At 42.9% G+C, this 288,358-nt stretch overlaps 7 protein-coding genes across 9 annotated transcripts; 3 read left to right on the top strand and 4 right to left on the bottom strand.

Annotated features, from left to right (window-relative positions):
- Positions 1-30,720: 30,720 nt before the first annotated feature.
- LOC120051526 (5-hydroxytryptamine receptor 1A-alpha-like) lies at positions 30,721-32,004 on the bottom strand. The gene has a single exon (XM_038998453.1). It carries the CDS (start codon positions 32,002-32,004, stop codon positions 30,721-30,723), a length of 1,284 nt encoding a protein of 427 aa, XP_038854381.1.
- A 20,251-nt stretch (positions 32,005-52,255) lies between these two features.
- Positions 52,256-77,308, top strand: rgs7bpa (regulator of G protein signaling 7 binding protein a). Of its 2 annotated transcripts, XM_039003110.1 has the most exons (6): positions 52,256-52,405; positions 55,243-55,409; positions 75,558-75,697; positions 76,768-76,906; positions 77,019-77,089; positions 77,217-77,308. In XM_039003110.1, the coding sequence occupies exons 1-6, from the start codon at positions 52,256-52,258 to the stop codon at positions 77,306-77,308; spliced, it is 759 nt and encodes a 252-aa protein (XP_038859038.1). The 2 variants fall into 2 exon arrangements, with proteins under 2 accessions (XP_038859038.1, XP_038859045.1); XM_039003117.1 differs by lacking the exons at positions 52,256-52,405; positions 55,243-55,409; positions 77,217-77,308 and having other exon boundaries at positions 75,625-75,697; positions 76,768-76,919; positions 77,019-77,051.
- An 8,612-nt stretch (positions 77,309-85,920) lies between these two features.
- c7a (complement component 7a) lies at positions 85,921-92,837 on the bottom strand. 2 transcript variants are annotated; one of them, XM_039003099.1, is made up of 17 exons: positions 92,738-92,837; positions 92,268-92,408; positions 91,992-92,133; positions 91,696-91,843; positions 91,412-91,550; positions 91,120-91,263; positions 90,569-90,812; positions 90,098-90,217; positions 89,642-89,808; positions 89,172-89,400; positions 88,748-88,922; positions 88,230-88,317; positions 87,806-87,938; positions 87,378-87,566; positions 87,116-87,218; positions 86,662-86,846; positions 85,921-86,356 (listed from the first exon to the last, which is right to left on the bottom strand). In XM_039003099.1, the coding sequence occupies exons 2-17, from the start codon at positions 92,358-92,360 to the stop codon at positions 86,172-86,174; spliced, it is 2,484 nt and encodes an 827-aa protein (XP_038859027.1). In that variant the 5' UTR covers positions 92,361-92,408; positions 92,738-92,837; the 3' UTR covers positions 85,921-86,171. The 2 variants fall into 2 exon arrangements, with proteins under 2 accessions (XP_038859027.1, XP_038859022.1); XM_039003094.1 differs by lacking the exon at positions 92,738-92,837 and adding an exon at positions 92,570-92,632 and having other exon boundaries at positions 85,939-86,356.
- Positions 92,838-116,665: 23,828 nt separating this feature from the next.
- plcxd3 (phosphatidylinositol-specific phospholipase C, X domain containing 3) lies at positions 116,666-136,795 on the bottom strand. The gene is made up of 6 exons (XM_039003085.1): positions 136,693-136,795; positions 120,817-121,073; positions 120,427-120,600; positions 120,103-120,278; positions 119,631-119,732; positions 116,666-116,822 (listed from the first exon to the last, which is right to left on the bottom strand). Exons 1-6 carry the CDS (start codon positions 136,793-136,795, stop codon positions 116,666-116,668), a joined length of 969 nt encoding a protein of 322 aa, XP_038859013.1.
- Positions 136,796-138,303: 1,508 nt separating this feature from the next.
- oxct1a (3-oxoacid CoA transferase 1a) lies at positions 138,304-256,885 on the bottom strand. Its single transcript, XM_038988244.1, has 17 exons — positions 256,712-256,885; positions 249,693-249,801; positions 249,188-249,278; positions 227,591-227,726; positions 227,283-227,432; positions 226,933-227,039; positions 224,472-224,532; positions 191,043-191,150; positions 190,481-190,595; positions 188,263-188,357; positions 187,729-187,777; positions 187,560-187,632; positions 184,954-185,029; positions 155,406-155,495; positions 153,888-153,968; positions 139,470-139,571; positions 138,304-139,132 (listed from the first exon to the last, which is right to left on the bottom strand). The coding sequence occupies exons 1-17, from the start codon at positions 256,814-256,816 to the stop codon at positions 139,097-139,099; spliced, it is 1,584 nt and encodes a 527-aa protein (XP_038844172.1). The 5' UTR covers positions 256,817-256,885; the 3' UTR covers positions 138,304-139,096.
- A 398-nt stretch (positions 256,886-257,283) lies between these two features.
- Positions 257,284-261,964, top strand: c1h5orf51 (chromosome 1 C5orf51 homolog). Its single transcript, XM_038988236.1, has 6 exons — positions 257,284-257,415; positions 258,621-258,730; positions 259,726-259,872; positions 260,427-260,558; positions 260,683-260,797; positions 260,978-261,964. Exons 1-6 carry the CDS (start codon positions 257,322-257,324, stop codon positions 261,211-261,213), a joined length of 834 nt encoding a protein of 277 aa, XP_038844164.1. The 5' UTR covers positions 257,284-257,321; the 3' UTR covers positions 261,214-261,964.
- Positions 261,965-262,048: 84 nt separating this feature from the next.
- Positions 262,049-265,414, top strand: fbxo4 (F-box protein 4). The gene is made up of 7 exons (XM_038988161.1): positions 262,049-262,343; positions 262,686-262,924; positions 263,293-263,516; positions 263,851-263,926; positions 264,059-264,231; positions 264,557-264,762; positions 264,849-265,414. The coding sequence occupies exons 1-7, from the start codon at positions 262,185-262,187 to the stop codon at positions 264,930-264,932; spliced, it is 1,161 nt and encodes a 386-aa protein (XP_038844089.1). The 5' UTR covers positions 262,049-262,184; the 3' UTR covers positions 264,933-265,414.
- The last annotated feature ends 22,944 nt before the right edge of the window (positions 265,415-288,358 follow it).

Here is a 288,358-nt window from a genome sequence, read left to right as displayed (position 1 = left end):
TCTCGTGCGATTCAACCCCGAGGCTTCATGTGTTTGGTTTCCTAGGAGAACAGGCTTTCTTGGCTCACTACTCCCTTAGCCCACTTGGTTTTTGGGATTGTTTTCGGCAAGCCAACAGCAACTCAGCTCAATTGATGGAGAACCCTCACTATCGATCTAGAGAACAGTCAGTATAGTATTTAATTACTTATACTTTCTGGTTCATTCGCCACTCAACCTGTCTGTCTCCGACAGACATTGTGTGATTGGTCCTTCCTGTTATTGATCCACCTCCGTTGAATCCCATTTCGATACATCTCACTCATATTATCAGAGAACCGAGGTTACGAAAGTAACATAGAGTTTAATTTGATGACATACCCAAACAAGGCGAAAGCCCGTCCACCTGTTTGTTAGTTTTTTTGTAACGATTCCCATTAGCCGAAGCCAGTGGTGACATTACAGACAAAATACCTTACAATTTGCATACATTTAAAAACATTAACATGTAGTGTGTGTGTTTGCATCTCAGTTACACATACATGTCAGTACATACACACAACAAGTAGGGTACATGGGGGAGAGGCATTGTGCCATAAGGTATTGCTTTATTTTATTTTTTAGAACCTGGTTCTGTTCACCTGGAAGGGAGTTCCATATAATCATGGCTGGTATAATACTGTACGTTTCCTTGATTTTGTTCTGGACCTGGAGCTGTGAAAAGACCCCTGGTGGCATGTCTGGTGGTGTAAGTGTGTGTGTCAGTGCTGTGTGTAAGTTGACTATGCAAACAATTAGGAATTTCCAACACAATTTTTCTAAGAAAAACAAGAAGTGATGCAGTCAATCTTTCCTCAACTCTTAGTTAAGAGAGACTGGCATGCATATTGTTGATATTAGCCCTATGACTACAATAAAGAGCAAAATATGCTGCTTTGTTCTGGGCCAGCTGCAAATTAACTAGGTCCTTCTTTGCAGCACTTGACCATATGACAGGACAATAATCAAGATTAGACTAAACTAGAGCCTGCAGGACTTGCTTTGTGGAGTGTGGTGTCAAAAAAGCAGAGCACCTCGTTATCACGGACAGACCTCTCCCCATCTTTACAACCATTGAATCAATATGTTTTGATTATGACAGTTTACAATCTAAGGTAGCATCAAGTCATGTAGTCTCCTCAACTTGCCCAACTGCCTCACCATTCATTACTAGATTCGCCTGAGGTCGAGAAAGATTTGTACCAAATACAATGCTCTTAGTTTTAGAGATGTTCAGGACCAGTTTATTACTGGCCACCCATTCTAAAACTGATTGTAGCTCTTTGTTAAGGGTCGCAGTGATTTCACTAGCTGTGGTTGCTGACATGTATAGGGTTTAATCAGCATACATGGACACACAGGCTTTGTTAAATGTCAGTGGCAGGTCATTGGTAGAAATAGAAAAGAGTAGAGGCCAAGAGAGCTGCTCTGCAATACACCACACTTGACAAGTTAAGCATTAGAGCAGCTTCCATTAAAGAAAACCCTCTGTGTTCTGTTAGGTACAGTAGATAGCCCCGAATCCATGATATGACAGAGGTTGAAAAGCCATAACACATAAAACAACAGGTTATGGTAAATAATATCAAAGGCCGCACTGATATCTAATAGTACAGCTCCCACAATCTTATTATTATTTTCTTTCAACAAATCATCAGTCATTTGCTCCAGTGCAGTACATGTTAAGTGCCCATCTCTATAAACATGCTGAAAGTCTGTTTTACATTTGTTTACAGAGAAATAGCATTGCACTTGGTCAAACACTTTTTTTCCAACAGTTTGCTAAAAGCTGGCAGCAAGCTGATAGGTCGGCTGTTAGAACCTGTAAAGTCTCCTTTACTATTCTTGGGTAGCGGAATGACTTTGGCATTATCCTCTAGGCTCAAATGAAAGATAATACATATAGGAGTGGCTCTACCATCCTCAGTAGCTTTCCATCTAAGTTGTCAATGTCAGGAGGTTTGTCGATATTGATCGATAACAATAATTGTCCACCTCTCCCACACTAACTTTACAAAATTCAAACGTACAATGCATTATAAACATTTTTTTTTAATGCATGAATACGATGGCGCACTGTTCGTTGTTGGCATTTCCTGCCTAAGTTTGCCCACTTTGCCCAATGAAGTAATCATTAAAATAATTGGAAACATCAAATGGTTTTGTGATGAATACGCCATCTGATTCGATGAAAGATGGAGTTTGTTGAATAGCTCGTCTGTGGCCTGGCTCTGCGTTTCCTTTCTATGTCATCGCCGGTCTTTGATGTCATCAGATAATTACTCCTTTTCTGAGCTGGGAATGGAACACTGGCTTAGCGCTGAACACCGGGATTCTCCCATGGCAACCACTTTTGTGTGTGTTGGCTGCAGGCAACTGTTTATTGTTTCTAATAAGAGGAAACACAAAAGTCTGGAGATACGACATGTAGGCCCGAGAGAGAGGCACTTCAGGGAGAGGATAGGCAAGAGTGGAGTATCTTGTAAAAAAATAAATGTCATCTCAATGAGACTAACCTAGAGGTTAGATAAGAAAATAAGGATAATTGAATATATACATATTTAGTATGTACAGTATGTCTGCTAAGCTAAAGAAACCTGTGCATTGATTGGCAGGAGTTACACTATATGACCAAAAGTATGCGGACACATTCTCGTCGAAACATCTCATTCCAAAATCATGGGCATTAATATGGAGTTGGTCCCCCCTTTGCTGCTATAGCAGCATCCACACTTCTGGGAAAGCGTTCCACTAGATGTTGTAACATCGCTGCGGGGACTTGCTTCCTTTCAGTCACAAGAGCATTAGTGAGGTCGGGCTCTGATGTTGGGCGATTAGGCCTGGCTTGCAGTCGGCGCTCCAATTCAACCCAAAGGTCTTCAATAGCGTTGAGGTGAAGGCTATCTGTAGGTCAGTCAAGTTCTTCCACATCGATCTTGACAAACCATTTCTGTTTGGACCTCGCTTTGTGCATGGGGGCATTGTCATGCTGAAACAGGAAAGGTCCTTCCCCAAACTGTTGCCACAAATCGTCTAGAATGTCATTGTATGCTGTAGCGTTAAGATTTCCCTTCACTGGAACTAAGGGGCCTAGCATGAACCATGAAAAACAGCCCAAGACCATTATTCCTCCTCCACCAAACTTTACAGCTGGCACTATGCATTCGGGCAGGTTCTCCTGGCATCCGCTAAACCCACATTCGTCTGTCGGGCTGCCAGATGGTGAAGTGTGATTCATCACTCCAGAGAACGTGTTCCCACTGCTCCAGAGTCCAATGGTGGTGAGCTTTACACCACTCCAGCCGACGCTTGACATTGCGCATGGTGATCTTAGGCTTCTGTGCGGCTGCTCGGGCATGTAAACCCATTTCATGAAGCTTCCGGCGAACAGTTCTTGTGCTGACGTTGCTTCCAGAGGCAGTTTGGAACACAGTAGTGAGTGTTGCAACTGAGGACAGATGTTTTTTACGCACTATGCGCTTCAGCACTTGGCGGTCCCGTTCTGTGAGCTTGTGTGGCCTACCACTTCACGGCTGAGCCGTTTGTTGCTCCTAGACATTTCCACTTTACAATAACAGCACTTACAGCTGACCGGGGCAGCAATTTGACGAATTGTCTTGTTGGAAAGGTGGCATCCTATGACTGTGCCACGTTGAAAGTAAATTAGCTCTTCAGTAAGGCCATTCTACTGCCAATGTTTGTCTATGGAGATTGCATGGCTGTGTGCTCGATTTTATACACGTCAGCAACGGGTGTGGCTGAAATGACCAAATCCAATAAGATGAAGGTGTGTCCACATACACATATACACATACACAAAAGTATCTGTCATAAAGGAAGTGACCTCGACTCCTGTGCAGGTTCAGCTTAGTGCCGTCATCGTCAGCTAAAAGCTAAAAGCTTCAAGCTATTATGAATCCAGTCACACACTTTATTATTATTAAATGGAGGTGTCTGTTTGCCCTAACTGTTAACTTCCTGTGCTGTATATTAGTTTCTGAAGACATTCAGCCCAAACTTATTATAGGTCAATGAAGTTGGAATTACTATCCACTTCACACTCTTGTGGTCTGATGGAATTGGCACATCTCAGGAATGACATTAGCATTGGAGAGCACCTAATGCAATTCTGGAAAACAATCTTTGTCCAAAGTTTTACTTTGATAGAGCTTCATCTCCAATTCATTATTAAGTGAGAGTGAATTTCTTCATTACTTTTCATACACAGTCGGTACCAGGGCCGGTCCTTGCCTTTCTGCCGCCCTAGGCTAGACCAACAAATGCCGCCCCCTGCAAAACTAGAATAGTCCCAGTAAACGAGAATAGTCCCAGTAAGAAAAATGACAGATGTTGAAGTTAGGTTCAATTTAGTTTCTGAATGAAAGTTAAAAATAAGTATTTTCCAAACATTTAAAATATATATTTTCATGGATGTTGAAAGTCATCTTTTGCAGACTTTGAAAAATACGATTTTTTCCAGAAGTTGAAATCAGGTAAATTTTTTGTTCTGAATGAAAGTTGAAAATACATAATTTATAGACCTCTATGTTTGGGCCAAATCAAGGCTTGTCCAAACTGAACCAAATCTGAACCAAACACAGATGTCTATGATTGGTTCAGATCTGGTATGGACTGGACCAAAAAGCTATGTCTGGGTTAGGGGAGGGTTTGGACGGTGGGGCTTTACTTGGCTCATCGACCTCTAGCGACTCCTTGTGGCGGGCCGGGTGCCTGCGGGCTGACCCCGGATGCCAGTTGAATAGTGTTTCCTCTGAAACATTGGTGCGGCTGGCTTCTGGGTTAAGCTGGGGCGTGTTAAGGAGTGTGGTTAGGCGGGTCATGTTTCGGAGGACACATGAATCCACCTTCGCCTTTCCCAAGCCCGTTGGGGAGTTGCAGCGATGAGCCAAGATTGAAGAATTGGGGAGATAAAGGGGGTCATTATTTATTTATTTTTAAGTTGTTGGTCCATGCTTACTGAGGTGTAGCCTACAGTGTTGCCTGGAATTGAATTTTATGAATGCCATTATGTGGTAAGCCTACTGTTTGTAAAACACCAAAAAAAGACATCCAGACAGAACAAAAAAATACATCCAACAGTTGTGTAGCCTACCATGTCAGCCAGCAATGGAATTTTATGAATGCCCATCCACGTGGTAGGCCCACTATTTGTAAAACAGGCTGTTGCATTGGCTTTTAGTTCTGATTCCTGTGACTATTCAAGTTGGCTATGTTAGCTCTGAATATCAGCTACCGAACTTTATCAGTAGTTATCGTGTTCACAATGTGTTTACAGAGCAGGACATGCAGAATTATTTTCTTTTTTTCGCAATGATCAACTTGTAAAACATTTACGGATACAAAATTGAAACCACTGATCTTGACAATGGGGTGAAACTCCTGGGCAACAGTTGTGATTGTCCATTCCATATTGTCCATTTTACTTTGACCTGTCCTGTTTTTAGCATATGTTGTTTGTTAACGTGACAGCACATGTATTATTTGATTGGGCACCATTTAGGTTAGGCTATTTGTTTGGAGAAATCTGCATGATGTAAAAAGTGTCCATCTCAATACATTGTCATACGTTTGATCTCCAGTCTGTAGGCTACAGAAAAGTCCACATACTCTTTCTACCTTATCCTCTCTCTGCAACAGGATTTACGTTTGATTATTTTCTTGACGGAACGTTGGTGGAGCACCGCAGCAATGTATCTCTCCAACAGCACCCTGGAGTGGAGAGGCGTGCTGGGAACTGACAAGCATAATATTTTGCGCCCCTGCCTTTGACGAAGTGAGCACTGCTTATCAAAGGGCAGCATCAGCACTCACCTAAAAAGCCCATATGCCACTGGTTGAGAGAAATTGTCATTGTTTTTGGGCAGAATTATGTGAGGTTTTATGTGTTGTTGTTGGAGGTGTCGTGAAATGAGAAATGAGAAATGAATAGCCTTCATTGCTCAGAACAAGAATAGACTGATGAGTTTCAGAAGAAAGTTATTTGTTTCTGGCCATTTTGAGCCTGTAATCGAACCCACAAATGCTGATGCTCCAGATACTCAACTGGTCTAAAGAAGGCCAGTTTTATTGCTTCTTTAATCAGGACGACAGTTTTTAGCTGTGCTAAACTAATTGCAAAAGAGTTTTCTAATGATCACTTAGCCTTTTAAAAACATAAACTTGGATTAGCTAACACAACGTGGCATTGGAACACAGGAATGATGGTTGCTGATAATGGGCTCTGTACGGCTATGTAGATATTCCATTAAAAAAATATGCAGTTTCCAGCTAAAATAGTCATTTACAACATTAACAATGTCTACACTGTATTTCTGATCAATTTCATGTTGTTTTAATGGACTTTTTTTGTGTTGCTTTTCTTTCAAAAACAAGGACATTTCTAAGTGACCCCAAACTTTTAAACGGTAGTGTACCTTTATGATTCATACTTACTGGATTGAGATATATTTTTTTGTTATTAGTTAGTGTACCTTAGTTTCTGCCCCCCTCCCCCCTCTTGCCCATTCATTGTACTGTGGTAAGTGTGTTAGTGATAGGATAAAGGCAGGAAGTTGGGCCTTTGGTGGGAGAGTCCTAGCTGGACACAGGTGCAGTATAGTCCTTTGACCATACATACATATTTTTCATGTCAAGTAATCTGTGCTTTAAGTTTATTGGAGAATCATTTTTTGTTAGATATAAGAAGAATAAATATTTTAGTTTTTTTGCACCATATCCCTGGATCTCATTGTATGTTTTTGCCGTTTGGTAACATCGAATGTGGACTGTATGCATCCGAAACAACCCCGCTTCAGGCTTGGGCAGTGGCTATGGTCAATTGGTAAGGAAGCCACTACAATCAAGTCAAAAGACACCGTGAAGGATTACTATCGGAAGGAAAGCGCCGGTACCGACACATGCTGGATATTGTTCTATCCACCATTGCATTTCGGACCGCAAGGACAGCTTGCTTGGAAGGAATTCGCCAGCCTTGAATAACCACTGCGAATGAATGAGCTGCCCTGTTCAATGCAATCGTTTGATAAAACATATTATGGAAGTGAAAATGTGCTTAGAATTGGAACGTTTGATTAACTTGGGAATGGAATTCAAAACACAGCGCTGTGAAAACAATTAAGAAGTTTAAGTTTGGGAAACACTGAGAACATATGCACAATGTAGCCTAGTCAAATGTCTAATATTAGGCCTAACGCGGAAATGCAATGCATCAATGGAACGCAACTAAAGGATCTAAAGATACTATGTGTTTAAATGTAAATAAAGGGGACAAAACCTATAATAGGATGAATAGTTTAACGCATCTAAATGCAGAACTTGCACGTGTTCAATGCAAAACGGGTCAATATGCTGAAACGGACGACTGTGTTTTAAAGCATGGAAGGAGGTCTAAAGGGACATAGTGTTTAACAATCAAATCAACAGCTGTGTCATTGTGAATTGAGTGAATCAAAAGTGAATGACGGCGGACGAATTCCCAAATAAGACCCCACTGGAGAGGGCAGAGGAGCATTTCAATTCCCTCTATGCAGACTGGAGAGGCAAACTTGGAGTATGTACACGCAAAATGAATGAAATAAAAGTCCTGGTTGATGGAGGAAATGTTGAAACTGAACGAAGGTCTTGAAGCGTTTGTTGTTTTCAGTGACTTTAAGAATGCTCATGAGTCTGTGCTAGAGTTAGTCACAGGAGAATAAAAGGAACAGGGGAGCATGAGCTATTATCAACCAAGAATGAGGACTCCTGAAAGAGGTGGGAAAATGCTGAAGTGAAGCCGCAAATGCTCATTGAACAACATGACAGCATTTCCAAATTGTCAACATGAAAGGAAAACCAAATATTCCAAGGCTGCATCGTCCTCGGTGTCCTCTGCACGCCTCGAAGCTGAGGCAGAGAGAGCAGCACTACTCGCTCGCCAAGTGTCATTACAGGACAAGCATGTACTGGAACTGGAGAAAGCTCAACGGAATGTTAGGATGGAAAAAATGGAACTGGAAATGGAAATAGCAGCATATAATGCCAGACTGAAGGTCCTGGAGAGTTGAGTCAACTTCTCAATCCCATGCTGTGGCAGCCAATTTACTAAGCCAAGAAGATGGCATGAACTTTTATTTTGAGAACCAGGATCCTGAACCATCACCTGTTGAGTTTGCAGGATTAGGTGCAGTTCCAAAGACCCCGCTACAAAGGGTTTTACTACAACAGACAACAAAGCCATCAAAACCCATTCAGAAAACAGTCATTAACCACACCCTTCAGCAGCCAACAGCAAGGTCTAGCAATCAACACTGTGGGTATCAGCCATTATACCAGCCATGATAACCTCTCCACTGTCATGCAAAGGCGGAATGAAATTGCTGAACTTGTACTACAGCACAAATAGGACACACTCCCTGTTTGTGAGATACTTATGTTAGACGGTGATGGAAAAACAGGCCAAAATATTGCAGAATCCGTTGTATGGAGATATTCAAGATCCCCTGTCCAACAAAAGGTTTTTAAAAGAAAACAGCAGCAGACTTTAAACAGCCGTTCAAGTCCAAGAGTAGGGGAAGGAGCTTTGCCACTGCAGTAGCTCTAGTGGCAGATTGCGACTATGAAAAACCTTTAAAAGACCAAACATTCAAAGTAAAGAGACCAGGCAACTACCCTTCTGATGCTCCCAGTATCTCATGTGCATTTTGTGCTGGTGAGCGTTCACTGGTCGACTGCCAACCGGGGAAGGCACAGCCACACGAATCCAAGGTTGAGTTTGAGATCAAGAGGCTTTTGTTTGGGCTGTTTGATGAGAGGACATTTAAATCCATGAGACCTTTCAGTTTTATTTTATAAAGTGGAGAGTAGCAATGTTATGTGCCTGGAATATGAAAAAGGTAAACAGATTACCATTTTGATAGAGAACGGTGTCTGTTCAGATTTGCCATTGTGCAACAGAATATGTCTGACAGTGTTGCACAGATAAATCTCACCAAGAAGCAGAGTGATAAATCAAAAGCAATGTGGTGCTCATGATACACCACAGAACCGAGCTTGCAAATACAAAAAATGATTTGTGATATTCATGTAAATTGTGTCATGAAAGGATTTGTTACCAAAAAAAGCTAGTGCACGTGAAAAAGGTTAATCATTTGCATTTCTGCATGCAATTCGCAGGCCAATGCTATTTAGGGTATGAAATATGACAAAGCCTTTCATGTGTTTTAGTTTGTTCATATAGTAATATGAAGGATACTTTAGGTGTTTGAAAGAGAAAAAATGCATTAGTTGTCACACAGTGAGTATATGTGCTGATGTGCTGATGAGAGGATGATATGTTATAGCAGAATGATTTTATTTATAAGAATACCAATGGATTCCCATCTCACAGACAATTGCCCCCCCCCACACACACACACACAAAGACACAAAACATACAAGTGCCTTTCGAAAGTTTTCATACCCCTTGACTTATTCCACATTTAGTTGTGCTACAGCCTGAATTCAAAATGGATTAAATATATTTTATCTCTCACCCATCTATGCACAATACCCCATAATGACAAAGTGAATATATATTTTCAGAAATGTTTGCAAATGTATTGAAAATGAAATACAGAAATATCTCATTTACATAAGTATTCAACTCCTGAGTCAATACATGTTAGAATCACCTTTGGCAGCGACTACAGCTGTGAGTCTTTCTGGGTAAGTCTCTAAGAGCTTTGCACACCTCGATTGTACAATATTTGTACATTATTCTTTAAAAATTCTTCAAGCTCTGTCAAGTTGGTTGTTGATCATTGCAGCCATTTTCAAGTCTTGCCATAGATTTTAAAGACGTTTTAAGTCAAAACTGTAACTAGGCTACTCAAGAACATTCAATGTCTTGGTAAGCACCTCCAGCGTATATTTGGCCTTGTGTCTTAGGTTATTATCCTGCTGAAAGTTTGCCTGTGCTTAGCTCTATTCCATTTATTTTTATTAAAAAAAGAACTCCCTAATCCTTGCTGGTAACAAGCATACCTATAACATGATGCAGCAACCACCATGCTTGAAAATAAGAAGAGTTGTATTCAGTGATTGTTCTGTTGGATTTGCCCCAAACATAACACTTTGTATTCAGGATAAAAAGATAATTTCTTTGCCACATTTTTGGCAGTTTTACTTAAGTTCCTGATTGCAAAAAGGATGCTTGTTTTGGAATATTTGTATTATGTACAGGCATCCTTCTTTTCACTTTATCATTTTAGGTTAATGTTGTGAAGTAACTAGAATGTTGATGATACATCTTCAGTTTTCTCCTATCACAGCCATTAAACACTGTAACTGTTTTAAAGTCACAATTGACCTAATGGCGGTTTCCTTCCTCTCCGGCAACTGAGTTAGGAAGGACGCCTGTATCTTTGTATCTTCCACTTTGACATTATGGGGTATTGTGTGTAGGCCAGTGAACCAAAATCTCAGTTAAATCAATTTTAAATTCAGGCTGTAACAACAAAATGTGGGAAAAGTCAAGGGATGTGAATACTTTCTGAAGGCACTGTACATACTGTACATACTGTACATGTTCATGCACATACACACACACACACACACACACACACACACACACACACACACACACACACACACACACACACACACACACACACACCAACACAGCTGGTCCACCAACGTTGGGGTCAACCAACATTCAGGCAAACTGATCATCTGACTTTCACTCAGACAGGCAGACAGACAGAGTTCCAAATGACACCCTATTTTCCATGGGCCCTGGTCAAAAGTATGGCACTATGTAGGGAATAGGGTGCGATTTGGGGCAGGTCCACAGACAGGCTACGGGCAATGGTGTCAGAGGCTCATTTTAAGTATACTGTAGTGCATTGTCTCTGCATAAGAGCGTGTGATACTCACTCTTAGAAAAAAGGGTTCCAAAAGGGTTCTTCAGCTGTCCCCATAGGATAACCTTTTTTGGTTCCAGGTAGAACCCTTTTGGGTTCCAGGTAGAAACTTCTGTGGAAAGGGCAAACAATATTGAAACAGATGTTGTGCTGAGTTCTCCCTGTTGTGTTTTTAATCTGTTATTATAACTGACATTGGTCCACAATGGGGCTGGATTACTGCCACACTGAGCACAGGGATTTAGCAATGCCATTTGTTAGGCTTACGGTATAATTGAGATTTGAGATTGAATTATGTAACTAAGTGGTTCCTAAACAGACTGTCAGTCACTATTCATCACATCATGCATTATCACGCACTCACATTTACATTCTTGGAAGCAAGCATGTCTTTTCTCTCTGATCAGTGTTAGCAGCTGAAAAGTTTTTCGTGGGTTATTGTCTCCATTTACCTTCGTTTGATCTGGCTGTGAACACATTGGATAATAGTGCAATATTGCATATCGAGTTTTTAAGGAGACATACAAAACAGGTCTGCTGATACTTTTGAGGCCTACTTGGATATACCTGGGCACAATACTCTGCACTGGGACATTATTTGAGCAGACACCTGCCTACTGCTGCTTCCATCATTCCACTTGACATTGAGCCTTGGATGTTTTCGGACTACTGCCAAACTTGAACTCCACTTGATTTAGCCTACTCACCGCGGCCCGGTGTAGCGCTAGCCTCCCTCCGGCGATCCCCCGGCAGGTACTGGAAACTACATCCCCTCCAATGTGCTTCTCTCCTGGCTATCATACTGGTAACAAGTCCTCCGTTACGTAGCTTTTTTGATGGTCCCCAGAATTGAATCGCATTGAGTAAGTTATGCTGGCGAGTTTTGTTCCTTGGCTGTGTTTATTGTGGGTCCTGGTGCTGGTCTGTTTCTGGTCTATAGTTGGGTTCTGGCTTGCTGCCTATAACTGTGGTGATCCTGCAAACTGTGTGATTCAACCTATCTATCACACTGTGTGGATTGATTTTCTTTTAGTTGATTCCTCGCTGTTCTATTGGTGTGGATTTTTTTTGGTGTGAATTTTTCCAAAATGGCGTCTACCACTTTCCACCATACAGGGAAACTGACTTTTTTTCAGATTGGCGGCTACCACCTGGAGAGACAACAGTGAACATTTCGTCTACATGTAGAAGCTGCATCTATTTAGCATATTTCCGGGATAATATTGACCGGACAAATTTTCAATGCGGAAACTGACAGCTTATTGGGGAATATATGTCTGAGTTGGACATCCAGAGTAAGCAAATTGAGACATTGCAGCGTATCCCAAATGAATACCTTTTCCTTTTTTACTCCTCAGGCTGGTCGTTGTGCCACTGCCTTTCCGCTGTGTAACCACTCTCTGACTGACTGGACAGGGCTGCCCTGCAGAGACCCCTCCCTAGTGAAGTCACTTCTCCCCTCACCTCTGCTGCAGTTATCGATCCTGCACCCCAGTGGAGGGACCACCAGTTTCGCCCACCTGCTTCCAGAGATTCCTGCTCCTTTATTCTCTACCCTGTCTCCTGAGTATCCAGCTCAGGGGGTTTCTACCACAGGCCCGTACCCCCGTGTTCGGAGGGCTTCTACTGATGATGTGGGTCCTCCGTCCCCCATCTCCCATCGGACCTCAAGGAGGCTCAGAAAAGGTCGGAGCCCACAGCCACTCACCTTCCTCCAATCATCATCATTGGTAGTTCCATGGTGAGGCACGTCTCGGTTCCTGGAGCAGAAACTCTGTGCTACCCGGGGGCTACGGTGAAGGATATCACAGGATTTCTTCCGCCAAGGGATGCTGTTGTAGTGCATGTGGGATCAAATTGTATAAAAAAGGATAAATCGGAGCTAATGAAACAGGATTTTATTTCGTTTTTTGAACCTTTATTTAACTAGGCAAGTCAGTTAAGAACAAATTCTTATTTACAATGACGGCCTACGCCGGCCAAAGCCTAACCCGGACGACGCTGGGCCAATTGTGTGACGCCCTATGGGACTCCCAATCACGGCCGGTTGTGATACAGCCTGGAATCAAACCAGGGTCTGTAGTGATGCTTCTAGCACTGAGATGCAGTGCCTGAAACCGCTGCGCCACTCGGGAGCCGCAGTTGAGCTGATCAACGTCCTGAAAGGCTCTGAAAAACAGCCGATTATCTCCGGTCCAATGCAGTTGCTGGGTCGCGGCTGCAAAAGGTTCAGTAGGCTCTTAGCTCTTCATATCTGGCTTAAAGTCTACTGCCACTCTGTTGGCATAATTTTTATTGACAATTTTGCCACTTTTTGGAGAGAAAAAAGATCCTCTACAGAGATGATGGACTCCACCCAAACCATCTAGGAACCTGGACCATCTCTTCACATTTCAAGGCCGCGTTAAGATATTGACTCAGACAGACCAAGCCCCGCTCAGGCAAAACCTCCCAGACAAGGTAGAGATGGTGGAGTGGGCATTTGTATAAACAATGATTTATGTCTCTTTACTGAAATCCATTTCTCTTGCCCAAATATTTGAGCTACTATCTTCAGCCTTTGTCTGGGGAAAAATATATCCGTAACCGTTATAGGGGTCTTACCATCCTCGCTCAGCTAACCTTTGTTCACACCGAGGTGTTGTCTTCTGTTACTAAATCAGAAGTTATTATCCTGGGTGACCTGAATTAGGATTGGGAAATGCAGGCTTCATACAGTCTAAAAGACATGTAGAATGATCTAAACCTAACCCAGCTGGTGACTAAGCCCAACATGGCACAACCCTAAATATCCTTCAAAGTCAACTCTGATTGACTTATTCAAAGGAAGACACCAGAGAAATGTGTTTCTACTGGTGTCTTCGCCCCAAGATATCAGTGACCATTGCCCAGTTGTTTGTGTTAGAGATGTGAGAATATGAAAATCTAAGCCTTGTGACATCACAAAGAGGAACTTTAAAAACAGTGAACAGGCTTTTTTATACCATCTTTATTTTAGTGACCTTGGTTGTATTTCAGCCATCCCTGAACCTGATTTAGCGTTGAGCTTTTCTGCAGATGTCTTCAGTACTATTGTGGATAATCATGCTCCCTTCGAAAAACGAAGGGATAGAGGTAGAACGAATCCCTGGTAGACTCCGTAATTATATATTTTTTTAAAGAGATGATGCTTGGGTCAAGGCCAGGAGCACAGGCTTAGGCCCAGACTGGCAAGCTTTTAAGCAACCGAGGAATCATTGTGTAAAACAAACCAAAAAGGCTAAATCTGATTATTATGTAGCCACTCTTTCGGATTGTAATGGGAACCCAGCTAAATTCTGGAAAACTGTCAAATCCCTGAAGGGTTCCTCTCTGCCACAACAAATTAATTCAGACACTTGCCTCATTACGGAAAAAATGCATTTAATCACCATTTTTTGTCATCACCATTTATCTCTTTGAAAGAACTTCTAAGCTTATTCACAATGATATTGGGCTGGATGCTGATAGGGGAAACTTGATGAATGATCAGAGAAATGATAGTCAAAGCTTTTCTTTTAGGCGATTTACAAATAAAAAGTCCTGGATGCTTTGCTAGCAATGGACAACAAGAAATCCACAGGGGCCGACCGATTGGATCCCGGTCTGCTTATGTGTGCAGCGCCCATCATTGTTGGCTCAATAACCCATCTTTTTTATTTAACGTTGTTATCAGGAAATATTCAAAAAAGTATGGAAATCAGCTATTGTGCTGCCACTCTATAAGGACGAAGACAGTAGGTATCTTAATAATTAACACCCCATTTCAAGGCTTCCTTGTTAAGCTAAGATTCTTGAATCCTTGGTAAATGTACAACTTTGCTCTTTTTTATCCGAGAAATGTATTTTGAATGTAAACCAATCAGGATTTAGGCCTGGGCATAGCACTATTACAGCAACCACTTTAGTTGTCAATGATCTTGTCAATGCTTTTGACACTAAAATGAAATGTGCTGCTTTGTTGTGGACCTGTCAAAAGCTTTTGATACTGTTGATCGTGCTGTTTTATTGAATACGTTTTCCTTGATAGGCCTGAGCTCTGACGCCTGTTCATGGTTTCATGATTATCTTTGTGACAAAACTCAGGCCATCATGATCGATGAGGTTAAGTCGAGGTTAAGTCTGAATTTCTTGGAGTACATACTGTAAAAGTGTACCGCAGGGGTCGATTTTGGGACCTGTTCTCTTCACTATTTATATAAACACCTTTGGTCAATCTGTTAAAAATGGTGAACTTCATCCATATGCAGATGATACTATTATGTATGCTGTAGCCCCGACTTTCGAACTGGCTGTGTCTAAAATACAGTCAGATTTTACAGCTATGCAGGAATCCCTTGCTGATTTAAATCTTGTGCTTAATACGGGTAAAACAAAATACTCGTAGGAATGTTTCACATGAACTACATGTTGACTCCAATCAAGCGTGTTCCCACATGTAAATATTTAGGTCTTTTGGATTGATATGGATTTGACGTTTAAAAAAACATTTCGATGAGCTGGTTAAGAAGCTAAGATTTAAAGTTGTCTTTTTCTACAGAAACAGATCGTGCCTTTCTCTAAATCAGTAGGAAGCAGATTATTCAGTCAACCTTTTTGATCTGTTCTTGATTATGGTGATATGATTTATCAAAGTGCAGCTGCTACTACTCTTAAACCTTTGGATGTCATCTACCATAGTGCCCTTCGTTTTCTGACAGGATACAGTTTTATTACTCATCACTGTATTCTTTACCAAAAGGTTGGATGGATCTCTTTGAAGTCACGTAGATCACATCACTACGCTCTTTTTGTTTACAAAAGCCCTGCGCCAAAAGCTTCCGACTTACCTAACTTCACTGTTAAGATTTCAAATGGCAAGTTATCGAACCCGTTGATTAACTCTCGAGACTCCTTTGGTGTAAATCAGCCTTTAGTTTTCTTGCTCCTCATATTCGGAATGATCTCCAAAAATACATTGCGAATAGATGCGTTAGTGACTCCCTGATTTAAATAAATACGCACACACACAGACACACACACACACACACACCTAGCGTATGTGCAGTGTGTGTAGATTTGTAGGTGCATGCAGGAAATGTGTGTATGGTGCGTGCCTGTACATTATATGTGTATGTGTGGGCTATCTAATAAGGCAGAGCGGTCAGATAAACATAACATATGCCTTAGGCTGCAATCTGAGTGGTGCTTATCTAATACGTCTCCTGTAAAGGGGCTGTATGTGGATGATGAAGTGCGAGGCAGCTCTTATCCTTTAGATCAGCAGGCCTGTGCCCGTCTGTGACAGAGACTAATGGGCAGACTAAGACTCTGCCACAGGGCCTGCACTGCTGCTGTCCATTCACGTTACTCAACAGAACTGCCAGTGTGTGTGTGTCCTCCCACACACACACACACACACACACAGACATCAACCTCCTATTTCTTCTTCATCTATCTCCTTCCTCTTTATACAGATGCCTTGCAGGTCGGTTCTGATCTTTGACTTTGACCGTCCTTGACATATAGAGACAAACTCTTCACGGAGCTCTATCTATAAATGCAGAAATTCAGAGTGAGAACTTCCAGAGTTACAGTAAGATATCCCAATGAATCCTTCTTGTAAACCTGTGCATAATATATCATTATTTAGAGAGTTTAATGTGTGTAGGTTGTCATCAGAAGCCATGAGCTGTGAGTTCTTCAAAGTGTTTCCAATGTTCTCTTTGAATTCATAAATGTCTATTACGGAAATGTCCTGCCTCATTTCTCCCTTTCACTGTCTGTTCAGTTGTCTAGCCATATATCACTTTCATCACACCAACATCTAACCCCTTTCAAGTGTGTGTGTGTGTGTGTGTGTGTGTGTGTGTGTGTAGTAGGTGTGTAAGATTGTGTAAGTGTGTCTGCATGCATGCGAGTTGATGTGAGTGAGCGGTTGAAAAACTGCTTAATTATTTCTCAGTCTCAGTGATACTGATACACACACACATAATCACACATGCACACACACACATTCACCATATACGCTGCTGCTACAATTTATTATTTTTTATCCTGCTGCCCAATCACATTTACCCCTGTTTACAAGTACATGTCTACCTCAACTACCACCAGTATAACCTGCACATTGATATGCTACTGCACTGACCTTGTACACCACTGAGTATACAAAACATTAAGAACACTTTCCATGCCAGACTGACCAGGTGAATACAGGTGAATGCAATTCAATATTAGGAAGGTGTTCCTAATGTTTGGTATACTCAGTGTATATAGTGTAGATGTACATTCTCGTGTGTTTTTTATTTCTTGTGTGTTTTTATTTTATCTGACCTAGTATTGATTGTGTGCTCTTTTAAATATTATATTCTGGATTTTCTATTTATTTACCTTGATATTGAATACCGCATGTGAACAGTTCATTGTGCTGGAAATCAGAGTCGGTGGAAAGAAAGAGAGGTGTGTGTGTGTGTGTGTGTGTGTGTGTGTGTGTGTGTGTGTGTGTGTGTGTGTGTGTGTGTGTGTGTGTGTGTGTGTGTGTGTGTGTGTGTGTGTGTGTCAGGTGTAGAGCTTTATTGACTCATCATTGTTTGAGTGCCAATGCCAGAGGCTGTCCTGAGTACGCACGCACGCACGCACAGACAGACAGACAGACAGACAGACAGACAGACAGACAGACAGACAGACAGACAGACAGACAGACAGACAGACAGACAGACAGACAGACAGACAGACAGACACACACACACACACACACACACACACACACACACACACACACACACACACACACACACACTCAACTCAACATGCCCCATGTGAAGAGAGCATCCGCCCACTTGCCTTTTGCATCCAGCAATCGTCGCCCTCTCTGCCTGCCAATCTCCCCTCCTCTCCTCTCCTTTATCTTCCCTCTCTATCTTCTTTCAACACTCAGAAGACTCACTGCTAAATAATCACTTTGCCTCAGGTGGGTTCAGAGGAGTTTTGTTTCAAGTGGTTTTGATTTTTCTCGTGTCACAGAGCCACTGTTTTGTATGATGCCACCTTCTTCCCACCCCGCTGCTCAGATATTTTCCCCTTTCAAAGTTTGCCTTCAAAGGGAATGACATGATCCTCCAAGGAAGTGAAAAGGCAACCAACAAAGAGAGAGTCTGGTCTTTGAACTAAAAATGATTGATTGGCGTCTTTTGCCAGAGATTTGAAATACATGTGACAGAACGAGATCCCACGGATTTGTAAAGTGGAGGTCAAGTACTTCGGTGAATAATATTTTTTTGTGAGACTTTCTACGCCTTGTGAGATATGTCTGTGCTTTGACCGTGAAGTGTCTGTTAGGCTTTAGTGCTTACACAAGATCTTGACAAGTCCTTTCTTTACCTTTCCTCTGTTTTGAAATTGTCTTTTGAGAGAGGAATATTGTAGTGAACAACTGGGAAAAAAAAAAGTATTTCACTATTATCCGTATTCATAGATGTTGCCCTGAACATGTGAAGATGTCCGTATGTGCTTGGCATACACAGTGCCTTCAGAAAGGATTCACACCCCTTGACTTTTTCCACATTTTGTTGTGTTACAACCCTTAGAAAATTTTGATTTTGTGTCACTGGCCTACACACAAAGTGAATTATGTTTTTAGACATTTTTACAAATGAATTCAAAATTAAAAGCCGAAATGTCTTGAGTCAATAAGTATTTAACCTCTTTGTTATTGCAAGCCTAAATAAGTTCAGAAGTAAAAATGTGTAGTAAAGGTAGTAAAAAATCATGTTAAACACTATTATTGCACACAGAGTGAGTCCATACAACTTATGTGACTTGTTAAGCAAAAGTGTACTCCTGAACTTTTTAAAGCTTGCCATAACAAAACAAGACATTTCAGCTTTCCATTTTTAATTAATGTGTAGAAATCTCCCAAAAAAAGTAATTCCACTTTTGACATGGTATTGTGTTGTCGTGGAAATTCTAATCAAGTGAGAGAGACTTTGTCATTTCTTCAAACAATCCATCTTTATTTGATATCGATGAATTATTGCAATAATGGAGCTGGTCAACGACCCACTCGAAAATGATTCGTTGAGACCCCAATGATACAGAAAATGCTGAGGTGTTCCTGCATAGATCTTGTTATCCTTTGTGGCTGTTCATCCCTAGCCTGACGCTGCTTTTCTCTCCACTACAGTTCTGTCCGCTCTGACTCTGGTCCCTGTCTCCAGTTCCTCGTCTCGTCAGTCCTGCTTCCCTGCCCTGGACCCCCGTTCTACTGCTTCCTTGGATTACGCTCCGGACCTGCTTACCATGCCCCTACTCCCCTTGCCTCAGCCTCAGTTCCTGGTTCCCAGCTACCCGCCTGAGCTTCCCCTAACCTGCACCCCATCTCCCCCCGATTTTCAATAAATACCTGAGTTACTTTGTCCCTGTCTCCTCGTCTGAGTCTGCACTTGGGTTCACCTGCTCCGCCAAACGTAACATTCTGTTCACTTCATATCTCCACACATCTGTGCCCTTAAAAGACATAAGAAGAACAGGATGGACTGAGACACTGTGGTCACTCTCAGAGGCTCTTTGTCTTATGCTGCGTGACAAAGTGTCTCAGAAGCAAAGCATTGGGAGAATAGAAATGTCTTACTATTTGTTAAGTATATAGTTAACTATTAATATTTAACAAGGCAGGGATATTCACAATATTTCTCTCACAGTGTGTAGGCCAATGACACAAAATCAGGATTTAATCTATTTTAAATTCAGGCTGTAACAAAAAATATGGAAAAAGTCAAGAGGTGTGAATAGTTTCTGAAAGCACTGTACAGCTCAGGTGCATCCGGTTTCCATTGATCATCCTTGATGTTTCTACAACTTGATTGGAGTCCACCTGTTGTAAATTCAATTGATTGGATATGATTTGGAAAGTCACACACCTGCCTATATAAGGTCCCACAGTTGACAGTGTATGTCAGAGCAAAAACCAAGCCATGAGGTCGAAGGAATTGTCTGTAGAGCTCCAAGATTGTGTCAAGGCACAGGTCTGGGGAAGGGTACCAAAACATTTCTGCAGCATTGAAGGTCCCCAAGAACACAATGGCCTCCATCATTCTTAAATGGAAGAAGTTTGGAACCACTAAGTTCCTTCCTAGAGCTGGCCGCCCGGCCAAACTGAGAAATTGGGGGGGAAGGGCCTTGATTAGGGAGGTGACCAAGGACCCGATGGTCACTTTGACAAAGCTCTAGAGTTCCTCTGTGGAATGTCCTTGAGTGGCCCAGCCAGAGCCCGGACATAAACCTGATCGAACATCTCTGGAGAGACCTGAAAATAGCTGTGCAGCAACGCTCCCCATCCAACCTGACAGAGCTTGAGAGGATCTGCAGAGAAGATTGGGAGAAACTCCCCAAATACAGGTGTGCCAAGCTTGTAGCGCCATACCCAAGAAGACTTGAGGCTGTAATCGCTGCCAAAGGTGCTTCAACAAAGTACTTAGTGAAAACCTGTTTTTGCTTTGTCATTATGGGGTATTGTGTATAGATTGGTGAGGGGAGAAAATCTATTAAATCAATTTTAGAATAAGGCTGTAACCTAACAAAATGTGGAAACGGTCAAGGGGTCTGAATACTTGTAGATATTTAATTGCTCAAAATAAGTGACCAAACTATATTGCTACTTCTGGGACACACATTGGGCTAGGCTACTGGTTCAAGAGCTATAAGAAGAATAGAGAGAGGATGGAAGAGAGGCCAGTGGAGATGCCAGGGGAGATGCCAGTGGAGATGCCAGGGGAGATGCATGAATTGTGCAAGAAAGGAACAGTGAAGACAAAGATGTATAAGTTAGAAGTTAATTCATAGGCTGGGCTTGTAATTCACTGCAACACTCAACAAAGAGCTGCAGTTAGTTTCAGAGTGGGTGGCAAGGAATAAGTTAGTCCTAAATATTTCTAAAACTAAAAATATTGTATTTGGAACAAAACACTCACTAAACCCTAAACCTCAACTAAATCTTGTAATAAATCATGTGGAAGTTGAGCAAGTTGAGATGACTAAACTGCTTGGAGTAGATTGTAAACTGACATGGCCAAAACATATGGATGCAGTAGTAGCTAAGACGGGGAGAAGTCTGTCTATAATAAAGCGATGCTCTGCCTTCTTAACAACACTATCAACAAGGCAGGTCCTACAGGCCCTAGCTTTGTTGCACCTTGACTACTGTTCAGTAGTGTGGTCAGGTGCCAAAAACAGGACTTAGGAAAATTGGAATTGGCTCAGAACAGGGCAGCACGGCTGGCCCTCGGATGTACACAGAGGGCTAATATTAACAATATGCATGTCAATCTCTCCTGGCTGAAAGTGGAGGAGAGATTGACTTCATCACTACTTTTATTTATGAGAGGTATTGACATGTTGAATGCACCAAGCTGTCTGTCTAAACTACTGGCACACAGCTCGGACACCCATGCATACCCCACAAGACATGCCACAAGAGGTCTCTTCACAGTCCCCAAGTCCAGAACAGACTATGGGAGGCACACAATACTACATAGAGCCATGACTACATGCAACTCTATTCCACATCAAGTAACTGACGCAAGCAGTAAAATTAGATTTAAAAAACAGATAAAAAAACACCTTATGGAACAGCGGGGACTGTGAAGTAACACAAACATTGGCACAGAAACATGCACACCCACACGATAACATACGCACTATACATACTGTTTGAAACTTAGAACATTGTTATGCTCATAAGGATAGTGTCCAACCGTGAACGAGACTGGTTTTTACATCAGAAGTTAATGGTCATCTGTGGGAGTTAGATGGCTTTGGAATGTGTAGGGGAGACACGGGTGGAGATCATAGAACCTAACAATGTCACTGAGGGCGAGAGGGTAATGTATAACGTTTACATGATGTCAGGATATGTTATTGTTAGCCATCGGGGATCCTCTGGGAGGAGAAGAGACACAGTCTGGTATCAATAACCATGACAGCCTTGAGTTGGGGAGGAGTGAGCACTTTGGGGTAGAGGTCAGGTCAGATGAAGTGAGGAAGAACAGATAATACTAAGGTTCTGTCTAGCAACAGAGATGCATTGGCTGTTCAGTTGTGGAGGAGGAGACAGCCTAGGAGAAAGGGTTAAATATCAGTGCTTGTGTGACATGTTGTTTGTCTGAATCCAGCTGTATCGACCCTTTGGGAAGAATTAAACTTGGGTAAGCTGCTCTAGTGTCCGTGAGCTATTTACTCTGAAAATTAGAACCTAACAATACACATGGATTTAGTACTGTAGATATGTGGTAGTGGTGGAGTAGGGGCCTGAGGGCACACAGTGTGTTGTGAAATCAGTGAATGTATTGTAATGTTTTTAAAATTGTGATAAACTGCCTTCATTTTGCTGGACCCCAGGAAGAGTAGCAGCTGCTTTGGCAGCAGCTAATAGTGATCCATAATAAATACAAATACAAATTCATATGCTAGCCTAGACTGTATATTAGACCTAGCGTACTACAGTGCATTTAGGCAACCACCACCTGTGTGTGCTATGCAAGCCAGAGCCAAATAAATATTTTTGTCTGATACACGTTTTGTGCCAATGAATTTAAGTTTAAGAACATCAGTAAATGAGTAAACATCAGTTAATGAGTCAGTTTAATTAAATGTACCATAAAAAAAGCATAGTGCCTACCCACTGGGCACAAACTGGTTGAATCAACCATTGTTCAAATGTAATTTGTCAACATATTGCGACGAGGAATTTACGTGGAAAATACATTGGATTTGAAAAAAGTAATCAACGTAAACTGTTTTGAGGGTGAAATTTCAAGCACAGGATTATGTCATCATTTTAACCAATTTTCAACATAAACCATGTTGCCATCCACAGTTTGTATGCAAGTAATGTCATACTGGCCCAAAATAATTCACGACAGCTGTGTTGGAAACAGTTTCAGTAAAATTATATAAATGCTGACATGGTGGGATCTTTTTGTGTCTATAAAATGTATTATGCGAGAAATGGCAGTGGAATCTACATTATGCGCAAATGTTGATATACACTGAACAAAAATATAAATGCAACATGTAAAAGTGTTGGTCCCATGTTTCATGAGCTGAAATAAAAGATCCTAGAAATGTTTCATACATACAAAAGCTTATTTCTCTCACATTTTGTGCACACATTTGTTAACATCCCTGTTATTGAGCATTTCTCCTTTGCCAAGATAATCCATCCACCTGACAGGTGTGGCATATCAAGAAGCTGTTTAAACAGCACAGGTGCACCTTGTGTTGGGGGACAATAAAAGGCCACTCTAAAATGTGCAGTTTTCTCACACAACAGAATGCCACAGATGTCTCAAGTTTTGAGGGAGAGTGCAATTGGCATGCTGACTGCAGGAATGTCTACCCGAGCTGTTTCCAGAGAATTGAATATTCGTTTCTCTACCATAAGCCGCCTCCAACGTCATTTTAGAGAATTTGGCAGTATGTCCAACCGGCCTCACAACCGCAGACCACGTGTATGGCGTTGTGTGGGCGAACGGTTTGCTGATGTCAACGTTGTGAACAGAGTGCCCCATGGTGCATATCTGTATTCCCAGTCATGTGAAATACATAGATTAGGGCCTAATGAATTTATTTCAATTGACTGATTTCCTTATATGAACTGTAACTCAGTAAAATATTCAGAATTTTTACATGTTGCATTTATATTTTTGTTCAATATAATAACCATCATAAACTTAGTTACATGATGATATGGTGGGTGGTCCTCCCACTACAACTCGGGAAATAATGCCGTTTATTAAGCTTCAGATTAAATAATTTATGATGAACTTCACAGGGTGGTGAAAGCGCACAGAGATCTTGATACTCCTTTCTGAGAAATATCACGGGTCTTATTCAGGTGACATGAGGATCGAAGCTTGACTGCTGTTTTACGAATACAAATATTCTCGCTCTTATCCATAATAAATCTCAACATGTGTACTAGCCTACCAGCACAGCCTACCCACACAGTATCTGCGAGCTGTTGGCTAGAGCGCACGTGCCACGGTCATCCCCCTCTTCAAAGGGGGTGACACTCTAGACCCAAACTGTTATAGACCTATATCCATCCTGCCCTGCCTTTCTAAAGTCTTCGAAAGCCAAGTTAATAAACAGATCACTGACCATTTAGAATCCCACCGTACCTTCTCCGCTCTGCAATCCGGTTTCCGAGCTGGTCACGGGTGCACCTCAGCCACGCTCAAGGTACTAAACGATATCATAACCGCCATCGATAAAAGAAAGTACTGTGCAGCCGTCTTCATCGACCTGGCCAAGGCTTTCGACTCTGTCAATCACCGTATTCTTATTGGCAGACTCAAAAGCCTTGGTTTCTCGAATGACTGCCTCGCCTGGTTCACCAACTACTTCTCAGACAGAGTTCAGTGTGTCAAATCGGAGGGCCTGTTGTCCGGACCTCTGGCAGTCTCTATGGGGGTACCAGAGGGTTCAATTCTCGGGCCGACTCTTTTCTTTGTATACATCAACGATGTCGCTTTTGCTGCGGGTGATTCCCTGATTCACCTCTACGCAGACGACACCATTCTGTATATATCTGGCCCTTCTTTGGACACTGTGTTAACTAACCTCCAAACGAGCTTCAATGCCATACAACACTCCTTCCGTGGCCTCCAACTGCTCTTAAACACTAGTAAAACCAAATGCATGCTTTTCAACCGTTCGCTGCCTGCACCCACCCGCCCGACTAGCATCACTACTCTGGACGGTTCTGACATAGAATATGTGGACAACTACAAATACCTAGGTGTCTGGTTAGACTGTAAACTCTCCTTCCAGACTCATATTAAACATCTCCAATCCAAAATTAAATCTAGAATCGGCTTCCTATTTCGCAACAAAGCCTCATTCACTCACGCCGCCAAACATACCCTCGTAAAACTGACTATCCTACCGATCCTCGACTTCGGCGATGTCATTTACAAAGCTTCCAATATTCTACTCAGCAAACTGGATGCAGTCTATCACAGTGCCATCCGTTTTGTCACCAAAGCCCCTTATACCACCCACCACTGCGACCTGTATACTCTAGTCGGCTGGCCCTCACTACATATTCGTCGCCAGACCCACTGGCTCCAGGTCATCTATAAGTCTATGCTAGGTAAAGCTCCGCCTTATCTCAGCTCACTGGTCACGATAACAACACCCACCCGTAGCACGCACTCCAGCAGGTATATCTCACTGGTCATCCCCAAAGCCAATGTCACGTTCCTGACCTTGTTTTCCTTTTGTATAGTTGTGTTTAGTGGGTCAGGACGTGAGCTGGGTGGGCAGTCTGTGTTGTTTGTTCTATGTTAAGTGTCAGTGTTAATTGACATTGTATGGCTCTCAATCAGAGGCAGGTGGTTGACGTTTTCCTCTGATTGAGAACCATATATAGGTAGGTTGTTTCACATTGTTTGTTGTGGGTGGTTGTCTTCCGTGTCTGTGTATGTTGCACCACACGGGACTGTTTCGTTTTGTCGTTCGTGTATGTAGTCTGTTCCTGTTCGTGCGTTCTTCGTATATTGTAAGTTCTCAAGTCCAGGTCTGTCTACATCGTTTATTTGTTTTGTAGTTTGTTGAAGTGTTTTCGTGTTTCGTCTTTACTTTAATAAACATCATTATGTCCACATTCCACGCTGCGCTTTGGTCCAATCCCTACTCCTCCTCTTCAGACGAAGAGGAGGAGAATGACCGTTACAGCCAACACCTACTTTGGCCGCCTTTCCTTCCAGTTCTCTGCTGCCAATGACTGGAACGAATTGCAAAAATCGCTGAAGCTGGAGACTTATATTTCCCTTACTTGCCTTACCTCCTCAAGCCATTTGCACACACTGTATATAGACTTTCTTTCTTTTTCTATTGTGTTATTGACTGTACGATTGTTTATTCCATGTGTAACTCTGTGTTGTTGTTTGTGTCGGCACTGCTTTGCTTTATCTTGGCCAGGTCGCAGTTGTAAATGAGAACTTGTTCTCAACTAGCTTACCTGGTTAAATAAAGGTGAAATAAAAATATTAAAAAGTAGGCACATTTGCTATTTAACTCAACAGTTTTTGTGATAAACCATCGGTAGAGTTGAAAATGTGGTATAAACACATTGAACTTTAGATTTTTATTCGTTATATTAAGACTTAATGTGCAGTAGGTCATCACGCACTGATGTTATCCACAACAAGTCAATTTGGTGGAAACACACCACTAGTGGGAAAATGCGCAGATTTTATACATAAATTAGATTTAGTCCTATTCTTTAACTTAGATTTTTGGTTGAGATGGAGACATGAATACCACATATCAATTATTCATTTGTAGACAAACTGGATATTTAATTGTGTTTGGTTGTCAACTAAATCAAATATCAACATTTGAAGGACATATATCTTCTGTTGGGATGGTTCCATCTGTGCCACTGACTTAAACTGGCTTTAATTCCAGTTTGACAACAAATTAATAATTGATATGTTGAATTCATGTCTCCATCTCAACCAAAAATCTAAGCGAACAAATAAGACTAAATCAAATCAACCTTTAAATGCACTTTAAATCAAATTTGATTTGATTTAGTCATATTCTTTAAACTTTGATTTTTGGTTGAGATGGAGATGTGAATCCAACATATCAATGATTAATGGGCTTTTGGATACTCCCAGTCGGTATTACAGAACTTCACGTCCCTGCCCGCCTGTGGGGAAAACAACCTGTGGTTACCTCGGTTACCACATTGGTTCACAGCAAAAACTTTACCTTTATTAAGTGAAATCTTCTTGTTGTTTGGTTGTTTTAGTAAATTACAAAACTACATTTAAGAAAAGTACAAGGTTTAAAGATGATCTTTTAATATTGCCTCCTCCCGAGCGTTCTCACTACACACGTAATATTGTATTCCTTCCCTCTTCCCTCATACCCCCTTTCATGACAGTGCTAGCAGCCACGTGAGTGAGTGCTAGCTACCTACCAACCTGAACATTAACCCTCCTGCTGTGTTCCGGTCGATTGGACCGATTTACAAGTTTTCTCTCTGAAAAATGTAGTTCATTTAATCTGATTGTCATAAGGTTCCATGACTTTGTCCACACAGGGCAGCTGAACACACAAAATACATTTTGATGATTTTCATAACATTTTGGTTGTTTTATTTAACTTTTGTACACTTGTGGTGCTCCCGGTCATTTTGAACGGTCATTAGAAATGAATGGGTGAGACTGCAATTAGTGTATAAAATTGAGTTCAGGCGCATGTCCATTCATCAGATGGACACACTTCCTCTCCCAGACCCCTACATGTATGTGTGTTTGAGCACACACACACACAGACACACACACACACACACACACACAGACACACACACACACACACACACACACACACACACACACACACACACACACACACACACACACACACACACACACACACACACACACACACACACACACACACACACCTCACTCCACTTCTTGACTTCCATGGCAACCCCCACAGGAACCTTTCCCCAATAGAATCTTTCCCCCACTGGAACCACACCTGTTGGCATTCTCACAAACAATCGCAACATTGTTTCAATAATATATAGAACTTTTCTCGCAGCTCTGGTATATAAATCTTTTTTGAGGCCTTGCTCACAATTCATTCTGTGGCAGCACAATGACCAAACTGTATGCGGCTCTTGATCATATCTTTGATCATGACACTGGTGAGGAGGAGAGAGTCCTTGTTAAACTTCGACACAAAGTAGCCTGTGATAAATAGCACAATATGTTTCATCTGAGTATTTGTTATAGTCAAAATAATCCATATATTATGTTTGTTTTTTTACTCAAAAACATAGGGCTCTATTTCCCTACGTGGGAGCATTCCAAACCAAATTTTTGACCTGGTTACAACAGCTTTTCGGCATGTTTAGTTATTTCTGTAGAACTTAAAATCAACTACAAAGTTGCCTCTTTTACACTGGGGATCAATGGGAAAGAATGTTTGTTTTCCCATGTGTTGTTGGCGTGGTCGAGGGGAATTCAATGTTATTACATGAATATCGACTCGGACTATGGTTGAACACATAGTGATAACACAATGGGAATTCAACAAACTCCTGGCTGTCTTTTTGAGTGGGTGAATAAAGGTTGAAATCTCTTTGATCAACATCTCAACCAAATATTAACCATGTTTCCACGTTGAAACGACGTGGTGTGCCCAGCGGGTAGGCCTATTTAATGAAATCCTGGCTGTTGAGGTAGGCAATAGATCGCAAAGCAGGGAATCCCTGATTCCCCACTGAGCTCCTATTTGGAAATTGCATGTTCACTTTCTCATCCATAAACACATATCAAGTGACGTGAGCTGTCCATCAGCAGGATTGGGGGCTCTTTTCATTAGGAGGGACGTCTAACGTGGATCGCTAAAATAATGATTATGATCACATTTCCTCAGTTTAAATATTAGGCCTAGGGGGGACTACTATACGTTTGGCAGCTAAGCACGAGTGATCAGAGTAGCCTTTTATCGTCTAGACATGATGTTGAAACACTGTATTTTCAAGGCTAGAATCAAAATGTACACAGCTATTTTTTTGAGAAGCTAATGACAGGAGTGGCAAGGAGTGGAATGTTAGCTGAAAAGACTGGTACTCAGACTACACTTGTACAGGGAACCCCCTCAGAGTAGTTTAAACCCTGGTGGCAACAACAGGATTAACACACATAGCCCCAAAGTTACGTTAAATGCCCAGTGCAGTCAACAGCTTGATTTTCCTGTGTTTTATACATATATATTCCATATATATATATATATATTTCTACACTATGAAGATGGAATAATACTGGGAAATTGTGAAAATTATGATAATGCCATTTTAATGTAAGAGCTGTTTGAAAAGACTGGCTGAAATGTCAGCCTGTTTTGGTGGAATAGATTTTTGCCTGCCTGGTGACGTTACCAGGCGGTAAGTAAATAGACCAATAAGAAAGAGAGTTCCAGTTTCAATAGCAGCTAGTTTTCAGTTTTCCCCTCCCTACTCAGACCACTCCCACAGTCCTAGCTAAATTATCGCTTGAGAAAGAAGCTTTGGTTCTTTTTGACCATTTTTACTAAAAAACAATCACAGTAACGTATTTGATTGTTACCCAGAAACGATTTGATATTGAGATAAAAACAGCTGCATTGGACCTTTAAAGTTACTTCACTGCCCTGAGGTCAGGTGTATATTTTCCTTATGGTTAATGTAAGGGGGAGAATAGACATGCTCCATGCTCCTCCAGTCTACTACCTCCACCCACATTATGACTACAGCTGCTAGCTTTATTGCTATGAGGATAGGCCAAACAGCTGTGTTGCCTGGGAGTCAGTGATGGTTCTGTAAAATAATGTGTAACCTATTCCACTGTTTGTCTTTTTCTGATGTGTTCATCTTAGGTGCCATAGAGAGTTTGTGATTCGAAAGCAATGCATTTCGGAGTAATTTTAGGATCTGTTACATATTTATTTGAAACGTTCTGATTTACATAATGCATTTAAATGTATGGTTAGAATCAATGTTCTGCATTATGTATGTGGTTAGAATTGTTATTGTAATGCAATCCAAGGTGTCTCAAGTTAATGTTACCTTTATAGCTAGCTCTGCACCCATTCCAATGGCACAAGCCCCTGCCTGCCTCTGTAATCAGTGTGTGTGTGTGTGTGTGTGTGTGTGTGTGTGTGTGTGTGTGTGTGTGTGTGTGTGTGTGTGTGTGTGTGTGTGTGTGTGTGTGTGTGTGTGTGTGTGTGTGTGTGTGTGTGTGTGTGTGTGTGTGTGTGCGTGCGAGAGAAAGATCCCATCCTTTTAACCTTATCTGAACTGTAATGGCTGTTTCGGTTTTTGAAAATTGCACATCTCATTTTGCAAAAGATGGAGTTGATGGAAGATGTAACTGTTGCAACTGTTTAGCTCAATACCCATTTACTTTGCAGATCAATGCAACATCCATACATAGGTATCTCACCCAATAACATCAATATCTCACACCTCTGAAAATCATTTCATATTCAGTCAACTATATTCTTAAATTTGTCTCATATATACTTATGCGTTAACTGTCCATGTCCGTACTAGAGCTAAGCTTCATTCGACATTGCCTAAAAAAATTGCCTATTGCCTAATTGGCTGTCTGTGCGTAATTGGCCGTGCTTGAAAATAAATCACCTGAATTCCAGAATAACAGATTATATTCAAATAATTGAATCTCAAATATGAATTGTCTTTCTTTGATTTCTTTTTCAACTGTCATTGAAAGCTTCCCTCTATGTTTGTGCTTAAAGAGTGGACATTACACGCAGAAGTTGTAGTATTTCGATAGTTTTTTATTGTTTCAGTGCTACAAAGCTGGTATGATGTAGGACGGAAACCTTCGTGTCTCGTGGATACATACCATACGAAACGTAACATATCATACTAAATATAGTGTCTCGGATTTACGTACAGAATAATACGAAATGCTCTGAGACCAGGTCACGTGAATGGAATGCATGAATTCTGTGAATTGTATTTGAATAACACGGATATCTACAACATCGAATATGCTACACAGGAGCAGCGTACACAGCATAATAGGCCTACAAATATACTGCATGTCTCTCTCCACGTCTCACTGTATATAACCCATAGGATATTCTGTTTCTAATTCGTAACACCGTAGGCTAGAGACAGTCCCTTTTGAAAATAACACGTTGCTTTTGTGCGTTTCATAAACTCCATCATTGGAATTAAGTAAACGTAAACACTTTACTAATGAACGGCTCACTGTCTATGGAATTTGCATTTTATAATTTTTTTGAAAGCACTTTGGATGTCTTTGTTAAAGTAGGCATAAATGATCGGGTTTAGGAGAGAGTTCGAATAGCCCAGCCAGTTGATGACGGCACCCAGCCACTCTGGCATGTAACAGCTATCCGCACAGAAAGGCAAGACCAGCGCCACGATGAAAAACGGTAGCCAGCAGAAAATAAAAGTGCCCATGATGATACCGAGCGTCTTTACCGTTTTCCGCTCCCTGGCCAGAGCTATTTTCCTCTTAGCCTCAGCGTTCTTTTCATTCCTGTTCTCAACCTCTTGTGAGGACTGTGGAGTGTTGGGGAGAGGCAGGTGGTTCTTAGAATTGTTGGTAACTTCTATGATCTCCAACGACTCGCAGTTCTCCCCGTGGTTCACCGCGCCGTTTACGCACGAGGACTTGGATGTAGGTTCCACACTGTGTTTCCAGTTCTTGCCCCCCGCCTCTACGTTGATCTTCTTGTGGAAAATAGCCGGCGACACGGCCAAGCACTTGTCCGACACTTTTGCCTTTTCCGATTTCTTCACAGTTTTCCAAACCTGGAACCTGGCTGCCTTGAATATCCGCCCGTAGAGGACCAGCATGAGGATAAGCGGGATGTAAAAAGCTCCGAACGTGGAGTAGATGGTGTAGCCCGGGTCCTGGCTGATGGTGCAGGCGTCCGGGTTCGCCCTGTCCTCGGCTTTCCTCCAGCCTAACATGGGCGGGATGGAGATTGAGAACCCAATCAGCCAAGTCACGCTGATTAGCAGCACCGCTCGCCTGGGTGTCCGTTTGTTCACATAGTCTATGGGGTCTGTGATAGCCCAGTACCTGTCCAGGGCAATTGCGCACAGATGCAAAATGGACGACGTGCAGCACAACACGTCCAGAGAGATGAAAATATCACATATCTCCTGTCCCAGAGTCCATTTGTTCAGGACTTGGTAGAGGGCCGCCATGGGTAGTACCAGAACTGATACCATGAGGTCCGTGACGGCTAACGAGCCGATCAGATAGTTGGCCACGTTCTGGAGCGACCTCTCCAGCGCGATGGCCGCGACAACGCACGCGTTGCCGAATATGGAACAGAGGATGAGCGCGCCGAGCAGCACAGAGGTGATCACCTGGTAACTCAGCTCCACCTCGGGAACACTTCTAGACCCCTTTTCTTTGTCATTGTCACCCCACTCTGGAATGACATCCACAACGTCGGGGAAGGCTGTGGTCGTATTATTGTTATTTTCACTGCCGTTATTGATAAAGTCCATAGTTCTTCTGGGTCCGAGACACACACGGCGCGCCCGGTAGGATAGGACAGGGGAGCCAAAGGGGGGAATCTGGAGGCTCGGTCAGTCCCTCGTGCTGGAGCCGGTGTGGGTACTAACGGGGTCCATCGGAGTTCCCGTGCCTGTTCCTTCGTTCCGGCGACGCATGACACAGATTGCTGTGTGTGTGTGAGTGTGTGTGTGTGTCTGCATGTGTGTGTTGACGGCTGGGGCGCTCACTGGTTCTTCAAATCATCTGCGCCTGGTGACGCCGTGAATTCATTTATACCAGCAGCGGTAGGTGTACGTCAGACTGCCATGAGGTCGCCGCGGAGTTTTGTTGCCCTTCTCTCCCTGGCAGTGTGTCGTTTCGGTGGTAGCAGACGACAGATAAAAAGCAGAGCTTCTCCCCTGGTTTCCTTCCTCTTCTGTTTCATTTTCGACTTTTGTATCTTCTTTTTGAACATTTTCTCATAGCCTATCGATTCTTATCTACCTCTGTAGCCTAATCAAATTATGCAAGAAACGAAAGCCGTTTTCTGCATTACGAGTAACTATTTCTGCATTACAAGTAACTTGGTTTTTGTCGATTGATTTTTAACATTTTTATTGAATCCAAACTGAAAATGCGTTTCATCTCATCGGACATTGAATAGAGGGGGAGTAATTCTCTTCAACAGATGACAACAAAAGAAAAATAAGACAGATTTATCTCGGAAAAATATGAACATTTCACAATGTGATATATAATAATTGAAGTATAAATGGTATTTAATTCATAATATATGTCATTCCTAATGTGATTGAAAAAATAGACGTTTCAAAGTCCATGGACAGCGCCATGCACGAGTCCAGAACAGAAATCTGCTGCCATCTGCTGCAAGGAAGGAGAACTACGCTTGCGCACTTTGGAGCTCAGTGTGGTTTCTAAAGCACTATTGAGGAAAGAGTGAGCGAGAGAGAGAGAACTCGCTCACGCGCTTTTCTTAAAATCCCATGCTTTCTGTAGCCAAGGTCGTGTAACAAACCAACACCCGCCTATGAGTTTTCATGTTTCCAAACATACTCAATAGCCTATTAAACCAATGATAGACCTCGAATCGATTTTTTTTTCAACAGTTTTATATTAGCCTATTATATTACTTATGATTTCCATACCCGTGTTCTGCTTAAACATAAATACTGAGGTAAGATGCACTTTTCACACCTGAACACGCAAGCTTTTCTTTTTGAATGTTCTCTATCCTGTAATTTCTCTGTTGTGGGAGTCCTCTTCACTGTCTGTTGCCGATAGGCTAAATGCCTACATGCTGCTCATAGATGGGATCGTATGAGTGTCAAGTGGTAAATCCCATAGAAACAAGTAATAATAGGCCTACATGAATTATTATTGTGTAATTACCATTTCACCATGTCGTTAAGTAGGCCTACATAATGTCCTACACCGTAAAATGAAGTCCTGCCCAACACGTGGACTTTGTGTACGCTACACTATGAACGATTCTGATTCTGTTTCCCACCAACGGACTAGTAGTGGCATGTGATAGGCCCTCTACGCGGATAGCCTTTGCATTTTACATCGTCGAGGATTTGCTGCACAGGAACTGGCTGGGCTATTCTCTCACAGATTGAATGGGCCTCTCACTCTTTGCTTTTACATGTACTACACAAATATAACCATTTCAAATCGCACCTTCTAATTTATGATTATAATATTGACAATTTTCAGTTTCCCAAACAAACACCTTGACTGCCCACCACCCACTAACATCACTCACTAAATGCTATTTAAAGAAATGTTGTCTCTTAAGTCAATAGATTATTCCCCCCTCAAAAGTTATTCAATCACCAGTTACTCATTAATTAAAATATTTATGGTAATGCAACATGAATCATTACAATTAAAATACACAAGTTAATGTACTCATCTATTTATTGTTTCTGCCTTGTTGAAATTCCACTGAAATGTACTTACGCACGCACGCACGCACGCACGCACGCACGCACGCACGCACGCACACACACACACACACACACACACACAACACACACACACACACACACACACACACACACACACACACACACACACACACACACACACACACACACACACACCCTGCTGATTAACCAGAAAGTGAAAGAGCTGACCAAGTTTGTTGAAAACAAAAACTCTGGTTATTTTGCCTTCTGTTTTTTGTGTTCAATGGATGCATTGTTGTGCTGTGTGGCTGCATGTTTTTCTATAGGCCCCGCAGGACAATTGGGAGACTGAATGCACCCATTTTGTGCTGGGGCTCACCAGGGGGGCTATAGCTTTGTCAACAGTGCAGTATGTCCCAGGCGGACACCAGGGTAGGGCAGGTGGCCGCTCTGCTCTGCTCTAATCTGTGAACATCTGGGGGTCGACGTTGTGCTCGAACGCTCCCCTGAGCCCTGAGAGAGCTATAGGCCCGGGCATCCAGAACCACCAGCGACCAGACCAGGGAGAGGGACAGGGAGTAATATCAACTGGAGAGAGAGAGAGGGAGAGAGGACCAGAGAGACAGGTGGCCATCTGGAGTGATTGGATTAGAAGAGAGGGTAGGCTGGGTGGGCATATACCAGGTGTACTGGTGAGGGCTGAGAGAGCTGGGTCATGTGCTCGCGTGTGGGAGCCACTAGTCTTTATGGCGCTGCTGCTGGTGATGACGTGGGTGGTGGTGGTAGTGGAGAAGACAGGGATTGTGAGCTGGGGTGTGTGGCTGAAGCCCTGTGTCTAGAGGTCAGGCCTCGGTTAAGGTACGTAGATCCAGGTGGACCAGAGAGCGAGGCTCGCTCAGCTGGGGTGGAGCAGATAGCAAGGCCGACGCTGCCTGTGAGAAATGCACATCGAACGGCTCGTAGTGAGGACTACAGAGAGATGGACAGAGAGAGAGCAGGAGAGAGGAATAGAGACTGTGATAGGGAGAGGGACAGAGAACGAGGGACTGCAGAAGAGAGGAACAGAGAGAGAGAGAGGGACAGAGATAAAGAGAGTGCAGGTGAGAGAAATAGAGACCATGAGAGGGATAGGGACAGAGAAAGAGACAGCCAGAGAAACAGAGAAAGAGAGACCAGAGACCAAGAGAGAGACAGAGCTAGTGACTGGGATAGAAACAGGGACAGGGACAGAGAGAGAACATGGGACAGAGAGGACCGGAGGGGCAGGACACAAAGCTTTCCAAACAGTAACGCTAACCCTCTTCAGACTAACACCATGGAGGCTCCAGAGGGTCAGGGGAGACTGCAGAGAGGACTACCCTCACCTGGACGACCCCACGCCAGTTACCAAAGATCTAGCACCACCCTCAGGTCTCCACGCCAAGCCTCCGGCTCCATCTCTCCCACCCTACTCCGCCCATCCATCCGAATCAGAACCTCCACTCTGTCACCAAGGAGACTGTCGCAAAGGATGGACATCCCGGAAACGCGATGTGGCATGTACACGGTTAGAGAGCCAGGTGGATTCTGGGTAGAGCCAGGTATTGGGATTGGCCGATTGTCCCCGAGAAGAAGGACTCGGACACGCCTCTTCTCCCACAGCAGCTTAGAGCTGGAAGAGGAAGAGGAGGAGGAGGAAGAGGGAGAAGAAGAGGAAGAGGAAGAGGAGGAGGGAGGAGAGGCAGGGGGTAGTGGTGTGATAGGAGTGGTGACTCAGACGCTGACTCCGGCTGGGCCCTTGTCCTCTGCTCCAGCAGCGATGGATAGGAGGATGACTAAAAGAGAGAGGAACAGGATGAAGAGTCTGAGGAAGAGGCAGAGGAGGAGAGAGAGATGGAGACAGAGCCAGCTGCTGGAGAATAGACAGGTGAGAGAGACCGCAATTGTTTTTTAACTAGCGTTGGCTAAAGTTAGTAGTGGCTGTTTAAATAAAACTGAACAATGTATTACAGTTTCTCCTGACCTATAGACTACTTTCAGGGTGAAGAACCATCTAACATTATGTCGTAAAATACTGAACTTCCCCTTTAATACAAGATTATTGCTGCTCAACAATATACTCCCACTGTGCACAAACTGGTTATTACCAATGTTGTTTCAAAGTAATTTGTCAACGTATTATGACGTGGAATCAAGGTGGCAAATACATTGGATTTGAAAAAAAGGATTGAACTGTTGTTTTGAGGGTACAATTTCAACCACAGGATTATGTCATCACAGTAACTAATTTTCAACATAGATACACCTTGTATAAAATATGTTGAATCTCTACCTTCGAAACAATGTCAGATCTTCAACGTAATATCCACTATAAGAAAACAAACTATAGTCTGGACAGCACCTCATACTGGAGAGTTGATCTGTCTACAGCTTTCCCTTTGGTTTCTCATCCAGAGTATTAACATAGCCCAGCCCTGCTCAGCTTTGATATTTGTCACTGACTACTACCAATGTGCTACGATGAGAATGATTGTTGAGGAATGTCCACTTAATAGATTCACTGTTGCTATGGAAGTCATTCCAAAGGGTAGGTTCAACAGAGCAAATTAAACGTAACCATACTTTATCAATCATAGATCATCAATGATGTGATTTAGGCCTATATAGCATTTGAGAAGGAATTCAGCCCAGGATTCAACTGTAAATAGACAATACATATATGCCTAGGGTTTCAAGCTTTGGTTGATTTCCAATGCAATCTACAAGTTAATAATACATATGTTGGATTCACGGCTCCATCTCAACCAAACAACCAAAGTTAAAGAATATGTTTCAATCAAGTCAGACTGTATTAAAAGTACATTTAATGTTTGATTTGACTTGATTCAGTGCTATTCTTTAACTTTGATTTGTGTTTGAAATGTAGACGTGAATCCGGAATATGAATGATTCCATTTTTAGACAAACTGGAATTAAAACACAGATGTCCAAACAGAAGAAACGTCTCCTTCAAATGTTGATATTTGGTTGCGTTGACAACCAAACGCAATTCAATATCACATTTGCAACACGGTAAATAACTTGCAGCAAGTGAACAAATGATATGTTGGCTTCACGTCTCCAACTCAACCAAAAATAAAGGTTCAAGAATTATAAGAATAAGATTAAGGCAGCAGCTCAGCTCTAACAATCCAAGCAGTAGATACATCTCCATTAAATGTTGATATTTGGTTGTGTTGTCAACCAAATACAATTTAATATTACTTTTGTAAAACGGTAAATTGCTTAATGTTAATTAAGGCTATCTTACAAACTAATGTAACAGTATTTATTCAACCTTAAAACGAGTAACACATCCATGGCCCCGTTTTGAGGTTTCTGTAACAATAAATCGTCTTAATGTAATAATAGAAAGGGCGCATGTTCGTGGTCGCAGGTCTGTGGAAATCTTCACAATTGATATAAGAATCTGCACAGAATCCCAAACGACGTCGATCCCTTGCACCGTGTACTTTAATGCAATCCAGGTAATTTGGTTGCGCTATTAGACGGAGCGCAGTGACAGCGCATTACGTTGCTGTGTAAACAAACGAAATAGCTAACATTGTGTTCCCATTTGAACTTTGCTGTGATTTGAAATGGTTGAAAGTGCAGGGATTTACTGTAGGTGACAACTCAGCCAACAATCAGACAGGATTTCCCATTGGAATTTGCTTGTGCTTTTAGATGGTTGAAAGCATTGTGATAATGTATTGGGAACTCAGCATTAGAGAAGAGAAGGTGAAAATAGGTTGGAATCCCAGTGATCAACGTATGCACCAAATATTTTCCAATTCTCCGTGTTGAAAATGACGTCGTATGGACAGTCGGCTGTGTGTATCTTTTCATTTGACTGGCCACAGTTTGAAGCCATCACTTCTTGCTTCCTGATAAAGGACCAGCTGTATAGAAGTGAAACTTCGGATTCATTTAAATACAAAAGGCCATTAACGCTTCTCACACGCTTAGATTACTTTATTGATCCGGTTAACCTTTTACTGCAGTGGTCTAAATCAGATTCACACCGAGCGTTTCTTGGTAGTCTTAAACAAATCTACTTTGACACAAAAGTATACACCACATACAGATGGTTCTGTGATTAAAAAAAGAAGAAGACACCTGTACCGTGTCAGAAATAGAGTTGAAATGTATTATATTTTGAGTTTTGCATCCCAATATTACGCTTATATACATCACAGAAGACTGAAATATAACAAAACTGTTTGACACAGAAAACACCAGATTTTCGGCATTGTTTTTTGAAATAATGTTTATTAATTGTGAAATCATGGAAAATATTAGTAACATTCCACCCATGAGACCACTAGGTCATTTGACTGAAAGAGAGAGCTACGAAACCCCATGAACAATTCAGGACATTGGGTTGTTGTATACAAACTTTTAGCTCTACTGCAACAGTGTGTCATTAACACAAATACCAAGCAGTGCGCTGTGTGCAGTGTGTGTGACGACTTGCATGCCCGTGTGTGTTTCTGCACACTGTAGCTTTTGCATACTGGAGGATATCATATGTAAATGGTTCAGCTCGGTAGCAGACAGCCAATGTGTCTCAATAGACAAGGTTCCGGTTTTGTTTCTTTAGCCAACATGTGCCTGTGCCAAACAAGTCACGGTAAGGACGGAGCTTTGCGGTATGCAGACAAAGCGGGTGGTGTAGGTACATGAAGTTCATTTTACCCAAAGTGTATGAGGCATTTATTGACAAAAACAAGGCAGCCGTCCGTGTACTATGCTTTGGAACAAAGATAATTGTTCCCTCACCTCTCTCGCTCTCTCTCTCTCTCTGCATTACATGTTGAGTAACTGTGTGGGCTGATAACTGACTCTCGAGAGGCCCATCAATGTCAGTGTATGTGTGTGTGTGTGTGTGTGCCTGCGTGCATGTGTGTGCATCACAGGAAGTTGGTGGCAGCTTAATTGGGGGGGGGGGGGGGTTGCTCGTGGTAATGGCTGGAGTGGAATAGGTGGAATGGTATCAAACACATGGTTTCAATGTGTTTGATGCCATTCCATTTGCTCCGTGCCAGACATTATTATTAGCCGTCCTCCCCTCAGGAGCCTCCACTGTGCATGTACGTGTGCATGTGGCCTGTGTGTGTGTGCGCCCGTGTATGTGAGTGTGAGTGTCCCGCTGACTCTAACAAGCCCCATCAGCGGCCAGCTTGACTCAATAGCCATTGTCTGTGCAGTTAAAGTGGGGTTATATCTGAATTGGCTGCATGATGACGCTTGGGCAGAGAGCCCTTCAAAACCACCCAAACAAAAGAACAGATTCCAGTTGGATTGGCCGGTGCAGATCCACAGTCACGTTGCTGGACTGGAATGATTGTGACTGGCTGTTGTTTTGTTTTTGACATCACTCTCTGTGGGCATGATGGCAATTAGCATATGTAGAAGCTGCCATACACATTACACATACAATGTTCTCCTAGCTGATATAATTGTGGCCATGTGATTATGAGATTGGTTTTGTGCATTGTTATGAGTAACTTGCTATGGAAGGAGTTATGGAGTTGGCTAGATGACTACATTACTTGAAGATGCCAGTTTGAATACTGTGAGTGGAAATTCAACTTTTGTACTGAGGAGTTGGACAATACTCCAAGGCAAAATATAGTACTGGGATAAAACAAAAGCCTGTATACACCGTGGGTCCACAGGGTCAGGATTTATGAACACTGAATTTAAAACACACCGAAGTTGTGGCTACTATCGTTATACACTATATATACAAAAGAATGTGGACACCCCGTCAAATGAGTGGATTCGGGCTATTTCAGCAACACCCGTTCAACGCGGCACTGTCATAGGGTGCCACCTTTCCAACAAGTCAGTTCGTCAAATTTCTACCCTGCTAGAGCTGCCCCGGTCAACTGTCAGTGCTGTTATTGTGAAGTGGAAATGGCTAGGAGCAACAACGGCTCAGCCACGAAGTGGTAGGCCACACAAGCTCACAGAACAGGACCGCCTGTGTTCTGTGACAAGATTAATCTTGTACACTGCCAGTTCAGCATTGTATGTCTATGTGTTATCATTCTAGCTGTGTCTTTGGGAATGCTGGCTGTACTGTATTTTTTTGCTCAGCTCTGTGTGTGTGTGTGTGTGTGTGTGTGTGTGTGTGTGTGTGTGTGTGTGTGTGTGTGTGTGTGTGTGTGTGTGTGTGTGTGTGTGTGTGTGTGTGTGTGTGTGTGTGTGTGTGTGTGTGTGTGTGTGTGTGTGTGTGTCTGCAGCCAGGGGAGAGTTGTGGCCGTGATTATACGACTATTCCATGGTCTGTGTTGTGTTCCGTGGTAATGACACACCTTGGGAGGCGACGGCGTGAAAGTGGTAATACCGAGTGGGGAGGGCTCCAGGCTCCTGTAGGCTACATGCAGATACCAAATAGTAGGAAGGGATGGGAGCCCTGGTGGGGAGTAGGATGAAGATACCCCCAGGTGCTGATCAAGAGTCCGTATTTTGCGTTTCCCCCAACAAACTATGAATGTTAGGAATGGAAGAGTCCCTGATATGAGAAGGGAGTGAGTCAACTGTGGATCTCTCTTTCTGTTTCTCTCTATCCCTCTCTCTCTCGCTGTCTTTCAAAAAGAAAGCGACTTTCTGATAACAATAAGGTAGAATAGATACATTTAAAAACAAATACAATGTGCTTGAGGTGTGTATTAATCCGTTTTCTCAGTGTCTTGTGATGGTCCCCTAGAGCATTTGGGGGGGGGGGGGGGGGCAGCTTTCTTTTGAAAGGTGTAATAGCAGAATACACAAGGTGTAGTCATTCATTTTCCTCTAGTTATGTCAGTCATTGCATACCTTAGAGAGCTATTTATAACTTGTCAGAAATGTCCAGATCAACAACTTGCCCATATTAGCTTGTTTTTTTTAAAATGTAGAATTTCAGTAAATAAGCTTTTAACCTGCAACATTTTCTCTCCGCCAACAAGAGAGGTGTGAACAGTTTGTGTCATGAACAGTGCTTTCGCCCATAGAAATAGACGTGGTGTGAGCGCGCGGGATGTTCCACAATGCGGGGGCCTGAGTGAAAAGGTTTGGGAAGCCCTGCCCTAGAGTGTCTGAAGAACTCGGCTGTCTGCTTCCTATTTTCTACCAAATATCTAACATCTCAGCTGCACCACTGTAGCCATTCCCCCCCCCCCCAGCAAAATAGTTGTCTCTACTGCCCCAGTTCAAACCTAAATTTGGTGCCAGGCCTATAAATGGCTTAGTGGGATGTCAGACTTTCCCCAGATTTAGAGTACCTGCTAATGCAAACCCATCTCCAAGTTAATAATGGAACACGCTTATTGGACTCAGACTGTCTTCACTTTTAATTACTGGAGTAAAGCAGCTCTCTATAAAATCTTTGATTCATCACTATTCTACTGTATACTGTACACTTGTGACATGCAGTAGGGGCAAAAATCTTGACTAACTGACATTTGTCAGAATAATATATTGGAAGATTATATAGGCCTAGCGTCATTACAAACAGTGGCTTACGTCACCTGATTTCAACATTTTATTTCATATCTAACAAACCCTCAACTCACCCCCCTTCATCAGGCATTCACCGGTACACCTGCCCACACATCAAATAAAGATTAATGGAATAGAATATCAGGGGAATAGAACACATTATGGAATGGAATCTCAGGGGGGAAATAACACATTCTCACAAATGGCTACTGCCAGCCTCATCTGAGATTCATAAAGAGTTCAAAGGTTATATGGGTTATATTACAACCTGGAATGGGTTGAATGTGCCATTTTCTGTCCTAGAGTTCCACAGGAAACCCAACTGATCCGTCTGTTTTTGTCCTGCTCTTTTGAAATAACTAAGCAACTCCATTGTCATGTTCTGTGTCTCTGCAGAGTTCGACAGGGAACCCCTCGAGCAGCAGTGAGGAGGAGGATGTGAGTGCCGGGGACAGAGAGGGCTTCATCTGTGCTGTGTGTCTGGATGTTTACTTCAGCCCCTACATGTGCCACCCCTGTAACCACACCTTCTGTGAGCCCTGCCTCCGTACCCTGGCTAAGAACAGTCCAACCAACACCCCTTGCCCACTCTGCAGGACCACCATCACTCACGTCTTCTTCCAGAAGGGTGAGCACAGAAATCCAAATCATTTTCTCCTTGTCTCGCTCGTGACCACTGCTCTATAGAAGACTGCAGTAGGACGAGCTGTGGTGGAACCATCTAGCCTGGGTACTAGTTTGTTTAGCCATACGACAGGGAGGACAAGGAGTGGAATAGCTAAACAGACTGGTACCAAGGCTAGGAACCATCCAGTACTTCCACGTATCAATGGTCACAAAGGGACACAGGTAAGGAAAGGAAATCATTGTAGAGAATTGGGAACATACTACTTTACTTGAGCACAAGCCACAGTTGTCATCGTCCACAAAATGACTTGTTGTCATGAAATTCAAATTTGAACAGCTGTACTGCATTTATGACGATTCATGTTGCATAGATAGTGAACAGATCAAGACAAACGTACTTATCTGGACATGGTGCATTACTGAGGCGTTACTATCTGTGTTTTTGATCCTGTAGTTCCTCTAGGGAATGTTACACACCTTGGGCTCAGCACTGGCCAGAAAATACAACAGAATCAGCCTTCTATTTCAACACATGAATACGATGGAGGGCTGTAAACTGAATAAGGACAGGTTTCAAAATGGGTCAAACCTGCCACAGCAAAGCTTATGTAGCCTAGCTACGTTCACATGGGTCACAAGTACAAACTATGAACTCGTTGCACACTAATTGCGGATAGATTGTGCAAGGTGATTGAATGCAGGTGATTTGTGTGCAAAGGGTAACTTGTGAGAACCTCATACCCATTAAGGGTGCTTGACGATGATTGGACAGGGTGGTTTTTAAATGGGATTATTCTGCTGATTATCCAAGCCAAGGTCAAACTAGGAACAGCAGTAGTTGTGCCTTGAACGACTTCAAATCAAACACTTCTTTCGTCTCCAAAAATGATGGTTCCTGTATGGATCACATATGAATACAAAGCATTTAACTATTCGAAAATATATTTTTTAAATCGACCAGAATCTACCCAAATAGTTAGAGATAAACAGTGATGGTGTTTGATACTAAGAGAATGAGATAGTAAACCAAGGAAGGGCCTTTTATTGTTCTTTGTCTGTGTTGTAGAGTTGAACCACACAGCACGGACGTTCTTCCCGAAGGAATACCTCTCCCGGAAACAGACTTTCCAGAAGGCAAGCTGTGCAAAATGGCCGCTCCCAAGCTGCAGGAAACTTTTCCGTATTTTTGGAGGTGAGGGTTATTGGCTCTACTGTATAGACTTGATTAAGCAAGCTTATTGGTTATATTTTTTTTGCAGTCGGAAATTAAACTTGGTATAAGTTGACCAAATGGTAATGTATTTATTAGTTTTTTTATCATTATTTTATGATTACAGAATTATTATTTATTACTTACTGCACACTTTCTATTCCAAGATTAATGTAGATGCAGAAGGAAAGTTGGTATAACCCGATTTTCCCCTGTCATTGCAACCCTTCTCCAGGTTTCCAGAGGCAAGCTAGTCCAATAGCCAGGCGTCAGTTTCCCCACGGGGGGTACCGTCTAGACGCCATGGACTTTGAGGACAATTCTCGCGGCTGGCGCTTTGACATTGACATGGTCATTATCTATATCTATTCTGTCAACTGGGTCATCGGCTTCATCATCTTCTGCTTTCTCTGCTACTTCTTTTTCCCTTCTTTCTAAAGTCGGATGGATGGATGGATGGTGGATGGATGGATAGATGGATGGATGGATGGGTAGACGGGTGGATGGATGGCTGGATGGATGGATGGAGGAGAGGAGGCAGAGTAAGCTACAGACAAATTGGAGATATGCTTGGTAGAATACAACCAACAGTGTTCCAGTTGAACCCTATTGAATTGAGGAAACAGGGTACCATATGGGAGGCATTGGAGAAGTACATGATCTCTAAACAGTCAACCTATAATATTGTTTCAAGTCTAATGGAAACACAAAACCACAAAAAGGTACCTGGATTGATTCTAAGTCTTCAGTATGTTTGGCAATTTTGTGACCTTGGGACCTATCTGACATTTTGGTCAAAAAAAAATGTATTCACATAGAGTTGCTCTTTAGGGGGTCCTTTACATTTGAGGTATGTCCGATAAAAAACATTTTAAAGTTAATTTACGTTGAAGGAAATAAAAAATCTGAAAGTTCTGTCTGTGCAAACACCTTTTAACTTGGTACTATAAGGTTATATCTGCAATCCAGTCACACAATGCTGGGTTGTCAATCAAAAATAATTATATTTAAGACTATGTATTTATCGAGTCATGAAAGAGGAAGAAATCACAAAACAGTTCTGAGATCTGGGACTTGAGAAATACTAATGATCTCAAAATGATACATTTTGTAGATAGACCCTTCTAGTCCCAAGTCCTTGATTATTCATATAATAGGTTCTGGTCCTCTTTTTAAATTTCTTAGATTTTGTTTCACCACTTTTTTCAGAAGAATGGCCATAACGTAAGCTCTTCATGGCAAAAAAGACATAAATACAGTTGCCTTAGAGCATGTTTAAGGCCCTTAGGAGAGGCATTGCTGTTTTTGTCTTGCTCTATATCAATATGAAAATCTCCATGGAAGGGGTATTTCACAAAAATCACAAACTTACCACGTTTTATTGATAACTAAAAAGTATTTTAATGACTTTGGGTGTCAGAGACCAGAAAACTATATCAGTTTACTCATCCAGAGCTAAACTTAACAATGTTGCTGGTTATCCATAGGATATAGTGTATTTGTCATTTTAGGGAACAATCGCTTTAACAAATGTGTGATGAACATGAATTTATATTTTTTATGATATCATTAGAAAGAAGGAAGGGTATTTTCTTTACTTGATCCTTAAATGTCTGTACTTTTCTATTGAAACTGAAATACTTTTATTATTCTGTGCCATTTAGAATCTTATGGGTGAACCCAGATTGACATTTCAGAACCATAAGGTTCTATCTGCAATTGCAACCTCGTACATTTTAATTTTTTACAAATATCTTAGGATTTTGATAGTCTGCACTTTAGGTACCTTTACAGTGAGGACCTTAATGGGGTTTGAAAGAAGAATTCACTACAAAACATTGCTGAGATCTTGGATGTGATATCTCAGAACTATGCTTTGCGCAGATGCGTAGAACCTTAGTCCAAAGGTCCCAAGCAAGATCTTATAGCAATTTGTAAGCCACCGTCACTCCTGCCAGATGTATAACTCTTCTCAAGCATTTCGAATGGTTTATTTGACTGTAATACACAGAAAACAGTTACATACAGGTAATATTATTTTATTTTCATTTCATTTTTCGGCTTTGCCTCTACTGCTCATTTAAAAATATGGGTTTCTCAGCAGTGCGTCTTTGAAGTGAATTGCGGATCCAATTCATTTTCTTCAGCTCTAAGTGCCTCTCATGGTCATTGTGTAATTTCTGTTTCATTCCGGCACCAGAGCACTCCTTGTGTATGTCGTCTTCGCAATTAAAAGTATTCAAAGTACCATTTCTTGAAATCAGCAGTTGTGCTATTAGAGTATTGGGTAACACGAGTATTGTACAATTGATTTGTACAATTCCTTACAGTAATAAAGTCAGTATACTGAACTACATGTTTTCTTTTGCTGGGTTTTATTTGATTCAATAGAGTGAAAAGACCCAAGTCACAGAGTCCCTAAATATAAAGAGTATGACCAAAACGTCACCAAACAGAATAGGCCATATAATAGTCCAAATTAACATCCATTACAGCAGTGTTCTTTCAACAGTAGAAGCAGGGAATCACTGATTTTGCACCCAACACTACGTGCGATGTTGTGAAGATAATTTGCTATAAAGAACATTGGCCTTGCACATTGACTGAGACTCTCATTAGAGGAAAACATCCGGTCGGGTTGTTTCAACACAAAAACAAAGTGGTGCATTTCCTCAAGTCATTTCCTTTATTACTGTAATGTTATCATGGACACATGTAGACCCTTCTGCTTATTTCCCCCATTCAAATACTGCTACACCAACACTGTCTATGTCACAAATGTAGACCCTCTCTGCTTATCATTCAAAATAAATACATTTTTGGTAATAGACCCGTTTTCGATATTCACATTTATTGAGTAATTCCGAGTGCAATGTCAATGAATCGCACAATGTTCCTGGAAGTAATACAATGAATTACTTTAATCTCATGTTTCTGTCCAAGTGTTATATTGACAATCTGCCTTGTTTATGAGGCTGATAAAAAAAAAAGCAAGCAGTAGATGAGAGATGCAAAAGACTTGATGTAATGTCCCCTGGCTCCCACGGTGACTATGGAGTCCTGACTTAGTTACTCTGTGGAATTCTCAGACGAGGAACAGCCCTGCCCACTGTTAGCTTTCTGTTTCCGAATGGCCCTCAGGGTGGACATGGAATATCCTTCCCTCCACTCCGGGCACCACAGCCACTCCCACCTCTCCCTCCAGATTCTCACTCTCGGATCTCTCAATGGCTGCTGAAACACCATCAATACACACTCCAGGTTAGCTCTCAATCACAGATGTGATCAGCACAATTATGAAAAACAGGACAGACAGGACATTAGTGTAACGGTTTTCTTCTGTGGAAGAAGGAGAGGACCAAAGCGCAGCGTGATTAGTGTTCATCATGTTTAATAAAAGACAATAAACTGAACACTTCCAAAATACAAAACAACAAACGTGAAAACCGAAACAGTTCTATCTGGTGCAGACACACAAAGACTGAAGACAACCACCCACAAAACCCAACACAAAACAGGCTACCTAAATATGGTTCCCAATCAGAGACAACACAAAACACCTGCCTCTGATTGAGAACCATATCAGGCCAAACACAGAAATAGGAAAACATAGAAATACACACATAGACTGCCCACCCCAACTCACGCCCTGACCATACTAAATAAAGACAAAACAAAGGAAATAAAGGTCAGAACGTGACAGTACCCCCCCCCCCCAAGGTGCGGACTCCGGCCGCAAAACCTGAACCTATAGGGGAGGGTCTGGGTGGGCATCTGTCCGCGGTGGCGGCTCTGGCGCTGGACGTGGACCCCACTCCACCATTGTCTTTGTCCGCTTTCTTAGCGTCCTTTGAGCGGCGATCCTCGCCGCCGACCTTGGCCTGGGAACCCTAATAAAGGGCCCCACTGGACTGAGGAGCGCCTCTGGACTGAGGAAACTCCTCCGGACTGAGGGGTAGCTCATGACTGAGGGGTAGCTCCGGACTGAGGGGTAGCTCATGACTGAGGGGTAGCTCCGGACTGAGGGGTAGCTCATGACTGAGGGGTAGCTCATGACTGAGGGGTAGCTCCGGACTGAGGGGTAGCTCATGACTGAGGGGTAGCTCCGGACTGAGGGGTAGCTCATGACTGAGGGGTAGCTCCGGACTGAGGGGTAGCTCATGACTGAGGGGTAGCTCATGACTGAGGGGCAGCTCCGGACTGAGGGGTAGCTCATGACTGAGGGGTAGCTCCGGACTGAGGGGTAGCTCATGACTGAGGGGTAGCTCATGACTGAGAGGTAGCTCATGACTGAGAGGTAGCTCATGACTGAGGACAGCTCCGGACTGAAGGGCAGCTCCGGACTGAAGGGCAGCTCCGGACTGAAGGGCAGCTCTGGACTTAGGGGCGGCTCCTGACTGGCGGGCGGCTCTGGCGGCTCCTGACTGGCGGGCGGCTCTGGCGGCTCCTGACTGGCGGGCGGCTCTGAACGTGACAATTAGTGGAAATGAGTGTTATGAATGAAAGAAGCAGCTGTGCTCACCAGACACAGAGGGGCTACTGGACACCTTGTTAAGGCCCATCATGTGACCAGACTTGCACCTCTTCATGCATCTGACTATCTGGCCAGACTCAAAGTGGTTGATAAGGACGGTTGACAGGATCTGATTTCCTGCTGTGCAGTAACAAAAGAGTGATCAAATGAAGATCCTACATCTGTAGATTGATAGCTTGTTTCTAACCTGGGTGCCAAACTCTTTCTGTATTCAACAAGTCTGCTCTGTAAAAAAAGAAAGGAAAATAGAATATGGAGGTAATATTTCATATAAGCCAAAACTATGCCTATGACTGAAACATAAAGAAAATGGAAGTTTAAACCTGAGTTTAAAAAAGCCACCTCAGCATGAGTGGCCTCCAGCATGGCATAGATGACCAGATTACCCAGGTTGCACTCTGCTCGTCTCACGGCGGCGTAGCGTCCATCCAAGGCCACTTCTATGTGGCACAGGACCTCTCCAAACATGTGCTGAGACAGAGTGACATAAATTCATAAATGTCAGCTTAGTGGCATCTGGCCAGGCTAGTAACACAGACACACACTACTGTAAGCTAATTAAGCTGCAACAACAGAAACTCACCTGCATATTATCAGTGTATCCTTTCACACTCTGCTGGATTCCTGACTCTTCCTCAAGGTCTTTCATTGTGGCTATCTTCACACAGCTGTACTTGAAAGTCCCATCCTGGTCTTTCACAACATCACTCTTCGAAAGGTACCTGAACTCTGAGCCACTCTTCACAATCAGAATCCCATTGACCTCCAGAACCCCGTACTCATGGTCATGTCCTCCCAGGATGAGATCCACACCGTTGGACTTGGATGCTAGCCTGATGCCATTACGCCACCTCCTGTGTGTGAGTGCGAGGCCCAGGTCAGCCCCTTTGTCCCTCAGCTCAGCAGACAGCCGATCTGCTGTCTCCACGTAGTCTATATACTTGATGTCGTTCTTGTCCACAGTGCCCAGGGTATCCATCCAGTCCTCCTCTACCAGGCCCATGAAATCGATCTTCAGGCCGTTCCACTCCAGGATGCTGTTGACCACGCCATGGACCAGTGTTTCACTAGTGAACCTTTGAGTGAACAATTGTTGTTTGTTTACATTAAAATTAAACACTGGATGTAAAACAACCAATAGCCCTTTAGGTACAACTGAAGATTTATTGACACTTGCGAAGTATTGTGCGCATAAGTGTGTTAACCCACCGGCATATATAGCCTAGTATTGCTCTGTGAAACTGACCTGTCATGGCCTCCCGGGTGGCGCAGTGGTCTAGGGCACTGCATCGCAGCGCTAGCTGTGCCACCAGAGATTCTGGGTCCGTGGGGCGACGCAGAATTGGCCTAGCATCGTCCGGGTTAGGGAGGGTTTGGCCGGTAGGGATATCCTTGTCCCATCGCGCACCAGCGACTCCTGTGGCGGGCCGGGCGCAGTGTGCGCTAACCAAGGTTGCCAGGTGCACGGTGTTTCCTCCGACACATTGGTGTGGCTGGCTTCCGGGTTGGATGCACGCTGTGTTAAGAAGCAGTGCGGCTTGGCTGGGTTGTGTTTCGGAGGACGCATGGCTTTCGACCTTCGTCTCTCCCGAGCCCGTACGGGAGTTGCAGCGATGAGACAAGATAGTAATTACTAACAATTGGATACCACAAAATTGGGGAGAAAAAGGGGGTCGTTTTTTATTTTTATTAAAAAATAAATAAAAAACTGACCTGTCATACACATTGCTAAGGAACCATGGGAAGGGCATCCTATTAGTATGTTCTTCCAAGAGGTCCACACCGAAGTCAAATTCATGATTGCCTTAGACGAAGACAACGAAACAACATTAAGGGCTCTATTCAATCTGTAAAGCGGAAGTGTTACAGATTCCGTAATAGAAATGTAAACGTGATTTCCAATTGAGGCAACATATGCATAATTTACTGTGAATGCAGTCTCCGCTAAAACGGGAACATTGCCTTTAAATGTCAATCACCCTGTAAAACTGAACTATCGCGATGCGGATTGAATTGAGCCCTTATTAGTTTTGAGGGATCTCTGTGTGTGTGTGTGTGTGTGTGTGTGAGAGTGAGTGAGTGTGTGTGTGTGTGAGTGTGTGTGAGTGTGTGTGTGTGTGTGTGTGTGTGTGTGTGTGTGTGTGTGTGTGTGTGTGTGTGTGTGTGTGTGTATGAGTGAGAGAGAGAGAGAGAGAGAGAGAGAGAGAGAGAGAGAGAGAGAGAGAGAGAGAGAGAGAGAGAGAGAGAGAGAGAGAGAGAGAGAGAGAGAGCTCTCAGTGTAATGAATTTGGAGAAAGGGATCCTCTCAGGATTATTTTTGTGTACAATTAAGTAGTAATGCATGGTTGGAGAGAAGCACTTACCATACACGGCACACTGGACTCCTAATTTATTTAGAACATCTACCATATGCTTTCCCTTGGTGACTGTGCTTAGCAAGGAAGGGCTCAGACAGTCACCACTGAAAACTATCAACGAATTTAGCGACTGTAATACTTTTAGAGCAGTGGCAAACCTGGGGGAGAAAACCATGGCTAACATTTAGTTTTGTGAAATTCTAATGTTTACAAAGGCTAGCTAGATTTCCCAACACTAGACAGAGTGAAATTTCAACCAGACTTGATCCAGCCAACGAAAGTTAAAGTTAGTTAGGCCTAAGTGTTTTTTTGAAACATTAGCTAGCTTGCGGCTCCGCCAACCAGTTATTCTGGTCTTGCTTCTATTTCGTACACATAATTAAAGTGTAAAATAGTGAGAACTACTTCCGGTTTGTTACATGGTACCTCTGTTTCCAAACTTGAGAGATTGTCATCCATTTGTATTAGGCTACTGCTGGTGATTGTTGCAGAACTTGCTGTCCTGTCTTTTGCCTTTTTTTGCGTAGAGGACGCACTGGAGCCAACTGTATGTTGTTAACTTGAATTTGTCTCCTTGGAGATAAATGGTCACGCACCCTGAAGAGGAGCGCATGAGACGCAATGAACAACCAACGCATTTCTACAATTTAGACCGGCAGGCCTAGGTAATTAAATATGACAAAATAACAAACATCTAGTCTATTGTAACTCTTGTTTTAATTAGTTTAATTATGTTACATAAAAAATTAGAAACATACTAATTAGCCTACGCAAAACACTGTGCGTGGGATTTCAGCACCTGGACAGCTCCATGTAAGCTTTCAGGTGCAAGCGGTGTTGTAGCAATGCACTTTGGACACTGAATTTAATCTATTGTAGGTCGACACATAAAGGTCCAGATGTCATCTCGATATCCTGTTTTAACTGATATTTGACCATGTCACAAACTAACGTTATTAATTAAACTTACAAAACGTACATTTCTTTGAATTTTGGTTAAGTTTATAAACTGGGATGAACCAGACTTAGCCTAATAACCTTTAATAACTTTTTTCAAATTGGCCTACAGTTGTTTCATATTATAACCAATGTCCATGTTCGGCCTAGACTAGGCTATTTAACGAGAATACACATTTCTCCCGAGCCTATAGGCTAGCCTATATCAGTGAGTCTGGTTTGCTGGGTCCTATTAGTTAGTATTGCTGCCCTATGGGTGTGCAGTGTTGCCAGCCACGTCAGGCCTGTAGCAACTGCTCCGCTCGTCTCTTGTCTCACCAAGGCAAGGTTAGATACACTCTGGAGAAACTCGAAGAAAAAGACCTTGGGAACAAAATCGGCATATTGGCAACTAGGAATAGATTTCCTGTCGGTTTCCAGTGGGTTAGTGATGAAGCAGGTGTTAGAATTGCATTAAGTGACATTGCTTTATTATTTAGACGTTTGGCGACGTTTTTGCGTTTCCAAAAGAGAGGGTTTGCATACATTGCTGAAGACCCCACTCACTCCGTCTTATTAGTGTTTAATTGAAACGCGCAATTATAATAAATGGTTGCATTTGGTGAATGCCAGTGAATGCGATTGCTTTCCACCGACCAACACGGCGGCGGTGCGCTAGGACACTTCAGCTAGCTGGATCCCGGGTCGGGTGTGTACATAGGCTTCCGTTACCGTATACTATCAGCTGTAGTGAAGGTGACTTGCAGTCGAGGCAATGCGGAGAGGAGTCGCGAGCGCTCATCCGGTACTTCTGCGCTCTGAGGTATGCCTGCAAACATCTCTGCTTTTTCTTAGACTTTCTTAGACTTTTTCTTAGAGAGAGGTAGAGAGAAAAAATATCTGCTTTTTCTTAAACAGTAGAGAGAGGCAGAGAGAGGTAGAGAGAGAGAGAGAGAGAGAGAGAGAGAGAGAGAGAGAGAGAGAGAGAGAGAGAGAGAGAGAGAGAGAGAGAGGGCAAGAGCAATAATAAACCACAGATAAACTGTCTCGTCACCAAAATAGCCTAGCCCAAAAACGAAAGAGAGAACAGGATATCGGCGAATATAGGTGGTGGGGTATAACGTTCTGTATTAGAGCTGTTTTACTACTGGATGTGTATGCATGAGTTCTGCACCGAATGGGCGCAAGAACCGCCCCAGATCCACCGGGAACATCTTCCAGATCGGCAAGGCTTCCTACCGAGACCCGGAGAGGAGGGAGAGCACGGAGAGCACACGCAAAGCCCAGCGCGCCGTGACAGACTGTAGAATGGTAGGTATCGAGCTTGCGACATTTAACTCACAATGCTTATTTCCTCTGCATGTTGCAGCTAAAGTCGCGTGCTCATCCACCCTTTCTTTATTTCGTTCTTGAAAGTCATTTCATCCGTTTGCACTGATATTGGCTGTTTAAACTGCAACAAACTGCAAATGCACCCACCCCCTCCATTGTATGTAGGCCTATTGTCTGGTGAAAATGAAATCCATTTGCGTTGCTGTTGTTGCAGAGAAGACAAATTGACCTGCTCATGTTTTTTTTTTACCCGTTTTTTTGTCATTGATTGCGATGGTGGGATTTGCATTTTGGAGCATCAAGTGTTGAATGCCCGGCTGACGATGATTTTGGGGTGATCTCCAATATCGCCTACATTTCAGAGTTGTCTAACGGGCTCTGTTTGATGGACGCAGATGGCCACTGATTTGACAGGTGCTGGCAGAACCGTCCATATGTATTCTCTCCCCGCTCATACTGTGCATCAGTGAACGTCATTGAGTCTCAGTACCCGGAGAACAGCAGAATGCTCCTGAGTCTCGAGCGCTGGTAGAAATTAAAAGTGTTGTCCCGTCCAAAGGATTCAACGCTCTACTTCGTTCGATGCACATAGCCGAACTTAGCATAATGTGTTGTCGTCAATTAATAATTCATTAATTTTACATAGGTACATTCACTTTGTCATTTCATATCCTATATACCTAATGTTGTTAGGCATCAATATTGATTAGCCTATATTTGTAGTGTGGAGGTTAGAATAATACCCCTGTCCAGGGATCAGTGCTTTTTTGGAAATGGCTGTCAATTTATTCAAGATATGCTCTGGTTTAGAGAGGAACAATGGACTGAAAGGCGTGGAGTTGCTGTCCATAGGATGGTGCTGAATAGCTAAGGTAGTTATTGAACCTGCAGTGCGGACGTCTTCATTGTGTCCCCACTGTAAAAACCTAAAGCTGCTAAATTGACAGCCCACCTGTGAATATAGGATGACTATTGCTCTGATCTAACCTACAAGTCAATATGTTGTTCTGGCAACTGCTGTCGCAAGTAGGCCTATTGCAACTGTGTCTGCTGCTGAAATGTTTACAATTCCCCATGAGAAAGCCACATATGTTTACAGTAGCCTGCATAATCTAACCTAAAGTGCATTTGTAAAGTATTTAGACCCCTTTAACTTTTGCCACATTTTGTTATGTTACAGCCTTATTCTAAAATGGATTAAAAAAAATAATTCCCTCATCAATCTACACACATTACCCCATAATGATGAAGCGAAAACTTTTTTTTTTTTAGAAATGTGTTAAAAAAAATACAAATAAATAACAGAAATACCTTATTTACATAAGTATTCAGACCCTTTGCTATGATACTCCAAATTGAGCTCAGGTTCATCCTGTTTCCATTGATCATCTTTGAGATGTTTCGACAACTTGATTGGAGTCCACCTGTGGTAAATTCAATTGATTGGACATTATTTGGAAAGGCAACTGTCTATATAAGGTCCCAAAGTTGACAGTGCATGTCAGAGCAAAAACCAGGTCGAAGAAATTGTCCATAGAGCTCCGAGACAGGATTGTGTGGAGGAACAGATCTGGGGAAGGGTACCAACATTTTCTTTGCAGCATTGGAGGTCCCCAAGAACACAGTGGCCTCCATCATTCTTAAATGGAAGAAGTTTGGAACCACCAAGACTCTTCCTAGAGCTGGCCGTCCGGCCAAACTGAACAATCGGGGGAGAAGGGCCTTGGTCAGGGAGGAGACCAAGAACCCGATGGTCACTCTGACAGAACTCCAGATTCCTCTGTGGAGATGGCAGAACCTTCCAGAAGGACAACCATCTTTGCAGCACTCCACCAATCAGGCCTTTATGGTAGAGTAGCCAGGCGGAAGCCACTCCTCAGTAAAAGGCACATGACAGTCTGCTTGGAGTGTGCCAAAATGCACATAGAGGACTCTCAGACCATGACAAACAAGATTCTCTGTTTTGATGAAACCAAGATTGAACTCTTTGGCCTGAATGCCAAGTGTCACATCTGGAGGAAACCTGGTACCATCCCTAAGGTGAAGTATGGTGGTGGTAGCATCATGCTGTGGGGATGTTTTTCAGCGGCAGGGACTGGGAGACTAGTCAGGATCGAAGGAAAGATGAAAGGAGCAAAGTACAGAGAGATCATTGATGAAAACCTGCTCCAGAGCGCTCAGTACTTCAGACTGGTCGAAGGTTAACCTTCCAACAGGACAACGACCCTAAGCACACAGCCAGGACAACGCAGGAGTGGCTTCGGGACAAATCTTTGAGTGTCCTTGAGTGGCCCAGTCAGAGCCTGGACTTGAACCTGATCGAACATCCATGGAGAGATCTGAAAATAGCTGTGCAGCAACGCTCCCCATCCAACCTGACAGAGCTTGACAGGATCTGAGAAGAATGGGAGAAACTCCCCAAATACAGGTGTGCCAAGCTTGTAGTGTCATACCCAAGAAGACTCAAGGCTGTAATCGCTGCCAAAGGAGCTTCAACAAAGTACTGAGTAAAGGGTCTGAATACTTATGTAAATGTGATATTTCAGTTTGTTATTTTTTATAAATTGGCCCAAAAAATCTAAAAAACAGTTGTTGCTTTATCATTATGGGGTATTGTGTGTTGATTGATCAGGGGGAGGAACATTTAATTCATTTTAGAATAAGGCTGTAACGTACATTTTTGGGGGAAAAGTCAAGATGTCGAAATACTTTCCGAATGCACTTTACATGGAAGAACTTTGCAAGGTCTTGCTGTGGCTCGTGACAGAGGAACCTATATAACCTATTAAATAATATTTATTTCATTTTTCCCCCAGATCGTCCAGGAGTTTAACACACTTGTGGCCCTGTATCGTGAACTGGTCATCTCCATTGGCGAGATCTCCGTCGACTGCCCCTCAATACGGGCCGAGATGCACAAGACGCGAACTAAAGGCTGTGAGATGGCAAGAGCTGCACACCAGAGCCTGTCAGTCATTTCGGGGTAAGTAGCTGTCGCTGTCCCTGGTGTTGAAAGGCAACTATTGTTCTCTCTCACAGACATGGGCCACAGCCTTCATTTAAAACCTCAGCTTGGAAATAATACCTTGGTTTCAGACTCTGCTTTCAGTTTAGAGTGGCCTGTGTGAGCTTTGATTTTTGTTCTGACTGATCTGTACATTTTTGTAATTGCAGCGTAGAACACACTATGGATATGCATGTTTTTTATTTATTTATTAACTTTATTTACCAACAGAGTTTTAAATGACCCTGTCTACCACAGGAATCCAGTTGTAATTTGTTTTGTAAGGTATTCCATAACTAGGGTCCATTAAAACAAAAGGTAGAATTTACCAAACTTTGTGGAGACAAGCGGGACCTCAAGAGTTAACCAACCCTGCCCAACGGATTTGGTATCTCAGATTTTTATATCTCAGCAGGGAAGTGAGGTACACTATACACAGTTGAAGTCGGAAGTTTACATACACTTAGGTTGGAATCATTAAAACTCTATAGTTTTAACAAACTATAGTTTTGGCAAGTCGGTTAGGACATCTAGTTGGTGCATGACACAAGTAATTTTTTCAACAATTGTTTACAGACAGATTATTTCACTTATAATTCACTGTATCACAATTCCAGTGGGTCAAAAGTGTACATAAACTAAGTTGAATGTGCATTTAAACAGCTTGGAAAATTCCAGAAAATGATGTAATGGCTTTAGAAGCTTCTGATAGGCTAATTGACATAATTTGAGTCAATTGGAGGTGTACCTGTGGATGTATATCAAGGCCTACCTTCAAACTCAGTGCCTCTTTGCTTGACATCATGGGAAAATCAAAAGAAATCAGCCAAGACCTCAGACAAAAAATTGTAGACCTCCACAAGTCTGGTTCATCCTTGGGAGCAATTTCCAAACGCCTGAAGGTACCACGTTCATCTGTACAAACAATAGTACGCAAGTACAAACACCATGGGACCACGCAGCCGTCATACCGCTCAGGAAGGAGAGGCGTTCTGTCTCCTAGAGATGAATGTACTTTGGTGCAAAAGTGCAAATCAATCCCAGAACAACAGCAAAGGATCTTGTGAAGATTCTGGAGGAAACAGGTATAAAAATATCTTTATCCACAGTAAAACGAGTCCTATTTCGACATAACCTGAGAGGCCGCTCAGCAAGGAAGAAGCCACTGCTCCAAAACCACCATAAAAAAGCCAGACTACGGTCTGCAACTGCACATGGGGACAAAGATCATACTTTTTGGAGCAATGTCCTCTGGTCTGATGAAACAAATATTGAACTGTTTGGCCATAATGACCATCGTTATGTTTGGAGAAAAAAGGGGGAGGCTTGCAAGCCGAAGAACACCATCCCAACCGTGAAGCATGGGGTGGCAGCATCCTGCTGTGGGGGTGCTTTGCTGCAGGAGGGACTGGTGCACTTCACAAAATAGATGGCATCATGAGGGAGGAAAATTATGTGAATATATTGAAGCAACATCTCAAGAAATCAGTCAGGAAGTTAAAGCTTGGTCGCAAATGGGTCTTCCAAATGGACAATGACCCCAAGCATACTTCCAAAGATGTGGCAAAATGGCTTAAGGACAACAAAGTCAAGGTATTGGAGTGGCCATCACAAAGTCCTGACCTCAATCCTATAGAAAATTTGTGGGCAGAACTGAAAAAGCGTGTGCGAGCCAGGAGACCGACAAACCTGACTCAGTTAGACCAGCTCTGTCAGGAGGAATGGGCCAAAATTTACCCAACCTATTGTGGGAAGCTTGTGGAAGGCTACCCGAAACGTTTGACCCAAGTTAAACAATTTAAAGGCAATGCTACCAAATACTAGTTGAGTGTATGTAAACTTCTGACCCACTGGGAATGTGATGAAAGAAATAAAAGCTGAAATAAATCATTCTCTCTGCTATTATTCTGACATTTCACATTCTTAAAATAAAGTGGTGATCCTAACTGACCTAAAACAGGGAATTCTTACTAGGATTAAATGTCAGGAATTGTGAAAAACTGAGTTTAAATGTATTTGGCTAAGGTGTATGTAAACCTCCGACTTCAACTGTATACAAAAGTATGTGGTCACCCCTTCAAATTTGTGGATTCTGCTATTTCAGCCACACCCGTTGCTGACAGGTGTATACAATCGAGCACACAGCCATGCAATCTCCGTAGACAAACATTGGCAGTAGAATGGCCTTACTGAAGAGCTCAGTGACTTTCAACGTGGCCTCGTCATAAGATGCCACCTTTCCAACAGAGCTAGATCTGCCCCGGTCAATTGTCGGTGCTGTTATTGTGAAGTGGAAACGTCTAGGAGCAGCAATGGCTCAGCCGCAATGTGATAGGCCACACAAGCTCACAGAATAGGACCGCCAACATCAGATTGCAGCTCCAACAAGGCTTCGTCAACATTCGGTGTAATGGCATACATAACCGTATCGTCTGCATACAGATGAATATTACAGGATTTAAGACATAGACCAATGTCATTTGTGTAAATAGTAACGAGAACAGGTAACAAAATCAACACTTTTCATAATATCAAGGAATCTAGACTTGACACCATCAGAAGGCACCCATTGTGTCATATCTGTCAAATAGTTCTTAAACCATTCGCAAGACTCCTTATCCAGTTTTTGAATGAGTAGGGAAGGGTCAACGGTGTCGAATGCCTTAGAAAGGTCTATAAATAAGGCAGCACAATGTTTTCTATGATCTAGGTCATTTAACACATCATCTTAAACAAGCAATGTGGCTGAAACAGTGATATGTCCAGATCTAAAAACAGATTAGTATATATTTAAAATAGAGTGAGAAGTTAAATAGGTTCTCAGCTGGGAGTTGGTCAGGGATTCTAATACCTTGTCTAGTCAAGATAACTTGGATATTGGGCAGTAATTATCTAAGTCAGAAGGATTTTTGCCCTTACTGTATGTAGGGGGAGGACATGTACCTCTTTCCAAATCTTAGGGATAACACCAGTAGCAATTGTTAAGTAAAAAATACAGGTTAAAGATTCAACAATGAATGGGGCAGAGAGCGGTAGTAAGAAGGGGTCAGGTGAATCAACCCTGTGGATTTCTTTTACAACGATCTTTAGCAAAGGCACTTAATACATCATAGACATCAAATGGTTGAAATGAAAATAAATGATGTGAGTCTGTTAGAGCATCATTCTTTACAGTCTGTTCTGAGGTGACAAAAGGACTGCCTGTTTTGGAATTACATACATTTTTATAGACTATCCTTTCAAACAGGTGGCCAGCTGAATCAAAATGGTTATACACTACACATAAACATTTTGTCTAGTATGGGACTAGTATGTCAAAACCTGCGGTGGCAACGAGAGGGTGGGGTTTTGTTTCAAAGATTTGACCACTTTCCAGAAGTTGACTGGATTACCACCACTCTCCAATACACAATTCAATAAATATGTTGATTTAGCTTTTCTAACCAGAGATAGACATCTATTTCTCAAATGTCTGAAGGACTGACAGTCAGACATAGAATCATCAGTCTAGCCTTAGCCCAAGTTACATTTATTTACTGCAATTTCTCAGACAATTCATGCATGAATCAAGGATCAGATTTGTCTTTTATCCTTAGTTTTTTTTACGGCGCATATTTATCTGGAACAGAGTTAAACAGGGAAATAGAACAATTAAGGGCCTGTCCGAGTCAGTGATAGTTGATACAACACATCAGTCACTCAACTTCAGGTCAGACAAAAACATTTTGCTCATTAAAATTCCTATAATTTCTCTTTTTAATAATGCATGAGCCAGTTTTAGGTAGTTTTGTAAGGACCGATGCTGGGAGACGAGAAGCAAGTACAGGGAGTGAACATTTAATGGATATTAGACAAGAAACAAACAAGGACAGCGTCTGGACAGGGGAAAACATAACGACATCAATGCTGACACAGGGCACAAACTGAGGAGCAGACAGATATAAAGGGGCAATCAACAAAGTAAATGAGTCCAGGTGAGTTCAATGAGCGCTGATGCGTGTAATGATAGTAACAGGTGTGCATAATGAAGGGCAGCCTGGCACCCTTGAGTGCCAGAGAAGGGAAGTGGGAGCAGGTGTGACAGTACCCCCATCCCCCCTCTAGGGGCGCTACCCGAGGCATGGCGCTAGACTAGCAGGCTGAGGCGTAGAAGCCCAACGAGCCGGCTGAGACATGGGAGCCCGACGAGCCGGCTGAGGCATGAAAGCCCGACGATCCCGCAGAGGCGTGGGAGCCTGACGAGCCGGCAAAGGCGTAGGAGCCCGACAAGCCAGCTGAGGCATGACGTGGGATGGAAGCCTGCCGAGCCAACCGAGGCAAGGAAACCTCTCGAGCCAGCTAAGGCGTGGAAGCGTGACGAGCCAGCTGAGGCACCCCCGGCAGCACCCGGCAGCACCCGGACCCGACATCACCACCAAAACCATAAACAAGAACTCCCTGATGCTTCAAATAGTGGTGTCAGACGCTGGGAGACGAGAAGCAAGTACATGGAGTGAACATTTAATGGATAGTAGACAAGAAACAAACAAGGATAGCGTCTGGACAGGGGAAAACGTAACAACAAAGTAATGGAGTCCATGTGAGTCCAATGAGCGCTGATGCGTGTAATGATGGTGACAGTTGTGCGTAATGAAGGGCAGCCTGGTGCCCTCGAGCGCCAGAGAGGGGAAGCGGGAGCAGGCATGACAAGTTTAACATCTCTTATGCAGGTAATGTTACAATGGTCACTGAACTCATTGGCAAATATCCCATTGGCTGTAAACTTATGAAGGGCATTCGTTAGAATAATATCTAAGAGAGTAGATTTTTCAGTGTTAAAAGTTGAGGCGAGTTGGTTTAGTTATCAACTGAGTTAGATTTAGCTCAGTACAAATATCTTTCAGCCTATCAAATACTAGCAACAACCAATCCAGATTAAGATCACCCACTATTAATAATTTGGATTTAGCATAATTAGACAATTTGCAAAGAGCACATAAGGAGGCCGAGGGAGGGTGATATATTCCCACTACCGTCAGATGAGCATTATTACCAATGCCCACATTTAAGATTAGACATTCAAATTGCTTAGGTACAGGGATGGTAATGGATACAGAAACATTTAAATGGCTCTTTATCTATATAGCGACACCACCTCCTCAGCCATCTCTGTCAGATCTAAAAACATTATAACCAGTCAGAGACACATCAGAGTCCGGCATAGACTTCTTTAGCCAAGATGCAGCTATAACCAGAATGTCCACGTTGGTTTGAGAATCCGGAGTTACAATCAAATTTATTTTTGAAATTAAACTTCTTGCATTTACATGAATCAGTCCAAGGCCGCAACTGCAGGATTTCAGATCAGCAGGAGTTTCTAATACGAACATGCCACATTCAGCAGGTTCAGCAGGTAACTCCCTATTAGAAAATACTATGGTGTTGGCTCTAATTGGAATAGATACAAGATTTCCTAGAACTGAACCATTAGGCCTGTGCCTCGAACAAAGACGTGGATTAAAACAAGAGTCAATAAGGTTTACTTGTTGCGGGCAAGGTATGATATCCCATCAAATTTGTAGTACCTATTCGATACTAGCACTAAGCATCCTAGCTCCTCCTGTTTGGGTGAAAGCCCTCCCTTTTTAAGAACAGAGGACATTCCCAAAATAAGTAGAAATTGACAATAATATCCAACACTCTTTTGAGAGAAGAGTTTCGACTTCATCCAAGAGTCCAGCGAAAGTAGCCAGGATAAACGAGCCTGTGGGACGTTGTCTGTGGGTTGCTCCAGGGGATGGCTGGCTCAGTAACCCAGGCCCAAGGTAGTATCCTCAGTAACTATTGCAGAAGAGCCCAATCTCGTAGAGCAGGTATTCCCAGGGGTACGCGCAAGGCTGTCGGATGTACGCCAAATAAAAATGTGATTAATAAAAAATATATATATTTTCAAATAGTACATTCATATTTTTCAACGGGGCTACACATTCGGGTGAGGTTTTATTGTTGCCTGAGTAGCCTCGTTTCACTGCCAAAAATACAATTAAACCATCTAGTGTTCAGCGGAATAACAACACAATGTCAAATACAGGTAGCCTAGTCAAAAAAATTGCATTCAATCACATTAACCTTTACTCTCTCGCGGGAAATGTTCACTCTTGCGCAGACATTTCGAAACAAAACATGCCAATTAAAAACATTTGCCACAGTAGTTTTTTGAGCGAGAATAAAGACGACTTTCGAGTAGTAAGAAGTATAAAAGCAACAGATACCATTAATAAGAAGGTGCTAGAAGCGTTTTATATCGTGAGCTACCGAGTGGCTAGGACAGGCAAGCCGCATACTTAATTCTTCCTCCTGCAGCAGATATGGCTGGGACAATGCTGGGGGAAAGGCCCAAAAAACTATACAGACAATGACTTCATCAAACAACACTGTTTCACGACGCATCAGTGACATAGCATGAGAGGTTTTGAAACAATTACTGCTTTGCATACAAGCCAGTGAATTCTATGCGTTAGGGCTGGATGAGTCAACAGACATGGCGGGCCTGGCACAGCTCCTGGTATATGTCCGTTACGTTTCTGGGGGTCAATTAAGGAAGTCATCCTCTTCTGCAAACCACTGGAAACCAGGACAACATGAGAGGATATTTTTAAAGTACTGGACAGCTTTGTGACATCAAATGGACTTTGGTGGATGTGTTGGTATAAGTACTGATGGCGCAAAAGCCATGACAGGGAGATCTAGTGGAGTGGTAACGCCCGTGCAAGCAGTTGCTCCGGACGCCACTTGGGTACACTGCAGCATCCACCGATAGGCTCTTGCCGCCAAGGGAATGCCTGAGCGCTTGTAAGACGTTTTAGACACTACAGTGAAAATTGTTAACTTTGTTAACGCAAGGCCCCTAAACTCTTGTGTATTTTCTGCACTATGCAATGATACGGGCAGCAACCATGTAACGCTTTTACAATATACAGAAGTGCGCTGGTTATCAAGGGGCAAGTATTGATACTTTTTTTAAATTGAGAGACGAGCTTAACGTTTTCTTTACTGACCATCATTTTCACTTGTCTGACCACTTGCATGATGACGTGTTAATCACACGACTGGCCAATCTGGGTGATGTTTCTTCTCGCCTGAATGATCTGAATCTAGGATTACAGGGACTCTCCGTAACTATATTCAATGTGCGGAACAAAATTGAGGCTATGATTAAGAAGTTGAAGCTCTTTTCTGTCTGCATTTAACAAGGACAACACAGAGGTCTTTTCATCATTGTTAGATTTTTGGTGCGCAAGTGAACTCAAGCTTACGTACAATGTCAAATGTGATATAGCGAAGCACCTGAGTGAGCTGGGTGCGCAATTACTCAGGTACTTTCCCAAAACGTGCGACACAAACACCTGGATCCGTTATCCCTTTCATGCCCTGCCTCCAGTCCATTTACCGATATCTGAACAAGAGAGCCTCATCGGAATTGCAACTGGCGGTTCTGTGAAAATTGAATTTAATCAGAAGCCACGGCCAGATTTCTGGAGTTTCTTGCCTTGGCAAATTGCGCTGTTAAGACACTGATGCCCTTTGCAACCACGTACCTATGTGAGAGTGGATTCTCAGCCCTCACTAGCATGAAGACTAAATACAGGCACAGACTGTGTGTGGGAAATGACTTAAGACTGGGACTCTCTTCAATACAACCCAACATTGCAGAGTTATGTGCATCCTTTCAAGCACACCCTTCTCATTAACCTGTGGTGAGTTATTCACCATTTTTTACGAACAAATAAGGTTTTATATGTAAGATGGCTAAATAAAGAGCAAAATTATTGATTATTATTATTATATTATTATTTGTACCCTGGTCCTATAAGAGCTCTTTGTGACTTCCCACGAGCCGGGTTGTGACAAAAACTCACACTCATTCGTATGTTTAATAAATGTATCGTATAGTGTGTGTGTGGCAGGCTTACAAATGATGTCAAAAACAACATTTGAGAGAGCACCGACACTGGTGCTAGAGGGGGTACGTAGCTGGAGGCAGAGTGTTTGAAGGGGTACGGGACTATAAAAAGTTTGGGAACCACTGTCATAGAGCACCCTGGCTTTTCCTCTCGGTGATTTAGAATTGTTTTATCAGAAACAGCATGCGGTCTTGAAGTCTCCTTAAGGTGTCAGCATGCTTTAGCCACGTTCGGCTAGGCGAAATGAATGAGTGTGCTTTTGCGTACTCCCTTAAAAGAATTTCGCTTGAAAAATGAGAATAAAGCGGCAATAGTACTGTTTGTCCAATTTGAGACGCCGTAGCCAGTATACGGGACCATTTTTGTCAACGGGTATTTTTCTCAGCTCATACAGGAGTGATTTATACATTTTTATATTCATAATTGTTCAATTGTGATTCATCATGTGGTGCTGCAGCACCCTCAGCACCCCTACTTCCTGCGGCTATGCTTGCACAGTTCAGTGGCCTATCCTTATCGCTGAGTGTGGTATTGACCTGCCATACTGCTGCTAAGGAGTTGGTGGAGAGTTTGCTATAGTATTGCAGGAGAGTTCCACTGACTTTGCAGTTGATTCGTCTGTGGATCCTTTTGAGAGAAAGCAGTAGCAGTATTACCTCTTTTGGAGGATATACAGTGCCTTCAGAAAGTATTCACACTCCTTGACTTGTTATACATTTTGATGTGTTACAAGGTGGGATTAAAATGGATTTAGTTGTCATTTTCTGTCAACAATCTACACAAAATAATCTGTAACATCAAAGTGGAAGAAAAATTGTAAAAAACATTTTTTTTTTAAATATGAAGACTAGTTTATCTTAATTACAAGAGTATTCAACCCCCCTGAGTCAATACATGTTAGAATCACCTTTGGCAGCAATTACAGCTGTGAGTCTTTTGGGGTAAGTCTCTAAGAGCTTTGCACACCTGGATTGTACAATATTTGCACATTATTCTTTTAAAAAAATTCTCCAAGCTAGGTCAAGTTGACTGTTGATCATTGCTAGACAGCCATTTTCAAGTCTTTCCATACATTTTCAAGCCGATATACTGTAAGTCAAAACTGTAACTAGGCCACTCAGGATCATTCAATGTCATCTTGGTAAACAACTCCAGTGTATATTTGGCCTTGTGTTCTGGGTTATTGTCCTGCTGAAAGGTGAATTTGTCTCCCAGTGTGTCACGCCCTGGCCATAGAGAGGCTTTTATTCTCTATTCTGGTTAGGCCAGGGTGTGACTAGGGTGGGCATTCTAGTTTCTTTATTTCTATGTTTTCTATTTCTTTGTGTTTGGCCGGGTGTGGTTCTCAATCAGAGGCAGCTGTCCATCGTTGTCTCTGATTGAGAATCATACTTAGGTAGCCTTTTTCCCCACCTGTGTTTGTGGGTAGTTGTTTTCTGTATAGTTTTAGTTACCTTACAGAACTGTTAGTTTCTCGCTTTGTTATTTTTGTTCTAGTTCAGATTTAAATAAATATCATGAACACGTACCACGCTGCGCTTTGGTCCACTCCTTCTTCATCAGACGAGCGTTACACATGTATAGTGGAAAGCAGATGGAACAAGGTTTTCCTCTAGGATTTTGCCTGTACTTAGCTCTATTCCGTTTCTTTAACCCTTGTGTTGTCTTAAGGGTAAAAAATGACCCGCCTCTATGTTTAACAGCAGAGAAAACCCCCTAAATGATATTTTTTCAACTTGAAATTTGATTACTTTTCCAAGAGTGACCCCAACATTAGAAAAAGTGGAACATCGCATTTGTTCATATTTCCATGAAAGCTGTACCCCACCAGGGAAAGATTGTCTTAGGGTCATTTTTGACCCGGCAGTTATAAAATAATTTACACACCACAAAAACCACACAGACACACACACACACACACAATGAGAAATTGAGATTATGTGTGCTACTGATTAAACTCACACAAAACTAAAACTTTCTTGTGCATGTGCAGCATCACCCCTCCACGACCCCACACATGACTCAAGTTCACAGACAAAATAAAAACAATTTCAGACAAAATAAACATTTATTGAAAGCATTGTTTACTAATGGGGAATGCAGTCAGAGGCTATAAAGGTGCTGCAGATGACAGTCCCCCCAGTTCTCTCTTTGCTGAAGCCATGAGTGCACGTTTCAGGGCCCAACAGATTGTAGATCTGATTTTGTCCAGGAGGAACAAGAGAACAATGATTTAGAAGAGGTGGTATCTGAAGAAGAAGATGGGGAAAAATACAACCCAGAGCACGATGCATCATCTTCAGATGAAGAAGAAATCCCCCAAGCTGAAAGAGAGACATTTTTGTCAAAGAACAGAAAAATAACATGGTCCTTGTCACCATGTGACAACCAGGGCAGGATGACAAATTTGGAGGGTTTCCGTAAATATGGAGACAACTGGAAAAGGATGGATGAGATTGACCTGCGTGCCTACATAGGGCTGCTAATCTTAGCGGGTGTGTATAGGTCCCGAGGCGAGGCTACATGTAGTCTCTGGGCTGCAGAGAGTGGAAGGGTGATTTTCCGTGCCACGATGCCACTGAAAGTCTTTCACACTTTCTCAGGAATGCTATGATTTGATAACCTTGAGTCAAGACCTGCAAGATGTGTGAGAGACAAACTGGCGGCCATAAGAGAGGTCTGGGAGAATTGGGTGGAGCGTCTGCCATACCTCTACCACCCTGGGCCTGAAGTAACAGTGGATGAGCAACTGGTTCCATTCAGAGGTACATTTTTATTTTCATATCTGTAATGTTTTGCTGTAATATCATTGATTTCTGTGATTGTTTTCTGTGACACTGATACTAACTACTGATAGTAATCGCTTTTGTCAAAAGGTCGCTGTCTTTTCCGGCAGTGTATGCCCAGCAAGCCAGCAAAATATGGCATCAAGATATGGGTGGCCTGTGACTCACAATCCAGCTATGCTTGGAAGATGCAAGTCTACACAAGGAAGCCGACCAGTGGAAGCCCGGAGAAGAACCAGGGGATACGGGTTGTGCTTGATGTGACAGATGGACTGAGGGGGCACAATGTCACACGTGACAATTTCTTCACCTCTTATGAACTCAGCCAGCAGCTCCTGAAGAGGAAGATCACCATGGTTGGCACAGTTAGAAAGAACAAGCCTGAGCTCCCCCTTGCACTCCTCGCAACAAGGGGGAGAGAGGCCTTCTCATCGAAGTTTGTCTTCACCCCCACCACCACTCTAGTTTCTTACGTCCCAAAGAGGAACAAGAATGTGGTCCTCCTGAGCACACTGCACAAAACGGCTGAGATCAGTGATCGTGGGGACAGGAAGCCAGCCATCATCCTGGACTACAACCACAACAAAGGAGGTGTGGACAACCTGGACAAGGTGATTAGAACTTACAGCTGCAGGAGGATGACTGCCCGCTGGCCCCTGGTCATCTTCCATAACATCATTGATGTGTCCTTATACAATGCCTTCATGATACGGAACAAGATCAACCCTAGCTGGATGCCTGATAAGCGGAACAAGAGGAGGTTGTTCCTGGAGCTGGGAAAGGCACTTGTAACCACACACATTCAAAGAAGGGAGCGCCTCCCCCGCAGCGCTTGTGAAAGCTGTTCAGGGGGCTGAATCTTGTCCTGATCCACCTGAGGCTGCAGCTGGGGCAGGCAAGAGGAGGAGATGCCAATTCTGCCCCCCCAAAGAAGGACTGTAAAACAAATACTATGTGCTGTACATGTGAGAAATATATCTGCAAAGTCCATGCACACACACCTGCATACTGTCCTACAAGTGCTAATTAGAGTTGATTGATTTATGTTCTTCAAGATTTTGTTTTGTATCTATCGTGTTTTATTCTTATTTATTGTTGTTATTTATACACCTTGTGGGTGGGGGCAATGGTTTGAAAAATGGGAGAAGTCAAGGATTTTGTAGTTGAATTCCTCATTGTACAGTATAAGGATATAACACTATTTTGCCAAAACCGTTCAAGACTGTTATTGTTTCCCTTCAATAAAATGCATTAAAAACTACTTTCTGCACATTTCTGCTACTTTCTTAGGCTATACAAGTGCTATCTCTTGCAAAAAATGTATTACACCTATGCAGTACCTTTAGCAATAAAAATAATAAATAACCTTTACTTTAGTAAAGAAAACAATAATGACAGGTGTGTTGTAATACAAATGAGTGGTGTCCACTGATTAAATGAAGACTTTCTGCATTGTGATGAGGGAAAACCCAGATATTCACAAAGTTTGTGATGAATGACCAGGTTGTTTCTTCATGAAAAAATTGATTTGGGGTTTAAAATTCAATTAAGCTGCTTTATTTTAGGGGTTTAGTGAAGGCGGGTCATTTTTGACCCTTCGGACAAAGGGAGTATACAGAATGTTAAGACTACACAAGGGTTATATCCTAAAAAACTCCCTAGTCCTTGCCGATGACAAGCACACAAATCAAATCAAATCAAATGAAAGTTTATTTGTCATGTGCGCCGAATACAACAGGTGTAGACTTTACAGTGAAATGCTTACTTACAGGCTCTAACCAATAGTGCAAAAAAGGTATTAGGTGAACAATAGGTAAGTAAAGAAATAAAACAACAGTAAAAAGACGGGCTATATACAGTAGCGAGGCTATAAAAGTAGCGAGGCTACATACAGACACCGGTTAGTCAGGCTGATTGAGGTAGTATGTACATGTAGATATGGTTAAAGTGATTATGCATATGTGATGAACAGAGAGTAGCAGTAGCGTAAAAGAGGGGTTGATGGGTGGTGGGTGGCGGAACACAATGCCGTATATGATAAACATCGGTTAGCCAATGTGCGGGAGCACTGGTTGGTCGTCCCAATTGAGGTAGTATGTACATGAATGTATAGTTAAAGTGACTATGCATATATGATAAACAGAGAGTAGCAGCAGCGTAGAAAGAGGGGTTGGGGGGGGCACACAATGCAAATAGTCCGGGTAGCCATTTGATTACCTGTTCAGGAGTCTTATGGCTTGGGGGTAAAAACTGTTGAGAAGCCTTTTTGTCCTAGACTTGGCACTCCGGTACCGCTTGCCATGCGGTAGTAGAGAGAACAGTCTATGACTGGTGTGGCTGGGGTCTTTGACAATTTTCAGGGCCTTCCTCTGACACCGCCTGGTGTAGAGGTCCTGGATGGCAGGCAGCTTAGCCCCAGTGATGTACTGGGCCGTACGCACTACCCTCTGTAGTGCCTTGCGGTCAGAGGCCGAGCAATTTCCGTATCAGGCAGTGATGCAACCAGTCAGGATGCTCTCGATGTTGCAGCTGTAGAACCTTTTGAGGATCTCAGGACCCATGCCAAATCTTTTTAGTTTCCTGAGGGGGAATAGGCTTTGTCGTGCCCTCTTCACGACTGTCTTGGTGTGTTTGGACCATTCTAGTTTGCTGTTGATCTGTACACCAAGGAAATTGAAGCTCTCAACCTTCTCCACTACAGCCCATGTGTGTGTACAATGGGTGTGTGCTCGGTCCTCCTTTTCCTGTAGTCCACAATCATCTCCTTAGTCTTGGTTACGTTGAGGGATAGGTTGCTATTCTGGCACCACCCGGCCAGGTCTCTGACCTCCTCCCTATAGGCTGTCTCATCGTTGTCGATGATCAGGCCTACCACTGTCATCTGCAAACGTAATGATGGTGTTGGAGTCGTACACATAACATGATGCGTAACATGATGCAGCCAACACCATGCTTAAAAATATGAAGTGTAGTACTCAGTGATGTGTTGTGTTGGTGCCCTTCTTTGTGAGGCATTGGAAAACCTCCCTGCTCTTTGTGGTTGAAATTCACTGCTCGGTTAAGGGACCTTACAGATAACTGTATGTGTGGGGTACAGAGATGAGGTAGTCATTAGAAAATCATGTTAAATAGTATTATTGCACACAGAGTGAGTCCATGCAACTTATTATATGACTTGTTAAGCAAATGTTTACTCCTATGTAGGCTTGCCATAACAAAATGGTTGAATACTTATTGACGTAAGACATTTCATTTTTTCATTTTTTATTAATTTGTAAACATTTCTAAAAGAATAATTCCTCTGACATTATGGGGTATTGTGTGTAGGCCAGTGACTCAACATCTGAGTTGAATCACTTTTAAATGCAGGCTGAAGCACAACAAAATGTGGGAAAAGTCAAGGGGTGTGAATACTTTCTGATGGCACTGTAGCTGTAACTTTTTAGTTTTTGTTATGTTGTGCCCCTGCTGCTTACAGAATGACTCGTAACAGATGTAGGATCTTAGTTTGATCACTCTTTTGTTACTAAGAATTTTTCTGCACAGAAGGAAATGCAAACTTGAAGTGTATTCATGGTTTAAAAAGGTTTCTAAAGTTTGTAATATCCATTTAAAATGTCAGGCTTGATTTGCTTTAATGAAAAAATATCAACCCCTACAAACAATTTAATTAATTATAATCTACACAATAATTCAAATGTCTTGTTGCTGCAGGATTATTTTCCTGCTGTTGAAAACTGGCTCAAATTACGATCCTACATCTGTTACATACAGGTAATTGACCAGCTTTTCAGATCCCTCCAAAACATTCTGAAATTTCAAGCGGTCTTTTCAAACACTAAAAGGTCATTATCAACGTTTTCACAATTTCACGGTATTATTCCAACTTCATAGTGTGGAAATACTGTATGTATAAAGCACAGGCAAATCACATTTTTGACTGCATTGGGCCTTTAAATCCAAAGAGTACCTTTCCACGTAAAATCCTTAAAATGCTATTTTGAGAGCCTGGTCCTATTTGTATGTGCCAAGTGCTAAAGCTAAAAGACATACTAAAATTGTGTTCCAAGAATGTGCAAAGTTGTAAGGGATGACCAAGTAGGCAATGAAAAACAATTGAATAGGGTGCAAATATTAGGGGATTTATTTTCCCAAACTTGAAGTTGTTTACAAAGTAAGATAAATCAAAAACCATAGTACCAGAGAGGAAGAGGCGAAGGGCGAGGTTTTACTCTGCTCGCAATCTGTCCACGAAAATAAGCCCACGAAGTGGGCACTTTATGTATGGAGGTCAATGAGTGTTGAATTAATCAGGTGTCATGGTAAGACCCAAGTGCAGACTGTGTGGAGTGACAATGTTTATTGTAACAACAGGGGCAGGCAAACGACAGGTCAAGGCAGGCAGGGGTCGATAATCTAGAGTAGGAGCAAAGTTACAGGACGGCAGGCAGGCTCAGGGTCAGGCAGAGTGGTCAGGCGGGCAGGTACAGGGTCAGGACAGGCAAGGGTCAAAAACCAGGAGGACAAGAAGAAGCAAGGCAGGAAAAAGACAGGCGCTGACAGGACAAACGCTGGTAAGCTTGAAAAACAAGGCAAACTGGCACAGACAGACAGAAAACACAGGTATAAATACCCAGAGGATAAGTGGGGAAGAAGGGCGACACCTGGAGGGGGTGGAGACAAGCACAAGGACAGGTGAAACAGATCAGGGCGTGACAGAATATCTTCATCAAAAAATGTAATTGCTCATTTGCTTACGGGAGGCTTATTTGATCGAATATATGTTTTGTAATGGTTAGGTTGTTATGAATGCACTGATATAAGTGGACGCAAGTGGCATTTCGGCAAGTTACCCAAAAAGTACTTTATATCGGAGTCAACTGGGTGAGGATTCCTATGAGTTGGGAGCAGTCAGCCAATGAAGAAGAACACAATTCATTACTTTAAAATGGAGATAGCCTCAATGGCACTGCCCAGGCAGTCACAGACGGTAATATGGCACAGACACAAAGATGAGACCTTTATCTATCTCTATGGCCTGTTGTTCACACGCGTATCTGGCCTCTTACTGGTGTGGCGTACCGTGGAGAAGCCACCAGGGGGAGACTCGTCGCGGCCTGGTGACAGACGGAGTCTACATCATGCGGCGGTGGCTCTCTCTGCTGGACATGCCAGGTCTCGACGGGTCTTTTTCTTTATTGTTTTAAATAAACACCATTGAAACTGAGGTCTCACACTTGTGTCCGTGTCTGCCACAAGTGGTGAAGAACGCAGGCATTTGACAACGTGGTCAGACCAGGGTTGACATTTATGCAGTATCAGCATAGACGAGTTGATAGCTCAGTTCGTTCGGGCCCAACAAGCGCAGCAGGACATTCAGGAACGAATGCTCGAAACAGCGTCTACAGAATGTCCACCTGCTTGAGGAAGTCAGGAAGCTGCGAGGAGAAACACAGATCAAATCGCATCCCAATCAGTTTTTAATCAAGCTAACGGAGGATGATGACATCCTTGAATGAACGTTCGAACGGACAGCACTCCGGGAAGGATGGCCCAATGCGGAGACACCCAGGCGTATTATGACCTCAACACTGAACAGGTGGCTAACTACAACGGTTTCAAGAGGGAGGTACTTAGCCGCTACGGGTACAGCCTGGTACTTAGCCGCTACGGCCAAAGCCTTCCCCCTGAGCCCAGGTGAGCGACCTACTGCGCATCACCAGGGCATGGCTCCTAACCGATGTAGCTACCCTCCCTTTTATCGACAAAGTGGTCATGGATCGCTTCTTACGGGTGCTACCTCACGTCATGAAGAGGGCGGCAAGCCTACCTTGGAGGACCTCTTGGTTGCCGTGGAGATGCACCAGAATACTGAGGCCCTGCTGAAGGGGACGCAGGCTGAGTCAGGGAGCTGTCGGAGGGGACGGAAGGATGACCCCATCATGGTACTCCCCAATTCGACAGTCAGCTGGGCTAAAGGACTGCAGACCCACGGAGAGACAGCCGGGGGAGAGTCGACTCGCCGCCGATGACCCCAGGTAGATGAAGACCAAAGGAGGCGCCCGGGGACACCTCGCATGGAATTGCCTGGGTCGAGAGGAGTCGATGCCATCAGTGGGCCCCGGAGACGAGCCGGGCCACGCAGTAAACTACGTCACCTCCTGTTGGGTCCACAGCGAACCACCAGCACCCATGGTCCCGGTGAAAGTCGATGGTCATGACACCCCGCCTCTGTTGGATTCCGGGAGTGTGGTAACGCTCGTACATGCGTGCCTGCTGGCCCACCTGACCGTGGTGAGGAGATGTCCGTCACCTGTGTAGGAAGCGGTTGCCAACCCCGTGTCTTCGGACCCAGAGTCCAGGTCTGAGGGGGCACCGGGACCAACCTCACCAACCTCACCCGCCGAGACACCTGCCCTGAGCCCCCTGAGGTGACAGTTTGGGACCGCCTAGTGGGAGGATCCGAACTTGAAAGCTGCCATGGCCCAAGTGATAGCGGTGGATGGCCAGCTTCTTCCAAATCAAAAATAACCTTTTGTATCAGGTGTCGCATGAACAGGGGGAACTTTGAGAGGTCCTGTTGTTGCCTCGCCAGTAGGTCGGAACCGTTCTTCAGCTGTCCCACACCCATTTGTTGGGGGTGCACCTGGGAATGGAGAAGACCTGGGAACGTATCTTTGCCCGGTTCCACTGGCCGCGCATGAGGTGGGCCATGGAAGACTATTGCCGCAGCTGCCCGGAGTGTCAAAGCATCGCCCCAAAAGCACACTTCCGGAACCCGCTGGTTTTCCTACCAATCATTGGAGTGCCGTTTGAATGCCCAGCCAACCCTCCTTACGCAGCGTGGTGGAACACGTAGAGACGATGAGGGAGCGGATGACAGCCATATGGCCAGTGGCAAGGGACCATATGGAGAAGGCCCAGAGCGCCCAAGCCAAGGTCTACAATCATGGTACCCAGCCCCGAGAATTCCATGTCGGTGACAAGGTGCTAGTTTTTATCCCCACTGCAGAAAGTAAGTTCCTGGCAACATGGCACGGGCCGTACAAGGTGACAGAGAAATTGGGACCTGTAAATGACTGCGTACGGCAGCCGGGTAGACGGAAACCCCAACAGATTTACCACGTTATCCTATTAAAGAGTTGGCACGTGAGGACAGCCTTGGTCGTGTTCTGGTCAAAACCTGGGACATCGACGGGACCAGTGGTGGTCCCGACCAATGAGGGCCTCGGACCGGCCCAGAAGTAAGCGCTCCAGGAGCTCATCGATCGTAACACCGCCGTGTTTTCCGAGAAGCCAGGCCGAACGACCCTCATTGAACACCACGACATCACCCGGCCAGGAGAAACGGTATGAAAGAGGCCATACCGGATCCATACCACAGCCCCATCATGTTGGTGCCCAAACCAGACGGTTGTCTGCATTTCTGCAATGACTTCCGGGGGGTGAACGACATCAGTTTGTTCTACACCTATCCCATGCCGAGGGTGGACGAGCACATCGACCGGTTGGGAAAGGCCCGGTACATCAACACCCTGGACCTGACCAAGGGTACCCTTGGCAGCCTCCTCCTGGGAGAAGACAGCATTCTCGACACCGGACGGCTTATACCAGTACCGGTTCCCCTTTCGGTCTCCATGGAGCCCCACCCACGTTCCAGTGCCCGATGGACCGAGTCTTCCGACCCCACCAACAGGACGCAGCGGCCTATTTGGAGGACATCCTCATCCACAGCCAAGGTAGGGAAGAACACAGGACGCGCTCAGGCAACCTGGGTTGACAAGAAATGCAAGCTGGGGTTCGAGGAGGTGGAGTACCTGGGGGTATCTGATCAGACGGGGGAACATTAAGCCCCAGAAAAGGAAGGTCCAGGCGGTTCGTGACTGACCTGTTCCCCGCACCAAGACACAGGTCAAGTCCTTCCTGGGGCTGGAGGGATACTATAGCCGGTTTATCCCCAACTTTGCGGCTATAGCCTCCCCCTTTACAGATCTGACCAGAGCCCGCCTCCCGAAAACAGTGAAGTGGTCGGATGAGGCCGAAGCGGCGTTCAGGCACCTGAAGCACAAGCATTTCGCTACACTCACAATAACATCTGCTAACCATGTGTATGTGGAAAACAAAGAACAAAGAAAATGTCCAGGTACCGATGCTGGTGCAGACGGATGCCTGCGACACGGGACTAGGGGCTGTCCTGTCCCAGGTACATGATGGGGAGGAACATGTACATAAGCAGGAGAAGTTGATACCCGGAGAAAATTACTCGAGTACTCGATTGTCGAGAAAGAGTGTCTAGCGGTGAAGTGGGCGCTAGACACTATTAAGTATTACCTTTTGGGCACGCACTTCACCCTGGTCACAGACCATGCTCCCCTGGTCTGGATGGCCAGGGGAAAGGACACAAACGATCGTGTCACCAGGTGGTTCTTGTCCTTTCAACGCTTTTCTTTTTCTGTTGTGCACAAGTCAGGGGCGAAGCATTAGAACGCGGATGCCCTATCGAGAAGTGAGACGTACATCGCACTGATGACTGCCCCCTCCCCAACATTCTCCTCCCGCCCGCCTTCCATCTTTGAGGACATGAATTTCCATACTTTAATTTCTTGTCAATATAATAGACAATCTTTAATATAATAGACAATCTTTGATAGTGCATAAAAATAGTACGTAAAGGTCTGTAAATTAATACAGGTAAAACTGAACCAAGGGGTTCTGTGTTTTACCCCAGAGGAGACAGCATTCCCCGGAGCCCAGAAGGCGGTAACCCGTAAGATTTCTTTTCTTTTTCTTTATTCTTTTAAATTAACACCCTTGACACTTGTGTCCGTGTCTGATCTGTGTAAACGTCTAGATCAAACCTCCTGGTCTGCCACATTGGCTAGAATGGTCCCACCTGATCTCACATCTTCCCACCTGCCTTCCATCTTTGAGGACACGTATTTCTTAATTCCTATGTGGAACATAAGGCTTCCACAATATATAATCATGTCCCCACATTGCCCAAGCTTAATCCAAGTGATTTTGAATCTTCATGTGGAAATACTCTTTCCCGTTGTCTGTTCTCTCAGGTCTGTCGTTTTGGCTGAACCTCAGGAACTCATATCTTCCAAGACGTTGTTGTTGTGCTGTTACCTTATCCGAATCTTAAAAATATAATTGCCGCTCAACATTGATAGGGCATATGTGCAGTGTTGATGTGTAATGTCTAATTTATTGTTGTGGTTTATTGTGTATCATTTTGTGAATCATTTTTTACTTTCTAGACCTTTTCTGTACATCCTTGTGGTAAAGGAACATTGTAGATGCAAAGCGAAGTTATGTGCAAGCAGACAGTAAAGTATTATCTCATCTCATGGGTAATCTCGATATTGACTGGCATTTGTGTGTGGGTCCCACAGGCCTGAGGACGGAGAGATCCACCCAGAGATCTGCAGGCTCTTCATCCAGCTGCAGTGCTGTCTGGAGATGTACATCACGGAGATGCTCAAGTCTGTCTGTCTGCTGGGGTCCCTGCAGCTCCACAGGAAAGGTAGGGAATGCCTCACAAAAAACAACATGAAATTATAACCTGATGTAGAGCCTTTATAGCACTATCATAGCCAGAGACGTGAAGCCTACATAGGTCTGCTTGTCTGATGGGATCCCTGAAGCTGCACAGGACAGCTATAGAACACTTGATATCTTTACACAGATTCAAATCCAATCCAATTTCAGCTACAATTCACTGTTTACTAGGGCTGTAATGCTATACATATTTGTACTGATTGGTTCGGTACGAGGACCTCGGTTGGGTTCACACTGTGAACCTGAATCAATACATAATTTATTTTGTTTACAAAAAATAAAAACACTAGGCCTATAGGCTTTGCCTACGCTGTATTGTTTGCCATTACCTCGTGAGTAAACCTGAGCTGAATCCGTTAAAACAACTACAGCCTATGTGCACATAATGAAAAGGAATTAAAAGTTAAATGAGAAGTATATGCTATAACGAACAAGAGCCAACAGGTAGGCTGCTATTTAATCTGAATGGAGGTGTAGTTATTTGTAACCGTAGGACAGGAAGAAGGCCCATGCAGACTCAATTAGCCTGCTCTTCCTTGTGCTGTATCAGGTCTAGTTAATAAAATAGCTTACAAATGAGCTTTTCTGCTGCTTCCCTCACTCGGATCTGACAACGTCTATATTGAAATATTTATTTTGCATATTTATCCGGGTGGGAAAGCCCCAGTTCCATTTCAGAATGGGTCCAACTTTTTAGACCTCTACTTGAGGCCCAAAATAACAGTCCCTGTCACAATAGACAATGCCAGGAACATTGTGAATGATGTCACATAAACTGGACTTGGGACACAAATAAGGTGCTTTCTAATTTAACGTATTTTACCAAAGAAACAAAAATGAACTATAGTAACTGTTGAATTTCATTTTTCCACTGTATCGCAACCGTAACCAAAGCGTGACCCCAAAACCGCAATATGTACCGAACCTTGAGTTTGGTGAACTATTACACCCCTACTGTTTACTGTGTAAAACATGTCATTACTATTACATTACTATTATTATTAATAGTGTGTGTGTGTGTGTGTATTCCAGGGAAAGGGAAAGATTCCTGTGGGCCTTCCAGGATTGACAGTAAGGTAGATGAGAGCTCAGATATACCCATTCTAGAAGACACCTCCTCCTCCCCAATGGATTGTCATCAGCTCTGCTGGCTAGTCGCCACAGACATAGACAATACTGAGAGGTGGGCCTATTGTGTCTGTGTGTGTGTGTGCGTGCATGCGTTGGTGTTATTACCATAATTCTGAATACATTAGCAAGACACATATGAGCACTATGTAAATATGATTTCATAGGGACATGAGAGAGATGAAGAACCTTCTCAGTAAACTCAGGGAGACGATGCCTTTACCACTGAAGAACCAAGGTAGGGTCTCAACTGGAACGCACACATGGTTTCTATATGCTTGGATCTTATGTGTGTCAAATACACCGTTGAAATGACTTTGAGATGAGTTTGAACTTGTAATTGTCTTGTCTGTGTTTGTACCCAGATGACAGCAGCTTGCTGAACCTGACTCCTTACCCACTGGCCGGACAGAGGAAGAGGCGGTTCTTTGGGCTCTGTTGCCTGGTAACCAGCTAAGGGCCCCGCCTTCCTGGGTTGAAGGCGCAAGGGTGACGCTTTACTTGGAAGTGTAGTTCAAGGCACAACCATAACAGTGTCCAAAGAAAATCGTAGTGTCATAAGACATGCCAAAATGTGACAACATTTTTATAAAAACTTATGTTAACTAGAATTACTTATATTTGCCTGTCATGACCACTATATTTATTTGCTTTATGACATAGTGTCATAAGATATTGACAGTTGTCATAACAGTGCCCCATAATGGAAATAGCATAGTATGTCATGTTTTGGAATGTGTTATGACACTTTACGATGCAATTATGACACTTTACGATGCAATTATGACACTGTTATGTATGTGTGATGAACAATACATCAAGTAAAGCATTACTTTGGCAACAAAGACACCATTAACCACTATCCTTCACCACCTGTGTCTCCCACCACCTTATTACTGCCATTTCCAATATACAATACATTTCTCTCTTTTGTTAAAAAGGCTACCTAACCCATTTTATAATTTAATTTTGTAATACAAAAATGAATTGTAATTGCAATGTAATGAAACGAATAGTCATAAACATATATTTTAAATGTATTACAACTGATTTTCCTTTTGTCAGAGTTTTTTTTGGTTTGTCAGAGGTTTTCGGGAGAGAGACCATTTGAAACAGTAGGCAGGTTTCCATTGACCAAGGTTTATTCGACAAAGGCAAAGTCGCAAAAGGAAATATTGCGACATGTGTAATGGAAATGGCAGATATCGTCCTGACTTTCGAGACTACCTGAATTGCTTCGTCTTGCTTTTCTGGTTGGCAGGAAAGTTTCACACTCCAATTATTTCAGATCTACAGGAGTGAAAGTTTCAAATATGGCAAATATTAGTAAATTATTGCATTCTTTCCATGGTGGCTTTTGCGGGCTACCTGAGACATGAAACAAATAGCTGGCATACAGGCTGTCGCCAATTTATTAATGTGTAATTTGCCTAAATGGGTCATGGAAACACTTCAACCACTACATTTTATTCGACACTTTAGGTTTTAACGAAAAATATATATATTTTTAGGTGTGACGTCATTATGCCCAGCTGTTTTTATCGACACAAGATAGTTAAATTGAAACAAATTGACAAGTTAATGGAAACATAGCTACTGTCAACATGATTTTCTTCCATAAAGCTGAATTGATGAATGAATGGTGTGTGGGACACAATATGATCTGCAAGTGTGTGTCAAAAACAATGTTACCAAGTACGACACTTGCAGTATATATGGACACACTGCTAGATAGAAGGTATGGAGCACACCAGAGGACAGAAAGTCTGTTGTGTTTCCCTCTCTGTTTTCCATTTCTTGCCGTCCCTGCACTTCCTGTACTGACCTTTATTTAGTCTTCCATGAACAAAAAACCTATACCCAACTTTTACTTTCCATCTTCAAGGAGGAATATACTATACAATACTCAAAAAAAGATTAACTTCTTTGCACATGCAATATCTATCTTTAAAGTGAGACTTTAGAATTGTGTATATACATACTCTCTAAGCGATGCGCTCTGAATTATTTTCCAGGTTGGGATAGTGTGGTGAAGTCTTGGTTGGCATAAGCAGGTGGCGTCTCCCTCTGTAAGGCACAGTCAGTGCTGACAGTGGGGACTCAGCATGGGTCTTGCTTATTAATAATAGTGCTAAATGTGTAGGGCATGGAAAAGGTACAGTACTCTAGTCAAAGCTGAAATAAAAAGCTATATGTTATTTTACATTGTTAATAAACTTTTTTATTTAAACTGACGGATCTGTTTTTTAGTGTCTTTTAGTTCTTTATAGGCCCTATTCAGACTTGAGATAAGTTGACCGTTACTTAAAGATGCAGTCCGGGATCTTAAGACCTTAATCACTTCGTAACATATTTTACAGATTGGAATTCGTAACATATCATAGAAAATGGATTAAGTAGTACACAATTGAGCACAATTTTCTGAGACCTGTTTTGGCTCATGAGCACTACATTCAAAACTACTGGCTGAAATTATACACAAGCTCTGGAGCATCACTTTAACAGTTTAGACCCCAATAGAATTCTAGAATGCTGCTGTAGATTACTGAGAATTTTCGAGATAAAGTTCATTTTGTCACACATTTCAAACAAACAGACATAGCTCAAAAACAAAGAAAAAATTACAATCACAAGTTAACTTAGTTTTAAAGGACACAACCTCTTCTTTAACCTCTACAGGATCGGTGTAACCCCCGTGGGACGGTTGAGCTAACGTAGGCTAATGTGATTAGCATGAGGTTGTAAGTAACAAAAAAAATCCTTAAGAGGTTTTAATATGACAACAATCGGAATAACATAAATTTTTGTCTTCTATGTAAAGACACTCACTATCAAAAAACTATTAACACTCACCACAACAACAAAAAATATAGTAAAATGTACCAAGTATAATATATTATACTTATAAATATTTTTTTGAAATCAAAAATGTGACCAGACAACAATATTCAGAAAGTATTTCAAAACCCACACAAAGTAGGCTACTTGATTGACAATGATTCTTACTTCTGTAACAATGTAAAAATGCTAACAACTATTCAGAGACTATTCCTCAATAAGATTTAGTACAGACAAAATGTTGAAATAGTCGCCTACTTTGACAACAATTCAGTGAATGCAACAAGTATTAGATAGAGACAGATAAGGAGAGAAAATGCCATACACAACTGTTCTAAGACCATTAAAAAAATTACACAATTTACCTATACGATTTGTAGGACTAATCATGTCACGCTGTCACTTGAGTGTTTGCATTCAGCCTCCGACATGCCATGAAACTTCTTGAAGAACGGACTCATCCTACAAAGTGGCACAAAATGTCAAAATAGTACTTTGACAACAATTCATTAATTGCAACAAGTATTAGATAGATAAAGATTCAGATTAAAAATCTAAATGCACACACACAAAATAGGCTATTTGACAAAGCTTCAAACTTCTGTGACAATGTACAAATGCAAACAACTATTCAGAGACTATTTAAAAATGTAGATAACCTCTCAAAATAACATTTAGTACGGATAAAATTCAGTATTAAGTATTAAATAGGGATATATTCAGAGAAACACTCAAAATATACAAAGATAGACACAGATACAAAGAGAAGATACAAAACACAATTTCCCTATAAGATTTGGAGGACAAATTCATACAGTATTTCACACTGTCACATTCGTGTTTGCATTTTGCCTACATCATGTCATGAAACTTCTGGAAGCACGGCCCCATCCTGCAAAGTGGCACAGAACACGTAGAGCACCCAAAGGACGTTTATACACATCTCCCACTCTTTACCCTGCGTCCACTCCAGATGCACACCACACATCCTCTCTTGAGCCCTTCAAACGTCACCAGGGAGTGGCCTGCTTTCAAATTATGAGTACAACTCAGTCCACACCCCCTGGTGACACACTCTTGGCTCCCCACTTCCGGCCACTGTATCCATCACAAAGTGAATGCACAAGCTGCATTTTGAATGCCTTCAGGGACCAGTGCCTGCATTTCTGGGAAGGGGCATTTGCATGGTCCCCACACTGATCGTCTGACACCGTCGTTAGGGTACCATACATAACTAGCAAAAAGCCACGCAACCGCTTTAAGCAGCTATGTAGGTACATGCACTTTTCAGATCCAAATTCAACAAATGAGACGGACACATTGCATGAAGTAAGCTGTGTGGTACAAGGGTGAATGGTTGGACTTGGGGAAGATGCACTCCATGGACACGTAGGCTCCCATCTCTGGTGTGCTCTCCCTCTTCCTCTCCCTCTTCCTCCTCCTCTTCATCCTCCTCTTCCTCCTCCTCTTCCTCTCCATGTTCCTCTTCTCTTCACTCTCCTCTCCCTCCTCTTTACTGTCTTCTTCACTCTCCTCTTCCTCTCTCCCTCCATTCTCCTCTTCACTCTCCCCTTCCTTTCTCCTTCCATTCTCCTCTTCACTCTCCTCTTCCTCACACTCTACACTCTCCTCTTCACTCTCCTCTTCCTCTCTCCCTCCATTTGACCCTGCTGGTCATCTATGAACATTTGAACATCTTGGCCATGTTCTGTTATAATCTCCACCCGGCACAGCCAGAAGAGGACTTGCCACCCCTCATAGCCTGGTTCCTCTCTAGGTTTCTTCCTAGGTTCCGGCCTTTCTATGGAGTTTTTCCTAGCCAACGTGCTTCTACACTTGCATTGCTTGCTGTTTGGGGTTTTAGGCTGGGTTTCTGTACAGCACTTTGTTACATCAGCTGATTTATAAAAACATTTGATTGATTGATTGATTCTCCTCTTCACTCTCCTCTTCCTCTCTCCCTCCACTATCCTCTGGCTCCACTTACTCCTCCTCTTCCTCCTCGCTCCACATCTCTGTCCCTCCAATCATCTCTAACTTCTCTTCCTCCTTGCCTTCTGCTGCTGAGCCCTGACTCTCCACATCACTTCATTTGCTTTCACTAACCTAGCAGGAAGAGGAACATTGGGAGAGGGAGAGGGAGAGAGGAACAAATATAATACAATTGTGGTCAGGATCATAATCTCTCTTTCTCTCTATTTCTCGCTCTCTCTCTCTGTCTCGCTCTGTCTCTCTTTCACTCACACAAACAATCTCTCTTTCTCTCTCCCTTCCACTCTTTCTTTCTTTCTTTCTTTCTTTCTTTCTTTCTTTCTTTCTTTCTTTCTTTCTTTCTTTCTTTCTTTCTTTCTTTCTTTCTTTCAGCCATACACATACGCTGCATGTGCAATAGCTAATGGGGATCCTATATATCCATATATACTGCAAGTGTCGTACTAAACTAAAACATAATGCTATACAGCACTTTCATTCAGCCAATGAAATCCCACGACACATAAACACACACACACACACACACACACACACACACACATACAGTAGCATCATGAAGCTATACAGCCCTTGCATTCAATCAATCAATCAACATTTTACAAAGCCCTTAGTGGTGAAGATTGTTTCTCTGTTCATTGTGTGCGTATATGTTTTTTTTCAGACTGATGGATAATCAGACAGGATAGAGCACACACAAATAAATAAATAAATATGTTCATAGATGACCAGCAGGGTTAGAGTATAACTGTAAAGGCTATATATGGTACACACACTTCAAGACCCATGGGCAGATGACTTAGTTAGCTGGTAGTCTTTGTAGGGGGGAGTGAGACGATCAAGTGAAAGCGTTGCTAACGAAGCACAATGCTGCTGACTCCACTCAACTCTTGCCTTCTTGCCTGACAGATAACTACAGAGTTAGTTGAATAGTTACTTAACTGTTTCCAATTGAATAGCACCGGTAGAAACAGGGCAAAACAAACCAACGTGTTAGCTGGCTATGTAAATAAATATCACTGAAAATCAATCTAATTTGAGCTCCACTGTGCGGGCTTCTTCCATAACACGACAGTTAAGCAAGCTGTCAAATAATAAGAAATATGAATATCTGTAACTAGCAAACATGACAAACCATAGCCTAAGTCCAACAGATAAACACAAATTACTCTAATCTCTATTTTGTCAAAGATATTATTGTTAGAAAAACAAGGCCGCTATGGGTTCTAAAGGGTCTTTAAGTGTCCATGTTAAGTGACATTTCTTTTAAAGTAGCACATGTTAAGAGGCACATGTTAATTTACTTATCCTAAGTCTGAATCGGGCCTTATAAGAAGAAGCAATGAAGCACCACACATTTCTGAAACTATATTTTCATAGACAGCATTCCTCGGGAAGTATTAGTAGTATTTTCAAATGATATTACAATGATCAACTGACTCAAATCAATTGAACGTACTACTAATTTTCTAGAAGATGTCGGGCACGTTTGAGCCAAGTTGCAGTCTAGTCCCATGTCTCAGTGGCATGCTTTAAGATCTTTGTGCTGTTTCCCTGTTGCCTACATCATTGTCCCAATGACAGTGTGCACTGTCCAATGCATCAATTCCCAAGTGGCCCAGAAGCCCAGATTCCTGTAAAGGAGTGTTCTATCCGCTGGGTAGAGACAGCACATCCATATTCAAAGTCATAGGCTCAGTTTAGATTTAGCCAACAGATGTGAAGATACAACGTAATGGCATGTTAACATCTAGCGATTATCAATTTGAATACAAATTCAATGGATGTTATGAGAAATCCTCAGAATCATGTGTCAAGTTTAGATTGATACTGGGCTAATCCAAATGATCAGAACCAATGTATTGCCTTCCCTCAACGATACAAGAAGTAATGAGAAGACAATTTGTCTGGGAAAAATCCCACAAGGGCGTCTCAGGACAAGGGTTTGTGCTCTGGTACATTGCTCGCTTGAAACAAACATGTTTGGTATCACTCTCTCACATGGGTTGGACAGATGATGCAAGCCACACGCGCACGCACGCACGCACACACACACATGTATGCACCCCCCACACCCCCCCACCCCCCCTCCCCCAACCTCCACTCCCCCCACCCTCCACTCCCCTACACACAGACACACATGTCTGCCTGAGGTCAGCACAGCCAAGCCCACTGAGAAGGTCCAGCTGGCTTGGTGAATTACAGGACAAAACTGTACAGTATTTTGGAAGAAATATGGGACATCCATTGTTCAAATGATACATTGGCTAGCCTATTGGGAATACCCTAATTTAGCTACAACATAAGTAAAAAATACTATTGACATTGAGTGATTTTTCTTCTATTATTCTGCCTCTGTAGCCAACTCCTCTATTGGCCATGCCAGTCTTGCAGTACAGAGAGACATTTTTTTGTCATAAGCAAATGTCACGTTCAAGTGATGCAAGCATATGCATGCAACAAAAAGCCCTGTGGTAGCTTGTAAACTATTGACCTTGACAAACTTAACAGTGAGTGACTGATGACCATGAAAACACACAAGACTGATGGCTATAGCTATGTTCAACAAGTATATTATTCTTCTGTCTTTATTTAGCTTTATTTGTAAGATTTGACCCTGCTTGCTGGCTTGCTAGATTGGCAGTTTGCTAGGTAATCCATACTTCCATGATATCTGCGATGGTGTAGATGATAACCAATTGATCACGTGTTTGCTAACTTGTATGAGCTGCGTCTAAAGTCGGACATGATTGTATTTACATACATTTTGATTTGATTTGATGTAAATAAACCGCTTTCTGATTTGGAACTGTACGTGCAACTTTTCATGACGCAGCCGGGAAATGAGTGTAATATGAGTTTCCAGCTGCTTTCTGCACAGTGCACAGAACTGAACATACCACTGGGGGTCACTGTGTGTCTGCGTATTAGTAAGAATCAGTCAGCCCCCCACCACCCGCCATTCAACTGAACCACTCTGTGTGCTACACGGTCCACTCCCCTCACAAGTAGATGGTCCCAGTATTTAGGTTGGGCCTGATTCCAACCCGAGTTAAGCACGCATAAACGGAATAGAATTCCCTGGAACAATGTGCACATATTTAGATGGCTTTCTTTCATTGATCCCTAATATTCTGAACCTGTTCTATCGATATATTCTAGTCTGTTGGCAAAATTCAAACTAAAAGGTAGGGTACACCGTATTTAAAGGGATGGCTTAAGATAAATATACTGAAAAGCCTATTGAATGAAAACTCCCAGAGAGAATCTGTTGGCCAACAATTGGAAGAGTTTTCAGCAGTTGAATAACATTTATTCAAGGGGACCACACCTGCAGAGTCCGTTACGCACCTTCATAAGGTAAATCTGAATACCAACTACTGAGAAGTACATAAGAAAGGCATTCATGAGAAATGCTTAATTTCCTAATTCGGAATCGGGCCCAATAAGAATTGTGTGTGCATGCCTGCAGGTGTGTGTGCGTGTGTGCAGACAGTGTTTTGTTAACACACTGGGTAAAAATGGTGGATTTGATTGTAATTCCAGCTTCAATCTCTTTGATAATAACCTAATAGTTGGATATGGGCCAAAATACCAGCAACAGTGTGTGAAAACCTTGTGAAGACTTACAGAAAACGTTTGACCTCTGTCATTGCCAACAAAGGGTATATAACAAAGTATTGAGATAAACTTTTGTTATTGACCAAATACTTATTTTCCACCATAATTTGCAAATAAATTCATTAAAAATCCTACAATGTGATTTTCTTTTCTCATTTTGTCTGTCATAGTTGAAGTGTACCTATGATGAAAATTACAGGCCTCTCTCATCTTTTTAAGTGGGAGAACTTGCACAATTGGTGGCTGACTAAATACTTTTTTGCCCCACTGTATATGCCTGGCCTGCCTTTCACAGAGCTAACAGGCAGCTAGTCAAGAACAGGGATGGAGTGTCAGTCACAGTGGTATTCTTGGCAGATTAAGGGGTGTCTGGGTAATTTGGAACAGAACAACATGTACAGAACATCCCCTACTAAACCAACAGCATGTAGAGAGATGTTGGCAGGATGTGGTGCTATTCTATGATGTAATGCTATGTTTACCTAAGATACATTTCTGCCTGCTGTGACTTGTCAATCTTTTGAATGGTTCAAGCAAACAATGTATGTATTGTATGGAACTCTAAATTGGATAAGGCAAGAAATGCAAATATAAAAAATCTGACACATGGGTCGAGTAGAATTAGCTCTTACTCTACTGTTGTGAAATGTTTTTGTTTATTGGCACAAAAATAAGCATTATCAATCAATTCAAAAAGCATACAAAGAGAACAAGTCTAATGGGTGGTTAATATACTTCAATGGCTTTAATGTCTTCAAAGCAATGCTTTTGAAGAGTGAAATAAAAAAAACAGAGATAGGATTAAACAGCTGAAGGAGGGTAATTTCTGTCATTATCACAGACATGGTGAGTCGAAGGAGAGGACACGATTCTTAAGCGCTACAAGGTAGTATGCTGACAACTGACACCTTTTCTCCTTTACACCTCCTCAGTCCTGCCTCACACTCGCTCAGTGTCTGGGTGGCACTGTTAGCATCATCCCCCATACGGACACAGACACTCAACCCTGGATCTGAGCACTCAGCCCAGTCCTTACAGCGACACTGGTTTGTTTGTCCTGTTAGAAGGAGACAAGGAGAATGGCCTTGAGAACTGGTGCAGTTTGCACACACACACACACACACACACACACACACACACACACACACACACACACACACACACACACACACACACACACACACACACACACACACACACACACACACACACACACACACACACACACACACACGCACACACGTACATGCTCACACACACACACACAGTGCAAGAGCATAGATATTCATATTACAGCCTTTACTTGTCTGTGTAACAAAAATGTTGAATACAATTTAAATTCAAGTTAAACCAGAGTCGTACCGTCACAAGTCTCCCAGAACTGGCAGTCGGTGCAGGGGGAAGTTGTGTTGGCTGGCCACTCGCAGGCGCTGTCCTCTGCCAGCTTGTAGCTCCTTCCCAGACAATTTAAGGTGTGCATCTTGCACACGCTCAGTCTATTTGTCCGACCATTCTCAAGATTGTTGGCACACACCTGTAGAGAAGACCTGAACAAAAGAGCAACATAGTTAGCTTGGGGTGAAACCCTGAAACTGCTGATGTGGGGTCAGTTTTGTGTTTCCTCTCCTAATGGTCAAGATTTTAGATCTGTGCCTATGGTGAAATTTGAGAAAGCATAGAGCATATTTAGAGTATGCAGAATATGCAGTCAAAAGGAGCCACTTCTCACATGTATTAAAGGGAGCTTACTTCCTGTATATCTGCAAGTAGTTAGAGTAGTTAAAGTTGCATATAGACAAAGGTTGGTAAAACATACGTGCACTCATAAGGCATTTTGCAGATACATTTGTCTTTGACGAGTTTCTCCCATGGTTTGCATTGCCCTGCTGGGCCGTCAAGGTGATCAAGCGTTTTCGGTGCTGGATTCATAAAGGAAAACAAAGACATGTTATTTCATTTGCATTACCCGAGGGTAGAGAATACCAACATTCAGGTAAACTGACAAATAGTAACACATTTCTACATAGGTTAATTTCTGGGTAGGAGTTCAAAGTTGCAAAAATTATGCATCAACCTACCCTGGCTACATGTGATGGTGTTGGGGTCCGGTGACCAGTGCAGACTGGAGTCACAGATGATCTCTTTCTCTCCCACTATGTGTCTCCCCTCAGGGCAGGACAGTGGGATACGTTCCCCTATGTCATAGGTAGGCTGCCAGTGAGAGCCTGTGACATCATTTAGAAGGGACGGGACATGGCACCTGGAGCCTGAAAGAAGGTGAGGGAAATTATCATCATGATGTGTGTGTTTGGTTTTGTGTGTACTGTATGTGTGTGTGTTCCAGGGAAGAATTTCTGTGTGCATGCAATAACAACAATACAATAACGAAAGCGCCTGGGGGAAACCAGTGGCACTTTTCCCCCCCAATGCGGATTCCAGCTTTAATCTCTTGACAAATCAAAATGGCGCAAATGCAGAGGGCTGTTGTCACTGCAGCACTACTTACTCTTGCACTCTTTGGAAGGTGTGCTCCATGTCTGAGCAACAGTGCACTCTGCGATCTTTATTCCAATCAGATGGTAGCCCTCTATGCAGGTGTATTCAATCTTACTGCCCACCAGATACACATCTTTTGGATCCTGAGTTTAACAGCACAAATGATGGTCAAACACAGTCCAACCTATCCAGATGATGATATCTACAAATGGAGGAACGGCGTTATAATAAGGAGGTTGAAACGGCTACAAAACAGTAGGAGGATGTTCAGGCTTTGGAGGCAGCCTTGCGCAACGACATTGTGACTAGTTGAATCCCTGAATCAGTTGTGTTAGTGCAAGGTTAGAGCAAAAGCCTGCATGCCTTGTATCTCTCCAGCAGCAGGACTGAAGGAAACACGACAGTTTAGTGGTTATCTGTCCATCAATTCCTACCAGGACATAGCCATTAGGGAGAGGAGGTGGGCTCCTGCAGGTCTCCTTAGGTGGGACGGTCAGGTCATAGCACTGAGGCTCCATGGTCCTGGAATGAATCACAAACAGACAGACATTCTGCAAGGTCAGTAACAGTGGAATAATACTTTTTTTTTTTTTTTTTACCTTTATTTAACTAGGCAAGTCAGTTAAGAACACATTCTTATTTTCAATGACGGCCTAGGAACAGTGGGTTAAATGCCTTGTTCAGGGGCAGAACGACAGAGTTTTACCTTGTCAGCTCAGAGATTCAATCTTGCAACCTTTTTCGGTTACTAGTCCAACGCTCTAACCACTAGGCTACCTGCCGCCCCAATATGAAGGCGGAAGTTATAGAGGACAGCAATGTGTTGCTCATGTGTGGCTTTTTCAACACTGTCTTTGTTATCGTTAAGTATGCCGTGTCATATATTTGTTGTGTAGTGTTCATGCATAAAGTCTTATCACTAAGTATGTAGAGAAGCAGCAGTAGTTCTGACTGGAGGTATTGGAGGTCTTGGTCATCAGCGCAGCCTGTCGTCTCCCTGACCTCTCCGTTGCAGTGCTGGCCGCCTCTGTGAGGGGCGGGGTTACTGCATGCACGTGTTCGTGACCTCTGACCTCCGGAGCAAGAAGTCCAGCCAGACCAGCAAGACCAGCTGCCATGTATCACCCCTTCGAGAGGGAGGGAGGGAGAGAGAGAGGGGGACAGAGAGAGTGATGGAATGTAGAGTTGTGGTGAAAGAAGGACAGAGTGAAAGGGAAAGGAAGGACGGAGAGAGAGAGGTTATGGGTCCATATGTAATCTGGATGGGAATGTAGAGAAATGCCTGCAAGCGCCCAAGCAAACTTCAAGTTTGCGAGAAATGAATACACAAATGCCATCATCTGGAGTATCCACACGACGTGTCAAATGTCACCTACCCTCCTGCCCCTCCACCTCCTTCCCCTTCTCACAGGCCAGTCCGTCTGTCCCAGGTTTACAGATGCAGCTACACTTATCCCCAGCCATCACCACCAGGCCGTTGTTCCTGCAGGGCTGGCAGCGACATGGGTGCCTCTCATTCAGGTACTGCTCTATGGCACGCTTCAGGTGGAGCCTCTTCACCCCAGCACACTGCACCTCCTTCACCAGCTCATACAGAGGCCTCATCTGGAACCATTCACACCAAACACAGGGAGGAACCAACATAGCAAGCCTTTTCCCAAGACAAAGGGATGAATTATTGTTTCAAAAGCTGTAACGCGACTCTGTAGTCCTTTTTAATTTATAATTTCATTGCTTAACCTATTTTGCTCTACCTTATGTAATTCACTGTTTTGCCCTCAACCAATGACGCCAGCTCAGATATTGTTTTCATCCACCAATAATCTTTCTCCTGTACCTCTCTCACCTTTCGTTTGATGACTACAGGCAAGGTCCGCACAGACTCCGCCCAGTTCTTGTACATTTCCCAGTTTTTACTTGGAGTGTTGAGGTCCAGAGCCTTAAGGGCTGTGATGTGTGCAGTGACCCCTCCCTCCACATCCACCTTCTTTACCGTGTCAGACCTACTGATGGCTATTAAAGCAATAAAGGCATCAGGGATTAGAGTGATCAGGATTTCATTACAGAAGCTTATACAGTTACATTACATGATGAGCTACCACAAGGACTTCTGTATAGTGAATATATATAGCATATTTACTGTAAATATCAATAAATACTGTTGATTCATTTGATTCCATTGAGTTTCGAGCCTTCAGAATTACAGTAAGAGATCACTTCATAGCCATTGTAAAATGTCACACATCTTACATTGTACATCGTCAATTCTTTTGGTTTTACATTGTTGCTTAAATAAACTTACATGGGGGGTTGGGTAGTGTATATTCCTTTTCATCCTTTCTACATTTCTCGGTTGTCCATGAAACGAACAGAATCCGGTGTTTGGTCTTGGTACACTCATTATACTTCCACGTGACCTTGGCTGCAGATGCAGAAGGGAGAACGGTAACAACAACAAAAAATCATCACTTGCCAAGGAAAAGTTGGAACCAAACTATACTATATAAAAGTTGGTTCCAAGGACATCCAATGAAGTTCTGATGGCTTAATTGAATCGTTATGATTTACTTTTTTCAAAGTCTTCTTCACCATCTGTTGCGAGCCTCATGCTCCAACCAATTGGGCCATTGGACCCAGCAGTCTAACCAACAGAGTTGATGTGTTCAAGCTATTGCACTGTTACTCCCACTACTGTTGTCACAAGAATGATATGCCTGCAGTGTCAACATTAGGGCAGCCTCAGTCTCAGCTGGAGTTGCCTCAATTGTCTCACCCATCTGTGTGGCTGTTTCCTGGTCGATGCTGAGTAAGGCGCGGAAGTATCCGCCCAGGGTCCCCTCGGAGAGGTAGTGGGTTCCAAACCTCTCCACCACCATCCTATAGGTAGCGTAGTCGTACACAGTGGGGAGCGTGGCCAGAACCTTCCAGAACTCCTCAGACAGAGAGAGGTATCCTGGGGCATTGTTCTGGAACTGAGCCACCTCAACGTTGTTCTTTACCACCAACAGGTGGTTGTTCTACAGAGCAAAAACAAACCATAATAGATCATCTCACGATACCTTTATCACAGTTTTGGAAAATATTTGTTTTAAGTAGATTAAATAATGAGTCAATAATTCTAAACTCTGGAAGACAATGAATGAAAACAATGATAACAATGGATATCAGGTACATGGTGGATGTGAAATAAAATGGAGTCATCCTCACACGTGAACTGCTATTGCAAAGGTCAGGGGTCTGTTGAAAGGCATCTCTTAAGCTCAGCATATCTCCTAATAAAACTAAGATTTATAGAAGACATTTCATCATACAGATCCAACAGACCCTGTTTTTTTCCTCCGTCTGATGGAAGTCATAGTTGTTGAATCCTGTGGTTGTACCCGTCGTTGTCTCTCTCTTGACTACGTCCTTGGCGTAGGACCAGGAGCTGGTGTAGAATTCATCGCTGAAATCATTCTGAACTTTGACCTGTACAGATAGGAATCATATACAGATGTAGGATCTTAATTTGATCACCCTGTTGCAATTTATATTCTTACATATATTCAGTCCTATGTGCTCTCTTTATAAATGTTTATTTTCACAAGTATGTGAACTTAACTGTGGGATTTTTTACCTCAAAGTTGTACCTCAGAGTGCTCTGGGGCAGCCTGTAGAGGACCTTGTTGTCCCCACTGAAGACAGTCCTGCACTGGCCTCCATAGCTCTTAGTGTTGATCACACTTCCTCTCTGTTTTCCTGTCACTGCATCAAACCTGGAAATTCAAGGAGAAGGCACCGCACATCACCACAGATGCCCAGGATTGTGTGTGTGTGAGAGAATGAGAGAGAGAAAGAGAGCGAGCGAGAGAGCGAGAGCGGGGGAGGGGATGAAGGAGAGAAAGATACCCCAGCTCTTACCCCAGTCCTAGATGCTCAACATTGGGTGGTGGTTTGTCATTGTTACAAACAGGGAATGTCTTGTCTGGGTCACACTTCAGTTCATCCTGGTTGTCTTCCTCACAGTCCTGATCTCCATTACACACCATAGACTGGCTGATACACTTCCCTGTAGCACACAGGAAACACACACACGCACGCATGCTAATATTTCATGTTCTGTGCTCAACATTTTTCTTACTGACTCTATTTTACATTCTGTTGTAAAACCTACTGAGGATTTGAAATGCATTGTTAATAAAGTTTGATTTAGTTACCTGAGCGGCAGCGGAACCTCCCTCCACAGCCTTCCTTCAGGGGGCAGCCTCGAGCAGTCTCACAGGGCTGGGTCTGAGTGGCCCCTCCACTGCATGGGCTCCCCCCAAACTGGGCATATACCACCATGGCACGGGTCCGAGACTATAACACATAGATATACCCCAACATTGGTCTAATTTCAATAAAGGGGAATACACTGTATGCTACCTGGTTGCCATTCATGAGTCCAGTGGAGCTCACAGGCATGACTTCGGATGATTAGTTTGGTTTCTAACCTGTGTTTTAGTGCAGCCATCACACTCTGACCAGTCTCCATAGGATTCCCACTGGCAATGCACTGGCTCCACACAATTACTGGGTGAGAACATCCCAAAGAAGAGCCATGGCAGACAGATCAGAGAGACTGACAGACGATCCTAAGGAGAGGAATGCTGCAATTAAAATCTGTTTGTATTTCACAACTTTCCAACAGCCTGAGCCTAAATTCCTAACGACTATACAGCAATATTGTTTTTACCTGCGTAGAAATCAACTGAGTATATTAAAAGGAGTAAATAGTCGATGTGAATCATCTTACCTTCATGTTGAGAGTTTGCATGAGCTTTCTGTGGCTGTGGACATTCCAGAGTATTATATTTCTCTCTCTCTCTCTCTCTCTCGCACACACACACACACACACACAGACACACACACACACACACACACACAGACACACACACACACACACACACACAAAGATACATACCTGACCCCTTCCCCCTAAGGGGTTAGATACTTGCGGGAAGGGATTCTTGTAAGGATTTTTTTTTCTCTCCTTTCCAAGGAACCAGGAGATTTATTTCCAATGTGTTGGACAGAAAGAGAGAGAGAGATTCCTGTGGAGAAGGAAAACATACAGTATTGCATCACCGTTTTTCTGCCAAAACCTCTCTCTTTGTGACCCTAGGATAATACAACTATAATTCTAAAACAGAAACAGTCTAAAGTGGTTTCCTCGTTTCCTCTTCCGCTCCTTATCTGCACTGATCTGAAAATAGAGAATAAGGTAAAGCAATATGGAGGACGTCAAGTAGGTATTTCACCTTCCCAGTTCTCATTTGTCAGTGCAGACAAGGGAAAGAACACACAGAGAGAGGAAGCCGTTTTAGACTATTACTCGACAATAGTCCAAGTGTATGTGCCTGGCCCAATGCATTTGCTGCCTGAGATAAGAAACACTGGAGGGCAACAGAGAGCTTCCCCCTCACATGTCTGGCACTGCTGGCATCTCCACCAATTACAGTGTGCTGGGTCAAGTATGTATGTTGACAAAGTTGCCTTTTTTGGTTTGAATTGTGTTGTTGTTGTTGACGTCTGTAAGAAGGCAGTTGTTCTGCTGTTTATGGTGATGTCATATCGTTGAATATACCTTTAAATATACCGTTTCATGTGACAAGGTTTGACCACTGAGGATCTTTAACTCCAAGCTACAGACATAGACGCACACACACACACACACACCCACACACACACACACACACACACACACACACACACACACACACACACACACACACACACACACACACACACACACACACACACACACACACACACACACACACACACACACACACACACATACATAACAGTGTTGCCAAGTTCTACACTCTAAACTGATAATTACTAATGAATTGAAGAATTAGCACAAATAGCCTTCTAGTATAGTTTTGATAAAAGCCTCCACAAAGAAACCCAGAATGGATCCTCTACTGTGTTACAGGAATGTGCAAGTGTGTGGAAACCACATCCACTTATAATTGTGGACATAGATCAGCTGTCAGTGTGTCCTTGAAGGAGGAGGCAGCTGGCAAGTTTGTATGCATATCTATCCCCTGCAGGCTGCCAGTATAATGCTTGCTCTGAATAAGCAGGTGGAAACTCTGCTGGAATATGCATCTCATATTTGACTAGGGATGTGAATGTATCCCCTCTTGTCTGTCTGTCCATCTGGCAGTCTGTCTGTCTTCCTGCCTGCATGTCTTTCAGTCTGGCTGTCTGTCATACACTGTAACTGGTTCAGGGTTATGGCTAGGTTTATGGCTAGGGGTTGAGCTGGAAAGTGGATATGAAGCTAGGTTTAGGGTTGAGCTGGGGAGTGGACATGAAGTTGTTAAGGTTAACCATAGAGATAGATAGAGGACTCATCTTCATATCTGTGCCACTATAGCATCTGCGACAGCATGAGCAGCATCATTAAGGCTACAACTCATAGGAATCTCCACCCAGTTGATTACTTTGACTGCTTTAAAATGGTGGAAGCATGTTGGAAGCCCTCAATGCCACTAGAGGCCTTTATCATTCTCTATGGGGTTAGCCTAAAAAATGAATTCTAACCCGGTGAATTCCCAATTTAACCCCTGAATGTAGCCTTATGTGTAGTGTGCGATGTGTTAGGATTTATGTTTATGCACTATAGGCTGTTAGCATATTGGTTGAAGGTGAATGATGTTTTGTTGCACACACACACACAATAAAGAGGGGGGTGTGTGTGTAAGGACTGACCACCACAGGCCATAAAAGCTGTGGACAGTCTGGAGAGGGGAGGGGTGCATCTCTCTAGACCAACCAGGAGTTTAGAATACTGGACAATGCCATATTAGGAACTGTTTCAGTGTAGAATTGACAGACACAAGACGGATCTAATCTACCCAGCAACCAGATGTGGACAAAGGAACGCGCCAAGGGGCTTGGACAAAGGGCCAGCAAAGTGGGGCAAAGTCTAAACCAAGCCCAGCCTCTACTGTGATAGGCTAACAGACGCGTTGAAACTACGTCATCACGGTATAAGAACAGCTGTTTACGTACTTCCTGACAGTTCTCTGATCTACCCTGCGCGGAGATCCAGTGAACCCGTATATACGAAAATTGCATTTACCATTTATCGTTTGAGTTTAATTAAAATACTTAAAATATATTCGGTGACTATGAATCACATTTTGTCCTGATGCCAGATTTGAACTGACGCAAATCTCTTTCAGATGTGACTCAGCTACAGTGACTTCAAAAAGTATTCATGCCTCTTTACTTATTCCACATTTTGTTGTGGTACACCCTGAATTCACCCACCTGCACACAGTACCCCATAATGACAAAATTAAAACATGTTTTTGGAAATGTTGGCATAAAAAAATGAAATACAGGTTCCAGCTACGATGTGGAGAGGAGCAGCAGCTAACTAAAGAGGCTGTGTAGCTTCAACTATATTCTAACTAATTATTCAATGCCTCGCTTCAAACATATTTTAACTAATTATTCAAAGCCTAGTTACACATTTTGTTAACTAATTGTCCAATATTTCAGTCACATGGAAAAACGACTTAGAAACGCACAAAAGCAGACACTTTTGACGAAAAACACGAAAATGGCGTCTCTACCTGCAGCTAGCAAGGAAAATGGCGGAGAAGAACAGGCGGATGACCCCAGTTCTAAATAAGATTCGTAAAATCAACAAAAATCTTGAGCGGAGAAAATTGCGAAAGTGGGTGAAGATGTGGCTGAAATAAAATATGCAGTGGGCTCATTGAAAACAAAAGTCAATATTCTCGACAACCAAGTTACAAACACAGAAGAGAGGATATCACCCTTGGAGGACAAGAACACCCGCCTAAACGACACTGTTGAAAAAATGGAGACTGGGATCGAAAAACTCGAATGTCTTTAATACCAGGAAAATTACAGTCGGAGATAGACACTTCGGATCAGAGGGGTTTACAATTCACATAAATACGGTGGGTTGTGTGAAATACATTTTACGCAATCTATTTGATAACACACAGGAGGATGTTAACATGACCATCAAGAGAACACTGCGCCCAGAACCAGCCCCACCAACCCCCGGCCTATCCTGATGAAATTCTTACGATACACTGACAGGGAGAAGGTCCGGCTCAGAGCAAAATAACTTCGGACTTTTCACTGGAAAGGGACAAAGGTTTTCCCTGACTTTCCCAAGGAGGTTCAGGACAAGAGAAATGTGTTCACGGAGGTGAGGCATATGTGCATGAAACGGGGATTGAAATACTCGTTGCAATATCCTGCCGTGTTCTGGGTTACAGTGAGAGGATCACTACGTCGTTTCACAGACCCAAAGGAGGCAAAGAAGTGTGTGGCGGACGTCAATGAGCCCTAACAAATTGAGTAGCGCGGTAGGCTATGGAAGATCCACATGGTGGCGGTGGTTCATCACGGATAGACTACCATTTTTCTCCAAGGTTATAGGAGAACTTCCTATGTTGTAACAGTCTCATTGAGTATTTATTCTGCGAATTCTGCCTATAATGTATCTTTCTGGTTTACAGTTGATATCATTATAGTACTAGATTAAACATGATTATAGTCCAGGCATATCATTCGGTTTTATGGTTATACTGGGGATAAACATATCTACTATTTTAACTTTTCACTCATATAACAGCAATATAGACCACAACAGGCATGTTGGTGCCATGCGTGATGGGCACAACCCAAAATGTCTGCTTATTTTATCATTATTATGACCTTTACCGGTCTCCCTTTTGTGTTTGTTCTTTGCTTACATTCCTGCCTTATGGAATTAGACAGTTATTATCAGTCTACATGAGAAAGGTAATCTCTTCTCTTTGTGAGAATAATGATCAGCCTGTCTTTATGTTCAGTGTTTTTGGTTGATCTTTGTCATTTCAAAATGGATATGGTTATGCCTAATATTTGGCGTTGGTAAAACGTTCTTATTCTAGTTGGAGCATAAGCACTCGGAAGACCTCGGGACACTTCACACGGATGAAGGCCTGGTTTAGGGGGGAGGAAGATTTTTTGTTGTTGTATCTTACGGGGTTGGGATATGTTTATGATATATTTGTTCTATGGGAAGTTTACTGTTCTAGGTGGGGGGCACTACCAGTCGTTCACTTTCTTTGATTCGATAGCAGTGGCTATCAGAAACGCATTGATTTCAAATATTCTAACACTCGTCACGTTTTGGTAATAATATGTTTACAACCTTTCAGATATGACGACCAATGTGATTAAAGTTACGTCGTGGAATGTGAACGGATTAGGTTCATATTTAAAAATATGAAAGGTATTGAATTATCTTAAACAAAAACACTCAGATGTGATTATGCTCCAAGAGACTCACCTGCTGGAAAAGGATGCTCCTAGTGTGGGAGACAGATGGGTGGGCAGTGCGTACCATAATACATTCAACCCCCTCAAAAAGAGGTGTCTCTATTCTATTTTTCAAAAGTATAAATGTTCAAGTGGAAAAAGAGTTTAAGGGCAAAGAGGGATGTATCTTGATTTTACTTGTAAAGTTTTCAGGACAAAATATGATATTGTGAAATATTTCTGCTCTGAATGAGGAGGATCCAGACTTCTTCATTTTTAGATCAATCAAAACTGGCCTAACCAGGACCTCAAACTCAAGAAGCAATGTAAACACTGTGTAAAAATGCTGGTCTTTATGATATATGGAGATTGATCAATCCATCCACTAGCTATTACACATTATTTTTGAATAGGCACACTGTTAATTTACGCATCAACTCATTTCTGATCTCACACACTCTCATAGATAAAGTGGGTGCTTGCACTGTGGGGACGATAGCTATGACAGATCATGCACCCATTGATCTGACTTTTGGAATAGGAGAAGAAAGAGAAAAATGTAAATGTTGGCGATTGAACACCAGCCTCTTACAGGACAAGGTGTTTTGCGAATTCCTTAAAACACACATTCCGATATTCTTTGAAACAAACTTCAATAGTGCGAAACAGGTACATGTCTGGGAAGCATTTAAAGCTTACATACGCGGAGAAATGATACAACGATCAGCTACTATTAAGAAATTAGATAAACAGAAAATGTATAAACTTGAAACAGAGCTCAAAATGCTGGAGAGGGAATATTGGTCCAATCCTAACAACATTTCTCTGGTAAATCTGATGAAAACCAAATACGAGCTGAATGCTTTATTCAGTAAAAAAGCTGAATATTCCCTGTACAGACTGAAGCAGAGATGGTACGAATCATGTGAAAAAGCAGGAAAACTGTTGGCCAGTCAATTGAAATCTAGAGTAACAGATCAGCAAGTAGGTTGAATCAGAAATAAGACAGGCAAGCTGATTACCAATCATAAAGAAATAAACAATATATTTTGAGATTTCTATCAGGAACTTTATACTTCAGATGGTCCTTTAGATATGCAGAAATCAGAGACATTCTTTCAGAATTTGAACCTTCCTAAACTAACAAAGGAAGACAGGAATTGACCGAAACTATAAGACAAGCACCCAGTCGTAAAACTCCAGGGTTGAATGGGATACCCAGTGATATCTATACATGTGCTTTTCTTATAACTCATTTATATATTCTATTCGTGTGCTGTTCTATAAACCATGTTTTGTGTTCATGCAAGTGGCTGACTGAACAAATCCTCATTATCAGTAGCTGCAATTTGAAAGTACGCCCAGACCTTGTTTTGAGAACGAAAGATATATCTCAGTTTCAAGGTGTTAGCTTAGAGAGAAGAAGCCTCGTGCGGTATTGTGTTGGTCGGTCACATGAATGAAACAAAATAATAAACAATGATTCATATTAAGATTGACTTCGAGTGTCCCTGTGTAAGAATTTCCACAACAGCAGCTTAGCCCAGAAATATTGAAAACATTTAACACATTGATTGACACAGGTGAGCTCCCACCTTCTATGGGTGATGCAGTAATAACCCTAATCCTCAAAAAGGATCCCCATGAGTGTGGGAGCTACCGTCCATTTTCTTTGATAAATTGTGATAAAACTTTTGGCTATGAGAGTGAATCATATCATTAAGAAAATCATCCAGACCAGGTGGGATTTGTGAAAGGCAGAACTTCCTGATAATCTTAGCGCCATTTGCATGTTATCTGGAATGCAAAAGATTTGGATACTTCAGTGGCAGCCTTATCCCTAGACGCAGAGAAAGCCTTTGATAGGGTAAACTGGGAGTGGGACTACCCGCATTGTACTATAAATACATTTGGATTTTGTACAGGGCTTTCAGAATATTTATTTATTTATGTACAATGACCCCAAACGATCATCTCCATTTTCAGTAGGATGAGGCCCGAAACAAGGTGACTGTCTCTCACCTCTCCTATTTATTATAGTGTTAGAACCATTCACCCAAGCCATTTGGCTGCATCAGTCAATGAAAGGGGTTAATATGGGAGGTAGGGAGAATAAACGACGACATATTACTATTGTCAGACCCCCAACTCTCCATATCGCCTTTACTGGACCTAGTAAATGCATTTTCAGATATCGGGCTATAAAGTAAACTGGACCAAATCTGAAGTAATACCCCTATCAAAACATTATCTGAGAAATGACTTCCTCAGCTGGAGGTTTCAATGAGTCCCTAAAAACTGGAGGTATCTGGGGATCGTGGTCTAGAGAACATGATTTCTGAAAACCTTGACCCACAATTGAACAAAATTCAACTCCAGTTTCAGAGCTGGGATAAGATACAAATCTCATTATGGGGTAGGATACAGGTTATAAAGACGGTCATAGCTCCTAAACTGAAATACGTCATCAGCATGTTAACACTATCCATACCTGTCTATACTTTTAAATCCATAGACAAAATTATTAGAGTTTATTTGGGCTGGTAAAAGGGCCAGGATGAAACTAGTGAGATTACAGGCAAAGACTGAGAAGGGAGGATTAAAGCTCTTTCGTGACTTTACCTTCATTAATCTGAAGACTGTTATTTATTTAATCCACTTGTAATGTAATAATGTAACAATTAACTCATTAGGATTTGGGGCACCACGGAAGAAGTTGTTTAAAGAGTTACCATCTCCCGAATTAAACTCTATAAGGTCTTTACCTATAACATCCATAAAACAGTCAACATATTAATCATAACCTCTTATCATATCATCATTCTGAACAATCGTAACCTTCTTGGATCTGCAAAAATGGTCAGCCCTCCTCATGATTCAGTACTAAATAATAACACAGAATAAACATACATCATTTACAAAGATCCCTAGTGGGCTGACAAAATATGACGCTGATTACACGGAGATGGGGGAAAAAGAGAGAGATAGAGAAAAAGGGACACTTATTGTGGATACATTCTATAACTATTCTCCCATTAATCATATACTTTGCACACGAACCACCGCCCGTTTGGAGTAAGAAATCATGAATGCCTTCGTTCGTCGTTTATCTCTGTGGGAACCAAGCCTTCTCAGAAAGGGGTTTGGTTGGCCTTCTCCCGGACTTGAGTGTAAGGCTCTGATTGTCCACAAGAGGTCACAATGTCCTTCTTGTCCGTGGCGTCAATGACTTGTCATGTAGTCTGGAGCAGAACTAAAAGGGGGTGTTGCCTTCCACTCTTTCTGGAAGATTGGTCCTCTGAAGACAGGCTAATCAGCCGTGTCGATGATCCCCAGTGGGGTGATGAGAGCAACATAGTAGACGATGGTCTGAAGAGAGTAATAGAATGGTTCTACTTGAATTCACTTTCCTAGATACCTTAGGACAGCTAATTAGCTCCTCGTGTTGGTATTCAGGATTCGGACCACAATGGACATGAGCTACAGTTGTGTTGAGGATCAAAGTTTCAACCCTTTCTAACATGTAGCTAATGCCTCAGAAAGTGGTCTAAGGTTGATTTCTCTTCCAAGCCTTTATGCACTCTTGGTCAAAAGGGCTGTTCCATCATACTGACAAGCTCTCTGATCTCACTCTGGGCGTGATTACTTATTGTGCAAAGGATATCAAAAACTATTATCTCATTAAAAAACGAAAATCAGATTCTTATCTTAACACAAATACCTTAATCACTTTTCATATTATATGCTCAACACATCGGATGAAACCTCATACCTGTAATGGCCATACTTTCCAAGTTACAGTATAACCTCCATACGATTTTAAATGACATCACAAAATAATCAACCATATGACATTAGTTTTCCATATCTCCCCACTGATCATTCCCCAAATTCTTTATGTTAGAATTATTGTTCCATTATCCACTTTTTGGAAATGATCATTTTTGGCTGGCAAAAGTCTCTGGAGACAAAGGGACATTCCTTTAGCCAATACTGGAGGGTAGAGAGAGAGAGTCTTCTCCTGCTTAATTTACGACCGGGTGTGGAGGTGTCAAAACCAGCCCAATACTGGGACACATAGTGGGATACAACATTTTCTGGAAAGATTTGGGAAAAAAAGGGGATAAAAGATCATTGGTTGTCTATATCAAGAAAACACTTACCTCTTTTGAAGAACTAAGGTCCAAGTATAATTTACAGAAACAAGACTTTTGGGGATATTTCCAGCTTAGTGAATGTATGTTTAAGGTAGGACAGAATAACAACAAATTCCATATACATTCTGGTATAAGTGTTAAGATAGAAATCCTTTGCAAATTACGACATATAGCAGGGCTTACAGTTGAAGTCGGAAGTTTACATACACTTAGGTTGGAGTCATTAAAACTTGTTTTTCAACCACTCCACAAATTTCTTGTTAACAAACTATAGTTTTGGCAAGTCAGTTAGGACATCTACTTTGTGCATGACATAAGTAATTTTTCCAACAATTGTTTACAGACTTATAATTCACTGTATCACAATTCCAGTGGGTCAGAAGTTTACATACACTAAGTTGACTGTGCCTTTAAACAGCTTACAAAATTCCAGGAAATTATGTCATGGCTTTAGAAGCTTCTGATAGGCTAATTTACCTAATTTGAGTCAATTGGAGGTGTACCTGTGGATGTTGGGAGCAATTTCCAAACGCCTGAAGGTACCACATTAATCTGTACAAACAATAGTACGCAAGTATAAACACCATGGGCCCACGCAGCCGCCATACCGCTCAGGAAGGAGACGCGTTCTGTCTGCTAGAGATGAACGTACTTTGGTGCGAAAAGTGCAAATCAATCCCAGAACAACAGCAAAGGACCTTGTGTAGATGCTGGAGGAAACAGGTACAAAAGTATCTGTATCCACAGTGAAACAAGTCCAATATTGACATAACCTGAAAGGCCGCTCAGCAAGGAAGAAGCCACTGCTCCAAAACTGCCATAAAAAAGCCAGACTACAGGCCTCCCGGGTGGTGCAGTGGTCTAAGGCACTGCATCGCAGTGCTAGCTGTGCCACCAGAGACTCTGGGTTCAAGCCCAGGCTCTGTCGCAGCCGGCCGCGACTGGGAGGTCCATGGGGCGACGCACAATTGGCCTAGCGTCGTCCGGGTTAGGGAGGGTTTGTCCGGTAGGGATATCCTTGTCTAATCACACACTAGTGACTCCTGTGGCGGACCAAGTGCAGTGCACGCTGACCAGGTTGCTAAGTGTACAGTGTTTCCTCTGGCACATTGGTGCGGCTGGCTTCTGGGTTGGATGGCAGCTGTGTTTGGAAGCAGTGCGGCTTGGTTGGGTTGGGTTGTGTTTTGGAGGACGCATGGCTCTCGACCTTCATCTCTCCCGAGCCCGTATGGGAGTTGTAGCGATGAGACAAGACAGTAACTACTAACAATTGGATACCACGAAAAAGGGGGTAAAAAAATTACAACAAATAAAAAAAAGCCAGACTACAGTTTGCAACTGCACATAGGAACAAAGATTGTACTTTATGGAGAAATGTCCTCTGGTCTGATGAAAGAAAAATAGAACTGTTTGGCCATAAGGACCATCGTTTATGTTTGGAGGAAAAAAGGGGAGGCTTGCAAGCCAAAGAACACCATCCCAACTGTGAAGCGCAGGGGTGGCAGCATCATGTTGTTGTGGTGCTTTGCTGCAGGAGGGACTGGTGCACTTCACAAAATAGATGGCATCATGAGGGAGGAAAATGATGTGGATATATTGAAGCAACATCTCAAGACATCAGTCAGGAAGTTAAAGCTTGGTCGCAAATGGGTCTTCCAAATGGAACTGAAAAAGCGTGTGCGAGCACAGAGGCCTACAAACCTGCCTCAGTGACACCAGCTCTGTCAGGAGGAATGGGCCAAAATTCACCCAACTCATTGTGGGAAGCTTGTGGAAGGCTACCCAAACGTTTGACCCAAGTTCAACAATTTAAAGGCAATGCTACCAAATACTAATTGAGTGTATGTAAACTTCTGACCCACTGGGAATGTGATGAATGAAATAAAAGCTGAATTAAATAATTCTCTCTACTATTATTCTCACATTTCACATTCTTAAAATAAAGTGGGGATCCTAACTGACCTAAGACAGGGAATTTTTACTAGGATTAAATTGTGAAAAACTGAGTTAAATGTATTTGGCTAAGGTGTATGTAAACTTCCGACATCAACTGTATATACAGTGCATTCGGAAAGTGTTCAGACCCCTTGATTTTTCCCAACGTTTTGTTATATTACAGCCTTGTTCTAAAATTGATTAAATATGGTTTTTTTTGGCCTCCCGGGTGGCACAGCGGTCTAATGCTTGAGGCGTCACTACAGACCCGGGTTCGATCTCAGGCTGTCACAGCCGGTTGTGACCTGGATACCCATGAGGCGGTGCACAGTTCACCCAGCATCGTCCGGGTTATGGGAAGATTTGGCCGATTGGGATTTCCTTGTCCCATCGCACTCCAGTGACTCCTTGTGGAGGGCCAGGCGCCTGCAGGCTGACTACGGTCGCCAGCTGGACGGGGTTTCCTCCGACACATTGGTGCGGCTGGCTTCCGGGTAAAGTGAGCAGTGTGTCAAGAAGCGGCTTGACAGGGTCGGGTTTCGGAAGACGCATGGCTCTCAACCTTTGCCTATTCCGAGTCCGTAGGGGAGTTGCAGCAATGGGACAAGACTGTAACTACCAATTGAATATCATGAAATTGGGGAGAAAAAGGAATAAAAGTACAAAAAATACACACAATAGCCCATATTGACAAAGCAAAAACAGGTTTATAGAAATTATTGCAAATGTATAAAAAAAAAAAACTGAAATTACATTATTCAGACCCTTTACTCAGTACTTTGTTGATGCACATTTGGCAGCGATTACAGCCTCGAGTTTTCAGCCTCTAATGGGAGATTCTCCTGTTCTTCTCTGCAGATCCTCTCACGCTCTGTCAGGTTGGATGGAGAGTAGCTGCACAGCTATTTTCAGTTTTTTTCCCCTTGATCCTGACTGGTCTCCCAGTCCCTGCCGCTGAAAAACATCCCCACAGCATGATGTTGCCACCACCATGCTTCACCGTAGGGATGGTGCCAAGTTTCCTCCAGACTTGACGCTTGGCATTCAGGCCACTCTACCATAAAGGCCTGATTGGTGGAGTGCTGCAGAGATGGTTCTCCTTCTGGAAGATTCTCCCATCTCCACAGCGGAATTCTGGAGCTCTGTCAGAGTGACCATCGGGTTCTTTGTCACCTCCCTGACTAAGGCCCTTCTCACCGATTGCTCAGTTTGGCCTGGCGGCCCGCTCTAGGACGCATCTTGGTGGTTCCAAACTTCTTCCATTTAAGAATGATGGAGGTCACTGTGCTCCTTCAATGCTGCATACATGTTTTAGTACCCTTCCCAAATCTGTGCCTCGACACAATCCTGTCTCGGCGCTCTAAGGACAATTTCTTCAACCTCATGGCTTGGTTTTTGCTCTGACATGCACTGTCACCTGTGGGACCTTATATAGACAGGTGTGTGCCTTTCCAAATCATGTCCAATCAATTAAATTTACCACAGGTGGACTCCCAGTTGTAGAAACATCTCAAGCATGATCAATGGAAACAGGATGCACAACTTTTAGTCTCATACCTAAGGGTCTGAATACTTATGTATTTCTGTTTAAAATTTTAAAATACATTTGCTAAAAATAATCTAAACCTGTTTTCGTTTCATCATTATGGGGTATTGTGTGTAGATTGATGAGGATTTTTATTTATTCAATCTATTTTAGAATAAGGCTGTAAGGTTACAAAATGTGGGAAAAAAGGAAGTGGTCTGAATCCTTTCCGAATGCACTGTATAGCCACCTTTTTTAGGTGGATTTAATGGAAGATGTAAGGGCCTAAAGGCCATATGGGGAAAAAGACTTGGAGGTAACATTTGGAGAGGAGTGGTATATAATAGTACAACAGATGCTCCTCCCTGTGAGAGATGCCCGGTCCAAGCTGATTCAATTTAAAGTGTTCAATAGGATTTATTGGACACCTGAGGTTGAACAGAATAGGTTTGATAGAATCCAACCTATGCTGTAGATGTCAGTCAAGTACTGGTGGCATGATCCATATGTTCTCTAACTTTCCAAGCTTGCATAACTTTAGGCAGAAGGTATTAGAAAAGGTTGGGGATATTCTGGGTACCACAATACTTGCAAATCCTGCTTTGCTATTACTGAATATCACTAAGGATATTGATAGACTGAGAAGCTCATGTTTAAACTGGCAAAAAGTTGCTCTAACCACAGCCAAACGAGTCATATTGAGACACTGGAACGTATATATATACACTCATTGTCTGTCAAGATATTGTTTAGTGCCAAATGTAATTCAATTGCATTTTTGTTATATCGTGAAAGGAAACAATACAAACTATAATAGCAAAAAGAAAATGAAATACCTAATTTCCGTAAGTATTCACACCCCTTTGCTATGAGACTCCAAATAGCGCTCAGGTGCATCCAATTTCCTTTGATCATCCTTGAGATGTTATTACAACTTGAGTCCACTTGTGGCCAATTCAATTGTTTGGACATAATTTACAAAGAAACTATACCATTAAGTCCAAGGAACTGGCCGTAGATTGCTGAGATTGTGATGAGGTATATACAGTATCTAGGGAAGGGTATAAAACTATTTCTAGACTGTTGAAAGTTTCCAAGGAGCACAAGGGTCTCCATCATATGGAACTACCCAGCCTCTGCCTAGAGCTGGACGTCCGACCAAACTGAGCAAACGAGCAAGAAGGACCTTGGTCAGGGAGGTGAACACGAACCCAATGACCACTCTGACAGAACTACAGAGTTCCTTGGCTGAGATGGAAGAACCTGCCAGAAGGACAACAGTCTCTACAGCACCAATCTGGGCTTAATGGGAGAGTGGCCAGACAGAACACCTGGAATTTGCAAAAAGGCATGTAAAAGAATCTGAGGGCATAAGGCAAAAGATTCTGAGGTCTGGTGTGACAAAATGTTTACTATTTGGCCTCAATAAAAGTGCTGCAAAGCGGAGAAAACCAGGCACAGCTCATCAAACTTCTAACACCATCCCAACTCTGAAACATGGTGGCAGCATCATGCTATGGGGATGCTTTTCAGCGGCAGGGACTGGGAGACTGGTAAGGATCGGGGGAACAATGAATGGTACCAAATACAGGCAAATCCTTGATGAGAACCTACTTCAGAGTGCAACCTACCTTAGACTGGGGGGGCGAAGATTTACATTCGAACAAGACAATGATCCTGACCATACAGACAAAGCAACGCTGGAATGGCTTCAGAACAGGAATGTGAAAGTCCTTGAGTGGCCCAGCCACAGCCCAGACTTGAATCCCATTTGTGGAAAGTAGGGAGGCACCGGTATGACATTTTTGGCCGATACCGATATCCAATATTTTCCCTGACAAAAAACCCGATACCAATAACTGATATTTAACATTTTTGCGGCCTTTAAAGCATTCTAGTACAGTTAAATAGTTGAGACACACACACACACACACACACACACACACACACACACACACACACACACACACACACACACACACACACACACACACACACACACACCCACACACACACTGCCCAAAAAAGTTATTTTGTTGGCATTTACGTATGTCCCCATTACCAGTAAAACATAATCAAAACCTATTTATTTCACTTACTTTCTGTGTTGTTTTGTTGTTCATTTGTTCAGTCTCAACCAGGAATTCATCATACCTGTCAAGCAGTGAAGATTCAGCTCTGTCTGTCTGTGGCCTCTCTTCCATCTTGTCCAGCTGTGTCTGTAACATTTCACATAAACCCTGTTTCTTGTCTGCATCGAAGTAGTGGTCCTTGTACCTAGCATCGAGCATGGTGGAAACACAGTAAAGAGGCTCAGAGAGAATGCCACCGAATCGCTTGTTCACAGCCTCGAGAATTTTTGCAAGTTTTAACCCCACGGTCTGTGTCGGCAGTTTTGTTGAGCAGGTGTTTCAATGCCATGACAGAGGGTATCACGTCTGCTGCAGACGCAGTTGATTAGCTTATTTCTCGAGTCAGTTGTTTGAATGGCGCTAGGAGTGTGTTCATGTTTCCAAGTTTCAAACATGTTCTCAAATGCCATTGAAATGGCAGCAGCAGTATGAGAACCAGTACATTCTTGAGCATGCAATATGGCATCCCTGAGTACGAAATCCTTGTCGAACCTCGTCAGACTCAGCATGCTCATGGGGCTGACATCACTGGTCCAAATGTTAGTCGTGAAGCTAATAGTAGTGATGTCCATAGCAAGTAGCTCATAGATGTGCGTTTCAACAATACTGTGTAACTCCGGTAGAGCAACATCTGAAAAATAGCGCCTACTTGGTAGTGTGGACTGGGCTCGAGATGCTCGACCAGTCGGCGAAAGCCAACATCATCCACGACAGAAAACGGTTGATTGTTAAGTGCAATGAATTCCATTATCTTGGCGTTAATGGATTTCGCCTTTGAGTTGTCTCTCTGAAATGTTCTTACTCTTTCAAATGATTACTCGACTTGAACTGGTTTAGTTGTTGGAAGTGTGCGCTTAGTATTTTTCTGCTTTGTTCTGTGTAGCGCTGTATTTGTCGTGGCGTCATTACGTCATCTACCTACGTTATATAGGTATGCACATCAAGCTTTGACATCGGTTTTGCAGATTGCCGTTGAACTAGACATCGGGCCGATGACGATGTTTGCATTTTTAGCTAATATCGGCCAATATGCTCACCGATATATCGTGCATCCCTGGTGGAAAGACTTAAGATTGCTATTCACCGCCATTCCCAGTCTAATTTAACAGAGCTTGAGAAAATCTGCATGGAAGCATGGGGGGAAGAAAAAAAATTCAGTTGTGCAAAGCTGATAGACATACCCAAGACAACTCAAAGCTGTAATAGCCGCCAAATGTGATTCTTCAAATTATTGACTTGGGGGTGTGAATACTTATGTAAATGAGATATTTCTGTACTTCAATTTCCATACATTTGCGAAAATGTCTAAACTGTTTTCACTTTGTCGTTATGGGGTATTGTGCGTAGATGGGTGAAAGAAAAAAATCTATTTAATCCATTTTTAATTCAGGCTGTAACACAAAATGTGGATTAAGTCACTGTAAATACACCAGTCCCCATGCCTGGGCTAGGTAGAGGGTTTATTAAGCTGTCAGCCAGCAGAACATGTCTTCAATTGAAACTTGTCTGAGGGTTTGATTGCCCTTTTTAAAGTGTGATATGGCCTGCATAGGCTGGAGGCAATATGTTTCTGCTTTGAGGACGTTACAAATTTTTAATTTTTTATTATTATATATTTTTTAAACCTTTAACTAGAAAAGTCAGTTAAGAACAAATTCTGATCGGGGATTAGTGGGTTAACTGCCTTGTTCAGGGGCATAACAACAGCTGTTTACCTTGTTAGCTCTGTGATTTGATCCAGCAACCTTTCAGTTACTGGCCCAATGTGCTGACCACTAGGCTACCTGCCGCCCCAAATATAAATATATATTAAAACTGCTGTTCAGGCGGAGTCTTTATTTTGCAGCAATATACTGTTGATTTGGTGTAAGACTTTCTATCTTTTGCATCCATTTCTATCCATTTCTATCTCTCTCTCTCTCTCTCCCTTTTTCTTTTCTCCTTCGGGATGTTTGTTCCCTATCAAGCCATGTGTCAATATTCTTAATGAACTGTCATTCACTTTACATGTTAACTTTCCTCACAGCCCCTGAAGTCACATTTGTCTGGTTGGCTTCATAATTAAAGCTCCAAAGCGAGTTTTCACTTGACTCTCTGGGTCTAATAGGAATGGCAAGGTTTTATTGACAACCTCGTTATGTTCAGATTAATCTATATTTTTCAACGCAATATTTGGCGGGCCCTTAACTCTTAACTTGGAATGCAATATTCACTCCGGTGCTGATTCTGTTAGCACACAGATTACCAGTCTGAGCAAAGGCAGCCAGATAATGTGACAAGCCTTCTAATCAACAAGCATGAGGAAGTGCCTGAAGGAACAATTTATATTACAGACCTTCCTGTTAGAGAACACAGTACTTCTATCCTCTCACTCACTTCCCTCCTTCTAACCTCACTCTCTTTCATCATCTACTATGGCCATCTTTCATTCTCTTCCTTTAACTTCCCATTCCGCCTTTTTCCTACCTTTAATGCTCTTTTTCACTTTCCTCCCTCTGTCTATCCTTCTGTTCTTTTCATTCTTAAAAGTATAAGCCATTGGAGGGGTATCATTTAGCTATTTGATGTGGAATATTAGGACTCCTTTAGGTATAAAATAATACCCAATTATTTGATAAAATATTGAATTTGGCCTTTACTACTATTGTCCAGAGAAACTCAATGCATAACATATTCATAAATGGAAAGAAAAGACAGTAAAAAAAATTATCATAAAAAACAATGTTTTGAAGTGTTTGTCATATCTAGGAGATAAACTCAGCAAAAAAAGAAACGTCCCTTTTTCAAGACCCTGTCTTTCAAAGATAATTCGTAAAAATCCAAATAACTTCACAGATCTTCATTGTAAAGGGTTTAAACACTGTTTCCAATGCTTGTTCAATGAACCATAAACAATTAATGCAAATGTGGAATGGTCGTTAAGACACTAACAGCTTACAGACAGTAGGCAATTAAGGTCACAGCTATGAAAACTTAGGACACTAAAGAGGCCTTTCTACTGACTCTGAAATACACCAAAAGAAAGATGCCCAGGGTTCCTGCTCATCTGTGTGAACGTACCTTAGGCATGTTGCAAGGAGGCATGAGGACTGCAGATGTGGCCAGGGCCATAAATTGAAATGTCTGTACTGTGAGACGCCTAAGACAGCGCTACAGAGAGACAGGACGGACAGCTGATTGTCCTCGCAGTGGCAGACCACGTGTAACAACACCTGCACAGGATCGATACATCCGAACATCACACCTGTGGGACAGGTACAGGATGGCAACAACAACTGCCCGAGTTACACCAGGAACACACAATCCCTCCATCAGTGCTCAGACTGTCCACAATAGGCTGAGAGAAGCTGGACTGTTGTAAGGCAGGTCCTCACCACACATCACCGGCAACAACGTCGCCTATGGGCACAAACACACCGTCGCTGGACCAGACAGGAATGGTAAAAAGTGGTCTTCGTGGTTTTGTCTCACCAGAGGTGATGGTTTATCGTCGAAGGAATGAGCATTACACCAAAGCCTGTACTCTGGAGCGGGATCAATTTGGAGGTAGAGGGTCCGTCATGGTCTGGGGTGGTGTGTCACAGCATCATCGGACTGAGTTTGTTGTCATTGCAGGCAATCTCAACGCTGTGCGTTACAGGAAAGACATCCTCCTCCCTCATGTGGTACCCTTCCTGCAGGCTCATCCTGACATGACCCTCCAGCATGACAATGCCACCAGCCATACTGCTCGTTCGGTGCGTGATTTCCTGCAAGACAGGAATGTCAGTGTTCTGCCATGGCCAGCGAAGAGCCCAGATCTCAATCTCATTGAGCACGTCTGGGACCTGTTGGATCGAAGGGTGAGGGCTAGGGCCATTCCCCCCAGAAATGTCCGGGAACTTGCAGGTGCCTTGGTGGAAGAGTGGGTACTGACTGTTACTTTTGATTTTAACCCCCCCCTCCCCCTTTTGTTCAGGGACAGATTATTCCATTTATGTTAGTCACATGTCTGTGGAACTTGTTCAGTTAATGTCTCAGTTGTTGAATCTTGTTATGTTCATACAAATATTTACACATGTTAAGTTTGCTGAAAATAAACACAGTTGACAGTGAGAGGACATTTATTTTTTTGCTGAGTTTATAAGAAAGCTCAGGAAATATATATGTGTAATATATATATATCTAATGTGTGTAATATATGTGTTATATATATATATATCTAATATATACAGTTGAAGTCATACACTTAGGTTGGAGTCATTAAAACTCATTTTTCAACCACTCCAAACATTTCTTGTTAACAAACTATAGTTTTGGCAAGTCGGTTAGGACATCTACTTTGTGCATGACACAAGTCATTTTTCCAACAACTGTTTACAGGCAGATTATTTCACTCATAATTCACTGTATCACAATTCCAGTGGGTCAGAAGTTTACATACACCAAGTTGACTGTGCCTTTTAACAGCTTGGAAAATTCCTGAAAATTCTGTCATGGCTTTAGAAGCTTCGATTAGGCTAATTGACATCATTTGAGTCAATTGGAGGTGTACCTGTGGATGTATTTCAAGGCTTACCTTCAAACTCAGTGCCTCTTTGCTTGACATCATGGGAAAATCAAAATAAATCATCCAAGACCTCAGAAAAACAATTGTAGACCTCCACAAGTCTGGTTCATCATTGGAAGCAATTTCCAAATGCCTGAAGGTACCACGTTCATTTGTACAAACAATAGTACGCAAGTATAAACACCATGGGACCACGCAGCCGTCATACCGCTCAGGAAGGAGACACATTCTGTCTCCTGGAGATGAACGTACTTTGGTGCGAAAAGTGCAAATCAATCCCAGAACAACAGCAAAGGACCTTGTGAACATGCTGGAGGAAACGGGTACAAAAGTATCTCTATCCACAGTAAAACGAGTCCTATATCGACATAACCTGAAAGGCCGCTCAGCAAGGAAGAAGCCATTGCTCCAAAACTGCCATAAAAAAAGCCAGACTACGGTTTGTAACTGCACATGTGGACAGAGATCTGACTTTTTGGAGAAATGTCCTCTGGTCTGATGAAATAAAAATAGAACAGTTTGGCCATAATGACCATCATTATGTTTGGAGGATAAAAGGGGAGGCTTGCAAGCCGAAGAACACCATCCCAACCGTGGAGCACGGGGTTGTAGCAACATGTTGTGAGGGTGCTTTGCTGCAGGAGTGACTGGTGAACTTCACAAAATAGATCGCATCATGAGGGAGGAAAATTATGTGGATATATTGAAGCAAAATCTCAAGACATCAGTCAGGAAGTTAAAGCTTGGTCGCAAATGGGTCTTCCAAATGGACAATGACCACAAGCATACTTCCAAAGTTGTGGCAAAATGTCTTAAGAACAACAAAGTCAAGGTATTGGAGTGGCCATCACAAAGCCCTGACCTCAATCCCATAGGAAATTTGTGGGCAGTACTGAAAAAGCATGCGCGAGCAAGGAGGCCTACAAACTTGACTCAGTTACTCCAGCTCTGTCAGGAGGAATGTGCCAAAATTCACCCAACTTATTGTGGGAAGCTTGTGGAAGTCTACCCGAAATGTTTGACCCAAGTTAAACCTTTTAATGGCAACGCTACCAAATACTAGTTGAGTGTATGTAAACTTCTGACCCACTGGGAATGTGATGAAAGAAATAAAAGCTGAAATAAATCATTCTCTCTCTATTATTATTCTGACATTTCACATTCTTAAAATAAAGTGGTGATCCTAACTGACCTAAGACAGGGAATTTTACTAGGATTAAATGTCAGGAATTATGAATAACTGAGTTTAAATATATTTGACTAAGGTGTATGTAAACTTCCGACTTCAACAGTATATATTTTTCACATCTATTTAAGCCCTTTTTTGAGTGGACACAAAACTGCGTTCATACTTCCATACATGTTTTAAAACCGGTACCGGTTACCTTCAGATGAGTCCCGTGACACTTGTGGGGGTCGTAGAGCAAAACGGTAGGTCAAATCGTTCGGACGCTATAGACGTTTTCATTACAAGAACACTTTTCGGGATGTCTCATGGTCTGACAAACATCGCTCTAGCTCTGCCACATTTCACTGCAGATGCGGAAGTGCAACATCAGACGCATCAGATATCTCTAGCTTAAACTGATTGATTTTGATGGGTTTGTTTTGTATTATGTTACTAGGGGGTTAACCTGGTTCTCTCATCCCCCGTTCGAACAAAATCTCCGCCCAACGCAATCCCCCTCTCACTCACTTATTTGAATACGTCGCCTCTTGCATCCACCCCTAAGGCAGAATCTCCTGCCTCCACTCTCACATTAGAGGAAAGAACATGGATTACCTAGAGAGGTTGGATTAATGTAGGTATCTGACTGAAACCGAACATCCATTTTAATATCACCCCCACATCCTCCAGTGAGGGTTAGATACTGTATGTCTGCACCAAAAGTCACAGATGAACGTGTGACACGTCTCCCGTTTCGTTGAAACGTTACAGTACAAGAGAGGTGAATTTACTTTGTGAACAGAAACACCCTTGTTTCCTTTAACATTACGGTTTCAGACAAGTGAAAGGAGTGGATTGGTCCTCACTGCGTTGCATTCAGCTGCCCTGTCAGTTCCTGGTAGCCTAGCATAACCCAGCACAGCTTAATTACTGAGCACATGCTTTCCTGAAAGGGCTATATTTAGAAACACACATGCACATGGACAAACGTACTTGTACGCACACGCACAAACAACCAGGGCCAGTGCATCAGTAAACAGACAGGACTCTTTCTTGTCTGCTAGGAGTTAATATTCATCAGTGTTTGATAAATACACCTGGCTGCCGATGGGTACGACGGGGTGGGGATTAGAGGGAACACACCACAACAAGGTCACAGCATGTGCCTCTCCTGGTCACCCTGGTAACTGGCAAGGATGGATCCTGGAGGCTCTTTTTGAGTAGGTAGAAAGTCAAGGCAAATCTGGAGATATGCTTCTGATGTGAACAATTTAATTGTAAGCAGTCGAAGTCAGTCACTCAGCTCAGACGTCTCTTATCTTTTGTTTTTCCCTCCCATGTGAAATAATGAAAATAGGATCATAGAGAGTCTCATTGACATATTGTACAGGCTTAGAAGCTTTATTTGATTAGTCATCTTCCACTTAGAACAGAATCAGTTTCATTGCAACACACAAGGTTTGGTCTTTACAACAATTTCACAGCAATGGACTCATCACACCAAAAATGGAAAGAAAGGTAAGGACTACAATATGGAGGGTATAATTATGTCAACATTAGATGACTTATACATCACAATCTTTATAAGTAAATACATGTATGTAGGTGTCTTTTTACACTGTGTATTGCACTAGTTTATTTGTTAGGTATTTTACCGTCTCAGAGTTTAAGCGAAACATTGGACATGACCTATTTGGGACTAAATATAATTGTTGTTGTTATTGAATATCATAACTTATCATGTTTGCAGTGCAGTGTACACATTCTGGTGATAATTGTTAAAGGTCTTGAGTATTTCCTTACTTGAGATGAACACAAACAACTCAAGTAGTTATAGTCAGGTTAGGATAGCATCCAAAACGTATTAATCCACTAAGTGACAAGAAATATATTTACAAATATATTTTGATTCCTGCACATAGTTAATTAATTACAAAAAAATAGAGCTATGGACAAAACTCGTATTGGCCATATATTTGTGTGTTATTACAACTGAGATATTTATGTAGAAGCCTTTCTTGTGGCTAATTCTTGGCATTAATTTCCATTTACAATTACATGGCAGTAAATCCATTGCACTTTATATACAAACTTTTCACACGATATAAAATATATTTTAAGATGGGTGAAGTCATTGGGTGAAGTCATTGACACATACAAATTGTATGAAAATGTTCACACCTCTGAACAATACACACAAAACATACAAACACTCAATTAAAGCCTGTCTGTCTGTCTGTCTGTCTGTCTGTCTGTCTGTCTGTCTGTCTGTCTGTCTGTCTGTCTGTCTGTCTGTCTGTCTGTCTGTCTGTCTGTCTGTCTGTCTGTCTGTCTGTCTGTCTGTCTGTCTGTCTGTCTGTCTGTCTGTCTGTCTGTCCCTCTCTTACATAAAAACACACACACACATTGAAAAACGTTGGAAATGGCACATTTTCGTACAGGACACACATTCACATATTCAAAATGTAACATTTCCTCCTTTTTTTGGTTCACAATAAACATATTAGTTTATATAACAATTTCTCAGAATACATTCTCTGTAAAAGATGCAACAATAATCGTAAAAAAAATTTTTTGGGGGGGGGAAATGAGGCAAAGCTTTTGATATATATATGCGAAGTTCTTGCATAATGTGCAAAACAAATTTTAGCAAAGAAAATGTGATTCGTATTGTATTCCTCACTACGCCGCAAGTGCCACTTCAAATATAACTTTTCTTCCGAGTTGAGCATTTACAGTTTGTCCTGAATAGGTGCAGAGCAAAGCAAGGGAAACATCTTTCTACTAGATTGAATGCAATTAAGCAGGCAAACACATGAGTAATAGTGAAGCAACAGATAGCTATTCTATTATATTCTATACAAGTAAATGAACAGAAGAAAAGTTCAATGATTTAAAAAAATAATAATACAAATATTGTGGTGAATATTTCAGTACAACAGACACCTACATGAGATTAGAATGATATCAAGCCATTACGAGAAACATTGAAATTAAACCTGTTTTATGGTCATCTACAACAGTTTTTCCCAACCCTAGTCCTCAAGTACCCCCAACAGTTCACAGTTTTGTTGTAGCTCTTGACAAACACACCTCATTCAATTCATTGAGGACTTGATGATTAGTTGACAAGTTGAATCAGGTGTGCTTGTCCAGGGTTACAATACAAATGTGCACTGTTGGGGGAGCTTGAGGACCAGGGTTGGGAAACACTGATCTACAATACGCTACAGAGGGCACTCGAGCGAGGCAATCAATCAAAAGACACACAAATATCAATCGGTCTGGCAATCTGTCACATAGGGAAAGTGCTGTTACAGGTGGTCTAGGAGCTAAATCAACGCACTGCAAGGAGAAGTTATCAATTTACGCATTGTGGTGACAGGACTGATACAGAGACAAAATAATCAATAAATGTAGAAAGAGATCCGAAAAACTATAATAACTATTTGGGAAGCTCCATCCATCAATCAATCAATCAACCAACCAACCAATCCATCCATCCATCCATCATAAAGTAAGTTCTACAGCCGTGGGTGAGTAGTTGACATGCTAATCAGGTTGACGACAATCAGATGTATTACTGGCACCAATGAAAATGAGTTTTGATGTAGGCTGGCCGTCACTGTCACTAAAATACGAACAACATTTATGTCTGTAGAATATGCTAATAAGCTAGCCTAAGCCTCACAAGAAATGGAAATGCCAGAAACACGAGCTTGTGTGATTGGAGGATAGAAGCAGTTATCGTTACAGCAGATTTGAAGCGAAGCCAAGCGAAGCGTCGTTAAAAACCAATTGCCCTTTTGACCCCCAAAACAGATAAAACCAAACATTTCTCATTCACTTTCGGCGCTCTAAACGAGCGCCAAAGTCCATCCTCCCTATCTCCACCTCCACCTTCCTTTCTCCTCCTATCTTAATGTCTCCTTCTCCCTCCTCTCTCTCTCTCTCTTCCTCTGTAAACTCTGATAGCCCTATATAATAAGTCAGAGGAACGCCTCTCCTGAAAATGAACACCAAAGAGAAAGTGAGACTGAGCTGAGGACTTAACTCTTTGGCACCCCCTGTCTTTCAGTCTCAGGTGGCGTTTTCCTCCTCATCATCCATATGATAGTTGAGCGTGATGACAGCGCTGATGAAGTCTCCCAGCTCCACGAAGTCAGCTGTGATGATGTTGATGCCGCTCTCTCCTGGCCTCTGGGCCCGGATCCACAGCATCATACTTGGAAGAGCCCTGCAGGGGAGTCCATGTGGATGTGAAACCATGTACACACACACACACACACACACAGTTGCATCTCTGTATTTTTGTATTTTGTGCACTCTAAGTGTTATGCATAGTCAGTGAATAGGATGGGGCTAAGGAAAAGGAAAGAGAGCGAGAGAGAGTGACAGAGCGAGATAGAGAGAGGTATGTACTGTTTGATGAGTCACAGTTGTTTGGTGTAACAGTGAGCTGGCTGGTGAGCAGCTAGACCGGTTAAGGGCCAGTATGAGTCAGCATGATAAGGGCTGTCTGCGCTGTCTGACAGACTGCTGGGTGCAATCATGTGGGGGGCGAGATATTATTATATGCTCTGTACAGATGTAGGATCTTAATTTGAGCCAGTTTGCAACAGCAGGACAATTATCCTGCAGCAATAGGAAATGTGAATTGTTATGTGGATTACAATTTATGGAAATATTTGTAGGGGTTGATACATTTTTCGTAAGGGAAAAGTGAAAATTACAAACTTCACAAGCCTTTTTAAACCTCAAATACAAATCAAGTTTTACATTTCTGCCATTGCAGGAAAGTTCTCCTGCAACAGGGTGATCAGATTAAGAGTATAGCTGGTGTCTGCTGTGGCAAAGCTCTGTCAGACTGGTTACAATGCTACAGTCCTGGATTTGAATGCACATTGTTCAACTGACAGTAAACACAATGTTCTTCTTGAGATCAATTGGAATTAGTCCACAATTGATGAAAATATTATATTAAACAGTCAGCACGGTTATTGAATGCAATATTTAATATTTCATCTCCAAGCAATTAAAATTGGAAAAATTTGAGGGAAAAAAGCATATAGAGAGAAAAAAAGAGACGATAGAAAGAGGGCGAATAACTCAGTATCCCTACAGTGTTGTCATCACGGGGCAAGTGAGGCCGGTGTCATATTCCTGAAGATACATATACCGTTTGCCACAGTGACTCATTGTGTGTGTGTGTTGTTTCTCGTCTCAATTTCTCTCCCACATTGAACATTAAATAACTCACAAATGTCCTTTATAACCGCTCGCACACACACACACACACACACACACACACACACACACACACACACACACCAAACATACATACATACAGTTGAAGTCGGAAGTTTACATACACCTTAGCCAAATACATTTAAACTCGGTTTTCACAATTCTGGACATTTAATCCTAGTAAAAAATTCCCTGTCCTAGGTCAGTTAGGATCACCACTTTATTTTAAGAATGTGAAATGTCAGAATAATAGTAGAGAGAATTATTTATTTCAGCTTTTATTTCTTTCATCACATTCCCAGTGGGTTAGAAGTGTACATACACTCAATTAGTATTTGGTAGCATTGCCTTTAAATTGTTTAACTTGGGTCAAACGTTTCGGGTAGCCTACCACAAGCTTCCCACAATAAATTGGGTGAATTTTGGCCCATTTCTCCTGACAGAGCTGGTGTAACTGAGTCAGGTTTGTAGGCCTCCTTGCTCACACACGCTTTTTCAGGTCTGCCCACAAATTTCCTATGGGATTGAGGTCTGGCCTTTGTGATGGCCACTCCAATACCTTGACTTTGTTGTCATTTTGCCACAACTTTGTAAGTATGCTTGGGGTCATTGTCCATTTGGAAGACCCATTTGTGACCAAGCTTTAACTTCCTGACTGATGTCTTGAGATGTTGCTTCAATATATCCACAGAATTTTCCTCCCTCATGATGCCATCTATTTTGTGAAGTGCACCAGTCCCTCCTGCAGCAAAGCACCCCCACAACATGATGCTGCCACCCCCATGTTTCACGGTTGGGATGGTGTTCTTTGGCTTGCAAGCCTCCCCCTTTCTCCTCCAAACATAACGATGGTCATTATGTCCAAACAGTTCTATTTTTGTTTCATGAGACCAGAGGACATTTCTCCAAAAAGTACGATCTTTGCCCCCATGTGTAGTTGCAAACCATAGTCTGTTTCTTTTATGGCGATTTTGGAGCAGTGGCTTCTTCCTTGCTGAGCAGCCTCTCAGGTTATGTCGATATAGGACTCGTTTTACTGTGGATATAGATACTTTTGTACCTGTTTCCTCCAGCATCTTCACAAGGTCCTTCGCTGTTGTTCTGGAATTGATTTGCACTTTTTGCACCGAAGTACATTCATCTCTAGGAGACATAACGCATCTCCATCCTGAGCGGTATGATGGCTGCGTGGTCCCATGGTGTTTATACTTGCGTACTATTGTTTGTACAGATGAACGTTGTACCTTCAGGCATTTGGAAATTGCTCCCAAGGATGAACCAGACTTGTGGAGGTCTACAATTGTTTTTCTACAATTTCTTTTGATTTTCCCATGATGTCAAGCAAGGAGGCACTGAGTTTGAAGGTAGGCCTTGAAATACATCCACAGGTACACCTCCAATTGACTCAAATGTTGTCAATTAGCCTATCAGAAGCTTCTAAAGCCATGACATCATTTTCTGGAATTGTCCAAGCTGTTTAAAGGCACAGTCAACTTAGTGTAGGTAAACTTCTGACCGACTGGAATTGTGATACAGTGAATTATAAGTGAAATAATCTGTCTGTTAACAATTGTTGGAAAAATGACTTGTGTCATGCACAAAGTAGATGTCTTAACCGACTTGCCAAAACTATAGTTTTTTAACAAGAAATTTGTGGAGTGGTTGAAAAACGAGTTTTAATGACACCAACCTAAGTGTATGTAAACTTCCGACTTAAACTGTACATACATTCATACATACATACATACATACATACATACATACATACATACATACAGAGAGAAACAAACCAACTCACCTCTCTGTAATGGTCTCCCTCAGTCCGCTGGCTACTCCTTTCATGACGGTGCTGGCCTTAGGTGTGAGGACCACTTGGGAGACAAAGAATGTTCCCTTCCTCCTGCCATTACAAAAAATCACATCAAACTTTACTATACAGGCACAATTAAAGATGAAAGTAGGATCTTAAATTGAGCCAGCTTTCTACATCAGGAACATCATCCTGCAGCAACAGGAAATGTGAATTATAATGTGGACTATAATAATTTTTGTAGGGGTTGATACATTTTTTGTAAGGGAAAAGTCCAAAATTTCAGAAGTCTTTTTAAACCTCAAACACACTACAAGTTTAAAATGTCCTGCATTGCAGGAATGTTCTCCTGCAACAGGGTGATCAAATTAAGAGCCTACATCTGTAAGTGCTTTTCCCAAAGGTTTAACACACTGTCCAGGAAAAGACGGATAGGTGAAAGATAGAGGGCCATACAGACCTGCGGTCAGCCACAGAGGCCTGGAGGAACTGGATCAGCTTTTCAGGGTCAGTGGTGTTGGCCCAGGGAGCAGGCATCATCTGACCAGGCCATAGAAATGGCACTTCCAGGGCCATAGGACTGTGGTAGAACACCAATACCTGGTACTCTTTCTCCCACATGTACTGGAGACTCACCTAGAGGGAGGGAGGAGTGTAGGGAGGGGTTTTGTCTTTAGGAACTTCCAGGGCCATAGGGCTGTGGAGCCAAGGTGATCACCATATACTCTTGAGGGAGCACCGAGATTAAAGGTGTTTAATTAGTTTGTACAGTAGAGTATCTTACCTCCTGAGCGAAGACGACAGGGGCGAGTTTCTCCCCGAACACGTCTCTCAGCATTGAGACCAACTTCTCATGGTGCAGGTTCTGAATCCCGTAGAAGTGGTTAAAGTCCAGGAACACAACCTCTCTGGCATGGGCCGACAGGAAGGAGCTGATCTGCTCCAGACCTTCTCTCACCTGGAAGCACAACACACACCCCACAAGGGAGCAAATATAGTGTCAGACCAGTCATACTGTACCCACTGAATAAGGTCCAGAGTTTTTCCTGACCTCTTGACCTGTATGGAAAATAACTATGGTCCAGAGTTTTCTTTCTGGTCAGGTCAGGTGGTCAGGAAAAACACCTGGGGTTCTGTAGGAGGAAATATAGTCGTAGGGAGTAATTTTATTCACCGTGGCGCTGAAGAGGCCATGAGCGAAGAAGAGTTCATTGTCTGGGTCCCGGGGCTTGGTGGAAATCCGCAGGTCAAAGAAGCGGACGCCGGCCTCCAGCTGGCTGGAGAAGTTCATAGTCTGAGTGGCCAGCCATTTACGCATCAGCTTCTTGGCCACCGTGCCAAAGACAGACACAAAGTTCTGGACAGCGTCAGTCTGCTCAGGACCCACCGGAGAGGACTCGTCTATGTAGAAACTGAAGGAGTCATGGGAACCTGGGGGGAATATAATTATTACTATTTTATAACGCTTTTCATTACATGAAGAATCTCAAAGCACTTGAAAACGCAAAACAAACAAGAATCAAATAAAACAGCTATATGACAGCGTAGGTCTGGGCTACGATGTTCAGCCACAGTTGAACATTTTGTTTTTTCAATCCTCCAACAGATGGAGCGACAGTCAAGAGGGAACCACATGACTTGAGCAGAGGGAGGAGGTGGTCAACGGGGGAGAGGAGCAGGTCCTCCGAAGGCAGGCAGGCAGGCAGCACAATATAGGGTATGGGTTATGGCTGAGCGGAGGAAACGTGTGTTAGCATTTGTGTGTGTGTGTGTGTGTGTGTGTGTGTGTGTGTGTGTGTGTGTGTGTGTGTGTGTGTGTGTGTGTGTGTGTGTGTGTGTGTGTGTGTGTGTGTGTGTGTGTGTGTGTGTGTGTGTGTGTAGGGGCAGTTGTGACTTGACTTGAGGCCCATACAAAGTGAAGAACAGTATCTCAGTGATAATAGAACAATGCCAGTGGGTTGAGAGGAGTGACTAGTGTCCTCTCCCCCTGTCCTCCTGTCTAAACAGAGAAGTCAACTCTCTAATTATAGTCAGCCCTGAGACGCTCTCCTCTCTGTCTCCCCCTCCTCTCCTCTCCTCTCGCCCGCCTCTCCATCCCCTTTCCCCTCCTCTCCCTCTCCCTCCCCCTCTCCTTCGCCTCTCCTCTCCTCTCCCTTTCCTATCCCTCTCCCCTCCTCCTCCTTTCCTCTCCCTTTCCCCCTTCTTTCCTCTCCTCTCCTCTCCTCTCCCACTATAGGGCAAACCCACACTACAGGGCTGACCACACTACACATCTTCCGTACGGTTACAAAGCCCAAAGAGTTTCCATAACCACAACTGAGACGATCACTGTAGCTTGAACTTCACTGAGCTTCACTCAATTTTGCTCAGTGAAGATGACAACAACCTCTCCACAGGCAAACAAACGGCATGTGTTATCATCACCAATGTTATATAGGAAGAACAAGACATAGTTATTTATAAACGGCTCAGGTTTATTAGCTACAACTCTAACATCCTCACGTTCGTGAGCTAGCATGACAACAACTCTTTCGCCAACGTACGCTGGCCCCTAAAGGACCTCTGCGGTGAGTCAAAAGGAACACACAACAATAACTCCCAGGGGCTACACAGCAAACATAACAGCACGGTCACAGAACACAGAGAGAAACCTTCACCCTACGCAGACCGTCAGACACGGACACTCGCTTGACTGCACATCAACCATACAGTCGGCATCCTTCTGAGACTCACATAAATGTTCACATAAAGCATAATGTTCTCTGCTCCAACACAAGGCCTTGGAGTATAATAGAGACAGCAGTATGCCTTTTGGGCAAAGCGTCCTTTTATGTTTCTGTACAAATACACCTGTAACCTTGCTGGAATGGAGCGAATGGAATCAAACACATGGAAACCAGCCATTATTATGAGCCGTCTTCCCCTCAGCAGCCTCCACTGATTTGACAGAAGAGGGCTCCTTCACCCACCTCGAGGCATGGAGCTGAGCTCACGTTATTGTACAGAATCCTTTCTCTATTGGACCAACAGATGAATATTGTCAGGACATTTCTATAGAGATTGCAGGTGTATTTGTACAGAAACATAAAAGGACCCTTTGGAAACCATGTGTTTGATGCATTTGACATCATTCCACCCATTCTGTTCCAGCCATTACCACGAGCCTGTCCTCCCCAATTCAGGTGCCACCAACCCCCTGTGTGTCAAATACACCTATAGCTTTTATAGAGATGTTCTGGCAACATTCCTATTGGCTTATCAGCGGTATTTTATGGAATGAGCCAGTGTTCACAGATGGTGCGTGTAGTTTAAAAGGTGTGCAAAACAAAACGGTACCTAACACATCGCTTCTGTGATCCCGAGTTACCGTTCATCACTCCGATGTGAAATGTCAGCTCTACCTTGTATGACCAATGAATTCAGTAACACATCCTGGGGGGAGGGAGAAGCTACGCGAGAGACGATGGCTTATCAACACACTGGAAATTACAGCTGCGTTTATCTCTTGACTCTCGGTACTGTGTGATGATAACGAGAGGGAAAAGCGATCCATCAAAATGAATCCATTAATCAATTTAAGGCTGTGGAAATAAAAATGTGCAATGAACAACATGCTTTTCATTAAGCCTAGAAGGTCAGACTAGCTGTATGTCAAATTAGAATGAAATGAATCACATTAATCAAAAAATCAATGGGGGGTCACGGAGACCATTGAGCATTGGGTGGAGAGACGTGCTCTAAATATCGCCGCTGTGCACCTCATGAAACAAGATGGATTCCCTGCCTCTCCACCTGCTCACCACTCCTGTAAGCTGAGGGTAAAAATGTTCAGGTGGAATATCAACACTTGTCTCATTAGTTAAACAGACGACTGAGGTCATCTTGCCTTGGCAGGGATCATCAATTAGATCCGGTTGCGGGCCGATGTTTTTCTTAAGCGGATGGTCAGGGGGCCGAAACATAATTACAAATCATTTTTAGACTGCAAATTGACTGCAAGAAGCCCGAACAGATATAATATTTGACCAAAACATAATCATTTCAAACCTTGCTTACATTTGTAAATGATCACATCTCTATTATGCATGGGAATACTTTTGAACAGATTTCCAAAATCACTTTTCTGATTTGCTGGTGTTTTTACAGTCTTATGTCCAACAACAAAATATAATAAAAAGATCATTATAAAAAAAAATTGGGCCCACAGGCCGCGATTATGCGGAAGCCTGCCCTATGGCCTCTGGTTGTGTCTTATTTAGCTAGTTCATCTGTAACACCAAATAAAGTGTAACCTTGAAGATGACAATAAATGACTTTGACAGTTCTCTGTTTGTGAATTACAGCACTAGAGGGATGCATTAGGGATGAGGCAATTACACAAATAAACAAACAAATCCCTCGCTCTCACTACTTAATGGTTTAATGAAGGAGATTAGTAACAGAGATTTGTTTTTGTTTTTTTTGCATGTCATTGCTCTGTCTTGCCCCCTGCCAGATCTACAAAATGTTTGCACCAAGTTTAAAGTCAGTAGTCGTACCTGTTTTAAACAGAGGGAACAATGTCAAATAAAGTGCAATTGTAAAATGTAAAGTGTAATAGAAAACGTATATTTCTTATGGTTTACGTTCATGCTTTCTTTAAAGGGTGATATGATATAGTGACATCTGCTTCCATCTGATACAGATGCTTTCTACCAGCCTACCTGAGCGCTCGGAGGCATCCGCATGGTCCTAAAGTACACCAGTGCCTCGTTTTGTATCACATTCCAATGATAAAACTGTGTGGGGGGGGGCAAAAATGCAATTTCAGAATGTGGGGGGGCATGTAAAGAAATAAAACAACAGTAAAAAGACAGGCTATATACAGTAGCGAGGCTATAAAAGTAGCGAGGCTACATACAGACACCGGTTAGTCAGGCTGATTGAGGTAGTATGTACATGTAGATATGGTTAAAGTGACCATGCATATATGATGAACAGAGAGTAGCAGTAGCGTAAAAGAGGGGTTGGCAGGTGGTGGGTGGCGGGACACAATGCAGATAGCCCGGTTAGCCAATGTGCGGGAGCACTGGTTGGTCAGCCCAATTGAGGTAGCATGTACATGAATGTATAGTTAAAGTGACTATGCATATATGATAAACAAAGAGTAGCAGCAGCATAAAAAGAGGGGTTGGGGGGGTGCACACAATGCAAATAGTCCGGGTAGCCATTTGATTACCTGTTCAGGAGTCTTATGGCTTGGGGGTAAAAACTGTTGAGAAGCCTTTTTGTCCTAGACTTGGCACTCCGGTACCGCTTGCCATGCGGTAGTAGAGAGAACAGTCTATGACTGGTGTGGCTGGGCTCAATTTTTAGGGCCTTCCTCTGACACCGCCTGGTGTAGAGGCCCTGGATGGCAGGCAGCTTACCCCCAGTGATGTACTGGGCCGTACGCACTACCCTCTGTAGTGCCTTGCGATCAGAGGCCGAGCAATTGCCGTATCAGGCAGTGATGCAACCAGTCAGGATGCTCTCGATGTTGCAGCTGTAGAACCTTTTGAGGATCTCAGGACCCATGCCAAATCTTTTTAGTTTCCTGAGGGGGAATAGGCTTTGTCATGCCCTCTTCACAACTGTCTTGGTGTGTTTGGACCATTCTAGTTGGTTGTTGATGTGGACACCAAGGAACTTGAAGCTCTCAATCTGCTCCACTACAGCCCCGTCGATGAGAATGGGGGCGTGCTCGGTCCTCCTTTTCCTGTAATCTTCAATCATCTCCTTAGTCTTGGTTACGTTGAGGGATAGGTTGTTATTCTGGCACCACACGGCCAGGTCTCTGACCTCCTCCCTATAGGCTGTCTCGTTGTTGTCGGTGATCAGGCCTACCACTGTTGTGTCGTCTGCAAACTTAATGATGGTGTTGGACTTGTGCCTGGCCATGCAGTCGTAGGTGAACAAGGAGTACAGGAGAGGACTGAGCACGCAATCCTGGGGAGTTCCAGTGTTGAGGATCAGCGTAGCAGATGTGTTGCTACTTACCCTCACCACCTGGGGGCGGCCCGTCAGGAAGTCCAGGATCCAGTTGCAGAGGGAGGTGTTTAGTCTCAGGATCCTTAGCTTAGTGATGAGCTTTGAGGGTACTATGGTATTGAACACTGAGCTGTAGTCAATGAATAGCAATCTCACATAAGTGTTCCTTTTGTCCAGGTGGGAAAGGGCAGTGTGGAGTGCAATAGAGATTGCATCATCTGTGGATCTGTTTGGGCGGTATGCAAATTGGAGTGGGTCTAGGGTTTCTGGGATAATGGTGTTGATGTGAGCCATTACCAGCCTTCCAAAGCACTTCATGGCTACGGACGTGAGTGCTACGGGTCTGTAGTCATTTAGGCAGGTTGCCTTTGTGTTCTTGGGCACAGGGACTATGGTGGTCTGCTTGAAACATGTTGGTATTACAGACTCAATCAGAGACATGTTGAAAATGTCAGTGAAGACACCTGCCAGATGGTCTGCACATGCCCAACAGCACACTTCCTGGTAATCCATCTGGCCCTGCAGTCTTGTATATGTTGACCTGTTTAAAGGTCTTACTCATGCCGGCTACGGAGAGCGTGATCACACAGTCGTCCAGAACAGCTGATGCTCTCATGCATGCCTCAGTGTTGCTTGCCTCGAAGCGAGCATAGAAGTGATTTCGCTCGTCTGGTAGGCTCGTGTCACTGGGCAGCTCGCGGCTGTGCTTCCCTTTGTAGTCTGTAATAGTTTGCAAGCCCTGCCACATAAGACGAGTGTCGGAGCCAGTGTAGAATGATTCAATCTTAGCTCTGTATTGACGGTTTGCCAGTTTGATGGTTCGTCGGAGGGCATAGCAGGATATCTTGTAAGCTTCCGGGTTAGAGTCCCGCACCTTGAAAGCGGCAGCTCTACCCTTTACCTCAGTGCAAATGTTGCCTGTAATCCATGGCTTCTGGTTGGGATATGTACGTACAGTCACTGTGGGGACGACGTCCTAGATGCACTTATTGATAAAGCCAGTGACTGATGTGGTGTACTCCTCAATGCCATCGGAAGAATCCCGGAACATGTTCCAGTCTGTGATAGCAAAACAGTTCTGTAGTTTAGCATCTGCTTCATCTGACCACTTTTTTATAGATCGAGTCACTGGTGCTTCCTGCTTGTAAGCAGGAATCAGGAGGATAGAGTTGTGGTCGGATTTACCAAATGGAGGGTGAGGGAGAGCTTTGTACCCGTCTCTGTGTGTGGAGTACAGGTGATCTAGAATTTTTTTACCTCTGGTTGCACATTTAATATGTTGATAGAAATTTGGTAGAACTGATTTAAGTTTCCCTGCATTAAAGTCTCCGGCCACTAGGAGCGCCGCCTCTGGGTGAGTGGTTTCCTGTTTGCTTATTTCCTTATACATCTGACTGAGTGCAGTCTTAGTGAATAAATAAGGTAAATAAACAGCCACGAAATATATAGCTGAAAACTCTCTAGGCCAGTGGTGTGGCCTGCAATTTATCACAATATACTCTACTTCAGGCGAGCAAAATCTAGAGACTTCCTTAGATTTCGTGCACCAGCTGTTGTTTACAAATATGCACAGACCGCCCTCCCTCGTCTTACCGGAGTGTGCTGTTCTATCTTGCCGGTGTAGCGTCTATCCGCTAGCTGAGTATCCATGTCGTCATTCAGCCACGATTCCGTGAAACATAGGATATTACAGTTTTTGATGTCACGTTGGTAGGATATTCGTGATCGCACCTCGTCTAATTTATTGTCCTATGATTGCACGTTGGCGAGTAGTATTGACGGTAATGGCAGCTTTCCCACTCGCCTTCTCCGGGTCCTGAAGAGGCTTCCTCTTGCAAATAACGGGGATGTCGGCCCTGTCGGGTGTTTGGAGAATGTCCTGTGCGTCCGTCCTCCTTGTTGTAGAAAAAGTCTTTGTCTAATCCGAGATGAGTGATCGCTGTCCTGATATCCAGAAGCTCTTTTTTGCTATAAGATACGGTTGCAGAAACATTATGTACAAAATAAGTTACAAATAATGCGGAAAAATTGAAATGAAATTGCAGCAGTTTTACGGGCGCCCAACACATCCGCCACGCTGATCCTCAACACTGGAACATTGGTTGGGCGCCCGTAAAACTGCTGCCATTTCTTCTGGCGCCATTTATAACATAGTGGACAAGTATCCCTGTGGAATGCTTTGGACACCTTGTAGTCCGACGAATTAAGGCTGTTCTGAGGCCAAAAGGGGGTGTTACTCAATATTAGGAAGGTATTCCTAATGTTTTGTACACTAAGTGTACATAAAAATATATACAGTGCATTCAGAAAGTGTTCAGACCCCTTAATTTTTCCCACATTGTTACGTTAAAGCCTTATTCTAAAATGGATTCAATTGTTTTCCCCCCTCAATCTACACACAATAATGACACTTCAAAAACAGGTTTTTAGACATTTTTGCAAATGTATTAAAAATTAAAAACTGAAATATCACATTTACATAAGTATTCAGACCCTTTACTTTACTTTGTTGAAGCACATTTGACAGCAATTACAAACTCTAGTCTTCTTGGGTATGACGCTACAAACTTGGCACGCCTGTATTTGGGGAGTTTCTCCCATTCCTCTCTGCAGATCCTCTCAAGCTCTGTCAGGTTGGATGGGAAGTGTCACTGCACAGCTATTTTCAGGTCTCTCCAGAGATGTTCGATCGGGTTCAAGTCTGGGCTCTGGCTGGGCCACTCAAGAACATTCAGAGAATTGTCCTGAAGCCACTCTTGCGTTGTCTTGGCTGTTTGCTTAGTGTCGTTGTCCTGTTGGAAGGTGAAGCTTCGCCCCGGTCCGAGGTCCTAAGTGCTCTGGACCAGGTTTTAATTAAGGATCTCTCTGTACTTTGCTCCGTTCATCTTTCCCTCAATCCTGACTAGTCTCCCACTCCCTGCTGCTGAAAAACATTCCCACAACATGATGCTGCCACCACCATGTTTCACCGTAGGGATGGTGCCAGGTTTTCTCCAGACCTGACGCTTGGGATTCAGGCCAAAGAGTTCAATCTTGGTTTCATCAGACTAGAGAATCTTGTTTCTCATGGTCTGAGGGTCCTTTAGGTGCCTTTTGGCAAACTCCAAACTCATGTGCCTTTCACTGAGGAATGGCTTCTGTCTGGCCACTCTACCATAAAGGCCTGATTGGTGGAATGCTGCAGAGATGGTTTTCCTTCTGGAAGGTTCTCCCATCTCCACAGCGGAACTCTGGAGCTCTGTCAGAGTCACCATTGGGTTCTTGGTCCCCTCCCTGACCAAGGCCCTTCTCCCCCGATTGCTCAGTTTGGCCAGGCGGCCTGCTCTAGGAAGAGTCTTGGTGGTTCCAAACTTCTTCCATTTAAGAATGATGGAGGTCACTGTGTTCTTGGGGACCTTCATTACTGCAGACATTTGTTGGTATCCTTCCCCAGATCTGTGCCTCAACACATTCCTGTCACGGATCTCAACGGACAATTCCTTCGACCTCATGCTATGGTTTTTGCTCTGACATGCACTGTCATCTTATATAGACAGGTGTGAGCCTTTCCAAATCATGTCCAAACATTTGCATATACCTCAGGTGAACTCCAATCAAGTTGAAATAACATCTCAAGGATGATCAATGGAAACAGGATGCACCAGTGCTCAATGTTCAACCATTTCTAAATACCTAAATTCTAAATTGTGTGTAGATTGAGGAGGAAATTTTGTATTTAATCAATTTTAGAATATGGCTGTAACGTAACAAAATGTGGAAAAAGTCAAGGGGTCTGAAAACTTTCCGAAAGCACTGTATATATATATTTTTTTTTACAAATCGATACTTTGAGTCACAGTATTTATATAAAATCATCAAAAATAATATTGCGATACTCTACTGCTGTCACGCCCTGGCCTTAGTATTCTTTGTTTTCTTTATTATTTTAGTTAGGTCAGGGTGTGACATGGGAAGTTTGTGTGTTTTGTCTAGTTTAGGGTGTGTGTATTGTTTAGGGGGTGTTGAATAGTGTATGGGGTTGTGTTCAGGAGAGAGTTCTAGGAAAGTCTATGGTTGCCTGGTTTGGTTCTCAATCAGAGACAGATGTCATTAATTGTCTCTGATTGGGAGCCATATTTAAGGCAGCCATAGGCTTTAGGTGATTGTGGGAGATTGTCTATGTTGAACGTAAGTAGCTTGTGTGTGCACTTTCGTTTGTAGCTTCACGGTTGTTTGTTGTTTTGTATAGTTTGTATAAGTGTTTCGTTTCGTGTTCATCTTCGTCGTAAAATAAAAGAAGATGTATTCATATCACGCTGCGCCTTGGTCCATTCATTCACCTCAAGACGACCGTGACAACTGCAGGGTTCCCCAATAGGTGATTTGTGTTTTTGTTTTTTATATCATTTTTGTTGTTGGACATTAAAGGCTCTAAAATCACCCAAAATCTGTCCACGAAAAATAAGACTACAAATGAGGAATTTTTATGTGGAGGGCAATGGGTGTCGAATTTGGTCAACAAAAAATGTAATTGCTAATATGCTACGTGAGTCTTATTTGATCAAATAGAAGTTTTGTAATGTTTAGGTTGTTATGAATGGACTGTTATACGTGGACTCACGTGGCATTTCGGCAACCTTGAAAAATAAAACTACTTTACATCAGTGTTGTGCCTGTTGTTTACTATCTGTGTCACTGCTTCCTCCGAAGTCGGTCCCTCTCCTTGTTCGGGCGACGTTCGGTCGACGTCACCGGTCTTCTAGCCATCGTCGATCCACCTTTCATTTTCCATTTGTTTTGTCTTGTCTTCCCACACACCTGGTTTCAATTCCATCAATTACATGTTGTGTATTTAACCCTCTGTTCCCATCATGTCCTTGTCCGGTATTGTTTATTGTAAGTACTTGTGGACGTTATGTCTGGTGTGCGTCGGGTTATGTACCCATTTATTGATTGTTCTGTTTTCCGGTGGGATTTTATTATTAAACTGCGCCGTTGGAAACACAGTTTTTGCTCTCCTGCGTCTGACTTCTCTGCCGCCAGTACGCACCCCTTACAATCTGCCCTCTCATTGGCTGGAATGGTCCCTCCTGATCTTGCCTCCTCCCACCTGCCTTCCATCTTTGAGGACATGCATTTCCATTGTTAGAGCGCTCCATCTACTAGCTTGTCAATATAATAATACAAATATTTGCTAATACTCTTGTTTCATCACATACTATTACTGCTCAGTCCGCTCACTTTTTCACTAACTCCTAACTCCCCTCAGGGCACAGGAGAGGAGCCTGTAATGCTCGTCAGAAGAAGACCAAGGTGCAGCGTGCTACGTGTTCATGCTTCTTTATTAAAAAACCAAACACCAAACAAAACAACAAAAAGAACAATGAACGCAACATCTTGAAGGCTACACAGAGCTAACAAAAACAACATCCCACAACCTAAGGTGGCAAAACAGGCTGCCTAAGTATGATTCCCAATAAGAGACAACGATGAACAACTGTCCCTGATTGAGAACCATACCCGGCCAAAACATAGAAACACAAATCATAGAAATAAAGAACATAGAATGCCCACCCAAATCACACCCTGACCAAACCAAATAGAGACATAAAAAAGGCTCTCTAAGGTCAGGGCGTGACAGAGCCTGCTTCCCCTCACTTTCTCTACTCCGTTCTTCATTATTTTCCTATCCATCTCTTTCCTACCTCTCCCTCCCTTTTTGTCAGTCTCTCTCAAACCCATTTTCCTCCCTTCCCACAGTGGTCCCTCATCAACCTCCGTCTTCTGCCCTCCTATCCATTCCCTCAATCAAATGATCTCTTTCCTCCCATGTTCTTACTCTTATCTCGTCTTTGGTACGAGAGTCATTGTGGACACAGTGTGCAGCTAAAGACGGGTGTGCACAATTTAGTTTTTTTGCAACAAGATAAACTTCTTTCCTCTGTAAACTCAATTAACTGCCAGCAGAGTACTAGCATGGCTACCTGATTTGTTCTGCATTCAACAATGAGGTATCAACATAGCCTTGTTCAGTAAAACTATGTTAAATGACAGACTGACATTTAACTTCAGTGCAATTTCATGTCCTCAAATCTCCTCAATACCCACTGTTTATGTTCCTCTTAGGCAGTATATCCTCCCTTCCCTGGAGCTCAAGTGGTGGATGAGAGAATGGACAAAGGGCTGGATGAATGGATAGATGGATAAAGCAATGGATGGATAGATGGATTGTCAGACTAACAGATAATCCTGTGCCAAGGCCCATTTCAGAAGCAGAGGATGCTGTTTTTCAATGGTTTTTGTTTTACTGGTCTCAGGGGGCTGGCTGGCTGGTTGCATGCCGTGACGACTCATGCTGATTTTAATTCTGCTGCTCCATCGATCGCTCCAAGCTAGCGGGCGTGGCGTTTGGCCGGAGCGATGTGGATGGGTAGTCAGGCTAGCCGGTTGGGGTAAATAGATTGCCCCTTTGAAAAAATTATTGACATGTTACAACCACCTGTGGATTGAGAATGAATTCCAGGCCTGACCTGCTGGTGTATCAGTGGGTTTAGAGAAACCTCCAGAAGATCTATAGCTTCAGTTCACCCCTGGCCTAGTAAGACAAATGTCTTTCATCCGGTGATACACTTCAGATTCCCCTGAAGTGTGCTACCCATTCCCTCCAAGTCTTTTCTGTTTGACATTAGTCAATGGAAAGCCTATTCACTTCTCCAAGGTGCAGTCTTACTAAGAGTGTATTACACTCATTGGCAACACTCAGATAAAGTAGCCTAGCTGTCTGTGTGGCAGAGCTAATAGTTGCATCATGCATATATGATGAACATACAGTATTGACTTTCTCATTTAGAGAGCTTGGGACTACAAGGTTCTATCTGCAAAAATATGATTCTGATATAATTGGTTTTAAAGTTCCGAGCCCTCATTGGTTTGAATGGTGTTGAATTGGGGTATTTATAGTATCATAAAGGTAGAGAACATTGAACATAACAAGGCTATGTCAATAACAACATTTGGAGAAAAATGCAGATAGAGCCTTATAGTCCCAAGCTCTCCTGCAGAAGATGTTGGTGTAGAATAATGCAAACAAGGTCATGACTTTAGATAAACTCATAAAAAGCTTGATTACACACACACACACACGCTTATTTTACTATCCTTGTGGGGACCAAACAATTAATTCTCATTCAAAATCCTATTTTTCCTAACCCTAACCATAACCTTAACCCCTAACCTTAATTCTAACCCTAAAACAGGCTTTTTCCTTGTGGGGACCAGTGAAATGACCCCATTTGTTCGAATTTTCTTTGTTTTACTATCTATATTTAGCTCAACCAAACACACACACACACACACACACACACACATACACACACATACACACACACTGACTCAGTAGTATACAGAAAGCCTGTTTAATGCTGACATCACAGCCTGTGTAGTTCATCTGTCTCCTATTTTCTTCTAGAACCTCTCAACCTTGTTCTTCTCTTATCTGTTCTATTTCTTGCTCTAGTTTATGTTCATGACCTCTGTTGGTCAGGGTGGAGGCTGGCGCCGGCTCAGCTGTATGGATCAGAGCTAGAGCCAGAGAAGAGTCAGAGCAGGGGGAGGCCAGTGTCACCTGCAGGGCAAACACACAGACGTTCTCATTATGTCAAGCTGCATCCATTTCCTGTACCAGCTGACATGACAAACAACCACAGTATGGCGTGTGTATCTATGGGGTTCAACCAGGGCAGGGTTGATGTCTGCAGTAGCCAATGCGTTGGGACTCCCTAAGAATAATACTGGGCTAGCCAAATGTTGATGTCGTTCATCTGGAGTGAAAATGACTTTCACCACCTCTGGATACACAGATAAACAGTAGCAGGAGTTTAAGTTATTTGAGAGCAGCTCTGTCACCTGTAAGAGCCCAATTTAATGCCTGGGTAGCCTAACCTCCTGTAGGTGAGGAGATCAGAGGGCAACACTGGGAATGAGGGATGGAAAGACAAAGGGGGAAAAGTGCACACAGCCTTGTGTATATATGGTCTACATAGGCTGTTCCCGAGATAGAGAGAGAGACAGAGTATGTGTGTCTGCATCTGAAGAAGGAGGAGGAGGTGGCGGCACTGGGAGTGTTAAGATCTGTTCCAGGGACAAATCAACTGTAGCCACAGGTAACCTTTTTCATTAGAGGGGAAATACAAAAAACTGTCCTTAGTTCAGTGTCTACTAGACTAGAGGCAGCTTTATACTCCATCTGGCCTACCCAACACTATAAGTGAAAGAACTGTTCAGAATCGCCACCTCACTCTTTGCAGATTGTGTTGACATAAGGGGATCAGCTAAGAGTCAATGTGGTATCCATTTACAGTAACACTTAGATCAACCTGCACTAACACATAATACTGTAGCACCATACAGATAACACATAATACTGTAGCACCATACAGATAACACATAATACTGTAGCACCATACAGATAACACATAATACTGTAGCACCATACAGATAACACATAATACTGTAGCACCATACAGAAATGCAATCGGGCCACTGTCTCACAGTGTTTACAAAATTTGAATTGCAAAGTCTACATCCTAGGCTGGTTGCCAGTCTGATTGTGCTCTAGGCAATTTTGGGGGTGGGTAACAGCGTAGCGCCTCTGTTAAATGCAGAAACACTTCAATGGATCCCCATCCCCAGGCATTATAAATGTCGAATTAGAAGTATAATCCTCTGGGGAAGAGGACCATACTTGTGGATGAAATGATCACATTCATCCTCCCATTCGTTCCTCTCAACTGGTTCACTCTCCTTCGCTGGGAAGAGAAGCCTGTGCTGTAACCCTGCAGCGGTAACACATATAGCTGCTGCCTCCCCGAAACCTCCTCGACCAAATCAGCAGCCGCCAGGTTTGGCACCAAAAACTGTCGGAGGAAATTGGCTTCTGGCAAGGAAGACACACGCGCGCGCACACACACACACACACACACACACCAGGAGAAATCAATAAGTGAATGGCTTATGTGGCTGACTCTGGTTTCGGGGACATTGGAGGAGACAGAAGAGTTTTACAGTAGCCTGTGTCCAAACGGAGTGCATAGGCTACGCACCAGTTTAAGACGCTTGGAGCAAATGGGCAAATTAGGAATAATCATGGTTAATTACAGTGGGTTATAGTGAGCATGTTGCTTCTCCAGGCTTGCCTATGAGAAGGGAAAGCCAGGTGCAAATGCAAGTGTTGAGTGTGACTTAACTAGACCTCTTGGCCCCATGGCGATATCCTGTAGTTTTCATTTCCCAGTCTTTCATATCATGCAGTCGATGCTTAATCGAAAATCACATCCCAAAATACCCTGAAGATGAATGAATTGTGTGTGTTCCCCATTGAGAGCAGTGGAGTATGCCGTGCCACACCTCTTGAGTTTCCAACAATAGATCTGAGAAACACAGCTTTGTGCTCCACCCGCCTGCATGTGTGTAGCCAGTGTATGAAGCTAATCATTAGAATTAGCCAGATGTTAATTTGCCATTCCACAAGAGTGAAACCAGCGACCGGGTCTTATTCCAGACCTCCAATCAGAGTTGTCGTCTCAGGAGACCTGCCGCATGATTGGCCGAAACCTCCAAACAGCTGGTACCACTTTTAGACGCTGATGCCAAGACAATGGCCCGTTCCAACACTGCCAACATAGAACTTTTCTAACCTTCGTTCCTAGAAGGGATAGCAGAAGATCTGATGTGAACTAGGCAGGTTGTATGCAAGTTTTGCTATTGAGGTTTGACCAGTCCGATCATGTCATATCACTGGTTTCTTCAAGGAAGGAAATAAGGTCTTTGAACGGGGTATAGATGTCTAGAGTCTGCAAACACAGACCTGAGTGGCCCGTCTAAACTTTGAAACACTTTGAATAGGGATTTAGAGATCATTGTTAAACAATAAACCCATCCAATTCACACTTGTAATATGTGACGGTGGGTTAGGCTCATTAGAGGCACATGGGCTGTCCTGGTTGCAATGCAATGAACCCTGAACTATATGCCCCGTTTAGGCTAATACGCACCGCCAAAAATCACATCGATAACACATAGCCTGCCAAAAAAGTGACTAGATTTACAACATATTTTAAGGGGCACAATGGGCCACCTGTGTAAATGACATTTTAGTGTATTAATTTGAATTAGCAATTTGCAATCTTTTTGTAAGATCATTCACGCCCCACCCTCAAGGAGATTTTAATTAAATCAAGCCGATAGAGACCTAGAGACACGTCTCTGCTTTTGGCATATAGCCTATCGAGCCCTAACCAGCTAAACTGTAGCCTATTTCTTTGATGATGGATCCTTTGTGCTACCGAATAGGGCAATGGACTAGTGTTGCACTTACACATAGGTTTCACCTTCCCGCAACAGGTGCCATCTCGAGAGACTACTGTAGCCTATAGGCCAGAGATAGGCAACTAGGTCCAGCCAGTGGCCGATATATGTTGGAGTGAATGGTTGGGTGACCAGAAAATAACCTATAATAATGTGTACGCTGCAAATTGACCACAACTAAGCCCAAAAAGAGATTATTGTTATTTTAAGATACAATTTCATACCTTGATTACATAGAGACACGAACGCATATAAAAATATATATATTTGTGTGAATACTTGAGAACAGACTTCCTAAATTAAACTAAATTTTTGCTGAATTCCTGGTGATGTTAGTTTTTTTTTACCCAAAACTTTAAATCCTACATTATTATTATTATTTAATAAAAACTTCAGGACAAAAAAATAAATCACTTGTGGACCAGTTTTGGCCCGCGGGCCACCTGTTGATGACCCCTGGTAGGCTATAGCATACACTTTAGCTGGAATTAACAGCCTTTGCACGGAATATGAGAATTCTGTGTCGATAATTCGTCTGAAGACAGTATGTAGGCTGGCTAGGTCACTCGCCGTCAGTTCTACAACATACACATCTGGATTTCTATCTTCTATGGAAGTAAATTATTTCACTGCATGATCAACAAAAGGTTTCCAACATTTCCACACGCAACAGTGCAAACTACGATGTGACGCTTACCTGGAATGGCCAGGTTGGTAAGCGGGATGCGGTGCATGCTCTCCGGTAAATTCGCCATCCAGTCGGCGAACCGGTGTTCGTTTTTCCCGTGAGACGAAGCCATGCCGCCGCGCACTATATCCCCACTTTCCGGTGCCTGCGCGAGCTTTGAGTGCGCTTTCTCTGTGCTGCGTTCGCTCCACTCACCACACACACACACCAGCGTGACCGGGAGCGAGTGAGTTCACACCACACCCCCCGAATGGCGTGCACACATAGATAGGGAACCCATTTTTCATAGGATATGTCGATAGAGTTGTGTTTTCGATAAAGTTGTGCTTTTAGGATGGTCTCATGGCAGGCGAGTGATGTATTCCGCCATTAGTTCTTGAAGTCATTAAAATATGGGTGCGCCCAGCTAGCCACTCAACTTAATTCAATAATCAGTCCCATGTACCATTCTACAACAGCGAATGTCTGTCTGGCTCTCCACTACTGCATCCATACGCCTTGCGTTTGCCTGTCCGTGTATAGGCTATTGGCACTGTCCACACCTGTGGTGTTGAATTGATCAACTCCGCTTTCCCGACAATAGCGCTTCTGGAGGAGAGCATTTGGAAAGGACACGTTGTTAACCGATTGATTTTCACTTCTCGCTTGTCTGGATTAGTTATTTTAACATATTTGACACTTTTCCAGGGTTGAAAAATAAACCTCACTGAATATAATAGGGTTTGTCTAAATAGTCTGGCAGCAACATATATTTACTATTTAGAAATGTCTACCCTTGATGAACAAGTCTATTTCACAACATATTCGCAAGAACAATTTGACATGTATGTGTTTCCCATTTATGATACATCCTCTATATTCTCTTTGAACCCAAGCGTGAAGAAGTCCTCCAGTTTCTGCTACATAGAGCCCAAGGGTAACCGCACCCTGCGCTCTTCTCAAGTGGACAAATCGAATCAAGAATGTCATTGCACGCCCCTCATCTGCATGGCAGCCTGAACCTGCTGTGTGTCGACTTAATTTGCTTTAGTTGCTCAGAGGTACATAATGTCAAACCTGGCTAATGGGAACGTTGGGGCAGAACATAATGAGCGATATGTTGGGATTGAGTCGGAAAAGCTTTGCGTCTCTGAGGATAGATGGAGCCTTCATTCAGTGTGCCATAACACAGAGCTCAACTCATGAAGAGATCTCATTGCTCCAATACTCTGAAAATGCTTAATTCCTTCCTTCACTGTCACACAGAAATGATGAAGAAAGATTTGAGGTGTCATAAATCTCAAAATTCTTCAGGAAGTGGGGCAGATTATTTCTGAAGAATTTGGAAACGTGAGCCTATTCATCATCATACATTTGACATAATTTAGCTGACAGCGGAACTGAATTAAACTACTGTATTGGAATGAATGGTCCAATTTTATGCATACTGTACTGGTCTCTTACAACAATATACTTACTACCTATTCAGCCCACTGTCTCTAGACAACCTTGAAGCAACCACTGATATGTGAAAATATGGGATAGGGAAAAGCAAGAACACATTCCACATATTACTACTGTGTACTTCTGAGTGTCAATACCAGTGCAGAAAATGGACACCAATATATTTTTTCATCAAGGTAACACACACACAGTTTAATTTGATATATAAATACATGGCACAGAAGAAGTCCAGGTAGAAAATGGAAGGCCTCATATTTAGTAGTAGCTAAAGTATCTGGAACCATATATTTTATTAAGAGTGTGTTTCCATGAGGGTAACCTTTGAACTAAAGCACCAAACTAGGATGAAATGTAGAGGCTCAAATGCATATCAGTTTACACAGCAGGGCTGCGTTTCATACCATCAAGTTGCTTCCACCCTTCTTCTCCTATTCACTCCCATTTCACTAAATCAGAGAAAGCAGTATGTCTGAAAGTAGATGGCGTTATTGCTTATGAGGTATACATATCTACCAAAAGAAACCAGCTGATCCACATCCAAGGAAGGGCTTGAACAAGTGCAGAAGGGAGGACACAACTTTCTGGAATGAAATGCAGTCCATAATTGTTTGTGTTATAAGTCTTGGAGAAACTTTGACAGAGCATTAAAACATATGATTAAAACATGACATTCTTACTAAATACACATTAGACAGTTCCTCTTGAGTTATGTCAGGGACACCAGTCCTTCAAGTCAATTCTTACAATATGTTCAACAACTCAACCTGAGTATTCGTGATGAATCTCACATGTTACATTCAGTGACGTTACAGTAATGTTATGATTCAGTGTGCAGACGTTGTGTTCAGTAACATTAGGTTGACCTTTGTTCATTCGTTCATAGTTTGTGTTCCTTCCAGCGTACATACGGAGAGATTAAAACAGCCTTCAAGTCATAGCTCCTCTCCTCGCACACTCCCCCCCCCAGCTTCTAGACCTGCTGCATGGACCTCAAGTTTGGAGACACCTGTTGGACATCAGAGAGAGTTTTGAAAGGAGAGAAACCATCTGTGTTACTATTGACGGTATTCTCACTGAGCATGCTCAATAGCTTAGTCAACTACTTTTGATAAACGCTCTTGGTTTTCTGGTTTTACGAAGACGGTTCAAGTTAAATATGGATTTACTGAGAGTATCATGTAATTCCATGCCTGTTTCCAGATTATATTTTTGAACGAGTAGATATGGAAAAGTTGGCTGGCTAAATCAAATCAAATCATTCGTCCTGCTTTGAACAACACAACCCTGAAGTGGCCAGTCAGTATATTCCCCGTGGCCAGACTGGCTGTCCCTGTAAGACTCACCGCAAAGTGTGCTCCAGTGCATGCCTTAATGTCCTCTGGAGTGAGTCCCTCCCACACCTCGATCAGTGTCAGACCTTTAGTTTTGTCCACATCAAACACAGCCTGGGAGAGAGTGAGAAGGGGAGAGAGTGAGAAGGGGAGAGAGTGAGAAGGGGAGAGAGGGGGAGGGGAAGCGAGAGAGAGAGAGAGAGAGAAAGAGAGAGAGAGATGGATGGATTTATTTAATAAGACAACATCTGAAATGTTGGGTGGAGGCCTAGAGGGTTAGACCTGTACCTGTTGAGTTCTCTGACATAGATGCCGTTTACGTCAAACGAAACTCAAAGTCCGGCAATGCACCCTGGAGATTCCTGCATTTCAGCTCAGAGTCTGTGTTTGTTCTAATCGTCAGAAAATGATTGAAATGAAATGTTACTACTCTCACATCGTCAAAAACATTCTAAGAAAGCACTAGCTGTATGAGCGAAGCCATCTCAAACAATAGGAATACCTTCATCTCCCAGCTGGAGCACAGACACTAAAATCTACAGGGGTCCCACTGTCTGACTTTTCTCTGTGTTCACAAGGCCAGACTGGCAGTTTGGTCTGAACCGAGACTCACCCTAGCCACATTCTTTCAGGACACCAGAGGTGTTGTGTAGGTCTCTCCTGCCCTTTTGGACTGGCCTCCCAATGACTCTGGCTGCGTCTCAAACCACACCCTATTTGTGATAGCACTTCTTTGGACCAAAAGCGCCATTTGGGATAAATCTTGTTGTTTTAAGATATGGGCTTTGTCTCAACAACATTCTTAAAGATTCCTATCCTCTTCTCATTTCTTTCTTTCAACACCACTGACTGATATAATTTTACTGTATCGCTGCCACCTGGCATGTCCTACTACATCAGCGATGGAGAAAAGGACACAAGTGGTTAAAAATGATTGAGACACTGCCGGAGACACTGCCATGGGCCTGTTAAGATATATATTTTTTTATGATTTTTGTGCAATTTCTCTGTTGTCATAGTAATCTACAATGAGCATTTGGCTGCTCAGTGGGCAACCGGCCGGCACCCCTACCAAAATGGGCCGGCCCGGCTTTCTGATTGGCTGAGCTGAGGTCGCTCAAATTCACATTGAAAGTCAAATGCTCAGAGAGACCCGCCCTGACTCTCTATCATTAAATCAGCCAAGAGAGCACTTCCTAAATTGTCACCTCACTCAAAACATCCTATTTGTTGGATGGCTAAATTGAATTGGTCAAACAGTAAAGTGCATTGTCCTCATGATTCCTGTAATGAAAGTGTCTGTTTTGCTCCTGTGTCTGTTTCGTTGGGGCCTGCTGCTGTGATGAGTGAGCCACTCCCCACCTCCCCCCATGCGCTCCAGAGGTAAATGCAGTCTGATCATATACCATTTCAAAATGCAATTGTAGGGGAAAATATCGTGTTTGGAGCTTCATCCCCGTGTCTCTGTTGAAGATGAGTGTCTTAGCTTTCTGTATTTCTCAACTCTCAATATTCAGCTCAATAGCAACTATTTTAACACCAAGATATTTGATATGGCTTTGAAATATGGAGCGGCACGACCATTGCAAGGGCTTAGGCCGATAGGTAGCCTACAACTGCAAAACATTTTTAGGAAATTACATTTACTGTTGGATGAATACATGGCTACAAGCAGTGAGCATTATATTAATAAGAAAGCCATGATATATCAGACCGTATACCATGGGTATGACAAAAAAAATAGTTTTACTGCTCTAATTACGTTGGTAACCAGTTTATAATAGCAATAAGGCTCCTCGGGGGTTTGTGATATATGGTCAAACTCCGCGTTGCGTCGTGCTTAGGAACAGCCCTTAGCCGTGGTATATTGGCCATATACCACACCTCCTCGTGCCTTTTTGTTTAAATATAGCCTAAGATGTTTGCTTGGCTTTTATAACATGGCTTAAAGAGGTACTCTGGGATCTTAAACACAACAAATGTGTAACATATTGCACAAATTGGATTTGTAACATCACACGAAGTGCGAAATTCGTATCGTATCACGAAATGGATGACGTAGCGCACAGAAAATGTAAGAGTTGACGGTGTGCGCAGTGATGTGGGCTGGTGTGGATAAAATGCCAAGGCCGAATTCTTGTCCCAGTCTGCCACTGGTATGTAGGGCCGGCCCAGCCCCTGACATGACTCTTAAGACACTGTATGCAAGGATTATTTTGTTTTTAAGAATGCTGAATTACCTGTGTTGCTCTCAACAACCCCCATTCTGTCACACCTCTGCGAAGCATTGGTGCTGTTGTGATTTGATTGGAAGTTCACTTTTAGTGTCTCTGCTATTGATCAACAATTCAGATTTTGAATACAAACAGGTCATATGGTTATAAAAGGGTCTTAGATTCATTGTTTCTTTTTGTTCCTGTCCTGCTTTGGCGAGGCACCTACACGCACTCCTCCACATGGACTTCTTGGGGCATGGTCTTTTAGGCCACGACTTCACCCCCTCTCTGATCATGACTAGATTATGAATACTGCTGTTTAGCTCATGGAGTCAGATAATATGCATTCTAATAGACTTTGTTTGGCATAGTCTTATTATGTGTCGCAGGTCTAAGAATATATAAAAAATATTACCCAGCAACACTCTCGGGAAAGCTGTGAGAACCTACAGCTCATTAGTAGGATGGAGTGACAGGGAGATGCAGGAGGATGGATGGATGGATGGATGAGAGAGAGAGAGAGAGAGAGAGAGAGAGAGAGAGAGAGAGAGAGAGAGAGAGAGAGAGAGAGAGAGAGAGAGAGAGAGAGAGAGAGAGAGAGAGAGAGAGAGAGAGAGAGAGAGAGAGAGAGAGAGAGAGAGAGAGAGAGAGAGAGAGAGAGAGAGAGAGCAAAATAATGTGGGAAAGGAAGAGTATGGGAAAGGAAGGGGAAAACATGGAAAGAAAATTAGAGTAAGAGTGGAAAGCAAAGGGAGGGAGGCAGAGACTTGTCTTGGACTGTCTGTGACGTTAGTGACTGGACTACAGCACTGGGCAACAGCATAACGCCATCATCACACTGTACTTTGGATTAGCGTCTTCTAAACTGAGGCCAGTTCTGTTATTCACTAAGCCTGTGAAATTAGCTGGTCTTCTCATCATAATTATCCCTAGTCTGATTTTATCAGTCTGATGACTCCTTCTGTACAGACTCTCCCATTCCTCCTTTACCCCATCTCCCTCGCTCTCCTACTCCCTCTTACCATCCCTTCCCTCTCTCAGCTCATCAACACAACCTTGTTGCGTTGCGTAACGTGTGTTAGAGCTAGGCTGGAAACAAAAGCCTTTGCACAATTGCGTTCTCCTGGAACCGGGTTAAATAACAGTTTTAACAGAAGTAAACATAGAAAGTGGGGAATAACCAGAGAACGTTAAGTACAATTCTGGGAATAGACTGCCAGAGGTAGCAGTTTGCTGCTGCAATTACTCTGAACCAGGGGAATGTCTGTTTCCACTGTGAATAAATAGGTAATTATTTTGGGCTGATTTCCTTTCCAGAGGGGAACGCTGTTTCATGATTTACTGTTTACCAAACCAAGCACGTTCCGCAGGGTTTACTGTGGGGACCGCTGCCATCTAGCTAACACACATTGGCAGGCTGCTGTGAAGAGTCCTCATATGAGAGGGGCACAGAGGATCATGTGGCTACCTGATCCACCCAGAGGACAGAGAGGGGGAAGGAAGGAAATAGGGAATAGTAACAAGAGAGGATACCAGGAAGAGAGGGAAAGGTAGAGAAGAGAGTGGTGGGGGTGAGGGGAGAAAGAGAGAGAAAAGAGAGAGAGAAGAGGAGCGAGGTAATGAGAACAGACAGATGGGAGGGAAGAAAACAAGGATAAAACAGAGAAGGGCACAAAAAAACGGGAGGAAAGGATGAGGATAGAGGAGGGGGTAGAGCAGAAAAGAGGGATGAAAAAAGGAGAGAAGGAGGTGGTGATGACAGTGGTGGGTAGGAGACGCTTTAACCTTTATAAATGTTCGGAAGCATGTTGCGCAATCACTCTAAAACGCACCCAGGCAAAAATGTACGGGTGGAAAAAAGAAAAGCACACACTGTCTCTCCAACCTTGACTGGTCATAATTCTACAGCCGCCTTTAGAGAAAGCGAGAGAGCGAGAGAAAGAGAGCGAGCGGGAGAGGCACAGACAGACAGAAAGGAAGGAAGAGATTGAGAAAAGGAAACATACTGGCGCGATAGGACGCCGAGAAAAACACGGCTACATGGCACACAAGGCTACCCGCATCGATCTGCCTCTCTACACCTAGCACAAACCCAAACTATCCCCTATAATACTGAATACACACACACACCACACACACACGCACAATCAATGATCCTCTGCAGGCCTCCATTACACCTCTGTGCCCCCTGTGTAGAAGCCAGCTGAGCTGCTAATGGAGCCAGCGATGACTGCTGAAGCCTTTTGTCCTGCTGAGCACAGTAGACAGCAACAAGCATTACCCAGGGTCACAGGATGTCTGCTCTGGTGTGCTCAGATAGGTTAGAGTACAGACTATAGGGCACATTAAGCTATAGAGCCCATCAGATTAAACTAAATACTGCACAAAAAGCATTGTCAATATTTTAACAATTACAGTACCTTCAGAGAGTATTCACAACCCTTTGCTTTTTCCACATTTTGATGTGTTACAAAGTAGGATTCAAATGGATTTATTTAGCATTTTTTTGTCAACGATCTACACAAAATACTCCCAATGTCGCAGTGGAAAACTAACATTTGTAAAAAAAAATCTATATGATAAATAAAACACTAATATATCTTGATTGGATGAGTATTCAACACCCTGAGTCAATACATGTTAGAATCACCTTTGGCAGTGATTACAGCTGAGAGTCTTTCTGGGTAAGTCTCTAAGAGTTTTGCACACCTGGAGTGTACAATATTTGCACATTATTCTTTTTTAAATTCTTCAAGCTCTGTCAAGTTGGTTGTTGATCATTGCTAAACAGCCATTCTTAAGTCTTGCCATAGATTTTCAAGCCAATTTAAGTCAAAACTGTAACTAGGCCACTCAGGAACATTCAATGTGGTCTTGGTAAGCATATTTGGCCTTGTGTTTTAGGTTATTGTCCTGCTGAAATGTGAATTTGTCTCCCAGTGTCTAGTGGAAAGCAGACGGAACAAAGTTTTCCTCTAGGATTTTGCCTGTGCTTAGCTCTATTCCGTTTCTTTTTATCATAAAAAACTTCCTAGTCCTTGACGATGACAAGTATAATGCATAACATGATGTAGCCACCACCATGCTTAAAAATATGAAGAGTAGTGATGTGTTGTGTTGGATTTGCCCCAAACATAACACTTCGTACTCAGTTCATTTCTTTGCCACATTTTTGCTATTTTACTTTAGTGCCTTATTGGAAACAGGATGCATGTTTTGGAACATTTTTATTCTGTACATGCATCCTTCTATTCACTCTGTCATTTAGGTTAGTATTGTGGAGTAATTACAATGTTGTTGATCCATCCTCAGTCTTCTCCAAGCATAGCCATTACACTCTAACTGTTTTAAAGTCACCATTGGCCGTATGCTGAAATCCCTAAGCGGTTTCCTTCCTCTCTGGCAACTGAGTTAGGAAGGACGCCTGTATCTTTGTAGTTACTGGGTGTATTCATACACCATCCAAAGTGTAACTAATAACTTCACAATACTACCAATAGCTTCCCTTCTTTGTGAGGCATTGGAAAACCTCCCTGGTCTTTGTGGTTGAATTTGTGTTTGAAATTCACTGATCGACTGAGGGACCTTACAGAAAATTGTATGTGTGGGATACAGAGATGAGGTAGTCATTCAAAAATCATGGTAAACACTATTATTGCACACAGAGTGAGTCCATGCGACTTATGTGACTTGTTAAGCAAATTTATACTTCTGAACGTATTTAGGCTTGCCATAACAAAGGGGTTAAATTAAATGTGACGACAAAAGGGGACAAATACATGTGCCTGCTTGCTACAGTATGCGATATTCAGATCGAAAAATGTACCAGTAAGGCTCTGGGCCAAATTCTGACTGATACGCTTACCTGCTGCTAAACTGTGATATTGTATTACAGGAATTGTGCTATGTAACCCTGTAGGGGATGAATAGACATGCAGAACAGCAGGTAAACATGAGCAGGCACAGCAAATGTATTGAGCCATCTGTCAGAACACTGAAATCACAACAAATGTACAGCATACAGCCCCATGCTGCACACATACAACACCACAGTAATAATGGCTCAGGCTTTGGAAAACATTGTAAGAATGTTAGGCATCCTCCAAGTATCTCATTTTGAACAATCCCGGTAAGATAGCCTCAGAGTTGAACATTTTATAATCCTATCATAACAAATAACTGTGGCTTCTCAAACAGTATATCCTTTGAGTTACTTTTTTACTAAAGTAAAATGTACAGAGAACAAAAATATTAACGCAATAGGCAACAATTTCAAAGATTTTACTGAGTTCCAGTTCATATATGGAAATTAGTCAACTGAAATGAATTCATTAGGCCCTAATCTATGCATTTCACATGAATGGGAATACAGATATGCATCTGTTGGTCACAGATACCTGATAAAAAAAGGTAGGGGCGTGGATCAGAAAACCAGTCAGTATCTGGTATGACCACCATATGCCTCATGCAGTGCGACACATCTCCTTCGAGTTGATCAGGCTGTTTGTGTCCTGTGGAATGTTGTCCGGCTCCTCTTCAATGGCTGTGCATAGTTGCAGGATATTTGTAATTTTATTTGTTGTTTTTTTACCCCGTTTTCTCCCGAATTTCGTGGTATCCAATTGGTAGTTATATAGTCGTCTCATCGCTGCAACCCCCGTATGGACTCGGGAGAGGCGAAGGTGGAGAGCCGTGTGTCCTCCGAAACACAACCCAACCAAGCCGCACTGCTTCTTGACACAATGCCCACTTAACCCGGAAGCCAGCCGCACAAATGTGTCGGAGGAAACACCGTGCACCTGGCGACCGTGTCAGCGTGCACTGCGCCCAGCCCGCCACAGGAGTCACTAGTGCGCGATGGGACAAGGACATCCCTGCCGGCCAAACCCTCCCCTAACCTGGACGACGCTGGGTTAATTGTGCGCCGCCACATGGGTCGACAGAGCCTGGGCTCGAACCCAGAATCTCTAGTGGCACAGCTAGCACTGTGATGCAGTCCCTTAGACCACTGCGCCACTCGGGAGGCAAGTTGCTGGATATTGGCGAGAACTGGAACACACTGTTGTACACGTTGATCCAGAGCATCCCAAACATGCTCAATTGGTGACATGTCTGGTGAGTATGCAGGCCATGGAAGAATTGGGACATTTTCAGCTTCCAGGAATTGTGTACAGATCCTTGCGACATGGGGCAGTGCATTTTAATGCTGAAACATGAGGTGATGGCGGCGGATGAATGACACCACAATGGGAGTCTCTTCACGGTATCTCTGTGCATTCAAATTGTCATCGATAAAATGCAATTATGTTCGTTGTCCGTAGCTTATGCTGCCCTTACCATAACCCCACTGCCACCATGGGGCACTCTGTTCACAACGTTGACGTCAGAAAACCGCTCGCCCACACTGTCTGCCATCTGCCCGGTACAGTTGAAACTGGGATTCATTATTGAAGAGCACACTTCTCCAGCGTGCCAGTGGCCATCGAAGGTGAGCATTTGCCCATTGAAGTTGGTTACGAAGCCGAACTGCAGTTCAAGACCCTGGAACGGACGACAAGCACGTAGATGAGCTTCACTGAGACAGTTTGACAGTTTGTGCAGAAATTCTTCAGCTGTGCAAACCCACAGTTTCATCAGCTGTCCAGGCGGCTGGTCTCAGACGATCCTGCCGATGAAGAAGCCGGATGTGGGGGTCCTGGGTTGGGCTGTGGCGATCATGAAATTTTGTCAGCTGGTGATTGTCAAACAAATAACTGCCGGTCTCACGGTAATTGACCATTAATTAAAATAAACACTTCTATGTATAGCCTTCAAGCCACTGATGCAGACCTTTGGAACATCTACATTTTAAAAAGTTTAATAAATCCATTTTATATAGCCTACACCATCACAATAAATCCATTATTTATTTTAGACAGGTCTAAAGAAATATGAAGAAAATGTCTATTTAAGAAGAATAGAATAGCATACTCTTGAGTTGTCCTTATGTTAGGCCCTGATATGGCTATACCATATGGCTGTGGGCTACACTAGTTCATTTAGCAGACAAGATTTGCTTAGAATTCCGTGACATTATTTTATAGTATGAAGAATACAATTGAATATAGCTGAATAAAATAGAAAAGGATGTTTTCTCAAAATTATTTCTGAGGTAGTGCGCACATGCGGCTATTCTGTGTTGAGCGGTTAACAAAGAAACAGGTCCTCCTATATGCTTAATTTAGAGTTATTTATGCAACCTTAGATGTGATACAAACATTGGGCTATATGTTTTGATTCGTAATACATTCTAAGGCTGCATGATGCGACTAATGATGATTTGAAAAGTTGCATGAAAGGCATGAGCTCGGCTTTGTTTCTTGCACAGGCTGCACACACTTCATCAATCTCTCATTCACAATTTGACAAGCACTTGATAATGCCTCAAATTTCAAGACGGCATTCCCCTAGCGTGGCTGTAATGCCCCCTAAAAAAATCCCTCCTCCCGGCTGCGTATTCCGAAGCACCTCTCACTCACATGGCTCTCTCAGATATCTCAATTCTTATTAGCAAATTCCCGTCACGTGATCAGGTTCTCGTCACAGGCATCTATCTCTGCTCCAAAGTAGGCTACAAGTGAAGACCGACACATCCGAGACACAACTGCGGGCGTCCTTCTTATCGAATTCTGAGGTGCATATTGAAGATGTTAGAAGAACTGTCGACATTTACTTTTCATCAGCCAACAAGATGAGTAGTCCTAATGAACAGCAAAAGCACTAGCCTATGTCATTCTACTATCTCCCTTAGTACAAAAGTTTACCTATTCTATTGATCAACTTGTCCTTCTGTCAGATAAATAAATATTCCAAACATAGTCTGGGTCAGTTGTGGGATGCGATAGATTCCAAATTAATACAACAACTCACATCAAAAAATATTTTAAAAGCAATGAGGCTGATGCAACAGATCAAAACATTTAGCTTAAAATGTTGATAAACTATTAGGCTATATCTCACATTATAAGCCCAGCAATGCGCACACGGCAGTAGGCTATCAGCGCGAATGTTCCAAAATGCAATCAATTAGTGAGAAAACACCATTCTCAAAAGTGACCCCAAATGCGATTATGCATGTAATGCCTTATTATAAAAGGTGCCTTTTTATGGTGAAAATGACCTTCCAGTTAGGCTCTACACCGGTTGTAAAGCGGATTAATGTGCTTCATTTTAAGAAGTTATTTGGCCACTTTAGTTGTGATACAAACCTTATCAAAACACATAGGTCTATGGGCTAGGCTAAGTTGTTTTCATGCAGGCCAGGTAGGCTACACTCCTGTAATGCGAAGCAATGTGCTTTATATTCGTAAAGCTGTGGTAATATGGTCACTGTAACAGCCCTCGGCTGGCATGGTAACACGTGGTCTGCGGTTGTCAGGCCGGTTGGACGTACTGCCAAATTCTCTAAAACAATGTTGGAGGCGGCTTATGGTAAATAAATTAACATTAAATTCTCTGCCAACAAACCAAATCTTCAAATCAAATTTAATTTGTCACATGCGCGGAATACAACAGGTGTAGACCTTACAGTGAAATGCTTACTTATGAGCCCCTAACCAACAGTGCAGTTTCAAAAAATACGGATAAGAATGAGATAAAAGTAACAAGTAATTAAAGAGCAGCAGTAAAAAGAGAAAAAAATCTATACAGGGGGGGGGGGGGGGGGGGGGGGGCGGTACAGAGTCAATGTGTGGGGGCACCGGCTAGTTGAGGTAGTATGTACATGTAGGTATAGTAAATTAAAGTGACTATGCATAGATGACAACATAGAGTGGCAGTGATATGGGGAGGGGGCAATGCAAATAGTCTGGGTAGCCATTTGACTAGATGTTCAGGAGTCTTATGGCTTGGGGGTAGAAGCTGTTAAGAAGCCTCTTGGACCTAGACTTGGCGCTCCGGTACCGCTTGCTGTGTGGTAGCAGAGAGAACAGTCTATGACTAGGGTGGCTGGAGTTTTTGACCATTTTTAGGGCCTTCCTCTGACACCGCCTGGTATAGAGGTCCTGGATGGCAGGAAGCTTGGCCCCAGTGATGTACTGGGCCGTTCACACTACCCTCTGTAGTGCCTTGCGGTCGGAGGCTGAGCAGTTGCCATACCAGGCAGTGATGCAACCAGTCAGGATGCCCTCGATGGTGCAGCTGTAGAACCTTTTGAGGATCATGCCAAATCTTTTCAGTTTCCTGAGGGGGAATAGGTTCTGTCATGCCCTCTTCACGACTGTCATGGTGTGCTTGGACCATGTTAGTTTGTTGGTGATGTGGTTGTTGTCCTGGAACCACACGGCCAGGTCTCTGACCTCCTCCCTATAGGCTGTCTCGTTGTTGTCGGTGATCAGGCCTACCACTGTTGTGTCATCGGCAAATTTAATGATGGTGTTGGAGTCGTGCCTGACTGTGCATTCATGAGTGAACAGGGAGTACAGGAGGGGGCTGAGCACGCACCCCTGAGGGGCCCCTGTGTTGAGGATCAGCGTGGTGGATGGGTTGTTACCTACCCTTACCACCTGGGGGTGGTCTGTCAGGAAGTCCAGGATCCAGTTACAGAGGGAGGTGTTTAGTCCCAGGGTTCTTAGCTTATTGATGAGCTTTGAGGGAACTATGGTGTTGAATGCTGAGCTGTAGTCAATGTATAGCATTCTCACATAGGTGTTTCTTTTGTCCAGGTGGGAAAGGGCAGTGTGGAGTGCAATAGAGACCGCATCACCTGTGGATCTGTTGTGGCGGTATGCACATTGGAGTGGGTCGAGGGTTTCTGGGAGGATGTTGATGTGAGCCATGACCAGCCTTTCAAAGCACTTCATGACTACAGACATGAGTGCTACGGGTCGGTAGTCATTTAGGCAAGTTACCTTAGTGTTCTTGGGCACAGGCACTATGGTGGTCTGCTTAAAACATGTTGGTATTACAGACTCGGACATGGAGAGGTTGAAAATGTCAGTGAAGACACTTGCTAGTTGGTCAGCGCATGCTCGCAGTACACGTCCTGGTAATCCGTCTGGCCCTGCGGCCTTGTGAATGTTGACCTATCTAAAAGGTCTTACTCACATTGGCTGAGGAGAGTGTGATCACAGTCTTCCGGTACAGCTGGTGCTATCATGCATGTTTCAGTGTTATTTGCCTCGAAGCGAGCATAGAAGTAATTTAGCTCGTCCGGCAGACTCGTGTCACTGGGCAGCTCTCGGCTGTGCTTCCCTTTGTAGTCTGTAATGGTTTGCAGGCCCTGCCACATCCGTCGAGCATCAGAGCCGGTGTAGTACGACTTGATCTTAGTCCTGTATTGATGCTTTGCCTGTTTGATGGTTCGTCGGAGGGCATAGCGGGATTTCTTATAAACTTCCGGGTTAGAGTCCCACTCCTTGACAGTGGTAGCTCCACCCTTTAGCTCAGTGCGGATGCTGCCTGTAATCCATGGCTTCTGGTTGGGGTTGGACGATGTTATCGATGCACTTATTGATGAAGTCAATGACAGATGTGGTGTACTCCTCAATGCCATTGGAGGAATCCCGGAACATATTCCAGTCTGTGATAGCAAAACAGTCCTGTAGTTTAGCATCTGCTTCATCTGACCACTTTTTTTTAATTGATCTAGTTACTGGTGCTTCCTGCTTTAATCTTTGCTTGTAAGCAGGAATCAGGTTGGAATTATGGGCAGATTTGCCAAATGGAGGGTGAGGGAGAGCTTTGTATGCATCTCTGTGTGTGGAGTATAGGTGGTCCAGAGTTCTTTTCCGTCTGGTTGCACACTTAACATGCTGATAGAAATTTGGTAAAACTGATTTAAGTTTCCCTGCATTAAAGTCCCCGGCTACTAAGAGCGCCTCCTCTGGGTGAGCGTTTTCTTGTTTGCATATGGCGGAATACAGCTCATTCAATGCTATCTTAGTGCCAGCCTCTGACTATGGTGGTATGTAAACTGCTACAAAGAATACAGATGAAAACTCTCTTGGTAGGTAGTGTGCTCTACAGCTTATCATGAGAAACTCTACCACAGGCGAGGAATAGCTTGAGACTCCCTTAGATATTGTGCACCAGCTGTTGTTTACAAAAATACATAGACCGCCACCCCTTGTCTTACCAGACGCCGCTGTTCTATCCTACCGGTACATCGTATAACCAGCCAGCTGTATGTTAATATTGTCGTCATTCAGCCACTACTCCGTGAAGCATAAGATTTTACCGTTTTTAATCTCCCGTTGGTAGTTTCATCTTCCCAGTAACCCGCCCATTTTATTGTCCAAAGATTGCATGTTTGCTAGCAGAATTGAGGGTAGTGGGGGTTTATTCGATTGCCTCCGACTTCTCAGAAGGCAGCCCGCTCTCCGGCCTCTCTTTCTCCTCTTCACGCAGATCACTGGGGTCGGGGCCTGTTCCCGAGGGAGCCGTATATCCTCTGCCTCGGGCTCGTCAGAGTAGTGAAAGAAGAAAAAGGATTATGCTAGTCCGTGGTGAGTAATCGCAGTCCTGATGTCTAGAAGTTATTTTCGGTCATAAGAGATGGTAGCGGCAACATTATGTACAAATCAAGTACTTTATTTTTTATTTTTTACAAACAACGGAGATAAACGAACAAAATAACACACTCGGTTAGGGGCACGTATGCCTTCTGCTCTGGCGCCATCTTAAAGCTCTGGTGGACATTCCTGCAGTCAGTATGCCAACTGCACATTTGAGACATCCTAATAGTTTATCGGCCAAACCGTTCAGACGTTTTTGTGAGAATATTCTTTTGGGGGGGATGTCTCATGGTCTGACAAACACTGCTGTAGCTCGGCCACCTTCCACCGCATATGCGGAAGGCAGACATGAGCGGATGCGGTGGATTGAGACGAAGCCCATGCAATATATCTCTAGCTTAAACTGATGGATTTTGATGGAGATTTTGTTATTTTGTTACTTTGATTGACGCACGTGTTCGTCAGTTGACTTAAGGATACATTTTTTATTTATTTGTATTATTTCAAGAAATTATAAAAAGTTTGACAACCCTGTTTGTAATGCTTTTAAATCATGTACATCTCAACTGTTTATCTTTTCCAGTGAAGACATGGATGTCTCATGGTATGGTGAGGTATGCAAAATAGGTCAACTTTGAGCACCTTTAGCTCTTGAATAATTTGTAATTCAGGTCCAAAAAGTCACTTTCTGACCACTTCTACAATGGGCAAATATGTATGGAAGGTTTCGTTCCAATCAAAAGGGGTCCTGTCAAAGGGATTGAACAAAAACATTGTAAGAGCATTAGACATCCTAGGGGTAACTTGTTCATACTGAAACAGTAATAATATGTGCAGCTTTGCAAACGTTGTAAGAACATTAGAGCTCATTGGGGGTTAGTGGTTTCCAGATGAAGCATTACTAGCGCTTAGGTGGGCCATGTGGTGGAGCTAGTAACATCATTAAAATACATCTTCATAAAAGACAGCCCTACGTTCTGGGATATCAAATCAATATTGAGCTATCTGCTGATTGGATTACGGTTAACCAAATAAATGTAATTTCCATCTCCCCAGGTCCCTCTGCAGCATCAAATATATATATCAGTCCCTGGTGTGTGTGTGTGTGTGTGTGTGTGTGTGTGTGTGTGTGTGTGTGTGTGTGTGTGTGTGTGTGTGTGTGTGTGTGTGTGTGTTTTTCCCACCTTTCTTTCTGTGTTCCAATGTCTATAATAAACTTACCAGGGAAATAGATTTGGTCTATTGTTCAGAAAACTGAAACACAAGCCCAGTGGCTGCTAAAGCCAAGCAATTCTGTTTGTACTCTTTCAACCTTTTCCAATGCTATAAACGCTCATGATTCTGTGAGCTGGAGAGGAGAGTGTCAGCTCTAGGCCTACAGAGGCAGTAATGTATTGTCACTGGAGCAAAGTGTTTCACATAAAGCCTGACATTATGACTCACATTCAGCTTAGGTATGATATAACCCAGGCGTCTGAATAGGCCGAGTTGGGCTCCAAAATATACAGATTCGTTTTGAAGAGTCACTTCAATCTTTCTGTGTGGGAGAGATTCAAATGAGGCATGTGTCGTGAGGAGTTTGATTTGTAAGCCAGTGAATTGAATCTAGACAACACAGATATGTGGGACACATTGGCAAACTGAAAAGAGGGAACAGAGACACACAGGGACACACACAACTCAAACAGCTCTACAGTATGCACATTCACACAGACACACACCTTTTCAGTGATGATTCGATCCACACACTGTTTTCCTGTCAGTGGCAGGTTGCACGTGTCCAGAATCTTGTGTTTTCCTCCCTGACAAAGATAAAGAGAAAAGTGGAGAGAGAATGAGACAGAAGAGTTTTTGTCAAAGGTCATACACCCACCATCTAGTTTAACTGGTCACTACGGATACACACCTGCGTCTGTCCATCAAGAACTGTCGTAGTCTGTTTCTACTGTACCATACTATTCGCTATGACAGTTATCAGAGCTTTCGATATAATGTGTGGTAAGCGTCTTCACTGTCCACAGAAAAGCACCTGTGTGTGTGTGTGTGTATGTGTGTGTGGAGGAAGGGCAGCTGGGCTCTCGTTATTCTCTGTCCTAGGGGTGTGTGATCCTGCTGACCCTCCCTTTCATCCCCTACACAAACACATGTTTGTTTTACTATCCTTGTGGGGACCAAACAACTGACTCCCATTCAAAATCCTGTTTTGTAACCCTAATTGTAACCCTAAACCTAATCCCTAAGCCTAAAATAGCCTTTTTTTCTCTCTTCTTCTTGTGGGGGCCGATGTAAAGTCCCCACTTTTCAAAATTTTCCTTGCTTTACTATCCTTGTGAGGAGACACACACACACACACACACACACACACACACACACACACACACACACACACACACACACACACACACACACACACACACACACACACACACACACACACACACACACACACAGGTTGCTCATGATGAGCAGGCTGAGGGACCATGATAAAGAAATAAGACCGGCGCAGCAGTCAACAGGTATCAGTAAACATCACCATGTCCCTATTCACATCCACCTGCTCCACCATCTGGACTGGGCTACAAGTACTCCCATTACAGTTGATAGGTCTGGAAAGCCACGGCCACAAATACGTCCATTACAGATCATCTATCAATTGTGACAGGTAGCCTAGCGGTTACGAGCGTTGGTTCAGTAACCGAAAGGTCGCTGATTCAAATCCCCGAGCCGACGAGGTGAAAAAATAGTGTCTGCTAAATGACTAAAATGTAAATCATAGGCCTGGACAGTAAATATTCCCATTACAGAGTTTTTTTTGTGCATTTTACTGCCCTGATCAGGTGGGTACTACAGTATGTATTGGTAATGGATGAGAGTATTAGTCCATATAAGCACCAAGCAGCCTACGAGGAGCTCTGGGACCACTAGAGGCATCACTGAATCATTAGTTCATCCATTAGTGGAATCAGAAGCGCATCAACGGGACTGACTCATCACCCTCAGAGAGTGGAACAAGACATTATAGATGGAAGCTGCTGGAGGAATCCCCTTCATTAAACTCTGCTCTCTAAACCACTTTAGGAGGTTACGTCACAGAAAATATTTAGTAAAAAGGCAGCCAAGGAGAGCAGTATACGCATTAGCACATATCTGATGTGTAAAATATAGCTGATCTGGAGTCACACATAGACACATCTGGAACTGAGGTGGCCTTGGATTGGCACGCACACACACACTCTTACCTTAGCTGAGTGCTCCATGGTGACGACCACCTTGGTTCCAGCGCTGGCCACCAGATCCATGGCTCCACCCATTCCCTTCACCATCTTACCCTGAAGGAAAAAAACAAAACAATACAGTAAACGGTACAGCTCAGGGGAACGTAAAGTAACGTATCTTCCACGCAGGCCACCAGGAACAGCCGATACAGAGTATGTTGCCAGTTGATAGCTTTCTGCATAAGTAGGCCTAAGCATAGTACAGCATATCTAACTTTCAATCCAGAGGCTAAACCAAACTGGCACTAAATAGTGTGCCCAGCTGGGAATGCAACGGTCTAAACACTGTATTACTGCAGAGTCCAGCCCTGCCTGGGTCAGCTTATTTCTTGTTAATGGACACAGTCAACACACACATCCCTCGCAGAGTATTGAGGTCTACATTCAATACAGAGCAGAAAAAACATTCATTTCCAAAACCAGTGAAGAATTTCTTATTAGATTAGAACATAATTTTTTTTGAAAAATCATACACAGGCCTCTCATTTCTCTGGGTCCAATGAGCTTTACTGGCATGCACACACCCAGGGGGTCAGATTGCTGAATAACCTAATTAAAACCTGTTTTGCTCATCAATCGCAATAGCCTGCAATATCCAGGGAATATAGGATTGGTATGTATGCATATACAGTGTATTCGGAAAGTATTCAGAACTCTTGACTTTTTCCACATTACAGCCTTATTCTAAAATGAATACAGTTGTTTTTTCCCTTCATCAATCTACACACAACCCATAATGACAAAACAAAAACAGACATTTTTTTTAAGAACGGAAATTTACATAAGTATTCAGACCCTTTACACAGTATCTTTGTTGAAGCACCTTTGGCATCGATTACGGCCCCGAGTCTTCTTGGGTATGACGCTACAAGCTTGGCACACCTGTATTTGGAGAGTTTCTCCCTTCTTCTCTGCAGATCCTCAAGTTCTGTCAGGTTGGATGGGGAGCGTCTCAGCACAGCTATTTTCAGGTCTCTCCAGAGATGTTTGATAGGGTTTAAGTCCTGGCTCTGGCTGGGCCACTCAAGGACATTCAGGGACTTGTCCCGAAGCCACTCTTGCATTGTCTTGGCTGTGTACTTAGGGTCGTTGTCCTGTTGGAAGGTGAACCTTCGCCTTGAGTGCTCTGGAGCAGGTTTTCATCAAGGATCTCTCTGTATTTTGCTCCTTTCATCTTTCCCTAAATCCTGACTAGTATCCCAGTCCCTGCCGCTGAAAAAACTCCCCACAGCATGATGCTGCCACCACCATGCTTCACCGTAGGGATGATGCCAGGTTTCCTCCAGACGTGATACTTGGCATTCAGGCTAAAGATAGTTCAATCTTGGTTTCATCATACCAGAGAATCTGGTTACTCATGGTCTGAGGGTCCTTTAGGTGTCTTTTGGCAAACTCCAAGCGGGCTGTCGTGACTTTTACTGAGGAGTGGTTGCCGTCTGGCCACTCTACCATAAAGGCCTGATTGGTGGAGTGCTGCAAAGATGGTTGTCCTTCTGGAAGGTTCTCCCATCTCCACAGAAGAACCCTGGAGCTCTGTCAGAGTGACCATTGGGTTCTTGGTCACCTCTCTGACCAAGGCCCTTCTCCCCCGATTGCTCAGTTTGGCCGGGCAGCCAGCTCTAGGAAGAGTCTTGGTGGTTCCAAACATCTTCCATTTAAGAATGATTGAGGCCACTGAGTTCTTCAATGCTGCAGACATTTTTTAGCATCCACAATCCTGCCTCGGAGCGCTACGGACAATTCTTTCGATGTCATGGCTTGTTTATTTCTCTGACATGCACTGTCAACTGTGGGACTTTATATAGACAGGTGTGTGCCTTTCCAAATCCTGTCCAATCAATTGAATTTACCACAGGTGGACTCCAATCAAGTTGTAGAAACATCTCAGGGATGCTCAATGGAAACAGGATGTACCTGGAGCTCAATTTCGAGTCTCATAGCAAAGGGTCTGAATACTTATGTAAATAAGGTATCTGTTTTTTAAATGTGCAAACATTTCTAAAAACCTGTTTTCGCTTTGTCATTATGGGTATTGTGTGTTGGTTGATGAGATTTTTTTTTATTTCATCCATTTTAGAATAAGACTGTCATTTAACAAAATGTGGACAAAGGGAAGGGGTCTGTATACTTTCTGAATGCACTGTAGTCTATACGTTACAGTATATGAATACAGTATGCTTTAGCGTTTGGCATCTCTGGCTGAGGTGGACATGGGGAGAGGATGAGAGGAAGAAAGAGGGAAGGAGGGAGGGAAAGAGACACCCAATAAAGTTACTTTCTCTCTCTCCACCCTTGTTCATTCCAATTCATTCTGAATCAGGGTCCGGTTTCCCGATAGCGACGGAATTTAGGCTTACGAGTGTTTTAACGATGTATATATCCTACAACAGACAAATATGTAACAAAATACCACGCAGAGAGAATGGTCGTGTCGTTGGATTATGTGTCGATGCTGACAGGATCGAAAGAAAGGGAGCGCTGCTCTCAGATCAGCTTTCTCCATTCAAATCTTTCCTTAACATTAGAAATATTCCACAATACTGATGAGGGATCAGTTCCTAGTGAGATATTGCCACCTACGGCTGCACAAATTGACGTGGTTTATTCTAATGCTTACATGCTGACCAGACCGGACAAGTCGGGTGCGCGAGCGTCGCAAAATACATTTAGAAATCCATGTTATTCAATTATTGCACCCACACTGCTTGCACGCGTTGGCGTCTGCGTTGCCAAGGGCTAAAATAGAAGTCATTCCTATTTCTGACGCAGATCGCGCTGCAAGTCCTGCCTCTCCCATCTCCTCATTGGTTTATAGAAGCAGGTACCTACGTGCCATCTCCTCATTGGTTATACCCACGTGGGTGATTGAAAGACGAAATGTTTTGCCGGTGTTCGTGGTAATACTATGAAAGTGTAGATGCCAATCACCATATAAGTTCAAAGATGAAAAAGTCTGGAAGGAGGACAGATGACTAGAAACGATTCGGTTGGCCGTTTTATGTGTGGATTAATTGTCGGAGTAGAGGACCTTGTGCATTTCAGGTAAAATAACAACTCAATGTTTATATCCCAGGACAAATTAGCTAGCAACAGCAAGCTAGCTAAATAGGACAAATTAGCTAGCAAGTGGAAGCTAACTAGCTAAATTGCCATACATGTTTAATGCTTTTCGACCTGTCCCCAAATTAATGTCATTGGTTCAGAGTTTGTTTTGATATTTTAACCTGCGTGTCGTGATCCCGCTTGGTGTAGGGGGACAAAATACATTTATGCACAGTAGCGCACGATGGCGCACGCGCGCAGCCGGTTTGGGTTCCGTGTTACCCAATAAAAATGCCCTAAAACACCAATTTGTCACATCATTGCGCACATGTTAGGCTACATACACATCATTAAAAAATATATTAAGCCAAATTACAGACAGTAGCAAATTATAACTCAATTGATTGAATAGGAAATGTATTTCAACATGATTGAAATAGGCCTATAGCCTACTGTTTATATTTCACTGCAGTCATCTCGATTTTAATTTGAAGCATATTTTTATACATCACTTATTTGTATCAACTGCAAAGACATTGGTAACTTTGTATTTGTAGTCAACTTTGTTCTGGAGTTATCGGCGGTCAAAAAGAGGAATAAACCACGTGATTCTATATTTAGCGGAGATCTGTGTATAAAACGACACGGGAGGGTAAAAAATAATTAGCTGTTTTACGAGTGGTCTGATGCAGGCGTTTGATTACATGCGTTTTCAAGTGCAACGTTAATAACAATGGTTTTGGGAAACCGCTTGGAGATTTAACAATGCTCCTCACGAAGGTTCTAACAATGAATTTAGCCTAACAAACACTGCAGTCTTTCAGGACTAGGTTAACACCGCTATGGTAGAACACCTCTTTAATGGCCATGCTCCCGTTTCTCCCAACCTTCTCTCTTTCTCTCTCACTGGTACAAAGCACCAGGATAAAACAGAGGAGACAGATGATGACTGAATACATAAAATGGAGAATACATCTCAGAGGGCAAAAAGATAAGTCGGCAAATGCACAAAATGGAATCATCGGTTTTGTGAGGTTGACACTGGGAAGTCCCTCTGAAAGGACACTGTGAACTTTCTCCTATCGCCACAAGTTATTAATTATCTGCCCCTCAAAGAGCCTAGATCGCGCGCGTGTGTGTGGGTGGGTGCGTATCACCAGCCCTGGGAGATAACGGGCTGTGACCTGAGAGAGGCAGGGACAGATTTACAGCAGCGTTAGCTGGAGTAGACACCTGATAATGGACCATATCCCCCTTCGGTCTGCAGTTAGTGAAAGGGAGGGGTCCTAGTGGCACGACGATCGGCCATGTTGTTCCATTACTAGGCTGCCTCATAAAGTGCCTGAGTGCAAAGGCGAAACATATTGAAAGTAAAAATCCCAGCCTGATTTTCAGCAACATTTAATACTACATGAGACTATAACAGACAGCGGAGTTATTGATGGTAGCACATGGCCCAAAATATTAATTTACAAGTTTTAATATTAACATGGGCAACAACAGCACCATAACAACACAAGAACGGTTGATTGAGGAGAATAGGCCACTTTGCCCTATATCTACACTATGGGATAGACAGCAGTTTCTCTACCTCAGAACATGTGTTAAACGCTCTACAACAAAGCTTTTAGTGTCCAACAAGCTTTCTCGACCCTTAACCTTGTTCTGAACACCTCCAAAACAAAGTTCATATGGTTTGGTAAGAAGAATGGCCCTCTCCCCACCAGTGTGATTGCTACCTCTGAGGGTTTAGAGCTTGAGGTAGTCACTTCATACAAGTACTTCGGAGTATGAATAGATGGTACACTGTCCTTCTCTCAGCACATATCAAAGCTGCAGGCTAAGGTTAAATCTAGACTTGGTTTCCTCTATTAGAATTGCTCCTCTTTCACCCCAGCTGCCAAACTAACCCTGATTCAGATGACAATCCTACCCATGCTAGATTACGGAGACATAATGTATAGATCGGCAGGTAAGGGTGCTCTCGAGTGGCTAGTTGTTCTTTACCATTCGGCCATCAGATTTGCCACCAATGCACCGTATGCCCTCATCCTCCACATACAACACCCGTTCTGCCAGTCACATTCTGTTAAAGGTCCCCAAAGCACATACATCCCTGGGTCGCTCCTCTTTTCAGTTTGCTGCAGCTAGCGACTGGAACGAGCTGCAAAAAAACACTCAAACTGGACAGTTTTATCTCCATCTCTTCATTCAAAAACTCCATCATGGACACTTTTACTGACAGCTGTGGCTGTTTCGCGTGATGTATTGTTGTCTCTACTTTCTTGCCCTTTGTGATGTCTGTGCCCAATAATGTTTGCACCATGTTTTGTGCTGCTACCATGTTGTGCTGCTGGCATGTTGTGTTGCTACCATGTTGTTGTCATGTTGTGTTGCTACCATGCTATGTTGTCTTCTTATGTAATTTTGTGGTGTCTCTCTTGTCGTGATGTGTGTTTTGTCCTATATTTACATTTTTATTTTTAGTCCCAGCCCCAGTCCCCGCAGGCCTTTTTCTAGGCCGTCATTGTAAATAAGAATTTGTTCTTAACTGACTTGCCTAGTTAAATAAAGGTTAAATAAAACAATTTAAAAAATAGATCAATGAACTTTGGATTTGATTGTCTGAAAACACTTTGATCCCTGTGCAGGTCGATCCGGAGGTAAAAACAGAACCTTATCTAATGTGTGTGTCTCCTTGGTTTAAATATATAGTCAAAGAACGAGAGAGAGGGAGAGAGAGAGAGAGAGAGAGAGAAAGAGAGAAAGAGAAAAAAAAAAATAGAGTAACTTTCAACCTTAATTGTAATGTAATATCACATATTTAATACAAATTTGGACGCCCACCAACTAGGTTGATTTGGTTTTATTTCTAGCCCGAGAGAGCGCCATTGCTAGGCAACAGTAAACCTAACCACCTCAGGCCGATCGAGGTAAGTAGTCCAGTCCTCTCACGTGAATTACTCCATTGTTGTTCTATCAATATTTATTCAACAATTGGAAACAGCACGTAGAGCTTTTCTTCACCCCTCTCCACCAGAATGGTGTTCTTTCACACAAACAGTTGCTAAATACAATACAGGTGTCTTAAACAATATGACTTACTGCAGACTACTTGAGGTAAGAGGAGAACATTAAATGAATCGATATCATCACTAATTGCCTTGTGTTTCTGGTAATATTTGGTGTAATTGTTTATCTTCAGCACAGTAAGCGGTTTAGATTTTGTTCTAGTAGTTTTAAAAAGGTCGAGCTTCCGTATTAAGGTGGCTGGTACACAAACTCAAACTGTGACTGGATAACTTGTCAGTGTAATGGGAAAGGGGATATCGGTTGAACGCATCTACCGAAATTTGTCTTCCGCATTTAACCCCTCAATTAGAGAGGTGCGGGGTGGGGGCTGCCTTAATCGACGTCCACGTCAACAGCACCCGGAGAGCAATTGTTGTGAAGGTTAACTGCATTGCTCAAAGGCAGATTTCTCCACCTTGTCGGCTCAGTGATTCAACAAGCAACTTTTCGGTTACTGTCCCAACACTAACCGCTAGGCTACCTGCCGCCCAGGCCTCTGGTGTTTTCATCATTTCTGCCTGTCTAATCAGCCAATGTTATTGTGCAGCATTAACTAAATATAATTAATCCACTGCCAAACGTCGCCCAAGAGCAGGAGTAATTTAATTAACACGGCTTAGAGGACATTAACCCTGCGGCTCAGACCCAACTCTCAGGTTATTAATTTCCTCCTTGCTCTGATTGGCTCCTTTCACGTGCTGGAAGCCTGACTTACTGAACCTGCAATGTAGGTGCTTGGTTATGGGAACGTGTACATGTACATTTAACCCCCATGGTGCTTCCACAGCCAGGGCTGCAGCATTGCCCTCAGAGTGCCACACTATCAGAGCCAACAGACCAACTTTTTGACAGGAATTAGCATTGGCCCAGTTGGTTATTTTATTCGTTCGTTCAGGCATTAGAGGCAAATCTACATGAAGATGTAAGGGAATGCATAATTCTATAGAGATTGTAATCTAGGACTAATATGACAGTTGCACTGTAAAACCAACGTTTGAAGTCATTATAAATCACACTCTTTTAATATCACATCTTTTAATGAGAAAATTATCTTGATCCTTTTCTGACAGAAACATCCGTTTTGGGCCCTGCCTTGCTCATTCTACACTTTGATATGAAGCCTTGCTGGAGGCAGATCATACACGTATGGCTAACAAATAAATCAAATAAGCATAGTCCATCAAATTGCCTGAAAGATGTAATTGATGTTATTGTATCACCATATTTCCACCTGTCATATACAAATAGGGACACTCTTCAAGGGGGAGAGGCAGCCTTAAAGTTCCATTGGTTCAGTCTTGTGTGGCCAGGCCAGGGCTGTCAAACTACCTCTAAAAGGCATGTACCTCCTCTGAACTGCTGGTGAATGCATTTCAGATAAGTGCATATTCAGAGTAATTCTGCGTGTACACCGAGAGTATCTGCCTGAACTGAATGGACTGCGTGAGATCTGAGCTGCATTAGTAAAAACATTTAAAAAAATATTTTAAAAAATCAGGTTCACGTAACTGGTTATTTGGACATATCAGGATTGGGTGAAGGCGGTGCGTAAACCGCTTCGACTCGAACGCGTTGCAAGTGTGCCCACACGGACTCTACATTTTTGCCGGAACTCGTATGAACACAGACGTTAATCACGCAGCTGACCAAATTACGCACAATTTTACTTCTGGGTTAACAGAGTAAGGCCCTGAGAAAGGAGGGCTGTACAGGTACATCAAGGTGCCTCACGCTACAGAAACAGGAGATAGGCTTCTGCCCATATGGACCGTTTTGTTCAGACAAGGCTTACGCTTCGAACACACCGACTGCGTCGTTGCGTTTCGATACACCAGAAGTACATTCATTTCCAATGGAACGCCGCATTTGCCTTGCAGCATTGCGTTGCAGAGGCAGTTGCAGTGCGTTCTGTGTGGTGCATACGTTCGATAAATCGAACGTATGCATCAAATTGTATGAGTGGACTTGACAGAAAGTAGCAAAATATGAATGTAGATTTTTTTTTTGCACACATTCAGTAAAAATTTGGGATTACATAAAAACATACACATGCATAGACATGAACATGATAAGCCAAACCATTACCTAGCATAACTATAGTTATTAGATAGCTATCATGGACATGTCACCTACTGTACACATAGACACACACGGTTATTTGACCAAATTATCAGGGGTACAGTAGTATCTACCATTTCCATTACTATTTATGTAGCATTCACACTCTTTCAAACATGAAAATTTGGTAAAGTTATCAGGGGTAGTAACTAGCATAATTTATTTGACTATTTCTTTCACACACACCTCATTGGCTAGGTTAGCAAGCTAACGCTAACTAGCCACATCTAGCACAAGCTCACTACTAAACTGACCTGGCAATCCTACTATCGTGGACACTTGTCTCCAAGCAGCATTTTTTGTGTTTATGTCCCTGTAGCTGTCAGCAGTTGTGTCAAAAAGACACGGTTTTGAGGATACTGCGAAAATGATTCTCTCCTCCATGTGTCCAACCGCATGCGACCATTTGCAAAAGGTACCTGCATCAGTATAGTTGCCTAGCTGCGCAAAATGTTATGCAGCAGTGATGCAATGACGCAGTCGGTGTGTTCGAAGCGTTACATGTCCAATGTTTACTTAAGTGCGGTAGTCGTAAAGGACAAAATACACTTTGGTTAAAAGCTCCTGACCAGAATATCGGAAGCCATTTACTGTTCATTTTCCGACAATTCTACGTTGTACCGCCATCCTTCGTCAATGCCCAGCAGGTGACCTCTAACGCTTCGAACACACCGACTGCGTCATTGCATCACTGCTGCATAACATTTTGCGCAGCTAGGCAACTATACTGATGCAGGTACCTTTTGCAAATGGTCGCATGCGGTTGGACACATGGAGGAGAGAATCATTTTCGCAGTATCCTCAAAACCGTGTCTTTTTGACACAACTGCTGACAGCTACAGGGACATAAACACAAAAAATGCTGCTTAGGATTGCCAGGTCAGTTTAGTAGTGAGCTTGTGCTAGATGTGGCTAGTTAGCGTTAGCTAGCTAGCTAACCTAGCTTGCTAACCTAGCCAATGAGGTGTGTGTGAAAGAAATAGTCATACCACCTTCCTCAACGTTGGTCTCATTGTTGAAAGAGCCTACTCTGCCTATCTTGACTATTTATTATTGCATTTCGCTCCAAAACTGCATTTTGGAGGGAAATTATATTATAGGCTCTCACAATTAATTTGAGGATGTCATCGAATAAATAATATACTTGGCAAATAAATAAATAAAAAATGTAAAGAAATTATGCAATCAAACTGTTTTTATGTAATCCCAAATTTTTACTGAATGTGTGCAAAAAAAAATCTACATTCATATTTTGCTACTTTCTGTCAAGTCCACTCATACAATTTGATGCATACGTTCGATTTATCGAACGTATGCACCACACAGAACGCACTGCAACTGCCTCTGCAACGCAATGCTGCAAGGCAAATGCAGCGTTCCATTGGAAATGAATGTACTTCTGGTGTATCGAAACGCAACGACGCAGTCGGTGTGTTCGAAGCGTAACACACCGCGGCAACGTGCTGCTTTTAGCGGTTCATGAAAAGATTGTATATGACATTAAGGAAAATTCCAACCAAAAACTATCTTTGGTATTTGTTTTATTATTTCAAAATATTTTGCATGTCAGCAATCAAGTTTTCAAGATATATAACTTTCCCAAAAAATGGTTTGCCGGAACTCTAAATTTCTAACACGTATCAACACAGAAATTAATCACGCAGCTGACCAAATTACGCAAGATTTTACTTCTGGGTTAACAGAGATTAATTTGAGTGCAATACAGTTTTGCAGATTTATGACAATTATTGTTAAGAAGTTTGGCTTGGAGGGTCATGTTTCGGAGGACGCATGACTCGACCTTTGCCTCTCCCGAGCCCGTTGAGGAGTTGCAGCAATAAGACAAGATCGTAATCACGAAATTGGGGAGAAAAAGGGGGTAAAAATTACAACAACAACAAAAAAGGTAAGAACTGTGGGATTCTGATAAAGGTATCGGAAACATCTGCAGAGCCCGAGATACAGCAGGCCAAAAATCCCTGAAAAGTACAGTTTTTCTGTTTGTTTCCTCTTCGTGGGGGGAGGGGAGGGGGGAGGGGGGATTAGAGATTTGAAAGTCTAGGTTTGAAATAGAATGTCACCAATTAATGTTCCAAAAAGGATTGTACTTTTTTTTTCTTCAGATCTCTTACCAAACGGTGGCGCTCTAAACATGCAAAAATTCCCATAGGAACACAGCCATTTTAAAAGTGCAGGGATTATACAACGTGCCTGTCTGGGTTGGGAAACACTGCACTAGATAGCAGTAGGAGATCACATGATGTCTCTTGGTCACTTGCATCTGGTTTGGGTAGTGAGTCACTGTGCCAAAATGGCTGAATGGATTTTCAAGCCTGACATCTTAAAATTAATTTAGCAATCAGGACATTCAAGTGTATATATATATATTTGAAAAAAACAGGGGTGAGGGGACTTCAAAACTCTTTTACCTTTCACATTTCCTATTGTAAACGATGAGCTAGATCAACAGGGCAGGTGGAGGATGCATACAAGGAAATGCATTCCTTTACAATGACCCTTTCCATGCATACTAAATGTTTGCACTTTTTGGTAACTTGACCTACATCGCATACTCTATGAATATGACAATAGAGATTCTTATGACATTGCCAGCAGTAAGATTCAAATTATGTCACTTTTTATTTTCTGACAATTCATTTTTTGGGGGTACCCCCCCAAACTCAACAGACCCAGTCCAAACAAACCACTCAGAGTTTGGTCTTGGTAGCTACATGCTCCAGTTTAAACTGTTGTATTTATCAGGACTAGACTGTAAGAGGGCACTTGTAAGTGTACGGGTCTCCATAACGTCAAGTTGAAGTGGAGCAAAGGCAATGCTATTGTCTCTACTTACTCAGACACTTACAGTAGACAAGGCCCCTTCTGGTTGAATGAAAACAGTTCTAAATGGGCTACTTCAGCTGTAGTGTGGCCAATGAATGGAGGAACGTACAACGCCCCACCCAGCAGAATGTTAACCAATCACATTCACGTTGTCATGCTGCGTCACACGGTTGCTAAGCTAATAGTCACACAATCCTTTCTAAAAAGGAGGGTATGAGTCAAGAAACCTGCCTATTTCCCTCAAAAGTACGTAATGTCACGATTCCAAAGCTATACGATAATCACAGAGAACAAGTTAATTAGCTCAGAAAAAATATTTGTAATGTTGTACTTCTTGTTCACGTAATTCATGCTAATGCTGGGTTTTTGAGCTAGCACCCAATTGACTCTCATATACTCCTTGAAGGATATATCATATACTCCTTGTCCTCGGGAAGATCTCAATTGCATACTCCTCACGTCCTCTCTCCTCACCTCCTTCTCAAAACCCATTGGATGAGAAAGCCAGAGGTCCCTATGACCTTCTCCTCCAATGGGCTTTGAGAAGGAGGCGAGGAGAGAGAGGATGCAAGCAGTATGCAATTGAGATTCTCCTATAGTCTCCTTGTCTCAGAATGGCCCAGAATGCACTGTGAAATACATTGACTACGCATGGGCAACGTACACAATGGGTGTAAAAGAGCGACTGCCACTAAATAGCAACTAATCCCTTTGAAAACGTGGCATCGATATGAGTCAGAAACATTTATTCTAGTGTCAAAATTGACTACAATGTGTTATTAGGATCATTTTGGTCATCAAGTCAGTCTGGTCTAAAATAGAGTTTGGAACCTCAGTGCGTCACAACGAGTAAATTAAGGTTGGGTTTGGATTACAATTATGTCAACAAATCACACCCCCTTTTGCCAAGCTCCATTTCCTGACATGTTTGCCAAGGTAGCCCGATTACCACCAGATAAAATGCGGATTGGCACAGTATCTGTATCAGCTGGCAATGACAATGAAAGGTAAATTGTACACATTGTTATATTAGCAGAACACTGATTTTATGGTATTATGTAAAAGGTTGTTTATTCTACACAGACCTGGTATTACATTTGAAAGTTATTAAAACAATTAGTTTAGAATATCTACATAAAGTCAGCAATTGCATTATTCTCATATTACTCTGTAAATCAAATCAAAGTTTATTTGTCACGTGCACCGAATACAACAGGTGTAGACCTTACAGTGAAATGCTTACTTACAGGCTCTAACCAATAGTGCAAAAAAAGGTATGTGTGTGTGTAGGTAAGTAAAGAAATAAAACAACAGTAAAAATACATTTGAAAATAAGAGTAGCAAGGCTATATACAGACACCGGTTAGTCAGGCTTATTATTAAGGTAGTATGTAGGTATGGTTAAAGTGACTATGCATATATGATGAACAGAGAGTAGCAGTAGCGTAAAAGAAGGGGTTGGTGGGAGGTGGGACACAATGCAGATAACCCAGTTAGCCAATGTGCGGGAGCACTGGTTGGTTGGGCCAATTGAGGTAGTATGTACATGGATGTATGGTTAAAGTGACTATGCATATAAGATAAACAGAGAGTAGCAGCAGCGTAAAAGAGGGGTTGGGGGAGGGCACACAATGTAAATAGTCCGGGTAACCATTGGTGAGAATGGGGACGTGCTCTGTGCTCCTTTTCCTGTAGTCCACAATCATCTCCTTAGTCTTGGTTACGTTGAGGGATAGGTTGTTATTCTGGCACCACCCGGCCAGGTCTCTGACCTCCTCCCTATAGGCTGTCTCGTTGTTGTCGGTGATCAGGCCTACCACTGTTGTGTCGTCAGCAAATTTAATGATGGTGTTGGACTCGTGCCTGGCCATGCAGTTGTGGGTGAACAGGGAGTACAGGAGGGGACTGAGCACGCACCTCTGGGGAGCTCCAGTGTTGAGGATCAGTGTGGCAGATGTGTTGCTACCTACCCTCACCACCTGGGGGCGACCCGTCAGGAAGTCCAGGATCCAGTTGCAGAGGGAGGTGTTTAGTCCCAGGTTCCTTAGCTTAGTGATGAGCTTGGAGGGTACTATGGTATTGAACGCTGAGCTGTAGTCAATGAATAGCAATCTCACATAAGTGTTCCTTTTGTCCAGGTGGGAAAGGGCAGTGTGGAGTGCACAAGAGATTGCATCATCTGTGGATCTGTTTAGGCGGTATGCAAATTGGAGTGGGTCAAGGGTTTCTGGGATAATGGTGTTGATGTGAGCCATTACCAGCCTTTCAAAGCACTTCATGGCTACAGACGTGAGTGCTACGGGTCTGTAGTCATTTAGGCAGGTTGCATTTGTGTTCTTGGGCACAGGGACTATGGTGGTCTGCTTGAAGCATGTTGGTATTACAGACTCAATCAGGGACATGTTGAAAATGTCAGTGAAGACACCTGCCAGTTGGTCAGCACATGCCCGGAGCACACGTCCTGGTAATCCGTCTGGCCCCGCAGCCTTGTGTATGTTGACCTGTTTAAACGTCTTACTCACGTCGGCTACGGAGAGCGTGATCACACTGTCGTCCGGAACAGCTGATGCTCTCATGCATGCCTCAGTGTTGCTTGCCTTGAAGCGAGCATAGAAGTGATTTAACACGTCTGGTAGGCTCGTGTCACTGGGCAGCTCGCGGCTGTGCTTCCCTTTGTAGTCTGTAATAGTTTTCAAGCCCTGCCACATCCGACGAGCGTCGGAGCCGGTGTAGTATGATTCAATCTTAGCCCTGTATTGACGCTTTGCCTGTTTGATGGTTCTGTAGGCTACTGACATATTCAAAGCTTCCACCTGTAGTTATTGAACTCAACCTGCAGGAGATTTGTTTGTTGTGATTGAGTGGCAGAAAACAGCTACGGGCAAGGTTCTGACAGATGGTTTTCTTGTTGGTGGCAAGGTCACTCTCAAGAAACAACAACATCAAACCACACCCCCAACCCAACTCGCGTTTGGCTTCTGTTATGGACGTCAGCATTTTTTGAGGAGCAAGCCAAAAAAACGAGGCCAAATCAGCAGGTGCAGTTCCCCTTTAATACGATTCCAATGGAGTTTCCCATCTCCTCAGAAGTATCTCTGGTGTAGCTCAACCTGTGGCGTCACCATGACAACCGGTCAAATATGTTTCCCCTTGTTCAGTTTATTGTGTTGCACTCACTTTTCCTGCCAGCCATCAAACACTAAAGGAATTACGCCTTCACTTATACCGGTTTCTACTTAACAATTGTCTCGCTTTCTTGCTCTCATTCTCCCTTCTTTACATGCTCTCTCCTTCGTTCACACAGCGGCAATATTTTTAGTCTACTAGAAATGCCACTCTCTGTTTAATAACATAGCGACAGAAAAGCGAAGGCCTCGGTTTCCTAGACAACCAATGACAAGCATACAGAGTATTGGACAGGTAGACATGAAGACAAAGCCTTGTGTGTCCCAAAAGCCAGCATTTTGCAACTGGATTGGACAATAAGCTCGTTTAGAGTGTTCTGAGAAACACCACAAACACATACTGACTGAAAAAAGCAGTGATTGCTTTGACATTGATTGACTGATGATTGCTCATAGCAGTCCTGCAACTCCTCCTACATTTGAGTTAATGTTCAACTCTTTGAAAAGTCAATGTGCAGAGAAACATACTATACAGTACAAATCACTGCCATTGTAAAGTGTTTTTCATGAGAATGCAAAATGGTAAATTAGGGCGTAAAAGCCCCGAGATTGGAAGGTTAGAGTACCGAAGTAAAAAAAAAAAAAAAATGGGACATGCCTCTCTTGCTTGGCACTCAGCATTAAGGAGATGAATTAGAGGTCAGGCCCTGCGACAGGAGGGCTGTATTAGTACATCAAGGACATCATGCTACAGAAGCTGGAAATAAGCTTCTGCCCATATGAACCGTTTGGTTCAGACAATGCTTGTTTTTTTATTTTATATTTTTAATAAAATAAAATAAAGTATTTTTACAATACTTACTTAAGTGAGGTAGTAGTAAAGGACAAAATACACTTTGACGACAAACAGTTAAAAACAGCAGGTGGCTGCCCTATCGCCTCTGACCAGAACATCAGAAGCCATTTTCTGTTCATTTCCCGTCGATTCTACATGTTGTAATCGCCCCCCCTTCGTCAATCCCCAGCAAACCTCTAACACACCGCGGCCACCTTCTGCTTTTAGCCATTCATGAAAAGAGGCGCATGTGTGTACCGATAGGACGCATGGGGGAGTAGCTCCGTTTTGTACCATCAAAACTGTGATTATATGTAGAAGCCAAATAACATAGTTTAAAATAAGCCTTTAAAATCGATAGTCCAATATATTGCCAAGCAAATGGGAGAGAGTGAGAGGTCAGTTATACAGTACCTTCAGAAATTATTTAGACCCTTCGATTTTTACCACACTTTGTTACGTTACAGCCTTATTCTAAAATGGGTTAAATAAAATAAAAAAGCTCAGCAATCTACACACAATACCCCATAAATAACAAAGCGAAAACTGGTTTTGAGAAAATGTTGCAAATGTATAAAAAAAATAAAAAATAATAATACCTTATTTACATAAGTATTCAGACACTTTGCTATGAGACTCAAAATTGGGATCAGGTGCATCCTGTTTCCATTGATCATCCTTGAGATGTTTCTACAACTTTATCGGAGTCCACCTGTGGTAAATTCAATTGAAATAACATGATTTGGAAAGGCACACACCTGTCTATATAAAGTCCCACTGTTGACAGTGCATGTCAGAGCAAAAACCAAGCCATGACGTCGAAGGAATTGTCCGTAGAGCTCCGAGACAGGATTATGTCGAGGCACAGATCTGGGGAAGGGTACCAAAACATTTCTGCAGCATTGAAGGTCCCCAATAACTCAGTGGCCTCCATCATTCTTAAATGGAAGAAGTTTGGAATTACCAAGACTCATGCTAGAGCTGGCCGCCCAGCCAATCTGTGCAATTGGGGGGGGAAGGGCCTTGGTCAGGGCGGTGACCAGGAACCCGATGGTCACTCTGCCAGTGCTCTAGAGTTCCTCTGTGGAGATGGGAGAATCTTGCAGGACAACCATCTCTGCAGCACTCCACCAATCAGGCCTTTATGGTAGAATAGCCAGACGGAAGCCACTCCTCAGTAAAAGGCACATGACAGCCCGCTTGGAGTTTGCCAAAAGGCACCTAAAGACTCTCAGACCCTGAGAAACACAATTGTTTGGTCTGATGAAACCAAGATTGAACTCTTTAGCCTGAATGCCAAGCGTCACGTCTGGAAGAAACCTGGCACCATCCCTACGGTGAAGCATGGTGTCGGCAGCATTATGATGTGGGGATGTTTTTCAGAGGCAGGGACTGGGAGACTAGTCAGGATCGAGGGAAAGATGAACAGAGCAAAGTACAGAGAGATTCTTGATGAAAACCTGCTCCAGAGTGCTCAGGACCTCAGACTGGGGCGAATGTTCACCTTCCAACAGGACAACAACCCTAAACACACAGCCAAGATAACGCAGGGGTGGCTTCGGGACAAGTCTCTGAATGTCCTTGAGTGGCTCAGCAAGAGCCTGGAAATGAACCCGAACGAACATCTCTGGAGAAAACTGAAAATAGCTGTGCAGCGACGCTCCCCATTCAACCTGACAGAGCTTGAGAGGATCTGCAGAGAGGAATAGGAGAAACTCCCCAAATACAGGTGTGCCAAGCTTGTAGTGTCATACCCAAGACGACCTGAGGCTGTAATCGCTGCCAAAGGTGCTTCAACAAAGTACTGCGTAAAGGGTCTGAATATTTATGTAAATATAATATTTTTGGAAAAAATGTTTTATTTACAAACATTTCTAAAAAACTGCTTTTGCTTCGTCATTATGGGTTATTTTGTATAGATTGATAAGGAAAAAAACAATTTAATTGATTTTAGAAAAAGGCTGTAACATAATAAAATGTGGAAAAAGTAAAGTAGTCTGAATGCTTTCCAAATGCACTGTATAAAGGGGTGGAAATGTGTCTTAAGAAGGGAGAGGGGAAAGACAGAAGTTGGGATAAACTTGGCAAGGGTGGGTAAGAGAGGGTAAGGATGGGAGGTAGTGATAAGCTTGGCTTAGGGGGACAACGGTGAGTAAAGATGGGAAGTGGGGATAAGCTTGGCTTGGATGGTGTAAAGGGGTGAGAACTGGGAGGGGTTGGTGGAGAGGGATGAATTTGGTTCGAGAGAGAGAGAGAAGGTAGGAGGACTTAATTATACTACAACGCAATTGTATTTCTTTATTTGCGACTTGTAAACCTGTTGTAAAATGAATAAGAGTTCTGGACAGATTAGGAAAGGATGTTGAGTGCCTCCCGAGTAGTGTAGCGGTATAAGGCACTGCATATCAGTGCTTGAGGCGTCACTACAGACCCGGGTTCGATCCCAGGCTGTGATGCAGCCGGCCGTGACCGGGAGACGCATGAGGCGGTGCATAATTGGCCCAGCGTTGTCCGGGTTAAGGGAGGGTTTGGCCGGCCGGGATGTCCTTGTCCCATTGCACTCTAGTGACTCCTTGTGGCGGGCCAGGCGCCTTTAAGCTGACTTCACTCGCCAGTTGTACGGTGTTTCCTCCAATACATTGGTGCGGTTGGCTTCCGGGTTAAGCAAGCAGTGTGTCAAGAAGCAGTGCGGCTTGGCAGGGTTGTGTTTCGGAGGACGCATGGCTCTCGACCTTCGCCTCTCCCGAGTCTATACGGGAGTTGCAGTAATGGGACAAAACTGTAACTACAAATTGGATGTCACAAAATTGTGGGGGGAAAAAATATATAAATAAGGAAAGGATGTCAAATCATTATTATTCCTTGTTTGTCATTGCAACTAAGATGTAGTGGTGGTTATGGGTGAGAATGAAAAGGTGCTATATCTAGGGGATTTGGTCACTCCACTCATCCCATTTCAGTCTCTCGGAGGACCCACTCACCCAAAGTAGACCCCCACTTTCAAAATACATAAATACAGCTGGTATCATGCATTTCAGTATTTTAAAAGTTATATATTGCATCTTAAAAACTTTTTGGGAACTATATCAACAATGCACCAATGAAACGTATACCAAAATATAGTTTTTGGGTGGAGTTTTCCCTTAAGCTTTCCATAAAAAGTACACTGAAGAAGGTCTCTTCAGAGGTAGGCAGACGAAACATTCGAAGAGGTTTGTGATTGGATAACAACTTGTTGAAGTGGTCCGTGATTGGAGGTCTGTTAAAGCCAAAAGGCTACTGGGATAACTGGGAATTGAATGGTGAGGGTCAACAACCCTACGTGCAGAGAGGAGTGTCAGACAATTGACTATATTTACCCCATCGTTTGAAGAGGCAAGGGTGTGTGTGTGAATAACAAGTAGTGCTCATCACTCCCAATCTCAATCGGAGTCACCCCTGAAGAATAAGAATAGCATCAGAAGTGCACAGCACACCACGTTCCCTGTAGGCTACCTGCTTTAGTATTTGCCAGGAATCAAAGTGAAGTAGTAAAGAGGCAACCAAAAATAATGGAGGAAAACAACATAACTACCCTTCAAAGTTATGTCTGACAAAGCTATAAAACATCAAAGGTATTTCCTGTTGTGAGACAATAGCTCTGTTATGAACAAGGAGCATAAAAGACGGAATATGTTGTCATCTTTTTCATAGTGAGAGCAAGGACAGGAGGGTTTCCGTCGATCAAAAAACACAAAAGTGATTGCACTTTAGTCTTCGCCTAACTCTTCTCCTCTCCACCCCCCGCCATCAGATAACGCTCTCCCCATGCATTCTGTACCTACATAATGACTAAAAACAGCAGCCTTTGAAACTGAAACGCTGTCATCTGACATCTCTCCCCACTGTGCTTTTTGAACTTTGTATTTTTTAGAGCTATTTTGAATGTTAAAATACTAATGCATATATGCATATGCACCCATTTCAGATTGGTTTTCTCTCAGCGAACTGCATGGAACAACAAATGGATGATTACCGACTAGAACCTCTTTTGGTGTGTGTGTGTGTGTGTGTGTGTGTGTAGTCTACTCTATACAAAGACCCTCTTTCTCTGCACATCCTGATGCCCTAGTTCCTACAGTCAAATATGAAAAACTTGAAAGAGCAAAACATGACAATTGAGACCTACGGTGTAGGTCCACACACACACACACACACACACACACACACACACACACACACACACACACACCATGTTTTAGAGGAATAACCTTGAGCTGACTGAGGGAGCAGAAGACAGAAGGCACACACTTGCAATCAAGGGGCAGCAGGAGGCACACAGAGACACACACAACACTGAGCTTGAAAAAGGGGAGTAACCTTGAGCAGCATGATTGATCACCAGGCAGAGTACACGAACACACACACACACACACACACACAGACACACACGCACACGCGCACAGCATGAGTGAGCGTGAGGCGGATGATAGGAGGCACAGAGGCGTCTGTCAGCACCACAGGGACCCTGGAGGACAATAAATATCCCAGAATGCCGTCTGTCTGAGCCACAGTGGCTACAGGCTCAGCGTCTCAAAGGCTGACTTCCAGTCAGAATACTCCTGTCCTTACAGATCTCAAATGACAGATTCGTGTAGGGTAATAAGCCATATGTTGTTAACTACTTGTACACAGAGCACCAGTTCAGGTCCTGGAAAGATACATTGTGTGAAGGATTTTGTTACTATCCCAGAACCAATAACCTACACCTGATTGTACTACACGAATGAGCAACACCGGTCTTTGCCTTATACCTATCCAGGCCTCTCAGATCTGAGGGAGTCAGCAAGTGACTAGCAAAGGGTTTCAAAGTGACCTGATTGCCAATTTCTGATCGACATGAAGTGCCCTAGTGTAGGGTCTAGGGGTGGATTTGGAGCGCAGCCTTGGAGATGGATGTCCCTGGGAGTTGACAGAGGGAGCAGCCTAGGCGCCACAGGGAGTTAAACAGTACCTTGGGACTGACTCGCAATCAGTAGAGCAGAGCCTGGCTGTAGACACACACATGCACTACTCCCCCAGCCTCATTCCTCACATTAAGGCCCATCAGATGAACACTTACAGAGAGAGAGGAACAACAGATTAATCATGAACTACATACACTTAGAAGCTGCTCTATTCTATTCTGGTGGGCTGTAAACCCGCTCCATTTCCAAAAGGAGGAAATATTGTCCAACGTCACATAGTTTTTTCACTTGGTAACCAATATACTATTGATTTCTCTTCTTCAGCTCAGATAAGCAAATGCATGACGCTGTCACGCCCTGACCTTAGAGAATAAAAAGGATCTCTATTTTGGTTAGGTCAGGGTGTGACTAGGGTGGGCAATCTATGTGTTCCATTTCTTTGTTGGCCGGGTATGGTTCCCAATCAGAGGCAGCTGTCTATCGTTGTCTCTGATTGGGGATCATACTTAGGCAGCCTGTTTTCCACCTTAGTTTGTGGGATCTTGATTTTGTTAGTTACTGTATAGCCTGCAGAACTTCATGTTCGTTTTGTATTTTGTTGGTTTTTGGTGTTCATTTTAAATAAAAGTAAGATGTTCGCCTACCACGCTGCACCTTGGTCTAATTCATCTCTAAACGAATGTGACAGAAGATCCCACCACCAAAGGACCAAGCAGCGTGGCCAGGAGGAGCAGGGATCCTGGGCCCGGGAGAAAAGTGAGTGGAGGACATCATGGACATGGGAGGAGGTTATGGCAGGGGACAAGATCCTGCAATGGAAGCAGGTGGAGGCAGCGAAGGAGGACCAACGGCGACTTCGAAGTTCACGACCACGACGTAAGCCCGAGAGGCAGCCACAAAACATTTTTTTGGGGGGGGGCACACGGGTTGGTCGGCGAAGCCGAGGGGCGAGTTTGAGAGCGAAGAGGAGTATTGGGATAGACTGAGCGAGGAGTATTGTGAGATAGTTGAGGGGAGTGATGAGGTAGAGTGGATGGTTTGGTGTCTGGAGCAAGACAGTCGCCCTGAGGAGCGTGGGACCAGTCGGGCACCATGTTTTGCGGAGATACGCAATGTGTCTCCAGTGCGCATCCACAGCCCGGTACGTTCTGTGCCAGCTCCTCGCACTTCCCGTGCGAAAGTGAGCACCCAGCCAGGACGGGTTGTGCCGGCTCAGCGCTCCTGGTCTCCAGTGCGTCTCCACGGTCCAGTATATCCTGCGCCGGCTCTACGCACTGTGTCCCCAGCGCGCCTTCACAGTCCAGTACGTCCTGTGCCTCCTCCCCGCACTCGCCCTGAGGTGCGTGTCACCAGCCCGGTGCCACCTGTACCGGCCCCACGCATCAGGCCTCCAGTGCGCCTCCCCAGTCCAGAGCTTCCGGCGACAGTTCCCAGTCCAGAGCTTCCGGCGACAATTCCACAGTCCGGACGGTCCGCAGTCCGGAACCTCCTGAGACGGTCCGCAGTCCGGAACCTCCTGAGACGGTCCGCAGTCCGGAGCCTCCTGAGACGGTCCGCAGTCCGGAACCTTCAGCGACGGTTCGCAGTCCAGAGCCTCCTGCGAGGGTTCCCAGTCCAGAGCCTTCAGCGAGGGTTCCCAGTCCTGAGTCCCCGGCGATGATCCACGGTCCTGCACCTCCGGTGACAATCCACGGTCCGGAGCCCCCGGCGACGATCCCCGGCACCAGAGTTGCCACCGAAGATGGCGGATCCGCGAGCAGAGCGTGGTCTACATCCCGCACCGGAGCCGCCACCGAGGCTAGATACTCACCCGGACCCTCCCCTATAGAGTCAGGTTTTGCGGCCGGAGTCCGCACCTTTGGGGGGGGGGGGGGTACTGTCACACCCTGACCTTAGCGATCCTTTTTATTCTCTATTTTGGTTAGGTCAGGGTGTGACTAGGGTGGGCAATCTATGTGTTCCATTTCTTTGTTGGCCGGGTATGGTTCCCAATCAGAGGCAGCTGTCTATCGTTGTCTCTGATTGGGGATCATACTTAGGCAGCCTGTTTTCCACCTTAGTTTGTGGGATCTTGATTTTGTTAGTTGCTGTATAGCCTGCAGAACTTTACGTTCGTTTTGTATTGTTGGTTTTTGTTGTTCATTTTAAATAAAAGTAAGATGTTCACCTACCACGCTGCACCTTGGTCTAATTCATATCTAAACGAACACGACAGACGCAATATTCAAGCATCTCCCAATCCCAATCTAATTGTCAAGCGAGGAACACACGAGTCTAATCAAAATATGCGCAAAAACATGTCTAGCTACAAACTGAAAAACAATAAGGTTCAGAATGTGATGATCTGTTGTCGCTCTCCATGGGTTGTTGTTCCGCCAGCCTCTGACTGAGCAGGAGATTGACAGTCATCACTTGTAAGAGCATTTGAAAGCCCTGGACCGTAAAATGTTCATCTACATTTCGCTTATTAAAAGCATCCATAATCGACATAATCGCTGCAGCGTTGCATTTGCGACTCCTACGTAAATCATTTCCAATTTCACGCTTTACACCCATCTTTAGATATTGAATAATTTTCAGAATCGCAGCGGGGACATTTAATTCTCCTCTCCTTCCTCTCATAGTTCCACATAATGAAGATTGAAACGAGATGGGGGTGAGGAAGATGGGTGAATGTAGCTCCTTTGTGTAACTGTCAGACAGACAGAAAGACAGACGAATGAACGGTCACTGCCCTTACAGAACAAGCTCATCCAGTGCCTTGTGTGTCCTTAGCATTAAGACATTAGTTAAATAACACAGTGAATCAAGTAGGCCGCCAGCTAATTATCAATTACCAAAGACAAAAATGGCTAATGGAAAGCTAAGAGATCAGATTCATAACAGTTTACAGTCAGCCCAATTCTGATCTTTTTTTCCCCACCAATTGGTCTTTTGACCAATCAAATCAGATCTTTTCACATCAGAACTTTTTCAGAGCTGATTGGTCAAAAGACCAATTCGTTAAAAAAATATCAAAATTGGGCTGCCTGGGTAAACACAGCTTTAGGGGCGGTTTCCCGGACACAGGTGATGCCTAGTTCAACAGGGTTTTTGCATTGAAAGTACTTTGTAGTCCAGGACTAGGCTTAATCTGTGTCATTTGAACATTCTATACACAGATCTGGTATTTTGCCTAGTTCTTATAAAATGTCATACTGCCAGTCCCCAGCTATCTGTATGTCTGTCCATCTATCCCCTTTACCTCTCTTATTATAAAGACCAGAACATACAACACTTGATGAACATAAACAAAAACATCAGCTCAATGTGCTTCATAAGCAGCTCTATGGTGAGAAACATCTCGGTTCCCAAGGCAAAAACCCTGCGTTACCCAGGAGCACGAGTACAGGACATCACAAGGCTGCTTCCGACTGTTTTATGACAGATGCCGGGAGCTGACACAGTCGTAGTCCATGTTGGGTCAAACGGCATCAGGAGGGCTAGCTCTGAACATCTGAAAATGTATTTTAAAGAACTGATTTTAGCATTAAAATACTCCAAAAAAACCTGCCAATCATTTCAGGTCCAATACCATCGTTGGGACGCGGGTGTGAAAGATTCAGCAGGCTACTGGCATTACACATCTGGCTAAAAGATTACTGTAGCTCTGCTGGAGTCACTTTTATAGATAACTTTGACACCTTCTGGAAACAGAAGATACTCTACAGGAATGATGGAGTCCATCCAAATCATCTTGGCTCCTGGACTCTGTCCACGCATTTCAAGGCTGCGTTGAATCAATGACTTATCAATGACCCAAGACCAGCTCAGTTAATCCCTACCATTGTGACAATGAGTTGTCATAATGCTGCATCAAATGTACATAATCCTAGGGGCGTTGGCAAACACAATGTAAGTAACTTAATTTATGTCCCCCTAATTCCCTGAATACCCGTTGATCCTACAGCTATTGTATGCAGTAATCAGTTAGCACTGAGGCGGTGTGTCCTAGTAGGAAGACCACTTTGTGCAGTTCACCCTGCACTATCAGCTCCAATATAAATAACACGAGCAAGTCTACTTCTGATAAGCTCCCAGTAAATCATTAAAAACAATCAAGCAATCCAGAAAAGTGCTAAAAATAGCCCATATTAATATATGCAGCCTGAGAAGCAAGGTCCATGAAGTCAATAACTTGCTTGTAACAGATGACATTCATATTCTGACTATATCTGAAACTCACTTAGATATATCTTTGATGATACAGTGGTAGCAATACATGGTTATAACATCTACCGAAAAGACAGAAATGCCAACGGGGGCGGTGTTGCGGTCTATATTCAGAACCACATTCCTGTAAAGCTTAGAGACGATCTAATGTTAAATACTGTTGAAGTAATATAGCTACAGGTTCATCTGCCTCACCTAAAGCCTATTATTGTGGGAAGCTGCTATAGACCACCAAGTGCTGACCAACAGTCAGTATCTGGATAATATGTGTGTAATGCTTGATAATGTATGTGATATCAACAGAGAAGTATATTTTCTGGGTGATTTAAATATTTGGCTCTCATCAAGCTGCCCACTCAAGAAAAAAATAAAAACTGTAACCAGTGCCTGCAACCTGGTTCAGGTTGTCAGTCAACCTACCAGGGTATTTACAAACAGCACAGGAATTAAATCATCAACATGTATTGATCAAATCTTTACTAATGCTGCAGAAATTTGCTTTAAAGCAGTATCCAAATCCATAGCATGTAGTGATCACAATATAATAGCCATATCTAGGAAAACCAAAGTTCCAGAGGCTGGGCCTAATATAGTGTAAGAGGTCATACAAGAAGTTTTGTAGTGATGCATATGTTGATGTAAAGAATATTTGCTGGTCTGTTGTGTGTAATGAGGAGCAACCAGACGCTGCAATTGACACATTTATGAAATTGCTTTCCCAGTTACTAATAAGCACGCAACCATTAAGAAAATGACTGTAAAAACTGTTAAATCTCCTTGGATTGATGAGGTATTGAAAAATTGTATGGTTGAGCGGGACTAGGCAAAAGGTATGGCAAATAAGTCTGGCAGCCCAACTGATTGGCAAACATACTGCAAATTAAGAAACCGTGTGAGTAAAATAAATAAAAATAAACTATACTATGAAACAAAGATAAATGATATAAAGATATGACACAAAATTATAGAAAATTCCGTAAAGTCAGTGTGGAAGAGGTGAAAAAATGAATGTTGTCAATCAACAATGACAAGCTACCGGGGTCTGACAATCTGGATGGAAAAATGAAAAATGACTGAGGATAATAGAGGATGATATTGCCACTCCTATTTGCCACATCTTCAATTTAAGCCTGCTAGAAAGTGTGTTCCCTTAGGCCTGGAGGGAAGCTAAAGTCATTCCACTACCCAAGAATAGTAAAGCCCCCTTTACTGGCTCAAATAGCTGACCAATCAGCCTGTTACCAACCCTTAGTAATCTTCTGGAAAAAATTGTGCTTTACAAATTGACAACATACTTTCAGCACGCTTATAGGGAAGGACACTCAACAAGCACAGCACTTACACAAGTGACTGATGATTGGCTGAGAGAAATTTATGATAAAATGATTGTTGGGGCTGTCTTGTTAAACTTCAGTGCAGCTTTTGACATTATCGATCATAGTCTGCTGCTGGAAAAACGTATATGTTATGGCTTTACACCCCCTGGAGTAATGTGGATAAAGAGTTACGTGTCTAACAGAACACAGAGGATGTTCTTTAATGGAAGCCTCTCAAACATAATCCCGGTAGAATCAGGAATTACCCAGGGTAGCTGTTTAGGCCCTTTGCTTTTTTCAAATCTTTACTAACGACATGCCACTGGCTTATGTAAGGCCAGTGTGTCTATGTATGCGGATGACTCAACACTATACACATCAGCTACTACAGCGACTGAAATTACTGCTACACTTAACAAAGAGCTGCAGCTAGTTTTGGAATGGGTAGCAAGGAATAAACTAGTCCTAAATATTTCCAAAACTAAAAGCATTGTATTTGGGACAAATCATTCACTAAACCCTAAACCCCAACTACGCCTCGTAATGAATAATGTGGAAATTGAGCAAGTTGAGGTGACAAAACTGCTTGGAGTAACCCTGGATTGTAAACTGTCATGGTCAAAACATATTGATACAACAGTAGCTAAGATGGGGAGAAGTCTGTCCATAATAAAGCGCTGCTCTGCCTTCTTAACAACACTATCAACAAGGCAGGTCCTACAGACCCTAGTTGTCACACCTAGACTACTGTTCAGTAGTGTGGTCAGGTACTACAAAGAGGGACTTTGGGAAATTGCAGTTGGCTCAGAACAGGGCAGCACGGCTGGCCCTTAAAGTACACGGAGAGCTAACATTAATGACATGCATATCAATCTCTCATGGCTCAAAGTGGAAGAGAGATTGACTTCATCATTATTTGTTTTTGTAAGAGGTGTTGACAAGCTGAATGTACCAAGCTGTCTGTTTAAATTACTAGCACACAGCTCGGACACTCATGCATACCCCACAAGACATGCCACCAGAGGTCTCTTCACAGTCCCCAAGTCCAGAACAGACTATGAGAGGCACACAGTACTACATAGAGACATGACTACATGGAACTCTATTCCACATCAGGTATCTGATGCAAGCAGTAAAATCAGATTTAAAAAGCAGGGAAAAATACACCTCATGGAACAACAGGGACTGTGAAGACACACACAAAAAGGTACAGACACATGCATACGCACACATTGTGATATTGTTGTATGGTGGTAGTGAACATGTTGTGTTGTGGATATGTGGTGGTGTAGAGATGTTATATGATGTACTGTTTTATCTTTAGCTCATTCAGTACAAACATAGTTCACTGTTATATATTTTGTTTTACAGTAGACGTTGGAAGTTCACATACACCTTAGACAAATACATTTAAACTCAGTTATTCACAATTCCTGACATTTAATCCTAGTATAAATTCCATGTCTTAGGTCAGTTAGGATCACCACCTTATTTTAAGAATGTGAAATGTCAGAATAATAGTAGAGAGAATTATTTATTTCAGCTTTTATTTCTTTCATCACATTCCCAGTGGGTCAGAAGTTTACATACACTCAATTAGTATTTGGTAGCATTGCCTTTAAATTGGTTAACTTCGGTCAAACGTTTCGGGTAGCCTTCCACAAGCTTCCTACAATAAGTTGGGTGAATTTTGGCCCATTCCTCCTGACAGAGCTGGTGTAACTGAGTCAGGTTTGTAGGCCTCCTTGATCGCATATGTTTCTTCAGTTCTGTCCACAAATTTTCTATAGGATTGAGGTCAGGACTTTGTGATGGCCACTCCAATACCTTGACTTTGTTGTCCTTAAGCCATTTGCCACAACTTTGGAAGAATGCTTGGGATCATTGTCCATTTGGAAGACCCATTTGCGACCAAGCTTTAACTTCCTGACTGATGTCTTGAGATGTTGCTTCAATATATGCACATCATTTTCCTCCCTCATGATGCCATCTATTTTGTGAAGTGCACCAGTTCCTCCTGCAGCAAAACACCCCCACAACATGATGCTGCCACCCCATGCTTCACGGTATGGGATGGTGTTCTTCGGCTTGCAAGCCTCCCCCTTTTTCCTCCAAACATAACGATGGTCATTATGGCCAAACAGTTCTATTTTTGTTTCATCAGACCAGAGGACATTTCTCCAAAAGGTACGATCTTTGTCCCCATGTGCAATTGCAAACCGTAGTCTGGCTTTTTCATGGCGGTTTTGGAGCAGTGGCTTCTTCCTTGCTGAGCGGCCTTTCAGGTTATGTCGATATAGGACTCGTTTTACTGTGGATATAGATACTTTTGTACCTGTTTCCACCAGCATCTTCATAAGGTCCTTTGCTGTTGTTCTGGGATTGATTTGCACTTTTCGCACCAAAGTACGTTCATCTCTAAGAGACAGAACGCGCCTCCTTCCTGAGCGGTATGACGGCTGCGTGGTCCCATGGTGTTTATACTTGCGTACTATTGTTTGTACAGATGAACGTGGTACCTTCAGGCGTTCGCAAATTGCTCCCAAGGATGAACCAGACTTGTGGGCATCTACAATTCTTTTTTCTGAGGTCTTGGCTGATTTCTTTTGATTTTCCCATGATGTCAATCAAGGAGGCACTGAGTTTGAAGGTAGGCCTTGAAATACATTTATTTTTTAAATTTCACCTTTATATAACCAGGTAGGCCAGTTGAGAACAAGTTCTCATTTCCAACTGCGACCTGGCCAAGATAATCCACAGGTACACCTCCAATTGACTCAAATGATGTCAATAAGCCTATCAAAAGCTTCTAAAGCCAACACATAATTTTCTGGAATTTTCCAAGCTGTTTAAAGGCACAGTCAACTTAGTGTATGTAAACTTCTGACCCACTGGAATTGTGATACAGTGAATTACAGTGAATTATAAGTGAAATAATCTGTCTGTAAACAATTGTTGGGAAAATTACTTGTGTCATGCACAAAGTAGATGTCCTAACTGACTTGCCAAAACTATAGTTTGTTGACAAGAAATTTGTGGAGTGGTTGAAAAACGAGTTTTAATGACTCCAACCTAAGTGTATGTAAACTTCTGACTTCAACTGTATATTTAATGTGGGTAGTTGGTGTGTTTGGACCCCAGGAAGAGCAATGGGGATCCCTAATAAATACAAATAAATATTAGACGTACAGTATTTGCGTTGAGCGTAATACAAATAAATAGACGTACAGTTTTTGCGTTGAGCGTAATACAAATAAATACTAGATGTACAGTATTTGCGTTGAGCATGTTCCTGCTGTCAGCCTCTCCAGCTTTCAGTAGCTCTGTGGATGGTGTTGCTAGGCTGCCCTGTGTTAGGAGCAGTGATTCTAGTGGCTAACCTCCATTAAGCCTATAGTCTCTGCCTTCACGCCGCTGCTTGATCTGGTTGGCTGAGGGTCTGGAAGTGGCTACAGCCTCAGGTAATAACTGACCTACCACACATTCACTCCATTACCGCTCCCCATAGGTCAGAAATTATAATACAGGTCATAATGGCAGACCAAGGAGCAGGGGCAGAGCCAGAGGCACGCTGGTTTGGTAAACTGTACATGTTTGTCTACAACGTAACGACACACAGAGGCGTGCAGTGGAGAGAGGGAGTGTGCAGTCCATGTCAGAAAGACAAAAAAAACGAAAAAGCAGTGAATAAATACAATCTTTTGTTGTGTTGTGTTAGTCAAGTCTCTCCCTGTGCTGTAGCTCTGTGCATCAATAGAAGAGGAACCATGACCTTGTACCACACAGTAAAGTATGCCAGCTTCTTCTTAAGTGGGGTGCAAATGCCTCTGAAGCCGCATTCAGGGTAGTAAACAACCATACGTTCAATAATAATAACAATAATAATTGACACGGATAGAGAATAACCATTTGTAGACGGGATAACAGAGAGAGGCAGCGGGGCCCGTCCTGCTAAACCCATGCTAGGGGAAACACTGATAGTAACTATGGTGATGTTCGTACCGGGATCATCCAGTTGGCCAGGTCTCCCATCTTAGAAACCTGCATGGCTCCCAGCATCGTCAAGTTGATGTGACCACTGCAGAGAGAAGACAAACAATCACCTTATCAATCAATCTATACATCAATTAACTAACCCAATCAGTCCATCAGTCAATCAATCACCAACAAGGTAAATGTGGCAATTGGAGACAGAAGGAGGGTTTGATACCTTGTCGAAGGCATAAGAAACATCAACTGTGTTCTGAGTTATAGAGAGAATGATGTTGGGTTGTTCCACATGATTAAACATGTGCTATTAAACTATGAAGACATTCTAATTAACTCTGTGTGGGAGGGGTGAGGAGGAGGATGGTTTCAATTTGTAACTCTGGTAATAGGACAGCTGGTGTAATCAGACAGGTGGCAGCCTATTAGAATAGCCATGTTCCCTCGCCTTCACCTCACCTCTGAGACAAGACAATGAGACATTGTGCCACAGGGAGAGACCTGAGCTACACACACAACGACAGGCCAATGTCATGCGTTTCAGAAATCTTTGCCGAAACCCACCCAAAACTGTATACGTCACCTTCACCGGATCAACTTTAGACACCAGTGGCACCATGCTCAGATCTAAGAGGGAAAGTGTGTATGCGTCTCTCTCTCTCTCTCTCTCTGTTTGTGTGTGTGTGTGCGCGTTAGCGAGTCAGTGGGAGGGAAGGGCACACACAGCCAGATACCCTGTAAAATCAGAGCATAGACACTGCAGTGCAATGACTCACTATGACCAGCGTGTGTGTCTGTGTGTGTGTGTATGAGCCATGTCTTTGTGCGGTTTCTGGCACATTGGCCATTAGCCCTCTGCATTTATGAATCTTATTGGATTTCCACGGTGGACAAACAGATCTACTTCTATAGGGTGGGTGGGCCGAGTCTCAGCTGATCCAGAAATCAATATCAACCCGTGAATTATCGCCATCGCTTTTGCCGAGCTGCATGGTCAACAACAGCTAACAGCTAATATACAAGGCTTACAAATCAGGGCTTGGCCATGGTTGTTAAGCAGCATTTCATGGTTTCATGGCAGTTTTGTTGAGCTCAGCCGGCATCTATTTATGTAATATACACTATATGACCAAAGGTATGTGGACACATCGTCGAACATCTCATTCCAAAATCATGGGCATTAATATGGAGTTGGTCCCCCTTTGCTGCTAAAACAGCCTCCACTCATCTGGGAAGGCCTTCCACTAGATGTTGGAACATTGCTGCGGGGACTTGCTTCCATTCAGCCATTCAGAGCATTAGTGAGGTTGGGCACTGATGTTGGGCGATTAGGCCTGGCTCGCAGTCGGCTTTCCAATTCATCCCAAAGGTGTTTGATGGGGTTAAGGTCAGGGATCTGTGCAGGCCAGTCAAGTTCTTCCACACCGATCTCGACAAACCATTTCTGTATGGATCTCTTCGTGCACGGGGGCGTTGTCATGCTGAAACAGGAAAGGGCTTTCTTATCTAGAATGGCATTGTATTAAGACTTCCCTTCACTGGAACAAGGGGCCTAGCTCGAACCACAAAAAACAGCCCCGGACCATTATTTCTCCTCCACCAAACTTTACAATTGGCACTATGCATTGGGGCAGGTAACGTTCTCCCGCCAAACCCAGATTAGTCCGTTGGAATGGAAGATGGTGTAGCGTGATTCATTACTCCAGAGAACACGTTTCCACTCCTCCAGCCAACGCTTGGCATTACGCATGATGATCTTAGGCTTGTTTGTGGCTGCTCGGCCATCAGAAACCCATTTCATGAAGCTCCCGACGAACAGTTCTTGTGCTGATGTTGCTTCCCGAGGCAGTTTGGAACTCAGTAGTGAGTGTTGCAACCGAAGAAAGATTTTTACGCTCTACACGCTTCAGCACTCGGCGGTCCCGTTCTGTGAGCTTGTGTGGCCTACCACTTTGCGGCTGAGCCGTTGTTGCTCCTAGACATTTCTACTTCACAATAACAGCACTTACAGTTGACCGGGGCAACTCTAGCAGGGCAGAAATTTGTAAAGGTGCATGACGGTGCCAGTGTTTGTCTATGGAGATTGCATGGCTGTGTGGTCAATTTTATATACCTGTCAGCAATGGGTGTGGCTGAAATAGCCAAATCCACTAATTTGAAGGGGTGTCCACCTACTTTTGGCCATGTTGTGTATATCATCCCAAGGTCTCGACAGAAAACGGGAGGTTTTTGAAGCTGCACTGTCCAAGCTAATCGTAGTGTCTCTTTCTCAGTGTCAATATCCTGATCGGTGAGTCTCCGATTCCATATTCAATAGGACTTCATGTGTCTCACAAAGGGTCATTATGCTTCATGGCATCCACATCTTGTCAATAATGGTCAGACAACCACTACTTTTAGAGACAACCCCAACATGCGCCCGCTCACCCACCCACCCACACGACACACACACACAAACTTCCTGCCCTCTCATCCCTACACTTTCCCTCCTGATCACCCTTAGCCTCAACAGTTACCCGATCATTCAGCCCTAACCTAGCCCCCTAGAGTTTGACTATAACGCACAAACAAAAACACAGAGCCCTCTGTCTCGATGACTTCAAACAGCAATAAATCGTTACCCTCTGATCATGGCAAACGATTCATCACTGGAGAAGTAGGAAGCTCCTGGAAGCACAGTCACCGTTTCTTTACCTGCACAAACACAGGGGGAAATGTCAACATCTCTCATAAACAGGATAGTTTGTTTCGTTTCGTGTGTGTGTGTGTGTGTGAGGCAACATCACTTACCGGCGTTAATGAGGTCAGCATCCACTTCGTCTTCTGTGGGGTAGGGGCCCTACACAGAACACACACATTCATCACACAATGACACACATCCGGTCTCTAAGCACCATAACCACACACAAACACACATATTTTCTCTCCCTTCAACAAAGGAACAGTCCTTGTTTCTTTACAGCACTATAAAAGGAGGAGGAGGAGGAGGAGGGGAAGGGAGAAAGAGAGCTTCTGACATCACATCTCTTAACCTGACATTCATAATTGGGGGAACATTCTCACAAATGAGGCATTGGCATATTTCTGCGGAAATTTCTCTGACAACAGAATTGATGTGAAAGGCTTGGTGGAGCGGCAGTCTTTGTTAACACAGCCCACAGCTGTGTATACAAATAATGGATGGAGGAAAAAGAAGGCAGATGGTCGCAAGCTCCACAACGTTGGGTTAAGAATCCGGCACGTTTCAAACGTCAGTCCCAACACCTGTTGTCAAACCATGTTAGTATGGTTTTACAGTGAGAGGGATTTAAATGAGCTTTTTACCAATCCCAGGATGCCATTCTCGCTTTGCAGGTGGACAGTTATGTCAGGTTGGATGAAGTTGCTGGCCAGCATGGGGATGCCAATGCCAAGGTTAGCTGACAGGGGTTAACGTTAAAGAACACACACCGAATACACGAAAGACATACTAGTACCCTGATCTCATCTGATTCTGCACTACCGATGCCAAAACCTGGGTTAACTGATAGGGTTGGTTTGTCAAAGATAATGAACTTTCCCAATTTTAAATCAAATTGTATTGGTCACAAACACATATTTAGCAGATGTTATTGCAGGTGTAGCGAAATGCTTGTATTCCTAGCTCCAACAGTAGAGTAGTATCTAACAATTCACAACAATACACACAAATCGAAAAGATAAAGAATGGAATTAAGAAATATATAAATATTAGGACGAGCGATGTCGGAGTGGCATTGACTAAAATACAGTAGAATAGAATACAGTATATACATATGAAATTAGTAAAGCAGCATGTAAACATTTATTAAAGTGACTAGTGTTCCAATATTAAAATGACCAGTGATTCCATGTCTATGTACAGTTGAAGTCAGAAGTTTACATACACTTAGGTTGGAGTCATTCAAACTTGTTTTTCAACCACTCCACAAATGTATTGTTAACAAACTATAGTTTGGCAAGTCGGTTAGGACATCTACTTTGTGCATGACACAAGTCATTTTTCCAACAATTGTTTACAGACAGATTATTTCACTTATAATTCACTGTATCACAATTCCAGTGGGTCAAAAGTTTACACGCACTAAGTTGACTGTGCATTTAAACAGCTTGGACAATTCCAGAAAATGATGTCATGGCTTTAGAAGCTTCTGATAGGCTAATTGACATCATTTGAGTCAATTGGAGGTGTACCTGAGGATGTACTTCAAGGCCTACCTTCAAATCCAGTGCCTCTTTGCTTGACATCAAGGGAAAATCTAAAGAAATCAGCCAAGACCCCAGAAATTGTAGACATCCACACATCTGGTTCATCCTTGGGAGCAATTTCCAAACACCTGAAGGTACCCCGATCATCTGTACAAATCTGCTCAGGAAGGAGACGTGTTCTGTCTCCTAGAGATTAACATACTTTGGTGAGAAAAGTGCAAATCAATCCCAGAACAACAGCAAAGGACCTTGTGAATATGCTGGAGCAAACAGGTACAAAAGTATCTATATCCACAGTAAAACGAGTCCTATATCGACATAACCTGAAAGGCCGCTCAGCAAGGAAGAAGCCACTGCTCCAAAACCGCCATAAAAAAGCCAGACTACGGTTTGCAATTGCACATGGGGACAAAGATCGTACTTTTTGGAGAAAGGTCCTCTGGTCTGATGAAACAAAAATAGAACTGTTTGGCCATAATGACCATCGTTATGTTTGGAGGAAAAAGGGGGAGGCTTGCAAGCCGAAAAACACCATCCCAACCGTGAAGCACGGGGGTGGCAGCATCATGTTGTGGGGGTGCTTTGCTGCAGGAGGGACTGGTGCACTTCACAAAATAGATGGCATCATGAGGGAGGAAAATTATGTGGATATATTGAAACAACATCTCAAGACATCAGTCAGGAAGTTAAAGCTTGGTCGCAAATGGGTCTTCCAAATGGACAATGACCCCAAGCATACTTCCAAAGTTGTGGCAAAATGGCTTAAGGACAACAAAGTCAAGGTATTGGAGTGGCCATCACAAAGCCATGACCTCAATCCTATAGAAAATGTGTGGGCAGAACTGAAAAAGCGTGTGCGAGCAAGGAGGCCTACAAACATGACTCAGTTACACCAGCTCTGTCAGGAGGAATGGGCCAAAATTCACCCAACCTATTGTGGGAAGCTTGTGGAAGACTACCCGAAACATTTGACCCAAGTTAAACAATTTAAAGGCAATACACTCAATTAGTATTTGGTAGCTGGGAATGTGATGAAAAAATTAAAAGCTGAAGAAAATCATTTTCTCTACTATTATTCTGACATTTCACATTCTTAAAATAAAGTAGTGATCCTAACTGACCTAAGACAGGGAATTTTTACTAGGATTAAATGTCAGTAATTGTGAAAAAGTGTATGTAAACTTCCGACTTCAACTGTACATAGGGCAGCACCAATATAGTAGTACATTTAAACCCTTTTACTATTAAATCCACCTTTTGGTGAGATATCAATGATGATTTGTTCAGTCAACTCCCATTTCACGTTCAAGGATACCATACATCCCATCCTCAAACTCCAGAGCTGCCCGGCGAATGATCCTCTCTCGTACGATGTCAGAGTCCTTCTTTGGTTTTGGCTTCTCTGCTTGGGCCTTCTGCACTGTACGCCTCTGGAGAGCGGAGAGAGAGACAATTCAGTCATCTCGGCTTAGTACCAATTGATTACCCACACTTCCATATTGTACTATGAAAGGTTTGGGAGTGATGAATTATAGATCACAGTGGGTGGAAACAAATTTCCCCCAAATTCCCAGGTTTTCCAGAAATCCTGGTTGGAGGTTTCCAGATTGCCTGCTTATTCCCTCCTAGTTTCGGGAATCTTCCAACAGAGATTTCTGGAAAACCTGGGAATTTTGCGAAAGTTACTGGAACTTTTGCAACCCTTTTTAAACAGTAATACTGCCACTCATTTAATTCCTCATGGTACTAGAACAGGGTAGAGAGGACTTGATTGCACATCAACTTAGTCCAAAAGATAACAGGAAGTCTATAATCCATAGAAAATAACGAGAATTTTGCAACCCAGTATGAATCCACTGAGATGTCTGGAGGCCCACCTCTATCCTCTTCTCGTAGCTGCCTCCCGTGATGATCCTGTGGATGTAGATGCTAGGGACGTGGATGTCCTCTTCAGCAAACGTCCCCACATCCACCACCTCCTCTACCTACACACAGATAGAGTTGGATGAAGCATTTTATTTCACCTTTATTTAACCAGGTAAGCTAGTTGAGAACAAGTTCTCATTTACAACTGCGACCTGGCCAAGACAAAGCAAAGCAGTGTGATCAAGCATGAATCAACAGAGTGTTGTTGGTCACTCCAAACACTGATCCTAGGGGTTTACCTAAAGCCACACTCCTCGATCCCTGTTTCCAACCGCTGTGATCGATTCACATTTGTAAAATACAACGTTCAATGTTTTCATTCTGGTCTTTGTTAACGGCTGATAGAGGGTGGAAACAGAGTTTTAGAGGAGCGTGTCTTTAAACCTCTCTTTTTCGATCTGCTAACGGCGAGCAGGAACCACACTGTATTCATTTCCCCAGCTTTGACAACCACCAAGCCTAGAGTAAGCTGCTTTCATGCGACAGCTTGGCAGTGGGGCCTTTAGAGAGGTCGAGCCCAGGGGAAAGGGCCTGATCCTGGGATCAGAGGTGATGGAAGGTGGGTGCAGGTTCTGTCCATCACAAGGAGAAACCTGGTGTTACATTACAAGCTCTGTCCCAATGTTATTAGATTTAGAAGGACTTGGAATGGTCCAAGTATGGCCTGAAGAAGGGGTGTTGGCAAGGGTTTCAAGAAGCATCACAATCATCATCTCAATTGTCTCAAGAAGCATCACAATCATCATCTCAATTGTCTTCATCGCCACCATGATCATCATCATCAGTAATCCATTAGGGTCAACCATAAGGGAATTACACAATGTGGAGGTGAAGACATCATTACTGACTGTGTCACTTAGCAAGGAATCTAAACCCCAATCATACCAGCCACATAACAGAAGCTATGACGACTAGCAAAGATGATAGCTAACGCTCATTAAAAAGCTTTAAAATGAACCAGCCTCAGTTGGCTGGTTACTAAGCAACATTTTCAGAAAGCTTCCTGCTAAATGAATTACTTCCAGAGTGTGTCCTGGGTTCTGCCTGAGATATGTTCCCCATGTTATTTAATGAGACATTCATTGTAATAGGTATTGATCCCAGGAAGAAAGAGGTCAACGTGACTCGGTAAAAAGGGCAGAAGGTAAACACTCTCTTCCTTTAAAGAACCCGGTGACTAGAGATATTTTGGACAGCACACTTCTATTTACCAGAAGTACGTTCAACAAGGGAAATGGCTCGTTTGTGAGCGTTAACCCAAGCTGACACATTCCGTTTGTTTTGTGTTAAATCGCAAACGTTAGCTAGCTGTCATAGAAGGTTGTGTGCTGCAAAAGTAAGTGTCTGTTTTGGGTCTAAACCTCTTTGCAAGAATATTAACATCTTTGGAGTGAGCCCATTGTTTTCCGACCCCTTCATCCCATCGTCCTGTGCTGTTTGTTATGGTACCCCAGTTGCCTATGAAGAGCAGCATGAGATAACAACAACACTTTCTGCTGAAGTAGACCCTCGCTAAGCTTTAGAGAGACAGAGAGAGAGAGGGAGGGTTAGAGAGAGTGAGAGGAAGAGTGAGTGAGAGAGAGAGAGGGAGAGAGAGAGGGGGGAAGAGACAGAGAGAGGGGGGGGAGAGAGAGACGGGGGGGAGACGGAGAGCGCGAGAGAGAGCGGGGAAAGAGAGAGCGAGAAAGGAGACAGAGAAAATGCTAGAGAGAGGAAGAGGGGCTCAGGGACTCTTTCAGGAGCAATAATCTTATAATACGATGCTGAAATCATCCCTCTTCATAAAGACTCAGAGGGGAGACACTTCAGAGAGGGAGAGGTAGGCCAAATCGACTTGCAGAAACGAGGAAAAAAAGAGATCTCTACAGAAAGGGGGACAACATAAATTGCAGCCCTCTACTTTCCCCCTACATCCTCCACTCCAATATAACAGAGAATATTATATATTTATTGCATTCACACAAGGGGGCAGCAGGTAGCCTAGTGGTTAGAGCGTTGGGCCAGTAACCGAAAGGTTGCTGGATCGAATCCCCGAGCTGACAAGGTACAAATCTGTCGTTCTGCCCCTGAACAAGGCCAGTTAACCCACTGTTCCCCGGTAGGCCGTCATTGTGAATAAGAATTTGTTCTTAACTGACTTGCCTAGTTAAATATTTTTTTTTAAAGGTGGGCATTTACAGACACATAGAATTGAGTCCTTCCTTATCTCAGCTTCCTCTCCCTCCACACTCTACAATGACTGACTGAGACGAGCCAATGGGTAAAAGCCGAAAGGATCCCATCTAAGCGTTGTCATGGCTACAGGGGCTTTGGTGGTTAGCCGGGCGGTTCAGGGCAGTAAAGTGATTGAGGCGCGTTCTCTCTCTGGGTTAAATCTCTGATAGTGCGAAAGGGGAGCCAAGGGTGGGGATGAGAGACTGACACTTTGCTAGGGGCTGATGCAGCATCTGACACAAGCAGATGCACACACACGGAATGCAAGCACGGACACACACACACACCAAGGTTTTCCTTAGCAGGTAATTGCAGGCTTTTGGACGATAAAATTAATTAGAAGCCGATAAGATTGCACCTGGCCAAATTGTCCGGGGTAATTCTACATTTGTTGTATGGACAATGACAGTTGTGAATCTGATGCAGCCGAAGAGCTACTGCCCCCTTACCCGGGAAAGCACCGAACAACAGACAGGGACGTTGAACCATCGAAGAGGCGCAAATATGATGAGAACTACATTGATTTGGGGTTCACTTATATTGGGAGTAGTGCCTTTCCTCAGCCACAGTGTGTTATATGTGCAAAAGTACTATCTCACAACTCGATGAAAACGTCACTCTTGGGCAGACATTTAGAAACAAAACATGCCAATTTGAAAAATAAGCCACTGGAGTTTTTTGAGCGAGAATTAAGACGACTTTCGAGTAGTAAGACATGTATAAAAGCAACAGATGCCATTAATAAGAAGGGGCTAGAAACGTCTTATATGGTGAGCTAGGACAGGCAATCCCCATACTATTGTGGAGGGCTTAATACTTCCTGCTGCGGCGGATATGGCTGGGACAATGCTGGGGGAAAAGGCCCCAAATAACTATACAGACAATGACCTCATCAAACAACACTGTTTCACAACGCATCAGTGACATGGCAGGGGATGTTTTGAAACAATTACTGCTTCGCATACAAGCCAGTGAATTCTATGCGTTACAGCTGGATGAGTCAACAGACGTGGCGGGCCTGGCACAGCTCTTGGTATATGTCCGTTCCATTTTTGGGGGATCAATTAAGGAAGACAACCTCTTCTGCAAACCACTGGAAACCAGGACAACAGGAGAGGATATTTTTAAAGTTCTGGGCAGCTTTGTGACATCAAATGGACTTTGGTGGTCAAGATGTGTTGGTATCTGTACTGATGGCGCAAAAGCCATGACAGGAAGACATAGTGGAGTGGTAACGCGAGTGCAAGCAGTTGCTCCCCACGCCACTTGCGTACACTGCAGCATCCATCGAGAGGCTTTTGCTGCCAAGGGAATACCTGACAACTTGAAAGACGTTTTGGATACTACAGTGAAAATGGTTAACTTTGTTAAAGGAAGGCCCCTGAACTCTCGTGTATTTTCTGAACTATGCAATGATACGGGCAGCGACCATGTAATGCTTTTACAACATACAGAAGTGCGCTGGTTATCAAGGGGCAAAGTATTGACAAGAGCGTAAAGTTTTATTTACTGACCATAATTTTCACTTGTCTGACCGCTTGCATGATGAAGAGTTTCTCACACAACTGGCCTATCAGGGTGGTTTTTTCTCGCCTGAATGATCTGAATCCAGGATTACAGGGACTCTCCGCAACTATATTCAATGTGCGGGACAAAATTGAGGCTATGATTAAGAAATTGGAGCTCTTCTCTGTCTACATTAACAAGGACAACACACAGGTATTTCCATCATTCTATGATTTTGTGTGTGCAAATGAACTCAATGTCAAATGTGAAATAGCGAAGCACCGGAGTGAGTTGGGTGTGCAATTACGCAGGTACTTTCCCAAAACGGATGACACAAACAACTGGATTCGTTATCCCTTTCATGCCCTGCCTCCAGTCCACTTACCAATATCTGAACAAGAGAGCCTCATTGAAATTGCAACAAGCGGTTCTGTGAAAATATAATTTAATCAACCACGTACCTTGCAATCACGTACCTATGTGAGAGTGGATTCTTGGCCCTCACTAGCATGAAAACTAAATAAAGGCACAGACCTTGTGGAAAATTATTTAAGACTGAGACTCTCTCCAATACAACCCAACATTGCACAGTTATGTGCATCTGTTCAAGCACATCCTTCTCATTAACCTGTGGTGAGTTATTCACAATTTTTGATGAACAAATAAAGTTGTATATGTAAGATGGTTAAATAAAGAGCAAAGTTATTGATTATTATTATATTATTATTTGTGCCTTGGTCCCATAAGAGCTCTTTGTCACTTTCCATGAGCCGGGTTGTGACAAACTCACACTCATTCTATGTTTAATAAATGTATCGTGTGTGGCAGGCTTACAATGATGGGAAGAAAATAACATTTGAGAGAGTGCGCAGGCCCTGGTGCTAGAGGGGGTATGCAGCTGGAGGTTGAATGTTTGAAGGAGTACGGGACTATAAAAAGTTTGGGAACCACTGGTTTAGAGCAATCAGGCAAGGTTTTCCAGATTAGCGGAGAACTAGGCTTTTTTAAAATAAACTGCTTCAGACGGGTTGCAGCTGTGCCAGTGAGTGATTGACAAGCCATGCTAGAGGTTCATATTCCATATCTCTAGTTGTCAATAGCGCTCCGGTGTGACCTTAGTGGTTGAACATATGGAGGGGGGATGATTGTAGACTAGTTTCTATACGTCTTCTGTATGTGCTTCAATAGCCTACATCCTAGATACCAGATTCAATCACCAGCCCTGCTGCCTTAGAGGGTGATGGTGATAGTGATGATGAAGACGACATTGTAAGGGGGTGTTACACCACCCAACCATGTCGCTCTACCCTGTCTCACTCGACACACAGTCTGTCCTCAGCTCAGTGAGCTGTTACCTAAGCTAAGCCAAGCCCAGCCAGCACAATAAACAAACTCATCCAATTTAAATATTATATGTGTATAAAGGGCCCAGTGTGGCTTTGATCTGCGCGATGGGTGTGTGAGTGGGGCTGCAGCAGGGCTCAGCAGGACAGAACAGAACTGGAATGAATCAAAAGACAATAAAACACACAGGAACGCAAACGCACACACAAACCACCTATCGACACACATACATATGTTAATTGATATTCCTGTGTCTGTAGTAGCATTTTCACATCAATGAGAGCGGGGAGAGGCTTGAAGTGACCTGGGAGGGAGACACAGGGAATGAAAGGTCCACTGGGAAACACACACACACACCTTTTTTTGGTCAGTGTGTTCTTTTTTAGAACTCTGAGCGCTGTCAGGGCATATTAATCTCAAACTGACGGGCATACAGTGTGTATATGTGTGTGTGCCTTTGTCCTAGTGTGTTGTGGTTAGCTGTGCCCAGCATATTCACCTCCTTCAGCCCCAGTCATATTATTAGTTCAAAACGTCAAGTCAAGGTACAGCTCGCTGATGTGATCAATGGAAATGAATAAGACAGGAGTTCCACACACACACACACACACACACACACACACACACACACACACACACACACACACACACACACACACACACACACACACACACACACACACAAGGCTGTTGATAAGACCTTTTTACAAATCCACTGATGTGAATGAACTGCTGTGACCCAGCCCTGTCCCACCTCAGCTGTGTGTATGTGTGTGTTTGTGTGTTGACATTAAAGGACGTTCAGACAAATTGCTCTGATCAGTACACATATGAAGGGCATCCATTTCTCTTTGAGCGGAGGCTCAGCCTTTCTAAACCTTCGTTATATACCAAGGAGACAATCAAAAACGATGAGTACTTCGCTACTTCAGTCATCTCTCTCCGCACTCTATCTCCCTCCATGCCGCTTTCCACACAGACCTAGCCACACACCCTGTCACTCAAGGAGCGCATTTGTTGTTCCTCCTCGACAAGGGCTGCGGTTCAAACTCATAAAAGACAAACCCTTGTCCACTTACCCTCATCTTATGCCCTTGGGGGAATCCCCATTACCATCTTTGAGGGCGGTCCAAATGATTAGCCAAGCAAGGGAAGTTGGCAACGTAAGCCCCTCAGTCCTCGTTTTTAATCGAGTTGGCGAGTGTACAATTATGTTCACTCCGGGGCCTGAAATGCCCCATAATTCAATTCGTGATGATCGTACATCCGCTAAGAAAAGTCAGCCAAAAATTAAAAACTCAACGTCAATATGGAGTGAACATACAAGTGTAAGTAAAAATGAATGTAAATAAGTTAGAAATTGTGCTACTAATACACGACGGCACAAACACATCTCGTAAAAGTAATGACGTTTTTGTTTGGTTAGCTTTTGGAAATTGTAGAAATCAAACATTTTCGCAGCCTTTTTGCAGCTAGGCAGGCTAACGTTATTTAGCTAATTGATTTGCTAGCTATCGTACAGTAGGCATATATTAATAATTATATATTTAATGTAAGTAGACATACAATCATAATTGACTGTAGCGCATATAAACCACCCACAAGCTACCGGTAGCTGAAAACACAATCATTGCGGGATGAACGAGTGACAAATTTCCGGTCATGGGCGGTCCATTTAAAAATCATTCCTTCCTTCCTCGCCCCTTGCCATGCAAGTGTATTTAAAAAATATATATTTTAATTTTTAATTTTTATTAACAACAAATCAATACAGGAAGTACATGTGGAAACACACGTATATATAAATAATATACAAAGGACAATTGGGCTAGGGGGGTACAATATCACATTATACAAGGACCTTAAGGGACATACATACACTTATTATTCTAACAGCTTTTTTGTTAGTAGAGTATTTAATTGTCTTAAAATACAGTTCAATTTATTTTTGTAAGGTAAGAAAAGGTGGTGTTTTGTTTGTAAATTTACATTTGTGAATATGAAATTTGGCCAAAAGAATAATGAAATTAATTACATAAAAATGTTTCAGCTTATTTCTATCGTAGGTAAAGAATCCAAGCAGTACATCTCTCCACAATAGTGTAAGATCTTCATAAATGTGTTCAATTATAAATCTACTGATGTCTTGCCACAGTTTTCTTACATGAATACAATGCCAAAAAAGATGCAACTGTCACGTTCCTGACCTTATTTCCCTTGTTTTGTATTTATTTAGTATGGTCAGGGCGTGAGTTGGGGTGGGCAGTCTATGTTATTTGTTTCTATGTTTAGGTTTGTTCGTTTGGCCTAATATGGTTCTCAATCAGAGACAGGTGTTTGTCATTGTCTCTGATTGGGAGCCATATTAAGGTAGGCTGTTTTCACTGGTTGTTTGTGGGTGATTGTTGCTGTGTCTGTGTTTGTTCGCCACACGGTACTGTTTCGTTCGTTTGTTCCTGCGTTCATGTTTTATATGTTCTCAGGTTCAGGTCTGTTCACGTCGTTTATTATTTTGTAGTTTGTTCAAGTGTTTTTTCGTCTTCGTTTAATAAACGATAGTATGTATTCAAACCACGCTGCGCTTTGGTCCGATCCTTGCTCCTCCTCAGACGAGGAGGAAGACGAACGTTACACCAACACTGTTTCTGGGTGGTCATTACAAAAGGAACAATTTGAGTTTGTTTTCCTTAAACTTCTTCATATAGTGGTTGGCAGGATAATATTTATGAATAATTTTAAAGGAAACTTCCTTAATTTTGTTAACAAGTAGGTATGTGTGTGGCAACATCCAAACTTTTCCCCAACAGATATTATCAATAAATCCATTCCAATAAGGCATGACATGAGGTATAGATAGATTCAACATCCTGCTGAAACAAGGTTCGTATCACTCTGTTGTTGAATAGACCAAAAGAGAAACAAATCTTTCCTACTGATGAGTCAACAGGGTTAATGGAAGGTATGCTCTGTGGGTTAGGTCTTGACACGTTCCTGAATAATAAAGCAACACCTGAGGGAATGGCATCTAAAACAATTGCAAAATCTTTAGGTGTTACAGGGACCTTGTAAAAGGTAAGAATAAGAATTCCTTTATAACTGAGTAAAAGACCTTCTTGCATTTACCAGTTGGCTCACTAAAAACAAAATAAGTATTTTTATACAATATATCCCGATTATTTCATATATAATATCTGTGTGGAGAAAAATTATGCTTATAAATTAAGGACCATGACAAGAAAACCTGCCGATGAAAAGCAGAAAGTTTCACTGGAACTTCATCAATATTATAATTGCAAACCAACATGAAGTTAAGGCCACCAAAAGTAGAGAAGACATGATGAGGAATAAAATTCCACATAGAAGTGGGTCTTCTTAGGGATTGTTCTATCCAATTGATCTTAAAAGTATTATTTAAGGTAGTAAAGTCCAGAAAATTCAGCCCACCATTCTCATAAGTGTTCATTACAACAGTTTTCCTAATGTAATGGGTACGGTTTCTCCACAGAAAGTTGAAAAGCATCTGGTCTATCTCCTTGCTTATTTTACCGTCGAGATATAAAGATAGAGCACCATATGTTAGTCTAGAGATATCTTCAGCCTTGGTTATTAGGACTCTTCCTTTTAAAGATAAGTCCCCCTGTAGCCATTGATTTAGCGTCTTCTGTTTAAAAAAAATAAGAGGGTTAAAATTTAGTAAGCCTCTAGACTTCTGATCCTTTGTAATGGTTATGCCTAAATATGTAAGTTCTTCTTTTACTGGAATACCATAATATGAAGGTGTCACACAATCTTTGACAGCCATGAGTTCACATTTATTAATGTTAAGATATAGACCAGACGCTTTGGAAAAGGATTGTATCACATTGATCGATATGGGAATTTGGTTAGCGTCTTTCAGAAAAAGTGTAGTTACGTCAGCCAGGTGGCTTATAATAATTTCTTTACCAGCTATGGAAATACCTTGTACAGGACTATTATTTAAAGAATTTGTAAGAAGTTCGGTGATTAATAAAAACAGGTATGCAGAGATAGGACAAGCTTGCCTAATTCCTCTCTTTAACTCAAATCTAGGTGAGGTGCCATATTTCAATTTGATAGAGCTGTTACCATTTGTATAGAGAGTCTTAATAGACTTACAGAAAAAAATCCCCAAAGACAAGTATCTCAAGGGAGTGGAAGAGGAACTGATGTTCTACTGTGTCAAATGCTTTATAAAAATCTAAAAATAATATGAAGTTATCCTCGGTTGTTAGGTCTGAGCAGTCAAGTATGTCTAATACTAGTCTGATATTGTTAGAAATATGTCTGTTCCTCATAAAGGCAGACTGTGTTTCATCAATGATTGCATCCAGGACTTCTTTAATTATTTTTGCAAGTAGTAAGGCTAATATCTTATAGTCATATGTCGTGGAAAATTGAAAGATTATGTTATAGTGCTTGTAAGATTATATTATAATCTTTGTATTGCATTAGAATGGTTGCTTTATTCGACAGAATAGAGTATTCTGTCGACTATTGTGTGTGTGTGTTCCACTGAGGATGGGCCTCTATGAGATAGCACTGACAGAGGAGATTTATGATGTCTTTGGGTAATAAAGCCTAAAGAGCATTCCAGATAGTAAAGGTAATGTTTTTGTGCTATACCGTACCAGGGTGAGACGGGTTCCAGTTTGGAGTAGGAGGGGGCCAGACACTGGTCTTTACAATGAGAACTGTTGACACAGCAGTAACTGTCTGCTATGTTTTATAGATATCTTTCATACAAATCTTAACCTTTGTGAACTGTTCCTAAGATCTGTGGTTCGTCATGTAAGTTGAGAGGGGTGTATCTTGGCTATTAAAGATCTTTGTATTCTTCTGTAGTGACTCTCAAAATTCATTATAGATAGTGAATTGTTGAAAGTCAAAGGATAAAGCTTAAAGCTCATTAAAGATTAAGTTTAAGTATAACTCTGACTGGTGTGTAGTTTGTAACTCTCCTCAGTTGGTAATACAGGAAAATGCCATCACACATTATTAAGAAGACAAATTGGACACCAGTTATCGATGAGCAGCACTTCTTTTTTTAGGCTTAGGTATCAGTGTTATTAACCCCTGACTTATTGTAGGAGGGAGAACATTGTTTTAATACTCTCTAAAAATACTTAAAATAGGAAGGGAGCTACTTGTTCAGAAAATAATTTGTAAAATTCTGATGTAATTCTATCAACACCTGGTGATTTATTGTTCTTTAGATGTTTGATCGACTCTATGATCTCTTCAACTTTGATGGGTTCATCACACTGTTTAGATTCTATATCACTGATAGAGTGAACATTATTCAGTGAGTCAAAAAACATATATCTGTGGATTCCTGACAGTACATAGAGCTATACAATTTTCTGTAAAAATTGCTACAGTATTTAGCAATACATTTTTGGTCATCTGTAATAACACCATCAATGTTTAACTTATGGATAGTGTTATTTGTAGAGCGAAATTTCTCAAGTCTAAAGAAATAGGATGAATTCTGTTCTCCCTCCTCAATTCATTTTTTCCTAGATCTAATAAAGGCTCCTTCTGCTTTTAATCTATATATATTATCCAGTTTTGTAACTCAATCAGTTCCATCTTCTCCTCCCCCGAGAGGCCTGCTGGGGACCTCTGAGAAAGGGAAGTTATCTTAATGATCACCTTTTCCTCCTCAGCTCTTCTGGTCTTAGCAAGATTTCTACCATATTTTCTAAGGTATTTGGACACCTCAAATGTAAAGAACTCCCAGTTCTTGCAATAAGATTTTTCTTCACAAGCTCTTTCCCAAAAGTGTGAAAGCAGATCTTTAACCTCAAACGTAACTATATAATTATTTAATAACGAGCTATTTAGCTTCCAGTAGGATGCTCTACCAAGGTTAGTATCAGGGGTAAATATTTTGATATCAATGTAAATGGCCCTGTGGTCTGTGAGGGGAGTAGTACAAATATTTGTAGTAACACACTCACCATCAATACATTTGGATATAAGCCAAAAATATATTCTGGATTGTCTGGAAACTGTTTTGTTACTCCAAGTGAATGATCTGTCGGCCGGAAACCTCTCTCTCCATATATCAGTAAGATCAAACTTTTCCATAAAAAGTATTAAACCCAAATTCTGATTGGTTGGCTTACCTGGGGGCCATCTATCAGTTGAATTATCTATAGTAATGTTAAAGTCCCCTCCTATCAATAATAACAAATTTGGAAATTTAGATAACCAATGATGTATATGTTTCTCTATAGATTCAAGCAACTCATCATTCTCATGTTAGGTGTTGTACCTGTAGAAGTTTACAGTAATGAGCGTAATGTCATTGTAACTGATCACAAGACAAATAAAGGTACCAAAGGGGTCACATTCCGAGTGTAGAATATTACCACCAAAAGGTATTTTTCATTGTAGTCACACCAGCGGAGCGTTCAGATCCATGGGAAAGCCAAATATCGTTGCCCCACTGTGACCTCCAGAAGTTGGCAACAGCCGAAATTGAGTGAGACTCTTGAAAAAAGCAGAAATCTGTTCGAAATTGTTTAGCAAATAAAAATAAGGCCTTGCTCTTCACATTGTTTCATAACCCCCTAGCATTAAGAGAAACTACAGACAAAGACAAAACAACAAAGATTATATAAAAGTATAAACTTTTTAGGATGAGTCAAACATAGGAGCAGTGAACGTAAGCGATAATGAACCGAGATCTGCACCATTTAAGTCAACTTAAAGTGAAAATAGCTTATTCCATTAACTCTGAGCTAGATGTTATCCAGCTTTTGAAATTCAACTCAACAGAAAATTATGTTCAAGACCAAACCAAGGGTTCTTTGTAGTAAGAGAGACTAAAAACCCTCTTTAGTGTAATCAGGAACTATTCTGAGAAATAAAATACAAAATAATAATTTAAATAAAAGGGTACCTTACTATTTTAAGGGCATATGAAAACTGATCATAAAAAAATGGAATAAAAAAATGTTTTACATATACATGTTCCTAAGTCCTTTTTCACTTGGAAATAAGTATTAATAACTAAATAGAACAATAACCGTGTAAAGTCAGAGCAGACATGTACGCCCTTTAAAGCAGTATCTTAGTTACTGTATACATAAAAAATAAATACAACTTTCAGTCTTCTTCGTAAGTTTGTAAACAAAATAGGCCTTCTGGTCATACAAGAACAAACTATTAAATCGAGGTACCTGAGTATTCCGAAAAAAAAGTCACCTGATGAGTGTTAGGTAACATTAATCAATACAAGGAAAATGAGAATACCATGGCCGAAACCATCAATCTATTCCTTCTGGTGAGATTCTAGGGAGAAATATGGATTTCTGAACCGTTGATGAATGTCACGACTTCCGCCGAGGTCGGCCCTTCTCCTTGTTCGGGTGGTGTTCGGCGGTCGACGTCACCGGCTTTCTAGTCACCACCGATCCATTTTTCAGTTCCGTTTTGTTTTGTCTGTATTACACACACCTGGTTTCAATTCCCCTATCATGTTCCCTATTTAACCCTCTGGCATACATTTCTGTTCTGTCCGTGATTGTTTGTTTCGTTAGTGGTTTTCGTTGGTGTGTTTATTATATTCCCATTGAGGAATTTTTGCTTGTATTTTGAGTAAACGCCGTTGTTTTGCTCAACACCTGTGTCCTGCGCTTAACTCCGCTACATCTCTGCACACAAACCCTGACAATGAAGCCTCGTCCTCCGACGAAGTAAGCAGCCTTTCCCTCATTTCGTGCTTTCTTGATCGTTGGCCACAACTTGTTCCTTCTTTCTATGTCCTCCGGGCTGAGATGCTCAGCGAAACGCATACCATGGCTCTGAAGGAAGGCGTTCTTCCTAGCAGCTTTCCAGACAGCATCCCTGTAGAATCGGGCAGTGAAGAGGATGATGATACCCCTTGGTCTTGAATCGTTTTGCTGTTGCTTCTTGCCGAGGCGATGCACAACCTCGATGGTATCACCAACTTTGTTCTTCTCTGCAGGCATAACTTCTTGGCAGATGTGGATAGCCTCTCCTCGCACATCCTCATTCTCCACCTCTGGCACGCCTTAGAGTCTCAGGTTCCATCTTCTTGTGTATTGTTCCAGATCAGTGAGACGTCTATGGTAGACATTGTTATTCTTTTCCACCTTTTCCACACTTTTCTCAACTTTTGCCACACTCGTTTTCACATCCTTGATTTCACCACATGCAAACTCCACAGTCTTTTTCAAGCCTTCGATAACCATGGTGTTCACGCCTACCATTTTCTCAATGGCGTCAGACCTGGAGTTGACGAGTAAGGAGAGGGTAGCCACGATGTCAGAGTTCATGTTGGGTTTTTTGGAGGGTGGAGGTTTGCACGGAGTAAACGGTAAAGAGGGGAATTCGTCATCTTCAGCAGCATTCGAAAGCATGATATTATCCATAGGGCAAGCGTAGTTATGGCAGTTGTCTATAAGCACAACTCTCTCTTGTTGATTAGCAATAGATCGGCTAGCTTCTTCCTTTCTTTCTTTGTCACGACTTCGCATGGATATGCCAAAATAAATTATCCAATTCTTATTCCAGTCACAGGAAAGTTCTTATATCTTGAACAAATAAAAACAGTAATAGTAATGACTGTAAACTTGTTTTCTTCACAATCTTTCTGAAGTTTGGTGCGGAGCTCTGTAAAAAAAGCGTCTGTTCAAGCCGCCATCTTGGCCTCCCCTTGCCATGCAAGTGTATACTCGTCAGATGTCATGATACGTCATCAGAAGTGTCCACTTAATTATGAGGGCTGATGGGATAGGCTGTGTCTTTTAAATGTTTGGACTGTAGCCCAGAATACACTTACGTTCAGTCTCTGCATGGTCAATGCAGCATTTGCAACAATGTTGATGACAACAATGCTGTTTTCACCTTTATTCTTAATATAAATCCACTAGCGTTCTATAATTACACTATTTGTTTTTCTTACATCTGCAAACATCTAACCACTAATGCTAATTGCTAGCTAGCTAATAAATGTACTGAGTCAGAGAACGTAACTAGCTTTCCAGCCTGATAATACCAGTGATGGTGTGTAGACCTAAATCTGCATGTTTTTTTTTTCAGCGGTATCTTCTAAATCGAAGAGGACTATGCGAAGCAAGAATATGTACGCTCCATGAAGTAGCTAAGAGAATACATTCAATGTAGCCAAAGACTATAGGGTCCCCTATGAAACACTTGGGTTCCTATGTGTCACAATAACTTCTCCTTGGCATTTTCATTTGTTGTCATGTCAAACACTGTATGCTCACTATTATATTCTAACTATAGAATTAGAATAATCATTCTATTTCCATGATTCCAACAGTTCACCAAAGTGTTTTGCTCTAAATCACAAGTCAAATTGCAATTGCAACATTTTGGTTTAGGGGCGGTAGGTAGAGTGTTGGGCCAGTAACCGAAAGGTTGCTGGATCGAATCCCAGAGCTGACAAGGTAAAAATCTGTTGTTCTGCAAAAAATCTGTTGTTCTGAACAAGGCAGTTAACCCACTGTTCCCAGGTAGGCCGTCATTGTCAATAGGAATAGGAATTTGTTCTTAACTGACTTGCCTAGTTAAATAAAGGTTCATTTAAAAAAAGAATAAGGCCTAAATTGTTGTGCAGCCCTACATGGCAGTGTGGAAATGACCTCAAATGAGGGCAGGAAATGCAGAAACATAAAATACTGTTATACCATCAAAAGATTATAATAATACTGTGATATTATATTTTTGCCATATCGCCCAGCCCTAGACAAAACACATCATGACAAAAGAGACACCACAGCATTACATAGACTAAGACAACAACACAACATGACAACTACACAACATGGCAGCAGCACAACATGGAAGCACAAACATTTTTAGGCAAAGACAACAGCACGAAGGACAAAATTGTACAAAAAACACATCAAATGAAGCAGTCACAAGTGTCAGTAAGAGTGTGCATGATTGAGTCTTTGAATTTAGAGATAAAACTGTCCAGTTTTAGTGTTTTCTGCAGCTCGTTCTAGCCGCTAGCTGCAGCGAACTGAAAAGAGGAGTGACCCAGGGATGTGTGTGCTTTGGGGACCTTTAACAAAATATGACTGGCAGAACGGGTGTTGTATGTGGAGGATGAGGGTTGCAGTAGATATCTCAGATAGGGGGGAGAGAGGCCGAAGAGGGTTAAGCATCAACCAGTGGGTCTTGCGCCGGGTATAGAGAGATGACCAGTTTATAGAGGAGTAAAGAGGGAAGTGGTGCATCCTATAAGGAGCTTTGGTGGCAAATCTGATAGCCGAATGGTAAAGAACCTCTAGCTGCTCAAGAGCCCCTTTACCTGCCTATCTATAAATTACAACGCCGTAATCTAGCATGGGTAGGATGGTCATTTGAATCAGGGTTAGTTTGGCAGCTGGGTTGAAAGAGGAGCGATTACGATAGATGAAACCAAGTCTAGATTTAACCTTTGCCTGCAGCTTGGATATGTGTTGAGAGAAGGACAGAGAGAGAGAGAGAGTGAGTGAGTGAGTGAGAATGTGTGTGAGTGAGTGTGTTGAGGCGTGTCGGCGAGGGGAAGTAGGGGTCAGTCTGGCTGCGGGCGATGGAGCATGAGGATGACAGCGACCCTTAGCATCCAACTTATTCATAGCCACTCCCTCTGTGTCTGTGTCTATGCATGCGTGTGTGGACTCTTTGCCACAGTCAGGTCTCAGGCTTGATTCCACTAACCTGAGAAACAGCCGAATATTGACATCACAACCAATCTGTTTCCAACAAGCTCTCTTAGTTGAAGGCCTGTTACTTCAGAATGTGTGTGTGTACTGAAACAGTTTCCTGGTGTGTTATGTTCTGTTGTCTTGGTTGGTGCACTGGGATGAAATAATGGAGTGGAATTAGGAAGTAGGCACAAATAGGGTCAGGCTGCAAAATACGAACACAACACCAGCCCAGAAGGCCTGGCTCTGCGAAAGTAATGAACTCAATTACCTCCAGCCAGTCAGACTAAATTGAACAAATCAGTTTGAATTCAAATCTGCTGTAGCCAATTTCTCAACTCAACCCAGAGTCTCCTGAAACTAGGCCATATTCCATATATTAGACACCTATTATTAGAATGTATTTCATAGTTAAACTGCTCTTTGTATGATAGCTCTTTGCACCAGACAATAAATAGAATAAATGCAAAACATCCTAGACGTTATGTTCAGTATGTACCAGTAGATCTGAACATGCAGGCAGGGAGTCCCACCTGCCTGTCTGAGATCACTAGCTCCATTAGGACGCTATGCTATAGCTATGCTATGCTACAGCCATTCATGTGTGTAGGCAAGCAGGTGAGCTGTGCCACGGATTCTGGTGAGTAGTAGTTCAAAGGTGAGCACACACACAAAAGGGCCAGTGCATGCACATTCACACAGAGACAGACAAAAAAAAGTCAATAGTCTCTCGCAGTGAGTATCGGAAAGCTTTTATGCAAATGTGACCACTGTTATTACCTGCAATTTTCTGCGATTCCTGCAATTACCTCCGATTGCTCTGGAGAAAATTTACCACTGGGAAAAAAAGAGGTGTGAGGTCACCACAAGGTGAGCCTTCTCTTCAGGTTTTGGCTAACTTTGCTACAAGGAGTAGGATTGAACGAGTAGTGTACTGGTTTTCAATATGTACGCTAGCTCAGCTACCAGTGGTCAATGGGAACTTTGCATGGTCCGGACAATGTCAATGAGACATGATTGGAAGCAGTGAACATTTTGTTAACCTTTATTTTAGCAGGGAAACCCCATTGAGACCAAGGCCTCTTTTCCAAGGGAGCCCTGCGTGAACACAAATCATACAAATGTACAACATTTACAAATACAACACAATAAAAACAATATTTGCAGACAATTTAAAGGGATATTTTGGCCCTTCATATACTTCCTCAGAGTCAGATGAACTCGTGGATACCCTATTTATACCTCTGTTATACCCTATACTGTATATAGTTCCTCCAATAGGGCATTATAGAGGACTGATGTTATAAAGTACTGAATATGTTCTTAAAGTGGAACAGCTTTACAAGTCTCTCCATCATACACACTACCCACAACATTCAATGAAGGCACTGAAGTCTTACAATCACAGACCCACTATTCACCCATACACAGAATTTTACTTCTTTCTCTCTCCGTTTTAGAGAGGTCACAACTATTTTCTCTGAAAGCATACATTTCCTGCACATACAGTGCCTTCAGAAAGTATTCATGCCCCTTGACTTATTTCACATGTTGTTGTGTTACAGCCTGAATTCAAAAAGGATTTCAAAAATAAATCTCAACCATCCACACACAATATCCCATAATGATAAAGTGAAATACATAAATATTGAATTTACATAGTATTGACTCAGGGGTGTGAATACTTATGTAGAAACATCTTTGGCAACGATTACAGCTGTGAGTATTTATGGGTAAGTCTGTAAGAGCTTTGCACACCTGGATTGTACAATATTTGCACATTATTCCTTTTATAATTCTTCAACCTCTGTCGAGTTGGTTGTTGATCATTGGTAGACAGCCATTTTCAAGTGTTGCCATAGATTTTCAAGCCGATTTAAGTCAAAACCGTAACTAGGCCACTAACTATGTCGTCTTGGTAAGCAACTCCAGTGTATATGTGGCCTTGTGTTTTGGGTTATTGTCCTGCTAAAAGGTGAATTTGTATACAAGTGTCTGTTGGAATGGAGACTGAACCAGGTTTTCTAGGAATTTGCCTGTGCTTAGCTTTATTCCATTTCTTGTTATCCTAAAAAAACTCCCTAGTCCTTGCCGATGACAAGCATACCCATAACATGATGCAGCCACCACCATGCTATAAAATATGAAGAGTGGTACTCAGTGATTTTTTTGTGTTGTATTTTCCCCAAGCATAACACTTTGTATTCAGGACATAATGTTAATTTCTTTAACACATTTTTTTCAGTTTTACCTTAGTGTCCTACTGCAAACAGGATGCATGACGTCGAAGGAATTGCCCGTAGAGCACCGAGAGCGGATTGTGTCGAGGCACAGATCTGGGGAAGGGTACAAAAACATTTCTGCAGCATTGAAGGTCCCCAAGAACACAGTGGCCTCCATCATTCTTAAATGGAAGAAGTTTGGAACCACCAAAACGCTTCCTAGAGCTGGCTGCACGACCAAACTGAGCAATCGGGGGAGAAGGGCCTAGGTTAGGGGGGTGACCAAGAACCCGATGGTCACTCTGATAGAGCTCCAGAGTTCCTCTGTTAGGATGGGAGAAACTTCCAGAAGGACAACCATCTCTGCAGCACTCCACCAATCAGGTCTTTATGGTAGAGTGGCCAGACAGAAGCCACTCCTCAGGAAAAGGCACATGACAGCCCGCTTGGAGTTTGCAAAAAGGCATCTAAAGGACTCTCAGACCATGAGGAACAAGAGTCTCAGGTCTGATGAAACCAAGATTGAAGTCTTTGGCCTGAATGCCAAGCGTCACGTCTGGAAGAACCTGGCTCCATCCCTACAGTGAAGCAAGGTGGTGGCAGCATCATGCTGTGGGGATGTTTTTCAGCAGCAGGAACTTGGAGACTAGTCAGGATGGAGGGAAAGACGACTGGAGCAAAGTACGGAGAGATCCTTGATGAAAACCTGCTCCAGAGTGCTCAGGACCTCAGACTGGGGCGAAGGTTCACCTTTCAACAGGACAACAACCATAAGCACACAGCCAAGACAATGCTCTGAATGTCCTTGAGTGGCCCAGCCAGAGCCCAGACTTGAACCTGATCTAACATCTCTGAAGAGACCTAAAAATAGCTGTGCAGCGACGCTCCCCATCCAACCTGACAGAGCTTGAGAGGATCTGCAGAGAAGAATGGGAGAAACTCCCCAAATACAGGTGTGCCAAGCTTGTAGCGTCATACCCGAGAAGACCCGAGGCTGCAATCGCTGCTTGAATACTAATGTCAAAGTAACATTTCAGTTTTTTATAAATGTGCAAAAATGTCAACAACAAAAAAATGTCTTTGTCATTATGGGGTATTGTGTGTAGATTGATGAGGGGGAAAAAACGATTTAATCCATTTTAGAAGAAGGCTGTAACATAACAAAATGTGGGAAATGTCAAGGGATCTGAATACTTTCCAAATCACTGTATATAAGAAAGCTCAGGAAATATTTGTATATATATGTATATTTTCTTTACACATATTTAAACCTATTTTTTATGGTAGGCACAAAACTACCTCCATAAAAATGTTTATACTGTTTCCTTCAGACAAGTTCAGTGACACTTGTGGGGGTTGTAGAGCAAAACGGAGAATCTCCCCTTTCCACAGTAGAGTCCCATTAGTTTGTAGCCCAAACGGTTCGGACGCTACAGACGTTTTCATGAGAAGACCGACTTTCGGGATGTCTCATCGTCTGACAAACACAGCTGCAACTCGGCCACCTTCCACCTTGGTTGAGACGCAGCCCACGCAACAACAACAAAAAACATATCTCTAGCTTAAACAGACAGATTTTGATGGGGATTTTTTCAATTATGTTACCTAAGATTGACGCAGCGGTGCGTGAATTGACTCTAGGTTAATTGAACAACCTTTGCATTACAGCCCACAATCCATTGGACATGATGATTGTACCTGTGATAAGGGGACAAGAGACAGAGAGATGTGTGCTACGGAACGTTCCACAATGGAGCCCAGCATAGACTCGTTGCCTAGCAACCAGGGTGGCCTGCAATTATTCCGTCATTTTCAAAGCATTCTATCCATCTCCTAAGAGAATGAGAAAGTTGCCTACTTTTTAAAATTATTTTACCAGTAAAACCTTTAGCTAGTTCCACCACCTTTGGAAGACTGGGGGATAAGACAAGCTAGTGTAGTAGCCTATATCTGAGGTTGAGTTGAGGATGAGTGTCATTCAATACTGTTTTCATTGAAGTGTGACATAAGTCGGGAGCACAGTGGTAAGATCCATCTTCAACAACACGGTCACAAATAGCTTAGCCATGTAGGAAAATGACTCCTTTTATTTTCTGCACACCACAACCACCAGTATGCCACTTTATGCCAGTATGCCACCTTTCCAACAAGAGATGCCCCGGTCAACTGCAAGATCTGTTATTGTCAAGTGGAAACGTCTTTTTGAGCAGCAACGGCTCAGCCGCGAAGTGGTAGGCCACACAAGCTCACAGAAAGGGACCGCCAAGTGCTGAAGCACGTAGCGCGTAAAAGTAGTCTGCCCTCTGTTGCCACACTCCCTACCGAATTCCAAACTGCCTCTGGAAGCAACGTCAGCACAATAACTGTTCGTCGGGAGCTTAATGAAACTGATTTCCATGGCCGAGCAGCTGCACACAAGCCTAAGATCACCATAAGTAATACCAAGTGTCGGCTGGAATGGTGTAAAGCTCTTCGCCATTGGACTCTGGAGCAGTGGAAACGTGTTCTCTGAAGTGATGAATCATGCTCAGTCCAACAGACGAATCTGGGCTTGGCAGATGCCAGGCGAACGCTACCTGCCCCAATGCATAGTGCCAACTATAAAGTTTGATGGAGGAAAAATGGTCTGGCGCTGTTTTTCATGGTTCAGTCCTCTTCGTTCCAGTGAAGGGAAATCTTAACGCTACAGCATACAATGCAATTCTATATGATTCTGTGCTTCCAACTTTGTGGCAACAGTTTCGGGAAGGCCCTTTCCTGTTTCAGCATGACAATGCCCCCGTGCACAAAGTGAGGTCCATACAGAAATGGTTTGTCGAGATCGGTGTGGAAGAACTTGACTGGCCTGCACAGATCCCTGACCTCAACCCCATCAAACTCCTTTGGGATGAATTGGAAAGCCGACTGCGAGCCAGGCCTAATCGCCCAACATCAGTACCCAACCTCACTAATGCGCTTGTGGCTGAATTAAAGCAAGTCCCTGCAGCAATGTTCCAACATCTAGTGGAAAGTCTTCACAGAAGAGTGGAGGCTGTTATAGCAGCAAAGGGGAAACCAACTCCATATTAATGCCCATGATTTTGGAAGAGAGCAGACAGCCTACATAGTTTCATAGCCTGGTCCCGGATCTCTTATGTGTTTCAGCCAACTACAATCACTATCATTGTCATGTCATACATGGTAGTATCGTGCTCCTATAACGTACATTTTTTTGTGTTTTATTATGAAACAAATCTAGTTTACTCATCAGCATCCCTGTCCAATATGAACACCAACCTGAGATACTCTGCTGCTGCAGATAACCTATGGCCCCTTGTGGGATAAATAAAGTCTTAATAATGCATTGAAAGAAACACTTTCGAATTCAGCCCACTTTTCCCTTTGTATCTTTTTGCAATTAAAGCACACTTGCTGCAATCCTTCCCCTGTCGGTTTCAATACCCACATTTGTTCTCCATAGATACTTGAGTAAATAACCCTCAACATTCTCTCCACAGACACATCGATATCTTCAGAATGACCTTCTCACTATTTGTCTATGCAGAGACCCGTTATGTCTACGCAGTCAATGTATAGCCTAATTCATTTAAATTGCATATAAGAATGTAGAACAGCACGCATGTGCCGATGCACACACACACATCTGGAGATACAGGGGTGCATGCAGAGTGGGTCCTCCACTGATGCACACTGGTCGGTCTGTCTGCTGTGCTGTGCTGTCTGTCGCTGGGGGTCAGAGTCATACATACATTATTACCGGGGCCACTCCAACACCTGACCTATTCCAACACACTGCTCAACCCAGGAAGCATTTAGTAGAATGCCACCAGATCAATACCCACAACACCCCAGATTGAAGGCAGAACATGTTCCGAATTCCAAAGATGAACTTATCTTCAGTGAGGCCATAATTGTTTCCCTATCAGAGATAAAAGGGTCTTAGTGGCTATGGCAATATAAGGCGATTGCTATATTGCCTCAATTTCATAGATAATGTTCATGTGCATTGGCACCATGAAAAGGAGTCGCCATAAAAAGTGGTTAATGAGGATATGGTCATTTTCCAGTCACAAAGTTAACACAGGGGGAAAGCGTTAAGACTTGTGCCTCATATTGAATGTGTCGCTTTATGCAAACAAATTGACAGAGTATGGTGGTGTTACAGTCTAAATAGACAAGAGAGGCTAAATTCCAAACATATTTTCATTACAATTTCTATCCTAAATCATTATTGGGTGCACCCATGACAGCACTTGCTTTGAATGGGAATATCAGTTCTACTCATTCTCAGTTCTACTCATGAGAGTATTTTAGAGTGTTTAAGAACTCTGGTGGTACATTTACATGAGTCATTTAGCAGACACTCTTATCCACAGCAGTAACAGTAGTGAGTGCATAGATTTTTGTACTGGTCCCCCGTGGGAATCGAACCCACAGCCCTGGCGTTGCAAGCTCCATGCTCTACCAACTGAGCCACACGGGACCATGGTGACTCTCTATGATAGCTATTCCTTGTGTGTGAAGAAGACATTTTTTAGAAGCGCTACTCCCATTACACGTGAGAATACTGTTTGATATGTCTATGCTTGGCTTCAGTGCCATTTAGACAATCGAGTGGATAGAAGCATTTATTTGATATGCAGATGTCTGTTTGAAAGGCACTTCTGAATGAAAGTAAATTAAAAAGAGCTAACAAGTAAAAAATGTAAAGCTTACTGCTGAAATGTATTTTGTGCACCCTGGTTTGGGCGTCAGGGAAAATGTTATACCTGATGTTTAATGACGATTAATTAAAGAGTTGGATGCAAATTTCAAACTCTGTTTCTGTTCATAATCTGATTTTAAAGGATGTTTGGGAAGTGTGTTACGTTTACTATTCATTAATTGAGACGTGACAACAATTTAAAATAGGCTACCTACAGTAACATTTCTTTAGTCTAACTAAGATATCATATCCCCTTTTCAAAATAATTTAACTCCTTTCTGACCTTGCTTTAAATGCAATTCCCTTCCCTCTTTCTCCTCTCTAGGGTGTTCCTCCCTGCCACAGTCGTTCTGCGTCAAATTAGTTCGTAAAAAGCATTGACATAAATACCATTTAGGTGTCATGAATTTAGAGCATTTGACCTGCACTCCATAAAATGTGGCATGTTCAATAACGTTTTACAACCAAGCTTGATGACCAAGTCCCCTGAACAACAGTTGCCATCAAGCTTGATTCATTAGACTGAGAAAAAATATTGCACAAGCCACACTTTACTATTGGTTTGCATTCCAGATCAACCATTCATCCATCAACCTGTAGGCCCAGTGTTTCAGTTGCCTGCCGCTGCTAAATGAATATAGGGGAAACACTGAGGCCTATTTGTTTGCACTTTCTGAGTGAGTGAGGTGAGTGAGGTGAGTGAGGTGAGTGAGTGAGTGAGTGAGTGAGTGAGTGAGTGAGTGAGTGAGTGAGTGAGTGAGTGAGTGAGTGAGAAAAAATCGGTAATACAAACATTGTCATCCTGCAAGAAGCCTGGTATAGAGGAGACGGACCCACTGGTTGCCCTCTAGGTTACAGAGAGCCGGTAGTCCCATCCACCAAACTACCAGGTGTGAAACAGGGAAGGGACTCAGGGGGTATGCTAATTTGGTATAGAGCAGACCTAACTCACTCCATTAATCAAAACAAGAACATTTTACATTTGGCTAGAAATTCAAAAGGAAATTCTCTTAACAGAGAAAAATGTCCTCCTGTGTGCTACCTATATCCCCCCACTAGAATCCCCATACTTTAATGAAGACAGCTTCTCCATCCTGGAGGGGGAAATCAATAATTTCCAGGCCCAGGGACATGTACTAGTCTGTGGCGACCCAAATGCCAGAACCGGACGAGAACCTGACACCTTCAGCACACAGGGGGACAAACACCTGCCTGCAGGTGACAGCATTCCCTCCCCCATATGCCCCCCTAGGCACAACTATGACAACATAACCAACAAAAACGGGGCACAACTCCTGCAGCTCTGTCGCACGCTGGGTATGTACATAGTCAATGGTAGGCTTCGAGGGGACTCCTATGGTAGGTAGACCTATAGCTCATCTCTTGGCAGTAGTACTGTAGACTACTTTATCACTGACCTCAACCCAGAGTCTCTCAGAGCGTTCACAGTCAGCCCACTGACACCCCTATCAGACCACAGCAAAATCACAGTCTACTTGAACAGAGCAATACTCAATCATGAGGCATCAAAGCCAAAGGAACTGAGTAACATTAAGAAATGCTATAAATGGAAGGAATGCAGTTTGGAAACCTACCAAAAAACAATTAGGCAACAACATATTCAATCCCTTTTAGACAACTTCCTGGGTAAAACGTTACACCTTCACTATTACAGTGGAAACTTGGCAGTAGAAAATCTTAACAGTATATTTGACCTCTCAGCTTCCCTATCAAATCTAAAAATCTCAAATAGAAAACCGAAGAAAATTAACAACAATCACAAAAAGTTTGATGAAGAATGCAAAGATCTAAGAAAGAAATTGAGAAACCTGTCCAACCAAAAACATAGAGACCGAGAAAACCTGATCCTTCACTATGGTGAAACACTAAAACAATACAGAAATACACTACGGAAAAAGAAGGAACAGCACGTCAAAAATCAGCTCAATGTAATTGAAGAATCCATAGAATCGAACCACTTCTGGGAATATTGGAAAAAACACAAAACTAACAACACGAAGAATTATCTATCAAAAATAGAGATGTATGGGTAAACCACTTCTCCAATATTTTTGGCTCTATAACAAAGAACAAACAGCAAAAACATATACATGATCAAATACAAATCTTAGAATCAACTATTAAAAACTACCAGAACCCACTGGATTCTCCAATTACCTTGAATGAGCTACAGGACAAAATAAAAACCCTCCAACCCAAAAAGGCATGTGGTGTTGATGGTATCCTCAATGAAATGATCCAAAAAATAAATTCCAATTGGCTATACTAAAACTCTTTAAAATCATCCTTAGCTCTAGCATCTTCCCCAATATTTGGAACCAAAGACTGATCAACCCAATCCCCAAAAGTGGAGACAAATTTGACCCCAATAACTACCGAGGGATATGTGTCAACAGCAACCTTGGGAAAATCCTCTGCATTATCATTAACAGCAGACTCGTACATTTCCTCAGTGAAAACAATGTACTGAGCAAATGTCAAACTGGCTTTTTACCAAATTACCGTACAACAGACCACGTATTCACCCTGCACACCCTAATTGACAAACAAACAAACCAAAACAAAGGCAAAGTCTTCTCATGCTTTGCTGGTTTCAAAAAAGCCTTCGACTCAATTTGGCATGAGGGTCTGCTCTACAAATTGACGGAAAGTGGTGTTGGGGGAAAAACATACAACATTATAAAATCTATGTACACAAACAACAAGTGTACGGTTAAAATAGGCAAAAAACACACATATTTCTTCCCACAGGGCCGTGGGGTGAGACAGGGATGCAGCTTAAGCCCCACCCTCTTCAACATATATATCAACGAATTCGCGCGGGCACTAGAAAAGTCTGCAGCACCCGGCCTCCCCCTACTAGAATCTGAAGTCAAATGTCTACTGTTCTGATGATCTGGTGCTTCTGTCACCAACCAAGGAGGGCCTACAGCAGCACCTAGATATTCTGCACAGATACTGCCAGACCTGGGCACTGACAGTAAATCTCAGTAAGACCAAAATAATGGTGTTCCAAAAAAGGTCCAGTCGCCAGGACCACAAATACAAATTCCATCTAGACACCGTTGCCCTAGAGCACACAAAAAACCGATACATACCTTGGCCTAAACATCAGCGCCACAGGTAACTTCCACAAAACTGTGAACGATCTGAGAGACAAGGCAAGAAGTTAATTCTATGCCATCAAAAGGAACATAGAATTCAACATACCAATTAGGATCTGGCTAAAATTACTTGAATCAGTTATAGAACCCATTGCCCTTTATGGTTGTGAGGTCTGGGGTCCGCACACCAACCAAGAATTCACAAAATGGCACAAACACCAAATTGAGACTCTGCATGCAGAATTCTGCAAAAATACCCTCAGTGTACAACGTAGAACACCAAATAATGCATACAGAGCAGAATTAGGCCGATACCCGCTAATTATCAAAATCCAGAAAAGAGCCCTTAAATTCTACAACCACCTAAAAGGAAGCGATTCCCAAACCTTCCATAACAAAGCCATCACCTACAGAGAAATGAACCTGGAGAAGAGTCCCCTAAGCAAGCTGGTCCTGGGGCTCTGTTCACAAACACAAAAACACATCCCACAGAGCCCCAGGACAGCAACACAATTAGACCCAACCAAATCATGAGAAAACAAAAAGATAATTACTTGACACATTGGAAAGAATTAACAAAAAAACAGAGCAAACTAGAATGCTATTTGGCACTAAACAGAGAATACACAGTGGCATAATACCTGACCACTGTGACTGACTCAAACTTAAGGAAAGCTTTGACTATGTACAGACTCAGTGAGCATAGCCTTGCTATTGTGAAAGGCCACCGTAGGCAGACCTGGCTCTCAAGAGAAGACAGGCTATGTGCACACTGCCCACAAAATGAGGTGGAAACTGAGCTGCACTCCCTAACCTACTGCCCAATGTATGACCATATTAGAGACACATATTTCCCTCAGATTACACAGATCCACAAAGAATTCGAAAACAAACCCGATTATGATAAACTCCCATATCTACTGGGTGAAATACCACAGTGTGCCATCACTGCAGCAAGATTTGTGACCTGTTGCCACAAGAAAAGGTCAACCAGTGAAGAACAAACACCATTGTAATACAACCCATATTTATGCTTATTTATTTTCCCTTTTGTACTTTAACCATTTGTACATCGTTACAACACTGTATATATACATAATATGACATTTGTAATGTTTTTATTCTTTTGAAACTTCTGTGAGTGTAATGTTTACTGTAAATTTGTATTGTTTATTTCACTTTTGTATATTATCTACCTCACCTGCTTTGGCAATGTTAACATATGTTTCCCATGCCAATAAAGCCCCTTGAATTTAATAGAATTGAGAGAGAGATGTGTGTGTGTGAGTGATAGAGAAATAATGTGTGAGAGAGACATTTCCTACCCCAATTCGATAAAAAGTCCATAATAATAAAGTCATAATAATCTGACTGAGTGCGCCACATCTGCCACAGCATGGGGGTCAATAACACCATGGTAGATAGTAGTAAAGGTAGTGCTGGATTAGATGTTGTCCAGGTCCGTCAGCTCAGACAGACACTCTGGACAGATGGTTGAGACGCCTAAAGGTTGAAGCTGACAGTCCATGATTAAACATGCAATTACGTCCCCAGCAGCCTGAATCGCTCCTCTTCTCCCGCTCAACTCAACGGGTGTATTATTCAGGGGACTCAAGAGAACACACATGCACATGCGTGCGCACACCCACATAACAAACACACATCGACAAAGCATCAACATATATACAGTGGGGAGAACAAGTATTTGACACACTGCCGATTTTGCAGGTTTTCCTACTTACAAAGCATGTAGAGGTCTGTAATTTCTATCATAGGTACACTTCAACTGTGAGAGACGGAATCTAAAACAAAAATCCAGAAAATCACATTGTATGATTTTTAAGCAATTAATTTGCATTTTATTGCATGACATAAGTATTTGATCACCTACCAACCAGTAAGAATTCCGGCTCTCACAGACCTGTTAGTTTTTCTTTAAGAAGCCCTCCTGTTCTCCACTCATTACCTGTATTAACTGCACCTGTTTGAACTCGTTACCTGTATAAAAGACACCTGTCCACACACTCAATCAAACAGACTCCAACCTCTCCACAATGGCCAAGAGCAGAGAGCTGTGTAAGGACATCAGGGATAAAATTGTAGACCTGCACAAGGTTGGGATGGGCTACAGGACAATAGGCAAGCAGCTTGGTGAGAAGGCAACAACTGTTGGCGCAATTATTAGAAAATGGAAGAAGTTCAAGATGACGGTCAATCACTCTCGGTTTGGGGCTTATTGCAAGATCTCACCTCGTGGGGCATCAATGATCATGAGGAAGGTGAGGGATCAGCCCAGAACTAAACGGCAGGACCTGGTCAATGACCTGAAGAGAGCTGGGACCACAGTCTCAAAGAAAACCATTAGTAACACACTACGCCGTCATGGATTAAAATCCTGCAGCGCACGCAAGGTCCCCCTGCTCAAGCCAGCGCATGTTCAGGCCCGTCTGAAGTTTGCCAATGACCATCTGGATGATCCAGAGGAGGAATGGGAGAAGGTCATGTGGTCTGATGAGACAAAAATAGAGCTTTTTGGTCTAAACTCCACTCGCCGCGTTTGGAGGAAGAAGAAGGATGAGTACAACCCCAAGAACACCATCCCAACCGTGAAGCATGGAGGTGGAAACATCATTCTTTGGGGATGCTTTTCTGCAAAGGGGACAGGACGACTGCACCGTATTGAGGGGAGGATGGATGGGGCCATGTATCGCGAGATCTTGGCCAACAACCTCCTTCCCTCAGTAAGAGCATTGAAGATGGGTCGTGGCTGGGTCTTCCAGCATGACAACGACCCGAAACCCACAGCCAGGGCAACTAAGGAGTGGCTCCGTAAGAAACATCTCAAGGTCCTGGAGTGGCCTAGCCAGTCTCCAGACCTGAACCCAATAGAAAATCTTTGGAGGGAGCTGAAAGTCCGTATTGCCCAGCGACAGCCCCGAAACCTGAAGGATCTGGAGAAGGTCTGTATGGAGGAGTGGGCCAAAATCCCTGCTGCAGTGTGTGCAAACCTGGTCAAGAACTACAGGAAACGTATGATCTCTGTAATTGCAAACAAAGGTTTCTGTACCAAATATTAAGTTCTGCTTTTCTGATGTATCAAATACTTATGTCATGCAATAAAATGCAAATTAATTACTTAAAAATCATACAATGTGATTTTCTGGATTTTTGTTTTAGATTCCGTCTCTCACATTTGAAGTGTACCTATAATAAAAAATTACAGACCTCTACATGCTTTGTAAGTAGGAAAACCTGCAAAATCGGCAGTGTTTCAAATACTTGTTCTCCCCACTGTATATATAAGCCAGGTGAATGCTATACTTGTGTTGTGAATGAAGGGAGTTTCCCTCCATACAATGTAGCCTAATGCACTTTGAGTACCTGGTGGAATAAACCATTGTAAAATGTACTTGTATACAGACAGTAGTTTCAGCATGTCACTGGACTGGCCTCATTGACCTTGCTAATACCTCTTTTACCTCCTTAACTTAGAAAATATGCTTCTTGCATTGAATAGAGACAGCTCTCCAGCTCACTGCACTCTATAGCATGATAAATCTCCTTAATGTCTGCCTTGGCTTAATTGAAAAAGAGAAGTACATTAAAAGTGTCTAATGGAATATAGGAAAACGCTTCTCTCTCCCAGCTCATAAATCCAGCCCAGAGCACCCAGCTATTCCGACAGACTTTCTTCTCAATTTTATGACTAAGACGGTTTATATCACCAGAGAGCCCAAGGTGGGGGGCAGGGGATTCATGTCAGCCATCGTAAGTTTGGAGACGGGGGTGACAGCGAGTTTATAGCCAGTCTGGGGCTGGGGGTTGATCAATGTTGTCAGAGCTTACTGCTATACATGACCCAGAGACAGGACCGGCGTTATGGGCGGGCATTATGGGGCCTGGCCTGCCCTACCGTACTTCCTTGCACATCCAAATAAAATATAGATAATTTATTTGACCGGGACACACGCCAACAGAAAGACCCATCAATCTCAGATAAAGCATCCGAGTGAGTGAAACAGCGCCCCTCTGTCTCACTATATGTAGCCCATGAATCGGATGCTGTCTGGACAAAAAGAGTATAGCATGTCATACTCTTTTTAGCCAGACAGCATTCGATACATGGGCTACATATAGTGAGACAGAGGGGCGCTGTTTCGCTCACTCGGATGCTTTCTACGGTGAGATTGTTTCAGCAGAGAGGAAGAGGCGACAGGAGAGGGCTCACTCTCACCTAAATCTGTCCAGAATTAGCCCAACGGTTTTCTATGGGCTTAATATGCAGACCTAAGCTTTTGCCTGCCTTCCCACCTTTGGGACAATGACTCCCATTAGGGCGGAGACATGAGCATCTCGTCATTACCAGTCAAAGGTTTGGACACACCTACTCATTTAAGGGTTTTTCTATTTTCTATGTTGAGAATAATAGTAAAGACATCAAAACTATGAAATAACACATATGGAATCATGTAGTAACCAAAAAAAGTGTTGAACAAATCAAAATATATTTTATATTTGAGATTCTTCAAAGTAGCCACCCTTTGCCTTGATGACAGCTTTTCATTCTTGGCATTCTCTCAACCAGCTTCACCTGGAATGCTTTTCCAACAGTCTTGAAGGAGTTCCCACATATGCTGAGCACTTGCTAGCTGCTTTTCCTTCACTCTGTGGTCCAACTCATCCCAAACCATCTCAATTGGGTTGAGGTCGGGTGATTGTGGAGGCCAGGTCATCTGATGGAGCACGCCATCACTCTCCTTCTTGGTCAAATAGCCCTTACACAGCCTGGAGATGTATCGGGTCATTGTCCTGTTGAAAAACAAATGATAGTCCCACTAAGCACAAACCAGATGGGATGGCGTATCGCTGCAGAATGCTGTGGTATCCATGCTGGTTAAGTGTGCCTTGAATTCTAAATAAATCACTGACAGTGTCACCAGCAAATAACCCCCACACCATCACACCTCCCTGCTTCACGGTGGAAACAACACATGCGGAGATCATCCATTCACCTACTCTGCGTCTCACAAAGACACGGCAGTTGGAAACCAAAACTCTCCAATTTGGACTCATCAGACCAAAGGACAAATTTCCACCGGTCTAATGTCATTGCTTGTGTTTCTTGGCCCAAGCAAGTCTCTTATCATTATTGGGGTCCTTTAGTAGTGGTTTCTTTGCAGCAATTCGACTATGAAGGCCTGATTCACACAGTCTGAACAGTTGATGTTGAGATGTGTCCGTTACTTGAACAGCATTTCTTTGGGTTGCAATTTCTGAGGCTCTACAACACTACTCTACAATGTAGAAAATAGTAAAAATAAAGAAAAACCCTGGAATGAGTAGGTGTGTCCAAACTTTTGACTGGTAATGTATATTGATCTCTGGTTTTAGGCAGCCATTTGTGAATTGGAAAGTAAAGTTGGCGTGTGCACAGTGCACTATTCAGCTGCTGGCTTCCACAAAAGTAAGTTGAGGTTTTCCTAAAATTATATAATTATACCTGTCTAAATAAAATAATTCAAAATACTTCACTAGAGAGCATGACTTATGCCTAACAAACACGTAGGCCTATGCCTATTTGGGAAGCCCATTTGGCAATTGGCCTAGCTCATAAATGAGTTGCGGCTGTCAGTGAAAAGCATCTAAAAGATGTGTAAAGATAATGTGTCTTGAGTATATTTTAAAATGTTGAGACAAGAAGAAGGGGGGGGGGGGGGGGGGGGTGTAGCTAAGATATGGCTCATCTCTCTACAGAATGCATGCACTCAACTCTCCAGAATGCACTCAGCTGTCTCCCGCCAATTCTTGCAAATTCATTGTTTCATTATGAGAATTGTTTGCCTTTGGACTGTTTTTTAAAATCAATTCCCCATTACATATGTCACCAGTAGTAGATGTACCGTTAATCCCCATCATTTGGCTACATAAATTTTTGTTAATGCATGTATTAATTAGGCTATAGTAATTTACTATTCTCATTCTCGGAGAGGAAACATGTTTTGCAGAGTTCACAACCTGCTACACTTGTGAGAAACAAGATTTGGTTTATTTCATAACCATCATTTACGAGTTGTCAATTATTTTATTGTCTTTTGTTTGGAGGGTTCCATGTGAGCAATAAGCATGTGTCTGGTTTCTCTGTGCTAATAATGTTGAGAGAGCATGCATAGAAGTACCTGACCTGCTGGATTGTCTTAACTCACCACCTCCAACACAACATTTTTCTTCACCTCACACAGTAAGTCAACAAAGTCTGTTTTTAACATCCATTTCAATGATAATAGTTCCTCACAAAAAATCTTTACAACACTATCCAGGCCTCAATAACCACCAAGCCTCAGCGTGAAAGAGCAAAATATCATGATCTGATGATCCCATATATCCAGTGGAAATGTCATAAAATACCTGAACATTTTTCCCTTAGGCATAAACAGCTGTCTGTCCCTGAGCTCACTGTTGCTGGAAACTCTGAGGGTCCAGAAAAGACTATTGATACAATGTTGCAAGTTAACTAGGAACAGCTTCAGGCCAGATCCAGTTGATGGATTTAATACAATGTTGCACTTCAGTAGCGATGGCTCAAGTCAAGACAGATAGAAAGGGAGGCAGACAGGTGGAGTAGAGAGGTGAATGATATTGAAAGAACCTGAATTTTCATCAGGATATTTTCTACTGTTTTTATTTTGTTGGCTTTTGGCCTATTAATTTTACTTAGTTGATGATGGACGTTATAGGCCTACTGCTGCATTGGCCTATGCTATCCCTGAGTTCCATGCGCTCATTTCTTTAGCCTCCAATGGAACACAGTGTATCAATGTGTCCATACGGCAGAGGCTGGTGCTTTGGCATTAGTGGAATTTGAACTTTCAGATTTGTATCATTTTAATACCAATTTTTAGGATTAACCATGTGACATTGATTATGAGAAACGAAAGAGCAGTAACGTGACCACACAAAGCCCCAGCCCAGTCTGTATCACACTAATGGAGAGAGAGGCCAGACTACTAGAGGAGTATTACTAAACGTTTTCGCACTCTGCCCCACCTAAAGGTTTTTGACCAACAAAATGTTTCTCAGGACAACCCAGTTTTTAGCCGTGACTGCAGGACTGGCTGAAAGCCACCACGTGGGAATCACTGGACCACACAACATTCTGTGACCCCCAACTCATGTACTCAGACTCTTTATGTCGAGTACCTTGCGGTTGACATAATACCAGAAGACTGAGCCAACTAGTAGAATCTAGACTTTCAATCAGGCCATCCTACTGAAAGGGCCAGATATTTATTTATTTATTTATTTAACCTTTATATAACTAGGCAAGTCAGTTAAGAACAAATTCTTATTTGATATGAAACAGCTATTACATTATAACGCAGCTATTAAACAACCAGTACTCATGCTCTCGTCAGACACAGCTGAAATCACGTGACTGATTTCTTAATGTCTGTGTCACAAATCAGAAAATGTTGAACAACAGGTGAAGACAGCAGAACAGTGCCATAGACATGTAAGGGGGTATGGGGCTGGGGTGCAGGGACATGGCTCATACCTCTACAATGGTGACTTTGGCTGCCTTGCACATGGGCTGGTTGAAGTTCCTGGCTGTTTTCCTACATGGAGAGAGAAAGAGAGAGAGAGAGAAAGAGATGACATTAGCTAACAAGCATTCATGAGGGAGGCAACAAGGGAGCAATACAAGAAAGCAGGCACAGAGAAGTAATGGAATTGAAGTACAAGAAGTCAATTAAGCATTAAGGCATAACAGGCAGTGCAGTATCATGAACACAGTCACGGATAAATGGCGTTGTTCGGCCCGGCGCGATAGAAAAGGTTTTATAACATGAGTTACAGCATCAACACAGAGCAATCATGAACCGTGCAACAATCATTTCAACATTGCCTGTTTTTGCCTGTGAAATCAAAAGGGGATTGTTTATTGCAAAGTAGATACTGCGCTCTTGTGGTGACCAATTGAATTGCATTCACTATCACTTATTTTCAGTGTACATGAGAGTAAATATTCAGGGGCAAAAAACAATACGGGTCCATTTTTATGTGGACCGAGAGAATGTTCTTCTTGTTCTTCTCACATACTGACAGAGAAGGGAACTAAGAAGAAAAGTCCATTCAGTCAGACGTAATTTCACTTTTCTACAGCTTTTCTGGAGAACGTTCAGTCTCTTTAAGCTGTATAGTGTCAACATCTTAATTCAGTCACTGAGTCTAAAAGTTAATATCCTACCAGCGATCCATATGGCACAGAGCGACCTGCAGGCCCGGAGTTTTGCTTATTGTGGAAACATCACTAGGTGATTAGAAAGGTTTAAACCTGTCCTGGGACAAGCAGTGGCCTAAATCACAGTGGCTTAGGTAAATATTTAGTGTCAAATGGATATGTATTACATAATGTACATTTATTCAATACTACGCTGATGGCTTTTTTGAAATAATGAAGCACCTCGTCTCTTCAACAGCATTACAGTCTTAGTGACAGCAGACTTAACTTCTTATGGCTGGGAGGCAGTATTGAGTAGCTTGGATGAATAAGGTGCCCAGAGTAAACTGCCTGCTGCTCAGGCCCAGAAGCTAAGATAGGCATATTATTAGTAGATTTGGATAGAAAACACTCTGAAGTTTCTAAAACTGTTTGAATGATGTCTGTGAGTATAACAGAACTCATTTGGCAGGCAAAAACCTGAGAGAAAATCCAACCAGGAAGTGGGAAATCTGAGGTTTGTAATTTTTCAACTCTTCGCCTATCCAAGATACAGTGTAAATTTGGTCCGATTGCACTTCCTAAGGCTTCCACTAGATGTGGCTTTGAGGCTTCTACTGTGAAGGGGGACAGAATGTGAGCTGTTTCAACCAGAGGTCTGGCAGAGTGCTATGAGCTCAGTCTCGCGCACGCCCGTGAGAGTTAGCTGCGTTCCATTGCATTTCTAAAGACAAAGGAATTCTCCGGTTGAAACATTATTGAAGATTTATATTAAAAACATCCTAAAGATTGATTCTATACATCGTTTGACATGTTTCTACGAACTGTAATGGAACTTTTTGACTTTTCGTCTGGACCTAGTGCTCGCGCCTCATGAATTTGGATTTGTGAACTAAACGCGCGAACAAAAAGGAGGTATTTGGACATAAATTATGGACTTTATCGAACAAAACAAACATTTATTGTGGAACTGGGATTCCTGGGAGTGCATTCTGATGAAGATCATCAAAGGTAAGTGAATATTTATAATGCTATTTCTGACTTCTGTTGGCTCCACAACATGTTTTTTTGAAATCTGACACAGCGGTTGCATTAAGGAGAAGTGGATCTATAATTCCATGTATAACATTTGTATCTTTTATCAATGTTTATTATGAGTATTTCTGTAAATTGATGTGGCTCTCTGCAAAATCACTGGATGTTTTGGAAGCAAAACATTACTGAACATAACGCGCCAATGTAAACTGAGATTTTTGGATATAAATATGAACTTCATCGAACAAAACATACATGTATTGTGTAACATGAAGTCCTATGAGTGTCATCTGAAGAAGATCATCAAAGGTTAGTGATTCATTTTATCTCTATTTCTGCTTTTTGTGACTCCTCTCTTTGGCTGGAAAAATGGCTGTGTTTTTCTGTGACTAGGTGCTGACCTAACATAGTCGTTTGGGGTGCTTTCGTCATATAGCCTTTTTGAAATCGGACACTGTGGTGGAATTAACAACAAGTTTATCTTTAAAATGGTGTAAAATACTTGTATGTTTGAGGAATTTTAATTATGAGATTTCTGTTGTTTGAATTTGGCGCCCTGCACTTTCACTGGCTGTTGTCTAATCGATCCCGTTAGCGGGATTTCAGCCGTAAGAAGTTTTTAAGGGGTAAATAAGCGCCTATGCTTTGTGCAATGATTCAAGGGTAGGAGGAAGTAGCCTGCCCTGATATCAGGTAACCTTTATCCACAAAATAAGTGATTGACAGACAGGTTAGAGTGAGTGAATGTATTGGTAGCTACCTGAAGATTACGTTCCCGGCCTTGTCGGCCTTCCAGGCCTTGACCAGAGCAAAGTCTCCAGTGATGGCCTTCTCCATGATGTAGTGCCTTCCATTAAACTCCCGCACCTGCCAAACAACAACACAGCAAGCAGCTCAAGAGACGGACTTAGAAGACTGCTGGATATGACAGCATTTTGAGTGTGGTTACAGAGGCTAGTGCGCCATTTCAGTATAGGCAGATTGTGTGATGAAAACAGACAGTGGTGAGAAAAACAATTTGATGCAATAACATTAGGAGATGTGTCTTTGTGTCACGATGTGGTGAATGTGGTGCTAGAAACCACATGGTGGTAGAGGCTGGGGTCTGACCTCTCTCTGTTCACTGGCGATGGCGATAGTTCCGTCCTTGTTGTATTTGATGGGGGAGCCGCCCTCCTGGATGAGGGTACCGTAGCCTGTAGCCGTGAAGAAGGCAGGAACACCCGCACCCCCAGCTCTGATCCTCTCTGCTAGGGTACCCTGGGGGAGAGAGGTCATGGTCATCAATTGGATCATTACTCAAAATCACTGAACCTGGACATTGCCAAACCTCCACAACAAATGTATATGACCTCAAATAACTCAAATGGATAACCTAGTGAAGCAAGGAGGTATGTGTGTGCGTGCGTGCGTGTCACCTGTGGCGTTAGCTCCACCTCCAGCTCCCCAGACAGGTATTGTCTCTCAAACTCGATGTTCTCTCCCACATAGGAGGAGATCATCCTCTTGATCTGTTTGGTCTGTAGGAGCAGACCCAACCCAAAGTTATCCACCCTGCAGGGAGAGAACACACAGGTTACCACACACACACACACACACACACACACACCAGCCTACAGAGAGAGCAAACCGATCATCAGCTCCTCAGGGTATGCTGCACCACGTACGCACACCCTACCCAGGTAGATTCATATTATTCCCAAATGTTTACAAAAAATGTTTGTTGGATTTTATTTCTAATACTCTTTTCGATGTGTCACTTATGGGATACACCTTAGGGTGGCAAATGAGGTGAGCTCTTCTCCTCAATAAAGGGAGCCACTTGCCCGCCAACTGGTCATTCTGGCCTCTCTTCCTTGCGGAAGTGACTGCGTTCACAAGAAGCTCTCCTCAGCACCACTAGATTCCTGTCTTCCTATTGAACTGTTTTCAGGCAAACCGTGAGATTAACGCTGCCGAACGTAGGACCTCAGCTCCTGTCGATAGTGTTGAGTACTGATTGAAAGGAAGATTTTGCTTTGAGTAGAATTAATTTTCTACTTGTCAGTCCCCGTTGTAGCTAACGTCACATGGCTAGCTATCAAGACTTGGTTAGCCCTCGCTGCAATGATTTAGCTTACCTGGCTAGCTAGCTGCAAGGCCAGCCAACCACGCTAACAAAGGACTAGCTTTCGCCGCAAGGCTTAATCTAACCTGGCTAGCTCACTGTAAGGCAAGCTAACCACACCAGCATTACTAGCTGCAACATGGTAATATTGCTTTCTCCCATCTCGCGTCTAGCTAACTGGAAAGCTAGCTAACGACACTACAAAGGGATAGCTCTCACCGATAGGCTTAGCTAACACGGATAAGTTTCGGCAAAAATAGCTTTTCCACCTGCAAGGGTAGAAAGCTAGCTATACATTTAGCTCAACCCACATTCACCCGTGCCGTGTTGACTAGATTGACCGCCCTTACTTCACAGCGCGACGGTCGAGACACGCTTTGTTCGTTGAGAGACAAGGGAAGCACACGCTTTTCTCCGGCTAGCGGGGTACTAACTAGCTACGAGGAGAACGCTAACTAGCTTACACTTTGCTCAAGGAATACAATTTCTCTGAGCCGTGGAGCCTGCTACCCCCTCACAGGGCGCCGGCCACTGCCCCATTACCGGAGCACCCTTGCTATCAGGCAAGAACACACACACTGTTTGTGTACCGTCTGCCTGGGGGCATAGCAGGCTAAAGCAGCACTCACTAACCCCGAGTTCGACGGGTGAACACTCCCCTCTCGCACCATCCCGGGAAAGCGACTTTTCCCAGCGGCCCCAGCATGCATGCCAGAAGGAAAACACAACTGGAACAAGCCTTTGTCCAGCAATGGCCAAACCAGGTACTTTCTTGGCATGGACATTCAGGGCATGGAGGAGAAAGGTTTCAACAAGCCTTGGGGTGGTTAGCCAGTGGTCACTGGCTAACCACCCCAACCCCAGTGCCGTCTGCACGCACACCTGCCTGCTGCCATTCCTGAGCAAGCTCTGTACTGGTGGTGCCCCGATCCCGCAGCTGAATCAACTTTAGGAGACGGTCCTGGCGCTTGGTGGACTTTCTTGGGCGCCCTGAAGCCTTCTTCACAACAATTGAACCGCTCTCCTTGAAGATCTTGATGATCCGATAAATGGTTGATTTAGGTCTTACTGCAATCTTACTGACAGCAATATCCTTGCCTGTGAAGCCCTTTTTGTGCAAAGCAATGATGACGGCACGTGTTTCCTTGCAGGTAACCATGGTTGACAGAGGAAGAACAATGATTCCAAGCACCACCCTCCCTTTGAAGCTTCCAGTCTGTTATTCGAACTCAATCAGCATGACAGAGTGATCTCCAGCCTTGTCCTCGTCAACACACACACCTGTGTTAACGAGAGAATCACTGACATGATGTCAGCTGGTTCTTTTGTGGCAGGGCTGAAATGCAGTGGAAATGTTTTTGGGGGGATTCAGTTCATTTGCATGGCAAAGAGGGACTTTGCAATTAATTGCAATTCATCTGATCACTCTTCATAACATTCTGGAGTATATGCAAATTGCAGCAGACTTTGTGAAAATTTATATTTGTGTCATTCTCAAAGCTTTTGGCCACGACTGTACTTCTCCCATGGGGAAAGATGGGATGTTCGACCTAGGAGTACGTCCCCAGCGGCAGAGGGTCAATCAGTGTCTTGAACTGCCTCCTCTCGGCTGGACCACAGAACCTCCCCCCATCCCATTCCCCCAATGGGGGAGAGGCACATCTGTGCTCCTTAAACCCTGCCCCTCATGCAGCGGCTCATCTTTATGCATCTGCTCACAGGAAAGACTGGGGGGGTCTCACTCAACCCCAGAGTACCCCCTGGTACCCCTCATTCCGACGGTACTTCTCCCTGCCCAACAGGGGGCACTCAGTCATGCTCCGTACGTGTTTATGAGTGCTAGGGTTGATGGCATTTACCATCTCAATTGTACAGCGAGGATCAATGAGAATGAGAGACTTCCAGTGTTGGGTTTAAACCCATCGCCTATATCCACTATGAAACTTCAATCAAAAGATAAGTGTCTACAGACTCCGGGTTAAGCGAGAATTGTGTCAAGATCAGTGCGGCTTGGCGGGGGTCGTGTTTTGGAGGACGCATGGCTCTCGACCTTCGCCTCTCCCGAGTCCGTACGAGAGTTGCAGCGATGGGACAAGACTGTAACTACCAATTGGACATCAAGAAATTGGGGGGAAAAAGGGGTAAAAAAATATTTTGTGTGTCCACAGACTTTTTCTCAGCTCTCTGTCACTAGAAGAGCCTCTCAATCACAGACACCTCAAACTGATGATAGTGTTTCATGCATTGACACACTTTCGCCCTGCCGTCGAAATGGTCACATCCTGGTCGAGGCAGACAATATGACTGTGGTGGAACACAACCACCACAAGGTTGGCACTTGCTCTTTGCATCTACACAGACTAACTGTCAAGACTATTCTGTGGAGCAGGGCACAACTATTTTCAATATGCGCGACTCATGTCCCAGGCGTATTGAATGTGGGAGCGGACTTGTTGTCTAGAGGGAATCCCCTATACAGGGATTGGAGACTGCACCCCCAGATGGTGAACCAGATCTTATATCTATTCGCATAGCACAAAGACACGCACTGCGTGTTGTTCTTTGCTATAGCATGATACACACCACTGGGACTGGATGTGCGGGCACACCCTTGAAGGGTGGTGCTTTACGCTTTTCCTCCTCTATGCTTGATTTTCCCCCCACTCTGGACAGAGTAAGGGAACAAGGATTATCCCTCCTTGATAGCCCCTCGATGACCAGGGAAGCTCTGGCTAGTGGACATTCTTCTCTCGCTTTACGCTGAGCCCTGGCAACTACAGTTACTATCTTTTGACCCACGTGAACAAGGAGATTTTCCACCTTCACCCGGAACCCATTGCCCTCTGGGCCTGGCCCGTGAGGATAAATATGAATGCGATAGGCTTGCCCTTCTACGTGCTCACTATATACAGTTGAAGTCGGAAGTTTACATACACTTAGGTTGGAGTCATTAAAACTCGTTTTTCAACCACTCCACAAATTTATTTTTAACAAACATGAAACAATTAACAAACAACAAACAATATAGTTTTGGCAAGTCGGTTAGGACATCTACTTTGTGCATGACACAAGTCATTTTTCCAACAATTGTTTACAGACAGATTATTTCACTTATAATTCACTGTATCACAATTCCAGTGGGTCAGAAGTTTACATACACTAAGTTGAATGTGCATTTAAACAGCTTGGAAAATTCCAGAAAATGATGTCATGGCTTTAGAAGCTTCTGATAGGCTAATTGACATAATTTGAGTTAATTGGAGGTGTACCTGTGGATGTATTTCAAGGCCTACGTTCAAACTCAGACCTCCACATGTCTGGTTCATCCTTGGGAGCAATTTCCAAACAACTGAAGGTACCACGTTCATCTGTACAAACAATAGTACGCAAGTATAAACACCATGGGACCAAGCAGCCGTCATACCACTCAGGAAGGAGACACGTTCTGTCTCCTAGAGATGAACGTACTTGGTGAGAAAAGTGCAAATCAATCCCAGAACAACAGCAAAGGACCTTGTGAACATGCTGGAGGAAACAGGTACAAAAGTATCTATATTCACAGTAAAATGTCAGGAATTGTGAAAAACCGAGTTTAAATGTATTTGGCTAAGGTGTATGTAAACTTCCGACTTCAACTGTAGATACATGTTGTGCGTTTGTGAGAAGTGGTGTGTCCAGAAACAATTAACTGTCAAAGTTTTTCCAACCAAAATCTCAGCCTGTCGACAATACACAGGAGGGAAACAACTTGTGTTATGTCGTTTCATGATGGGAGTGCGTCGCTTACGCCCAGTCTTCAAGCCTCCAAGCCTTTAGCCCCATCCTGGGACCTGTCTATTGTGCTTGAGGTGATTTCACAGCAACCTTTTCAGCTGCTGGAAAGCGCCAAATTGAATATCAATCCTTGGAAGACGGCTTTGATCATTGCCATTACATCTGCAAAGCGAGTGAGTGAGCTGCATGCACTGTCCACTATTCGTGCCTAGAGTTTGCCCTGGGTTTCGTGGTTACGTAACCCCGCCTTCATGCCCAAGATCAGTGGCAATTACAATTGTAATTGAGCGCATGGCTTTCCACCCGCCACCCTTCACTTCTACGGAAGGGCATCTCCACCGTTTATGTCCAGTATGTGCTTTGCCAATCTACTTGGGTAGGACGAGAGCATGGCGTAAGAGTACGAACCCTTTGTGTTCGTACCCTTTGTGTTCGTTAACGGCTATCTCATTGGATAGTGGAGGCTATTATATTGGCTTATTATAGCAAGGGTTTATAGCCCCCGGAGGATCCGAGGGCTCACTCCACCAGAGGTATGGCTACCTCTTGGTCAATGTTCAAAGACATCTCTTTGTGAGGCGGCATGTTGGGCCACCCCTTTTACCAACTGGACGTCACTGCACCTTCATTGGTGTATACTGTCTTTAGTTTGGGAGCCTCTGAATGGTGATGCTGTTGGAACAACCCTGGCTTCGGAGAGCATGTCTGCGTTACGGGAGTTGGCAATATGCCATGTGACACATCGAAACGAGTCTTAGAAACAGAACTTAGGTTTCTATTAGTGAGATGTGTCACTGCTTTTCCCTGATCAGAAAAGCACAAGGAAGAGATGCATGCTTGAGAATGAACAGTTGGCGAGCAAGTGGCTCCCTTTATTGGAGAGGGGCTCAACTCATTCGCCACTCAACCCGTCTGTCTCCAACAGATGCTGTGTGATTGGACACTTCGAGCTCGTGACCCGCCCAAAGGCGTATCCCATAACTGACACATATTCCCTCATTCTCAAGTTATTCAAGGTCAAACTACTGTTAACAGCTCTGTCAGTCAGGTACTGTGAACGTTAACGAAGCGCAACAATCTACTATAACAGCATGAAATTATATTTGTTATAAATGTTTGTGTATGACAGTAAAGGGCAATTCCAGTGTTATGGATGTGACATTTGCACACAAAATGAGAAACAAAATGTCTCACAGAATTGACTTATCAAGCATAAATGAAAATGTTATTGTATATTTGTAGAACCCTATAGGGGAAGTGTTCCAAAATTCTAAGTAATACAACTTTGAAGTAACGGAACAGCAAAACTTAGTTATGGATGTGACTGAAATTGACAGGCCTTTTTGGGAGAATGGACACATCAGCAAAGGTCTGTGAATCTCGAAGTCTTAGGGTAAAATATGAATAGCCACTGTGAAAGGTAAGGCTTGGCTACACACAAAAACAACAATGATGAAAATATAAAATTATCATATACAGTGCATTCGGAAAGTATTCATACCCCTTGACTTTTTCCACATTTTATGTTACAGCCTTATTCTAAAATGGATTAAATAGTCCCCCCCTCATCAATCCACACACACACACACACACACACAACCCCATAATGACAAAAGCAAAAACAGGTTTTTAGACATTTTTGTAAATGTATGACAAACATTTTTTTAAACTTAAACATCACATTTACATAAGAATTCAGACCCTTTACTCAGAACTTTGTTGAAGCACCTTTGGCAGTGATTACAGACTCAAGTCTTCTTGGGTATGGCGCTACAAGCTTGGCACACCTGTATTTGGGGAGTTTCTCCCATTCTTCTCTGCAGATCCTCTCAAGCTATGTCAGGTTGGATGGGGAGCGTTGCTGCACAGCCATTTTCAGGTCTCCAGAGATGTTTGATCGGGTTCAAGTCCAGGCTCTGACTGAGCCACTCAAGAACATGGAGACTTGACCCGAAGCCACTCCTGCGTTGTCTTGGCTGTGTGCTTAGGGTCTTTGTCCTGTTGGAAGGTGAACCTTCGCCCCAGTCTGAGGTCCTGTGCAGGTTTTCATCAAGGATCTCTCTCCGTTCATTTTTCCCTCGACCCTGACTAGTCTCCCAGTCTCTGCCGCTGAAAAACATCGCCACAGCATGATGCTGCCACCACCATGTTTCACCATAGGGATGGTGTCAGGTTATCTCCAGACGTGACGCTTGGCATTCAGGTGAGTCCTTTAGGTGCCTTTTGGCAAACTCCAAGCAGGCTGTCATGCCTTTTACTGAGGATTTGCTTCTGTCTGGCCCCTCTACCATAAAGGCCTGAATGGTGGAGTGCTGCAGAAATGGTTGTCCTTCTGGAAGGTTCTACGATCTCCACAGAGGAACTCTGGAGTTCTGTCAGAGTGACCATCGGATTCTTGGTCACCTCCCTGGCTAAGGCCCTTCTCCACTGATTGCTCAGTTTGGCCAGGCGCACAGCTCTAGGAAGAGTCTTGGTGGTTCCAAACTTCTTCCATTTAAGAATGATGGAGACCACTTGTGTTCTTGGGGACCTTCAATGCTGCAGACATTTTTTGGTACCCTTACCCAGATCTGTGCCTCGACACAATCCTGTCTCAGAGCTCTACAGACAATTCCTTCGACCTTAATGCTTGGTTTTTGCTCTGACATACACCATCACCTGTGGGACCTTTATATAGACAGGTGTGTGCCTTTCCAAATCATGTCCAATCGATTGAATTTCCCACAGGTGGACTCCAATCAAGTTGTAGAAACATCTCAAGGATGTTCAATGGAAACAGGATGAACCTGAGCTCAATTTCAAGTCGCATAGCAAGGCATCTTTTATTTTTTTATTGCAAATATTTCTAAAAACCTGTTTTCGCTTTGTCATTATGGGGTATTGTGTGTCAATTGCTGATAATTTGTTATTTATTTAAATTGATTTTAGAATAAGGCTGTAACGTAACAAAATGTGGAAAAAGTCAAGAGGTCTGAATACTTTCAAGGCACTGTATACTTTAGAGAGTAAAATGTACCGTTCTGGATGTGACACTATGCAAAACGTGTTTATATATTAAAAGATTTCTTCAACAAACTTCACAATAATACTTTTGTCATCTGAAAATGCAGTGTACCTCAAAGAACCAAGAAATCACCAGTATCTTGAATAGTCATTGCATAGGCTATCAAAGTGCACTCGTGGGTCCTGTCTTAACCAACCAGAAATGCACAAATGTGCTACAAAAATGCATTTACAATTCTTTATTTGAAAAACTATTTTCATTGCGAATTAAAGTGCTGCATACCTCAAATATAGAAATATATGCACTTTCATAACACTACAGGAAAATGTTATTATGGATGTGACATTCTGCATTATGGATGTGACAGGTTCCTAAAAGACAGACAGCAAATGACACTGCACTCCATTTCAAATGTACAACATTTTACTAATATCATTCTAGATCATTAAAGACTGATGTTTTATTTAAAATATTCAATGTTATTATCAATTCACCTACTGAGTAACAGAATAAACATTGAAAAACTCAAACTTAATTCATCTTTTTTTATAAACTCATGCTTTGTGTTAATCTCACACCATTTAATCTGCCAGCGCAGGCTCTATGGTACTGCCTCCCCCTGTTGTCCACAAAAGGACAAAGTCCCTGGACAATTTGACCTGCAGCCATCTAAGCCTTGTCCTCCTTGGCTGGCAAGATGTACACACATCCTGTGTGGTTGTTTCTCCTCAAGAACTGCATTTCAAATCAAATTGAATTTGTCACATGCGCAAAATACAACAGGTAGACCTTACCGTGAAATGCATACTTACAAGCCCTTAACCGACAATGCAGTTCAAGAAAGAGTTAAGAAAATATTTATGAAGTAAACTAAAGTAAAAAACAATAAAAAGTAACACAAAATAACAATAATGAGAATACATACAGGGGGTACCGGTACTGAGTCAATGAGTGGGGGTAAAATCAAATACACATAGTTAGCAGATGTTAATGCGAGTGTAGCAAATTGCTTGTGCTTCTAGTTCCGACAATGCAGTAATATCCAACGAGTACTCTAACCTAACAATTTCACAACACCTACCTTATACACACAAGTGTAAAGGAATGAATAAGAATATGTACATTAAAAAAAGATATGAATGAGTGATGGTATAGAACGGCATAGGCAAGATGCAGTGGATGGTATAGAGTACAGTATATACATATGAGATGAGTAATGTAGGGTATGTAAACATTATATGAAGTGGCATTGTTTAAAGTGGCTAGTGATACATTTATTACATCAATTTGGAGTTGAGTCAGTATGTTGGCAGCAGCCACTCAATGTTAGTGATGGCTGTTTACCAGTCTGATGGCCTTGAGATAGAAGCTGTTTTTCAGTCTCTCGGTCCCTGCTTTGATACATCTGTACTGACCTCGCCTTCTGGATGATAGCGGGGTGAACAGGCAGTGGCTCGGGTGGTTGTTGTCATTGATCTTTTTGGCCTTCCTGTGACATCGGGTGGTGTAGGGGTCCTGGAGGGCAGGTAGTTTGCCCCCGGTGATGCGTTGTGCAGACCTCACTACCCTCTGGAGAGCCTTACGGTTATGAGCGGAGCAGTTGCCGTACCAGGCAGTGATACAGCCCGACAGGATGCTCTCGATTGTGCATCTGTAAAAGTTTGAGTGTTTTTGGTGACAAGCCACATTTCTTCAGCCTCCTGAGGTTGAAGAGGCACTGCTGCGCCTTCTTCACCACGCTGTCTGTGTGGGTGGACCATTTCAGTTTGTCCGTGATATGTACACAGAGGAACTTAAAACTTTCCACCTTCTCCACTGCTGTCCCGTCGATGTGGATAGGGGGGTGCTCCCTCTGCTGTTTCCTGAAGTCCACGATCATCTCCTTTGTTTTGTTAACGTTGAGTGTGAGGTTATTTTCCTGACACCACACTCCGAGGGACCTCACCTCCTCCCTGTAGGCCGTCTCATCGTTGTTGGTAATCAAGCCTACCACTGTAGTGTCGTCTGCAAACTTCATGATTGAGTTGGAGGCGTGCATGGCCACGCAGTCGTGGGTGAACAGTGAGTACAGAAGAGGGCTGAGAATGCACCCTTGTGGGGCCCCAGTGTTGAGGATCAGCGGGGTGGAGATGTTGTTACCTACCCTCACCACCTGGGGGCGGCACATCAGGATGTCCAGGACCCAGTTGCACAGGGCGGGGTCGAGACTCAGGGTCTCGAGCTTGAAGACGAGTTTGGAGGGTACTATGTTGTTAAATGCTGAGCTGTAGTCAATGAACAGCATTCTCACATAGGTATTCCTCTTGTCCAGATGGGTTAGGGCAGTGTGCAGTGTGATTACGATTGCGTCGTCTGTGGACCTGTTGGGGCGGTAAGCAAATTGGAGTGGGTCTAGGGTGTCAGGTAGGGTGGAGGTGATATGGTCCTTGACTAGTCTCTCAAAGCACTTCATGATGACGGAATTGAGTGCTACAGGGCGGTAGTCATTTAGCTCAGTTACCTTAGCTTTCTTGGGAACAGGAACAATGGTGGCCCTCTTGAAGCATGTGGGGACAGCAGACTGGGATAAGGATTGATTGAATATGTCCGTAAACACACCAGCCAGCTGGTCTGTGCATGCTCTGAGGACGCGGCTGGGGATTCCGTCTGGGCCTGCAGCCTTGCGAGGGTTGACACGTTTAAATGTGTTGCTCACGTCGGCTGCAGTGAAGGAGAGCCCACAGGTTTTGGTAGCGGGCCGTGTCAGTGGCACTGTAGTGTCCTCAAAGCGAGCAAAGAAGTTGTTAAGTCTGTCTGGGAGCAAGACATCCTGGTCCGCGACGGGGCTGGTTTTCCTTTTATAGTCCGTGATTGACTGTAGACCCTGCCACATACCTCTCGTGTCTGAGCCGTTGAATTGCGACTCTACTTTGTCTCTATACTGACGCTTAGCTTGCTTGATTGCCTTGCGGGGGGAATAGCTACACTGTTTGTATTCGGTCATGTTTCTGGTCACCTTGCCCTGATTAAAAGCAGTGGTTCGCACTTTCAGTTTTGCGCGAATGCTGCCATCAACCCACGGTTTCTGGTTTGGGAATGTTTTATTAGACGCTGTGGGTACAACATCGCCGATGCACTTGCTAATAAACCCGCTCACTGAATCAGCGTATACATCAATGTTGTTGTTCGCCGCAATGCGGAACATATCCCAGGCCACGTGATCGAAGCAATCTTGAAGCGTGGAATCCGATTAAACGCTGGTCCGACCAACAGACCTGAGCGCGGGAGCTTCCTGTATTAGTTTTTGTCTATAGGCTGGGAGCAACAAAATGGAGTCGTGGTCAGCTTTTCCGAAAGGAGGGCAGGGGAAGGCCTTATATGCGTCGCAGAAGTTAGAATAACAATGATCTAGGGTTTTGCCAGCCCTGGTTGCACAATCGATATGCTGATAGAATTTAGGGAGCCTTGTTTTCAGATTAGCCTTGTTAAAATCCCCAGCTACAATAAATGCTGCCTCAGGATATGTGGTTTCCAGTTTACATAGAGTCAAATGAAGTTCGTTCAGGGCCATCGATGTGTCTGCTTGGGGGAGATATATGCGGCTGTGATTATAATCGAAGAGAATTCTCTAGGTAGATAATGAGGTCGGCATTTGATTGTGAGGAATTCTAAGTCAGGTGAACAGAAGGACTTGAGTTCCTGTATGTTCTTATGATCACACTACGTCTCGTTAATCATAAGGCATACACCCCCGCCCTTCTTCTTACCAGAAAGATGCTTGTTTCTGTCGGCGCGATGCGTGAAGAAACCAGATGGCTGTACCGACTCCGATAGCGTGTCTCGAGTGAGCCATGTTTCCGTGAAACAAAGAACGTTAGTCTCTGATGTCTCTCTGGAAGGCTACCCTTGCACGGATTTCGTCTACCTTGTTGTCAAGAGACTGGACATTGGCGAGTAGTATGCTCGGAAGCGGTGCGCGATGTGTCCGTCTACGGGGCCTGACCAGAAGACCGCTCCGTCTGCCCCTTCTACGGCGTCGTTGTTTTGGGTCGCCGGCTGGGATCCGATCTATTGTCCTGGGTGGTGGGCAAAACAGAGGATCCGCTTCGGAAAAGTCGTATTCCTGGTCGTAATGTTGGTGAGTTGACGTTGCTCTTATATCCAATAGTTCCTCCCGACTGTATGTAATAAAACCTAAGATTACCTGGGGTAACAATGTAAAAAATAACACATAAAAAAACAAAATACTGCATAGTTTCCTAGGAACGTGAAGCGAGGCGGCAATCTCTGTCGGAGCCGGAAGTACAGGTTACAGGTTAGTCAAGGTAATTTGTACATGTAGGTATGGGTAAAGTGACTATGCATAGATAGACATCGCGTAGCAGCAGTGAAAAAACAAAATGGAGGGGGGGGTGTCAATGTAAATAGTCCGGGTGGCCATGTGATGAATTGTTCAGTAGTCTTATGGCTTGGGGGTAGAAGATGTTGAGCCTTTTGTTCCTAGACTTGGTGCTCCGGTACCGCTTGCCGTGCGGTAGTAGAGAGAACAGTCTATGACTTGGGTGACTGGAGTCTTTGACAATTTTTGGGGCCTTCCTCTGACACCACCTAGTATATACACTACCGTTTAAAAGGGGGTCACTTAGAAATGTCCTTGTTTTTGAAAGAAAAGCAAATCTTTTTACCTTTAAAATAACAAAATAACATGAAATTGATCAGAAATAAAGTGTAGACATTGTTATTGTTGTAAATGACTATTGTAGCTGGATACGGCTGACTTTTTATGGAATATCTACATAGGACTTGACAGAGGCCCATTATCAGCAACCATCACTCCTGTGTTCCAATGGCACGTTGTGTTAGCTAATCCAAGTTTATCATTTTAAAAGGCTAATTGATCATTAGAAAACCCTTTTGCAATTATGTTAGCACAGCTGAAAACTGTTGTCCTGATTAAATAAGCAATAAAACTGGCCTTCTTTAGACTAGTTGAGTATCTGGAGCATCTGCATTTGTGGGTTCGATTACAGGCTCAAAATGGCCAGAAACAAAGACCTTTCTTCTGAAACTCGTCAGTCTATTCTTGTTCTGAGAAATTAAGGCTATTCCATGCGAGAAATTGCCAAGAAACTGAAGATCTCGTACAACGCTGTGTACTACTCCCTTCACAGAACAGCGCAAACTATCTCTAACCAGAATAGAAAGAGGAGTGGGAGGCCCCGGTGCACAACTGAGCAAGAGGACAAGTACACGAGAGTGTCTAGTTTGAGAAATAGACGCCTCACAAGTCCTCAACTGGCAGCTTCATTAAATAGTACCCGCAAAACACCAGGCTCAAAGTCAACAGTGAAGAGGTGACTCCGGGATGCTGGCCTTCTAGGCAGAGTTCCTCTCTCCAGTGTCTGTGTTCTTTTGCCCATCTTAATCTTTTCTTTTTATTGTCCAGGCTTTTTCTTTGCAACTCTGCCTAGAAGGCCAGGATCCCTGAGTCGCCTCTTCACTGTTAACGTTGAGACTGGTGTTTTGCGGGTACTATTATTTTTTTTATCTGCCGTTTCCAGCTACAATAGTCATTTACAACATTAACAATGTCTACACTGTATTTCTGATCAACTTGATGTTATTTTAAAAATGGACAAAAAGTGTTTTTCTTTCAAAAACAAGGACATTTATAAGTCACCCCAAACTTTTGAACGGTAGTGAAGGTCCTGGATGGCAGGAAGCTTGGCCCCAGTGATGTACTGGGACGTACACAGTACCCTCTGTAGCGCCTTACGGTCAGATGCCGAGCAATTGCAATACCATGCAGTGTTGCAACCCGCCAGGATGCTCTCGATGGTGAAGCTGTAGAACTTTTTGAGGATCTGAGGACCCAATGCCAAATCTTTTCACTCTTCTGAGGGGGAAATGGTTTTGTCATGCCCTCTTCACGACTGTATTGCCGTGTTTGGACCATGATAGTTCGTTGGTGATGTGGACACTTGAACTTGAAACTCTCGACCCGCTCCACTACAGCCCCGTCAATGTTAATTGGGGTCTGTTCAGCCCTCCTTTTCCTGTAGTCCACGATCAGCTCCTTTGTCTTGTTCACATTGAGGGAGAGGTTGTTGTCCTGGCACCACACTGCCAGGTCTCTGACCTCCTCCCTATAGGCTGTCTTCTCATTGTCGGTGATTATGCCTACCACTGTTGTGTCGTCAACAAACTTAAATGATGATGTTGGAGTCGTGTTTGGCCACGCAGTCGTGGGTGAACAGGGAATACAGGAGGGGACTAGGCAAGCACCCCTGAGGGACCCCAGTGTTGAGATCAGCGTGGCAGATGTGTTGTTGCCTACCCTTACCACCTGGGGGCGGCCTGTCAGGAAGTCCAGGATCCAGTTGCAGAAAGAGGTGTTTTGGGGCCTCCCGGGTGGCGCAGTGGTCTAGGGCACTGCATCGCAGCGCTAGCTGTGCCACCAGAGATTCTGGGTTCGGGCGCCCAGGCTCTGTCGCAGCCGGCCGCGACCGGGAGGTCTGTGGGGCGACGCACAATTGGCCTAGCGTCGTCGGGGTTAGGGAGGGTTTGGCCGGTAGGGATATCCGTGTCCCATCGCACACCAGCGACTCCTGTGGCAGGCCGGGCACAGTGGACGCTAAGCAAGGTCGCCAGGTGCACGGTGTTTCCTCCGACACATTGGTGCGGCTGGCTTCCGGGTTGGATGCGCGCTGTGTTAAGAAGCAGTGCGGCTTGGTTGGGTTGTGTTTCGTAGTACGGGAGTTGTAGCGTTGAGACAAGATAGTAATTACTAACAATTGGATACCACGAAATTGGGGAGAAAAAGTGGGTAAAAATTATAAAAGAAAAATAAAATAAATAAATAAAAGAAAGAGGTGTTTTGTACCAGTGTCCTTAGCTTAGTGATGAGCTTCGTGTGCACTATGGTGTTGAACACTGAGCTGTAGTCAATGAACTGCATTCTCAAATAGGTGTTCCTTTTGTCCAGGTGGGAAAGGGCAGCGTAGAGTGTGATTGAGATTGATTTGTCTGTGGATCTGTTGAGGCGGTATGCAAATGTGAGTGGGTCTAGGGTATCCGGGATGGTGGTGTTGATGTGAACCATGACCAGCCTTTCAAAGCATCTTCATGGCTACCAACGTGAGTCCTACGGGGCGGTAATCATTTAGGTAGGTTACCTTCGCTTCCTTGGGCACAGGGACTATGGTGGTCTGCTTGAAACATGTAGGTATTACAGACTCGGTCAGGGAGAGGTTGAAAATGTCAGTGAAGACACTTGCCAGTTGGTCCGCGCATGCTTTGAGTACACGTCCTGGTAATCCATCCGGCCACGCAGCTTTGTGAATGTTGACCTGTTTTAAAAGGTCTTGCTCACATCGGTTACGGAGAGCATGATCACATAGTTGTCCGGAATAGCTGGTGCTCTCATGCATGCTTCAGTGTTGTTTGCCTCGAAGCGAGCATAAAAAGGCATTTAGCTCATATGGTCGGCTCGCGTCACTGGGCTGGGTTTCCTTTTGTAGTCCGTACTAGTTTTCAAGCCCTGCCACATCCAACGGAGTGTCAGAGCTGGTGTAGTAGGATTCAATCTTAATCCTGTATTGACACTTTGCCTATTTGATGGTTTGTCTGAGGGACTAGCAGGATTTCTTATAAGCGTCCGGTTAGTGTCCCGCTCCTTGAAAGCGGCAACTTCAACCTTAAACTCAATGAGGATGTTTCCTGTAATCCATGGCTTCTGGTTGGGATATCTACATACAGTCACTGTGGGGACGACGCTGTCGATGCACTTATTGATGAAGCCGGTGACTGAAGTGGTATACTCCTCAATGTCATTGGAGGAATCCCGGAACATATTTCAGTCTGTGCTAGCAAAACAGTCCTGTAGCGTAGCATCCACGTCATCTGACCAATTCCATATTAAGTGAGTCATTGGTACTTCCTGCTTTAGTTTTTCCTTGTACGCAGGAATCAGGAGGATAGATTTATGGTCAGGTGTATTTTTTTTAAATTACATTTAAAAAAAATAAAAAGTTACAAACAACGTGAAAAAAGCCTGTTAGGAGCCCGTAAAACGGCAGCCATCCCCTCCGGGGCCATTCATTTCAACAGCATCAGAGTCAGTCTGTTACCAGTCCCACAAACTGCCTGTATATACACTGAGTAAACCAAACATTAGGAACTCATTCCTAATTAAGTCCCCCCCCACCCTCAGAACAGCCTAAAAAGCTTTCCACAGGGATGCTGGCCCATGTTGACTCTAATGCTCCCCACAATTGTGTCAAGTTGGTTGGATGTCCTTTGTGTGGTGGCTCATTCTTGATACACACAGGAAATTGTTGAGCTTAAAAATCCTTCTTTAACCTGTCTCCTTCCCTTCATCTACACTTATTTTAAGTGGATTTAACAAGTGACATCAATAAGGGATCCTGGAGGGGCTCCCGAGTGGCGCAGCGGTCTAAGGCGTCACTACAGACCCGGGTTCGATCCAGGGCTGTATCACAACCGGCTGTGATCGGGAGTCCCATAGGGTGGTGCATAATTGGCCCAGCGTCATCCGAGTCAAGGGGAGGGTTTGGCCGGGAGGGCTCTACTTGGCTAACCGCGCTCTAGCGACTCCTTGTGGCGGGCCGGGCGCCTGCAGGTTGACCTCGGTGGTCAAGTGAATAGTTTCCTCTGACACATTGGTGCGGCTGGCTTCCGGGTTAAGCAGGTGGGTGTTAAGAAGCACGGTTTGGCAGGTCATGTTTCAGAGGATGCATGACTCGACCTTCGCCTCCCAAGCCCATTGGGGAGTTGCAGAGATAAGAAAAGATCGAAATTGGGGAGAGAAAAAAACTAAAAACTAATTAAAATAAGGGATCATGGCTTTCACCTTGATTTACATGGTCAGTGTGTCATGGAAAGAGTAGTTCCTAATGTTTTGTAAACTCAGTGTATACCTCTAACCCCAGAATCAGGGATTGATACACCCATTTCATTCCCTTGTTTATTTGAGATAACTGGACTTATTCCTAACTCTTCCCTTATCATCTCTACTATATCTTGACGTCTTTCCCATGAAGGGTTACACTTTTTAATGGGAATTATAACCTACCAGTGGCACAGGGTTTGCACTTTAGTAACAATTCTTGTCAGATCGTAAATCATCTAAGGCTTGAAAGCTGCAGTTCACAAGCAGCATGGCAGACTACACAGATAGACCAATATTATCACTGTGGGGTACCCGTAGTTACTCAAGGAAGTAAACAAACTCAGCGTGACCGGTGAAAGTTTATGGATTTTAAAACCTTAATTATGTTCATGTGATTTATTATGCCCCAGTTAGCAGAACAATGCATGATTGCAGTTCTTATGAGCAAACGCGAAATTTCACACACAGATAAAGATTGCCCGCTAGCTTATTTGCTAACATAAGCACACTTCGGAAGCAGTAGGAAGGGCATGAACATTCTATCATGATCGAGTTATGCAGTGACGCGGACTAGTGAGTCATTGATCATGTTATGAAGCGTCCGTAACAGTCACATACATCCGTTACGCTTAGAACGAGTACTGACCAGTGATGCCAATTTAGCAATTTTGTTGCTAGATTTAGCAACTTTTCAGACTACCCTGGCAACTCATTTTTCAAACAGCACCTAGCAACAAATTTAGCTACTTTTAACATTTTATTTGGAACTTTTAGCAAGTGACTCAAACGCTACAATGCACGCATTGTCCCTATAAATGACACAACAACGATTTTCTCTGTCACACACTCAGTCACAACACACGTGCCTGGCTGCAAAAGTGCATTGTGAGTGACGTCAGCAGCAGGAGCTCACCTCGTGCACAGGCAGCAGCACGCCAGCAGCAATTTCAGCAAATTTCAAATCATTGTTGGGGTGACTGCAGCAGCAGTAGTACAGGTTCGACGAGCCAAACCCAATGAATATAGTTGGTCATGAATGTTTGATCTTGAACAGAACTTACAATATCAATCAACATGTCTCAATCAAAATTGTACAGAAAAGAGTGGGAGTCTGTACCTGAACAAATGTCAAATCATATTTTTTGCAGAGCTGGCCAGTCAATTTGAGTAACGTTATTGTGTATTCAACGTAATGACGCAGTTTTACGTTATCACGCAATGACATCACAACGTCATTTAGCAACAAATCAACCTGCCTCTAGCAACTTACCCTGAAAATTAGGTGGCAACACTGGCACTGACAGAGAGAGAAAGGAAATCAACTATATATCACCTAAGCCCTTGATGAAAGTTTGCTTTGCACAGAAACTTTGCATACAATCGTACTCGAAACGCGTCCACAATAACATTTCCTCAAACATGTTAGATGTGACACTGCCTGTCCAAATCAGCGTTCTATTCTATACTAGCACTCAATGGACAAACATTTTCTGATATTGTTTCATTAACCTTCTGACTTAGTCAGAAACACAGGGGGACAGATGTAAGTACCCAAACAAGTTCTGTGAGCCACTGCCAAAAGCTATGCAATCTGGTTGACTGAGAATACTTATTTTGAGACTTTGCATCCTACTTAGTAACAATAACATTCAATTTCGCAAATGTAAAGGCCATATGTAGTCTTCACTTCAAAATACACACTTTCAAGATAAATATGAAAGTAGTTTAATTAGGAAATAAGCTTTTTTGTTTTTTCATGCTCAGGTTGACCTTACATGGAATGGCTCTAAAGTGAAAAGGCAGCGCATTAGGGGGTATAAAAATGTACCTCAATGAACCTATGTACCTCCTCTCTCCCTCCCACTCCGTTGAGTTTCTTGCCTCCCCATCTTTCTTCCAACTCCTTGCCTGCCCTGTTTTTCCCCCCTTCACCATTATGTCTTCCACAGGGCTTAGATTACCACGAAAAGCATCTATGGGTCACAGGAAGAGGTGGAGGAGAGCAGACCTCCTCTTGATAGACAGCCAAACCAGCGCCGTAGACAGTAACATACAGACACAGATACAGCTTCACTACCACTGGCCTAACTGCTGCAGGCACAACAAAATAAGTTATGAGAGTTTATGCCAGGGTTCCTTCTTCCATTCTAAGATATATTGAAACCTGACATATCGTAAGTAGTGTAGGCATATTTGTTGCCCACTTCATTGGTTCTTGGGAGTTGAAAGACTGGCCTGATAGAGCTACTGCTGTGCTGAGAGCAGTCACAATCGTTTATACAGTTGCCTCAAGAGGGCATAGAAACTAATGTGCCCATTTGCCCTGACAAAGAAAAGGCTGGGAAGTGCGCCAGGCCAGCAGTCGCAATAGTCTCTCAGTGACAGTTATTAACCAATAGTAGTGACATGCAGTAAATAAAACTATTATTTTTAATTCCAGGTAGCAATGTGTCACCGGTCTTTCTTGTGACCGACCCATATAAGAAGTTCACTAAAGACATATACTGAGTGCAAGATATAGGTGCATATCTTGGGTTCATGGACCTCAGGTTATTATAGTAAACCAAAACCAAAACAAATCATGAAAACTATTTTGTAAACTGAAACAAAATAATTAAGAAATCTGTTTGGAAAACTAAAAGTATACTGAAAATATTATCTAAACAGAGAGAAAGAAAGAGAAATAGACAGAGACAGACAGAGTTTGAAGGACAAGAACTCCACAGGGTTTATAGAACAGTAGACTACAAGTTCTTAACTTATGTTTGCTATCATTTTCTTTTCTATTTTGCCTATAAAAAAACATTCCTTCTCAGACTCCTGACGGTTGTCTGACTAGTAGACATATCAAATTGTCTAATCTGGGTCGGGTATAGGCCTGTACCCAGACATTTTGTATCATTCAAATTCCCAAAGGCTTTTCACTCTAAAACAGGGATCATCAAGTAGATTCAGCCATGTGATTTAAATAATTTGTAGACTGCAAATTGAGCGCAAGACTCCTAAACAGATACAATATTTGATGAAAACATAATCCTTTCAAACCTTGCTTACATTTGTATATAATCACGATGTGTCTCTCTATTATGTGTGGGAATATTTGGGAACGGGTTTCCAAAATGTAATCTTGTATCTGATCTACTGGTGTTTTTACAGTCTTTTATGCCAAACAATGAAAATTTCAAAAACAATGAAATGTTTTTTTTGCTCAGAAAACTATAGGGCCAAATAAAAACCACCCGCGGGCCACCAGTTGGGGAAACCTGGTCTAAAATGACTGGTTCTTCAGGTTTCTGTCAAAGAGATTAGGTACAGTATAGAGGGATGCACATAGAACAAGCAGCAGGGGAAATGTTTTTTCGGTGGATGTCCTCTTCATAGCTCAGCATGGCCAGAATTGTTTTATCCAGCTCCTGTGGCATGTCTTTGATGTTCCAAAGGCATCTCTTTATAAACTAACACACTAAAATGGAGTAGACGAAGAGACAAGAATAGTACCCTGGCACCAAGTCCACAACTACGTTTAGATTCAATCTGTCCCACTGCTTCACATAAGTCGTAGGCCAACATGAATTAAGTATGAAGCATTCCTTTGCTTTCTGAAGACAAACAGACACTTTGTTCCAGTCGGTGCTTCATCCTCAGAGAGTTGGTCCTGCAGTTCACCACACGTCTAGCAGGATTAGTTCATCCTCACTGATAGCTTAGGTTGAAACTAGCCAACCACTCAGCACAGTGGTCAGTCCATCCCTCAGGTCACTGGTGCAAAACAGCTCCCCTGACCCTGAAAGACCGGACAACACTACATCGATTGAAAATCAAGACGGTTTAGGAGTGGGTGAAAACCGTCATTCAAGGTCAGGACCCCTTGTGAAAGGTGCTTTGACCCCAGCTCTGTGTGGAAGTTGTGTAGATTGTAAAACTGACCTTAGATCAGCATCTTGGGGCAACTTTATCCTACCCCCCCTGGTCCCACACACGGAAGCTTCATTATGAGAAACTCTTGTTTAAAATGTTTGGACCTGATAGGGTCTCTGTTGGAGTTCAGTCATTATAAACATATTCTAAATGGCATTATAAAACACTGGTCATGATCGCAGCAAAGAGGAGAATGCAAACATTCTCCTGAAGTTGGGTTCTCAACTAGCACTGCATCTGTGGCAACAAACATTTCCTAACAGCAGTAACAAATCAAGGTTGAGATAATTGAAGTGAATGGAAAATCAATTCTACTAGTCAGACACAGATGAAAAGTAATTTGGTGCAAGAATATACAGTTGAAATCAGGAAGTTTACATACACTTAGGTTAGTCATTAAAACTTGTTTTACAACCACTCCACAATTTTTTTGTTAAACTATAGTTTTGGCAAGTTCGTTAGAACATCTATTTTGTGCATAACTTAAGTAATTTTTCCAACAATTGTTTACAGACAGCTTATTTCACCTATAATTCACTGTATCACAATTTCAGTGGGTCAGAAGTTTACATACACTAAGTTGACTGTGCCTTTAAACAGCTTGGACAATTCCAGAAAATGATGTCATGAAATGAAACAGCGCGTGCGAACAAGGAGGCCTACAAACCTGACTCACTTACACCAGCTCTGTCAGGAGGAATGGGCCAAAATTCACCCAATTTATTGTGGGAAGCTTGTGTAAGGCTACCCGAAAAGTTTGACCCAAGTTAAACAATTTAAAGGCAATGCTACCAAATACTAATTGAGTGTATGTAAACTTCCCACTGGGAATGTGATGAAAGAAATAATTCTCTACTATTATTCTGACATTTCACATTCTTAAAATAAAGTGGTGATCCTAACTGACCTAAGACAGGGAATTTATACGAGGATTAAATGTCAGGAATTGTGAAAAACTTAGTTAAAATGTATTTGGCTAAGGTGTATGTAAACTTCCGACTTCAACTGTATAAACAATACTGAAATGAGGAGAATTTCACCACAGTTAAACTAAAATGTAAACAAACAAATTATGGGATGTGGAAATCAATCCAGCCATAGCAGAAATGTAAAAAACTAATTTATCCTGTCCTCCCTCAACTTGGCCATTTATTATTGAAACAAAGAGAGTGGGATTTGAGTGTGTTGAGGTTGTCGTGACAACTTTCAAAAGCATGGCCACCACCATGGAATGCACCCACGGTTTTGGGTTGCATGCAGGAACCTGCACATGAGAGCAAACACACACGAAGACACCCACCCCCACTCACTCACTTACTTACCCAGCATTGTTGCTGACGGCTGTGAGGCTCTTTACACCAGTCTTTAATAAACTGTTGATAAGGTTCTCTGGGATGCCACACAAACCAAACCCTAGTGAGAGAGAAAGAGAATCAATCAATCGATGTTTACAGTCATTTCTATTGAAAAGGAGAGCATGGCCCATTACTATGAAGTGGACACAGGGCAATGTGTGAGTGAGAATTTCCCCTGCTGAAAAAGATAAGCAGCATGCCATGAACTGGTTCATATAACACATTTTCCCATATCCAAGTTGATCTATATCCTACCTGTAAGAGATGGGTATTAACAATATTATAATAGCCCCACCTTGCCCTCTGATAGGAGTGTAAGCAAAAAAACATTCCACCTAGCCTATCAAATTCTTTCAAATCTATGAAGTGTTAAGGGGTAAACAGTCTACAGTGACAGCTGCATTTGTAATGCATCACAGCAAAAAGCTCTTTCAAACCCCACAGTGAAGTCCTGATGGTCTCCTGATATTACCTCCCACTAGGATAGTGGCTCCACTGGGGATGTCCTTAACAGCGTCTGTGGGGTCTGTGTAGAACTGGGAGTTTCTCTGGCTGGAGGTGGAATAGGAGCAGCCACACATCTGGGGAACACAGAGGAACAGTGCAAGTTTATTATAGTAAAAAAAAACATTTTGTAAACTGAAATAAAACAAACCTGTTTGAAAAACAAACTATACTGAAACTACTTTAATTACTCTTAAACTAACAAGAAATAATAATACATAGAGGGCAAAAAACCTAATGAGGTTTTCAAGCTACTCTATCTGGTGGTCACATTGAGATTGACTTAAAATTTAAGAGGTAGACTCAGCGAAATGACATTGCTATGAGCAGCTTTTGGACGCGTTTGAGTGGTAAGGCTAAAGCAACCGACTGTAAAAAGTCGAGGAGTGAAGACGGGGGAGGTGCATCTGTGACAGCCGGGTCAACAACAAAAAAACGAATGATTGTTTGACAATAGAGCCTCCCACAATGCAGGCGATGGCTCCAGGAGGAAGTTGGTGAAGAGCAACTGCTGAAACTTGCAGTTGACTGCAGTCAAAACTTCATGACCATTGATCACATCAAGTTCATGAAGTTGGCATGTAGGCGCAAGTCTGACCATTTCTATCTGTGTAGTAATAATGGACCTACATTCATATAATTTCTTGACTGTGTCCAGCTCACTAATAATCACTGAAATGAAAGCTAGAAAGTCAGCGAGCATCAAAAATTCCAAGAACCAAGAAGATTCCAAGAAGATGGATTTTGGGGGGAAATTTTGACAGCGAGGAAACCAATTGCACCGGGGGCCGCAATCGGACCTCGTTGAAGAAGACCGAACGCTGCCCCTGGTGCAAAATGAGTTAGACCCCCCTAAACAAGCCTATCAGCCCTATAAAATCAGCACTTCACCTTGACCGCAGTGAGATAAAAACCAAGGCCTCTAGTAAAGAATGTATTCAACTACAGCACAGGAAAGATAAACAAGAAAGGCAACACACAACAAACAAAGTGGACATGTGGGAAGGAAACAGACAGACTTGAACTGGTGGGATCTTGGGAACTCTGCAATGAAGCAAATTTCTCCAGCTGAGACGTGGAAAGCAGACGGAAGCCGTTAAACCTCATCAAGCTTTTTATTTTCAGCCATTATCCCACCACTCGCTCATCCATTAACTCCTCTGCTGTAACTAATTACATCCACCGTACCGGACTACTGTAGATGGAAGGCTCACTGGAGGAAATCGGAAGCCTGGTGGATCTGAGACGGTCTCTGACAATACAGAAGTTATTTTTCTTAGCTCTGACATTAGCCTCAAGTCCCTGAAGTACAAAATAAAATATTATTCAAATGTCTGCAACCACCCCCTGAATGTAATTCATTTAGTAGTCCGTAATAACCAGCTCAAGTTGACACCCATTATCCCACCTTCCACGCTACTATGATCCATTGAACTAATGGGCAGGATAATGATGGATTTCTGTCATTTGACATACATGGCTTAACTTTGCCCTCAGCTCATGTAAAAATGAATTAGATATTATGGCCAATCAAGTGGAAGGAATATGATCCCAGAAGGAAAAAAAACTTCCCAAAATAGGTTTGACTGTAAACCTTGGGACCAGCATCTTGTGTTAAAAGGCCCAGTGAAGTCAAAAACGTGACAGTTCTGTGTTTTATAGGTCCACACTATAGAAGATGGAATAATACTGTGAAATTGCATACACCAGGCGGTAAATGAGTTGATAGACCAACAAGAAATATAGTTCCAAACCTCCCTGTCAATAACAGCTAGATTTAGTTTTCCCCTCCCCTATCAGACCACTCCCAGTCGTAACAAAATGACTGCTTGAGAAATGTCTATTTTTTGATTTTTTTTTTTACATTTAAAACAATCACAGTAAAGTACTTGATTGTTACCGAGAAAATATTTGTTATCGTGATAAATAAAAAAGTGGCATTGGGCCTTTAAAGGGTATATACCCAGGCTGACCTAGATGGAACCTTTCAGGAAGATAAACTACCATTAGCTTTATTTACTGTTATAACCTACAACACCTTATCTTAGGGTCAGTCTACACACACTGTATTGTGGCACAAATAACACACAGCAGCAACTGCATTACATGTGACTAAAGGAGGTCAAAACACAAACAATACAACATGTTATAGGATTACTGAGAGGCTAACTTATTGGTAATGGAATGCACAATAAAATGCATAGAACATTAAATGGCATTGTGTCAATGACTGTAATTCCCTAATCATTGTAGTGTGTAGCAAAGTACCTCAACTCCTCCACAGAGTTGAGAGCAGACTAGAGTTTTTGAAATGAACCTCCCGACTCCTTCCGAGTCGCTATGCAGTCGATACTTCAAAAATATACATTCTTAAACCTTTACCGTGTTCTTATGTTTGTCCTCGGTTGTTGTGTGCCTTTCTTTGTTTGCTGAAATCCATACTTTTTAATAAAACTTTAATCAAATACAACCACCGACTGTTCCCTCGTATCGTCTGACAGCGACTCGATGTAGTTGGAGGTACACTCCGCCCACTCATGTCTCCACACAACTCCGTTGATGTGAAGTGCATAGTTTTACTTGGCTATGTAATGTGCTGTACACACTCAAATTCACTTATTCTATAACAGAAATTCAAACATAGACAAGATTAACAATACCCTTATTGGAGAACTGTAGGCATTGCTTTATTTTCTATTCTACTACCGGTAGACTACACCTCAGTTTACAGAAACTGTTCTGCACTACAGTTGTACGTGCCTCTAATTTTGGCTGTCCTTTAAGTGCACATGGCTTGCAAAGAGTCTGGGGGCACTGGGTTGCAACGCAATGGAAACATTCTTGGGCTTCTGAGTTATACTACATTGGTAGAGGTGAATTCTTTACACAGTCTAGCTGGGGGAGTGTCTTCAATAGGAACTAGCTACTGTACTCAATGAACACAGTGGCACTGGCAAAACAAACAATTGGTCACATTAAATTGGAATCCTAAGTTCTTTCTCAACCAAGGTCATATGAGTGTGTAGGGGTGACAGACTTGTTATAGTAGCTATAACAGTAGCCAGCCAACATAGGCTAAATAGCTAACATGCTGGGAAACATGTATGTGTCCAGTCGCAGGTGGTGAGTTTGAATTTAGAAAATGCTATGTTATAAAATATATATATATACAGTACCATTCAAGGGTTTTTCTTTCTTTATACTATTTTCTATAGTGAAGACATCAAAACTATGACATAACATATGGAATCATGTAGTAACCCAAAAAGTTTTAAACAAATCAAAATATATTTTATATTTGAGATTCTTCAAAGAATCTCAGTTGAAACCAGGCTTCATCTGTGAAGACCACACTTCTTTAGCATGCCAGTGGCAATCGAAGGTGAGCATTTACCCACTGAAGTCGGTTACGACGTCGAACTGCAGTCAGGTCAAGACCCTGGTGAGGACGATGAGCACGCAGATGAGCTTCCCTGAGATGGTTTCTGACGGTTGGTGCAGAAATTCTTTGGTTGTGCAAACCCAGTTTCATCAGCTGTCCGGGTGGCTGGTCTCAAACGATCCCGCAGGTGAAGAAGCCGGATGTGGAGGTCCTGGGCTGGGGTGGTTACACATGGTCTTTGGTTGTGAGGCCGGTTGGATGTATTGCCAAATTCTCCAAAAAAAGATGTTGGTAGAGAAATTAGCATGGAGTGCGGCATCAGATGACCTGGCCTCCACAAATCACCCAACCTCAACCCAATTGAGATGGTTTGGACCGCAGAGTGACGGAAAAGCAGCCAACAACGCACAGCATATGTGGGAACTCCTTCAAGACTGTTGGAAAAGCATTCCAGGTGACGCTGGTTGAGAAAATGCCAAGAGTGTGCAAAGCTGTCATCAAGGCAAAGGGTGGCTACTTCGAAGAATCTAAAATACTACATGATTCCATATGTGTTATTTCATAGTTTTGATGTCTCATCTTTGGCCACATTCACGTGTCAAACAAAAACACCCTAATGATTAGTTGACAATAGAGCCTCCCACAATGCAGGTGATAGCTGCTGGATGAAGTAGGTGAAGAGCAACTACAGAAACTTGTAGTCAACTGCAGTCAAAACTTTGACCTTTGATCACATGATTTTTGTCAAGTTCATGCAGTCGACATGTAGTGGCAAGTCTGACCATTTTTATCCCCATAATGCAACACACTTTGAAAGGCAGTGACGAACGATGGTCACCGACTTAACAAAAGTGATCCGCTCGAAAGTGCACAGTCTTCAAAAATAGAAGGCAATCGGAAGGAGGCAAGATCAAGTGGGACACGTGTGAACAACAGGCACAACGATTTCCACTAGTTACCACAATCACAGAGTAAAAATTGGCTATCGTAAAAATTTTGCTTTTATGGTTAGGTTAGGCATAAGGTTAGCAGTGTGGTCAAGGTTAGGTTCAAAATCACATTTTAAGATAAGCAACTGTAGAAATAAGCAGGGGTTATGACTTTGTGCCTGTGGTTACTAGTGACGACCAGACACAACTCCGATATAAAGTGTTTTTCCTCAAAGTTGCCGGGATGTCACGTGTCCTACTTATATCAGTACACTTGTAACAACCAAATCATTACGAAACTTCTATTCAATCAAATAAGCCACATTAGACAAATAAGCCATTACATTTTTTGTTAACCAAATTCGACACTCATTGACCATACAAAAACTCCTCGCTTGCTGAGCGGGGAAAAAAAGAAAAGAAATAAGACAGATTTTTGGCCCAATTGTCCCTCTCGCTTCGCCTCTTCCTTTCGGGAGAAGATTTGAAATAAACAAGATGGTGGCATACACATTATTGGATTACTTCATGGAGCAAATAATGGATTTATTTTTTATAACAGAGCATTTTCTAAATTCAAACGTACCACCTGCAACTGGACACGGAAACGCGTTCTCTGGAGTGATAATCACGCTTCACCATCTGGCAGTCCGACAGACAAATCTGGGTTTGGCGAATGCCAGGAGAACGCTACCTTCCCCAACGCATAGTGCCAACTGTAAAGTTTGGTGGATGAGGAATAACGGTCTGGGGCTGTTTTTCATGGTTTGGGCTAGTCCCCTTAGTTCCAGGGAAATCTTAATGCTTCAACATACACTGTCATTCTAGACGATTCTGTGCTTCCAACTGTGGCAACAGTTTGGGGAAGGCCCTTTCCTGTTTCAGCATAACAATACCCCTGTGCACAAAGCGAGGTCAATACAGAAACGGTTTGTCAAGATTGGCGCGCAAGAACTTGACTCGCCTGCACATGGGCCCTGGCCTCAACCTCATTGAACACCTTTGGGATGAATTGGAACGTCACTACAAGCCAGGCCTGATCTCCCAACATCAGTGTACGACCTCACTAATGCTCTTGTGGCTGAATGGAAACAAGTCCTCGCAGCAATATTTCAACATCTAGTGGAAGGCCTTCCCAGAAGAGTGGAGGCTGTTATAGAAGCAAAAGGGTGACCAACTCCATATGAATGCCCATGATTTTGGTGTTATTTCTTCTTCTTTTTTCACACACCAAGCAAGGAGTTTTTGTATGGAGGTCAATGAGTGTCGAATTTGGTTAACAAAAATTAGGTTGTTACAAGTGTACTGATATAAGTAGGACACGTGACATCCTGGCAACTTTGAGGAAAAACACTTTATATCGGAGTTGTGCCTGGTCGTCCCTAGTTACCACAGGCACAAAGTCATAACCCCCGCTTATTTCTACAGTTGCTCTTCTTAAAATGGAATGAGATGTTTGTAGTAGTGTAGTAGTAACATAAGATACATGGATAACATATAAATACAAAAGACAGCTGAACATTAAAGTAACGAACCACATGTTAACATAGATCATGAGACCGTGGTAATGGAAATCTACTAAGGGACGTTCTGGCCCTCTTATTTTCTCCATTGTGCTGACAGACTGACCAGACACATGGGTGCCTAAAGGCAACTGGATGCTAATGATAGAAGAGACACATAGTCTGACAATTCCAATAAGCATACATACCAGAGAAATATGCCTAAGGCAACTGGATGCTAATGATAGAAGAGACACATAGTCTGCCAATTCCAATAAAGACACATACCAGAGAACATGCTGAGGCACTGAGTTAAATACAGGGCTAAGTCATAGGCCTATAGGATAGATGGACATATATTATTTTTAAGACACGCATGGGTCTGGCCACTATTATAATCTAACTGAAAGCAGATATGGGCGTTATTGGGCGTGAACAAGTAAGAAGCCTGAACTAAAAAGATAATGATGGCAGGAAGAATTAGGGGAAGTATGCTTATTTGCATATGGGGTGGACCCATATGCTATTTGTGTATAAATGTTGTGGCCGGGGCTGGGAAGCGGTGTGTGTTCTGCGGGACATTCCAGATTGCTATACAATTGTAATAAAACACATTTATTTGAGTTCACAAAAGTTCTTGTAAGAGTTATATTTGAAGTGATTTTCCACGACATGTTCTATGAACATGTGTCCACATACTTTTGGTCATGTAGTGTACATGTTTGGCCGAATCGAGAACAAAGAAAGTATTGCCAATACCAGCTAAGAAGAAAAATAAGGAGACGTTTTGCATAGGCAAACCTGTAACATCCGGATATGGATAAAACCATATTTGGTTACATCAAATTGTCTGGTGTACAATCTGTAGCTAGGAAATACCTATGATGAATAGCATGGAATGGAAGCACCAAACATCACGCGCATTTATAAAAGGTATCATCATTACTGGTAGCTTAACATTAGCTACTTCATCCAATATTTTATGGGGCAAGCCTATACTGTAAATGAAAATAATGAATTTGGATTTCAATTTAGGGGTTAAAATTGAAGGTGCCCTATGTGTCCCAAGCACTAAAGGCAAAGTCTCCCAATCGCTGTAGCTAGTTAGCTAGCTATATAGCGGTCTATTCGTATTTAGTCTAACGTTATTTCATTGACGCATTTTGATACTGACCTTGAACATGGAATGGGTGATGGAGTTCAAATTGGGTTTGCAGGTGGCAGATAGATTTTTCAATAAAAAATTATCCGCTCTTGACAATACTTTGAGGGCCGCCATGTTTTTGGAGCTAACCACCAGTCTTCAAAATGATGAGCAACGTGGGCTACCGGGCGTTTGTGTTGTGTGTGTGTGTGTGATCCCAGCTGGTTAAATGACACTGAAACTAGAAGGGTGTACGGGGCGGGGCTAGCGGAGGAGAGACAGAGGCTCGGCGAAGCTCATTATAATTTAACTGTTTCGCTGCTAGCCACTCATGGGTCCGAGTGCGCGGGCTTTTGTTCTAGCCTAGCCCATATGCTATCAACCGATTTAAAAATAACTATTCATTTTGTTATACATGTTCTTTACTGGACCAAGCCTTCACTGTGGGTTCCCTAAACCAGCATTGACTGCACTATATAAATGCAATCGCCAAGAACATAATTATATGAAATTGACAGAGTGGACAAATCCATGGATATATTTGGAGCAAACATGTTGTGGATCAAAGTGCCGCAGAAAATCAAATAAAGACATTTCATCACGTGAATAATCATAGCGTCACGTGACAGTGTGTTTAGTCATGGCGGACGACTGCAGACGACAGGGGTTTGAGCTGGAGAGAAGGATTTTTGAGTTGGACAATAAGTGCGCCAGTCTCAGATCTGAGAAACAAGGTATGTGTACGCAAAGTTACCGTGATAATTTATCAAGAAAAGTAATGTCGCGTTGATTCACCTCGTGTTCAGTTGAAAGCTATTTTCCGCTAGCTAGCTAAGCTACATTAGCTAGTGCTACCTAATTAATACCATATACACTTGACCAATGTCGTAGCTAGCTACTATACTAATCGAACGTAGCAGGCGTAAAAAGGCCGCGTTACTTCGTTGGTTACCTTGGTATTGCAACAACCCTAAACCATAGTTATGACACAACATACGTTTGCTAGATAACTAGCTAGCTAGGTGGGTTTGCTGGGCCACGTAGCTAACGTGATTTAGCTAGTTAAGTTAGCTTTAGCGAGCAAGCTTGGTAGCTAATTCTGTGCTAGGTAACGTTAGTTAGGTAACGTTAGCGTATAGCCAGCTAACAGCGTTAACTTCACGTGTCGACAAAGATACTGTCGAGCTATGGTCCATTTATAATTTACTTTGACACATTCAATGCATATACTAGTATTGTAGCTAGATTGCACAATGCCCTTTGTAACGTTAGTTTAACTAACAACTTCAACACAACCCATCGACATGCCATAACCAAACAGCGATGTTCTTCTGTCCAGATCCGCTGAATCAGGAGAGAAACCGTTAGCTAACGTTAACTAGTTGGCTGCAGAAACTGCAGACCAACCCGGGCCCTACCCAACGTTAGTGGTTCAAGCTGTTTTCTAACTAGTCTATTCTTAAATACTGCTATGTTCCATGGATTAGCTAGCCTAGCAAGGTTCACGTATTCCACGTTGTGTAGCTTGGGTTCACGGACAATTATCCAATTTAATTTACTACCATCTCTCTGACTCTGCGTGTTACAAGTGATTTCGACATTAGGCACTGCATACACTACTGATTCTGGTGAAATAAAATAGGTGTCGCTAAACGAATGTTTATTATGTGATACAAGTAATACTTAGTCTCTAGTCTACACTGTCATAGCCTATGTCCACCATTGTACACTGTTTTTTTACAGACTAACTCAAGGGGGAAGTTCCTTACATTATATGCCATCATGCCACTCTCTGTGAAACGACTTTGTAAAGTCATAGTCATCATAAACACTGATCATATCTAACACTTTAATTGATACATTGAACTCTGTAAACATAAGATGCACTGTTTACATATAGGCCTGTAATATGTCCTTAACATACTTTATTTTCTCCTAGATGATGACTATTTACAGAATGCTTCTGCGATACTAGACAAGTTGAAAAGCTTTTACAGACAAGGGGGAGAGAGTAGCAGTCTGCCTAAACTGCTTCAGGATTACACTCAGGTATTGCAGTTCATTAAATATAATTGTTCTAGATAGATTCTGGACAAAATGTTTTAGGCTAGGTGTAGATTCAAATGTTATCATTCAATTCCCTACATATCTGATTAAAGGAAATTGTTACCATTCTGTTTTGGTGAGATATATGGCATGCTCAGGCTGGATCACGAGACTAGCAAATTCCCCCAAATGTCTCTTTGTGTCTGCACAGAATGTTCCACCTGCTGTTCGAAATAGGATGATAGTACTCAATTGTATTAAGTTGTTGTCATCCAATGACATGAGCTTAAATTAGCCTGAAGGTGTGAGAGCGCATGCACACTTCTCTGTCCTTGATGCTGGAAGTTTCAACTGACCAGTGTCCTCTGACTGACTATGTATCCTTCCTCACTTCCTAGAAGCAACTCAATCACTGATCTGTTAGTGAATGCAATGTTTTCATTCTTTCACCTGTCAGACCATAGATCAGTGACTACTTTCAAAGATGAAAGGACAGAATGATGGACTTCAAAAAAGTAGTGGCGCTAGGCCACAAATGTGGAAATCAGAAGAGTTCAAAAGATTTTACTGTTAATTTCAAAGTGCAGTGATAAACCGTGACTTGACACATTTGCTACTGACAACATTGACATAACTTCCAACCCACAGTCTGTCTGAGTTATCCACATCATCCCCACCCACCATAGCAGAGTTGTAGACATAGGTTGGTGACAAGAGCCAGGTGGAGAGACAGAGATTTTCTTGCATCCTTTGCCTTATTGATGGAAGAATTGGCCAACAGCTTGTGGACAAATTAGGCTCTACAAAAAGTCTGCAATTCACCTGCGTTAGAGTTGAAGGTGGCATGTGATACCTGTCAAAAGTTAACCAAAAATCTGTAAATTAATACGGTGATTAAGCACACCAGACCTCAATGGATAAATTGCACAACTATAATTGTCAAATCGTATTTGTGTTTAAGTGAAGAATGAGACTAGTGTGTATTGTTGTGTGTGTAGGTGATCCTGGACATCACGTTCTATGAAGAGAACAAGCTGGTGGACCAGGAGTTCCCAGAGGACTGCTCGCCCTTTAAGATCCAACAGCTGCTGCAGGACCTCACAGAGCCAGAGGTGTTGGCAGGGAGGCTGGCACCGGCCCAAGAGGTGTGTACAAGAGATTCAGCCCATCATGAAGGGCAATGCAAGTGCCACGGTCCTCATATGCACAGAGTATTTTGTTCACTACAAGAAAATAGTAACTTTACACTTGTTAGCAATTTGTTATTCTTAAATAACACAAACTCCAAGGCAAATCGGGGGGAGGAAAATAGGTTTATTCAAAGAGAACAAATCATACAGGGCGGTAGATGGTCATTCTCCTCTGTCCTCAGTGATGCTCTGTCAGTGGTTCTCCAGTGATTCTCTCACCACAGAACAAAGGAACAGCATGTAGTTTTAAGACCCAGCCCTAACCTGTGGTTGACCAATTAGAATTCCTTGCAATAAAACTAGCCAATGGCCAAATAACAAGTATCCTATTTCAGAAGACATATTCCTCCCATGTCTCTGAACCATTGATCAATAATTCCCTATTACAGAAAAAACACTTTACATTGATCATAAGTTCTATTCTTGTACTCTGTCTCTGCGTTGTGTATTTATCTTTCAAATATTATTACACACACACTATTGTTAACTGACAGCTCTCCCTGTTCCAGGTGCAGTCAGTCTTGGGGCTAGAGGTGTTGGAGTGCCTCTACTGGAGACGTGGAGCACTGCTCTACATGTACTGCCACACCCTCCACCAACGCAAGCAGTGGATCAAGAAGAACAAGGCCACTTTCCTCAAGGCAAGGGCACCTCCACTCATTTGGCCAACTTCTAGCTTGATATAACAAGCATGACTTGAATTTCAGTGCTCCTACCACTAGCAGAGTGCCGGTTGTTCATTCTGTTTGTTATGTCTTTTTTCAGTGTCTTCAGGAGGGTGTACGCTACCTGATGAGGATGCTGCAGGTGAGGAACTCTGTGAAGCTCAACGACGGGGTGGTGTTTCATGACTCTGCAACCGCCAACTTCCTGGCTGAAGGTAAGCATCATTGGATTGTTATGGCTTGTTTTTAATATTGTGCCAATGTTACACATTTGTTTAGTTGACATTATCAAGACAACCTTTTTCTTCACTTCATCTATATTACATGCTTGTTTTGTTGACTATTCTTTTGTCAAGGGATGAGAACACGTCTGATTTATTTTGTTTATCCAACAGGCATCTTTTCAGACACCCACCTGTTGACGATGATGTACATCGGGGAGATGTGTTTCTGGGCAGTGAAGTATGAGGACTGCAGCGTTGATTCCACAGAACGCAAAGAGGACCGACTCCACTTCCGGGACATTGGGACACAGATCCTGCACAAATACGTGCTGGCCTGTGAGGGCCCTCTTCAGGGCCAGGGCTGGAACACTGAGAATGCCAAGGAGATCCTTAGTATCTTACAGTGAAATGGGGAGGGCTCTGTGTACAAGTTGCCCGTAGGGACTGATATGGGATCAGATGATCAAACCCCAAATTGTAATGCTAAGCATTTAAGAGAGGGGGAATCTGACCTTAGATCAGTTTCTAGGAGCAACTTTTTCCCGTTCTGAAAGGCTCCGGCCGACATAGGTGGTGCAGGTTGGGGCAAGGGTATGGAGGGATGTTAATGAAATTTTATTCTCCCTGTCTCCTGAAAGAAGCACTTATCTTCTAGATTCTGGACTGTTGGACAGGCATGTGTTATGCTCTGAGAATGTGGTAGAATAATAATATTAAAAGATTAAGAAAATAACACATTGTTACAAAAAATAAAACAAAGATCCTTTGAAGATTAATGATAATCCACCTGGTAATGAGACATCGCACAGCAACTGTTTTTATTTATTTGTTTTTAATGTTTTTTTTAAATTAATTGCATTTATATAAATATATATTAAAAAAGTTAAGGTGGGGAATACACAGAGTTGGAGACTGATGGATTCATGAACATTTTCGAGTATGTACAGTTTTGTTTAAGATATCAGCTTTGTAATATGCGACTTCTTTTTCTCACTTATAAAACGTACATTTTTTGCCCACACTTTGACAAGGAGTAATGTCCCAGTGATGGAAACTTTGATATTTTGATAGTATGCATTTAAATGGAGAATCTCTGTGGTGTTCGTTTTGAAGGAAAATGTTTTTCATTTAATTTTATGTCGTCATTGAAAATAAATACTGTGTTGGTTTCAAAATGAGTTGTAAAACGTATTGCACAGTAATATAACCACAATGCATCTCTTTCACGCCAACAACAAGGAAGTGGGTGAAATGCTAACTACAAGAAACGTCAACTTCGCTTTTCACAGTAGCTAGCACCCTATTTGAGTTTTGATAAATGTTTAGCACATAGAGGACAGCACAGACGCATTATTATTCTTACCAAATCAAAAGCAAGATGTCGGGGGAAAGTCAGCGCGACGAATCTATAGTTATACGAAGTCTCAGACAGTTCCGAGAGAAGTACTTCAATGCAAGGAAAAACGTCAATGATCAGGCGCATGCAGCAGAAGTCACCAGTGAAGATACACCGCCGGGCTTTTTGGACTGTTTACCCGTAAGATACAGACCTTATGAAAGCCAGTTGGCTACTTCACAAGATTAGATTTTTTTGTTGTAGGGTAACCTACAACAAATGAGAAATGCTATAACATACAGTGAGTATAGGGCAAGTAACGTGGAATATTTTAATGTATCGGACATTTGAGAAATGTACTGGTCATCCATATGCATTGGGTGGGTAACCTATTAGGCCAGAACCTTACTTATTGGACCAGTTCAGGTAGTCCAAGTCCATTTCTTTCGTTTGGTGGTGCTTATGACTCATCAAAACAATCGTATGCCATCATCAACCAGCAGATTCAATTCTTCACTCCTCTATCCCTCTCTCTCACTACAGGTGGACCTACAGTTCCTGATCATGACCCTACTGTCTCCTGTGGACCTCTGTCGTCTGGGGGCCACTAGTAGCTACTGGGGGGCTATGGTCAGAGATCCCTTACTATGGAGATACTTTCTGGTCAGGGACATGCCTAAATGGCCCTCCATCAACCATGTGACCATGCCCCGGTTAGAGGCCTTACACACTCCTCTGTGTGTGGGGGAGATGGAGGAGCCAGGTCATGACTTCATGACAGAGTAGGTACTGGTCTGAAACTCTGGTATTGGAATGCATGAGGAAGACAGGGATTTACTGTGATATTTGGTAAACTTACCTAAGTTGAATGCACTGACTGATGCTCTGGATAAGAATGTCTGCTAAATGACAAAAATGTAAGTACCGGTAATGAAGCCTTGTCGAAAGCATATGTAGTCTAGTACCCAGGCTATGGAAAGATTGTGAATGCATTTGGTTGGTAGATTGATTTTCCAGGAGGTCATACAAGTCAGACTTGTCAAGACATTTTGCTTGAGTCATTGGTCGTCCAAATGTATTAGTCACTCACTTCAGGAATGGAACTGTCCCTCCCTGCCTACCTAAGTAACAATTGCCTGTCTTTTCTTAGTTATCTAAAGGGCTACCCAGCCTGCAGACAGCAATGGTTTCCCCAGAGGCCGCCATACAGCGTTGTGACCTCCTTCCTCCAGTCGCTGGTGCCCACCACCACTGAGCCGCGCTACGCCATGTTTGGCCCCGGCATGGAACAGCTGGATGTCTCCATGGTGACCACGCTCATGAACACCCCAGACGTGCTCCCTGTAGCAGGGATACCCCAGAGACAGATCAACGGTGGGTTACCCACTGTCCTCTCTGATCCATCCTTTTACAGGGTGAACCTCCTCGAGACGTTCTGTTGCAGGCGAAAGCTAAATAGACACAGTTACAATAAACATCCACCATATTGGTGTTACCTGAATTGTATTTGCTTACAATAATCTCAACAGCTGAATGCTGAATAGGTAAGTTAGGTACAGTACATGGCGAACCGTAGTAAAACCATCCTGCACTAGTACTGACCAACCAGAAGCAGTTGCCAAGTTCTGTGCTGTGGTGGGCGGCCCACCTAAAGCCTTTGTTTTTTGGTGAGGGCTCACCAACTAAACAAAACCAATGTTTTTTCCAGGTATTGGATCTGGGATTAGTTACGTGTACAAAAACCAGCACAAATTCAACATTCTGACTCTCTACTCAACCAACAGGTTAGTGTTATCAGTATTGTCTGCCTATGACTGATTTGGGATGTAGTGTTACCATTCAAGGTATTGCAATGGCGCTCATGTGCATGCGTGTGTGTATATGTCTACCATTACCCGTTGTGGTTGTGTGTACAGGGCCGAGAGGGAGAGAGCCCGCACGGAACAGCAGAGTGTCAGCAACAAACTCTTCATCCAGGAGGGAACCGACCAATCAGGACACCCACATTTTAGCCCCACCCCTCAGGTCCAGGAAGTGTGTCAGGCGGTGGATGGGTTCATCTATGTGGCCAACGCAGAGCCAGGAAGAGGTAATAGCAAGATTCCATTACATTCCTCATACTTGCTCCTGTTCCTAGGGCCTTGTTGCCGAGCCAGAGAAAAGTGAGCCCAAAGCCCCATTCCATTACTATCGCCTGCATCTGCAACCCTAGGGCCTTGTCGCCTTGCAGGCTTTTTGGTCATTTAGCAGATGCTTACTCTTTATTTGTGACACAATGTAATCGCGATTTTCTGTATTCCAATCTCAACTGTATGTGTCATGCCGTGCATTAGAAATGATGCAGCTGTTTATGGCAACATCTCTACAACTGCCCTGTCAAAATGTCACCACATGATGTGTCTGTCTCCTATTAGGTGATGAGGGGGAGGTGGAGTGGGCTCAGATCCAGGCGTTGGTGGACCCTGCCTTAGGCTCATCCTCCAGACCCCTCCTGGTCCTGTCCTGTGTGTCCAGAGAGGAACCAGACCAGATCAGAACCACCAGCTCCAATAGTACTAGAACCCCCTGTGTGGATATGGCTCAGAGACTCTGCTTGCCCATGCTGCCCAACCCCTGGATGGTGAGTCTGTCTATCTGTCTGTCTGTGTAGTGTGTCTGTCTTGTCTGTGTGAAATACCCTTTATATTTGGCCATGTCTCTTTCCAGGTTCAGGACACAGTAGCAGAGTCTCTGTCTGGTGTCTTAGATGGGATCTCCTGGCTGCTGGGGTGTTCTGGTCTCAGGCTGTAACTATCTGTCCAAGGAAAAACCTTCAGGACAGAAACAACACACTAAAGAACCGGTCACAAATGCTTCTGAAGGAATGTTTTCCCTCTGATGTGCCTTTTATCAATGAATCACATAAAAAAAAGTTATTATTGTGTAAAAACAGTGTATTTTTTTTGCCAATAGTGGGTTGTACACAAATAAAACACAGGTTTTAACTCTAGCTATGGTACTGTAATTAATATTACGAAGATGAATGAATCATTTTGATATTACTACTACTGTGTACTTTAGAATCATATTGATGTGGCAATGAATTATATTTTTTGATACCTTTTATTTAGGGAAATCATGCAATTATTCGTCTATTTCTTTCATATAATTTATGCAATTTTATACTATGAAATGTGCATTGTTTTCTTTTCTTTAATTGTTCATATTCATATTGTTATTTACCCCTCTATAAGTTGTTATAAAGGAACTGAAAATACATGCATGTGTATGTACCTCAGTGAAGTGTTGTTTCTTTCAGGACTGTGAGTTTGGAGTACATGTGGAATAGTCCAATTTTTACCAAATGGTGGGTTGTGGCTGATTTTGTTTTCGGTTGTGGTTAAACACCAAGTTTTGTTTATTCATTGTGTCAAAGTAGAATTCCAAAAGCTTTTGGTGGGTCACAGCACAGAAGCATTGGTGAGCTGAGTGTGTGGAACAGACAGGCATTTGCTCTGTAGTTCATCTTATTTGTCTAAAGTGGCTTCCAACCCTTTTAATTTCTTCCTTTATCTGCACCAATGTAAAAAAAAATATATATATATATATATATACACTACCATTCAAAAGTTTGGGGTCACTTAGAAATGTCCTTGTTTTTGAAAGAAAAGCATATTTTTTGTCCATTAAAATAACATCAAATTGATCAGAAATACAGTGTTGACATTTTCTATGTTGTAAATTACTATTGTAGCTGGAAACTGCTGATTTTTTTATGGAATATCTACATAGGTGTACAGAGGCCCAATATCAGCAGCCATCACTCCTGTGTTCCAATGGCACGTTGTGTTAGCTAATCCAAGTTTATCATTTTAAAAGGCTAATTGATAATTAGAAAACCCTTTTGCAATTATGTTAGCATAGCTGAAAACAGTTGTTCTGATTAAAGAAGGAATAAAACTGGCCTATAGACTAGTTGAGTACCTGGAGCATGAGCATTTCTGGGTTCGATTACAGGCTCAAAATGGCCAGAAACAAATAACTTTATTTTGAAACTCGTTTACATCTACTTTGTACATGACACAAGTCATTTTTCCAACAATTGTTTACAGACAGATTATTTCACTTATAATTCACTGTATCACAATTCCAGTGGGTCAGAAGTTTGCATACACTAAGTTGACTGTGCCTTTAAACAGCTTGGAAAATTCCAGTAAATGATGTCATGGCCTTAGGAGATTCTGATAGGCTAATTGACATAATTTGAGTCAATTGGAGGTGTACCTGTGTGTATTTCAAGGCCTACCTTCAAACTCACTGCCGCTTTGTTTGACATCATGGAAAAATCAAAAGAAATCAGCCAAGACCTCAGAAAAAAATTTGTAGACCTCCACAAGTCTGGTTCATCCTTGAGTGCAATTTCCAAACGCCTGAATATACCACGTTAATCTGTACAAACAATAGTGTGCAAGTATAAACACCATGGGACCACGCAGCATTCATACCGCTCAGGAAGGAGACGCGTTCTGTCTCCTAGAGATGAACGTACTTTGGTGAGAAAAGTGCAAATTGATCCCAGAACAACAGCAAAGGACCTTGTAAAGATGCTGGAGGAAACAGGTACAAAAGTATCTATATCCACAGTAAAACGAGTCCTATATCAACATAACCTGAAAGGCTTCTCAGCAAGGAAGAGGCCACTGCTCCAAAACCGCCATAAAAAAAGCCAGACTACGGTTTGCAACTGCACATGGGGACAAAGATTGTTCTTTTTGAGGAAATGTCCTCTGGTCTGATGAAACAAAAATATAACTGTTTGGCCATAATGACCATCGTTATGTTTGGGGGAAAAAGGGGGAGGCTTGCAAGCTAAAGAACACCAACCTTGAAGCACGGAGGTGGCGGCATCATGTTGTGGGAGTGCTTTGCTGCAGGAGGCATCATGAGGGAGGAAAGTGATGTGGATATATTGAAGCAACATCAAGACATCAGTCAGGAAGTTAAAGCTTGGTTGCAAATGGACCCTCCAAATGGACAATGACCCCAAGCAAACTTCCAAAGTTGTGGCAAAATGGCTTAAGGACAACAAAGTCAAGGTATTGGAGTGGCCATCACAAATCCCTGACCTCAATACTATAGAAAATTTGTGGGCAGAACTGAAAAAGCGTGTGCGAGCAAGGAGGCTTACAAACCTGACAGTTACACCAGCTCTGTCCGGAGGAATGGGCCAAAATTCACCCAACTTACTGTGGGAAGTTTGTGGAAGGCTACCTGAAATGTTTTACCTAAGTTAAACAATTTAAGTTAAAGTTGACCCAAGTTAAACAATCTAATTGAGTGTATGTAAACTTCTAACCCACTGGGAATGTGATGAAATAAAAGCTGAAATAAATCATTCTCTCTAATATTATTCAGACATTTCACATTCTTAAAATAGTGGTGATCCTCACTGACCTAAGACAGGGATTTTTTTACTAGGATTAAATGTCAGGAATTGTGAAAAACTGAGTTTCAATGTATTTGGCTGAGGTGTATGTAATCTTCTGACTTCAACTATATTTATATATGAAGAAGAAAGGGACACCTTTCACCTCTTCCATGTTTTCAGATGAGTGCAGACTGGAAGGAGAGGAGACAAAGAGAGGAAGCCATTTTAACGTTTTGAGATGCACCCCCTGCCTCAGGTTGCTACACCAGTTCTAGGTGGTTATTTTTCTCTGAGGTCAGCATTGGCACGCTGAAATGAATTCACATCTGTCTGACAGGGGGAGGCGAATGTTCAAGTTTCCATCACCAGGGAGCAGGCCTGCTCCTGCTTCTCAGGGCCAGGGGAAGCTGTGTAGAATGTAGACTAGTTGGAGCTTGTTGTGTGAAAAACAAAACCTACAATTTCTAAACACAATCAAGAATGAACTGTTGGCCTCCCGGGTGGCGCAGTGGTCTAGGGCACTGCATCGCAGTGCTAACTGCGCCACCAGAGTCTCTGGGTTCGCGCCCAGGCTCTGTCGCAGCCGGCCGCGACCGGGAGGTCCGTGGGGCGACGCACAATTGGCATAGCGTCGTCCGGGTTAGGGAGGGTTTGGCCGGTAAGGATATCCTTGTCTCATCGCGCTCCAGCGACTCCTGTGGCGGGCCGGGCGCAGTGCGCGCCAACCAAGGGGGCCAGGTACACGGTGTTTCCTCCGACACATTGGTGCGGCTGGCTTCCGGGTTGGAGGCGCGCTGTGTTAAGAAGCAGTACGGCTGGTTGGGTTGTGCTTCGGAGGACGCATGGCTTTCGACCTTCGTCTCTCCCGAGCCCGTACGGGAGTTGTAGCGATGAGACAAGGTAGTAATTACTAGCGATTGGATACCACGAAAATTGGGGAGAAAATGGGATAAAATTTAAAAAAGAAAAAAAGAAAAAAAAAGAATGAACTGTTTGTTGAAAGATAAAGCATGGATGTTATTGTCTGATACAGTACATTAAGAGCCCGGGCCCCATGAAACCCCTGCCTGGTATAGATTGAAAGAGGTGTATAAGAGAGTTGACCAAATTACCTCTTTCATAAACCCTGTTCAAATACAGTTCTTTGAAAATGCTTCTCTCTGACGTCTCTCTGACGAACCATACTTTGGTAGGTGACCATGATACTACAGTAGCACCTTTGCTCTGCCCTATCCATTCATGTCAGATATGGGCGGACAGGAAACCGAGTGCCTTTGATCATTTTGTTTTATTCATGTCCCTTGTGGAAGTAAGCAGCTGATTTTCATCCCTCCCTTGCACACACTGTCAACCGTAATAGGATAATGTGCCAAAGTCAATGAAGCACTGATGTACTTTAACGCCTGTCTTTTGTTCTTGTTCCCTTGGCAACAAAGTGGAGAATCGTCTCCCAAACCTTCTCTTTTCTGCACCCCCGCCTCAAAAGGTCGCAAAATTGTAGTAATCATTGTCACGGAAATACAGATTTAGAATGCAGTCATAATTGGTGCAATTTGGGTGCATTAAATCCAGTGTGAATAGAGAAGGGAGATGGCAGCAGCGCTCTCTAGATGGTGAAATCAGACTGGACGTCATAGAGGAAGAGTGAGGGCTTTACTGTGACAACGGCCCCTTTTATAGAGCAGGCTGCTCTAAACAGGATGTACAGTTGAAGTCGGAGGTTTACATACACCTGAGCCTAATACATTTCAACTCAGTTTTTCACAATTCCTGACATTTAATTAATCCTAGTAAAAATTCCCTGTCTTAGGTCAGTTATGAACACCACTTTATTTAAAAAATGTGAAATGACAGAATAATAGTAGAGAGAATTATTTATTTCAGCTTTTATTTCTTTCATCACATTCCCAGTGGGTCAGAAGTTTACATACACTCAATTAGTATTTGGTAGCATTGCCTTTAAATTGTTTGACTTGGGTCAAATGTTTGGGGTGCATTCCATAAGCTTCCCACAATAAGTTGGGTGAATTTTGTCCCATTCCTCCTGACAGAGCTGGTGTAACTGAGTCAGGTTTGTAGGCCTCCTTGCTCGCACACGCTTTTTCAGTTCTGCCCATAGATTTTCTATAGGCTTGAAGTCAGGGCTTTGTGATGGCCACTCCAATACCTTGACTTTGTTGTCCTTAAGCCATTTTGACACAACTTTGGAAGTATGCTTGGGGTCATTGTCCATTTGGAAGACCCATTTGCGACAAAGCTTTAACTTCCTGACTGATGTCTTGCGATGTTGCTTCAATATATCCACAGAATTTTCATTCCTCATGATGCCATCTATTTTGTGAAGTGCACCAGTCCCTCCTGTAGGAAAGCACCCCCACAACATGATGCTGCCACCCCCATGCTTCACGGTTGGGATGGTGTTCTGCAGCTTGCAAGCCTCCCCATTTTTCCTCCAAACATAACAATGGTCATTATGGCCAAAAAGTTATATTTTTGTTTCATCAGACCAGAGGACATTTGTCCAAAAAGTACAATCTTTGTCCCCATGTGCAATTGCAAACCGTAGTCTGGCTTTTTTATGGCCGTTTTGGAGCAATGGCTTCTTCCTTGCTGAGTGGCCTTTCAGGTTATGTCGATATAGGACTCGTTTTACTGTGGATATAGATACTTTTGTACCCATTTCCTCCAGCATTTTCACAAGGTCCTTTGCTGTTGTTCTGGGATTGATTTGCACTTTCGCACCAAAGTACGTTAATCTCTAGGAGACAGAACGTGTCTCCTTCCTGAGCTGTATAACGGCTGTGTGGTCCCATGGTGTTTATACTTGCGTACTATTGTTTGTACAGATGAACGTGGTACTTTCAGGCGTTTGGAAATTGCTCCCAAGGATGAACCAGACTTGTGGAGGTCTACAATTTTTTTCTGAGATCTTGGCTGATTTCTTTAGATTTTTCCATGATGTCAAGCAAAGAGGCACTGAGTTTGAAGGTAGGCCTTGAAATACACACAGGTACACCTCCAATTGACTCAAATTCTGTCAATTAGCCTATCAGAAGCTTCTAAAGCCATGGCATCATTTACTGGAATTTTCCAAGCTGTTTAAAGGCACAGTCAACTTGGTGTATGTAAACTTCTGACCCACTGGAATTGTAATACAGTGAAATAATCTGCCTGTAAACAATTGTTGGAAAAATTACTTGTGTCATGCACAAAGTAGACGTCCTAACCGACTTGCCAAAACTATAGTTTGTTAACAAGAAATTTGTGGAGTGGTTGAAAAACAAGTTTTAATGACTCCAACCTAAGTGTATGTAAACTTCCCGACTTCAACTGTATCTCCCTGCTTCTCCCTCTACTCAGTCACTTAAACACACACAGACACAGTCAGCTAGATGTTTTTGGGGTGTGAATGTAATATTGAATAATATTGAAAATGAAACTAATTGCCCCTTCTGCCTTTTCTTCAGTTTCAGTAATATTCAATTATATATTGACAAACTCTGTAGGAGGTTGATTTTACACATTTACAAACTCATGAGTGATCCCTAATTTGAAAGTGTGTGTGTGTGTGCGCATACACCTGTGTGGATGTTCCACCTAGTGTGGGAACCCCCCATTAGAGCAGGTATGCAGGGAATATTAATATAATTTGTTATTACTCTCTGGCGGTCTGCTGGAGCCCAGTAGATAGCAGGGATGTCTTTTTTGCCTCTACCCACAGAGAGGGAACTGGAGATGGCTTGGATTTGTATGGAATAGGGGTTTAGGGACTGGAGGTTGGACCCAAGGCAGGGACTGAGACTGGAACTAGAGCTGGGGCTAAATCTATACACTTGGAAGGTGGGGCTGGTTCAAGGGTCATGTTCTGGAAGGGGAATGGGTTCCAGATCGACGGCTGCTTCTGGTTTCCTTCCCTCCAGGATGTGTGACGTCTTGTGGAAGAGGAGAGAAGAGAAAGAGAGTATTTGTGTGTGTGAGTGATTAAGTGATTGATTGTCTTTCTCTCTTTCCGGGCTTGGTTTGTGTGGCATCCCAGAGAACCATTTAATAAAGACTGGTGTGAAGAGCCTCACAGCCATCAGCAACAATGCTGGATCAGTGTGTGTGTGTGTGTGCGTCAGTGGGAACAGAACACTACGCACAAACCGATTTACTTCTTCATGCAGTCAATAGTCAGCTGTTACATGTATACAGAATCTGATGTAAATAGACAACTGTTATCAAAAACATTACAATTCAATGCAACCATGTGCTATTGGAGAAACTTGAAGTCCCATGGTAGGCTGGAATCCCCTGGTGGGATATATTTGTGCTGTATTATGAGGTGACACAATGTGAACTATTGACAGCTTAACCAAACACAACCATAGGTTCCTAGGTCAGCTCCTGGAGAGGGTGATTAGTAAAATATAGACTAATAGAGGGCGCAAACGAAAGGGAGGGAACAAGGACAACGAAAGAGCAAAGGTCAATGAGGGAGAGCAGAGAAAGACAGAAAGATGTCTTTGCCATGATTGCAAAAGATAGTTAAAAATGTTCAGTACACAGCATAAGCTGCCCTTGGCTCGTCTCTTTGTCTCTCTTCTCTGAGTAAATAAGACCAGACCAGGTTTTCCTCCATTTTTATGTCATGTAGGAAATGTATTGGACAGAGAAGTGTGTCCTGTATAGTCTCAATAGTCATATTTGACCTCTTGCCTAGTCTAGCTGGATTTCTGTATGAGTATGTTTTCTCAGTATAGAATGTAGATATTGTAGTGATGTCAATAACGGTTTGATTAAAGTTGATTAAAAACATTTTTTATCAATATAAACAAGTACAAGTCAAACATTAGTGGTTTAAACCCCCAAAATGGCAAAACCCTAAATTCAAAGCTTATGGTTGATTTTGGCATGAGCTGCTTTTAAAAAAAAGAGTCTCTTTTACCTTGTCTACCACTCATACATGCACATTGAAACGCACACGCACACACTTCCCAAAGGCACTTTTTCTGAGCGTCTCGGGTAAGGTTCCCTTTTCAATCAAAACTGTTAACTGACAAGCAGAATAAATCACTCTTATCCTGGCCGAGAGCATGTTTGAATATGCTGTTTGTTGTTGCGTGACTATTTATCCCGCACATATAGCAAACATGGTTTCATTGATTTCATTGAATCCAAAGTGCAAAAAAAACATATTTACCTCACAAATATGCGCATTGAGCATGGGAAATGCAGTCTACAATTTGTATTTTTTTTTAAAATTAATATTAAATGTGCTGTGCACATTCTCCAGTTTTTACTTATATAATATGACTCATGTTGCTTTTATACGTATTGCATCTATCCATCTTATTTTACAGATCTAAATCCACTATATGTGGAATACATAAACAGATAAAAGTCATCAACCCTTCATTCATCCCTTTCTCTCATTTGTTTTCCCAATCTTTCACTCCTGCACCCGAAGTTTTAGCTTGTGGATTTTTTCCTTCTTTTAAATGTTCTATCTTTTAATTATTTCTTCCTCCCTGGGTGGCTTCCATAATGAATCACTCTTGCTCTGGGAGAGAGGATGTTTGAATATGCTGTTTGTTATTGCCTGACTATTTATCTCACACAGACTACAAACATAGTTTCATTGATTTTATTGAATCCAATGTGCAACAAGTCACATTTACCTTTAAAAAAATATGCAGTGCACATTGTCCCGTTTTTATTTAATAGGAGCCAAGTTTTCTTTTATAAATGTACCATCTACATTTTATTTTACAGATCTAAATTTACTAAATGTGTTTTTTTTTATGCCAATAAAGAGAACCCCTCAGTCACCACCCCTTCATTCATCCCTTTCTCTCATTTGACATTGGATGGTGTATACCATGTGTATCCCATACATATGACTAATACAACTTGAAACTTGATTATGTCAAGCTCCATTCAAGGTAATAATAAAAGTTATCCATGTAGTAATAACAAAGTAAAAGTGATAGGTGTCACGCCCTGACCGTAGATTGCTTTGTATGTGATGTGGGTGGGTATTCTATGTCTGGGTATTCTATGTTGTAGGTCTAGGTTTTCTGTTTCTGTGTGTTTGGCCTGGTGTGGTTCCCAATCAGAGGCAGCTGTCTATCGTTGTCTCTGATTGGGAGCCATATTTAGGTAGCCTGTTTTCCCACTTTTGTTTGTGGGTGGTTGTTTCCTGTTTAGTGTTTTTGTTTCACCTTTCAGGTCTGTTTGTTTGTTTGTTGTTTTTGTTGTTTGTCAAGTGTTTTTGTATTTTATAAAAAAATATGACCACTTACCACGCTGCACCTTGGTCCTCCTCTCCTTCTCCAGACGACAATCGTTACAATAGGAAAGTAAATGCAATTCTATTTTGTTTTCACAATGTTTCAGTCTTGCACCATGTTGATTTAGCTTGGGTGATTTTCTCCTTTTAAACGCTCCATCTTCTTCTTTCTCTCTTCCTCCCTGGGTTTCTTCCTCTTCACTTTCCACCCCCACCTTCCCTCTTTTCATCAGTGTGAAGTCCTCGATTTGTATTCTGTGATAACAGCCAGCATTAAAACACAAACAGACTCTTATAAATTAACATTTGCATGATTCATTCAGTGATTAGAGTGGGCGTCTGTTTTAATTGTCTTGTTTTGCCACTGACTGGGGCTCTAACGCTGCTTCTCTGTAGATCCTCCACATCCAAACAGAAGCTACACCAATTCACTTCAATTTTCCCATCTCAGTCCACCCCTCCATCCGTCCCATGTGGGTTTTCTTTATGCGTCTGACTGGGTAAGGAGTCATGATGCATTGCGCAAATGGCGGGTGAAACCCAGTGTCAGACCCGATGTGAGGCTATTAGTCTTCATCAGATATAGACATGTGTTCTCACATCTTCTCGGTCCCTGTTTAGTAAATGAGATGAATTGGACTTGAGTATAGGGTTCACTTCTTTATGATTTATGTCAGTTCTAAGTATACAAAACCTGATTATTGTCATTTCCAAATATGCACACGCACACGCACACACACACACACACCTGTCCTTCCCAATAAAAGCATTAATGCCATTAGGTTGTGCCTGCATGTGTGTGTGAAGTGTGAGTGTAGCCTGCGGCGCTCTCAGCTCCTGCCATCATAATTCAATAGAGAGCAAGCTGCTGACAGTGGTGGTGAACGGCTACTCACTCGGTGTGAACCCTTACTAAATGCATTATAAGGGACATTAAGTGAATAATAGGAGGATTGTAACGACTTTCTTCCTGGGGTGAAGTAGAGGACCAAAATGCAGCGCGGTTAGTGTTCAACATGTTTAATTTGAACATAAATGGTGAACACTTACAACAATACAAAAACAACAAATGTGAAAGTCGAGACAGTCCTATCTGGTGCAGAACACAAACACAGAGACAGGAAACAAACACCCACAAAATCCCAACACAAAACAAGCCTCCTATATATGAGTCTCAATCAGAGACAACGACTACCATCTGTCTCTGATTGAGAACCCACACTAGGCTGACATAGAAACAGACAAACTAGACACACAACATAGAATTCCCACCCAGCTCACGTCCTGACCAACTAAACACATACAAAACAACAGAAAACAGGTCAGGAACGTGACAGAACCCCCCCCTCAAGGTGCGAACTCCGGGCGCACCCCTAACAACTCAAGGGGAGGGTCTGGGTGGGCATCTGTCCGCGGTGGCGGCTCCGGCGGTGGACGAGGGCACCACTCCATCATTGTCTTTGTCCACCTCCTTAGCGTCCCTTGAGTGGCGACCCTCGCCCCCGACCATGGTCCAGGAACCTTCACCAACTCCCCTCTACAATAGAGGAGACAACTCAGGACAGAGAGGTAGTTCAGGACAAAGAGGTAGCTCAGGACAGAGAGGTAGCCCAGGACAGAGAGGTAGCTCAGGACAGAGAGGTAGCTCCGGACAGAGGGACAACTCTGTACTAATGGCAGCTCCGGACTGGGTGGCAGCTCCGGACTGGGTGGCAGCTCCGGACTGAGTGGCAGCTCATGACTGGAGGGCAGCTCATGACTGGAGGGCAGCTCATGACTGTAGGGCAGCTCATGACTGTAGGGCAGCTCATGACTGTAGGGCAGCTCATGACTGTAGGGCAGCTCATGACTGTAGGGCAGCTCATGACTGTAGGGCAGCTCATGACTGTAGGGCAGCTCATGACTGTAAGGCAGCTCATGACTGTAAGGCAGCTCATGACTGTAGGGCAGCTCATGACCGTAGGGCAGCTCATGACTGTAGGGCAGCTCATGACCGTAGGGCAGCTCATGACTGTAAGGCAGCTCATGCAGCTCCTGACTGGCTGGCGGCTCTGGTTGCTCCTGACTGGCTGGCGTCTCTGGCAGCTCCTGACTGGCTGGCGTCTCTGGCAGCTCCTGACTGGCTGGCGTCTCTGGCAGCTCCTGACTGGCTGGCGTCTCTGGCAGCTCCTGACTGGCTGGCGTCTCTGGCAGCTCCTGACTGGCTGGCGTCTCTGGCAGCTCCTGACTGGCTGGCGGCTCTGGCAGCTCCTGACTGACGGACGGCTCTAGCGGCTCCTGACTGACGGACGGCTCTAATGGCTCCTGACTGACGGACGGCTCTAATGGCTCGGGACAGACAGATGGCTCAGATGGCGCTGGGCAGACAGATGGCTCAGACGGCGCTGGGCAGACAGATGGCTCAGATGGCGCTGGGCAGACGGATGGCTCAGACGGCGCTGGGCAGACGGATGGCTCAGACGGCGCTGGGCAGACGGACGGCTCAGACGGCGCTGGGCAGACGGACAGTTCAGACGGCGTTGGGCAGACGGGCAGTTCAGGCGCCGCTGGGCAGACGGGCAGTTCAGGCACCGCTGGGCAGACGGCAGACTCATGCCGGCTGAGACGCACTATAGGCCTGATGCGTGGTGCCGGAACTGGAGGTACCGGGCTGAGGGCACGCACCTCAGGGCGAGTGCGGGGAGGAGGAACAGGGCTCTGGCGATGCACTGGAAGCCTGGTGCGTGGTGTAGGCACTGGTGGTACTGGGCTGGGGCGGGAAGGTGGCGCCGGATATACCGGACCGTGAAGGAGGACACGCGCTCTTGAGCACCGAGCCTCTCCAACCTTACCAGGTTGAATGGTCCCCGTAGCCCTGCCAGTGCGGCGAGGTGGAACAACCCGCACTGGGCTATGCAGGCGAACCGGGGACACCACCTGTAAGGCTGGTGCCATGTACGCCGGCCCGAGGAGACGTACTGGAGGCCAGATACGTTGGGCCGGCTTCATGACATCCAGCTCGATGCCCAACCTAGCCCTCCCAGTGCGGCAAGGTGGAATAGCCCGCACTGGGCTAAGCACGCGTACTGGGGACACCGTGCGCTTTACCGCATAACACGGTGTCTGACCAGTACGACGCCCTCTCACTCCACGGTAAGCCCGGGGAGTTGGCTCAGGTATCCAACCTGGCTTCGCCACACTCCCCTTTAGCCACCCCCCAAGACATTTTTGGGTGAGCCTCTCGGGTTTCCAGCCACTCTGCCTTGCAAGCGCCTCATAATGCCGCCTCTCTGCTTTTGATGCCTCCAGCTCCGCTTTGGGACGACGACACTCCTCTGGCTCTGCCCAGGGTCCTTCTCCGTCCAGAATCTCCTCCCATGTCCATTCCTCCTTGTACTGCTGCTGCTGTTGCTGCTGCCCGTTGCCACGCTGCTTGGTCCGGGTTTGGTGGGTGTTTCTGTAACGACTTTCTTCCTGGGGTGAAGTAGAGGACCAAAATGCAGCGCGGTTAGTGTTCAACATGTTTAATTTGAACATAAATGGTGAACACTTACAACAATACAAAAACAACAAATGTGAAAGTCGAGACAGTCCTATCTGGTGCAGAACACAAACACAGAGACAGGAAACAAACACCCACAAAATCCCAACACAAAACAAGCCTCCTATATATGAGTCTCAATCAGAGACAACGACTACCATCTGTCTCTGATTGAGAACCCACACTAGGCTGACATAGAAACAGACAAACTAGACACACAACATAGAATTCCCACCCAGCTCACGTCCTGACCAACTAAACACATACAAAACAACAGAAAACAGGTCAGGAACGTGACAAGGATAAATTCCATTTGAATTAAATGAACTAAATTAAACATGGCCTTTGTGGTACAGTTTGGCCCATTCCTCCTAACAGAGCTGGTGTAACTGAGTCAGGTTTGTAGGCCTCCTTGCTCGCACACGCTTTTTCAGTTCTGCCCACAAATTTTCTATAGGATTGAAGTCAGGGCTTTGTGATGGACTCTCCAATACCTTGACTTTGTTGTCCTTAAGCCATTTTGCCACAACTTTGGAAGTATGCTTGGGGTCATTGTCCATTTGGAAGACCCATTTGCGACAAAGCTTTAACTTCCTGACGGATGTCTTGCGATGTTGCTTCAATATATCCACATAAGTTTCCTGATTTTCCATGATGCCATCAATTATATTAAGTGCACCAGTCCCTCCTGCAGCAAAGCAGCCCCACAACATGATGCTGCCAACAAGAAATTTGTGGAGTGGATGAAAAATTAGTTTTAATGACTCCAACCTAAGTGTATGTAAACCTTTGTGGTACAGTTGAGACTGAAAAGACTTGGCATGGGACCCAGATCCTCAGAAAGTTCTACAGCTGCGCCATCGAGAGCATCCTGACCGGTTGCATCACCACCTGGTATGGCAACTGCTCGGCATCTGACAGTAAGGCGCTACAGAGGGTAGTGCGTACGTCCCAGTACATCACTGGGGCCAAGCTTCCTGCCATCCAGGACTTATATACTAGGCGTTATCAGAGGAAAGGCCAAAAAATTGTCAGACTCCAGTCACCCAAGTCATAGACTGTTCTATCTGCTGCCGCACGGCAAGCGGTACAGGAGCGCCAAGTCTAGGACCAAAAGGCTCCTAAACAGCTTCTACCCCCAAGCCATAAGAATGCTGAACAATTAATCAAATGTCCACCCGGACTATTTACATTGACCCTCCATTTGTTTTTACACTGCTGCTACTTGCTGTTTATTATCTATGCATAGTCACTTTACCCCTACCTACATGTACAAATTACTTAGACCAACCTGTACCCCCGCACATTGACTCGGTACCGGTACCCACTGTATATTTAGCCAGCAGCATACCACCCTGCATACCACTGCTGGCTTGCTTCTGAAGCAAAGCAGGGTTGGTCTTGGTCAGTCCCTGGATGGGAGACCAGGTGCTGCTGGAAGTGGTGTTGGAGGGCCAGTAGGAGGCACTCTTTCCTCTGGTCTAAAAAAATATCCCAATGCCCCAGGGCAGTGATTGGGGACACTGCCCTGTGTAGGGTGCCATCTTTCGGATGGGATGTTAAACGGGTGTCCTGACTCTCCGAGGTCATTAAAGATCCCATGGCACTTGTTGTAAGAGTAGGGGTGTTAACCCTGGTGTCCTGGCTAAATTCCAAATCTGGCCCTCAAACCATCACGGTCACCTAATAATCCCCAGTTTACAATTGGCTCATTCATCCCCCTCCTCTCCCCTGTAACTATTCCCCAGGTTGTTGCTGTAAATGAGAACGTGTTCTGGGTCAACTTACCTGGTAAAATAACAGAAGAACAATATATATTTTTTAAATATAGCCTCGTTATTGCTATTTTATTGTGTTACTTTTTATAATTTTTTACTTTAGTTTATTTCGTAAATATTTTCTCTTTCTTGAACTGCATTGTTGGTTAAGGGCTTGTAAGTAAGCATTTCACGGTAAGTAACTTGTTCTGACAAAGCCTGATTAAAAGTATTTTTTTCATGTCTTGTTCAGCCTTAGTGCTATATTTAGTTGTGTGCAAGTACTCTTCTTTCATCGCCCACTGTAGCCTATTGACCCTATTCAACAAGGCCAACAACACTCATTTTGCACGATCTGTTGTTGTGTTGTGGAACACGATGCAGTTTTTCCACAGTCATGTTAATTACCAACTAAAATTGTTGTCCAAAAATCCAATAAAGGATTGTAGCAGGGCCCAGAGGACAATACAGAAAAACAGCCTGGCTCCAGACTTGCTCTTCAGTACAAGAGCGAGGTGGACCTCGGCCATATGGGTTAGCTGTATTGTTCTCATGTCACATTTAATTTACTCTCACGACCCCCTCCCCCATGATCATTCAGAGGTGAACCAAAAGGGAACAAAACAACCAAATAATCTATTCTTTCTTATTTTTTTAGCCCCAACCCTTTTTTACGTGGATTTAATGGAGTGGCCCTCCATCCAGTCAAAGCTCTGGTGTACTGTGCTTTTAAATAACACAATTGAAAAGAGGGTTGTTCCACACACCTTATATCCCAGGTGTATAGAGGAAAAAACATGGTGGTTTAAACAACCAATACATTGTGATGGATCATACCAGTGTAGGATTGCAAAAATCCGGTAATTTTCCCACAGTCCCAGGTTTTCCAGAAGTCCTGGTTGGAGGGTTCCGGATTTCCTGCTTATTCTCTCCCTATTCCGGAGTCTTCCAACCAGGTTTTCTGGAAAACCAGGGAATTTTGGGACAGTTGCCAGATCTTTGCAACCCTATATAAGGGTAACGGATTTTCTTTGCCAAATATCACACTGTCTTGAACTCAAAGCAATAGCGTCACGTGTAGCCCCAATCTCTGACCTCACAGCAAAATTGAGTGAATACTCCCAGTTTGAATTGCAAACAGAGAGATGCATTTCTCGAAAACACATTAACAGATGCACTGGGGTCGGGGAGTCCTTCCCCTTTTACACTCATCCCTCCATATTTTGTTACATCGTATCCATCCCGCTCGTCTGCACAGCGTTTTATGCACAGAAGAGAGAAAAACAGGGGAAGCCGTAACTTCTGAGCCCTATAAATCTATCCTTCTGCAGCACAATTTATATCAGCAGAGCAATCTGGAGGCAAACATAGAAATGGCACATGGCCAGAAAAACCGAGCTGCTGCCCTCGGCTGCTGAGCACTTTGGATATTACAGGCATTTTCTACCAGCCATAGTTACGCAGGCCGAGGCATGCATGCAAAATGCAGCATGGCAGATTCCACATCAGCAAGCAAATGCATAGATTGTCAAATTAATAGGGAAAATGTCTATGCATGCATTGATAAATGAGAATTGTATTTTATGTGGGTATTTGGAAGAGAGAGAAAGATAGTGTTCCAATAAGGGCTGCAGTATGATTTGTAGTTTTCACAGTGTAACTATCCCAGCTAGCACATAATGTTCTGAGAACCATATGTTTCTTAGAATGTCGTTGTCCTGTGGTTATTTTGCATAAAACCTTCCCACAATGTTCTTGGAGGGAAAGGTGCAGGAAAGTTGCTTGGCTTTTTAACATTCTCAGCACATTTAAGGAACTTGACAAAATTACGTAATTTTCTTGGTATTTCATTACTTTAACAGAACGTTTCCTAAAACTTCAACATTGTTACATTTAATAAAAATGTTGGTAATGTTTTAGGAATGTTATCCAACTGGTTTGACATTGGGAATGTTCTCAAATAGTTCAGAGAACGTTAAGAAACAACGTTCTCCTGTGGGAATTGAAATACTTCAGCATAACGTTTCGACCAGGTTTCCTCATTGTTCTATTTAAAGTAACGTTCTCAAATTGTTCCGAGAACGTTAAGAAACAAAGTTCTTCTGGGGGAATTTCAGTACTTCAGAATAACGTTTTCTGCAGGTTTGTTCGTGGTTCTATTTAAAATCATGTTCTCAGAACATTAAGAAAACTTTCCATAAGATAACACAAGAAAACATTAGTAATGTTAAAAAAAACGTTCTAAGAATATTATTAAAAAAATGTGTTAAGTGTGTTCAGGAGTGTTGGCCGCACTCACTAATTGGCCACACCTGATCTTAATGCGTGCTTGTTTCCTTTGAAATGGGGTTCGTTTGAATAGACTAAAATGAACAGCTTTGTATGAGTTAAAAAACATGGCATGCTAACTCTATCCTGGTGGTGCAGTGGACTAATTCCATGGATAGAAAACAGAAGATCATATGTTCATATCTCACTGATTGATGCCTTGCCACATTAATAAAGAAATGTGTTTGCATGATTCATTTTTCAGCAAGTTAATTTCCATGTGTCACTATCTGTGCTTGGAGTATGAAACATTTAACCTAAGCTAGCGGTATTATTAAAAGTCTGATTGAAACACTCAGTGAAAGTTCAAAAAAAAAAAAAAAAAACTATCATTTCTGTTCTCAGAACAAAAATAAAACCTCCCAGGAAGATGTTCAGGGGTAAAATGTTCTCACAACCTCCCTCCAACCCAAAAATATAAGTTCTCAGAACAGGCAAAATGTTTATTTACGTTCTCAGAATGTTAAAAAAAATATGTGCCTTGCCGGTAGGCCTATGCCAATGTGCACTGTTACAAAACATCACCTCTTCATTGTGGTATGTGTGCAAAGAAGTGCTGAGTTTTTCACTCACTCTCACGAGCAGAGGCAGGGCGTGCAGACTTGAGGCAGTGCAGCCCGGCCCCTACTTGATGGCTGTTGGGGTCAGAGGTCACATTCATTGACAGCTGAAATTCAGGGACCACATCCAGTAGGACCTCCAAGTGATCCCGAACAACCGTTTTGTCAACTTTTATTAAATACTGCAATCACACAAATCAGACAACATTTTCTCTTTCAACCACACCGGAAACAAAATCAGTTTCACTGCATTTGGAAGTGCTTACTCAGAATTTTGCTCACACAGATATTCATCCTAGACTGTCTCATCTGCAATTTCCAGATGATCCATGATTTTTTACTGTCAGCCTATTCTTCTGAAGGATGACATCAAAGCATGAGGCTACATTCCAGGCTACATTCTTTTTTTCCCCCTTTCCCTTAATTTATTAGTTCAACTTTTGACTTACAATTTCAATAGCTCCTTGACCATGTGACCTAGTCACCTTAAACCAACTTTGTATTGTTCACAGGGTAGGGACACACATTTCATAGCCTTTGGTGTTCCCCATAAAGCACAACATTAGAGCCCCAACTCTCTGACTCCTTCAGTTTCACACAACAATAAGACTTTCTGCTCTGCAAAGTTGGACCGCCAGGTTTTGGGCATTCTGAAAAGTATTGTGTTGAAGAGTTTGTCAGATTTCCACCTCTTACCTGGACTACTGCAACACTCATCTCTATAGTCTCTCTGTCAAACCTCTTCTATACGTTCAGAAGTATGCTGCTTCAGTGCTCACCCTGAAAGGCTCAATCTGTTTGCAGGCATTCTGATAGGCTGGCAGGGGGAAGGCAAAATATAGTTCTCACTCCTCTGGGTCATTATTTGATGTTATGGTACAAAGTAATGCTATGGACTATTGGAGAACTTTGCAGGCAGGCTGTATGCAACTTCTTACGATTGTGCACATTGTCTGAATGTTATTAAACCTTTAAAAGACCATCGTTGTTCTCTTTATCCTTGGATCTTTTATTTCACACCACTGGAAACCAAACTTTCCCTACATCCACACCAAAACCTGGAAAAACATCACATCCGTCTCTCCACCGACTCCACTGCTCACCTACAAATCTCTCCATGTCCTGGCTCTTTCTTACCTCTGACATGCTGCACACCTAAATCCCCTGTCACTCACTCTTCTGATCTGACTCCGGCCTCCTTATCACCTCCAACACCAGAATGGGCACTGGGAACATTGTCTTCGGAGTCTTCCACTCAGTTCCACTTCCCTGAAACCCCTGGAGTATCCATCACCCCATTTGCATATTTAAAATCAGACTCACAAACCATCTCTTCAAACAACAGCTACTGTATGTTACCCTCCACTCAGCCCCCAGTCTCCCATTTAGTGTTAGAGGTTTTGACTAGAACCAACAAATCTGATCCTATTACTCCAGTGCTAGCCTCTCTACATTGGCTTCCTGTTAAGGCTATGACTGATTCCAAGGTTTTACTGTTAACCTTGAAAGCATTGTATGGACTTACTCCTACTTATCTCTCTGATTTGGTCCTGCTGTACATACCTACATGTACGTTGCGGGCACAAGACACAGGCCTCCGTATTGTCCCTATAATTTAGAAGGAAACAGCTGGAGGCAGGGCTTTCTCCTACAGAGCTCATCTTTTATGGAATGGTCTGCCGATCCATGTGAGACAAGCAGACTCGGTCTTAACCTCTAAGTCTTTACTGAAGACTCATCTCTTCAGTAGGTCCTATGATTGAGTGTAGTCTGGCTCAAGGGTGCGAAGGTAAATGTCAAGGCACTGGTGAAAGGAATCGCCCTTACTGTCTCCACACTCTCCTGGGATTCTCAGCCTCTGACTTTATTACAGAGGCAGAGTCTATGGCTTTTTTGTGCTCTCCCATGCCATCCCAATGAGTGCGCATCATGTCATCAAATCAAATACATTTTATTGGTCACATACACATGGTTAGCAGATATTATTGCGAGTGTAGCGAAATGCTAGTGCTTCTAGATCCGTCAGAGCAGCAGGATATAACAGGTAATATCTAACAATTTCACAACAACAAATAATATCTAACAAATTCCACAACAAAACCTAATACACACAATCTAGTAAAGGAATGGGATAAGAATATATAAATATAAAATATATGGATGAGCAGTGACAGAGCGGCTAAGATGCAATAGATAGTATAGAATAGATAGTGTATGATACAGTATACAGTATATACATATGAGATAAGTAATGCGAGATATGTAAACATTCTCAAAGTGGCATTATTAAAGTGACTAGAGTTCCATTTATTAAAGTGGCCAATGATATCAAGTCTGTAGGTAGGCAGCCGCCTCTCTGTGCTAGTGACGGCTGTTTAACAATCTGAGGGCCTCTGGAGAGCCCTGCGGATATGGGCGGTGCAGTTGCCATACCAGGCGGTGATACAGCCCGACAGGATGCTCTCGATTGTGCATCTGTAAGAGTTAGTGAGGGTTTTTGGTGACAAGCCACATTTTTTCAGCCTCCTGAGGTTGAAGAGGCGCAATAGAGGATTTCCTATGTAAGAATGCTGTTCATTGACTATAGCTCAGCATTCAAAACCATAGTACCCTCCAAGCTCATCATTAAGCTCGAGGCCCTGGCTCTGAACCCCGCCCTTTGCAACTGGGTCCTGGACTTCCTGATGGGCCACCCCCAGGTGGTGAAGGTAGGAAACAACACCTCCACTTCGCTGATCCTCAACACTGGGGCCCCACAAGGGTGCGTTCTCAGCCCCCTCCTGTACTCCCTGTTCACCCATGACTGCGTGGCCAAGCACGCCTCCAACACAATCATCAAGTTTGCAGACGACACAACAGTAGTAAGCTTGATTACCAGCAATGACGAGACAGCCTAAATGGAGGAGGTGAAGGCTCTGGGAGTGTGGTGCCAGGAAAATAACCTCTCACTCAATGTCAACAAAACAAAGGTGATGATCGTGGACTTCAGGAAACAGCAGAGGGAGCAACCCCCTATCCACATCGATGGGATCGCAGTGGAGAAGATGGAAAGCTTCAAGTTCTTCAACCTCAGGAGGCTGAAGAAATGTGTCTTTGCACCTAAAACCCTCACAAACTTTTACAGATGCACAGTTGAGAGCATCCTATCGGGCTGTATCACTGCTTGGTACGGCAACTGCACTGCCCGCAACCACAGGGCTCTGCAGAGGGTCTGCCCAACGGTCTGCCCAACGCATCACCGGGGGCAAACTACCTGCCCTCCAGGACACCTACAGCACCCGATGTCACAGGAAGGCCAAAATGATTGTTAAGGACAACAACCACCCGAGCCACTGCCTGTTCACCCCTCTATCATCCAGAAGGCGAGGTCAGTACAGGGCCATCAAATCTGGGACAGAGAGACTGAAAAACAGCTTCTATCTCAAAGCCATCAGATTGTTAAATAGCCATCACTAGCACATAGAGGCTGCTGCCTATATACATAGACTTGAAATCACTGGCCACTTTAATAAATGGAACATTAGTCACTTTAATAATGTTTACATATCTTGCATTACTCATCTCATATCTATATACTATACTACTGTATCTTAGTCTATACTACTCTGACATTGCTCTTCCATATATTTCTATATTCTTAATTACAGTCCTTTACTTAGATTTGTGTGTATTGGGTACATGCTGTGAAATTGTTAGATATTACTTGTTAGATATTACTGCACTGTCGGAGCTAGAAACACAAGAATTTCGCTACACCTGCAATAACATCTGCTAAACACGTGTATGTGACCAATAAAAATTGGATTTGATTTGACACACACACAAACACACAGACACACACAAACACAGTGATTTGACTGATCTTATTGTTGTATATTGTAGGTAGAAACATCTGCAAAGGAAGTAGTGTCACGACTTCCGCCGAAGTCGGTTCCTCTCCTTGTTCGGGCGGCGTTCGGCGGTCAACGTCGATGGTTTTCTAGCCATCGCCGATCCACCTTTCATTTTCTATTTGTTTTGTCTTGTTTTCCCACACACCTGGTTTACATTCCCTCCTTATTTGACGTGTATATAACCCTCTGTTCCCCCCATGTCTGTTTGTTGTAAGTGTTTTGTGCATTTCTGACTGGTTGGCGACGGGTTGTTTCATCCCGTATTTTGCTGTTCTGGGTGCCGTTTGTTTTTGCATTATTAATATGGCTGAAATGCCGTTAACGGGATCGACTTGACAACAGCCAGTGAAAGTGCAGGGCGCCAAATTCAAACAGCAGAAATCTCATAATTAAAATTCCTCATACATACAAGTATTATACACCATTTTAAAGATACACTTGTTGTTAATCCAACCACAGTGTCCGATTTCAAAAAGGCTTTACAGCGAAAGCATACCATGCAATTATGTTAGGTCAGCGCCTAGTCACAAAAAACACAGCCATTTTCCAGCCAAAGAGAGGAGTCACAAAAAGCAGAAATAGAGATAAAATTAATCACTAACCTTTTATGATCTTCATCAGATGGCACTCACAGGACTTCATGTTACACAATACATGTATGTTTTGTTCGATAAAGTTCATATTTATATCCAAAAATCTCAGTTTACATTGGCGCGTTATGTTCAGTAATGTTTTGCTTCCAAAACATCCGGTGATTTTGCAGAGAGCCACATCAATTTACAGGAATACTCATCACAAACGTTGATGAAAGATACAAGTGTTATGCATAGAATTGAAGACATAATGCAACCGCTGTGTCAGATTTCAAAAAAGCTTTACGGCAAAAGCACACCATGCGATAATCTGAGTACAGCACTCAGCCACCATACAGATACCCGCCATGTTGTGGAGTCAACAAAAGTCAGAAATAGCATTATAAATATTCACTTACCTTTGATGATCTTCATCGGAATGCACTCCCAGGAATCCCAGTTCCACAATAAATGTTGGCTTTGTTCGATAAAGTCCATCATTTATGTCCAAATAACTCCTTTTTGTTCGCGCGTTTAGTCCAGTAATCCAAATGCACAAGGCGCGAGCACTAAGTCCAGACGAAAAGTCAAAAAAGTTCCATTACAGCTTGTAGAAACATGTCAAACGATGTATATAATCAATCTTTAGGATGTTTTTATCATAAATCTTCAATAATATTCCAACCGGACAAATCCTTTGTCATTAGAAATTAAAGGGAACGGAGCTCGTGTTCACGGCCGCTCGCGTGACTAAACTCAAGGCTTTCTGCCAGACCCCTGGTTCAAACAGCTCTTATTCGCTCCCCTTTCATAGTAGAGGCCTGAAACAACATTCTAAAGACTGTTGACATCTAGTGGAAGCCTTAGGAAGTGCAATCTGACCCCATAGACACTGTATATTGGATAGGCAATCACTTGAAAAACTACAAACCTCAGATTTCCCACTTCCTGGTTGGATTTTCCTCAGGTTTTTGCCTGCCATATGAGTTCTGTTATACTCACAGACATAATTTTAACAGTTTTGGAAACTTTAGAGTGTTTTCTATCCAAATCTAATTATTAACTAATTAACTAATTATATGCATATTCTAGCTTCTGGGCCTGAGTAACAGGCAGTTTACTACGGGCACGCTTTTCATCCGGACGTGAAAATACTGCCCCCTTGCACAAGAGGTTAAAGTGCTCCGACTGTTACCCATTTCTGCTCCCCTGCGCCTGACTTCCCTGCTGCCAGTTACGCACCGCTTACAAGTAGACTATATGTTCTACTTATTACCTTTTTTCCTAAGAGTGTACAATCATAATCCACTCTCATTAGCCATTCAGTTCCTGTGATGTGTTGTGTTCATTGTGTTGCTGTAATTATGTAATTTGTCATAGTTTGTTTTGTTAAATAAATTGAATATGTAAATGTATTTGGTATATTTCTCTTTCAAGTCGTTCTGTAGTTTGAATATAAAAGGCGTTGTTCATCTCTTCTAGTAGTCTGACTCCATAGACTCCAGTAGTTTGTAATGTTGTGATGTCCCATGATTTCACCCACGGGAATATATCCATCTCTTTTCTTTCTAGTGATCCAAAAACATTGTATTTGATGCCAGTGAACATCCTGATTTATTCAAACAGTTATTGAAGGATGATAGAAATAGGTACTAGTGCTGTCAAGCTACAGACTTGAGGTATAATTTCAGACAGAATCAAGTCTGAGTGTTAGTTCATAAGGCATTTTGTGAATGAAATCTTAACTTGTGTAAGGCCTGCAGCTATACTCAAGCTATACTCAGAGCATTTCGTATTATTCTGTACATAAATCCGAGACACTCCATTTAGTATGACATGTTTCGTATGGTAGGTATTCATTTGTAGATGTCCATCACCAATTTCGTATGATATGTAAAAAATTACAAT

The sequence above is a fragment of the Salvelinus namaycush genome, chromosome 1 (genome assembly GCF_016432855.1).
Source record: "Salvelinus namaycush isolate Seneca chromosome 1, SaNama_1.0, whole genome shotgun sequence".
Classification (NCBI taxonomy): domain Eukaryota; kingdom Metazoa; phylum Chordata; class Actinopteri; order Salmoniformes; family Salmonidae; genus Salvelinus; species Salvelinus namaycush.
The sequence above is the reverse complement of the archived record's forward strand: the minus strand, read 5'-3'. Positions and strand labels throughout refer to the sequence as shown.

Coding starts and splice junctions, on each gene's coding strand:
- LOC120051526 (XM_038998453.1), bottom strand. CDS start 32,004: ATGGACTTTATCAATAACGGCAGTGAAAATAACAATAATACGACCACA.
- rgs7bpa (XM_039003110.1), top strand. CDS start 52,256: ATGAGTTCTGCACCGAATGGGCGCAAGAACCGCCCCAGATCCACCGGG. Junction 52,406..55,242: donor CCGTGACAGACTGTAGAATG/GTAGGTATCGAG, acceptor TTTTTCCCCCAG/ATCGTCCAGGAGTTTAACAC. Junction 75,698..76,767: donor CCACAGGAAAGGTAGGGAAT/GCCTCACAAAAA, acceptor GGAAAGGGAAAG/ATTCCTGTGGGCCTTCCAGG.
- c7a (XM_039003094.1), bottom strand. CDS start 92,590: ATGCAAACTCTCAACATGAAG. Junction 87,567..87,805: donor ACCTTCCAAAGAGTGCAAGA/GTAAGTAGTGCT, acceptor ACCTTCTTTCAG/GCTCCAGGTGCCATGTCCCG. Junction 87,219..87,377: donor CACCATCACATGTAGCCAGG/GTAGGTTGATGC, acceptor TTATGAATCCAG/CACCGAAAACGCTTGATCAC.
- plcxd3 (XM_039003085.1), bottom strand. CDS start 136,795: ATGGCTTCGTCTCACGGGAAAAACGAACACCGGTTCGCCGACTGGATG. Junction 121,074..136,692: donor TACCAACCTGGCCATTCCAG/GTAAGCGTCACA, acceptor TATTCCCCCCAG/GTTCCCATGACTCCTTCAGT. Junction 120,601..120,816: donor ATGGCCTCTTCAGCGCCACG/GTGAATAAAATT, acceptor TTGTGCTTCCAG/GTGAGAGAAGGTCTGGAGCA.
- oxct1a (XM_038988244.1), bottom strand. CDS start 256,816: ATGGCGGCCCTCAAAGTATTGTCAAGAGCGGATAATTTTTTATTGAAA. Junction 249,279..249,692: donor AGCCACTATCCTAGTGGGAG/GTAATATCAGGA, acceptor CTCTCTCACTAG/GGTTTGGTTTGTGTGGCATC. Junction 187,633..187,728: donor TGCTGACCTCATTAACGCCG/GTAAGTGATGTT, acceptor GTGTTTGTGCAG/GTAAAGAAACGGTGACTGTG.
- c1h5orf51 (XM_038988236.1), top strand. CDS start 257,322: ATGGCGGACGACTGCAGACGACAGGGGTTTGAGCTGGAGAGAAGGATT. Junction 259,873..260,426: donor GGCTGGCACCGGCCCAAGAG/GTGTGTACAAGA, acceptor TCCCTGTTCCAG/GTGCAGTCAGTCTTGGGGCT. Junction 260,559..260,682: donor ACAAGGCCACTTTCCTCAAG/GCAAGGGCACCT, acceptor GTCTTTTTTCAG/TGTCTTCAGGAGGGTGTACG.
- fbxo4 (XM_038988161.1), top strand. CDS start 262,185: ATGTCGGGGGAAAGTCAGCGCGACGAATCTATAGTTATACGAAGTCTC. Junction 262,925..263,292: donor GGTCATGACTTCATGACAGA/GTAGGTACTGGT, acceptor GTCTTTTCTTAG/TTATCTAAAGGGCTACCCAG. Junction 263,927..264,058: donor ACTCTCTACTCAACCAACAG/GTTAGTGTTATC, acceptor TTGTGTGTACAG/GGCCGAGAGGGAGAGAGCCC.